This window comes from Pelophylax lessonae, assembly GCF_965119305.1.
Source record: "Pelophylax lessonae genome assembly, chromosome: 6".
Taxonomy (NCBI): Eukaryota; Metazoa; Chordata; class Amphibia; order Anura; family Ranidae; genus Pelophylax; species Pelophylax lessonae.
In genome coordinates, this window is record NC_138773.1 from 56,274,087 (window position 1) to 56,562,444 (window position 288,358).

General features: G+C 43.6%; 1 protein-coding gene across 1 annotated transcript; it reads left to right on the top strand.

Annotated features, from left to right (window-relative positions):
• The first annotated feature begins 80,770 nt into the window (after nt 1-80,770).
• On the top strand, nt 80,771-177,802 carry TEKT4 (tektin 4). Its single transcript, XM_082260973.1, has 6 exons — nt 80,771-81,385; nt 84,960-85,030; nt 95,301-95,444; nt 130,777-130,999; nt 156,842-156,996; nt 177,551-177,802. The coding sequence occupies exons 1-6, from the start codon at nt 80,855-80,857 to the stop codon at nt 177,765-177,767; spliced, it is 1,341 nt and encodes a 446-aa protein (XP_082117099.1). The 5' UTR covers nt 80,771-80,854; the 3' UTR covers nt 177,768-177,802.
• Nucleotides 177,803-288,358: the final 110,556 nt, after the last annotated feature.

Sequence of the window (288,358 nt, forward strand, 5' to 3'; positions counted from 1 at the left end):
ACCAGAAACGAAGAAAAAACCTTTTTTTCCCGAATTTTTTGCAAAATATAAAAAACCGAGTGGTGGTTAAATACCACCAAAAGAAAAAACTCTATTTGTCTCCAAAAAAATGATTACAATTTACTTTGGGTACAGTGTTGCATGACCACAGAATTGTCATTTGAAGCGTGACAGTGCTGAAAGCTGAAAACTGGCCTGGGCAGGAAGGGGGTGAAAGCCATGATTAAGGCCTGATGGCTGAAATGCTTTCGATTTTTTGACTGTTGTTAACCTGTATTATTAAAACAATATTTTAGCTGACTTCCATGGCACCAGTCTTTCCCTTTAATGTAGTTCTCGGGCCAGGATGCACAATGTCCTGGCCACACCATGGCAACTCAAGGTGGTGATCCAGGGCAGGCAGCATGCAGGACCAACTAAAGCATTCTACCTCCTGCATACCACCATGCTGCTGGAGTAAGAGAAGGCTGCGATGAGTGTAGGGGACTATGTGATAAAGGGACTCTAATGTATAGAGGGACTCTTCTGATGTGATGAGAGGATTCTATCATGGAGAGCGCTACTGATGTGATGGGTGAACTCTGACATAATGGGGGGAAACTGACTGCTGGGAGGGATCTCTGACATGAAGGGGGGAGATTCTGAAGGGTGGGGCTTCTGATGTGATGAGAGGATTCTATGATAGGGTGCATTGCTGATGTGAGGGGGGACTCTGACATGATGGCTTGTTTCTGACATGATAGGTGGGACTCTGATGTGATGGGAGGGACTCCGACATGATAGTGGGAGCTCTGACACAATGGGGGGGGGGGTGTCTGATGTGATGGGGGAACCTCTGACATGATGAAGAACATCTGAAATGATGAGGGAACCTCTGAAGTGATGGGGAACCTCTGACATGATGGGGGAACCTCTGACATGATGGGGGAACCTCTGACATGATGAAGAACCTCTGACATGATAGGAGAACTCTGATGTGATGGGGAACCTCTGACATAATGGTAAACCTCTAAAATGATAGGGAACCTCTGACGTGATGAAGAACATCTGAAGTGATGAGGGAACCTCTGAAGTGATGGGGAAACCTCTGACATGATGGAGAACCTCTGACATGATAGGAGAACCTCTGACATAATAGGAGAACTCTGATGTGATGGGGAACCTCTGACATAATGGTAAACCTCTAAAATGATAGGGAACCTCTGACGTGATGAAGAACATCTGAAGTGATGAGGGAACCTCTGAAGTGATGGGGAACCTCTGATTTGATGGGGAAACCTCTGACATGATGGAGAACCTCTGACATGATAGGAGAACCTCTGACATGATAGGAGAACCTCTGACATGATGGAGAACCTCTGACATAATAGGAGAACCTCTGACATAATAGGAGAACTCTGATGTGATGGGGAACCTCTGAAATGATAGGGAGCTTCTGACGTGATGGAGAATTTCTGAAATGATGGAAGAACTCTGAGGTGATGGGGAACTTCTGACATGAAGGAGAACCTCTGAAGGTGATGGGGAACTTCTGACACGAAGGGGAACCTCTAATTCAAATAAAGAATGAGCTCTTTTATGAGCCAATCAGCTCATTCCTCTCTTGACTAGCAGTAATGAGGAAATGTGGCATCTCCTTCCAATGTGTATGTAAAGCCAAAACTTTATTTTAGTTCTGGTTATTATTATACAGGATTTATATTGCGCCTACACCACTTTACAAGATAACAGGAGACAGTACATTTGCTAAACAATTCATGACAAGAAGGTCAGGAGGATCCTGTTTGTCAGAACTTGCAATCCAAAAGGTAACAGCAAGCGATACAACTGTGTGTAGCCCCCTTGTCGTACACAGGGGCTACTATGTCTATTTAGTTTTTGAGTGAGCTGTAGCTAGCTCAGACTGATTGTATAGTTTTTCACCTGGTTCTTCCCTAAGCCTAAATTGGCTTATGATTTCTATCTGTCGCCAGTAGATGTCACTGGTATCACTGGTCGTAATATGAGATTTCCCAAACAAAATTAAGTTATGAATATTTATATTTCCTTTAGCCAATCTAGTGGGAGGTTTATGCCACTGGTGCATACTGGAGAAAGTTATAAATATTTGGAACAGGTCATGTGCTCACTCTTTTTCCCTGGGTATCCAGGTGCTGTTGGATGAAGAAAACAACAAGAGAAGGGCGCACTGACCTTGTGCATTACCACTTAAAAGTTTATTAAAATCAAAGAAGGGTAGCGTACAATATACTCACAAACGTAGCATATGAACAAGCATATAGGAAATGGGCACCGCTCGCTTCCAGGACACTTCTCTCCTGCTGGATAGCATGATGGCATCCTCAAAACCTGATGTGGCTTACGCGTTTCGAGGGAGGACCCTCTTCCTCAGAGCCAAAATCGCCACTCAGTGGAAGCTGTGCAAAGGAGGAGACCCAGATGTGGCCCCTTGTTGGAGAGAGCTAGGAAGAAGGTTGGTCTCTTAGAAAGGAGGATGCACTAAAATTTGGGAACATGCTTACAGTGTTGCCGGGTTGGCTTAAAGGTTTTGACACTGTGAAGCTGGACATTGATCTGGATCTGTAGAGTCTGTAAGTGATTTGCTACAGTATCTGGGACCCCTAGCCCTCATCTTCTGTTCTGCAATAAAACTTTAAAAAGACAAAAGTGACTTGCACCCAACATCCTTTTTGGTCCCCTGATTTCATACCTCCCAACTTTTTGAGATGGGAATGAGGGACACCTATTAGCAAAAGTATGTAGGCATAGGACACACCCCCTGCCATGCCCCCTTAAAGGAGACTTATACACAAAAATGATTAGTTAACCCACAAGTGCTTCTTTTTACCATTACTATTCCTTTATACTGGCTTTTGAAATTTGACAGATGCAGCAATTTAGAAATTGGATTAAAGGTTTAGCACTAAGAAACACTTTTTTGAAAAATAAAAAGGGTATTTTATATACAACTATATAGATCACACTAAAATGAGGGATACATAAGGAGGAAAGAGAGACGGAGGGACATTGTTCCAAATCAGGGACAGTGTCAAAATCAGGGACAGTTGGGAGCTATGATATTTTAGCCATGGACCCAGCCCTGGGGTGAATTGCTAGCCCACCCCTGGCCTCTGGAGGTGCTATCCTGTCTTTGGGGTGTCAGAGGAGTGCTACATGTGTGACAATGTAACTGTGTGCGGATGAGTTGCTCAAGAAAGTGAAAATCCATTTGTTAGGAAGAGGCGGAAAGGCTTCCCTGAAGAAATGAGTTTTCAGGGATTGCCCAAAGGCAGACAGACATAGAAACATAGAATGTGTCGGCAGATAAGAACCATTTGGCCCATCTAGTCTGCCCAATATATCTGAATCCTATGAATAGTCCCTGGCCCTATCTTGTATGAAGGATAGCCTTATGCCTATCCCATGCATGCTTAAACTCCTTCACTGTATTTGCAGCTACCACTTCTGCAGGAAGGTTATTCCATGCATCCACTACTCTCTCAGTAAAGTAATACTTCCTCATATTACTTTTAAACCATTTGCCCCTCTAATTTAAAACGGTGTCCTCTTGTGGTAGTTTTTCTTCTTTTAAATATGCTCTCCTACTTTACCGAGTTGATTCCCTTTATGTATTTAAAAGTTTCTATCATATCCCCTCTGTCTCTTCTTTCTTCCAAACTATACATGTTAAGGTCCTTTAACCTTTCCTGGTAAGTTTTTTCCTGCAATCCATGTACTAGTTTAGTAGCTCTTCTCTGAACTCTCTCTAGAGTATCTATATCCTTCTGGAGATATGGCCTCCAGTACTGCGCACAATACTCCAAGTGAGGTCTCACCAGTGTTCTGTACAGCGGCATAAGCACTTCTCTCTTTCTACTGCTTATACCTCTCCCTATACATCCAAGCATTTTGCTGGCATTTCGTGCTGCTCTATTACATTGTCTTTCCACCTTTAAGTCTTTTGAAATAATTACTCGTAAATCCCTTTCCTCAGATCCTGAGGTCAGGACTGTGTCAAATATTCTATATTCTGCCCTTGGGTGTTTACGCCCCAGGTGCATTATCTTGCACTTATCCACATTAAATTTCAGTTGCCAGAGTTCTGACCATTCTTCTAGTTTTCCTAAATCCTTTTCCATTTGGCGTTTCCCTCCAGGAACATCAACCCTGTTACATATCTTTGTGTCATCAGCAAAAAGACAAACCTTACCATCAAGGCCTTTTGCAATATCACTTATGAAGATATTAAACAAAATTGGTCCCAGTACAGAGTAGGAGATAGCCCTACAGGTTGGAATAGGGAATTCCAGAGGATGGGAAAGGCTCTGGAGAAATCCTGTATGGGAACATGGGAGGGAGTGACGAGGTTGCTGAAGAAGAGGAGGTCTCAAGTGGAGAAAAGAGGAGACTTTGGGTAGAGATAGAATTAAAGCCCCTGCCAGTTTTTTTCCAGTCTCTGTACCCCTGGGAATGTTTCACTTTACTTCCTGTCTCAGGAATTTGCCTCCTAGACTGTTGTCTCTAAAACAAGTGCCAACATTGGAAGATTTCTTGTTCTGGGGACAATGTGAATATTTGGTATTTTCCATCTGACTTTACCAGTAGAGGTGCAAATCTCCTCTATGGGGACTTTGAAATAAATAAAACTTGACAGAATGTCTAACCTATAGATTAGGCTCTAAATGGGTGAAAACACAGCACAAATTATCCTGTATAAAAAAGATATGATAACAGGGCCGTCTGCTATGTTCATACGATCAGCATGTATGTTGCTGCACAATACCGATTACCAGGCAGCCTGCGCCTTCTATGGTGGCACACGATTTTCCTTTCAAACAATGTCAAATTTTTTGCAGTGCATTTCATTCTGACAGAAGCAGTTTCCCCAGTGTTTTGGAACAATGGCGTAGTAATTACCATGATATTAATCATCGAAGAGGCCCAGTGGGAACAAGGGAAAATGGATGTATTTTTATTGTTCGCTCGATGTTGAATAGACGGCATCTGTAGTTCTGTGCTCCCAGGAGGGGTGGAAGTGTGATGCATCATAAACCACCACTTCTGCAGTAACGCCTTTTCATTGTACCTACGTCGGTTATGAAAGTTGTTTTTCCTTGTGTACATCTGTTATGAAAGTGTTATGAAAGTTGTTTTTCTTTGAAGAAATGTTATCGCAGCTTCTCGGCTGTTGAGCAGAATAGACATACCCGTCTGAAACACCATGCAGAACATAGCTAGACCACCTTTACACTCTTCCCCAACAAAGATACTAGAACTGCTCTTCGTTGCAAAAGCAACACCACAGCTTTGTTAATTCCTACAAGAAACTTAAGCCTCTTACACACGCGTCGAAAATTGGCAGGGAATTTTTGTCCGACGACCGGCTTGTTAGTATGATGCTTCCGACAACCAACTCCGACTTTTCGGCCGAAAAAAAATCTGGTGTAAAAAAAAAAAAAAATCTGGTGTGCAGACTATATCATTTTTGTTGGCCGTCAACATAATGGCCGATTTTCGTGCAGTCAGTACAGATTTTGATAGGGAAAAATCGGATGAGCAAGTCTGGGCATGCTCAGTGAAGAAAGAACACAAAGAAAGCAAACCAACACATGACATCACTTCTGAAGTTCACAATTCGTGTGCAGTCTAGGCACATTCCAACCAACAAAACACAACTCTGGACAAAAGACGGACGATCGGTCGGCCGATAATCGTTGTGTGTGTACGGGGCTTTAATCTAACAATAATGTCTGAACAGACTAAAAACTTGCAGTTGACAACCCAAACTAAGGCCAGGTTCAGATCTATGAAAAAAAAAATCTATAGTAGCTGCGCTAACCTGTATGTGAATAATTAATACTAGTGATCGACCGATATCAGTTTTTCATTGCCGAAACCGATATTTTGGTCAATGCATATCGGTAACGGCCGATATTTTTTATTTTTTTTTTACTTTACAGGTACTCTTGTGGAGGGATCTGGGGGTCTAAAAGACCCCAAATGCCTCCTCTGCACTTAAAAACATTCAAAACGCCAAGTTTGGCTGTTTTGAATGCTGTCATTTTTTTTAATCTGGCGCCAGACAGTACCTGGAAGTGATGTTACTCATGACGACACTTTCGGGTTTTTGCATGGAGACCTGATCAGAGCCAAATGCGGCTTTGATCGGGTCTTCGACGGCCGTGCAGGCTGGTTGTCCGGGTCTCCTGCTGGAACGGGAGACCCGGGCGAGCCGCGGAAGGCGGCGGGAGGGGGGGGGGCGTCCCCTCCCGCTCCTGGTAATGACAGCTGAGCGGCTTCTCAGCCGCATCGGTTGTCATTACAAGACAGCCGACCGTCGGCTAGGGATGCCGGTAACGGGGTGATGCTTCTAGCTGCAGGCATCACTCCAGTACAGCACTTTCCAGAAACATCGGCAATATCGGTCACCTTGGTGGCCGATTCCGATATATCGGGGAAAGTGCATATCGGCCCTCGATATATCGGCTTTGCCGATAATCGGTCAATCTCTAATACCCAAAACAACATACAAAAATAAAATCATACAATATACGTGTTCCAACACTACTAACAAACAAGTGTAAAAATTATATTTAAATGTTTGTTTGAAATATTTGTATAAAACAAAATGTCCATTACCTATTCCGTGCCAATATTAGTGTGCAAAGTTGCTCATATGGTGATACACCTAACTGATCTGTGCTTACATCCACCGTCTTTCAAACTTCGCACTCACCAGACGGCAGTACAATATGGGCCTGATTAATATAAATGTCTCCCAGTGTAGGCAACAGCATTCCACTGACACAATTCCGATAGTGATCCCAGGTCTATATAATGGTATTGCACTCATGCAAATAAATAAAAGTCATCATTGCGCAATATTCCATATGATTTTATTAAAACTATATTCAAAATTTCCCTTTCATGTTTAGAAGTGCCCTCAGACTGGCACTAAGTCTGTCCAGTCATCCACAAAAGCCTTCATGACTGCCACTCCGTTTAATAGAGCCGGCGTGCGTATCAAGCCTCTGTTTCAATGAGAGTCGGGAACCGGAAGTAGCGCATACCTCACTTCACTAGCCTCAACGCGTTTTGCAATAGACATGCGTCATCAGGTTGCACTGGATGCATTTTTTTCCCGGCGTGTTTTGAGTTTCAGAACATGTGCTTTTGTTTCAATGTTTTTATTAAGAATTATCAGAACATAGAAAGTTTGCAAACATTCAGATATGATATATTCCATGTCCGATTATTGACATAATAAGAACATGTATGCAGGGCTAAACACAGACAATGCGATGTATGAGGAACAAATTGAGCTGAGTAGAAAGTACAATAATGTGTATGGGGGTTTTTATAATATATTGCTGGAGATGGACATGCCGGCTATGCCTCCAGAACACCCGAACACCCCACATGGGATCTAACTGTGATCGGGTGAAGATATAGCCGGTCCTCCATCTCATCTCTATCTTTTCTTTTCTCCTATTAGTTTGAATGTTAGGGATTAAAAAAGACATGCGTGCCAATAAAACAGTGAATAATGCACTTAAACAGCAAATGGTGTCTGCAGGAAGCGTAACATTACACATAAAATGTGTTAGAATTAAGCAAATAAATAAAGCAAGTGTAACTGATTTATCTTATCGGGAGTATCTGAAGACCATAGAGGGAGAACCCCCTCCCCACTGTGAGGAGAAAGGGGATTGGGAACGATGGAGGGGGAAAGGCAGAGTATAATTGGACGGGCGTGTGCGTATTTTCACCCGGATTTGTAAGGAGTTTCAATAAGTAAAGGGGTCATAAAAGGAGTGTAGGAGGGTAACCATGGGTTTGTTGAGTCAGGTGAGCAGAGCAGGTAAACGAGCGGTGCTATACCAGGAGAGGGGAGGGAGGGGGGCATGTGGGGGTTGTTTACTTGTTACTTTCCCCCCTTAGATTTCCGCACCACTTTCATCTTAATGCCTTTGTGCCCTCAGGCCAAGCTCCTAAAGGTCTTAGTTTTTGTGTGGATTTGATAACCTGGCGAATCCTGCAGGGTCTGCAAAATTTAGCCAACATGCCCAGGTTGTACAGAATTTTGCAGATGTCTCTCTTGCCTGGTGAACTAAATCCACCATATCTGAAATTTTCAGTACACGCTGAAGCCATTACTAGATACTAGGAGGGTGTTATCCTTCCAGTGAAGGGGAATGCACATGTTGGCTGTGTTGATAAGATGGAGAACTAAAGACCTTTTATAGGCCGACTGGGGTAGGCACGTGTGATGTAGGAGATATTGTGCTGGAGTGTAATCTGGTGTGTAGATTGTTATTTTTTTTGGTAAGGTGGTGTACTTCTTTCCAGATGGGGTTGAAACAGGGGGCATTCCCACCAGATGTGGAGTAATGAGCTGGGTGCTGTGTTACACCTTCAACAGAGCAAAGAAACAGTGGGGTGGTATTTGTGTAGCTTATCTATATATCACCTTGAGTAGATTTTGAATCCGTTTTCTTGTGCGGAAACATTCGTCGACCCTTTATGGATGTGGGAGTAAATGTGCTCCCAGTCCATCACTGACAGGTCCAGAGCCAGTTCCCCTTCCCGGCATTGGCTGGTTTTGTTTACTTTAGGATTGAGATTGGAGAACATGAGTGAGTATAGGTCAGATATTAGATCAGATATTAAATGCGTTTGGGGTTCCGATCCGGAGTAAATGCTTCAAAAAGTGCGTGTGAAGAAAGGGGTGAAGAAAGGGATGGTTTGGTTGGGAATTCTAGATGATAGAGCGTTAAACTGTATGAGTTTACCTTTGTCAAACAATTTTTCTGCCCGGATAGATATTTCCGAGTTTATGCAGTGTGGGGTATGGTCTGGGAGACCAGGGGGGAACTCTGGGTTTTAGTTGATTGGGGTCAGAGGTCCGGGGGAGGAGGCAAGGTTCAGTTTTCTACATGCTGCCCTGAAATTCCGTAGTGTAGGGCCAATTAAGGGATGGTTGGCGCTCTCCTTAGGAATCAGATTCAACCTAATTCATAGTTACTAATTGGTATGTGGGAGAATGATTCTTGGAGCCTAACCCGATCTTTGGTGCTGGTGTGTATATGCCAGTCCACCACTCTGGTATTTTTTATATATCTGGGAGGTTAATTCCTTCTTTAAGTTTAGGGGTCGTTAACCTTTCCCAGCCTAGCCGAGGATGTTTTGAGAACCATATGAATTTCATGCAGATCCATTTACATGAGGAAAAAAAAGCTGGAGGGATTGTAATTGGCAGAGTTTGTAGGAGGTAAAGGATTCTTGGGAGAATATTCATCTTAAGAAAGGCCACTCTCCCAAACCAAGAGAGGGTCCTGGAGCCCATTTCTGTAGCTCTTATTTTATGACTTAGGATTGGGAGAAGGTTTCTGCAGTATAGATCAGATAGTTTGACAGGGAGCTGGACACCAAGATAAGTGATGGCGTGTGGGTCCCAGCCAAAGGGAAAGTTATTTTGGCAGAGTAGTATAATGGATTGAGGGAGGCGCCCTAGGTTTTTGAGAAGTTGATTTGGAGGTTTGAGAGTGTGTTGAATAGAGAGAAGTGTGTTAGTAGATTGGGGATTATGGTAATGGGATTGGTGAGGAAGAACAAAATGTCATCTGCATAGGCTGCCAGTTTATTATGTCGGCCTGTTATTTCGGCTCCTTTTATGTCTGGGTTGGCTCCTAGTCTGCGGAGTGATGGCTCTAAGTTAAGTACAAATATGAGGGGAGACAGGGGGCAGCCCTGTCATGTACCACCAGATTTGGAGAAGGCGCTCGACAGGTGGCCATTGACTCAAACCCTAGCTGTGGGAGAGGAGTATAGCGCAAGGATGAACCTGAGCATTCAATCACAGATGCCCTTCGCTTTAAGGGCTTCTGCCATGTAGTCCCAGGCCACTCTGTCGAATGCCTTCTCCGCATCTAGCGACAGAAAAAAGCCTGGTTTGGGGGAGGAAGATAGCCAATGATGAATGCTAATAGCCTTCAGGGTATTGTCCCTAGCCTTACGTCCGGGGATAAAGCCAACTTGGTCTAGAGATATTAGCTTGGGTAGCAAGAGTAATAACTGGCTGGCAAGTTTTTTTGCATGGATTTTCACACCCACGTTAAGAAGTGATATGGGTCTATAGGTTGAGATAATGGAGGTGTCCTTGCCAGTTTTCGGTATCACGGTTACATGAGCTTCCAAAATGTCCTTGTTTGGAGGAGAAGTAGAGGATAAAGAATTTAATGTTTTCAGGAAATGCGGGATAAGAGTGTCTGCAAATGTTTTGTAGTAAACTATAGTCAACCCATTGGGGCCTGGGCTTTTTCCTGATTTTAGTTGTTTCAGGACTTTAATAGTTTCCTTTAACCACTTAAGCCCCGGAAGATTTTACCCCCTTCCTGACCAGGGGGTATTTTGCGATTCGGCACTGCGTGACTTTAACGGACAATTGCGTGGTCGTGCGACGCTGTACCTAAACGAATTTGGCGTCCTTTTTTTCCCACAAACAGAGCTTTCTTTTGGTGGTATTTGATCACCTGTGCGATTTTCTGATCATGCGCTATAAACAAAAAAAGAGCGCACATTTTGCAAAAATAGCAATATTTTTCACTTTTTTTTTATATGAAATTCCCCCCCCAAAAAAATGTAAAAATCTAAATTTTTTAACATTTTCGGCCAATTTGTTTTATGCTACCTAGCGTATTTTGATTAGTTTGCGTAAAAGTAATCGCGTTTACTAACAAAGGGAAAGATTTTTGTAATTTTTGTTGTTTCTTTTTTTAACGCGTAATGGCGGCGAGCTGCGATTTTTTTGCGGTACTGCGACATTGTGGCGGACAGATCGGACCCTTGACTGACATTTTTGACCGTTTTGGGGTTACCAGTGACATTAGTGCAGTAATCAGTGCTATACATATGCACTGTTACTGTAAAAATACACTGGTAGTGAAGGGGTTAACTTTATTTGAGAGGGAGGGGCTGTGTGTGTCCCTAGGGGCGTGCTTTCTACTGTGATTGGCTGTGGCTTGAGCTGTAAGGACACTGATCAACGGATCTACATAGTAGATCCGTGTGATCAGTGTTTTTACACCGAGGAGAATGACAGGCAGCTTGTTTACACAAGCTGCCTGACTTTCTCCCTCTCCCCCGCCGATCGCCGAGTGGCCGGCGGACATCGGGTCCGCCAGTCACACGCGCGGGGGGGTCCGTGACCACGCGGGAGCGGGAGCGCGCCTCCGGGGGCGCGCGCTCACTCCCTAGACCCTCACAAGCAAGCAACGTAGCCCTACGTCACTTTGCCTGTGAGGGGCTGACCGCCGACGTAGATAGTCGTGCGGCGGTCGGCAAGTGGTTAAGGAGATAGGACACCTCAGGTCTGAGGTTTCTGAATAGGATAAAGGTTTGGAACTATATTTGTTTAGGACGTTGGTAATCATCTCCCTTCTGTCGCTGTCAACTGTGGATGAAGTCGGGCGTGTTAGATTATACAGTTTAGAGTACAATTGAACAAATTGTTTGGCTATGCCTTCTGTGGTCGCTATTTTGTTGCCCGTGGGGTCCGTAATCAAGTGAATTGTCGCCACAGCCTTTTTAGTTTGGAGGGCTCTGGCCAACAGTTTGCCAGATTGGTTTCTAAATTCATAAAACAGTCTCTGCATTAGCGCAAATTTACACGTTTTCCCTAGCTCCTTGAGCAATTCTTTCCGTGCTTGTATTAGATCATTGAGTGTTTGTGCGGCTAGTGTGGCCTAAGGAACTCCGACATCAACTCGTCTTCCGGAATGTCTCCATTCATGGCCAATTATGGTTTTCAACCTGCTGTGTTGCCCGAGTCGTTCGTGCCACAGGACATTCCAGCTATGGAGGATCCTCTTTGTGCCCTCTATTCCTCTTGGGTGCAGATTCAAGAGTCTTTACGGGTCTCTACACAGTGTCAGAAGCTCCAGGCAGGCTGGAGACATTTATCTGCTCCTTCGTACCAGTTCAGGGAAAGGGTGTCCTTGTTGACCCATAATCTCAACCTCAAGTTGCCCACTCCAAAACTGGCACCCGTTTTGCTGGGCCTTTTGCATCCCCTGTAAGGTGAACCTGGTGGCCTATGCCCTTGTTCTTCCCCCTGGCATGCGTATCTCCAATGTCTTTCACGTGTAATTTTTGAAACCACTGGTTTGCAATCACTATACTTCTTCAGTTACTTTTTTCTCACCCTCGTCCCATTCCTGTGGGCAATCATGAGGACTATGAGGTTAGCATCATCTTGGATTCTCGTCTGTTCCGAGGTCAGGTTCAATACCCGGTGCACTGGAAGGGTATGGTCATGCGGAGCTCATCTGGGTTCCCTCCGCTGATGTTAATGCTCCCGCCCTTATCTGTACTTTCCATTCTCGCTTTCCTCAGAAACATTTTTTTGCTCCGCAGAGGGGCCGTTGAGGGGAGGGTACTGTCAAGGTCTTACCTTGCCCTCCTGTTGGCAGCCATCTTGGACATGTGCAGACTGCAGCCTCTTATAAACTGATTGCATCATCATTTGCCTGCTGCCTGGGTGTCGCACAGTGATGATGCTGCACACTTGACTATATCACCCGATGGGTTGCAGTCCTTGCCTTTGCGTTTGTGCTCCAATGTCTATCTCTGCTAGCAGTCTTCTGTTCTCCGTGTTCCTCAGTATATGACCTGGGTTGGCTGACGACTCTCCTGGCTCTCGACCCCACATCAGCAGACTACCCACTTCTGGACTCGACCCAGGCTTGGATGACTACCCGCTTCTGGACTCGACCCCGGCTTGTTCCTGCTCTCACTTCCCCACTCTGCTGTGCGTTTATTGTTGTTTGCTCCAATAAACTGTTTTATTTTACCTGCATCTGAAAGAGAATTTAGCAATAGTCCTTCTTTAATAGTTTGTTTGTGCAAGAGTTCATCCATTTTGTTTAGAAGACATTTTGTGAACATTGAAACTTCAATTGTATGTCTCATATATAGTTTGCTTAGAACAAGATAGAATTATTAGTTAGACCTCAAAGTCCTTCATTTGGTTCTTATCTTGTTATTCCCGAGAAACAATAGCTGTACAGTTATTAGACACAGCTGTTTTTTTGGTGAGAACAAGGCTGAAGCTAATGTCTCTTTTCAGTTATAATGAAACAATGTATATTTTTGGGAACATGTCAAGGAGGAGTAACTGTGTTCCCATTGTTCTCCTGTTGGGGATATTTTATCATATAAACTGTATGGAATGAATAAAGCGTCAGATGACTTTGGACAATCATACGCCTCAGGTGTCTTTGTTCAGAGTAATCTCCGGGCCCGCTGGGACTTGTGGTACACCCGGTACAGGCAGTCAAGTCTATACTTCACTGGGAGTGATATAACACAAACAGCATCCCCATGTGGTCTGGTTTCCTGGCACCCAGATATAACCCTAACTCTAGCCCTAACATTTAACCCTAGCCCTTAACCCTAACATGCGACTTTGGACACAAAGGTTCCTGCACTACTTTGATGCCACTTTGATGTTACTTGAGTACAAGAGAGTGTAGACTACCATTAAAGTTGCATCACAGTTGCACTCCATGAACATAACTGTCATACTTTCCTATTAGCCCCCCCCCCCCCAAAAAAAAAATGCAAAACGCATAAAAAAAACACAGCACTTGAATTTTTGTGGGTCTATTGAAGTCTTTTACACACAAAATACAATCTGATGTGGGGAAAAAAAAGTCCATGCCCTCACAAAAATGCGCAGATGTAAACTAGCTTCATAGGAAACTATGTTAAATGGACTGTAATGCGTTTCTTCAAAACCAAGGGTAACTCCAGCCACAGATGTGGGCACCTGAGTTAACATGACTGTAAGGCCTGTCCTAAGCATGAGTTCAGGACAGACATCCCAGTTATACAAAGCCCATTGTGAGATCAGTCAGGTACCATTTTTGGCTGGCAAAGGTAAAACCCCAACAATAACTCTATGAGAATGTAAATATATTGGGAGATGAGGAGGTTTTTCTGATTCTGAAGAAAATCCATTGTCTGCCGTGTCTTCAGGTGGGTGCACCTCAGTTGACAACCCAAACTAGTGCCAGCCACAGATGCAATGTAGGCACCCAAGTTAGCATGGTTTCAAGACCATATTTTCAGGATAGACATCCCAAATAAACAAAGCCCATAGAGGGAATCAAGTACCATTTTAACTGGCAAGGTAAAACCTTACCAATAAAGCTGTGAGAATGTTAATATAGGGGTGGGATGGAAGATCTTCTGATGCTGAAAAAAGTCCATCATCCACTGTGACCGCACACGTGTACCGGAGTTGACACCCCTAACTAGTGCCAGCCACAGAGGCACTGTGAGCACCCAAGTTAACATTGCTTTAAGGTTTTTCTAACCAAAAGTTCAGGACAGATATACTAACTATACAAAGGCCAATGTGAGATCCATCAGGTACCATTTTTTTACTAGCAAGGTAAAACCCCACCAATAAAGCTGTGAGAATATTATATGGGGAGGGATAAAAGATCTTCCAAAGCTCAGGAAAGTCCATCTTCCACTGTTTCTTCAAGGGAGTTTGACCTCACATGTGCACTGCAGTTAGCTAACCTGCCGTTTTTTCCCTGAATAACTAATGCCTTCTGTTACTGCTTCAGACCAACAGCCATGCTCCCAAAAGTCAAATGTTCATGTTGTTATGGCTCCAGGGCTCAACATTTTGGTGTTTTTGGAAGGTTTTAAATCCAGGGTATAAAGTGATTGTAAACCCTTACATATAAATATAAAAAATGGAATATCTGCGCTTAGACAAACTTAGAGGTCAAAGGGTTAATCAAGGCCGCCAGCTAGGTAAGTGGATTACAAACTTATATTCATAAAAACGGGTAAAAGCAGCGCCAAGATAAAAGTATGTGGAACAAAAAGTCCCAAACAATGCAGTCCACAATAGTCCAATATGGAGGAGAAAACCAAAGGCCAGAAGATAGTCCCGGACACCAGTGCCGAAGTCGAGATCAATAGACACCCAGTAGTGATGACAATCCAAACCGCTTACCAGATAACAGGCAAATTGGGCATAAATCACTCTCAGAGAACCCGCACAGGGAAAGCTGGATCAAGGACTGGAGGAGAATCAGACCCGGACTTAATGGCTCCTTAAGACACTCCCACACAAACGAATATAGGTGTAATGGACACCTCAAGAGATGGAAAAGACCAATAGTGTAGACTGCACAAAAACGTTTATTATACTAAAAGAACAATACTCACATTTTCGCAAAAGTGAATAGACATTTCATAAAAACCGCGGTGTAACATGGCGTGCTGGACGTCTGCGTCGCATAAGTTGCACCTGTCTATCTGCAGTCTTCTCTCCTCTATATTCATTCAAAGTGCTGAATTATAAAGCTTGCCTAAGGCCCCTTTCACACAGGGAGTCAGTCAGGCTGATAGTGGTGGGTTGACAGCTCCCGACTATGGCAACATTTTCATTGCAGAAGTGGGAAATTGAATGTAGCTACCTTCTGTCCAGCTTGGCTGTCAATAGGGGACGTGCCACAATTGCAAGCCAAGCGATATTTCAGTAAACTAAGAAGAGCAAAAGGCAACAGTATCGCTTTCTCAATGCCTGACACTGTCTGCTTAGCCCCAATCTGAAAAGCGATCGGCAGTGAATGGGCAACTGTGAACCTAGCCTTACATTGTTCCCAGCTAACTGAAGTCTAAAGAAACCTTTCCCTCTATGTTATGCAGAATGGGAGAGTGGGAGGTGCTAGCATTCCTATCCAGGGTGACAACCCTGCTTGTCCATTGATACAGCAACGTGAGTGTTGTCACCTTAGGACAGGAAATGTGTTACTGGCAGTGGCAGGATCACCAGGTGAAAAGAAAGAAAAAAAAATCTTAAAAAGAAACAAATGCACCACAAACTGAAGACCAAATCCCAGCTTGCCATCAACATTTTTCCATAGGCATCACAGGCACAAAAAGAGGCAACGGAACAACACAATGAGCTCAATTAACCCGGCATTAACCCCTCTCAGTTTCCTGCTGATCACCTTTCTCCCTTCACAGCGAAACCTTTCAGATGTGGCGCAGAGGATAAGGGCCCCATTTCCTGCTTTGTCATACAATTCTCTTTCAGGCAAATTAGAAATGGAGTCACAATGAAGTATAATTCATCTGTAATCATATTAGCGAATGGCGATACAAGTCGGTTTAATAGCTCGGTATGATATCCTAGCCTTGGGATTTGATAATTTAATTGCGCAGACAGACATGGCAAGACAATTTCACTCCAGCGGCTTGAAAAGAGTGAGCGCCACTGCTATTCATAGTCCTAATCGGATCATTCTGTATGGGAACTCTGCAGCTAAGCATGGATGAGGAGAATGTCACTCTCATCTGCATAAATTAATATTTGATTTGTATAAATTATGCATGAAATAGAGGGGGGTGCAAAAAAAAAAAAAAAAAGAAAACCTTTTTTTTTTTTCGAGAGTGAGAAACAATTAACAAAAAAAAATCACTGCACGCTTCTTATTTTATTGGGGTTTTTTATACATAAATTTATATTTATCCGCTTACTCACTTGACACGGATGTTGCTGGGGAGAAGATAATGTGTTCCTACTGCATGTGAAATGCCTCACCATCTATTTCTTTAAAGAGTAACTCCACCTTTGTTGAGAAAAAAAGAAAAAAAAAAAAAAAACATTCCACTCTGGGAGATCAGTGTATTTTACAAGGATTTTAACAAACTTTGTAGCAGATTCCTACCTGTTTCTGTTCTGAAGAAATATCTGTTTGTTTGCAGATTCTGAATAGGAGGGTCTGTGTTCATTATAAACACCTGGTGCACTTTCTGTGTTCTAAGAAAAGCTGCGGGGAAAATCCTGAAATTCCTATTGCAGAGGATGCCTAAAATTTGACTTGCGTCATAGTGCAGACTTCTGTAAAAATACAGTAAATAAGTCAACCACACAAGCAGCAAATGTAATTTCTGGGTTGGGTAACGCTTTCAGATTGCCATATACTATTGCATTTTATGTAAACTAAGAACAGCTGCAGATTTAATGTTATAAAAAAGTAATGTTTAATAACATTAAATTACAATATAGCTAGTGTAGCAATTGTATACGCTATGTTATTTTTTACTTGCTGAATTTTTTTTCCCCTAGAAAGTGGAAAGTTATTCTTTAACCTTCTTAAGATATTTTGAAGCAACTGGGCCGAAATTTGGGAAATCATCAAAAAATTCTGCAGGACTTCCAGATAATGGAGCCCAAAGAAGTTTGAGAAGTTTGAGAAATCGGACACGTATTTGTATCATCATTAAAGGACACAGCAATATAGGAAATTGTATGATATTTTAAAGTGGAACTTCTGTTTTAATTACCCAACCCCACCCTGTGCAACCCTCCCTGAGGCCCCCACAGTATTTGTTGTACCCGGTACAGCTATCATGGCTATACGCCCCCTAGGGGCCAAAGTAATTTTTGCTATGGGCCTACTTATTCTGCAAAAACGTCATCATTGCTCCAAAGCAGAACTTCACTCTCTCAATCAACATGGCCTATTTCTAATCCTTATGCTGCTATAATTAGTATATAGGAAAGTATATCATATTTACTTATTTTACACTTTTTTTGGCATTTTTTTCATTTTTTTTCCTGGTTTCCATGCCTAGGCAAATTATGTTATACATCTGTAGCACCCTCCTAGCTAGGTAGGTGCTAGGTAAAGTAGTTATTGCCCCTGCTGCTTATCAGGGGAGCCTGATGTATTAGGTTGCCTGTCACATGTTTCCAGGTGTGATTCACTGGGTCTGAGGGAGTGTTCCCACTGCATCCAATGAGGGAGCTTGTTGGACAGTGGAGGAAACCTAGCTAGTGACACATCATGTTTATGGCAGTCCCAGTGGGAGGGCATTCTGCAGTGCATCCTGGGATTGGCCATAAATACTGAGGGGACATGTGACAGGGCATCTTTGGTGGGAAACAGAGTACCAGGAGGAGTTGGACGACTGTCTCTCCTCCTGCAGTGTATGAGGAAGGTGGTCTTAGGCGGGTGGCCTAGTGAACCAGATGTGGAGCTGAGCTGCAGAGGATTCGGTGTAACTAACGGTGGAGCTGCTGGCAGAGTCTTTTGGGAAAAACAGTGTCCAAGACAAGAGTACTGACCTACCTGCCAAAGGGTCTGGCCCAGGAAGGGGGACCACTCCAGTGAAGTCAGGGGATCAAGGAGCCAGCTCACACAGAGTATGACAGTATGTAAAAAGCCCTGAAGAACAGAAACAAGAGGAGGTGCCAGTAAGGACCCTGAAGAGTGTTCTGCAGTACAGTACAGCTTATCTAAAGAGGTTCATTTATCACTACTTCATCGCTATTGACAAGGTGAAGCAGCGGCCTTGCCACATTCAAGTGCAGTTAAACGTCCCAGCAAATTGTGCATAGTGTACTCAAGTTGGAGTATCCCACTCATTCCCTTCTCCTATCCAAGTTCTCAATAATACAACCAAAAAAAAAAAACAAACCCAATAGACTGTTTCTTGACTGAGCCAAGCACTTTAAAGTCGCTAAACTATTGTACTGTTGCTATGGGTAACCCAGGGGAACCCGTCACCAGCAGCTCCCAAGGGAGTAGTGCTACACATCCCAATAGTCCTCAGGAGGGAAGGGAGGGCTCTCAGCTCAGCCCCATGCCTGAGCTAATGCCAGATGGATTTCACGATGTAAATGCTACACGAATCATCTGCTCTTACTCAAGATGACTACTGCCAGAAATGCCAGGGAGTGTTTTTCAAAATTATTTCCCAGCAAAATAAAGCATGGATGGATGGAGGAGCTTTCTTTGAATATTAAAAATGAATTATATATGGGACGATTGAAGACAGTGGTGGCTGGTGCATATGGGGCACAGGGGCGCCGCTCCCCCCCATCCATGCGCCCGGCCCCTTAATCTACATGCGGGGCGCCGGACACATGGAGTTCAATGGGTTTTTTTTTTTTTTCTGAAGCACGTGATTAGAGCCGGAGGCTCTAATAGGCTTCAAAAAAGGGTGGGCTCGGGCGCAAAGCACTGCGGCCTGAGCCCACCCATGTGTGTGACAAAAGCAAATGAATATTCGCTATTGTCCCACGGATCCTCCTCCTGGCCAATCAGGAAGCGGGTCTGAGGCCAGTTTCCCGATTGGCCGAAAGGCAAACCCATGCCATTGGCCATGGAGGAGGAGGAGGGAGGACTCGATGAGACTCGAGGAGATGCGGGGACTGAGGAGAAGCTGCCGCTGCATGACTCTGAGCTTACGAAGGTACTAAGGGCTCTGTGTATGGTTTCTTGCAGGTGGCAATGCTAGGGTGTGCGGGCTGGTGTGGTCCGGGGGGTATAGTGTGGTCCAGTCCGGTCCGTCCTGGTTTGTCTGTCGCCCTCACCCCCGTCCCATGGAGCACCAGCTGCCACCGATGGAAGATCTGGCAATTATCCCACTTCCTTCATTCCCTGCCGGTCCACAACAATTTCCGTAGACACCTTACCTCATTTGAGGACCTTTGTGTGGGTGTCGGGCCCTTAAGGAAATCCCTTTTATGCTCTTACAGCATCCTAACGATGGTCTCATCACATGCTGATCCCCCTTTTCTGAAAAAATGGGAAAGGGAACTTAACGTTACGTTTTCAGAAGCTCAAAAGAACAGGATTCTTTTCTTTGCTCACAAGTCTTCATTGTGTAGCAAATACCAAGATATTACCTATAAAATTCTTACGCGTTGGTATCGAACCCCTTCTGTCTTGGCATCAATGTTTCCTAGCCACAGCCCATTGTGTTGGCACTGCAACGCACAACCGGGAATAATTCTACTCAATTTTTGGGAGTGCCCTCGGGTGCGCCCCTTCTGGCTGCAGGTACTGGGGATCGTTCATAAACTAACTGACATATCTCTTATAGATGATCCAGCAGCAGTGCTCCTTAATTGAACCCCCTATGTCTAGCAGGAAATACAATAAATCGTTATTGAAGCACCTTCTCAACGCTGCTAGGGCATGCATCCCCAGCGCAAGGAAGCAACAATCTCTGTCTACAGTTTCTCAATGGTTCGCCAGGGTGAATGATATTCAGCGAATGGAGAGTTTGGTGTCTTCCCTCGGGGACAGGGTGGAGGTCCACAGAGATCGGTGGCTGCAGTGGGATCTGTTCCTGTTCTCGGATAAATATCTGACCTATCCTTAACCACTTTAAGACCAAAAGGATTTGCCCCCTTAATGACCAGGCCATATTTTGCGATTCGGCGTTGCGTTACTTTAACGGACAATTGCGCGGTCGTGCGACGCTGTACCTAAATAAAATTGATGTCCTTTTTTTCCACAAATAGAGCTTTCTTTTGGTGGTATTTGATCACCTGCGCAATTTTTATTTTTTGCGCTATAAACAAGAGGTGTGACAATTTTGAAAAAAAAAAAGTATTTTTCACATTCTGCTATAGGACATTCCCAAAAAAAAAAATTGCAATAAGCGTATTTTAATTGGTTTGTGCAAAAATTATTGTGCCTACTAACTACGGGAAAGCTTTATGTCATTTTTATTGTTTTTTGTGACTACGACATTGCGGTGGACAGATCGGACCCCTAACTGACATTTATGACACTTTTAAGGGCACCAGTGACATTACTACAATAATCAGTGCTAAAAATATGCATTGTTACTGTAATAATGCCATTGGCAGGGAAGGGGTTAACCCTGTGGGTGATCAAGGGGTTAAGTGTTAGCCTAGGGGAATGATTCTAACTGTGGGGGGGTTGGGCTTGTTAAATGACCATAGAGACATGTGATCCTATATAGAAGGATCTCAGGGGCTCTGTGATCATTCCAGAGAGAAGAACGGTCTGCTGTGTTTACAGCTGAAAGTTCTTCTTTCTCAGCGGGGAACGCCACCTGCCCGCTGCATCGGCTTCCCCACTGACGAGCGGGGGGCGGGAGTGCAAAATTTACAAATTTTTTTATTATTTTTGTATTATTATTATATTTATATTTTTTTTATTTATTATTATTTATTTTTGTTTTTTTTTTATTTATTTAAAATGTATTTACAACCTGATTTTCTAATAGCAGAGGCCGTGTTGAGTAAAATGATGGTAGTTGGAATTTTTTATGTTGCTAAATGTTTGCACAGCGGTTTACTAAATGTAAATGTTCAGTAAAAAAATGCTATTGATATTTTAATGCATATGAACAGAATATAATACAAAATTCTTTGCTAAAATATTGCATCGAGTAAATAGACACCAAACATGTCAAGCCTAAAAATGATGTGCACATGTGAAATAGCGAGAAAAGACAGTGCCCAAAACTGCTTTAAAAACCCTTATATGTCATCCGTTAACAGTGAAAAATAGCCCTAGTGTTAACGTTCTCTCTATTCGGGAAGACGCCTCACATGTGCGGCGCAAACCAGTTATAGCCAAGGCCGTTTATCAACAGACTGGAAAATTTTGCATTTCATTTGGAAATCAAGGTCCCAGAGTCTGGGGGGAAGAATGGAGAAGCACAGAATCCAAGTTGCATGAGGTCCAGTGTGAAGTTTCCACAGTCCGTGATGATTTGGGGAGCCATGTCATCTGCTGGTGTTGGTCCACTGTGTTTTATCAAGTCCAAAGTCAGCTCAGTCCTCTACCAGGAAATTCTAGAGCACTTCATGCTTCCCTCTGCTGACCAGCTTTATGGAGATGCTGATTTCATTTTCCAGCAAGACTTGGCATCTGTCCACACTGCCAAAACTACCAATACCTGGTTTAATGATCTTGGTATCACTGTGCTTGATTGGCCAGCAAACTCGCCTGACCTAAACCCCATAGAGAATCTGTGGGGTATTGTCAAGAGGAAGATGAGAGACATCAGACCAACAATACAGATGAGCTGAAAGCCGCTGCAAAAGGAACCCCGACCAAGTATTGAGTGCATACTATACTGTACATGGACATACTTTTCAGTAAGCCAACATTTTTGTATTAAAAATCCTTATTGTATTGGTCTTATGTACTATTCAAATTTTCAGAATTTTGGGTTTTTACTAACTGTAAGCCATTATCATCAAAATTAAAAGAAAGAAATGCTTGAAATATATCACTCTGTGTTTATAAAACATATGAGTTTAACTTTTTGAATTGAGTTACTGAAACAAATGAACTTTTTGATGATACGCTAATTGTATGAGATGCACCTGTATATAATTTTTTGTGATATTGTGTTGCAAAAATGATTTTATTTTTTTATGCAAGCCATAGGCAAAAAAGTAATGAACTAAAAAAAAAAAAAAAAAAAAAAAAACACCTTTTTATTTTGATGTGTTAGTTTAAAAAAAATAATTTTTACTGTGGATTAATATCGACCAATATATGTCTTTTTTTTACTCCAAGCACTCTTCTGGCCAGTCTGGTGATATCATAGGACTTTTCTCTTTTCCTTTGATGGTGGTAAACCGAACCAGAATAGATATTAAAGCCTAAGCTGGCGTGATGATTTCATAGAGGGTAGGTTTATGACAGTCTGGGCTCAGAGGGTGAATGACCATGATTAAACCCAGACAAAAATTGTGACATCTAGTGGTGGAAATAAATTACTGCAAAGAATAGCTCTAAATTAAAGGTGAGTGTTGCAGCAAAAGCCTTTTATTTTTACTTTTGATACTTTTTGAGGTGTTTTTTTCTTTTTACATTTACAAAATGGTTACTGCATCTGCTCAAGCACACCAGGGCAGTCTTATAGTTTGCTCCAACCACCATCACTGTCACTGTCACTGTCACTTAAAGGGCTCATGCACACAAGCTTACTACAAGCTTACTAGGCCATATAACAAAATGCAGTCATATTTCGGTACCTGGGAGCCACAGGTGTTGCATACAGCCACTGGAACAAATAAACTACAGGATACACCTATACACGGCTATGCTTGTGTACACACAGGCATGCTTACGCAAATACTGACATATAACCCCGTACAGCTGCATCCTGTAATTTATTAGTTAAGGTCGCTGTATGCAACACCTGTGGCCCCTGGGCGCAGAAATATGGCTGTATCTTACATTATATGGCCCAAGACACCAGTGTGCTTGAGCCTTTACTGGACAAATGGTCTGCATGAAAATGTGGAGAAAAAACAAATAGACATTAAAAATGTAATTATTAAATAGGAATACATAAACTGAATGCTGTCATATGTACATATACTGTATGTGTACACTTTATAGAAAACATTTGTTCAAGATAGTGGTCCTTTAAAGAGAGCATCATGAACTGCACGTCTCGCTTATCTGCCACCGATGACCAGGCTAATCTGCTCTGATGGTGTCGGAGGAGGTCTGGCAGTGCTGGGAGTAGTCTAGTTGTTCACAGCTCAACATTACAACACCACAGCTTGACACTTGGTGCTACCAGCAGTCCGCTTTGAAGGGGGATAATACTGAAAAGGCCAAACATACTGCAGACCACATACATGTTTCTCCATGCACGGCACCTGCACTCTCTGGCTACTACACAAGCAGTCATCCCAGGTAACTTACATGGATAACTGGGAACTCTTAAGATGACTCCCAAACTTTAGCTAATTGATGAAGAAATTGGGTCTCCAAGCTGCCAGAAGTTCCCACTGGCTGAGCCGCTGACTGGCTGACAAAAGAAATCCCATCAGCAACCCATCTCCTATCAACCAGACAGTGGTGGACCACTGTGCGCAGTGCCGGGACAAGGTCACCCAGAGCCCAGGGCAAGGATGCCAAACTGTGCCCCCCTTCCCTTGGGTTTAGGATCAAGGGCCCCCCCCCCCATCCCTGCAATAAGCCATTGCACCCATGGCGACCGCCCCTCCTGTCCCGGCCCTGACTGTGCGGTACCAATTTTAGACCTCTCTAGCAAACGAATGACCAAGTAACAATATAGGGTATGGCAAGGATGTGGCCTGTTGTAGTTCCCCTGGTTGGGCACTAGATGCCCCTATGGCGTGAGAGCAAGATTTGGCTTAGGATTTGCTGGGTTAGGTGCCAGCCCTGCCTCTGCAACCAGAGGTGCACCCTATGTAAGAATATATTAGGACGGCAGAGTGCTTCCTGGGTGAGTTGCCATAAGGAGAGTGATTACTGTCAGTCTCTGTGGGACCAGATCAATGTGAGTGGTAAAGTAAAGTTCATATTCCCATCACATACCTTCCGGGTATATAGGCACATCTGCGCTTTAAACGGACCTCTGAGACTATCACAGTGCAGGTGCATTTATACGGAGACTTGATTACACACAGGTGGATTCTATTTATCATCATTAGTCATTTAGGTCAACATTGGATCCTCACTGAACTTCTGGAGAGAGTTTGCTGCACTGAAAGTAAAGGGGCTGAATAATTTTGCACGCCCCAATTTTTCAGTTTTTTATTTGTTGAAAAAGTTTGAAAATCCAATAAATTTCGTTCCACTTCATGATTGTGTCCCACTTGTTGTTGATTCTTCAGAAAAAATTAGTTTTATATCTTTATGTTTGAAGCCTGAAATGTGGCAAAAGGTTGCAAAGTTCAAGGGGACCGAATACTTTCGCAAGGCACTGTATATATTGCGTGCTGAAGCGATCACCAGCTGGACACTGGATCTATTACAGGTAAATACATATTCGCCAGCACACCATGGATCTTGCAAAAGCAGTCCAAAAGCTTTATTGCAAAAAAGATCACATCAAAAAACAGTACAACGTTTCGGAGCCACGCAGGACCCATTCGTCAGGCATGTGATTGGTGCCATTTTTTGGAACTACCCTTAACTATTTTGGATCCAGCATGAGGGAACGCCTAGACCGACAGGTGTCCGACTACATCGGGTTAACGGCTGATGTGGATGCTCTGAGGAGTGATGAACCCCTGGACTACTGGGTGGGAAGGCTTGACCTCTGGCCAGAGCTTGCACAATTTGCAATGGAACTGTTGGCTTGCCCCCCGTCCAGTGTCCTGTCCGAAAGGACGTTCAGCGCAGCAGGGAGGATCGTGACCGATAAGTGCACTCGCCTAGCTCATGACAGTGTAGACTACCTCACTAGAGATGTCGCAAACATAAAATTTTCCGTTCGCGAACGGCGAACGCGAATTTCCGCAAATGTTTGCGAACGGGCAAAGCGGGCGAACAGCCATAGACTTCAGTAGGCAGGCGGATTTTAAAACCCACAGGGACTCTTTCTGGCCACAATAGTGATGGAAAAGTTGTTTCAAGGGGACTAACACCTTGGCTGTGGCATGCCGGAGGGGGATCCATGGCAAAACTCCCGTGGAAAATTACGTAGTTGACGCAGAGTCCGGTTTTAATCCATAAAGGGCATAAATCACCTAACATTCCTAAATTGTTTGGAATAACGTGCTTTAAAACATCCAGTATGTGTATACGATCAGATATGATGTTGTATCGATCAGGTAGTGTAAGGGTTACGCCCGCTTCACAGTGACAGACCAAACTCTGACAGACCCAACTCCCCATTTAACGCACCGTAAACAACCGCAAACAGTCCATTTGCACAACCGCAAACTCCCCATTTGCACAGGTTGGATACCAAGCTAGCCATGTCCCGTTCCTTGTCCTCACTGACGTCATTGAAGGTCTCTTCCTCCACCCAGCCACGTAACCAAGGGTCCCCGAAAGGTGACAACAAGCCCCCTGGGATGCCTGCTGTGGTTGGTCTTCCACCTCCTCAAAGCCACCTTTCTCCTCTGACTCCTCTTCTTCAGACTGCTCTCTCTGCGTTGCCGCAGGTCCAGCAATCGACGACAAGGCTGCTTCTGGTGGTGATGGTGACCACAACTCTTCATGCTCATCTACGGCCTGATCCAGCACTCTTCGCAGGGCACGCTCCAGAAAAAACGCATATGGGATGAGGTTGATTATGTTGCCTTGGGTTTGACTAACCAGGTTTGTCACCTCCGCAAAAGGACGCATGAGCCTACAGCCATTGTGCATAAGCGTTCAGTAACGTGGCCAAAAAATACCCAGCTCCGCAGAGGCTGTCCTCTTTTTTTGAAATTAAAAAAAATCTGTTCTTACCAGTTTAATCTCTGTTTTGTCCCCTATCAGGGGCCGGTGTATGGAATAGATTTTAGGAACCGGACGATGGAAAAAGATGGTTGGTCGGTCCTCTTACTTCCAATTTGGGGCACTGCGCGTGCAGGGCCGGCCTTAGGTGTTCAGGCGCCCTGTGCAAGCTAATCTTGTGGCGCCCCCCCCCGCACATCTTCTTGCACCTTTTTTGCACTTTGACTTTTCTTTTTTTTACTATCACTAATAACTTAGCCCCCCTTACATTAGAGACCCCCCTTACATCAGAGACCCCCCCACAGAGCCCCCCTTACATCAGAGACCCTCACAGAGGCTCCCCTTACATCAGAGACCCTAACAGAGGCCCCCTTTACATAAGAAACCCTCACAGAGGCCCCCCTTACATCAGAGACCCTCACAGAGGCCCCCCTTACATCATAGACCCTCACAGAGGACCCCTTACACCAGAGACCCTCACAGAGGCCCCCCCTTACATCAGAAACCCTTACCTCCCGCTGTGCGGCCTGATCATCTGCGTGCTGTGATGGCCGCACGGCGCCCCTGTTGCCCATGGCGCCCTGTGCGGCCGCACAGCTCGCACACCCCAAAGGCCGGCCCTGTGCGCGTGCGCCGTGCAATGTACTGTGCCACCCTATATGAGTGATGTGTTAAGTAGTACTATTCTTATCAGTTTAATCCCTGTTCTTCCAACTGATGTGTAAATAACTCCTCTGACAGATCAAGTGAAGCGGCTGTGGTGCTAGTGTTGGTGGTGGCGGCAGGCAGGCCAGTGGTAACTTGAGAGGTGCCCGAAGCTGAGCTGGAGGAGGATGGTGCGTCAAGGTTCCGAGGGGAAGCTGTAGAAGATTGGGTGTCCTGTGTAAGCCAGTCAACTATGTCCTCAAAATTTTCCGAGTTCAGGGTACGTGGCCTCTGAACACTAAGCATTATTCTAGGGCCAAAGGAAATCACAGCAACACGACCACAACGTGCCTGCGGGGTGGCCTGCCTCTGCCTGTCATTTTTAGATTAGTGGTACTATGCGTGCAATTACTGTGCCATCCTATATGAGTGGTGTGCACACAGTACAGTCTGTGGGCCTGTGGCCTCTCACACACGGGCAGGCAACTGCAATATATATATATAAAGCAGACTGATGTACCAGCCCTAAAAAGGGCATTTTGGGGTGCTGTCAGGACGCTGTCCTTACAGCAGATGGGTCTTTGAGGACTGGAGTGGACACAGAACACTGGCCTAGCTATTAATTCAGCAGCAGCAGCACTCTCCCTGCTCTAACTAACACTACAGCTTCAGAATGAATCTAAGATGGATGCTGTCCTTGCTTTTTTATAGGAGGTGGGAGGGTCTGGGGGGGAGGGTATGCTGATTGGCTGGAATGTGTCTGCTGACTGAGGTACAGGGTCAAAGTTTGCTCAATAATGACGTATAGGGGGCGGACCGAACATCGCATATGTATCGGCAGTGAACGCGAACAAGCGAATAGTTTGGGACATCTCTATACCTCACATTTATAAAAATGAATGAGGCATGGATCTCTGAGGAATTCAACACTTGTGACCAGTAGACCATGTTTCATTAAAATTCCTCATGACAGGCCACAAATATCCCCCAGACCGCCATCCACCCACGACAATTCCTGGTCCTTGTCTTCGCTAAATACAGTGACATAAAAGGCATTTCATGTCCATTGAATGCCTAATTTTTGGGGCCTTTCATGGCCGACAATTATTTTTTCTGTCAATGCCTAATGAACCTTCAGCTACAGAATACTACGTTCTTAGCTTTCAGCTAAACCCATGTGGGCTAATTTTTGGGGCCTTTTATGGCCGACACTTACTTCTGTATCCTGTGAATGCCTAATGTACCTCCAGCTACCAAAAACGACGTTCTTAGCTGTCAGGTAAACCCATGTGGGCTAATTTTTTGGGCCTATACTGGCCGACACTTACTTCTATATTCTGTGAATGCCTAATGTACCTCCAGCCACCAAATACTATGTTCTTAGCTGTCAGGTAAACCCATGTGGGCTAATTTTTGGGGCCTATACTGGCCGACACTTACTGCTGTATCCTGTGAATGCCTAATGTACCTCCAGCCACCAAATACTACGTTCTTAGCTGTCAGGTAAACCCATGTGGGCTAATTTTTGAGGCCTTTTATGGCCGACACTTACTTATTTATCCTGTGAATGCCTAATGTACCTCCAGCCACAGAATACAATGTCCTTAGCTGTCAGGTAAACCCATGTGGGCTAATTTTTGGGGCCTGGAATGGCAGGCACTTACTTCTGTATACTGTGAATGCCTAATGTACCTTCAGCTACAGAATACAACGTTCTTAGCTGTCAGGTAAACGCATGTGGGCTAATTTTTGGGGCCTGTACTGGCCGACACTTACTTCTTTATCCTGTGAATGCCTAATTTTTCAGACTGGAATTGGAAATCAATGGGTCTGTAAAGGTTCCGCCAAATTGTGGAATGGATGCGGACCCATTTTTCAGATGTTTGAATGGACCCTATATGTATTTGGAATTTATTTACCGGCTGCTGTCAGTTCTGGCTGATTTATGAAAAAAAATAAATAAATTTTTGCTGTAGAAAAAAAAAAATTTTAGGACAACTTTTCCAATTGCAATACTTCAGTTATGACATTGTCCATGTGGTGGGGCTATTTGTGCACAGCTAGTAAGTCTTTTATGGCTGCAAATATGACCTAAAGGTTTTTAAAGTTCGCCTCCCATTAAAGTCAATGGGGCCTGCCACAAACTTGCGGTTCGCGCACATTTGAGAAAATTTGCGGCTGACGTTCGCGAACCACCCCGGCCGATGTTCGCCCATCACTATCTGGGTGGGCACTGACACCTTGGCTTGTCTAGGTGACTAGTTATTAATTAGCTTACTGTTTATGTTTATGCTAGTTGTTCATTAGATGTACTGATATTACTGTTTACAGTTTGCATTGTTTAGAAAAATGTGATCAAGCTCTTATCTGATTTTGTGTTGTATATGTCCTGTGTGAGTTTACAATGAAGTCAGGTCCAGTTTGCACCTAAGTTAGTGTTGTCTAGTTCTTGGGTGCAGCAATAATGAAACAAACAAAAGTAAAATTCCCAGTTCAATCTGCCAGCCAGTTTGCTTACCAACCAGATTAACCTGTCTAACAGTTTGCGTCAAAACAGGGGTTTAGTTAGCACACATTTGCAAATGCATGTGAAAGCTGCAGGGCCACTCCACGGCTCCCTGTATTACCTGCAGTGCTACTCTAATGAATTTATAAGAGTCTTCACAGTGGAAGCACATGCAAGCGAATGGATAGATGGGGGCAGGTGAGCCTGGAGGTGGCCCATCCCTCCTGAAAGGTAATTGGGGGCATAATGGAAGCCCAGCTGATAGTATTACAGCCCCCAATTACCTTTCAGGAGGGATGGGCCACCTCCAGGCTCACCTGCCCCCATCTATCCATTCGCTTGCATGTGCTTCCAACACACTGCGCTTAAGATCTGAATTTGGGGCGCCATACACAGTGGGGTTGATTTAATTAAGCTGGAGAGTGCAAAATCTGGTGCAGCTATGCATGGTAGCGAATCCGCTTCTAACTTGTTCAGTTAAAGTGTTAATAAACCCACAACATTAAAATCATTCTATATTTGCAATTAAACATGCTTGTTATACTCCCTGTGGAAATGAAGGGGTTCACTCTCAGAATTGTGTAAAAAGGCTGTTTGATCCTGTCTTCTCTGATCCTCTCCTTCTTCCACTGCTCCCAATCCAGATCCTGATAAGACAGAGCCTTTGGAGTCACTCTGTACATGCTCAGTTTGGTGTGTATTACTAGAGAGTTTTTGTTTTTTTGGGAGTGTGCATGTGATCAGCACAGGGCCAATCAGCACTGTCCAGACAGAGGGTCAGGGGGCATGCAGCCTCATAGGACAGTCAGAGTAGAATGAAAACTCCTCCTACAAGCTTTAACCAGACATTAATAGAAGTCACAAGACTGCCATATACTGCTGATGAGAAAAGTTATTTAGCAGTTTATATTTACTAAAATAATTATAATTTCCATGTTCTGTGTAGTGTGGGAGACCAGATATAGTGAATGCAGGCTCCTGGGTTTAGTATCGCTTTAAAGTGAAAGTAAAGTCCGCTATAATTTTTTTATTTTATTTTTTTAAGGCCCCCCTTGTGTTTTATGCCATATGGTACTAGTATTCACAGCATATTAGTACATTATGGCAGACTTACCTGTCATGATGTCCTCCAGCCAGCTCTGGGACCAATCCAGCTGGCCCCCAGCGCTTCCATCTTGGCTCGGTCTTCATTCTGGGTCCTATGCCTTTGGCCACTTGATAGGCCAGGCCGCGATGACACCATTCCCTCGCATGCGCACGGGAGTCGCATCACAGCGGCACGGACCGGGGGCCGATCGGGGCCGCAAATGCGCATGCGCAGCTTGGTGAACATGACAGCTGACAGGCAGAAGGGTGCATTTAAGGCAGAATAGTCCAATAGGGTCGCCCCTGTCATAAATACCCTGGCTGCCAGCCATTTGATTACACATCAACTTTACTTCCACTTTAAGCTTTGACAAAAAAAAATGAAAGCTGATTGGTTTCTATGCAGAGCTGCACCAGATTTTGCACTCTTCCGTTTTAGTAAATCAACCCTAGAGTATTGGAACCAGCAGCAGATCTCAAAGGCAGTGCACTTTAAATGCGGCATGGGAAATGCGCACAGAACATGCTTTTCCCGCACCCTGTTCTGGTGTGAACCAGCCCCTTTAGAGAAAGAAAAAACCCAACAGTGAAATAAATATAAATATTCATAATAATTAAAAAATACAAAAACGTAATGGTCAAGTAGAAGAATGCTAAAAGAAATAATCAATACTTCCCAATGACTGTAAGAAGGATGTTAGATTGTAAGCTCCTCTTACATAGGGACTTATGTGAATGGTCCATACAATAATAAATAAATACAGTAATAAATAAATAAATATAGGAATTAATATTTTCGGCTTTTTAAGGCTCCATTCACATATAGGCGTCTTCGGATCGTGGGCAGAATTGCCGGAATTCTTCCTGCGATCCCCAACCATTGCAAGTTGCGGGACACCCAAGTGATTCCCGTGACTTGCAATGGCACCCCAAATGCGGTGTGATTGTGCCGCGATTGTTGTCCAACGAATCGCGGTAAAATCGCGCAAACCGAATCGTGGGGCGCCTATCCCCCAAAAGAAGTTCTTCTACTTCCTTTCAGCGACAGGCGTCCAGCAAATCTGTTTGCACAATTTTACAGCGATTCGTCGGGTGACAATTTCGGCAAAATTGTGCTGCGTTTGGGGTGCCATTGCAAGTCACGAAAATCGCATTGGCGTCCCGTGACTTGCAATGGTTTCGGGATTGCGGTCAGAATCGCATCAATTCTACTTGCGATCAGAAACGCCTTTCTGTGAATGGAGACTTAGACCTCTCTCCAACACTCTGTTCTTCTATTACTGTAAAATTTGCCATTTCACATTCTCCGAAAACCACAAGTGTTGTGCCAGTAAAAAAAAAAATACCACTTCAATGATATAAACCAATTTAAGGTAATAAATATTAGACAACCTGCGATCAGCGACTCTGCGTTGTACAGTCACGGCTTGCCATGTTGTAGTTTATCGACTTTCATGGCGGTGATGTAATCTGCCAGTCTATTAGAGCTGCTGGAGATGGAGGAATTGATTGGAAAGACAGGCCGGAGATAAAAGCCGTGTCAGTCATTAGGGAGAGTTCTGCTAATTTGCAGACAGAACCTCTAACACAAAAGCAGATTATTCTGCTTCGAGAGAAATCAAGAAACATGATAATGGAACGTGGAGGGAAATGATACATCCGCCTAAGTAATGAGAGCTGCCTCATATTTCACATCACCATCTAGAAAATATATGCAGAGCGGGGAGAGGAGGACGCTCAGAACTTTCTTCTGAGATAAAGGGCAACTCCAAGCAACAAGCAAAGTCTAATTAGGCTGTGCAGTGGTTGTTAAAACTGTTCTGAAGTTGCAAAATACCGCTTCAATACTGGGCACTTTTACCACCCCCACCCTTGCCTAGGCTAATTTTCAGCTTTCAGCGATGTCACACTTTAAATGACAATTGCGCGGTCATGCAACACTCTACCCATATGACATTTCTGTATCATTTTTTTCACACAAATAGAGCTTTTTGGGGGGTATTTAACCAGTTGCCGACCACACGCCGCCTCTTTACTGCGGCAGTGTGGCTCTCCTGCGCAAATCGATGTAGACCTCTGTCGGTTGCACGCCGGCAGCTAGGGGGCAAGCGTGCGCCGCCTGTGGTCTGAGAGCTGATTGAAAGGAAGGGAATCCATCCCCCCCCCCCCCCCCTTCACAACACACACGAGCAGAGCTGAGGCTATCAATCAATTGGAGTACCCTCCCCTGTCACCATTTTTCCCCTGGTGTCAAGTTTTCAGAAGTGACTCACGCTGATAGCAGAGGAAAAAAAACAGCAGACATAAGTTAAACTCTTCATTGAGACGAGTGCAAACTATATAAGAGTGCAAACTATATAAGAATACGCTTTATTCATATTTCATAGCTGAGGTTTACAACCATCTTAACATAAAGAGAACCTGGGGTTTTCCTGCAGTGATAAGCCAGTTCCCATGCTAGGGGGCCTACATGAATACGTGAAGCCAGTGGGGTTAGAAACCTACTCTAAGCTCTGGCTCTCTTTCCACAGCCAGAAGTGCTTTGGCCAGGGGACTATATGACTACTACACAATAGAGTGGCTCCAATACGTGGTTTCAGGCTGGGTCCATCAGGAGCCACAACACCCAACTAGCCCAAATCACAGGGTTTCAGGCTTTCCAGGCATGTGGTCCAGACAGTAGACCCATCATCACTGCCAGACAAGCCAATGCTTCTTCCTACCAGCACCGGTTCTTTGCCCAAGCAACTTACTTCTTGTTCCCCAAGTATTGGCCACTGGAATGACTCAAATCTGTAAAGAAAAGCGCACGCAACCTCGGGCAATAACGCTTTAATAAAGGACAATAACACAGTACATTGGAATTGCACTCACACTTTTCCTTTAAGACAATCGCTTTATAGCATTCCAACAGGAGCTACTCACTCCTCCCGTCCCTCCAGATGGTGACTCTGCGGTCTCCTCATTCGCGGCTGCCGCCGCTGTATCCCCGCTCTCCTTCACTTCCTGTGTTGCCTGGTCACCGGATGCCGGTTCTAGTGCGCCTGCACACTATACCGTCGTAATCTACGGCGCCTCAGGAGAGCCTCAGCCAAAGCCGGAGCCACAAGTTGTACGGAGCTGCGAGGTGGGAGATTCAAGACACGGGTGCACTGCCTCTGCTGTTACTACGGACAACGCGTCTCGGAGGCGGAGCCTCCTTCCTCAGGTCCCACCTTGCTTCCTGCTAACGCCCCTCCCTATATACCCGGGATACCATCGGCCCTAATTATTTAATTGTGTATTCTTAAAGGGGCCAGTAACCAATAATCCTTATCCACCTCGGCTGGGATGGGAGAAGCAAGGGGCTATCCACTTTTAACCTTGCTTCCTGCTAACATATCCAAACATGTATCTATAATAACTCTGGTTAATATCTGCGCTGGTATTGTATTGTTTTAAATTGTATTTTAAATTGTATCTTAAACTGTATTTTTAATATATGTTTTTTAAAAGTGGATAGCCCCTTGCTTCTCCCGTCCCAGCCGAGGTGGATAAGGATTATTGGTTACTGGCCCCTTTAAGAATACACAATTAAATAATTAGGGCCGATGGTATCCCGGGTATATAGGGAGGGGCGTTAGCAGGAAGCAAGGTGGGACCTGAGGAAGGAGGCTCCGCCTCCGAAACGCGTTGTCCGTAGTAACAGCAGAGGCAGTGCACCCGTGTCTTGAATCTCCCACCTCGCAGCTCCGTACAACTTGTGGCTCCGGCTTTGGCTGAGGCTCTCCTGAGGCGCCGTAGATTACGTCGGTATAGTGTGCAGGCGCACTAGAACCGGCATCCGGTGACCAGGCAACACAGGAAGTGAAGGAGAGCGGGGATACAGCGGCGGCAGCCGCGAATGAGGAGACCGCAGAGTCACCATCTGGAGGGACGGGAGGAGCGAGTAGCTCCTGTTGGAATGCTGTAAAGCGATTGTCTTAAAGGAAAAGTGTGAGTGCAATTCCAATGTACTGTGTTATTGTCCTTTATTAAAGCGTTATTGCCCGAGGTTGCGTGCGCTTTTCTTTACAGATTTGAATTGTTTTGATCCACCCCCCCCCCCCCCCCCCCCCAGTGGAGTGAGAGAGGAGCAGCAGCAACCAGGACATTTCAGCTAAAAAACATACAAACAAAGGAGGTGAACACATGGACAGCGCCATGGGCTGGTGAAGTACTCCTCTTTGTACTTGTTGTGTATCAGCATGTGCAGGATCTGTCCTTTTTGATTGCCACTGGAATGACAAGGCTCAGTCTGCTTCCTGCTGGAACTTTTCTTTACTGGTACCACAGGCTTCAAAACAGTTGATACAGCACGGTATTTAGCAGTTTAAAGCAGCATAACTTGCAGCCTGATAATTCAATTGGTCCTGAACAGCACTGTGCCCACTTCAGGGTTCTTTCGCTCTCTCTGCCCCTTCTGGCAAGTCCACTAAGGTTGAGAGGACTTGGGAAACCCACTAAAGTGGAGAGGAGCACAGCCTTCCCCCAAAGGGCTCATGAGGGGTAGCAATACATTAGTGAATATGCAGGCCCTGCAACGTCTACAGGGGCCTAGACGTTGTCTACCCTCTTGTTCCCTTCCTATACTACCTCTGACTAAACTCCTCCCAGACTCCACCCCGCCCTCTCTTTTATACCTACAAAAGGTAGGTGTTCTGTCCTCACTACAGGTTTTCCTGTGTGTAACTTACATGCAACTAAACCCTCCAATTTTACAATAAACCAGATGGAATGTAATCTAGAAGTTTTACTGACAAAAATAGGGTGGGTAAAAATATTGGGAAAAACAGATGAAATACATACAATCAATGTATGAAACATACAAAAACAAAATAAATAACTAGGCTACAGATAGAAATGAGTCAGTGCTCACCAGTGATGCTGCCTGTAGGGGATGTAGGTTTAGTCCACCAACATGTGTTGCAAGGATGATGGCTGGTTTGCTCTCCCTCAGTTCTCACTCAGAAGGGGAAGTTCTGCTTTAAGGACTCCTCCCTCTCTCCTCAGCATCAAATGGTACTTTGTTTTTTTTTTTTTGGGGGGGGGGGGGAGCACCTGCACCCACTTCTGCTCAGGTTGCCTGAGCAAGCCAACAAGTTCTCTCTCTCTCTCCCTCCCTGAAGTCTTCTGGGACTGGTCACAGATCTCAGAAGACTGCGGGACTATTTATAATTTCCAGCGCGGCTCATGCATGCGCAGTGGGCACCCAGCTGTGAAGCCCGGAAGCTGTCACAGCTGGGTGCCCACAGTTGAAATGCTGGTGCTGGGGATAGAGGACTGAGGGAAAGAACGGCTAGGGTGAGCGCATCACTGGATCCTGGGACAGGGGAGTGTCTGTTTATTCAAAGTTAACAGCTACAGTTTTTGCTAACTTTTAACAGAATGACGGCCAGGTGGGTGATCAGTTATCCTAACTGGGCTCCCTCTGACACACCGCATCTCTGATCTTGGTAATAGCTTATAACGTAGGCTCTTTACCATGTGATCAACTATGTCCAATCACAGCTGGTCAAATCGTAAACCAGGAAGTGCCTTTATCGGCATTTCCTCTATTCGCGCTGACAAGGCGCGGGTAGAGAAGAGCCGATGAGTGGCTCTCTTGACAGCGCATTAATTATCAGTTCAGACCCATAAAGGATGCCCACCAGGAATGCCAACCGTGCACCCCCAGTGATGCCAACCCTTGCCCACCAGGGATGCCCACCCGTGCCTCCTCATCAGGGCCATCTTTCAGTGCCCATTAGTGCTGCCTATCAGTGCCCATCGGTGCTGCCTTATCAGTGCCGAATATTAGTGTCTCATCATCAGTGCCCATCGATGCCCCCTAATCAGTGGCCATCAGTGCCGCCTCATCAGTGGCCATCAGTGCCGCCTCATCAGTGGCCATCAGTGCCGCCTCATCAGTGAAGGAGAAAACATACTTATTTACAAAATTTTATAACAGAAAATAATTTTTTTTTTTCAAACATTTCTGTCTTTTTTTATTTGTTTAGCAAAAAATAAAAAAAACCAGTGGTGATTAAATACCACCCAAAGAAAGCTCTATTTGTGGGAAAAAAATGATAAAAGTTTCATATGGGTACAGTGTTGTATGACTGCACAATTGTCATTCAAAATGTGACAGCTGAAAATTGGCCTGGGCAGGAAGGGGGTGAAAGTATTCTGTATTGAAGTGGTTAAAATGGAGTCTGAGCTCCTAGGATGCACCTGTTTCCTTTTGTCAGAATGAAAGATGATGGGAGTTAACTTTTTATTAAAGCTAAACCATCTCTAGCTTCTGTAAAACAGTACATTTATTTTGGGCTCCTTCTAGTGGCTAAATGTAATATTGTAAGGAGAACAAACATAATGAATTTCCTTGCTGAAGAATAGAAGGGGAGTAACTAAACGGTAACCCTCACCCAACATTGGCACTAAACTGTTGCTATTTCCATTTTAGCAAAACTTAAAAACACTAACCTGTTCCCCTTCCAAAAATAATGAAAAACCATGCCCATACAGAGAAAAGCAACACGCTCACTGAACTGCCCATCCCAGTTTATACTCACCTCCTAAGACTCTCTCACAGCTCTGCTCTCCCACCAATGATGAGAAAACAACCCCTATGTTGGTTTGTTCAGAGCATTTACAGCAGCATTTGATTTTGCCAGCATTCACACAGAACAAATGTATAGCTCCCAACTGTCCCTGATTTTGAGGAACTGTCCCTGATTTGTTACAAAGTCCATCTGCCCCTCTTTCTGATAGGCCTGCCAGAGACCCCAACCGCTCCTCCGGTTTCCTGACCAGTAGTCTTGTTATCCCAGTATCATATGGAGGAGCGGAAAGGGTCCTGCAGCCGAAATATCGGGACCTCAAATGAAAGTGCAACCAGCAAACTTAGGGAAACTACAAGGGAAAATGACTCACGGTTTGGAGTAGGTCAGGAGCCATACCCCAAGGGAGCGAAGTCCAGAAGAGAAGTCAAGAGCAAGCCAAGTTCAATAGCCAGAGCTGGTACAGTCCAAAAGGGGTGATCCGAAGAGAGGTCAAGAGCGAGCCGAGATCGATAGCCAGAGCAGGTACGGTCCAAGGGGGTGATCCGAAGAGAGGTCAAGAGTGAGCCGAGATCGATAGCCAGAGCAGGTACAGTCCAAGGGGGTGATCCGAAGAGAGGTCAAGAGCGAGCCGAGATCGATAGCCAGAGCAGGTACAGTCCAAGGGGTGATCCGAAGAGAGGTCAAGAGCGAGCCGAGATTGATAGCCAGAGCAGGTACAGTCCAAGGGGTGATCCGAAGAGAGGTCAAGAGCGAGCCGAGATTGATAGCCAGAGCAGGTACAGTCCAAGGGGGTGATCATCCGAAGAGAGGTCAAGAGCGAGCCGAGATTGATAGCCAGAGCAGGTACGGTCCAAGGGGGTGATCCGAAGAGAGGTCAAGAGCGAGCCGAGATCGATAGCCAGAGCAGGTACAGTCCAAGGGGTGATCCGAAGAGAGGTCAAGAGCGAGCCGAGATCGATAGCCAGAGCAGGTACAGTCCATGGGGATGATCCGAAGCAAGGTCAAGGTAAGCCAAGGTCAGCAACGAGAATGGCACATACACAGCAGACAAACAGGAAGCAAAACCTATACTAAGGCACCAGTGGGAAGTGGAAGAGGGTATTTATGGGTAGTAGGATTAGGTAACTGACAACAGGTGGCCACTGGGTGGAGCAAGCGTCAAATACCAAAAGGTAGCTGATAAGAGAAGGTTACTCAGAATAGGAATCATCCCATGGCCCAGGCAGCAGGGAGATGGCCCACAACAGGACACCAGATCGAATCCCAGCCAGGGTGTGACACTTTCCTCCTCATTTGTCCCTGATTTTGGTCTGATCTTTATAGTTGTATATAAAATTCACTATTTATCCTTTAAAGAGTGTATCCCAGTGCTAAACCTTTCATCCGATTTCTAAATCGCTACATCTGTATATTTCAAAAGCCATTATAAAGGAATAGTAGTGCTAAAAATAAACACATGTGGATTTAACTAATCTTTTTATATATATATATATATATATATATATATATATATATATATATATATATATATATATATATATATTTCTCCTTTAAGAGGGTGTGTCAGGGGGTGTGTCTTATCCTACTTACTTTTGCTAATAGGTGTCTCTCGTTCCTATCTCAAAAAAGTTGGGAGGTGTGCAAATGTACATGTAGTTTTGCAGAATGAATTTTAAATGCACAACCCCAGTTTGGGGTAACATCTACTCCAATCATTGGAATGTAAAATTTACAACAAGAGAGGTGAAAAATAAAATCCCAAATGGCACAGCAGGAAGGCAAAATATAATTAAATTATGGGTTAAGCAATCAAAGGCTTCTCTGGAAGGAGAAAAAGGCTTTGAAAGTAGGAGAATGGAAGAAGGTGACACAGAATGCGGCTTTGCTCCTTATTGCTATGAAGCTGTGAGTCACACGGCAGAAACTATTAATTATACTGAGAAAAAGGGGGACAATATTTACCGTGCTAATAATCTGACTATGGTAGGGGAATGAAAACAAGCGCAAAGCAATAGGGAGCCACATAAATGGAATAGCGCTACTTAATTCAATTTCTTTAAGGTTCAGCTTAATCCTTGACTAACAGACGGACGTAACACGCTGTACTTCCCAGTGAAATTATCGTGTTACGGTGTCATTAGCTTTCATTTACATTTAGCACAAAGAGGAGCTCCGGGCAGAACTAAACGCTGCCGCATCAATTGACGCCTTTAAAGTCAGATTTGTTCTAAAAGAAAAATTGATCTTCTACATAGACTGCAAAGGATTTTTAGCAAAGTTAAAAAAAATCATGTGTTTCTTCCTTCCTGAAATAATGAAAAACCAACTGTCTTCTATGTGCTGAGATTTCTCAAAAGGAGAGCCAAATGGCAGTTGTGCATCAAGGAGGAAATCAATAAACTGGCAGTTCTGCATTTACAAAGAAGAACAATGCAACCCATCATTCTTTAGTGTTCTCAGACTGTGAGAGGTGCGTTTGATGCAGAGTGAATGGCATTGCAGCAAGATAATGAAGGAATTCATTTTATATTTCATAACTTTTTGCAGTAAAGGTGAGTATTCTAAAAAAAATCATACATTTATACAGCCAGTTCTCAGTCCCTCCCTGTTTTCAGATCTCTCACAATAATGGACTGGATATATGTCTTCCTTTCTCACTTATGACTCATCTGGCCAGTATTGGGACAAGGTCATCTAGAGCCCAGAGCTAACATACTAAACTGCAACCCCCCCTCCAAAATGTATGAGCATTATGTGTCCACAAACCCCCCCCCCCCCAAAAAAAAAAAAAAATTGAATATCGAGCACCAATCTGCATTCTTACCCCCTAAGCATAAAAGTCCCCCCTCCCAGAACATATCTTTGCCCCCCAGCTCAATGCCTCTCTCTCTTCAAAGCCCCACAGCACAACCCCCCACCCAAAAAAAGAATCTTGTAGCCCCCTCCTAGTCAGGTGCTAGGCAAAAGCATCAAATTGCTTTCCTGCTTATCAGGGTGCAGGAGTTCTAGTCTTGCCTGTTACATGTGTCCAGGTGTGATTCACTTGGTCTGAGGGAGTGTCCCCACTGTATCCAATGGGGGAGACTGTTGGACAGTGGAGGAAACCCAGCCAGTGACACACAGGCTTTTGTGGTAGTCCCAGTGGGAGGACACAACACTGGTGCATCCGGGGATTGACCATAAAAGCCAGGGACACATGTGACAGGGCGTCTTTGGGCGGGAAGCCAGGTCCCAGGAGGAGGGTGACGGCTGTCTCTCCTCCTGTCAGGTTGGAAAGTGGTCACAGGCAGTCGGCCTAGTGGACCAGACGTGTGGGGCTGAGCTGTAAGGTCCTGTGGAAGTTGACAGTGGAGCAGTGGCAGAGATTCCTGTGAAAAACAGTGTCCATGAGTGTACCAGGGAGCTTGCCAAGGGTCTGCCCAGGAAGGGGACCGCTCCAGGAGGAGTCAGTGGACAAAGGCCAGCACACACAGTGGGTCAGAAAGGGGGTGCCACGATAGACCCTGAAGGGAAACTTAAAGTTTTGTTCATCAATTAAAACCTTCACCTCAGTGGCAAAGTGAAGCAGCGGCCTTGCCACACATACCTCAGTTAGATGTCCTCAATCTGTGAATAGTTGCTAGTTGGTGGAGTATCCCACTCATCCCTTCTACCATCCCAGTTCCAAATAAATACAAATAAATACAAAAACAACCAAATCCCCTGGACTGTTCATTGACTGAGCCAAGGTCTTAAAGCAATAAGTTTATTTGCCTGTTGCTATGGGTAACCCAGGGAAATCCACTCTCAGCAGCTCCCATGGCAGTGGTGCTACACACAAATCCTCTACCACTTTAATTTCCCCTCCTCCACATCTCTAATCCCCCTCCTAACACAAATCCCCCCTCCCTTCAATCATCTATACAAGAACAAATCCCCCCCCCCAGAAGAAAATGTCCCCTCCTAGCAAAACCCCCCCCCCTCCCTCTACCATATCTCCTCTTCTAGCACAAAGCCCCCAAATTCCCCCCTCCTAGCACAGATTCTCTTTCCCCGTTTCCCCCCTCCCAACACAAATTCCCCAAAATCAACACTTCTAGCATCAAATCTCCCCTCCTAGAACAATTCTTACCCCCTGTTCTCCCAACACAACCCCCCCCCCCCCCATCCTGCCCCTCCTTCCAACCCCTTGTCCCGGTCCTGCACCTGGCTATCATAGATAGGGCAAGGAGATGTCTAAATGAGGCTTAGCTGGTAGTCAGTCTCCAATCTAGTAATCCAGTAAGTAAGTATTTTAAATTCAGGATAATAGATAGATGATAGATAGATAGATAGATAGATAGATAGATAGATAGATAGATAGATAGATAGATAGATAGATAGATAGATAGATAGATAGATAGATAGATAGATAGATAGATAGATAGATAGATAGATAGATAGATAGATATTCCAACCAAAAGATTTGTATTTTTGTCCATCCAGTGCATCTACCACACATTCCTAACAAAGTTCTCTAAGTGCCCTTGAATAGTGCCCCATGAGGTAGTCATACCTTGTTTAGGTAGGAAGTTCGAAAACGGGTCCATTTCAGTGAAAAAGTCCATAATTGGCAGTAAATCCACATGAGTAGCAATAATCCACAAAAGGCAGTAAATCCATGACTGGCAGTAAAAGTCCATGTAAGTCCAGAGGCTCCCTGCCCCATAGGGAACCCCGCCTGGATTCCCATCAAGGGGTGACACAGTCTGACAGAGTAATGCCATTTTGGCAGACTTTCCCCTAACTGACCTCCTCGTGCACTAACGAGCCCCTATTTATATGAAATGACCTGTAGGGGGCAGTACCCTTCCTAATAAAAAGTGGGAAAACCTGGCCAATAGCAGTTAACCCTTCCTTCTCAGGAACCACCAACTCACAGGTCAACTAAGTACAATAGGAGTGCAATAAGCTCAGATTGTAACAAACGGCTTTTACACACAAATACAGTTGAAATTAGTAATCTCAGAACATACTGTTTACCCAGGTTTTTGTAACCGGATTAGAAACTGATTGGGTCCTTGTGCTACTTCTTCCTTTCCCAATCTGAGTTTGGCTGTACAGGGACTGCAGGCATCATTCAGATATCTTTTTTTCTACCGTCAATTCCCGGTCATATAAAGACAATCATAGAGGCTGTTCAGCCACTTGATTGTTTTTACAGGCGGCAGGATCACCCCCACCTTCCGCCGCCCTCCAGTGCTTCTTCCACCTCACCTGTGCGATCTGCGAGCCAGAGAATGAATCAGCCGGCAGCGGCTGTTTACCATAGAGCTGACTGAGGACCAGATGGTCCCGTCATCTCTATGACCTTCAAAGGCTGGGCACGGCGTTCTGACATCACGTCTGGCCTTGGCAGATGTAAACACATCCGTTTCCTCGGCTGGCAAGATCATTTTTGTAAACTTTTTATTTTAGGTTTTCCAGCTTAGAGGCAAGATCTGGGGACTTAAAGACCCCAGATCTCGCTGTAAAGGGGACCTGTCATGCCCGGATGTTTACAATCCTTGTAATAGGAAGAAAAATTATCAAAAAAAAAGGGAAAGTCTCAAAATAAAAAATAAAAGTAAAATAAACAAAAAAATAAAAAATTAAAGCACCCCGTGCCTGCGTTCTTGCACACAGAAGCGAACGCATACGTACGTCGTGCCCGCATATGTAAACGGTGTTTAAACCACACATGTAAGGTATCGCCGCGAACATTAGTGCAGGAGCAATAATTCTAGCCCAAGACCTCTTCTGTAACTCTTAACAGGTAACTGTAATGTTTTTAAAGCGTTGCCTATAGAGATTTTTAAGTACTAAAGTTTGGTGCCATTCCACGAGTGTGCGCAAATCCACCTAACAACTGTACCTTTATTTTCTCCATCAGCCCATCCCCCACAGTTATTACCTCTTGTACCTCTTGACCCTCCCTCTTAGATTGTAAGCTCTAACGAGCAGGGCCCTCTGATTACAACTGTATTAAAATCAGCGTTGCTCTTAACATAAAATATGCCCATTAGCGTGCCCCTTAACATAAAATATGCCCATCAGAGTGCCCCTTAACATAAAATATGCTCATCAGCATGTCCCTTAGCATAAAATAAGGGGCACGCTGATGGCCACATTTTATGTCAAGGGAGCACTCTGTTGGGCACATTTTTTTTCTTTTTTTTTTTAAGGGGCACTTTATAGGGCACTTTATAGGGCACTCTAATGAGCATAGCAAGTGACAACATATGGCAAAATATGCCAGTCTGCACACTAATTCTTGTGCAGCTACCGTATTCTCCCCTAAATGTGCTCCACATACCTGAACTGTAGCCAGGTCGGAGCCAAAAGCCGCGAACAGGGGAGCGGGGCGTGCACATAGTGTCACGCTCGCTGGACCTAGTTTGAAGGAGCCGCAGTCAGGAGCAGGGGGCGGGACGCGCGCGTGACATCACACCCCCTACTCGCGGCCGGACAGGACACCGGCGGCGTGTGAGCAGGGAGCCGGGAGCCGCAATGAGGAAGGGGACTGAAGGACTCCTAGGTAGCAGGCTCGCGGTCCGGGCGGAAGCATCGCGCGGGCCGCCATTTAGTGACCGCCGCTGACATTGTTCGGCACAAATTTATTCGGCCTTTTTACTTATTCGGCCGAACACCGAAAGTGCTATTTTTTCTATTTTCGGCCGAATAATGTTCGGCCACCGAACATTCGGTGCATCCCTAATATATATATATATAATGTTTGGGGGTTCTGAGTAACTATGGTTTTTACAGGAGAGGAGTGCCAGAATATTGCATGCCTAGGCCACTACTTATTGAATGCATTTATTTTTAGAACACTGTAAAGGTCTGAGAGTAAATGAAGAATAATATCAAAATTGGGAAATTGATTGGTGAGTAGGAGGGAGGGGTGGGGTGGAGGAAGAAGGGGTGAGTCGGGAGGGGGGTTCATGGGGTTTATTCTATATTGGCAATGTTATGTGAGATGTTTGCTTTTTTTCTCTTTTTTTTTATTGTTAATAGCAGTTTGGAAAATAAATAAAATATTTATAAAAAAAAAAAAAAAAAAAAATGTAATGCATTTATTTATTGACTTTAATACTGTTGTATGCAGTATTTACTGAGAATTTTTGCTTTTTGAAGTAAATGCTGCATAAAGGGATAGTGAATTGATATTTTCAGCATTGCATGTGATATTTGGGAAAAAATATGTCACGTGACCAAATACAGCATGTGATATGTGTAAGCTCTGCCTGCTTATCAGGGGAACATCAGGTAAACCATAGTATGCTCCATCTGCTTATCAGGGGAGCCTGATCAGTAGTTAGGCCTGTTACATGTGCTCAGGGTGTGATTCATCTGGGCTGAGGGAGTGTCCCCACTGTATCCAATAGGGGAGCCTGTTGGACAGCGGAGGAAACCCAGCCAGTGACACACAGGCTTTTATGACTATCCCAGTGGGTTGGCCTAAACAGTGGTGCATCCTGGGATATGTTATAAAAGCCAAGGGTACATGTGGCTGAGTTGTCTTTGGGCGTGAAGCCAGGTCCCAGGAGGAGGATGACGGCTGTCTCTCCTCCTGTCTGTTGTGGAAAGTGGTCACAGGTGGTCGGCCTAGTGAACCAGGAGTGTGGTGCTGAGCCAGGAGGTCCAGGAAGCTGACAAGTGGAGTTGGAGGCAGAGCAACCTTGGGAAAAACAGTGTCCGTGAGTACCGGGAAGCAGAGATGTATAGTAACTAAGTAGAACTACTTCACTATTGTACTTAAGTACCGAAGGCGGTATCTGTACTTTCCTGGAGTATAATTTTTTTCTCCTACTTCCACTTTTACTTCACTACATTTTTTCGATGATTTCAATACTTCTACTCCGATATTTTTTTTTTTTTTGTGCTGCATAGTTACTCGTTACTATTATAAAAATTACCACTGCCAGAACAGTAGATGGCAGGTTTCATGAAGCTCAAAACATGTGTATTATCAGCGAATACGAAAATAAATGCTACTGTATGTATAAATAAAAGCTGCATTTGAAATAATAAAAAACAATATGATGTTCAAACTTTTGACTTCTTTCTTTAATAACTACATAACACAGTACTTGTACTTTTACTTTCAGTACTTGAGTAGCAATTTTTTTTTTCAAAACTACTGGTACTTTTACTTTCAGTACTTGAGTAGCAAAATTTTTTAAAAAACTACTTGCAATACTTAAGTACAAAAAATGTTGAATACTTTAGTACTTCTACTCAAGTCACTTTTTGATCGAGCACTTCCACTTCTACTCAAGTCACTTTTTGATCGAGCACTTGTACTTTTACTGAAGTATGGGTTTCGAGTACTTTATACAACTCTGCCGGGAAGTGTGCCAGGGGTCTGCCCAGGAAGGTGACCGCTCCAGTGGAGAGTCAGTGGAGAGGTGTCAGTGCACACAGCAAGTGAGAAAGGGGGTGCCAAGTTAGAACCCTGAAGAATAACTCAAACATTATCTATCTTCCCTTCTGTGGCAAGGTGAAGCAGCGGCCTTGCCACACACTACAGCTAGTTGTCCTCAAGATTGTGCATAGTTCATAGTTGAATTATCCCACTCATCCCTTCTCCTATCCCAGTTCTAAATAAAACCCCCCAAAATCCAACATCCCCTGGATTGATTATTGACTGAGCAAAGACCTGTTAATGCTATTGGTCTGCTATCAGTTGCTAAGGGTAACCCAGGGGAATCCAGAAAGTGCAATTCTCAGCAGTCCTCTAGGGCGAAGTGCTACATATGCTTTTGTGAATTGAGCCCAATATTTAACGTTTTCCAAAATTGCCATGGAGTCGTGCTCTGTGGCTGTTTTAGAACCAGTTTACGTTTGAGGAGTTCTCCTTTAAAAAGCGAAAGTAGAAGAAGAATATTTTAGAGCGTGAACCTTTAAATGAACATGCCTATAATTATACATCGTCTCCTGACTTTGTCTTTCATGCAGGCGTATAACGATCACTCGGCGATGTTTTATAAAGCTGCAAATTATCATCAGACACAGTTCTCCAAGACGCCTGTTATGGCAGGTATGCAAGATAGCAATTAGGATGTTGACATCGTCTGTCTATCTCTCACCTTGATGTTTTTCTCTAACTGCAGGAATGGAGATCAGAATCGTGAAATTTGAAGTGGATGTAAGTTCTAAACTTTTTTTTTTTTTTAGTATTCATGGTATCACACCTCACCATTTTCCTAAGCAAATAGTTTTCTGTGAGTCTGTTGCAAAGTTCTTTATTTAGTCCTGCCAGTAACATCACTTCCTGTTGCTGGCTGACAAATGTCTCCCACAATGTTTCTGATATGTTTATTTACTATGATCATCAGCTCTAGTGGCCATGATGTGCTATTTTCCTGAAATACTTTAATCCAGAAAATACCACATTATGGCCACTAGCTGGACGATAATAAACATATTAGATACATTACAGTGATTTTTTTCGCGACGGCTCTGCAAATGTAGAGACATTGGCACAATTCATTTTTTAAAAAAAGATCTCTACGCTACAGCCTTTCAATTAAAGGAGAAGTATAGAGTAAGGGTCCTTTCACACACAGGCTTTCCACCTGGCGGACTCTGTTTTGCTCAGCGGGGATCTATCCGCTGATACTTTGCAGAGACAGACCTGTCAGATCCCCACTCTCCTGAGATCAGATGAGAACAGACCGCCTGTCCGTTTTCATCCGATCCTATCCGATCCGATCCTCCAAACAGATGGAAAATAGGGTTTCCATCCGTCCGGATTTCACGGACAGGATCGGATCGAATAGCAGCTGGTGTCAGCGGGGATGAGCAATGGAGCATCCGATCAGGTCCGCCTGAAAAATTGACAGGTGAAACTGATCGGAAATCCCATGTAAAAGGGGCCTTTGTAAAAAAAAAAAAAAAAAACATCCATAATTTCATCAATGCTGCAGCATCTACGTAATGCAGCAGCTGCCCCACTCTGACTCTAAGACCTGAGAACTGAGCGATCACATGACCACTGATTGCTCAGTTCTTCATCTGCTACGAGCAGAGAGCAGCGACTGTCAGTGACTGCTCTTCGCTCTGCTCCTCTGGCACTCACTTGGAGCTCTGGGCTGGGAAGGGGCAGATATGGCTTGCTCTGGCGCTCAGTCATGTGCAGAAAGGCAGAGCCATCTGTCAGTCAGGCGGCAGGGTGGATCCTGACAATATTGTCTGGATCCTGCCAGAGTCTAATGCTGCTCTGCTCCTGCTATAGCCAGCTATCAGCCGACTCTGGGTCACAGAACTCCAACAGTTAAGGTACTCCTGTGATCCACAAGAGAAGTATTGCCAAAAAACCTTTGACCATACTTCTCTTTTACCAGCAACCTTGTCACTCAGCCTGCCTTGCACACTGCTTTAATTGGCCATTTTGCTATCTATAGACCAGATTGGGAGCCCAATGGCCAACTGAAGGAGCTCACATGGCAGGCTGGCAACGCAGATGCTAATTGTGAAGCTGAAGCTTATGTTTTTTTTTTATAAATAACTCGCTGTGCAAATGTCTCAGCATTCATACAGCCGTCACAAATATTCCCCGTAATGTGTCTTAAATGTTAATTGCCTATGATCGTCAGCTCCATCTAGTGGCCATATTGCAGTACTTTCCTGAGTGAGTTTTTTTCCAAGGAAAAATATTGCATTATGGCCACTAGGTGGAGCAGATGATCATAGGAAATAACTATAGTAGACACAAATAGAGGATTATTTGTACATTTTTTTTTATTAATAGACCCCATTGAGTTAGCCCCCGTTCACACTGGGGCGACCTGTCAGGCGACCTGGTCGCCTGACAGGTCGCCGTAGGTCGCCTTCCATAGAGAAGCTGCGGACCCGTTCTAATAGAAGCGACACAAGTCGCTCCGACTTAGAAAAAGGGTCCGGAGCTTCTTTGGGGCAACCCGGAGCGACCTGCATAGACTTCAATGTTATGAAGTCCGTGACGGCAGCTGCGAGGTCGCGGGGCGAGCAGCGTGCCGCGACCTATGAGGTCGCCCGGCAAAGTAGCGTCGCCCCAGTGTGAACGGGGCCTAAGCCTGCAAAAGTATCTCTAGATAAGAATATTTTCAAAACATTAAAACAAAAACAATTTTGTTTAGGAAAACTGTATACAGTGAGGCATGACGGTAAACATACTGAAAAATAGATTTTGAGTTTCCATGCTCTTTATATCCTGGTCAGGTTCGCACTGTCCCAGCATAGAACCAGAACCTTCTCTTTGCCTCTCATCAAATTTAGATACAATAGAATTGGTTCTTTTTATTATCCAAATTCTAAGCTGTGTAGTATCATGCCAGCAAAAGTAGCCACTTGGGCACAGAAGGGTCCGAGACACTCAATGCAATCTGCTGCCTGGAGATTAAGGCAGGGGACAGCAGACAGTGGTGGGGTATATATTGTACAGTGGGGCGCATACAATGGAGCAGTGTAAAATATCACATGCAGCACGGTGCAGCAGTGTGAAGTATTTCATACTTTAGTATGTGATGATTAAAAAAAATAATCGAAAGCAGCGTTTCCCAATTGGTGTTTGCGGAACCCTAGGGTTCCGCGGGAACAAAATTGGGGTTCCGTGGCATTTTGCCACATCCAAGATGGCCGCCGATACCTGCTGTTCCTGGAAGGTCAGAAATAGCAGAGATCGCGCAACCGCTATCTCATAAAAGATTGCCGGAGTATGATCTTAATCTCGCCCTTCCATCAGTCCGCCTTGCCATCAGAGCCTGCCCTAGCGGCCGCCGTGCTGCCAGCCCTGCCATCAGCCAGCCACTTATTTAGCTCGACCGTGAGAGAGCCCACCCAGCAGTCAGCCAGCCCACCCTGCTGGAGTGATATAGAGTGGAACAGATAGTTAAAGCTCTGGTATAGTCATATAAAAAGCTCTGTTAGGTAGGGACATTGAAAGCTCTGTTGGGTAGGGACACTGAAAGGCTCTGTCAAGGGCATTGAATGACTCTGTAAGGGGCATTAAAAGGCTCTGTAAGGGGCATTAAATGGCTCTGTTAGGGGCATTGCAGTTCTCTGTTTGGGACATTAAAAGGCTCTGTCAAGGGGATTGAAAGACTCTTTAAGAGCATTGAAAGACTTTGTCAGGGGCATTGAAATTCTCTGCTAGGGACATTAAAAGGCTCTGTCAGGGGCATTGGAATTCCCTGCTAGGGGCATGCAATTCTCTGTTAGGGACATTAAAAGGCTCTGTCATGGGCATTGAAAGACTCTTTGAAGGGCATTAAAATACTCTGTCAGGGGCATTGAAATTCTCTGCTAGGGAAATTAAAAGGCTCTGTCAAGGGCATTGAAAGACTCTGTGAGGGGCAAAAAACTTTTAACTGTATTTTTCAAAGGGTTCAAATCTTTGTGCTCCAAGCCTATCTCAAAAATCTTGCTTAAGTTCAGTTCTTTCTAAGAGCGTTATGAAACTCAGCATCCTTTTCAGTCAGGTTGTGAGATCTGTATTTTTCAAACTTTTTTTTTTTTTACCAATAAACAACCATGAATTTGGAAAGCTGGTTAAAGCAGGGAACTCTTCAGAGAAAAAATGATTACTACTTTTACCTGTTCGACATTTATAGAAACTGAGAAAGAAGATACAACTAAAAAGCTATCTACTGTTCCCCAAATAGCAGAGACAAGTGACAAGTCAAAAAGCACACAATGCTAGCCAATCTTCTTCTTAACCACTTTACTACCAGTCACGTAACCTCTACGTCGGCTGACTTTGAGTGGTTATACCGGGATGATGCCTCTAGCTAGAGGCATCATCCCGGTACCGTTGTTTGAAGCCGACGGTCGGCTTTCCGTCGGTAACGATCGATGCGGCTCGGGAGCCGCTCGATCGTTACCCGGAGGGGCGGGAGGGGACGTCCCCCCCCTCCCGCCGCCTTCCGCGGCTTTGCTCGGGGCTACCGTCCCACCGGGAGCCCCGAGCACCCAGCCGGCACGTCCGCCGGCTGGATGGAGTCCCGATGAATGCCGGAAACGGCATCGATCGGGTCTCCGATGACGTAACCCGGAGGCGGCGTCCATGACGTCACTTCCGGGTTACTGTGCTGCAAAAGGCGGCAGATTTGAAAAACGGCTGTATGCAAAAATGCCATTTTCGGCGTTTTGCATACAGGGAAGTGTAGTGGAGGGGTCTAGGGTCTTTTAGACCCTCGATCCCTCCATAAAGTGTACCTGTCACGACATATTGCTGTCACCAGGGATGTTTACATTGCTTGTGACAGCAATAAAAGTGATCAGATTTTTTTTTTTTTTTAAAAACCTGTAATAAAGTTTAAAAAAAAAGAAAAAATAAATAGGAAAAAAAAAAAAAAAAAAATTTAGCCGTCCCCGTCACCGTTAGCTCGCGCACAAAAAAAACCGTATACGCAAGTCGAGCCGCAAATGAAATCGCTGTTCAAACCACACATGTGAGGTATCGCCGCGATCGCCAGAGCGTGGGCAATAATTAAAAAAAAAGAGCTACACTCTAACTCTAAACTGGTAACCGTTAAATAAATTTAAAGCGTCGCAGATTGAGATCTCTATTGACCGTAGTTTGTCGCCATCCCACGGGGGGGCGCAATTTTAAACCGTAACATGTTTGGTATCTATTTACTCGGCGTGACATCATCTTTCACAATATACAAAAAAAATGGGCTAACTTTACTGTTTAGTATTTTTTAAATGCAGTGAAATGTGATTTTTCAAATTTTTTCCAAAAAAATGGCGTTTTAAAGACCGCTGCGCAAATACCGCGTGACAAAAAATTTTGCAATGACCGACATTTTATTCTCCAGAGTCTTTGCTAAAAAAATATATATAATGTTTGGGGGTTCTAAGTAGTTTTCTAGGAAAAAATACTGGTTTTAACTTGTGAACAAAAAGTGTCCGAAATAGGGCTGGAAAATAAAATATGATGACAGCTACTTGTCATTTGGATTCACAAGTGCCAGAAATGAAGATTGTCCTGAAGCACAATGCGTATTTTGCAATAAAATATTACCAAACAGTTCATTAGCACCTGATAAATTACATTGTTGTTTTGAGCAAAACCACGCAGAGTACAAAGATAAAGACACTGACTTTTTTAAGTGAAAGCTAAAGTATTATCAGAAGAGTAAACAATTTATGAGCAAACAATTTCAAAATGCTACTGAAAAAGCCACAGAGGCTTTTTACAGAGTGAGTTACCCCATAGCACTTGCAGGAGAAGCACACACAATTGGGGAATCACTAATAAAACCATCTGCCAAAACAAATAGTGTCATGTATTTTAAGTGAGAAGTTGAGTAAAAAATTGAAGCTGTGCCACTTTCCAACAACACAGTTTTGCGCCGTATTCAGGATCTTGCTGATGACAGCCATATTGAACTAATTTCTCGACTGCATCAATGTGATGGGTACTCACTGCAATTAGACAAGTCCACAGATGTTGCAGGACTTTAAATTTTGTTGGTTTTTGTTAGATAAAATTTTGACAAACCGATTGAAGAAGACTTGCTTCTGTGTGAAACTTTGAAAACTCATACCACCGGTGAGAACATATTTAACTGTATCCAGAGGTTCATAGACACACACAGTATAAATTGGAACAAATGTGTAGATGTGTGCAGTGATGGTGTCAAAGCAATGGTTGGGAAAGTGGCAGGTGCTGTGACACGAATAAGAAATGTAGCAAAAAACAGCACCAGTTCTCCCTGTGTTATTCAGACATGCACTGGTAGCTAAAAATATTTCAGTCTCACTTAAAACTGTCCTAGACGAATCGGTCCAGATTATTAATTTTATAAAAAGTCGACCATTACAGTCACGACTATTTAAAATTATATGTGAAGATATGGGTAGTCACCACTCTGCTCTGCTTTTGCATTCAGAAGTCCGTTGGCTATCATGAGGTAAAGTCCTTGTTAGAATGTTTGAATTGCGTCAAGAGTTGTTTGCATATTTCCAGGATCATAAATTTGGATCATCTGATCGATTAACAAACACTCTGTGGTTATCCAAAGTAGCATATCTTGCAGACATATTCCTAACATTAAATGACGTATGTTTATCACTCCAAGGAAAAAAACACGAATATTTTTAATGCAAGAGATAAAATATTTTCACTGTCTCGTAAGCTAAAGTTGTGGATTTCATCTTTTGAGCAAAATAATTTGAACTCTTTGCCAACACTTAACAATTTTCTTGAAGAATCAGAAATTGAACTTGAAGATGAAATTCGCAATGAAATTGTAGATCATCTTCGCCATTTAATCACATCTATTAATCAGAATTTTCCATTCTTGAATGAAACCAATAATGACTGGGTTTGAAATCCATTCATAAAAGTCAAGCCAGCCAGTTTTTCTGATGTCGATTTTGAGAATCTGATCAATATAACTTCTATGGAAGAGCCCTGGGGCCATCATAAAAAAAAATTCAAAGATTCTGAGTTTGAAAACATTTTTTTTTTTTTTTTCAGAATTCTGAGATTAAAAGTCAGAATTCTGACTTTGCAAGTCAGAATTCTGAGATTACAAGTTTGGACCATGCTAAAATTTATTAAACACAATTCTGAGATTAAAAGTCAGAATTCTGAGATTAAAAATCAGAATTCTGACTTTGAAACTCAGAATTCTGAGATTAAAAGTCAGAATTCTGAGTTTCAAAGTCAGAATTCTGACTTTTAATCTCAGAATTGTGTTTGATAAATTTTAGCATGGTCCAAACTTGTAATCTCAGAATTCTGACTTGCAAAGTCAGAATTCTGACTTTTAATCTCAGAATTCTGACTTTCAAACTCAGAATTCTGTAAAAAAAAGTAAAAATATTTTCAAACTCAGAAATCTTTGAATATTTTTTTAGGATGCCCCCAGGGCTCTTCCATAAACATCTGACAGTCAACTAAGCCAAAAATTTAGAGAAGTTTCTCTTATTGCTTTTTGGGGTGATTTACGCAAAGAATTTTGCCAAGCGGGGGCAATCAAAGTTCTGTTTCCATTCCCCAGCACATACTTATTTGAAACTGGATTCTTGCTTTACTCTGCAACAAAAACAAAGTATCGAAATCGACTTGACGCAACTGCAGACATGCGAATACAATTGTCGACAATTAAACTTTTGGGGTTCCAAAGTTTTGCTATAACATGTCAAAGGGTTCCAAGGGAAAAATTAATTGGGAAGCCCTGATCTAAAGGCAGAGGTTACCATCAGTGAAAGAAAACATGTGGAAATATAATACAAAAAAAGGTTGTTAAATTTGAAAGCAAATCTTGACTTTTTTTGTCAACACCCTACAGTTTTTTATGACTTCCAATTGGCCCCCTCAAACTGCCCATTACACTAAAGAACCAGTAAGGATGGAGAGGCATGGAAGAAGGCAGGGCCAAGTTCAACTTTTAGTAGAAAGTATTTCAGCTATAAAAAATGCAGCCACCGTCTAGTGGCAATAATGTAGTATTTTTTCTGCCTTGGGTATTTCAGGAAAAATACTGCATTCTTGCCACTAGATGGTGCTGACGATCCTAGGAAACAAACATAATAAAGCAAAAAATAAAGACTTACAAACAGACAGGCTCTTCATTGCAGAAGAGTTATGCAATGTCTTCATTTACCTGCCTGTTTGCAATCCTCTGCAGAATGTACATGTTTACATTCATGACACTGCAATGCACAGCGATGAATGACCCACCAGCATGCTCAGGAGTGATGTCATCCCACATCGGCCATTCAAGATGACCAAAGACCTGCACCCTAAAGAAGCCAGAGAGAAGATGCGGGCACATAGGACCTTTGAAAACTAGGTGAATATCCCAGCCTTTAGTTCCACTTTAAGCCTTCAATTTAAAGTAATTGTAAACCATCACCTTGTACAACAACCCATTCAATTTAGAAATTTTCAGGTAAAGCGAGTGCATAGATGTAAAAAACATTATTAATACCTTTTTTCCCCTTTTTTTAATTGATCAAATTCCCCTGTTCTCATATGACTAAGACTCCATTCACACCTGATCGCAGGCGGAATTGCCGCGATTCAGCCCGCAATTTCAAATCGCTGTAAGACGTGGTGCGCATTTGCGATGCCATAACTTCTTAATGGCATCTTAATACTTGTCACTCAATTAGTAACATAAGCTTCTTTTGGGCCACAGTGTAGTGCGTGGCTATTTACCGTGTGGCAACCGTGGCAAAATCGCAGTACGATTGGGGTGCCATTAGAAGTAATGGCATCACAAACGTGTCCTGCGTTTTGCAGCGGTTTGGAATTGCAGACAGAATCGTGGCAATCAGGTGTGAATGGAGCCTAAGAGGGGGAGGAGAAGCAGCAGCACACTGAGCTTCCCAGTGAAAGGCTGTGCAGGAGGAGGGCGTGTCAGGACAAGTCTGATCATTGGAGGAGAGCAGGCTGAGTTCTTAGCACAGCTAGAGAACTGACCACTATGTTTTCTCCTGCTTAGTGTGGTCAGTTTTTAATAGGAAAGCAGAGGGACTTGCAGGAGCACCAGGGATTTCACACTAAGGAAGCAATGCAAAGAGATCAGGATACCCTCTCATACAAGCACATGGTACAGCAGGCACATATCAGAAATAGGAAGTGTTGGGGTAACAAACACTTCAAGCATTTCAAAACCCCAATTTAAATAAATAATGGATTGCGGCTTATCAGCAGTGTTGGGGTAGTTACTCAAAAAATGTAACTAGTTACTAGTTACTTCTGTAAATTGTAACGAGATTAATTTACTAGTTACTGCATTTGAAAAGTAACTTCACTACTTATTACTTTACCTTCCTCTTTCTTAATTTACCGTGTAGAAGAAGATACATGACACTCTTTCTGCATAGAGTTTATTGTATAAACACAGGCTTTGGGAAACATGAGAACAAAACCTGAAAAAACTGAATAAAACGTAAAGTGCAACAAAAAGTCATAAACTTCATCCCTCTCTATTCTTCGAAATAACGATTGTATCGCACGGCTTGGGTAACGCAGGAAAGCGCGTTCCTATAGCCTAGTAAAGTAGTGTACTTACCTCCTATAGCCTAGTAAAGTAGTGTACTTACCTCCTATAGCCTAGTAAAGTAGTGTACTTACCTCCTATAGCCTAGTAAAGTAGTGTAGTTACCAATATTAGTATTGTAACTAGTTACATTACTTTGTTACCAAAAAAAGTAATGTAGTTACTGTAATCCGTTACTTTGTAACTAGTTACCCACAACACTGCTTATCAGTCTGTATATGTTGTGGCTGCATTCGTTTTCTTTATTTCAGGCTTTTTTTTCCATTTGCCTGGTAATCCTGTTAATAACACACATTTTTGCCCCTGGATGGCTCATTCCCACACTGTATCTATGGAGGCAGCCATGTCTGTAACACAGGCTGGACTTCAATCATGTGTGCCTTTTTTCATCTCCATTAATGTGGGTTTGGTGGATAGTAGTTATAAAATATTATTGCTTTGCCTCGTTTCCACTGAGTGGTACAGCACGGTTCGGTTCAGTACGGTACGGTTCGGAACGGTACACCTTGTGTTTCCACTGCCAATAGTACCCTTTCATGATAGGCGTGGTGTAGCAGGAAAGCTGTGATAGACGATTCTCTGTCAACCAATCAAAGTTCTGCAGAGTGTAGCTCCACCCTGTTGGTACGGTACTAATGTGCTTGGTACCCCAACGAAAGGGTCCCAAAAAAGTGGTACGGTACGGTTCGGAATTATTAGGGTACCATTCACAATGGAAACGGCATAAATAGCGTACCGTACCGAACCGAACCGTACCAGAAAGCTCAGGGGAAACGGGTCAGTTTTCAGGAAGAAAAGGACGTGGCATTTCTTGCCAGATCAGCAGGTTCTTGCTGAAAATGTTCTTAGCTTGAAAAAAAACGAATGCAGCCACCACATCTAAGGACTGTCAAGAAGCAGTTTATAACATTTCTGTTCTCAAGTTTAGTTATGCTTTAACCACTTTACCACCGGAGGATTTTGCTGTCTTCCGTCCAGGCCACTTTTTGCGATTCGGCACTGTGCGACTTCAACTGACAATTGCGCGGTCGTGCGACGCCGTACCCAAACGAAATTTACGTCCTTTTTTTCTGATAAACAGAGCTTTCTTTTGGTGGTATTTGATCACCTGTGCGATTTTTACTTTTTGCGCTATAAACAAAAAAAGAGCGTTTATTTTGAAAAAATAACAATATTTTTAACATTTTTTTATATGAAATTCCCCCCAAAAAAGATGTAAAAACCAATTTTTTAAAAATTTTTGGCCAATTTGTTTTCTGCTACCTATGTTTGGTAAAAAAAATCACAATAAGCGTATTTTGATTGGTTTGCGCAAAAGTTATTGCGTTTACTAACAAAGGGAAAGATTTCTGTCATTTTTGGTGTTTTTTTTTTTTAACGCGTAATGGCGGCGATCTGCGATTTTTTTTGTGGGACTGCGACATTGCGGCGGACAGATCGGACCCTTGACTGACATTTTTGACACTTTTGGGGTTACCAGTGACATTACTACAGTAATCAGTGCTATATATATGCACTGTTACTGTAAAAATGACACTGGCAGGGAAGGGGTTAATTTTATTGGAGAGGGAGGGGTTAATGTATGCCTGGTGCTTACTGACGTGTAGGGGGGGAGGGGCCTGAGTGAGTCATGGACAGATCGGATGTCCAGCTATGCTGAACAGTCCGATCTGTCACTATGGAGATCCGCCCGCTGTGTTTACACACAGCGGGCGGATCTCCACACTAGATCCCCGGCGATCGGGGCAGAGCAGCGGCGATCGCCGCTGCTCCTCCCCTGGCCCGACTCCCGCTGTGAATGAAAACAGCGGGAGCGAGCCTCCGGCGGCGCGCAAGCGCCGCCCAGAAGGGGGAGTGTCCAGTCACGTAATACTACGTGACTGGACGATAACGAACCACTTTGCCGCAGTACTATTACCGTACTCGGTCGGCAAGTGGTTAAGGAGCTATCTTCATATCACAGTACTAGGAAGCCTTGCTACATCAGGCCACGTGCTCAAAACATCCTACAAAGCTTGAAGTGACGGACAATATACAATATTAAAGGAAATACCAAGAAACCGGTGTCCCAATGTGATAACAGAGCTGTTAAGTGGTCAATTTAAATACAAATAAAATGCAGGAAAAATATTTAATAATGGAAAAATTGCTTATTCTCATTATGTCCAGGTTCCAACCCAGTCCCCCACCCCACATGGAATAAGGAAACAGAATGGGAAGAGAATTAGAAAGACTTATTTCCCCGATGAGGACACTGAATAAACCTTTTCTCGCGTAGACGAGGGCATTAATGTGTGAATTATGGATGTGCCCAACAATAATTATACCAAAAGGTTATTCCCCCCTCCCTCTGACCTTTAATTCTCACTACTTGCTTTGTATTGGATTTTCCATTAAAATTCATTTTAACTCTCCTTCTGCACTTGTCAAAGAGAGAACATGACTGACCAAGGTTTGTGTTATCATTCTCATTTATTCTGCCCAGACATGCAACATCTGACTTACCAACAGCTATGTAGTCAGAAAGGCCACAAAGTCGATGGCAAATTATGCTGATTTAACAGATGTTTTCTATCAAAATCTGAGGGTTTTGCCAACTTTACGGGTCTCGCTTTTGGTGATTTATTTTAAAAGGACAGAGGATAAGAAGAAAAAGGAAGAAAGAAAGGAATGGGAGGGAGGAAATGAAGGAGAGGTCATGTATCTTCTGTGTTATCATCAATAAAAGTGGACTCTCTGATTCACGAAGTGAGTCACAGGAAGGATTCGCATGGCCATCTAAACATTCCCCATTTAGTGGCTCTTAGGAGGAAGAAAGAAAGGAAAGGGGGGGTTTGGTGTGGTCCATCTGCCGCCCTCCCCGACCCATGGAGCACCAGCCGCCACTGCTGTCAAGGCTGCATTCCACCCCTCAAGGCAGACACTTTTGGCACATCTGGGACCTGCTCTGCTACTTACTGCTGTTACATTCTATAAGTACTCCCGGCCAGGCACCTTCCCGCGGGGCTTGTTGTGAATTATTGAACTCTGCCATTAATACAAGTTCTGTTCTCTGCAACTGAACTCTGAGTGTTTACTGCCGCCACATCACACTGCACCTCCCCACACCGGTGCTTGTCTCCAGAGAGTGCTTGGAGCTTGGAGAAAAGTACCGGCTATCAATGCAGCCGTCTCCTTGCTACCTGTGTTTTCAGACAGACCGCAGGGGGCATCCTGTCTGACCATGGAGGTGGCCTTTCACAGCACGTATGAAGATGGCACAAAGGAATACATGTACTTTGTCACCTGGGGAATAGAACACTGCAATAAAGGAAGGAATAAGACTTCTTCTTTAAATACGTTTTTAACAAATTCCAAGTAAGAGTTTCTACAACAAAGTCTCTACAGAGTATAGGATCAGAGGTTTGTTGGATCCACTGATTGGCCAGCTGTACAAACTGCTGGCCACTGCCCCCACCTATATCTGGCCTTCGCAGCAAGGAGCACATGGAAGGGGGACGCATGTCAAACAAAACCAAAGAAAATTCCCAGCTCAACTCACCAGCCAGCCTGCAACAAACCAAATTCTCCTGTCTAACAATTTACATTAAAAACAGGGGATTAGTTTGCACACATTTGAAAATACATCTGTAAGCTGCAAAGCCATTCCATGGCACCCCAGTATTAACTGCAGTCCTAACACGTGAAGGTCAGTTATAGGTGAGGGCAATGGGCAGTAGTTTGTACTGATGTAATATTGGTGAGGGGATGCATGGACATCTTTGCTGCCATTGTGCGATGTGCTGGGTGTCCTTTAAGGAGGGATGGGCTTCCTCCAGGCTCACCTGCCTTCTATCTGTTTATTAAAATGCATGTACTTTGGCTATGGAGGTCCTCTCATAAATTTAGGACTAGACATATGCGGTTCATTTCGTTCCTGATTAAATATTCAGACAAATTTTCCGTTATTCGGAGATTCGGATATATCCGAATCCCCAAACCACAGTACAGATGAATTTTACCGAATTTTCTGAATAACGTGTAGCACCCTCCTAGGTAGGTGCTAGAGAGTGAGTATAGTTTTTTTTAATTCTGTCTGCCTATCAGAGGAGCAGCATGGAAATCTATATTGCTTTCTGCCTACCAGAGAGCAGGATCTGTGAGTTGGATCTATGAGTTAGGTCTGCTCTGTGTGCTCAGTGTGTGATTCATCTGGTCTAGGGAGTGTTCCACACTGGTCCAATAGGGAAGCATATTGGACAGTGGAGGAAATCTGACCAATGGGTACACAGGCTTCGATACAGACTGTGATTGGCACAGACCGATTGTGCTACACACGAAAAAAGAAAAACCATCTGAATTTCAGAAATTCGAATTGAAATTCAACTCGAGTTTTACATTGAATGCTATTCGAAATCGAACTGTAAACATATTGTTGAAATCCAAGACTGTGTTTGGTATTGGTGTACCATTTCGAAATAACGCTGTTTTTGTTAAGCCAAATATTATTTATAGAGTCATTGTGATCATTTAATAAAGTGTTTTTCTTTTGTTTTGTTCACTTTGCAAGCGTAAAATTCATAAAAAGAAACCAGTAAAATCGAAATATTTAAAAGCATTTGTCCTTGACATTATCGTTTCTCAGCTGGCTAAAACTTCTGCACAGTATTGTACATGGTAAAATGTTGAAAGTAAGATACTACTTTTATTAATTAGAACACTTCGCATATTTTGAACATATTATTAATAAAAACAAGATCAATGTGTATAAATAACAATCAGATGTTTGGTTACTCGGTTGCCGCATTCGAATAAAAAAAAAAAAATCTAACATTTTTGTTTTGACCGATTTGAAATTTAGCAATTCGAACATTTCTAAATGAGGAAAAAAATCAATAAAATTGAAAACAAATTTTAAAAATACATAGAAGGAATTTCAAATTGAACGAATAAACTGAACTTAACTAAACTAAATAACTAGATTAACGAATCTAAACAAAAGGAAACAAAAGTAATTTTTTCATCATGCACATGTCTAGTTAGGACTGCAGATATACTGGAGTGCCATAGGGTGGCTCTGCAGCTTATGCATGTATTTGCAAATGTGTGCAAGCTAAACCCCTGTTTTTAACTCAAATTGTTAGACAGGAGAATTTGGGTAATTGCAGGCTGGCTGGTGAGTTGAGCTGGGAATTTTCTTTGGTTTTCTTTGATTGGCCAGCTGTGCCTGATAATCTTTTCCCCAAACCTCTTTGGTAGAGACCACACAACCAAAGCTGCAACACTGGTCACAGGACCATCCCCAGGGTGCTGAAGATTTGCAAGGATTTCATTACTTATGGGGGAAAGAAAGGTTAGGGTAAGGGTACAGGTTGTCGGTACACATTAATACGCTCCCTCTGGGTCTTATGTACTTTACTCTTATTTGCTTTCTCTAACAGGTTTATTCAGCAAATACGGGGATGAATCTCGGCAGCAAACACCATGCTAATGCTAATGCGGCTTAGGATAATAGAATGTGATGAGTGTTTACTAAGACAATTAGGTTTCTGATCCTTACTGAAGTGCAACCAGAAAGGTTTATGGTTTTCTTCCTAGAAATGTAATAAGTGTCATTTAAAGCTGAACTCCAGCCTTCCCTTCTGTCTTGCACAGTTGTACAGGCTCCTCTCCTGTACTGACATTGCTTACTCTGATTTTACTGCACACTGTGAGCTTCTCACAGTGTGCATTGAAAGTTGCAGCATGTCATTTCCTGTCTGGAGGACATACAGTGTCATCTACCTCTTTCCTCTCCAGCCTGACTGCCCATTGCCCACCCATTTCATTCATTGGATTCCAGTACTTTCAAACGAGGAGGCCCCAGTATCACATGTGGGTTTTGCCTAGGGAGTGTCATATGTGGGTGTTTCCTTTGGCAGTGTCACATGTGGGTGTTACCTATGGCAGTGTCACATGTGGGTGTTATCTATGGCAGTGTCACATGTGGGTGTTACCTAAGGAGTGTCACATGTGGGTGTTACCTATGGCAGTGTCACACGTGGGTGTTACCTAGGGAGTGTCACATGTGGGTGTTACCTATGGCAGTGTCACATGTGGGTGTTACCTATGGCAGTGTCACATGTGGGTGTTACCTATGGCAGTGTCACATGTGGGTGTTACCTAGGAAGTGTCACATGTGGGTGTTAACTAAGGAAGTGTCACATGTGGGTGTTACCTATGGCAGTGTCACATGTGGGTGTGACCTAGGAAGTGTCACATGTGGGTGTTACCTAGGAAGTGTCACATGTGGGTGTTACCTATGGCAGTGTCACATGTGGGTGTGACCTAGGAAGTGTCACATGTGGCTGTTACCTAGGGAGTGTCACATGTGGGTGTTACCTATGGCTGTGTTTCATTAATGTCTTTATGGACCTTGCTTTATGCACTGGTGCGCAGTCATGTTGGAACAGGAAGGAACCATCCTCAAACTGTTCCCACAAAGTTGGGAGCATGAAACTGTCCAAAATGTCTTGGTATGCTGATGCCTAAGAGTTCCCTTCATTAGAACTAAGGGGCCAAGCCCAACCCCTGAAAAACCTCACACCATAACCCCCCCCCCCCTCCACCAAATGAATTGGACCAGTGCACTAAGCAAGGTCCATAAATACATGGATTAGCAAGTTTGGGGTGGAGGAACTTGACTGGCATGCACAGAGTCCTAACCTCAACCCAATAGAATATTTGTGAGATATTTGAGATGAATTGGAACGGAGACTGCAGGCCAAGCCTTCTCGTCCAACATCAGTGCCTGACCTCACAAATGTACTTCTGGAAGAATGGTGAAACATTCCCATAGACACACTCCTAAACCTTGTGGACAGCCTTCCCAGAAGAGCTGAAGCTGTTATAGCTGCAAAGGGTGGGGCAACTCAATATTGAACCCTACAGAGTAAGACTGGGATGCCATTAAAGTTCATGTGCGTGTAAAGGCAGGCGTCCCAATACTTTTGACAATATAATATGTATATAAAAGAAAATGTGAGATGGGAAAGAAGATAAGTATACAATACATTCAAATGCAATGTATAAAATTTACTTGCCTAGAAAATAATTGATAGAAATGTATTTTGTATTTCAGACCATAATATATACAGAAAACACATTGAAAGCTGCTATTTATCCCCTGTAAAGCCTTCAAGAAAGTCTACTTGATGCCAGAACGCTTGCTAAAGCTGAGGCTCTTTAGATCCATATCTCAAGCTACGATTAAACTTCACTTGTGTCTTTAGGGCCAATAATGTGTGTTGAAAATTGAGCATATATCCAACAAATATGAATCAGCCTCAGTTTTCGAGGTTCAAAGGTGAATTTTTACTTTAAAGTGTGAAGGAAAGCCCAGCCAGGCCAAGCTGGCACGCAACTTTTAACAAGTTTCATTATCGCCCTTTGATGTGAAAATGTTTCTCTTCCATCAGTATTATGTCTCTCTCCCCGCAGCCCGCAGAGAAGTGCGTACCTAATTGCAATCACAAAATGCCTGGAGGAGACAGCCATTAATAATTCATCGGGTGAAATCACACAGGATTGCCTTTTTGAAAGTGACGTCCCCTTGGTTTTATCCGGAGAGGTTGGGAGGGGACCGCCGAGATGGCAGACATCACTCATTATCAGCTGAGCTTCAAACGGGGATGGCGAACGGCGTTAGGATGCGCGGGCTGAATCGCATGTTTACACTGACAGATACATGAGGATTCTGCTCCTAATTAGCTTTGATGGCTTTGGCTGTCGGTAGAAGAGCCGGGTAGAGCAGAGGGGCTGTAAATAATGGCGGTGTTGATCTGTTTTATATGCGCGTTGCCAGGATAAACTATAAACCACCGGAGGAGTTTTATTGCCTTTGGATGAGATCCTAGAGAGATGAGGGATTGTCTTCAGAGTTCTGGCTAAACTGAAACAATTAAAATGTATCATGTAAGCTTCAGTGCAGTTATTCTTATCTCCCCCTCAGGGGGGCGCTAACCTGGAACAAGCATGTGCATATCAGGTGTCTAGATATTTCTATGAATGTCATTCTGGGTACATGACTAAGGGGGTCTTATGTTTCAAAAATTTGCTGTGCGAATGTGTCAACCAAGTGCATGGAATCTTCACCATAATCTTGATGTTGTTCAGTCATTTAGGCATGTTTGACTCTTCGTGACCTCATGAACCATAGCGTGCCAGGCTTTTCTGTCCTCTGCTGCCTCCTGGAGCTTGCTTAACCACTTGCCGACCGCCACAAGTTCATATACTGCAGTGGTCAGCCCCTCACAGGCAAAGTGACGTAGGGGTACGTCACTAGCCTGTGAGGCTCTGGGGAGCGAGCGCGCACCGCCAGATGCACGCTCCCGCTCGGTCACGGACCCCCCCCGCGCGTGTGCCCGGCGGACCCGATGTCCGCCGGGCACTCGCGATAGTCCGTTACACCGGGTGAAAGGCAGGCGGCTAATGTAAACAAGCCGCCTGTCATTCTCCCCTGTGTAAGAATAGTGATCATACGGTTCTGCTGTCTAGGACCGTTGATCAATGTTCTTACACCTCAAGCCACAGCCAATCACAGTTAGAAGCACGCCCCTAGGGACACACTTAACCCCTCCCTCTAAAAAAAGTTAACCCTTTCACTGCCTGTGTCATTTTACAGTAACAGTGCATATATATAGCACTGATTACTGTAGTAATGTCACTGGTAACCCCAAAAGTGTCAAAAATGTCAGTCAAGGGTCTGATCTGTCCGCCGCAATGTCGCAGTCCCGCAAAAAAAAAAAAAAAAAAAAATCGCAGATCGCCGCCATTACGCGTTAAAAAAAAAAAACAACAAAAAGGACAAAAATCTTTCGCTTAGTTAATAAACGCAAATAACTTTTGCGCAAACCAATCAAAATACGCTTATTGTGATTTTTTTTTACCAAACATAGGTAGCAGAAAACAAATTGGCCTAAAATGTTAAAAAATTTAGATTTTTACATTTTTTTGGGGGGAATTTCATATAAAAAAAAATTTGAAAAATATTGTCATTTTTGCAAAATTTACGCTCTTTTTTTGTTTATAGCGCATGATCAAAAAATCGCACAGGTGATCAAATACCACCAAAAGAAAGTTATGTTTGTGGGAAAAAAAGGACGTCAAATTAGTTTAGGTACAGCGTCGCACGACCGCGCAATTGTCCGTTAAAGTCACGCAGTGCCGAATCGCAAAATACCCCCTGGTCAGGAAGAGGGTAAAATCTTCCGGGGCTTAAGTGGTTAACTTTATGTTCCTTGTTTCGATGATGCTATCTATCCATCTTGTTTTCGGGTCATCCTCTTCTCGCTTTTACTTCCATGTTTGCTAGAATCAGGGTCTTTTCCAATGAGTCCTCTCTTCGCATTAGGTGGCCAAAGTATTCGAGTTTCAGCTTCAGGATCTGTCCTTCCAGTGAATTTTCAGGGCTGATTTCCTTCAGGATTGACTGGTTTGATCTTCTTACCATCCAAGGGACTGTCAAGAGTCTTTTCCAACACTCGATTTCAAAAGCATCAATTCTTCGATGTTCAGCCTTCCTTATGGTCCAACTTTCACAGCCATAGGTTACTACTGCAAATGCCATAGCACAATTGTAGCATAATATAACATATAGCAGATCATATTGTCTTAAAGAGGTTGTAGACCCTGGGAAAAAAAAAAAGGGAAGCCATTCCCGCCAGGACAAGACAGTGATTATTGCTAGTGGCTATCGCAGCCGCTAGCGATAATCACAGGTAAAACGTGGCATGCTGATTATACCCAAGTGGATCGATCATTTTGGTACATTCAGCCTGACCATACACAGTTCGAATCTCAGCCGGTATTCTGTTGAAATAGTAAATTAGTTGAAATCTCCAATTACGTCACTTCCCGTGACTCTCCAGCAGCAGATTTTGACGAGTTGGCTCTACTCCCCATGCACGCACGTGGACCCAACAGAATAACAGAAACCCCGTCAGATCTTCCGATCGCCACAGTGTGCATGCGCAAGGTACGTCACTAACCTTTTTTGACAACTCGTCAAGTCCTCCAACAGCTGCCAGGGCGCACAGGGTTTCTGTTATTCTGTCAGGTGCACGCGCGTCCATAGGCAGTAGACTCTTCTAAATCTGCTGCTGGAGAGCAACTGGAAGTGACGTAATTGGAGTTTTTGATGAGTTGGCTTTTTCGACAGAACACCAGCTCCTGCTTAACCTGCCGAGATTCAAACCATGTATGGCCTGCCTTAACTTGAGTAAACAGTTTGTTATGGATCCTGGACATTTTAATGGAGCTTCAGGATTGCAGAAACCATTCTGCTGGCCATTACTTAGCAGATAACTAAAAAACAGGCATTTTCCAGAGCTGTAAATATCTAAATGAGGCCTTTACAGGAGGTCCGGCATGGCAAACTCCTGTCAGGGCCCAGATTTGAATCCAGAACCTCTGCTGTGTCAGGCAATGTCTACCTGAGCTGAGCTACCTGTAACAGCTCCCAGGACAATTACTTGAATGAGCCTGTCTTGAACCTTGTTTGTTTTGAACCCTGAACTCTTTGCTTCTCCCATGAACTTCCTGATTTAAGTCAATTCTCTGCACTTCCTGTTTGCCAGATCATTGTGCTCTCTCCAGTCAATATCTCGCTCTTGTCTTCCCTGCTGCCGTCCATATTTTGCTACCCCTCGTTATCGACACTTGGCTTGTTCCTTGTTGCTTCTGCCTGATCCCAACTTGCACCTACTTGCTACCGACCTTTTGGCTTGTTTACTGACTATGCTTCAGTTTGAACCCTACCTGCTTATCTGCTACTGGACCAGACCTGCTCGCTTCCTTGTGGGGGCGATCCTGAGGACTGCGACCTGATACTACCATGCAGCAAAAATCCATCCCCACCTCTGGTAAACACCAGTTAGTACTTTGACTCTTCACTTAAGGGGAGCCCGAGTCATTCACCAGGGTATTTGCCTGTGTACCTATCCTGCTGGTCGGTGGTAGTTCTGCTACAGCAACTGGTTTTCGAGCCTGACCCCTTGAAGGTTATCAATTGACCCATCGTAAGAATTGACCCATCGTAAAACTGTAACAAAATCTTTCAGTTCTGTCACATATGGTTTGCAGGGTGATTAAACCCATTAGGAGTACATGGCGTGTGATCAAATGTTATACCCAGGGCTAAGTGATATCCTAAAAGCAAGCAGATATCCACTCAGATAACCCCCCCCCCCCATCATAAATATTTTAGCTGAATTAACCACTTGACCTCTGGAAGATTTACCCCCCTTCATGACCAGGCCATTTTTTTGTGATACGGCACTGCGTTATTTTAACTGACAATTGCGCGATCATGCGACGCTGTACCCAAATAAAATGTATGTTCTTTTTTCCCACAAATAGAGCTTTCTTTTGGTGGTAATTGATCACCTCTGTGGTTTTTATTTTTGCATCATAAACAAAATAAGACCGACAATTTGCTAAAAAAACTTCCAATAAAAAAAAAAAAAAAAAAAAAAAAAAAAAAATCGAATTTCTTATTCAATTTAGGCCAATATGATACATGTAGCACCCTCCTAGGTAGGTGCTAGAGGAGAGTATAGTTTTTGGGTTTTTCGGCTTACCAGGAAGATTACCAGGTACATTTATATTGCTCTCTGCCTATCAGTGAGCAGGATCCATTGGTAGGGTCTTCTCATGATGCTCAGGTGCAGCTCAGCTTGTCTTAATGTTTCACACTGGTCCAATAGGGAGGCATACTGGACAGTGGGAGGAAACCTGACACAAGCATTGTTACAGCCCTGGTAAATGGCAGAGGAAAGTGCCTCGTAGCATGCTGGGTGACTGTATAAATGCCAAGGGCACATGTGCTCAGGGTCTCCAACTGGAAAGCATGGTCCCTGAGGGAGGGGGCAGCTGCCCCTCCTCTGTAGCAGCTGCCATGCTACCTTGGGTATTCAGTCAGATAGGTGCTGAACCCGGATGTCCTGCAGAGCTGACTGGAAGGGAGATACTGTAAAGGATCTGATTCTGCCTACAGTGAGTACAGATCTGTGTCATGGGATCTGTCCTGAGGGGGGCCATCCCTTCGGGTGGAAGAGTCAGCGGATGGGTGTCCATCAAGGGGATGCTAGAGAATGTCCTGGAGATAATGTAGTTGCATCAAGTCTGCTGCTAGAGAGAGCAAGAGGACTTAATTCTTCCATACAAGTGGCAGTATGGTTAAAGCAGTGTGTCTGCTTCCACATCTAACCCGGTGAGGCCAAGTGAGAGTTCTTCTTATCTACTGTGAATAGTTCAGTTGGAGTATCCCACTATTCCCGTCTCCTATCAAAGTTGCACAATAAATATAAAACCAAATCCCCTGGACTGTTTATTGAGTAACGAGCAACTGGGAGTGAGGATGGATGAGTGAACGGTCCCTTAGTGACTGTCTGCAGATAATCAGAGGAGACCCAAGAAGTCATCACACAGCAAGCCCTACGGGGACAGTGCTACATACTGATGCAAGAGCCGTTCTGACAACATCAGGTCAGCGTGACGACTGTGATTAAAGAATTAGTTTACAAGCTCTTGTAGGGACAAGGACAGGAGCAAAAAACTCAAATAAAATAAGATCTATAGCAGCCTTTCTCAAACTTTTCAACACAGAGGAACCCTTGAAATAAATTTCTGGTCTCGGGGAACCCCTGCTAAAAATGAAAAATCTACAACTCATGACACATTAGTGTGACAGTCGGTGGGAAGAATGCTCCTTACTCTTGTCATCATTGGGAAGAATTACCCCCCTTACAGATAGCTAAAAGGAAAAATGGTGTCATTGGGAACTTATCTGAGAGGCAGAAATTGCCCATTGCTCAAGCAATCCCTTGCTACCTGAGGAGGAACCCTAGGATTCCACGGAACCTTGGTTGAGAAACCTGACTTAGAGCAATGTTCTGCAGGTTTTTTTTCCTTTCCCCTCACTATTTCCAATGCTTATTTGATGTATCTGGTATGAACACTCAGTGCACATCTTACACAACGCAGTTAAAAGACTTCCTGCGGGCCCCCCCGTAGCTGATTGCATCCACTTTGGTGGGATTTCGTCCGCCTCCGTTTATGTGAAGCTGCACTTATGAATAATCTGCCATCTTGCTGATTTAGATACAGTAAAATGTAAAGTGAAAAAGCATTAAAAGGGATTATCCAGTATTGTCAAACGATACAGTGCATCAAGGGTTTAGGCGGTGCGGCTGCAAGGACTGTGCATGCAGAGTCTATTGTACTGTGAAAGAGGACATAGTGATCAAAGCGGAGCTATACAATAAGCTGGGAATCACGCCTGATCACTGACATTATGGAAAGAGCACTGTTTAGGCGGAATTTGGTTTAAAGTGCGATACCACAGCGCCACCAGGAGGTAAGTGTGAGTCACTGCTATACAGAGTCCCACATTACATTACATAAATGGTTACCATCAAACATGCTTTATTATTATTATTAATAAGGAACCACAGCAAATTAAAAAAAAAAAAAATGCCAAGTTTCAATTCCTCTGCCCCTTTCCTCCACAATTGTTTAAAAGGGAAATACGGTGTATTTTCAGTAAGTACAGTGCCTTGAAAAAGTATTCATACCCCTTGAAATTTTTCACATTTAAAAAAATGAGTTTTGTTAGGATTTTATTCGATAGACCAACACAAATTGGCACATACAGTATCTCACAAAAGTGAGTACACCCCTCACATTTTTGTAAATATTTTATTATAACTTTTCATGTGACAACACTGAAGAAATGACACTTTGCTACAATGCAAAGTAGTGAGTGTACAGCTTGTATAACAGTGTACATTTGCTCTCTCTTTAAAATAACAACACACAGCCATTAATGTCTATACCGCTGGCAACAAAAGTGAGTACACCCCTAAGTGAAAATGTCTGAATTGGGCCCAATTAGCCATTTTCCCTCCCCGGTGTCATGTGATTTGTTAGTGTTACAAGGTCTCAGGGGTGAATAGGGAGCAGGTGTGTTAAATTTGGTTTTATCGCTCTCACTCTCTCATACTGGTCACTGGAAGTTCAACATGGCACCTCATGGCAGAGAGCTCTCTGAGGATCTGAAAAAAGACTTGTTGCTCTACATAAAGATGGCCTCGGCTAAAAGAAGATTGCCAAGACCCTGAAACTGAGTTGCAGCACGGTGGCCAAGACCATACAGCAGTTTAACAGGACAGGTTCCACTCAGAACAGGCCTCACCATGGTCGACCAAAGACTTTGAGTGCACGTGTTCAGAGTCAGATCCAGAGGTTGTCTTTGGGAAATAGACGTATGAGTGCTGCCAGCATTGCTACAGAGGATGAAGGGGTGGGAGGTCAGCCTGTCAGTGCTCAGACCATACGCCACACACTGCATCAATTTGGTCTGCATGGCTGTCATCCCAGAAGGAAGCCTCTTCTAAAGATGATGCTCAAGAAAGTCTGCAGTTTGCTGAAGACAAGCAGACTAAGGACATGGATTACTGGAACCATGTCCTGTGGTCTGATGAGATAAAGATAAACTTATTTGGTTCAGATGGTGTCAAGTGTGTGTGGCAGCAACCAGGTGAGGAGTACAAAGACAAGTGTGTCTTACCAACAGTCAAGCATGGTGGTGGGAGTGTCATGGTCTGGGGCTGCATTAATGCTGCCAGCACTGGGGAGCTACAGTTCATTGAGGGAACCATGAATGCCAACATGAACTGTGTCATACTGAAGCAGAGCATGATCCCCTCCCTTCGGAGACTGGGCCACAGAGCAGTATTCCAACATGATAACGACCCCAAACACACCTCCAAGACGACCACTGACTTACTAAAGCAACTGAGGGTAAAGGTGATGGACTGGCCAAGCATGTCTCCAGACCTAAACCCTATTGAGCATCTGTGGGGCATCCTCAAATGGAAGGTGGAGGAGAGCAAGGTCTCTAAAATCCACCAGCTCTGTGATGTTGTCACGCAGGAGTGGAAGAGAAATCCAGTGGCAACCTGTGAAGTTCTGGTGAACTCCATGCCTAAGAGGGTTAAGGCAGTGCTGGATAATAATGGTGGCCACACAAAATATTGACACTTTGGGCCCAATTTGGACATTGTCACTTAGGGGTGTACTCACTTTTGTTGCCAGCGGTTAAGACATTAATGGCTGTGTGTTGAGTTATTTTGAGAGGACATAAAATTTACACTGTTATACTAACTGTACACTCACTACTTTACATTGTAGCAAAGTGTCATTTCTTCAGTGTTGTCACATGAAAAGATATAAAATATTTACAAAAATGTGAGGGGTGTACTCACTTTTGTGAGATACTGTAATTGTGAAGTGGAAGGAAAATGATAAATGGTTTTCAAAATATTTTACAAATAAAAATCTGAAAAGTGTGGCGTGCATTTGTAGTTCACACTGAATGTGGCTTTGAAATCGTGCGACTTCATCTGAACTCACACGATTTCAAAGCGGCATTTCAGTCCGACTTCGGGGGCAACTTCAAAGACATCTGTGCAGCTTCATGCACAGATTTCTATTGAAATCGCCCCCCCCCCACCCCCCGAAGTTGCCAAAAGTAGTACAGGAACTACTTTTGGAAATCAGTGCGGCTTCGCACCGATTGAGACTCTCCCATTGCCGGCAATAGGCTGCGATTTGACATACAAATTGACCGGTCAAATCGCATGTCAAATTGCAGGGATCTGGTGGAACCAATTGCCTTCAGAAGTCACCTAATTAGTAAATAGAATCCACCTGTGTGTAATGTAATCTCAGTATAAATACAGCTGTTCTGTGAAGCCCTCAGAGGTTTGTTAGAGAACATTAGTGAACAAAAAGCATAATGAAGGCCAAGGAACACACCAGACAGGTCAGGGATGAAGTTGTGGAGAAGTTTAAAGCAGGGTTATGTTATAAAAAAATATCCCAAGCTTCGAACATCTCATGGAGCGCTGTTCAATCCATCATCCGAAAATGGAGAGTATGGCACAACTGCAAACCTACCAAGACATGGCCATCCACCTAAACTGACAGGCCGGGCAATGAGAGCATTAATCAGAGAAGCAACCAAGAGGCCCATGGTAACTCTGGAGGAACTGCAGAGATCCACAGCTCAGGTGGGAGAATCTGTCCACAGGAAAACTATTAGTCATGCACTCCACAAATCTGCCCTTTATGGAAGAGTGGCAAGAAGAAAGCCATAAGAAGTCCTGTTTACAGATTGTGAGAAGCCGAAGGGACACAATGGAATGGTTTAGATCAAAGCATTTTCATGTGTCTGTCAGTCTGCAGCTCTCCGCTCTGCCTCCTCCTCGCTCATTGGAGCGCTGGGCTGTGGAGGGATGGGGTGCGGCTGGCTCAGGCTCTCAGTGGCTCGCTGAGCCGGGTGTCGCTCCAGGCACCCTGCGGATCCGGACTCTGTGGTCGCGATGATGCAATGCCTGGAGCAACATCTGTGACGTCAGCAGAAAGCGGACTTCTGCCCCCTCTCTGCTGAAAACGGGACACAGGAGTGCAGAACAAACTGCACTCCTGTGATCCATAGGAGATGTACAGCCAAAACAAGCTTTGGCTGTACATCTTCTTTAACCACTTCTAGACCAGAAGGATTTGCCCCCTTAATGACCAGGCCATTTTTTGCGATTCGGCACTGCGTTACTTTAACAGAAAATTGCGCGGTCATGCAACGCTTTACCCAAATACAATTGATGTCCCTTTTTTGCCACAAATAGAGCTTTCTTTTGGTGGTATTTGATTACCTCTGCAGTTTTTAGATTTTGCGCTATAAACAAAAAAAAGAGCGACAATTTTGAAAGAAACGCCATATTTTTTTTCTTTCTGCAATAAAACATTCCCAGTAAAAAATTTAATTTTTTTAATCAGTTTAGGCCAATTTGTTTTCTGCTACATATTTTTGGTAAAAAAAATCCCAAAAAGCGTATTTTAATTGGTTTTCGCAAAAGTTATAGCGTATACAAACTACGGGATAGATTTTTGGACTTTTTATTTATTTATATTTTTTCGTTAGTAATGGCGGCGATCAGCGATTTTTAGCGGGACTGTGACATTGCAACAGACAGATCGGACCCCTAACTGACATTTTTGACACTTTTTGGGGACCAGTGACACTAATGCAGTAATCAGTGCTAAATAATATGCACTGTTACTGTATAAATGACACTGGCAGGGAAGGGGTTAATACTGGGGGTGATCAAAGGGGTCAAATGTATGCCTCTGTGCTTACTGACTGTGGGGGTTCTGTGACAGGCACAGAGAGATCAGTGATTCCGCTTAGCTGAAACTGCTGATCTGTAGCTGCCTGTCTGAGAGAAGATCCGCCTGCTTTGTTTACATATGCAGGCGGGTCTTCTCTCAGTTTCCCGGACGATTGCGGGAGGGCAGCGGCGATCCCGCGGCACATGCGCCGCCAAAACCACATGCACTCTAGTCACGTAGTACTACGTGACTGGATGCAGCCGAGCCGCTGTGCTGCAGTAAAAAGGCGGCAGGCGGTCGGCAAGTTGTTAAGGGGAATGGTTGGGTAGCAGTAAAAACACAGCTCAACCACAAATTTTTACTGTCTCCCAACAACAAGTGTAATTAAGTAGCAGGGTACTCTGAAGAGTGATTTTTTAGAAGTATTTGACAGGTGGTGAAGAAGCGTTATGCTGCCTCCTCACCACCTGTTTTTAACCCCTAAAAACCCATGCCAATGTGCGTAGCCGTGTGTATTGCACACGGTTGCAGTGCAGCCCCATTCAGTTGAAAGGGTTGAGTTAAGCAAGCTCAGTGCCATGCGCCACTAAAGCGTTTAGGTTTGGCTTGAAGAAAAGGTGGCAACCCTAGTTCCCACTACAGACTGCTGAGGTCCATGGGCAGCACATAATATATCAAAGGGGTGCATGTGGCCCTGGGGCTGCAGGTTGGGCACCACGAAGCTAGACGATGCTGGACACCCTCCAGCCAGGAGACCGGCTCTATCTGGCTTGCTGCAGCTTCTAATGCACACTCTGAGTCGCTCACAGTGTGCAGTGAAATCAGAGTAAGCCAGTCTGTACAACTGTGCAAGAAGGGAAGGTCCGAGGTAAAGGTCGTATCCTTTTCAAAAGCTCCGGATCTTTTATGACCGTCTATTAGAAAATCAAGGTAAAGAGAAAGGCTGGAAAAAAACAATCAAAGCTGAAAATACATATTTAGCGATTCCCCCGGACCTCCCGCGCTCTGAGATGACAGGATAGGATTGGGTTACACGCAGCGAGCGCAGAAGACGAGATACATTTAGTAATTAGGGAGAATATTGATGTCTGTCGTTCTATTGTCAGATTGGACAGATGACAAGAAACAAATGGAAGAGGAAAACGAAGCAGAAAATGGCATTTTTACATGATTGCCTTCTCCGTCTTTCATCATGTCTCTGAGATAATGCTGCATTTTCACATAAACTGAAATAAAACAAAAATAAATACAATTCCATAAATATATCCCATAGTCTGTAGACTCTATAACTTTTGCGCAAACCAATCAATAATACCTTTATTAGGATTTTTATTTACCAATAATATGTAGCAGAATACATATTGGTCTAAATTTATGAAGACATACAGGGAGTAAAATCCATCACATCCCTTAGTAAAAGCGCAACACAAAGTGCACCAAAACACTGGCTAGGCACACAGTTATATAAACAAGGTGTTCTGTATAGGTCACCTTTACAGAATAGGGGGTGTAACAGTAAATAGAAATAGGGGGTGCAAATACACAGGTGTTACTGTTACACCCCCTATTTCTACAAAATAAATGTCTATGTTCACCTAACTAAGAGCCCGCCATGTTATTGCTGACAAGTAACCTTCCTTTTTTCTGTGACCTATACAGAACACCTTGTTTATATTCTGTTTTGGGTTAAGCCAGCCAAACACACACAGACAACATGGGCACGCACATAGACTTATCTAACTATACTCCTAACAAACTACTTTATATGCCTATAGGCACACAGTTAACCGTTTGATCTCCCTAGATGTTAACCCCCTTCCCAGCCAATGTCATTAGTACAGTGACAGTGCATATTTTTAGCACTGATCACTGTATTAGTGTCACTGGTTTCCACAAAGTGTCAGTTAGTGTCCCAACTGCCCACCGCAATATCGCAGTCCTATAAGTCACTGATCGCCGCCATTACTAGTAAAATATTAATAATGTAGCACTGTCCCCATAGGACTTGCTGTGTGTTGACTTCTTAGGCCTCCCTCTGTTTACCTGGAGACAGTTGCTGGGGCTTTTCACATATCCCTCCTTACTCCCGTTTTGCTCATTACTCAATAAACAGTCCAGGAATATTCGGTTTTTGCATTTATTGTGGAACTTGGATGGGAGAAAGGAATAGTGGGATACGCCAACTTGAACTATTTACAGTAGATAAGGACAACTCTCACTTGGCCTCACCAAGTTATATGTGGAAGCAGACACACTGCTTTAACCATACTGCCACTTGTATGGAAGAATTAAGTCCTCTTGCTCTCTTTAGCAGTAGACTTGATGCAGCTACTTTATCTTCAGGACACTCTCACCCCATGCCACAAATCTGTACTCACTGTAGGCAGAATCAGATCCTTTCCAATGTCTCCCTGCCCGTCATCTTCGAAGGACATCTGGTTTTAGCTTTTATCTGACTTTCAGGTCCCCAGGTCGACCACCCAAGGCCACATGGCAGCTTCTACAGAGGAGGGGCAGCCGCCCCCTCCCTCCAGGATCCCACTCTCCAGCTAAAGACCCCAAGCACATGTGCCCCTAGAATTCATACAGTCATCCAGCATGCTACAAGGCACTTTCCTCTGCCAATCACTATGGCTGTAACAATGTCTGTGCCCTCACTTGTCAGGTTTCCTCCCACTGTCCAAAAGACACAAAAGAAGGAATGCAGTTTTATATTTAGGGCCTATTGACATGCAGTGTGTTATGGTGCCAATTATTGTGAATGGCAGCCCAACGCATTGCCCAAACGCACCACAGCACATCACAACACATATACTGCCAATGGATGACTGGCATGGATCTTGAGGGGGATCGCCACGCAAAAAAAAAAAAAAAAATGCATGAGCTCCCTCTTAACCTCGTCAGCTCTGGAAGGTTTTACTCCTTTCATGACCTGGCCATTTTTTGCTATTCGGCACTGGGCTACTTTACTTGGTAAATGCACAGTTATGCAATGCTGTACACAAACAAAATGTATATCATTTTTTTTCACACAAATAGAGCTTTCCTTTGGTGGTATTTAAGGCTACGATTTTTACCGCGATTTTACCGCGATTTCCAGGCGTTTTTACAGGCGTTTTTTGTGCAGGCGTTTTTAGATTGAATAGAGACCAATGGAAAACGCCTGTAATCTGCCCAAAAAGAAGCTCATGTACTTTTTTGAGCGTTGGGCGTTTTGCTCACAGCGTCAAAACGCTCAGATGTGAACAGGGGCCATTGAAATGAATAGGATTTGTCTTGTTGGGCGTTTTGAGAGCTGATCCTAGAGCAGAAAATCTCCCCAAAAACGCCCCAAAACGTCTACATGTGAACGGAGCCTGATCACCACTGGGTTTTTTTTGTTTTCATTTTTATTTTATTTTTTTGCAATATAAACAAAAATTTTCGAAAAAAAAAAACAATATTTCTACTTTCTGCTATAAAAAATATCCCAAAAAATAAATAAATAAAATGTAAAAAAAAATTAAATTAGGCCAAAATATATTCTGCTTCATGTCTTTGGTAAAAACAAATCCCAATAAGTGTACAGTATATTACCACCTAACGACCGGCCCATAGTAGATTTACTGCTACAGGGCAGCCGTTCTGTGCAGAATCACATATACATTATATACGTGGCTCTGCACTTCCACCTAGGGGGCGCACTACTACTGCTGTGATTACTGTAAAATTTGATTTTTTACATTTTTTATTAGATATGTTTTGTTTTATAGCAGAAAGTAAAAAATATATATTTTTTTAGAAATTGTCAGTTTTTTTTTTGTTTATAGCGCAAAAAAAAAAAAAAAAATAAGAGTGGTGATCAAAAGAAAGCTCTATTTGTGTAAAAAAAAAAAAAGATGTAAATTTAATTTGGGTACAGCGTTGCATGTTAAAGTAACGCAGTGCGGTATCGCATTACTAATAGCGGTGATCAGCAACTTATAGTGGGACTGCGATAGTGCGGGAAGCAATCTGACACTGGGGGGGGGACTGACTAAATGACACTGACATCCCCAGTGACACTAATACAGTGATCAGTGTGAATAATATGCACTGTCACTGTACTAATAACACAGTCTGGGAAGGGATTAACATTTAGGGGAAATCAAAGGGTTAACTGTGTGCCCAACAACGCTCACTGTGTGCTGTTTTCCCTAAGCAATGTGCCGGTTTTTACATCAGCGCTGTCTGTGACGTAACTGGCCGCTAGCTCAGTAAATATCTCCTAAACACTGCATGTTTATGCAATATTTACACTACCTATAGGTAAAACCTAAAGATGGAAGTTTACTTCCTCTTCAACCACTTGACCCCCTCCATGACCAGGGGATTTTTGTTATTCAACACTGCGCTATTTTACCGACAAATTTATATATATTTTTTTTTTTCAAACAAATAGAGCTTTCTTTTGGTAGAATGTTATCACCACTGGGTTTTTTATTATATACATTTAAAAAATATTGACATTTTTGAAAAAAAAAAAAACAGTATTTTTTACTTTCTCTTCTAAAACGTATCCAATAAAATCTAATTTCTCCATAAATTTAGGCCAAAATGTATTCTGCTACATGCCTCATTTTTGGGGACACTAGTATAGTTCTAATTGTAAAATAAAGAAAGGAAACCAGCGCTATGGAGATGTAAAGGAATGAAAGGGCTGAGCCTCCCTAAAATATAGCAATGCTATATCTGAATATTAAATATATAAAGGGATAGGGAATTTGCGCTACCCAAGGGGATAATAGTGTAAATCTAGTAAATATCACAAGTCAATATTGTGTATTAATCATAAAACAATATGAAAAATATATATATCTCAAATTATTCATAACCACAATATATTAAAATATAGGGTGACTAGTGGTATAAAAGTGATATAGTGATGTGCAATAGATAAAATCTGAAATCAATAAAAAATACAATATATATAAAAACACAATAATTGATAACTCCGTTAGGTGACGGAAAATCTGGCACTAACTGACACTGTCTGGGAGGGATACTAACTGACACTGATGTTGTTAGGGACACTTATGCCCCGTTTCCACTGAGCTTTCTGGTACGGTTCGGTTCGGTACGGTACTTATGCCGTTTCCATTGTGAATGGTACCCTAATTCCGAACCGTACCGTACCACTTTTTTGGTACCCTTTCGTTGGGGTACCAAGAACATTAGTACCGTACCAACAGGGTGGAGCTACACTCTGCAGAACTTTGATTGGTTGACAGAGAATTCTCTATCACAGCTTTCCTGCTACACCACGCCTATCATGAAAGGGTACTATTGGCAGTGGAAACGCAATGTGTACCGTTCCGAACCGTACCGTACTGAACCGGACCGTACCGTACCACGCAGTAGAAACTAGGCATAATAGTGATAGATGATCAGTGATAATACTGTACTAATAATGCCACACCTCCCAACTTTTGGAGATGGGAACGAGGGACACCTATTAGCAAAAGTATGTAGGCATAGGACACACCCCCTGCCACACCCCCTTAAAGGAGAATTATACAAAAAAAATCATTAGTTAAACCCACAAAGTGTCTTTTTTACCACCACTATTCCTTTATACTGGGTTTTGAAGTTTACAAATGCAGTAATTCAGAAATTGGATGAAAGGTTTAGCACTGGGAAACACTTTTTGAAAGATAAATAGTGCATTTTACATACAACTATAGAGATCAAACCAACATGAGGGACAAATGAGGAGGAAAGGGGGGCAGAGGGACTTTTTTCCAAATCAGAGACAGTCCCTCGAAATCAGGGACAGTTGGGAGCTATGACTAATGGCACTGGTTGGGAAGGGGTTAACATCTAGGGGTGATCAAGGGGTTAACCGTGTGCCTATCAATGTGTACTGTGCGCTGCTTTTATGAACAGGTCTATTCGTTTTTTTGAAATCAGAGTTGGTTTCAGGGTAAAGAAACAGCCAGATCGATCTCTGTGTACAGAATTCTGTGCGTTTGTCAACATGGAACTCTGTGCTGTGATTGGCCACAGCCAGGGCCGTCTTTAACATTGATTGGACCCTGGGCAAACTTTTTCTTGGGCCCTCCCGAATCCACTTTTCAACTATTTGTGAGCAGTGCGGGCTCAAGTGGAAGCTGCCTTGGGCCCCATAACAATGACTGGGCCAAGGGCAGCTGCCCCTTTTGCCCTGTGTTAAAGACAGCCCTGGCCACAGCCGATCAGCAGGTGTACAGCCATAATCATTGACTGTACCCTGCTGACAAACTTGTGCGGTGACAAGTCACCGCACAGGTCAGCGGGGGGCCAATCCAGGAAGTACACCGCGACATACGGGTACATTTCGGTGCTTGGCTGTGCTGCCCACCCGCAGTACATCTACTATCAGGGGGTCGGCAAAAGGGTTAAATTGCTAGCAGGAACACTAAATCATTATGAGAATGAGAAACGGTGTTCTATCAGATTTCCCTACCTATGTCATTTCCGGTTGAGATCAGCTGTGGATTCATCATGCAGCAATTTTGATAACATCATAAGGGGTGAGGCAAAAGTCCTAGTGTGCATGCGCTGGCGCATGCGCACCAACGGGTCAGGCAGGGGCATCTCTTATAACAAACATCCATCCGATCTTCATACCCCACACTGCGCCAACCCGACAATGAGACAGTGGGCGTGCGCGTGTGGGTAGGGAATAGGATTGTCCCATTGTCGGCTCGGCGCAGTGTGTGCCATGGAGATCGGATGTATGTTTGTTATAAGAGATGCCACTGCCCGACCTGTTGGTACGCATGCACCCGCTTATGCGCAGTAGGACTTTTGCCTCACCCCTTACGATGTTATCAAAATTCCCTACCTATTCCGCGCATGCGCAGTAGGACGTGTGACACGGCTACAGCTGGTGCGTGACGAACCCAAACTAGAAATGACGTAGGTAGGGAAATCTGATGGGGTATGGTTTTCTGATAGAACACCGGTCACACACACAATGCCACCGGTGTTCTATCAGATCAGCGAACGGAGGTGACGTTCCGTCAGCTGCGCATGCGTTCCACGGGTTCGCTAATCTGACAGAACAGCGGACATCTTACTACCAGAGATGTATAGTAACTAAGTAGAACTACTTCACTACTGTACTTAAAGCGGAGTTCCGGGCACAGAAAGCATTTTTCAATAAACATACCCCCGGGACAGTCAGGGCTAGCACATTCCACAATGGCTAGCCTCTGATCTGTCCCGGTTCGCACTTACCTGCAAGAAGAAATACTCACTTATAAAATTTCTTCCACAGCGTTGCCATCTCTGTTGTGGGCAGCTGAAGCCGGCGCGATCATCTTCCGCGTCTTCTTCTGCGTCCTCTTCTCCCAGAATGCGCCTGCACCGGCCCCTCTCGTCACTTCCGGCGCGGCGCCGCATTCCTCCACAGCTTCTGGGCATGCCCAGAAGCTGTTTAGCAGGGAATGCAGCGTCGCCCCGGAAGTGACGAGAGGGGCCGGTGCAGGCGCATTGATTGATGGGAGCGATGACGTTCAGCTCCCAGGAGTCATCGCGAAGGAGGAAGTGATGGAGGAGCCGCGGCACAGAGGGAGGAAGTACCCTGAGGTGAGTATTTTCGATCTTCAATTACAAGGTGAGTTTTTTAAAAAAAAAAAACTAACTATCCAATTCCTTTTCAGGTGAAGAAGCGGACAGGCACAAAAAAAAAAAATATCGATTTTGTGCCCGGAACTCTGCTTTAAGTACCGAAAGGCGGTATCTGTACTTTCCTAGAGTAGAATTTTTTTCTCCTACTTCCACTTTAACTTCACTACATTTTTTCAATGATTTCAATACTTCTACTCCGATATTTTTTTTTTGTGCAGCATAGTTACTCGTTACTATTATAAAAATTACCACTGCCAGAACAGTAGATGGCAGGTTTCATGAAGCTCAAAACATGTGTATTATCAGCGCATACGAAAATAAATGCTACTGTATGTATAAATAAAAGCTGCATATGAAATAATAAAACACAATATGATGTTCAAACTTTTTGACTTCTTTCTTTAATAACTACATAACACAGTACTTGTACTTTTACTTTCAGTACTTGAGTAGCAATTTTTTTTTAAAAAACTACTTGCAATACTTAAGTACAAAAAATGTTGAATACTTTAGTACTTCTACTCAAGTCACTTTTTGATCGAGCACTTCCACTTCTACTCAAGTATGGGTTTCGAGTACTTTATACAATTCTGCTTACTACACCCAGATACGGCTGGAATTTCTGAGTAATTTTAGCAATGAAGTGAATATATAGAAATAAATAAATATAGTATATTGACTTCTGTCATGCTGTTTGGATGTTTCATTTTAAAAGGCTAAATGTTTAGCGCTGAGCAGTGCGGGGTGTACCAAGATGACCTCCGCCACCTTCCTACTGCTGGCGTCCAGCTTCTTTCAAAATGTAACATCAAAACAGCATCACAGATATCAATACACTATATTTATTTATACACACTCACTTTATTGCTAAAATTACTTTGAAAATCATGAAATAGCTGGGTGTAGTAAGATGTCTGCTGCCACTGTTTAGTTACTTAGTCTTAGCGAACCCGTGGAACGCATGCGCAGCTGACGGAACTTCACTTCCTGTAAGGGAATAAGCGTTATCCAATTCTGATTAGCCAGTTTTGGTTAGAAGGGGCGTGCCGAGCTCGTTTATTGGCTCCGCGTTGCACGGCAACAAAAGCCCCGCCTTCTGATGTGCAGCCCAGTCTCCTAGCAACCAGACGCCTCTCTCCCCGATAGTTGACATGGTTACCATAGTGACAGGTCTTGCTCAGTGCAGGTGAAGCGCCGTCCACCATGTCTGCTCAGGTCCTTGTCTCCCGTCCGCCCGCTCCGCAGACTGTCCCCCCTCATAGTCTGCCGGTGCGCTCTGTGGAGGCGCCCTATAACACCGGGGAGAGCTCCTCGTCCGGCCTGGCCACCGCCGGCTTCCGCACCGCCAAGTACCTCCTGGAGGAATGGCAGCAGGCCGGCTACACGTCCTTCTATCAGGCGTTCAGTGACCGGGACGGCTCGGAGAAGAACCGCCATGAGGCCAAGCAGCTGTCGGCGGAGTTGGAGGCCCGGGCACAGCGCAGCCAGGCGGACTCCACCAAGAAGCTGGGAGAGAGGCTGCTGGATGTCTACTACTGGAGGGCGGAGCTGGAGAGGGAGATCCGTGACGTCACCGCAGAGACACACCTCCTCCTGCAGTGCAAGAACCGCCTGCAGGCGGCGCTCGACGCCACTGACGTTCCCTACACCATCTCCACCGACAACCTGCACTGCCGGGAGCGCAGGGAGGGCGGGGAGCTGGTGAGGGACGGGGCGGAGCTAGAGCTTATCAAGGTAAGAGGGAGGGGCTTATCAAACGGGGGTGGAGCTTACCTAGGTACAGTGGGTGAGTGTTCTGGAGGAGCTTATCTAGGGACAAGAATGACATACAACTCACCAAGGAACAACAGGTGAGGGCGGAGCTTAGCAAGGATCAGGAGGGGGCAGGGGTGGAGTTCACCAAGGCACAGCAGATGAGGGCGGAGCTTAGCAAGGTTTAGGAGGGGGCAGGGGTGGAGTTCACCAAGGCACAGCAGATGAGGGCGGAGCTTAGCAATCATCAGAAGGGGGTGGGGGTGGAGTTCACCAAGGCACAGCAGATGAGGGCGGAGCTTAGCAAGAATCAGTACTGGGGTGGAGTTCACCAAGGCACAGCAGATGAGGGCGGAGCTTAGCAAGGATCAGTACTGGGAGTGGAGTTAAGCAAGGCACAGCGGATGATGGCGGAGTTAATCAAAGATCGTGGCTGGGGGTGGAGCTTATCAAGGCAAGGCGGATTAGGGCGGAGCTTATCGTAGATTAGGACTGGGGGTGGAGCTTATCAAGGCACAGCGGATGATGGCGGAGTTTATCAAAGATCATAACTGGGGGTGGAGCTTACCAAGGCACAGCGGATTAGGGAGGGGCTTATCACAGATCAGGATTGGGGGTGAAGCTAGGGTTGCCACCTCATCCCTTTAATCCAGGACACATTAATTACACAGGTCCTGGGGCTGATATAATGTACATAAGGCACTTAGTGAGTTTAACCACTTCTGGACCGGAAGGTTTTCCCTGCTAATGACCAGGCCAAATTTTGCGATTCGGCACTGCGTTACTTTAACAGACAATTGGGCGGTCGTGCGACGCTGTACCCAAATAAAATTGATGTCCTTTTTTCCCAGGACAGCTGCCACTTTCCACCTTCCTCCAGACACAGTCCAGTGAGTGAGACAATCCTTCTCTAGACCAGATCCCTTGTGTTGCCGTCCTGCAATCAGCTTCCAGCAAGGTCCTTTCAGGCCCTCAACCCTGACATCACTGAAACCTCCAAACAGCTGCATAGTCCATTGGCTGCCTGAAGGCAGCAGTCCCTCAAGCTCTGGAACCTTCCTAGGGAGAGAGAACCGGCTTTCCAGTGCTTCAAACTATTTATCACCTTTCCAGCCCCCTTCTGGACACTCCTCTCCAGGGATTGGCTGGAAGATAAGTATTCAGGCTGGTTATTTGCATTTCCCTCCCTAAGCTCTGGAAGCTTCTTCTAGAGGCGGGGGAAGAAATCAAACACCCAGCCTGTGAAATCCTGAACAGACCAGGACAACTAGTCACTGTTCCCTTGATTACTGAAGGAGCCAAAAAGAACAGTACCGGGATTATGGTTGGAGCCGCAACCATGGTCCTGGTAAAACCAGTAAAAGCACACATGAAGGTGCAAACACCTAGTGCATTACCACCATTAAAACCTATTAAATAAAAATCTGTTATCATACTCACAAGGATCGTAAGAAACAAGCGCATCAATGAAACCTCCAGCCACAAGGCAAAGGCATCTATCCAAACACGGGACAGTTGAAATGGCTAATGCGTTTCAGGGGTCATGCCCCCTTCTTTGGAGCTAGGGATTAGCTTTGATGAAGGGGGTATTACCCCCAAAATGCGTTAGCAATTTAAACTGTCCCGTGTTTGGATAGATGCCTTTGCCTTACGGCTGGAGCTTTCATTGATGCGCTTGTTTCTTACTACCCTATGATTACAGATTTTTATTTAATAGGTTTTAATGGTGGTAATGCACTAGGTGTTTGTACCTTCATGTGTGCTTTTATAGTTTATTGAAGACTCCCCAATCTGAGGAGGGCTGCATCAGGAAAAGCATTCTGGTGATGCCATTGGATGTGCTGCTGCTTGAGCGTTTTTATATATACTTTCCTGGTATAACCACTTCAACCCGAGGCCATATATATATATATACCGCCTACGGGCAGGAAGTGGTTAATGTTGGTTACAGGAAAGGATAGGCTTACAGGGAGGGATAGTGTTGGGATTACAGGGGGTTTGTGATAGGATAACAGAAAGGGTTAGTGTTAGTGTTACAAGGAAGGTTAGTGTTAGGGTTACAGGGAGGGTTAGCATTAGGGTAACAGTTAGGGTTACAGGGAAGGTTAGCATTAGGGTTACAAGGAGGGTTAGTGTTAGGGTTACAAGGAGGATTAGTGTTAGGGTAGCAGGGAGGGTTAGTGTTAGGGTTACAAGGAGGGTTAGTGTTAGGGTTACAAGGAGGGTTAGTGTTAGGGTAGCAGGGAGGGTTAGTGTTAGGGTTACAAGGAGGGTTGGTGTTAGGGTTACAAGAAGGGTTAGCATTAGGGTAACAGGGAGGGTTAGTGTTAGGGTTACAAGGAGGGTTAGTGTTACAAGGAGGGTTAGTGTTAGGGTTACAAGGAGGGTTAGTGTTAGGGTAACAGGGAGGGTTAGTGTTAGGGTTACAAGGAGGGTTAGTGTTAGGGTTACAAGGAGGGTTAGTGTTAGGGTAGCAGGGAGGGTTAGTGTTAGGGTTACAAGGAGGGTTGGTGTTAGGGTAGCAGGGAGGGTTAGTGTTAGGGTTACAAGGAGGGTTAGTGTTAGGGTAACAGGGAGGGGTAGTGTTAGGGTAGCAGGGAGGGTTAGTGTTAGGGTTACAAGGAGGGTTAGTGTTAGGGTTACAAGGAGGGTTAGTGTTAGGGTAGCAGGGAGGGTTAGTGTTAGGGTAGCAGGGAGGGTTAGTGTTAGGGTTACAAGGAGGGTTAGCATTAGGGTAACAGGGAGGGTTAGTGTTAGGGTTACAAGGAGGGTGAGTGTTAGGGTAATGGAGGATTAGTGTTAGGGTTACAAGGAGGGTTAGCATTAGGGTAACAGGGAGGGTTAGTGTTAGGGTTACAAGGAGGGTTAGGGTTACAAGGAGGGTTAGTATTAGGCATACAGGGAAGGTTAGTGTTGGGGTTACAGGGAAAGATACTGTTGGGGTTATAGGGAGGGATAGTGGTTGGGGTTACAGGGAGAATTAGTGTTGGGGTTACAGGGACTGTTAGTGTTGGGGTTACAGGGAGGGTTAGTGTTGGAGTTACAGGGAGAATTAGTGTTGGGGTTACAGGGAGGGTTAGTGTTGGGGTTACAGGGAGCATTAGTGTTGGGGTTACAGGGAGGGTTAGTGTTGGGGTTACAGGGAGGGTTAGTGTTAGGGTAACTGGGAAGGTTAGTGTTAGGGTTAGAGTAAGGTGTACAGGGAAGATTATAATGAGAGGTAATAATTGAGGAACATGAAGAGAGTAAGTAAGGGCCAGGGTTAGGTTTAAAGAAGGGGGTTTCATTTTAGGGTCACAGGAAGATTTAGTGTTAGAGTTACAGGGAGGGTTAGTAAAAGAAGGCATCACTCTCTATGCAGAACATTACACACACACCTAGTATACAGTATATATACATATATATGCCAATGCACTGCTGCTTCCATTGAAAAGTGCATAGCTATGAGAGCAAACCTCCTGCGTACATTGCACACCATAAACCAATATGGCCATACACATTAACACATGAATATAAGAATCCTGGTGATAACATACCTTTCATCTCTCTCTCCTAGGAAGTGGAGCTGATTAGGAACGTTCAAGAACTTCTGAAGAGGACCCTGGAGCAAACCATCCAGCAGATAAGGTAGAGCGCGTAGTGGGGGGCCCTGGCAGGGAGGAGTCCATCGGGTACTTAGCGGGTGGTGGATGGGTGATTCAGAAGATAAGGAATGGCAGAGAGTGGAACAAACCAACCCACAAGGTATAGATAATAATGATGGAAACCATCCATCAGATAAGGTGTAGATTATAATGGCGGATTCCATCCATCAGACAAAACCTAGCGGACTCTCACTGTCACCGCACTCATCATTGCTTCATATCATCTGAATCCAAACAGAAGATAATAGTTTTTTTCTGATAAAACACCAAAGTTTATTTTAATATTTGTCTCTGGAAGGAAATATAACATCAGAACAAAGAGTTATGGAAAGAAAGTGCTTTGACAATTGCAGGATCATACGACTGCAATGACACCTAATGATATATGTCTATAGCTGTGCGTGCATTACAGCCTCAGGCGTGTATTTATAAAAATAAATAAATTGCATGGCTATTCATCAAACAAATCTGCTAGTACATTCGTTCTGTATGAACAGGGCAAAACGGAATGTCCTCAGGCTATATCTTTTACAGGTTGAATGTTGTTCATTCACAAAAAACACAATGGTTTGGAAAAATACTGCAATGTGGCCACTAGATGGAGCTGAAGATTATAGGAAATAAATACGTTTAGCACCCTCCTAGGTAGGTGCTAGGTGGATAAAAGCTTAGCAGCTCCATCTGCTTATCAGGGGAGCCTGATTGTTAGTTTTGCCTGTTGCATGTGTCCAGGGTGTGATTCATCTGGTCTCCCCACTGTATCCAATAGGGGAGCCTGTTGGACAGTGGAGGAAACACAGCCAGTGACACACAGGCTTTTGTAACTATCCCAGTGGGTTGGCACAACATCCTGGGATATGTTATAAAAGCCAGGGGCACATGTGACAGGGTGTCTTTAGGCGGGAAGCCAGGTCCCAGGAGGAGGGTGACAGCTGTCTCTCCTCCTGTTTCTATGGAAGGCAGTCACAGGTGGTTGGGCTAGGGGACCAGAAGTGTGGTGCTGAGCCAGGAGGTCCAGTGGATGCTGACAAGCAGGGCTGAAGGCAGAGCAACCTTGGGAAAAACAGTGTCCGTGAGTACCGGGAAGCTTGCCAGGGGTCTGCCCAGGAAAGGGACCACTTCAGTGAGGGTCAGTGGACAGGAGCTAGCACACACAGCAAGTGAGAAAGGGGGTGCCAAGCTAGGACCCTAAAGAGAAATTATCACAGGATCATATTCTTATCTCCACTTCAGTGGCAAGGTGAAGCAGCGGCCTTGCCACACACTATAGTCAGTTGCCCTCAAGTTGTGCATAGTTCATAGTTGGAGTATCCCACTCATCTTTTCTCCCATCCCAGTTCTAAAAAAAACACAAAAACCAAATCCCCTGGACTGTTCATTGTCTGAGCCACGGATTTACAGTGATGAGTTCCATAGACCAGTGGTCCTCAACTCCGGTCCTCAGGGCCCACTAACAGGCCAAGTATTACCTTGGGGAGATGCAGACTAGAGTACTGCAATCACTGAGCAGCAAATTATATCACCTGGGATGGATTTCAGTTATCTTGCAAACCTGGCCTGTTAGTGGGCCCTGTAGGCCAGGGTTGGTGACCACTGCCATAGACTATTGCTACAGGTAACCCAGGGGAATCCAGAAAGTGCAATTCTCAGCAGCTCCCTAGGGGGCAGTGCTGCATACTTATTTCCTATGATATTGAACAACATGTAGTGGCCATATTGCAGTGTTTTCTCAAGCCACTGTTTTTTTTATTAATAAATAATAATTGACCTGTAGAGCAAATAGCCTAAGAACATTCGATTTAGCTCCAATCACACAGATATATGCATCAGCAGTTTCGCTGGACAAATAGCTGTGTGATTTATTTATTTTTTTTAAATACACCTTTTCACCTGCTTTATCTTCTTTAGATTTTCAGCACATTTTGTGCAATGATGCATTGTTTCGGTAGGATTGTATACACTGACTGTACAATCAAATTGTAATGCATATGACAAGCTACGGCTACAACTGTTTTGATGAGGTCTCACCTTCATCAGAGATTTCTTTAGTAAGTATATAAAAAGTATTTATTGTTTAACATTAAAAATAGAGCAGCCGGAGGAGTGAGACCCACTCACTTGGCTTCATCATGGTAGCAGTTCACGGTGGTTCAGGGAATAAAGTTTTACGAGACCTCTTCTTGAAGTGGCCTACTGATATAATAAACTGTCAGAGAAGGATCAACCAGTATTGCAGAAATATAGAAAACTTTATTGAAAAATATAAAATTGTAAAAACACAGTAACTGGCCCATCCTCTGCAGATCCCCAGTGCTGGGGGAAATTGTGGGGAACGACCACTTATGACAGCACGTCAGTCAAAGAATTTAGGTGACAATCTTATACACTCTGAATACCGTAGAACACCAAGTACAAACTGGCTAACCAATCTTCCACCACTAGGGGGCATGCATCCATGCGGAGGATGCACGATTTGCAAGTATGTGGATTGTAAGCTCTAACTAGCAGGGCCCTCTAATTCCTCCTGTATTGAATTGTATTGTAACTGTATTGTCTTCCCTCACATTGTAAAGCGCTGTGCAAACTGTTGGTGCTATATAAATCCTGTATAATAATAATATGGACACATTGACTAGTTCGGACGGAGTAAAAGAAATCAAGGAAAAACACTTTATTTAGGCTCTGTTCACATATTGGCGTCCCGGATCATGGGCAGCATTGACGCGATTCTGCCCGCAATCCTGAATCACGGAAAATTGCGGGGCGGCTGTGCGATTCTCGTCACTTCCAATGGCACCCCAAACGCGGCTCGATTTTGCCGCGATTGTTGCCCCTTGAATCACGGTGAATCACGCAAACAGAATCACAGGACGCCTACTTTTGGGCGACAGGCATCCTGCGATTCTGTTTTTGCGCAATTTTACCGCGATGCGCCGGTTGACAATCATGGCAAAATCGAGCTGCGTTTGGGGTGCCATTGGAAGTGACGGGAATTGCACGGGCGTCCTCGTGATCCGGGACGCCAATATGTGAACAGAGCCTAACTGTTCAACCACTTGGGTTATCTACAAGCTTACTTGTCAGTGTGGTAAAGCCTATGTGGGCAAAACAAAAAGGCAGCTCAAGATCCAGATTGGTGAGCATGACCAGAGTATTAAGAAGAAGGATGACTGACGCCCTCTTGCTGTGCATTTTGCACAACCCCATAGGGGCAGCCCTATTGGGTTGCGTGTTAAGGGTATTTATAGTCTATAACAGGTAGTAAACTCAGGCAAAGTGATGGTGAAATATAATGTATCCACTGTACAATACCTTTTTCTTTTTTTTGCACCGGTCCTGGAGGTACTGCAATACCAGGTCGATGCGTGGAGTGGACAGAGCAAGCTCTTCTTCCATCTCCCTGTTCTAAAAATCCATTTAATATATTGTCCCCAGATATCATTCACGTCCATCTTACATAGTTTCATACATAGTAGTTAAGGTCGAAAAAAGACACCAGCCCATCCAGTTCAACCTATGATGTGTGTGTTTGCTGTTAACCGTACATTGTATACCCCTTTATGTTGTGGTCTTTAAGGTGCCCATCTAATAGTTTTTTGAAGCTATCAATGCTCCCTGCTGATACCACTGCTTGTGGAAGAGAATTCCACATCCTTACTGCTCTGACAGTAAAGAACCCCCTACGTATTTTAAGGGTAAACCGTTTTTCCTCTAGTTTTAGTGAGTGGCCACGTGTCTTATTGTATTCCCTTTCTCTGAAAAGTTTGTTCCTTATGCTAGGTACATCAACAGTACAGTATTTGTACATTGATATCACATCCCCCCTCAATCGTCTCTTCTCCAGAGAGAATAAGTTCAGTGCTTGTAGTCTTTCCTCATAGCTGATGTCCTCCATTCCCCTAATTATTTTTTGTTGCCCTTCTCTGGACTCTCTCCAGTTCCAGCACATCCTTCCTGAGGACCGGTGCCCAGAACTGGACAGAATACTCCAGATGTGGTCGGACCAGAGTCTTGTAGAGTGGGAGAATAATCTCTTTATTTCTGGAGTGAATCCCCTTTTTTATACATCCCAGTATTTTGTTGGCTTTGCTTGCAGCGGCTTGGCATTGCATGCCACTATCAAGCCTGTTGTCCACTAGTACCCCCAGGTCCTTTTCCATCCTAGACTCACCCAGAGGTTCCCCCCCTAGTATCTTACTGTTTTCCTGCTTATTTTTGTTTATTCTCCTCTCTTCCGAAGCCGACGCCATTGCTACTGCTGTCTTCCGCATTTTTGCATTCTGATGCTGGCCATACACTATACAAAAAATCGTTCAAACTCATTTTTCGAAAAACGAACACTCGGCCGTGAGAGCAGACGATCGCGCCATCATGTAATGACCGATAAATCATTCAATGGACATAAATTAATGCGTTTTTTGTTCATGTTTCCACATATACCTAGTGCAAACCGTTTGGACGAGAAACACATTAACCTTTCAATTTATCGTTAATTTGGCAGAAAATTTCCAAACTTGTCCTTTTGTTTTTTCGGCTTAATAACGTCACAGCCGATTACCGATTCGTGCCCATTAACTGCCCGAAAAATGAACGAACTGTCCAAATGACCGAATTTCGGCTGATTTATCATATAGTGTATGGGCAGCATAACACTTCCGCCCTTGCTGTAATCGCCAGAATCCCGCGTACGCGACCAAGCAAACAGCAGACTACAGTTGGTGTTCTGCCAAAATCTCCAACTCGCCAGAATCTCCAACCACGTCACTTCCGGTGACTGTACAGCAGAAATAATTGGGGATTACGACAAGTTGCTGTTTTTACAGACCACCGGCAGCCTATACACTACGGTACACGCTATAATGAGTGCACATTGTTAGTAACGGCCGCTACTAACCAACAACATGGCCGCCTCCAAGGTGGTGACACATTTTTTCCTCCTTATCTGATGTTCTGTGAAAAGAGGCAACTGCTCGTGTACCGTAGTATATACGCTACCGGTGGTCTATGAAAACGGATGTCAGGCTGTGTTCTTCTACTCACTGTGAGTCCCGACTTCTCTGTCTTCTTAACCTGTAATACTTCCCTACATTAACATTAACCCTCTATGGTACAATCAGAAGGCTGCACTACTTCCCTACATTAACATTAACCCTGTATGGTCATAGCTTGGATTGATGCCTCTCAATATCGCAATATATATAATTGGGAAAAAAAATATCGCAATGTCATTTTTTTCAATATCGTGCAGCCCTACTGATCACTGTATTGTCACTTTCCCCAAAAAGTGTCAGTTAGTGTCAGAGGGTCTGCTGCAATACCGCAGTCTGTAAGTTGCTCATCACCCCCCCCCCCTATTGCTAGTATAAACAAAATAAATAAATAATAAATCTATATTTAGCAGGCTCCTGCGCTAATGAGCTGATCCTGCATCAGAAAAAATATTTAAATGATTGTGCTGCTGCTTAAAAACAAACAATATACCAAAAAAGTGAAAAATGAAAATAATCCCACCTAGCAGCGCTCAACTCAGAAAAGTGCACACAATATATATGAACAAAATAAACAAACAATTAAATCAATAAATAGATATATATACATGTGTTCAAATAATCACTGAAAATCCAATCCCAAAATTAATTAGTGGACAATAAATCAAGTAAAAAAAAAAAATCAGTGGAAAAATTGCAGTGAAACACACATGGATAAATCAATGTATAACTAAAATTTATTGTTATTATAATGTATTTAGTTATACATTGATTTATCCATGTGTGTTTCACTGCAATTTTTCCACTGATTTTTTTTTTTCACTTGATTTATTGTCCACTAATTAATTTTGGGATTGGATTTTCAGTGATTATTTGAACACATATATATATCTATTTATTTATTGATTTAATTGTTTGTTTATTTTGTTCATATATATTGTGTGCACTTTTCCGAGTTGAGTGCTGCTAGGTGGGATTATTTTTATTTTCACTTTTTTGGTAAATAATAAATCTAGTATATATCCCCTAGTTTGTAGATGCTATAACTTTTGCGCAAACCAATCAATATAGGTTTTTTTAGAGATTTTTTTTTTTTTTTTTACCAAAAACATGTAGCAGAATACATATTGGTCTAAATTGATGAAGAAATTTCCTTTGTTAATTTTTTTTATTGGGAATGTCTTATAGCAGAAAGTAAAATATATTGTTTTTTTTTTTTTTTTTTTTTTTTTTTTTTTCAAAATTGCCCACCATGAGCAGACCCTACCAATATATCCTGCTCCCTAGTAGGCAGAGAGCATTATCAATTTACCTGGCAATCTTGGTAAACAGAAAAACCCAAAACTATACTCTCTTCTAGAACCTACCTAGGAGGGTGCTACATGCATCAGAATACATATTGGCCTAAATTGATGAAGAAATTCGATTTTTTTTTATTTGATATGTTTTTTAGCAAACAAATTTATTTATGATGCAAAAATAAAAACCGCAGAGGTGATCAAATACCACCAAAGAAAAGCTCTATTTGTGGGGGAAAAAAGGACATAAATTTTATTTTGATACAGTGTTGCACGACAGCGCAATTGTCAGGTAAAGTAACAGGGAAGGTAAACCTTCTGGAGGTCAAGTAGTCAAAGCTACACTCCAAAATGAGTAAATAGTGGCATTGATTTACTAAAACTGGAGAGTGCAAAATCTGGTGCGGCTGTGCATGGCAGCCAATCAGCTTCTGACTTCAGCTTGTGCAATTATCCGTAGGCTGGCCCTCCTGCGCAAACCGCCGTAGGTATACGTCAGTCGCGCTCCGGCGGCGGCACACTCCCACCCCCACTCAGCAGCAGGGACTCCGATGCACGGGGCAGGTGGTTCTGATTGCCACCTGACAACCCCCGATCGTTCCCCGCTGAGAGAGAAGAACGGTCAGCTGTTGTAAACACAGCCGACCGTTCTTCTCTCTGGATTGATCACAGAGCCCCTGTGCAGTAATCCAGAATTACGCTATTCCTCTATGATAAAGACCAGCCACTGCTGCTCTCTCTCTCTCTACAGAGTAACTGGTCTTGTCTCTGCCCCCTTCCCTAGTGGGTGGGGCCTGCCAGCTCCCTCCCACAGCTCTGCTCTCTGCACAGGCTATACACAGCCCAGTGATGATGTCACTGCTACTTTTACAAGGCATTTGGCGCACACAAAATAGATTTATATCTTTTGTGGCTACTGAGGAATATATTTAAATAAAATTAATTTTGGGCCTGGAATTCAACTTTAAATACCATCTGTTTTGGGAAGATATTTTAGTAAATCAGAACAGCTGTAAAGACTTTACTGCCTGTTATTGGCCAAACACAAAGATATTTCACCTTTATAACCCCATCCCCCGCCACACATTCACACTTTGTGGTTTTGTTTACGGCGATGGCGGCATCAGACATCTGTCAGTGGTATAAATCTGGGAGGAAGGCGGCGGTGTGATGTGTGATGAGCGGCTTCCCATACAGGAGAGGTCTTCATAAAGGAAGAGGTCAGAGGTGACAAGACGTGTGATTGGCAGCTTTGTAACTGAGGGCGCCAGCAAAGGAGCGTTAGGATAGACATCATCTAAGAGGGCTTTAAACTTCTCAGCAAATGTTTGAATTCTATCCAGGAAGACGGTGCAGGGAGAAGAGAAGGGAAGACATAAGAAGTGATGGGAATGGGGGTCACACTAATGAGGGAAAATAGACATTTACAATTGTAATTTATATATAGAGGGAGAGCTTGGTTAGTATATACATATCAGAGAATACTGATCTATATTAATCAAAGGGCTCCTGTATGACCGTGTGTGGTTTGTGAAATTCTGACAATTTTTTTGTTATTTAAAAACTCGGATGTATCTGAATTTCAAAATTACAATAGTAACAAATTTAAACAAATATGAAATAACAGACTAAAATAGAATAGAAAAAAAACCAATAGAATATATTAAAATAGAAAAAATATAACCGTCTTCTGAAAATATAATTTCGAATAGAATGAATTTGAATTCCAATAGAATAGAAAATAAAAGAATAGAAAATAAAATAAAAGAATAGAATAGAACAGAAAAGAATAGAATAGAAAAAAAAAAAAAACAATAGAATATAATAAAAATAGAAAAAATATAACCATCTTCCGAAAATATCATTTGGAATAGAAAGAATTTGAATTCCAATAGAATAGAAAAAAATAGAAAATAAAATAATAGACTAGAACAGAAAAGAATAGAAAAGAAAAAAAAACAATAGAATATAATAAAATAGAAAGAATATAACCATCTTCCAAAAATCTCATTTCGAATAGAAGGAATTTGAATTCAAATATTATAGATTAAAATAGAAAATAATAGAACAGAATAATAAAGAATAGAATAGAAAAGAACAGAAAAAAAAAAAACTATAATTCTAAAGAATAAAATGGAATAAAATAGGATATCACCGTCTTCCAGAATTTAAATTTCAAATAGAATACATTTGTGATGTAACATCTTCTCATCTTCTTCTCATCGCCTGTAACATCTTCTCTTCCCAAAGGCGCATTGCAGCTGTGCTGCATTGATGTGACCCAGCACCATTGGAAGCAATGTTATTTCTATTGTCATGCAATTCGGTGCAATCCAAGTCGCATCTGAAATCACATTAGTGTGAACCAGGTATTATAGTGTAATCTCTATGATCATTTGCACCATCTAGGGGCCAAAATGTATATATTTTCTCATTGAGGCATTTTAGAAAGTTATATTGCATTTTGGCCACTATGTGGGGCTGACAGTTATAGCAATGACTCTATTAGAGAAATTATGGGCAACATTTGTTTGAGAGGAGGAGTCAGTAGAGAGAAATGGGGGGTGTACATCACCAATGAAGTTTTTTTTGTGTGTTGTTGCACACACAGTGTCCACAACTGGCTTAATTGTATCTCTGAGCAAAACCCTTTTTTTTCCGTTTTAAATAGATTGGGAAAGGGTTAAACCCTCTGTAAAGTTTCTGTTATGGTCTCTGTCACTATTGGGGAGATTCGCTCTTCTGAATTTGTACTGATGACCAGAAAGTGAGGTGAAATCCTAAATGTAAGAGCTGTCCCCAGAATCATTTTTTTGTTGTTTTTTCCGATACATGGATGGAGACGCTGGGCATACCTCCTGGTGTCTCACTTAAAGTCCCACATAGCCCACATTGTGTAATTTTTTTGTTGCATGACTGCGAATATACTGAAATTTATATCATTTTTTTTTTTTTGAGTGTTATTTAATCACCACTAGGTTTTTGATTTTTAATAGATGAACAAAAAAAGGGCAAAATTATAAAAAAAATCCAATATTTTTGACTTTCTGCTATAAAAAATATCCTATAATATCTAATAAAAAAAATAAATAAAATTTCTTCTTAAATTTTGTCCAAAATGTATTCTGCAACATGTCTTTGGTAAAAAAAAAAAAATCCCAATAAGGGGATATTTATTTGTTTGCGTGAATGTTATAGCGTCTACAAATGATGGTCTATATACTGGATGGTCTATATACTGGCATTTTTATTTTATTTTTTTTATACTACTAATGGCAGTGATCAGCAACTTATAATGGGACTGCAATAGTGCGGCGGACAATCTGACACTAAAAGACGTTGGGGGTGGGGGAACTAACTAACTGCTTCTGAAATAACCAGTGACCCTACTACAGTGATCAGTGCTAATACAATACTTTGCAGGGACAAGAGATCATCATCTCTGTACAGAGCTCTGTGTTGATTGTCAATACAGGGCTAGGGGCTGTGATTGGACACAGCAGATCAGCAGGTCCCAGCCATGAATCATTGGCTAGGATTTGCTGTCAGATTTGTGTCGGTGGTTGGGGGGCCATCAATAAACCTGAAAGCAGGCAGCGACATACACAATATCCTGTAGCATAAAACAATTGCAACAGCCACCATTTTATTCTCCAGGGCATCTGCTTTATAACTTTTGGAAGTTCTAAGTCATTTTCTAGCAACAAAGAAAAAAAATGCTGATTTTAACATGTACGTTATGTGAAAAAATTCAAAATTGCCCATATAGGCAAGTGCCTATATATCTGCTAGCCAACCAGTCTAGTTGTGGAGGTGGTAAATGTCTTCATTTACAGAAATAGAGAAAGATGTAGAAGGTTAGCAGCCTCTTTCCGAGGCAGAGCTCAGAAAATCATGTTATCTCAGAATGAACATGCAGTCAGTTGAGATGGAATCTTTAGCTGTGTCCATATTTGTTCCTCCTCAGGATGAACAGAGATGCCAAGGAGAAGCTGGAGATGGATTGGTCTGACAAGGTGGAGGCGTATGACATTGATAACAAGTGCGGAAGATACAGCAACCAAACTACCGATATCCAGTTTCATCACAATTCCTCAAAATTTGAAGACAAGTAAGAAGAGGTTGTGTGTGGTGTATTAGAAGGGTCCACACGTGGTGTATTAGAAGGGTCCACACGTGGTGTATTAGAAGGGTCCACACGTGGTATATTAGAAGGGTTCACATGTGATGTATAAGAAGGGTCCACACGTGGTTTATTAGAAGGGTCCACATGTGGTGTATTAGAAGGGTTCACATGTGATGTATAAGAAGGGTCCACACGTGGTGTATTAGAAGAGTCCACACGTGGTGTATTAGAAGGGTCCACACGTGGTGTATTAGAAGGGTCCACACGTGGTGTATTAGAAGGGTCCACACGTGGTGTATTAGAAGGGTTCACATGTGATGTATAAGAAGGGTCCACATGTGGTGTATTACAAGGGTCTACATGTGGTGTATTAGAAGGGTCCACACGTGGTGTATTAGAAGGGTCCACATGTGGTGTATTACAAGGGTCTACATGTGGTGTATTAGAAGGGTCCACACGTGGTGTATTAGAAGGGTCCACAAGTAGTGTATTAGAAGGGTCTACATGTGGTGTATTAGAAGGGTCCACACGTGGTGTATTAGAAGGGTCCACACGTGGTGTATTAGAAGGGTCCACACGTGGTGTATTAGAAGGGTCTACATGTGGTGTATTAGAAGGGTCCACAAGTGGTGTATTAGAAGGGTCCACATGTGGTGTATTAGAAGGGTCTACATGTGGTGTATAAGAAGGGTCTACACGTGGTGTATTAGAAGGGTCCACAAGTGGTGTATTAAAAGGGTCTACATGTGGTGTATTAGAAGGGTCCACACGTGGTGTATTAGAAGGGTCCACATGTGGTGTATAAGAAGGGTCTACACGTGGTGTATTAGAAGGGGCTACAGGTGGTGTATTAGAAGGGTCCACACGTGGTGTATTAGAAGGGTTCACATGTGATGTATAAGAAGGGTCCACACGTGGTTTATTAGAAGGGTCCACACGTGGTTTATTAGAAGGGTCCACATGTGGTGTATTAGAAGGGTTCACATGTGATGTATAAGAAGGGTCCACACATGGTGTATTAGAAGGGTCCACACGTGGTGTATAAGAAGGGCCTACATGTGTATAAGAAGGGTCCACACGTGGTGTATTAGAAGGGTCCACACGTGGTGTATTAGAAGAGTCCACACGTGGTGTATTAGAAGAGTCCACACGTGGTGTATTAGAAGGGTCCACACGTGGTGTATAAGAAGAGTCTACACGTGGTGTATTAGAAGGGTCCACACGTGGTGTATTAGAAGGGTCCATACGTGGTGTATTAGAAGAGTCCACACGTGGTGTATTAGAAGGGTCCACACGTGGTGTACAAGAAGGGCCTACATGTGTATAAGAAGGGTCCACACGTGGTGTAGCTATGCACTGGGAAGATTAGTGTCCTGTGGTTTCTTCCCCCATCTCTCTGAGCTTCTTATGCAGCTGAGAACAGAGTTAAAGCAGAGTTCCACCCTGGTAATACTCTTTTTTAATAAAAATTCCCCCGGGACAGTCAGGGCTAGTACATTCCACAATGGATAGCCTCTGTACTGTCCCGGGTTGCACTTACCTGCAAGAACAAATACTTACCTTGAAAATGTATTGTCCAGCGTTGCCATCTCAGGTGTGGGCAGCTTGAAGCCAGCGCGATCCTCTTCTGCGTCCTCTTCCGTCTTCTTCGGTCCCACGATGCACTGCACCGGCCCCGCCGTCACTTCCAGTGCGCGCGCTTCATCCCTCCACAGCTTCTGGGCAAGCTGTTTAGAAGGGAATGACGCGCGCGCCCCGGAACTGACGTCGGGGCCGGTGCAGGCGCATTGATTCCTGGGAGCGATGACGTTCAGCTCCCAGGAATCATTGCAAAGCCAGGAAGTGACGAATCGCCGTGGCCGCCGAGGGGAGGAAGAAGGAAGTAAGGTAAGTATATTTTCTTCTATACGAGGTAAGTAAAAAAAAAAAAAAAAATGCGATTATCCATTTGTTTTTCAGGTGACCCGGAGCGAGAAGATGGAGGTAAGTATCATTTTAGGGTGGAACTCCACTTTAATGTGATCAGTTTAAAAAAAAAAAAAAGGAATTTATATATTTTTATATATCTATAAACAAATGTTTTGCCTTTTATTTCTATTTTAATGTGAATGGGTTGTTTTACAAGGTGAAGGTTTACATTCACTTTCACCATCCCCCCTCCTTTCACACAATCGCAAAAAAAAAAAAGTATTCATCTTTTTTTTTTTTTTATGTAAGGGTCCTTTATTTCTGGATTTCTCGCCTAGGCGAGAATGGTCTACACCCCAGATGCCCACAGCCTCATATGATACCTTACAGCTCAGGAGGCCTTGTCTACTAAATGTGCGTCATCAGAGGGGCTGGCTGCAGAAATCAGGAAGAGTCAGCTGGCTCCTGATGACATAAGAAGGAAGGTAATGGCGGTAGTCCCAGGCGTGCAGCAGAAGATTCATAGGAAACTACGCTGGATCCACTGGGCACCTCAGTATGTTTTTGAGTACAACCCAGCAAATAAAGTAAGAGGCAGGAACCAAATTCTGTGAACATTGAAAAATGAAAGTGCTGCATTAATGGCAATCACATTTACCTGTGGTGTACAAGAAACAAAGGTGACTATTTATAAATGTTTGGGTTACAATAGGTTGGATTCACTGTGTCTTCTGTATGTAAATTTCCTTATGGAAGACTGTTTTCACCTAGTTCAAAATGGCCACTAGATGGCAGCATAGCCTCACTGCATGTGCCTGCAACACGCTATGCATTTCCAGGCACTTTCCCCTTTAGCTGGAAATAAAACTCATTGCTTTTCAGGACTCCGAGGGAGATTCACAGGGTCATGCTAAATGAGATCATTAGAAACTTAAATTATGTTCTCAGTAAATGTTGGCGTAGAAAGGTATATTTTTCTATTATAGCTACTGATATTATAATGGAACAGTTTTCCCCTATAAAAAGGAAACTTTTTTTTATGGACCAATCATATTAAAAGGTCAGATACCCAAAAGTAGCATTACAGATACAATTCTTACATTTGATTTAAAAAAAAAAAGTTAATCTTCTTCAGGGCAGTTACAGTATCTCACAAAAGTGAGTACACCCCTCACATTTTTGTAAATATTTTATTATATCTTTTCATGTGACAACACTGAAGAAATTACACTTTGTTACAATGTAAAGTAGTGAGTGTACAGCTTGTATAACAGTGTAAATTTGCTGTTCCCTTAAAATAACTCAACACACAGCCATTAATGTCTAAACCACTGGCAACAAAAGTGAGTACACCCCTAAGTGAAAATGTCCAAATTGGGCCCAAAGTGTCAATAATTTGTGTGGCCACCATTATTTTCCAGCACTGCCTTAACCTTCTTGGACATGGAGTTCACCAGAGCTTCACAGTTTGCCACTGGTGTTCTCTTCCCTTCCACAATGACGACATCATGGAGCTGGTGGATGTTAGAGACCTTGCACTCCTCCACTTTCCATTTGAGGATGCCCCACAGATGCTCAATAGGGTTTAGGTCTGGAGACATGCTTGGCCAGTCCATCACCTTTACCCTCAGCTTCTTTAGCAGGGCAATGGTCATCTTGGAGGTGTGTTTGGGGTCGTTATCATGCTGGACACCAGTTTATGTGGATTGAGCACTAGCACTTTAATTTCTTATTGGCACGGCACGGAGGGATTCATGTCTAGGATTTTATGACACCGGTTTTATATGGACTCTATGTTTATGTGTGTTTTTGCACTTGATTTTTGACTTTCACTTGCATATTTCGATTTTATCACTTTCTATATTTGTATTCACTAGATTAGATTAGATTAGATGTTGTATTTATTGAATATCAAGGATTTATCATTATTGTTATCACTGATTACTATTCACCTAATTGTTACTACACTGACCCATTGGTGCTGCATTTTATATTTATTGGGCTTTGTTTGTATTTAGTGAAGACACTATATGTTAGCCGCCATTGGGTTCAGCTCATTTTTTTATTATCATTTTTTTGTGATAGCGCTGATTTTATTACTTAATCTATTCATGCTGGAATACTGTCTCTGAAAGGAGGGGATCATGCTCTGCTTCAGTATGTCACAGTACATGTTGGCATTCATGGTTCCCTCAATGAACTGTAGCTCCCCAGTGATGGCAGCACTCATGCAGCCCCAGACTATGACACTCCCACCACCACGCTTGACTGTAGGCAAGACACACTTGTCTTTGTACTCCTCACCTGGTTGCTGTCACACACAATCCATGTCCTTATTCTGCTTGTCTTCAGCAAACTGTTTGTGGGCTTCCTTGTGCATTATCTTTAAAAGAGGCTTCCTTCTGGGACGACAACCATGCAGACCAATTTGATGCAGTGTGCGGCATATGGTCTGAGCACTGACTGGCTGACCCCCCACCCCTTCAATCTCTGCAGCAATGCTGGCAGCACTCATATGTCTTTTTCCCAAAGACAACCTCTGGCTATGACGCTGAGCACGTGCACTCAACTGCTTTGGTTGACCATGGCAAGGCCTGTTCTGAGTGGAACCTGTCCTGTTAAAGCGCTGTATGGTCTTGGCCACCGTGCTGCAGGTCAGTTTCAGGGTCTTGGCAATCTTCTTATAGCCTAGGCCATCTTTATGTAGATCAACAATTCTTTTTTCAGATCCTCACAGAGTTCTTTGCCATGAGGTGCCATGTTAAACTTCCAGTGACCAGTATGAGAGAGTGAGAGCGATAACACCAAATGTAACACACCTGCTCCCCATTCACACCTGAGACCTAACGAGTCACATGACACCGGAGAGGGAAAATGGCTAATTGGGCCCAATTTGGACATTTTCACTCACTTTTGTTGCCAGCGGTTTAGACATAATGGCTGTGTGTTTGTAAGGTTCTGGCACTCTCAGTGCCTCCTATCACATTTATTCCGGGTGATTTCCATCTACCTAGACAGAAGAAACACATATAGGTGTGTTTCCCTTTAAGGCTGAAGCTGTCATCACCCAGCGCCGGACTAGATGGCTATTTAGGGCGTCGGTTCTCACTCACATGTGTTCGTTCAAACACCAGTACCTGGATACTAATCTTGCTTGAAGCTTCCATGCTTGCAAGCTCTCCTCGCTGACGAACCTCGCTGCGCTGATCCCTGCATCCTGCTACTGGATCATCCGCATCTCCTGAGCGATCCTTCGGCTATCGCTATTAGTGCTAAGTACCCCACAGGGGAAATCTCTATAGACTTGTACTAGGCTTACACTATTTAGCTCTGCATAGCAAGGACTGTCTTTTACATCTGCATAACTAGATTGCTAGCTCTTGAGGCTACTGCTACTATTTCCTGCACTGGGTTGATCTCTCCTGTATGCACCTGCTACTCTGTCATCTGTTATCATACATGATCGCTAACCCTTCCTGCATCCATCTGCACTGTCTCACCTCAAGTGTCTGTCACCTACCACTTCCACTCAAACCTATCCCTAAGACCTTTATCATTGTCTTACCACATGTATATAAAGTCACACTAGGAACCAGCTTAATTACTGTGTGTATTTACTTGCTGAAATAAGACCTTCCATACATGATGAGTCATTGAGGTTGGGATTGGTATCTCAGCATATCTCCTACATGACTACTGACGTGGAACTACTTCTGCAGCTGAAAATCCACACCTTATAAGAAACGCAAGGAGCGTTACAGATTGAACGAACCCAAAAAATGGATTCAGCAGAAGTAGCCACTCAGGTGACACAATTAAAACAGCAGGTATCTGCGTTAATACACGCACTTGCTGAATTGAAAAATGACAATCAGGCTCTGTCGCAGCAGGTAATTAGACTGACACAACTTACCACTGCTCAGTCCCCTGAACCCAAGATAAATCCCCCTTTGGTATTTACAGGCGATCGCAAAAAATTTCGCGAATTTAAAAACGCATGTGAGTTACTTTTTTTGCTAAAACCTCGTACCTACCTTACTGATCACATTAAGGTTTGTACTATTATTTCTTACCTATCAGGCGATCCTCGAGCCTGGGCAGATTCTCTTTTTGAAAAAAACGACCAGCTTCTCAACTCCTATGCCTTGTTCCTGGCAGAGCTCACTAGCCTATATGATGACCCCAATAGGCAGAGTACTGCCGATCTTCAGTTAAGATCCTTGAAACAAGGAAAAAGGCCTGTAGAAGACTTTGTCGCAGAATTCAAGAGATGGACCCTTGATTCAGGATGGAATGATGCATCTCTGAAAACCCAATTTAGGCTTGGCCTATCAGAAGCCGTCAAGGACGAGCTCGCCCGAGCAGAGATGCCAAAAACCCTGGATACATTGATACAACTCAGTATCACCATAGATAGAAGACTACGAGAAAGGAAGTCTGAAAAAATGGAAATGCCATTATCCAGTTCTTCTCAGAATTCAGCTATTGACCCCACTCCTAAACCCGCTCCAGGTAACCACAGACCCCGGCTACCTAAGGAAAAAAGGACACCTAGTAGATATGGTGATCCTGCCTGGTCATGGTCCGAGCCTGCCTCAAACAGTCGACCTTGTCACTCTGACACATCCCATTTGGACCCTGATCCTACAGAGATGGATGAGGAGCCTATGGAGATTGGTGCCATACATGCTAGGTTGTCCTCACAAGAAAAAAGAGATCACAGGAGAATCTGTGGCCTTTGTTTTTATTGTGGTGAAGGGGGACATTTCATTACATTCTGCCCAACCAGACCCCATAGGCCTAAGGCTCTCCCAATGGAGGCCAGGCGAATCCGAAGGGTCTTCCCTGAAAAACAGCCTGGAAATTATCAAGGCTGTTGCCAGCCCTGTCCCCGTTCTATATCAGTGAAGGACATCCAGAAATTAACAAATATTGGAATAGATATTCCTTCAACTCCAGTGAACTTTATACCACGTTCAAAAAACCCTCCTGTACCACCTCCTGAGGATACTCCTATTTTTGCAAGCACATTTCTGGCTTCCGATGAAAATACAGAGATTCTTGCACCTGACTGCGTACGTGCTTCTAATGGCACGGTGGTATGTAGGAAGGATCTGAGGATGTTTGAAGAAGCATTGGTTGCTAGGTCTACTAGGATTACTTCGGATGGTTATGCGTCCGATTCTAGTGAGGGGTCCATGTAGCAGACACCCTAACAACAAGTGATCCGATTCTCATCGGTTACCAACCTGATCCGATTTTTATATCGGCAACAAGGGATCCGATTCTCATCGGCTACCAACCTGATCCGATTTTCATATCGGCAACAATTTTTTTTTTTTTTTTTTTCCGATTTTCATATCGGAGACCAGTCTTATCCGATTCTCGTATCGGCAACCAGTATTATCCGATTCTCATATCGGCAACCAATTTTTTTTTTTCTTCCCGATTTTCATATCGGCAACCAGTCTTATCCGATTCTCGCATCGGAGACCAGTCTCATTCCGATTCTCATATCGGCAACAAAAAAAAAAAAGAGAAATTTTTTTTTTTTTCCTTCCGATTTTCGCATCGGCAACCAGTCTCATGTGATTCTTATATCAACAACCAGCCTTAGAGGCCTTCCGGAGCCGGCCTTACGGGGGGTAATGTAAGGTTCTGGCACTCTCAGTGCCTCCTATCACATTTATTCCGGGTGATTTCCATCTACCTAGACAGAAGAAACACATATAGGTGTGTTTCCCTTTAAGGCTGAAGCTGTCATCACCCAGCGCCGGACTAGATGGCTATTTAGGGCGTCGGTTCTCACTCACATGTGTTCGTTGAAACACCAGTACCTGGATACTAATCTTGCTTGAAGCTTCCATGCTTGCAAGCTCTCCTCGCTGACGAACCTCGCTGCGCTGATCCCTGCATCCTGCTACTGGATCATCCGCATCTCCTGAGCGATCCTTCGGCTATCGCTATTAGTGCTAAGTACCCCACAGGGGAAATCTCTATAGACTTGTACTAGGCTTACACTATTTAGCTCTGCATAGCAAGGACTGTCTTTTACATCTGCATAACTAGATTGCTAGCTCTTGAGGCTACTGCTACTATTTCCTGCACTGGGTTGATCTCTCCTGTATGCACCTGCTACTCTGTCATCTGTTATCATACATGATCGCTAACCCTTCCTGCATCCATCTGCACTGTCTCACCTCAAGTGTCTGTCACCTACCACTTCCACTCAAACCTATCCCTAAGACCTTTATCATTGTCTTACCACATGTATATAAAGTCACACTAGGAACCAGCTTAATTACTGTGTGTATTTACTTGCTGAAATAAGACCTTCCATACATGATGAGTCATTGAGGTTGGGATTGGTATCTCAGCATATCTCCTACATGACTACTGACGTGGAACTACTTCTGCAGCTGAAAATCCACACCTTATAAGAAACGCAAGGAGCGTTACAGTGTTGAGTTATTTTGAAGGGACAGCAAATTTACACTGTTATACAAGCTTTACATTACAAGGATTACTGCAGATTCTTACCTTGTTCTCTCCTCCTAGATACTGAGATAGCAGTAACTTTCAACTTCCAGAGTCGCGGAGTCTGCCTACTGTTGTTAAAGGGGGGAAAATTATTTGATCCCTGCAGATTTAGTAAGTTTGCCCACTTGCAAAGAAACGAAGGGTCTATAATTTTTACCATAGGCAAATTTTGAATGATAGAGACAGAATATCAACCAAAAATGCAGGAAAAAAATTATAATTATGTTATAAATTGAGTTGCAGTTCAGTGAGTAAAATACGTATTTGATCCCCAAGCAAAACATGACTTAGTACTTGGTGGAGAAACCCTTGTTGGCAAGCACAGAGGTAAGACATTTCTTGTAGTTGGGGACCAGGTTTGCACAAATCTCAGGAGGGATTTTGGTCCGCTCTTCTTTACAGATCTTCTCTAAATCCTTAAGGTTTCTTGGCTGTTTCTTGGTAACTCGAAGTTTCAGCTCCCTCCATAAATTTTCTATAGGATTGGGGTCTAGAGACTGACTAGGTCACTCCATGACCTTAATGTGCTTCTTCTTGAGCCACTGCTTTGTTGCCTTGGCGGTATTTAGGTCATTGTCATGCTGAAAGACCCATCCATGACCCATCTTCAGTGTTCTGGCTGAGGGAAGAAGGTTCTCATCTAAGATTTTACAATACATGGGCCCCGTCCACTGGCCCCTCAATGCGGCACAGTCAGTCTGTACCTTTAGCATAGAAACAGCGTCAAAGCATCACGTTTCCACCTCTGTGCTTGACTGTAGAGACGGTGTTCTTAGGGTCATAGTCAGCATTTTTCCTCCTCCAAACACAGCAAGTCCCCCTCTTTAATTAGTTCCGGACTGCCCACAGATTTACATTGGTACTTTGATGTTAAATACCGGGGGTTATGGCAGCAGATAGCTGCCATAAATCTGGTATTTTTTTAAACTGCCGACGGTCCTCTTTCTTATAAGGGTGGTGCCAGCGGCTGCGGGATCACCCCTACGATGCGGCGGGAGAGGTGCCTCCCGCCACTTCCTGGTCGTTTTCCCTGCTTACCGGACCCGCCGGCAGCGGGGAAAATGATCTGGTCCACGCTACTCACAGGCAGGAAGTCGAGTGAGGGCAAGACGGCTCCCACTCGGCTCTATGGTCTTGGAGGACCGGAGCAACGTCAAACGTCATCTCCTAGCAACGCATTTAAAGAGCCCATTTTTTTTCATCATCTTTTTGACCCCAGATCTCACAATAAAGAGGTCCTGTCATGCTTATTTCTATTACAAAGGATGTTTACATAGTAAATAAATAAAAATGATCAAAACATTTAAAAAAAAAAACTGTGTAAAAATAAAAAATAATAGGTAAAATAAATAGGAAAAAAAAATGTAAAGCACCCTGTCCCTGTTAGCTCGCGCGCAGAAGCAAACACATATGCAAATCCCGCACACATATGTACAAGGTGTTCAAACCACACATGTGAGGTATCGCTGCGATCGTTAGAGTGAGAGCAATAATTTGACCCCTAGACCCCCCTCTGTAACTCTAAGCTGGTAACCTGTAAAAATTTTTAAAATGTCGCCTATGGGGAATTTTAAGTACCAATGTTTGTCGCCATTTCACGAGCGTGCGCAATTTTGAAGCATGACATGTTGGGTATCTATTTACTTGGCATAACATTATCTTTCACATTATAGAAAGTTAATTTTTTCCAAAAAATTGCTTTGGAAGACCGCTGCGCAATTACAGTGTGATAAAAAATATTGCAATGATCTCCATTTTGTTCTCTAGGGTCTCTGCTAAAACAAAACATATAATGTTTTGGGCAACATTTAATAATGTTCTAAGTAATTTTCTAGCAAAAAAAAAAGATTTTAACTTAAGTGTCAGAAAAAGGCTCGGTCCTTAAGTGGTTAAGAAGGCACATGTACAGTTGTGCCAATGAACATCTAAATAGTTGGGAGACAGTGCTGTGGTCAGATGAGACCAAAATTTAGCTCTTTGGCATTAACTCGACTCACCGTGTTTGGAGGAAGAAAATTGCTGACTAGGACCTAAGAAGACCATTCCTACATTCAAACATGGATGTGAAAACATGGCCCCTCCCTCCTGTTGAGTGCTCCCGCAGCAAGCATCTTGATATAGATGCACCAGAGCTGCGCCACAGCTCCCTGTGTCCATTCAGACACAGAGCTGTGGCCTGGCCCTGCCCCCTCTCTCTCCTGATTGGCTCCCTGAATCTGATTGACAGAAGTGGGAGCCAATGGCGCCATGCTGCCATCTCAGATAATCAGGAGGGAGAGTCTTGGACAGTCCAGACACTCCTGCAACATTGCTGGATAGAGATGGGCTCAGGTAAGTATTAGGGGGGCTTAGAGGGGCTGCTGCACACACAAGGCTTTTTTTCTTAAAGGGGTTGTAAAGGCAGAATGTATTAAGATAAAAAGCCTTCTGTGTGCAGGAGCTCTCCTCAGCCTAAGCTGTCCTGGACTCTCCCTCCTGATTGGTTGAGACACAGAAGTGGCACCATTGGCTCCCTCTGCTGTCAATCAAACTCAGCCAATCAGGAGAGAGAGGGGATGGGCCAAACCTGGGCTCAGACGGAGCTGTAGCTCCACTCGAGTGCTCCATTGCAAGCTACAGAAGGGAGGGGCCAGGAGCACTGAAGAGAGACCCGAGAAGAGGAGGATCTGAGCTGCTCTATGCAAAACCACTTCACAGAGCAGGTAAGTATAACATGTTTGTTATTTTTATAGAAAAAAAATGAGACTTTACAATCACTTTAATGCATAGAATGCATTAAGATGAAAAACTTTTTGACTTTACAACCACTTTAAGGATTTAGAGAAGATCTGTAAAGAAAAGTAGACCAAAATCCCTCCTGAGATGTGTGCAAACCTGGTAACCAACTACAAAAAACGTCTAGTCAGTCTCCAGACCTTAATCCTATAGAAAATTTATGGAAGGAGCTGAAACTTCGAGTTACCAAGAGACAGCCAAGAAACCCTAAGGATTTAGAGAAGATCTGTAAAGAAGAGCGGACCAAAATCCCTCCTGAGATTTGTGCAAACCAACTACAAGAAACGTCTTACCTCTGTGCTTGCCAACAAGGGTTTCTCCACCAAGTTCTAAGTTATGTTTTTCTTGGGGATCAAATACTTATTTTACTCACTGAACTACAACTTAATTTATAACATTTGTATCGTGTGTTTTTTGTTTGATATTCAGTCTCTATCATTTAAAATACACTTATGATAAAAATTATAGACCCTTTATTTCTTTGTAAGCGGGCAAACTTACAAAATCTAAAAACACTTAAAAAAGGGATCAAATAATTATTTTCCCCATTGTGCATGATCAGTCCTAGTGCCGTCATTTATGAATAATAGTGATACTCTTCAACAAGCATACAAATGTGCATAAACAAAACTGAGTTTTAAATCAAATAAAATAGATCACAATAATGTGAATGTTCCAGTGTTATCACCATCTGTGTGCTGCCTCCACCAAATATAAGAAGTGCACACTCACCAGAATCAGTTGCTGTCTGAGGGTCCTTTCACACGGCTTTTTGCCCGGCAGACTCCGTTTTGCTCAGTGGGGAGCAATCCGCCGATCCCTACTGAGCAGGCGGATGACAGGTCCGTCTCCACTTACTTTGCAGAGACAGAGCTGTCAGATCCCCGCTCTCCTCTATAGGAGATCGGATGAAAATGGTGCGCCTGTCCATTTTCATCCAATCTGAACCTTCAGAGGAATAGAAAATAGGGTTTCTGGATCAGATCGGATCGGATAGCGGCGATTTTCAGCGGACATGTCAATGCTGACATCCACTGCTCCATAAGGGTGCATGGAGGGTCCTGTCAGCTCCGCCTGAAAAAAACTGAGAGGCGGACCTGATTGGAAAGCCCGTGTAAAAAGGGGCCTAAGTTATAGGACAGAAGTGTATTCAATGGTCTTCCTTATGAAGGTACGTCTGATACTCTATGGATGTGGTAAATCATCCAACCTCACAGGTGAAGTCATCAGGGAAACTGCTCAATCACATCAAGGCACAGAAAGATCACCGACACCAGAAAAAATTGCGCATAGTGTAGTATTTATTAAAATATGTGTACCACTGCCCCCTTAAGGACCACTGAATTTTCACACTTTCAGGTCCCCCTGGGTTACCATTAGCAACATTGACATTCACAGTCTATCACTTTACTTCTTGGCTCAGGCAATAATTAGTCCAGGGGTATGTTGTTGTTTTGTTTTTATTTTATAAATTACTTAGGAATGGCAGAAGGGATTAGGACCCGTTCTAATAGGAGCGACACAAGTCGCTCCAACTTAGAAAAAGAGTCCTGTACTACTTCGGGGCGACCTCGGAGCGACTTGCATAGACTTCCATTATGTGAAGTCCGTGCAAGTCGCTCCGAAGTCGTGGTGCATGGGAATGCACAAGTCGCCCCTGAAGTAGTACAGAGTCGTGTGGCCCCAGTGTTAACCAAGCCTTAGTGGGATACTCCAGATTAACTATTTACAAAGCTTGGAGGACATCTACCTGTTGATACAGCCAGACTGTTATCCACCTTGCCACTTAGGTGGATTTAGAATTAAGTCTCTTTCCAGATGACTAAATGAACTAAAGTTATCTTCAGGACACTCTCCTAGTATCCTCTTCTATCCTCACTGACTATCCTACTCCGGGGTGGCCCCCCTCAGGTCAGGCCCCTTGACACAATCCCCTGTACTCACAATACTATTTTTCCAGGGTCTCCAGTGTCTCCCCCTCAGTCAGCTTCCCTGGACCTCTGGGTTCAGCTTCGTTCCGGTCCGGTCCGGATGACCTCCTGATGCCACGTGCCACTGCTACAAAGGAGGAGGCAGCCGCCACCCTCCCTCCAGGACTCTGCTCTCCAGCCAAAGACCTTGCAGCACATGTGCTCCTGGCTTTTATACAATATCCCAGAATGCACCAAGGCGACCTGCCCCTGCCAATTACTGGGACTGTATCAAAGCCTATGTATACATTGGTCAGGTTTCCTCCCACTGTCCAACATGCCTCCCTATTGGACCAGTGTGAAACACTCTCTAGACTCAATGAATCATACACTGAGCTCACTGAGCAGACCTAACTCACAGATCCTGCTCTCTGGTAGGCAGAAAGCAATATAGATTTGCCTGCTGCTCCTCTGATAGGCAGACAGAGCCAAAAACTATACTCTCCTACTGGCACCTACCTAGGAGGGTGCTACATATGTAAAAAACAAAACAAAAAAAAAACAAATTAAAAACACCACCAAATCATAAACAGCAGGGAATTGTGTTTAGACTCTTAGAGCCCGTTCACACTGGGGCGACCTGTCAGGCGACCTGGTCGCCTGACAGGTCGCTGTAGGTCGCCTTCCATAGAGAAGCTGTGGACCCGTTCTAATAGGAGCGACACAAGTCGCTCCGACTTAGAAAAAGGGTCCGGAGCTTCTTTGGGGCGACCCGGAGCGACCTGCATAGACTTCATAGACTTCAATGATATGAAGTCCGTGCCGGCCGCTCCGAGGTCGCGGCGCGAGCAGCGCACCGTGACTTCACAGGTCGCCCCGGGAAGTAGCGTCGCCCCAGTGTGAGGCACATAAACTTACACAGTATGCCACCAAACTGAGCTCAGAATTGCGGCAGGACCTCCGGCATAAATGGCGCATCATCAGCGGCATTTTCTTTTTTATATATTGTGGTTTTTTTTTTTTTCACAAAGTGTATTTTTTCCCAAAAACATTTTATTTGAAAAACTGCTGCACAAATACCATGTGACATATAAAATTGCAACAATCGCCATTTTATTCCCTAGGGTCTCTGCTAAAAGAAAAAAGATATAATGTTTGAATATCATAAGTCATTTTCTAGTAAAAATAGTAAATAAAGATTTAAACTTGTAAACAAAAAGGTGGCAGAAAAGGCGTGGTGGTCTTCAAGTGGCTATGCAAGTTTTTTTGTATAACCAAAATTTCAGGTTACTGGCAAGCCATCAGATTTTGGTTGCTGCTTCACAGTCTGCCTGGATATAAAACCCCTGAGCAGTAGGTTATGTTTAGTGTGTGCATCCCATCATCTCATTCCATTCATTTGATGGTCCCTGGCAATAACAGGCTAATGAGCTGCTATAGACTCACCCTTCCTTGATTCTATCTCACTAATGCATTATTAATGGTTGTCTATTTATCACACTTTAAGACACATTAGTATTTATAAAGCATCCAGGTGTATCTTTCTTTAGGGAATGTTGCGTTCTCCTCTATTAAATGATAAGCAGAAGAGCAATCGGCATCCACGGTCACATAGCGAACTGTTAACTCGTAACTCAGGCCAAATAATCAGAACGCCATCAGCCCTAATGCAGATATAGGAGATCGCTCCCAGCATCCTTCTTCTGATAGACAGGACAGGTTCCTCTCTATAAACCTGGAATGAAAATTGTATTTACTGCACATTCATGGCTCCGTTCAATTTCTTAATTGACTTATGAATTTCCGTAAGCTTATTTGGCATAATATGAATCACTTTTAATTACCATAAAGAGCTGGTAGGATGAAAGTTTAGGTGTCATTGTAAAAGCCGACATAAATGAAAGGGTGAAGTGAAAGTCACCAGGGTGTAATTAATAAGAGCTCCGCTGGTTTTCTTACTAAAGACTGTCAGTTGACGGCAGTGACAACTGGTGCTGCCCTCCCATAGTTGTGTACAGCCTGTTGCATTAGGGTGTGCACCCCAAAGCTCAAACACGCATGCCTTTCTCTGCAGCCTCAGCTGTACAGGGCAGTGAATGAATAGGAAGTACTCTGTGCTAAGTGAGCTTAGCAGCTTCAGCTCCGGAAGGTTTACCCCCCTTCTTGACCAGGCAATTTTTTGCGATACGGCACTGCGTTAGTTTTACCTGACAAGTGTTCAGTTGTGCGACAATGTACTCAAATAAAATCAATGTCCTTTTTTCCCCACAAATAGAGCTTTCTTTTGGTAGTATTTGATCACCTCTGCAGTTTTTTTTTTTTTTTGCACTATAACTGAAAAAAGACCAACAATTATAAAAAGAAAAAAAAAAAATATATATATATATGCTATAAAACATATCCAATAAAAACGTGTACGGGCTTTCCCGAGCATCGGCGGTGCATGTGCAGTGACGTGTTGGCGCAGAGTGGCGCCATTTTTTAATTTAAGGCGCCTGACGGACAGGTAAGTGAGACTCCTCCGCAGTCCCTGCATTTCCTCATGCAGTGCTGCGGGCATGGTACAGGACATTCTCCTGTACCATGCCAGCAGCACTGCATCTACTTTACGATGCCTGTACCATCTGTGCCATGCCTGTACCATCTCCTGTGCCATGCCTGTACCATCTCCTGTGCCATGCCTGTACCATCACCTGTGCCATGCCTGTTCTATCTGTACCATGCCTGTACCATCACCTGTGCCATGCCTGTACCATCTCCTGTGCCATGCCTGTACCATCTCCTGTACCATCACCTGTGCAATGCCTGTACCATCTCCTGTGCCATGCCTATACCATCTCCTGTGCCATGCCTTTACCATCTCCTGTGCCATGCCTTTACCATCTCCTGTGCCATGCCTGTACCATCTCCTGTACCATCACCTGTGCCATGCCTGTACCATCTCCTGTGCCATGCCCGTACCATCACCTGTGCCATGCCTGTACCATCACCTGTGCCATGCCCGAACCATCACCTGTGGCATGCCCGAACCATCCCTGTGCCATCTCCTGTGCTATCTCCTGTACCATCTCCTCTACAATCTCCTGTACCATGCCCACAGCCCTGCATCTCCTGTACCATGCCCACAGCCTCTGTTTTGTGTCTTGTGGTGGTCCAGTTGTGTCCAGTAGCTGCTGCATTTCCCACCCTAGGCTTATACTCGAGTCAATACGTTTTCCCACTTTTTTTGTGGTAAAAGTAGGTGCCTCTGCTTATTTTCAGGTTAGCTTATACTTAAGTATATACAGTAAATTGAGTTATTGTCAACTTAATGAATGCACTGAGGTCATATATTGAGTGCTATATTTGGCCTGAGTATATAGGCATTGAAGACCTCTGTCCACAAAAGGGTTATTGTGCGTTTTCTGTAATGCTTTGTAGTAAAATACAGCGAACACCTTGCAAGGTCATGGAGGGTTACCTTGAAGCCTGGGCTGTGTGACTCCCATTATCTTTACTCCCTGTATCACAAATCACATTTAGACTTCTACGGTAAGTAGGAATCTAATTGGCAGATATACCAAAGGAGTGATCTGTCTGCAGGATGCTTTGAGAGCCATAGGAAGGCCATTACCGTATATAATTCAGCATACGTGTTTTCCTACCCAAGCATGGGATGTACAGGTACATCTCATAAAATTAGAATACCATCAAAAAGTTAATTTATTTCAGTAATTCAATTCAAAAAGTGAAACTCATATATTTTATATAGATGTGTTACACAGAGTGATATATTTCAAGCATTTCTTTCTTTTAATTTTGATGATTATGGCTTACAGCTAGTGAAACCCAAAATTCAGTATCTCAGAAAATTAGAATATTACATAAGACCAATAAAAAACAGTTTTTTTAATCATTAGAAATGGTTGGCTTACTGAAAAGTATGTCCATGTACAGTATAGAATGCACTCAATACTTGGTCGGGGCACCTTTGGCATGAATTACTGCATCAATGCGGCGTGGCATGAAGGCGATCAGCCTGTGGTACTGCTGAGGTGTTATGGAAGCCCAGGTTGTTTTGATAGCGGCTTTCAGCTCATCTGCATTGTTGGTCTGGTGTCTCTCATCTTCCTCTTGACAATACCCCACAGATTCTCTATGGGGTTTAGGTCAGACGAGTTTGCTGACCAATCAAGCACAGTGATACCATGGTCATTAAACCAGGTATTGGTATTTTGGCAGTGTGGGCAGGTGCCAAGTCCTGCTGGAAAATGAAATCCGCATCTCCATAAATCTGGTCAGCAGAGGGAAGCATGAAGTGCTTTAGAATTTCCTGGTAGAGGGCTGCGCTGACTTTGACTTGACCAACACCAGCAGATGACATGGCTCCCCAAATCATCACTGACTGTGGAAACTTTACACTGGACCTCATGCAACTTGGATTCTGTGCCTCTCCTCTCTTCCTCAGACTCAGGGACCTTGATTTCCAAATTGAATGCAACATTTTCCACAGTCAGTGAGGATTTGGGGAGCCATGTCATCTGCTGGTGTTGGTCCACTGTGTTTTATCAAGTTCAAAGTAAGCGCAGCCCTCTACCAGGAAATTCTAGAGCACTTCATGCTTCCCTCTGCTGACCAGCTTCATGGAGATGCGGATTTCATTTTCCAGCAGGACTTGGCACCTGCCCACACTGCCAAAACGACCAATACCTGGTTTAATGATCATGGTATCAATGTGCTCGATTGGTCAGCAAACTCGCCTGACCTAAACCCCATAGAGCAGGGATCCTCAAACTACGGCCCTCCAGCTGTTGCGGAACTACACATCCCATGAGGCATTGTACAACTCTGACATTCACAGACATGACTAGGCATGATGGGAATTGTTGTTCCTGAACAACTGGAGGGCCATAGTTTGAAGACCCCTGCCATAGAGGATCTGTGGGGCATTATCAAGAGGAAGATGAGAGACATCAGACCCAACAATGCAGATGAGCTAAAGGCAGCTATCAAAGCAATCTGGGCTTCCATAACACCTCAGCAGTGCCACAGGCTATTCGCCTCCATGACACGCGGCATTGATGCAGTAATTCATGCATAAGGAGCCCCAGCTAAGCATTGAGTGCATTCTATACTGTACATGGACTTTCTTTTCAGTAAGCCAACATTTCTGTATTAAAAACCCTGCATTTTATTGGTCTCATGTAATATTCTAGTTTTCGGAGATACTGAATTTTGGGTTTTCACTAGATTTAAGCCATAGTGTTTAAAGTTAAAATAAAGAAATGTTTAAAAAATATCACTCTGTGTGTAACTCATCTATATAATATATATGCGTTTCACTGAATTGAATTGCTGAAATAAATTATCTTTTTAATGATATTTTAATTTTATGAGATGCTCCTGTACATTTTTAGGTGGACTGGTCCTTTCAGAAATTTATCATCAAAAAAACCTCATAACCATACAAAGATTAGCTTCTTTCATACTGGAGTTTTTTTAATTGTGTTTTTGCATTTCCCATCTGAAAATCATTATTCCCACAGGTGCTTTCTTTTCTGTATTCTTCCTAATTATTTTTTGATGGTCTATTTGGATACACTTTTGTTACACTTGACTAAATCACAAAAGTAGAAAAATAAGAAGTATATTTTCTTTTGCTGCATTCGACTGCCTATGTAATCTTTTTTTCATTTAAATCCAATGTAATTAAAAGAACGCACGCAGGGATTTGCATAACCAGTCTTCAGAAACAAATTTAAGTGATCGTGTTTTCATTATTACTTTTTTTGAAAAAAAGTTGATGTTTTTGAGTAAAGTTACTCTTCAAGTGATTGTCAATATGCATCGGTGCCATATACTGTAAGAAGCTAAAGTTAAAAAAAAAAAAATGTGGTCCTATGTAGACTTTCTAATTTCAACATGTTGTTTTTGTTGAGTTTTCTATGGATCTATTTTTTTGTTTTAGGGACATTCTACTGCACATGTGTCAAACATGAATCCGGCCCATGAGGCCATTTCATGTAGCTCTTACACCTCTCCTGCAGCTTGGATGCCCTTTTCACCCCCCTCCACCTTGTCTTAGAGGTCGGCAGCAGAAAGGAGGACAGAACTCCTCCTACAGAACCTGCCCCTTTCTGTGCAGCCATTCCATCTCCTCCTCCCCTGGTCTCAGCATTCAGCAGATGCCTGCAGCTGAATCCAGCCCTCCTATGGTCCTCCTCCAGACCTTGCATTTTCTACCTCCTAGACCCCCCCCCCCCAGCTTCTTGCTGGCAACAATGTACGAGGAGGTGCACTGTGATGTAAGAGAGGGTGGGGGACTCTTGACTTCTGATAGTAGGGGGGGGGGGGGGCTCTGATGCAATGGAAGCTGGGTGCTCTGGACATCTAGTCTTACAGATAAAGGTCCTTTGAGGGCAACCATAGTGCTGATGCAGCCCGCAGTGAAATTTGATAACCCCTTCTCTACCTGTACAAATCATTAGGGATCAAGGAGAAAGGGAACCTTTTATTGGGGGTCAGTGGAGAAGTGCCACCTTACATTGGTGGTCATTGGAAAAGGGCCCCCATACCTGGGCTTCCTTACATTGGTTGTCAGTGGAGAAGGGCCCCTTTTACATTGATGGTCAGTGGAGAAGGACCCCTTACATTAATGCTCAAAGAAGAATTACCCCCTTATATTGGTTATCAATGAAGAAGTGCTCCTTAAATTGAGGGCCAGATGAAAAGTGCCCCTTTACATTGGTAGTCAGTGGAGAAGGGCCTCCTTTTATTGGTGGTCAGTGGAGAAGGGCCTCCTTTTATTGGTTGTCAGTGGAGAAGCGCCCCCCCTTTAATTGGTGGTCAGTGGAGAGAAGGGCCCCTTACATCGATGCCCCTTTACATTGGCTGTCAGTGATAAAGAACCCCCCTATATTGGTGGTCAGTAAAGAAGGGGCCCCCCTTACATTAGTGGTCTGTGGTAAATTACCCCTTACATTTGTAGTCGGTGGAGTGGGACCCCAGTTTCATTAACCACTTCTGAACCAGAAGGTTTTACCCCCTTAATGATTTTTTGCGATTCGGCACTGTGCTATTTTAACGGACAATTGCGCGATCGTGCAACGCTGTACCCAAATAAAATTAATTTCCCTTTTTCCCCACAAATAGAGCTTTCTTTTGGTGGTATTTGATCACTTCTGCAATTTTTATTTTTTGTGCAATAAACAAAAAAAGAGCGACAATTCTGGAAAAAAAAAAACTCAATATTTTTTACTGTCTGCTATATAACACTCCCAATAAAAAAATAAAATTTTTTCATTATTTTAGGCCAATTTGTATTCTGCTACATATTTTTGATAAACGAAAAATCCCAGTAAGTGTATATCGATTGGTTTGCGCAAAAGTTATCGCGTCTACAAACTAGGGGAAATATTTATGTCATTTTTGTTTATTTATTTTTTACTAGTAATGGCGGCGATCTGAAATTTTTAGCGGGACTGTGACATTGCGGCGGACAGATCGGACCCCTAACTGACATTTATGAAACTTTTGGGGGGACCAGTGACATTACTACAGTAATCAGTGCTAAAAATATGCTACAAATTGTACTGATGACACTGGCAGGGAAGGGGTTAACACCAGGGGTTAAATGTGTCCCTAGTGGGTGCTTTCTAACTGTGTGGGGGATGGACTTGCTGGATGAACACAGAGACCTGTGTTCCTAAATAGGAGGAACATAGGATCCCTGTTTTCATCAATGACAGAACAGCTGTCTGCTGTGTTTACATCGGCAGGCCACCGTTCTGTCTCCACGGGGAGCCTGGTGGACATCATGTCTGCCAGATCTGCTGATTGGCTCCCCCTGTGGCTAATCGGCGTTTGCGCCCCCCCCCCCCCCCCCACTAGCTGTCCTGCCACAGTATAAGTACGGTGGCTGGTTGGAAAGTGGTAATGATCAGAGAAGAAGGGCCCCTTTATATTGGAAGTCAGCGAAGTGCCACCTTACATTGGTGGTCATCGGAAAAGGGCCCCCTTACAAGGGTGGTCAGGGGAGAAGGGCCTCCTTACATTGGTTGTCAGTGGAAAAGGGTATCTTACATTGGTGGTCAGAGGAGAAGGGACACCGCTACATTGGTGCTCACTAAAGAATGGCCTCTCTACATTGGTGGTCAGTGGAGAAGGGTCCCTTTACATTGGTGGTCAGTGGAGAAGGGTCCCCTTACGTTGGTGGTCAGTGGAGAAGGGTCCTCTTACATTGGTGGCCAGTGGAGAAGGTCCCCCTTGCATTGGTGCTTAAAGAAAAAGTTACCCCTTATATCGGTTATCAATGGAGTAGGCCCCCCTCTTTACATTAGTGGTCAGTGGGGAAGGGCCCCCTTACATTGGTGGTCAGTGGAGGAGTGCCCCTTTTATTGGTGGTCAGTCGAGAAGGGCCCCCTTATATTGCTGGTCCAATGAGAATTACCCCCTTATATTAGTTATCGATGGAGAAAAGCCCACTTACATTTGTGGTTAGTGGAGAAGGGTCTTCTTGCATTGGTTGTCAGTGGAAAGGCCCCTTACATTGGTGGTCAGAGAAGAAGGACCCCTGTTACATTGGTGCTCACTGGACAATGGCCCCTTTACATTAAAAGTCAGTGGAGAAGAGCCCTTTTAACATTAGTAGTCAGTGGAGAAGGCCCCCCTTACATTGGTGCTTAAAGGAGAATTGCTGCCTTTTATTGGTTATCACTAGAGAAAGGCCCCCTTACTTTGGTGGTTAGAGAAGAAGGATCCCCTTACATTGGTGGTCGGTGGAGAAGGTCCCCCTTACATTGGTGTTTAAAGCAGAATTGCCTCCTTATATTGGTTATTGGCGTAGTAGGGCCCCCTTACATGGGTAGTCATTGGAGAAGGCCACCCTTACATTGGTGCTCAAAGAATTGCCACCTTATATTGATTATCATTAGAGAAAGGCCCCCTTACATTGGTGTTTAGAGAAGAAGGATCCCCTTACATTGGTGGTCGGTGGAGAAGGCCCCCTTACATTGGTGTTCAAAGCAGAATTGTCTCCTTATATTGGTTATCGGTGTAGTAGGGCCCCCTTACATTGGTAGTCAGTGGAGAAGGCCCCCCTTACATTGGTGCTCAAAGGAGAATTGCCACTTTATATTGGTTATCATTAGAGAAAGGCCCCCTTACATTGGTGGTTAGAGAAGAAGGATCCCCTTACATTGGTGGTCGGTGGAGAAGGCCACCTTACATCGGTGTTCAAACCAGAATTGCCGCCTTATATTGGTTATCGGTGTTTACAGAGATGTATAGTAACTAAGTAGAACTACTTCACTACTGTACTTAAGTACCGAAAGGCGGTATCTGTACTTTCCTAGAGTAGAATTTTTTTCTCCTACTTTTCAATGATTTTTTCAATGATTTCAATACTTCTACTCCGATATTTTTTTTTTTGTGCTGCATAGTTACTAGTTACTATTATAAAAATTACCACTGCCAGAATAGTAGATGGCAGGTTTCATGAAGCTCAAAGCATGTGTATTATCAGCGCATATGAAAATAAATGCTACTGTATGTATAAATAAAAGCTGCATTTGAAATAATAAAAAACAATATGATGTTCAAACTTTTGACTTCTTTCTTTAATAACTACATAACACAGTACTTGTACTTTTACTTTCAGTACTTGAGTAGCAATTTTTTTTTCAAAACTACTGGTACTTTTACTTTCAGTACTTGAGTAGCAAAATTAAAAAAAAAAAATACTTGCAATACTTAAGTACAAAAAATGTTGAATACTTTAGTACTTCTACTCAAGTCACTTTTTGATCGAGCACTTCCACTTCTACTCAAGTCACTTTTTGATCGAGCACTTTTACTTTTACTCAAGTATGGGTTTTGAGTACTTTATACAACTCTGTCGGTGTAGTAGGGCCCCCTTACATTGGTGGACTGTGGAGAAGGGTCCTTTACATTGGTGGTCAGTGATGTGTCCCCTATAATGGATGGCAGGGCAGCATCTTTGAGACTGAAGGGTAAGAATCAGACACAGGAGGTAAATAAAAATAGGGGTAAATATAAATCTTTTTTTAAGTCATCGCACACAGTTATATTATTACAAAACTGATTATTCCAAATCTTCCATACGCCTGGTAACATCTGCTCTTTAGGCGGATCATGTTCTCATACAATACTTCCAAGGACAGTAAAAAGACTTTTGTTATAAAATAAAATTTAATTTAGTTTTGCTAAAACTTACTTTTATTTAGAAAATGGATTCCCAGCACAGAAATGATGCAGTCTTGACTTGACAGCTCCGGGGAGACATGGCCATTACCATGGCAACCAAGCTTTTATGGAGATTCCATTACCTATCCTCCACTGAGCCAATCAGTGTTCAAATATTAGTTATTTAGATTTGTTTCTCTAGTTTATATAGTAACAGGTCAGGGTACTTAAATTGTTTTCGGACCTTGAGCCTTGGTTGCACATAATCAGGGTTGTCTCATAGCAACAGACCTTGTTGAAACTACAATATGTTGTGTGGGAGTATAATGGGACCCCGTTCACCTCTTTAGCCTTGAGCGAGGCACGACCCCTGCTGACACCACCGTAACCAAACTGTAACCTAATATTACCTGGGATATCACACGAAGAATAAACATACTGCTTTTGATGATGAAAATACTTGGTTTATGTAAGATTTAGGCAGTTATATCTGCATAAAATCAATGTATGATTGTACACATAGAGAGTCACATGTAACAAAGTAACCAGTCAAACATATAACAGTGCCACTTTAAATAGACCCAATTGTCAATGCTGGACTCAGAGTTTAAACGTAGCCCTCCTACTGGGAGAGAATTTTCCCCAAACGGGCATTAAAGGAGAGAACAAAGAATGTTAGGCTCGCTCACTTGTGGGCTCTCAGTAATCAAAGCCAGGGCTTAAAGTGTTACTAAACCCACAACCGTAAAATCAGATTGTATATGCAGTAAAGCATGCTTGTTATACTCATTGTGAAACCTAAGGGGTTAATCCTATGCATTGTGTAAATAGGCTGATTGATCCTGCCTCCTCTGATCCTCCCCTTCTTCTATTGTCCCCTAATAATTTCCTGATAGTACAGAGCTCGACGACAAGCTGCACATGCTCAGTTTGGTGTGTATTGCTAGAGAGTTGTGTTTTTTTCTTGGGAGTGTGCATGTAATCAGCACAGGGCCAATCAGCACTGTCCAGAAAGGGGGTCAGGGGTTCTGCAGCCTCATAAGACAGTCAGAGGGGAAACAAAACTCCTCCTATGAGCTTTAACCAGACACTGATAGAAGTCACAAGACTGCTATATACTGCTGATGAGAAAATGTATTTAGCAGTTTATATTTACTACAATATTAATGATTGCATTTCCATGTTCTGTGTACTGTGGGAGGCCAGATGTAGTGAATGCAGAGTCCTGGGTTTAGTAACACTATAACTCTCTGAGGGTTTTGGCATGGGAGAAAAATGGCCCATATAAAACCTAATGTGGGAAAATTATTCAGCCGGCTTGATGGAGATCTTTACGTTGGTGCATATTGGAGGCGTGGCCCCATTGTTTGATAAAAAGATGACACTTCCCCTGAGATGATTACACAGCAGGCAGAGTTCCCCCTAAAAGTGATCAGCTGGGAAGTCACTATAAAGATGTCAAGAAGTTGCAAAAATTAATTTAAACCAAAGAAAGGTAAAGGCAGCATTTAACAGTGTGGTGTCTCTAAGTGTAGAACTTGACTTGTGGAACTTGTGGCTTCCTTGGATGGAATTGGCCCGAGGTAATAAACATTCACAGTCCCAGTCTAATCAGGCAACAGAAGGCGTTATTAATGCAATCCTGTGTGCAGTACTATAACGGGTGGCTAGTGTGGATAACGGGTGGCTAGTGTGGATAGGCTGCAGCAATGATTGGGCAACAGAGCTACACGGCAGCAATGATTGGACTACATGGCTACACGGCAGCAATGATTGGACTACATGGCTACACGGCAGCAATGATTGGACTACATGGCTACACCGCAGCAATGATTGGGCTACAGAGCTACACGTCAGCAATGATTGGACTACATGGCTACACGGCAGCAATGATTGGACTACATGGCTACACCGCAGCAATGATTGGGCTACAGAGCTACACCGCAGCAATGATTGGGCAACAGAGCTACACCGCAGCAATTATTGGGCGACAGAGCTACACCGCAGCAATGATTGGGCTACAGAGCTACACCGCAGCAATGATTGGGCTACAGAGCTACACCGCAGCAATGATTGGGCAACAGAGCTACACCGCAGCAATGATTGGGCTACAGAGCTACACCGCAGCAATGATTGGGCTACAGAGCTACACCGCAGCAATGATTGGGCAACAGAGCTACACCGCAGCAATGATTGGGCTACAGAGCTACACCGCAGCAATGATTAGGCTACAGATTTAGACCACAGCAATTATTGGTCTACAGAGCTACACTGCAGCAATGATTAGGCTACAGAATTAGACCGCAGCAATAATTAGGCTACAGAATTAGACCGCAGCAATGATTGGGCTACAGAGCTACACCACAGCAATGATTGGGCTACAGAGCTACACCACAGCAATGATTGGGCTACAGAGTTACACCGCAGCAATGATTGGGCTACAGAGTTACACCGCAGCAATTATTGGGCTACAGAGTTACACTGCAGCAATTATTGGGCTACAGAGCTACACCACAGCAATGATTGGACTATATGGCTACACCACAGCAATGATTGGACTACAGAGCAACAACGCATCAGTGATTGGGCTACTGGGCTACACCGCAGCAGTGATTGGGCTACTTGGCTACACCGCAGCAGTGATTGGGCTACTGGGCTACACCGCAGCAAAAATTGGGCTACAAAGCTACACCGCAGCAATGATTGGGCTGCAGAGCCCATGTCTCTATGAGGCAGTCTGTGTTTATGCCAATAATAAGTGAGCTTGCAGCATGTAGCGATGTAGTATAAGTTAAGAACCCTCTTACCCAGTCCTTTATGGTAGCGGTGTGAAACGATGGCTTTGCTGCTGGGGTGGCCCCCCTTTCTCGATATTCACCCAGAGATGTAGTGGTGCCAATGGCGATGACCGATCTGTCTGCCTGCAGGATCGGCTATCCTTGCTCTCAGTATGATCAAGGATTTGGAAATTCTCTTCTCCGCTCTTTAGCTTAATCTCTTCTGACCTGTGGTCTCCTGGCTCAGCCTCTACTTACTCTCTCACATTCTGTCTCTTTCCCGGTCTTCTCCTCTCCTCCCCAGGCTTTTCTTTTTATATTCTCCCGCCCCTGTTGCTCACTCACATGGGATTTATAGTTCTCTTCCAGCTGATCTTAATAGAAGGGTCCTGCCTGCAGCATACAAGTTTAAGCATTCTTAGCATGGCTGCATTCGTTTCTGTCCTAAAAACCAGAAAACACCTGTGCCTAATCAAAAAAATATATTTAATTATTCGAGTGTATACGTGTTGTTGCCGCTTACCACTGTCATGTGTTCCCACGTAAAAAAATATTTAAACCAACAAAAAAATGTGTAGCACAACCAAACAAATATTTATATACCTATAATCAATACATTGCAAATCTATGCATCAACATTAAAAAAAATAATGCAATTTTAAAGTGCATCCATTTACAAAAAGGGCGCATATAAAACAGTCCACCTCTGTGCAATCTAATAACCGCTTGTTGACCGCCCACCGCATATATACTGCGGCAGGCTGGCTCGGCTGCGCGAATCGCCGTACCTGTATGGCAATCCGCGGGAGCGATCCTGGGGGCGTGCGTGCCCCCCATTAGCCAGCGGGGAGGCTGATTCACCGGGCCAGGGGCTGCGATTGCCGCCGGGCACCGGCAATCACTCCCTGTGGAGAGAGAACAGCACAGACCGTTGTTCTCTCAGGAATCAGCACAGAGCGCCTGTGATCCTCCTATTTAGGATCACAGGTCTCTGTGTTGATTCCACAAGCCCACCCCCCTCACAGTTAGAAAACACCCCCTAGGCATACATTTAACACTTTGATCGCCCCTGGGTTAAATTACCTGCTAGTGTCATTATTACAGTAACAGTGCATAATTACTGTAGTAATGTCACTGGTCCCCCCCAAAATTTCAGTTAGGGGTCCGATCTGTTTGCAATGTCGTAAATAAAAATGACATAATGACATCTTGTGATGTATTTCCTGTTCCTGCTTCTCTGTCTTGATGGGATAAGAGATGGCCACATCTGTCTAGGCCTTATGCAATCTGCTCGCATCACCGTGTTTTGACCTGCAAAATACCGTCTGTCATTCATCTGCCACATCTTGTTGTCTGCTATACCTGCTGCTTGCAATACAGACCCACGCTGATGAAACTGTGTTTTGGTGAGTTCAGCTATTTGAAAAAAAGCTGTCCACAGTGATTATATCTGCTTATACAGGCCAGGCATAGAGGTCTCCACAAAGGATAAGTCACTATTACAACAGTTGGAGTCAGAATACAAGTCATTATAGACAATGCCCCAGCGATCCCATGATCCCAAATGGTTATTGCTGAAAGCATACTTTAGGTGGTTATTATACCATAGTGGCTATAGCTTTAATTTCTTTTATTGAAGTCACATGACTGCTCAGACTGCAGTCCTTGTTCCTTCCTGCCTGGCCAGTGCCAGTGTTTAACCACTTCCCGCGAAATGACCTACATGTACGTCGGCTTGCAGAAGTGGTTGTACCTGGATGATGCCAACTCGGTACCGTTTTTTAAAACCGGTGGTCGGCTTTCCAGGAAATAACAGCTGATGCGGTTCAGCAGCCGTTTGGTTGTTATTCCAGCGAGCAGGAGGGGACACCCCCCTCCCCACCTTCCGGGGCTCTGCCTGGGTCTCCCATCCTACCGGGAGACCTGAGCAACCACATTCGCCAGCTGGTTGGAGCCCCGAACAAAGTCGAATTCGGCTTTGATCGGGTCTCTGATGTAGTAACCTGGAAGGAATGTCACAGCGTCACTTCCAGTTTACTCGGCTGCTAACTAAACGGATTTTAAAAAAGTGACAATATACAAAAATGCAGATTTCGGCATCTTGAATACTTTGAAGTGCAGTGGAGGGGTCTGGGGTCCCTCCTGTTTTTTTAAAAAACAGTACTTAAAAAAATAAGAAAAAAAAAATTTTTAAGAGCCCCCGTCGCTGTGAGCTCATGCACGAAAGAAAATGCCTACGTAAGTCCCGCCTGCAAATGAAAACGGTGTTCCAACCACAGGTGAAGTATTGCCATGATCGCCAGAGCGCGAGCAATAATTCTAAAACAAGACCTCCTCTGTAACTCTAAACTGGTAACCATTAAAATTTTTTTAAAGCGTCGCCCAAGTGTGCACAATTTTAAACCGTAACATGTTAGGTATATATTTACTCGCGTGACATCATCTTTCACAATATGCAAAACAATTACTGTTTCGTTTTTTTTAAATGCAGTGAAATGTATTTTTTCTAAACAAATTGCGTTTGAAAGACAAATACCGCATGACAAAAAATATTGCAACGACCGCCATTTTTGTCTACAGAGTCTTTGCTAAAAAAATATATATAATGTTTGGGGGTTCTAAGTAATTTTCTAGCAAAAAATACTGATTTTAACTTGTAAACAACATGTGTCAGAAATAGGCTTGGTCCTTAAGTGGTTAACGTAGTTGTAAACCTCAGACATGAAATATGAACAAATCATATCCCTCTATAGTGTGTAATTGTCTCAATGAGAAGCACTAAGTGTCATTTCTGTCTGATGCTACGTTTCGTCTGCTATCTGCATGAATCACTTCTGGCAAGTTTTCCCAGCACCAAGAGAAAAATGGTGACAGGGGAGGGAGTGGAGGGGGAACCAAAACTGGGATCAGGAACAAGGGGGAGTAGGAACAAGGCAGCCGGGTTCAGGGTAAGGTACTAGGCAGAGAGCATGACCAAAGAGCAGGAACAAGATAACGGCTATTAGTATCTGGCAGCAAGCAAAACACTAAAGCAAGGTGTAACAGCATAAGAGTGTAACGCTCCTGCGTTTCTTATATGGTGTGGATTTTCAGCTGCAGAAATAGTCCCACGTCAGTAGTCATGTAAGAGATATGCTGAGATACCATTCCCAACCTCAATGACTCATCATGTGTGGAAGGTCTTATTTCAGCCAGTAAATACACACGATTAGCAAGCTGGTTCCTAGAATGACTTTATGTATGTGGTAACACAATGATGAAGGTTGAGGGATAGGTTGAGTGGAGGTGGTAGGTGATAGACACTTGAAGGTGAGACAGTAGCAGATGGATGCAGGAAGGTTTAGCAATGTTGTATGATAGCAGATGATAGAATAGCAGGTGGACATACAAAAGAGATCAACCCAGTGCAGAAAAGTAGCAGTAGTCTCAAGAGCTAGCAATCTAGTTATGCAGATGTGATAAACAGTCTTAGCAATGTAGCAGAGGAGAGGTTCGGCAAGAGCGGATGATCCGGTAGCGGGATACAGGGATCAGCGCAGCGTGGTTCCGACAGCGAGGTATGCTTGCAAGCATGAGAGCTTCAAGACAGGTTAGCATCAAGGCACAAAGCAGTTTGAACGAACACATGTGAGTGAGAGCCGGCGATCTAAATAGCCATCCAGTCCGGCGCTCAGTGATGACAGCATCAGTCTTAAAGGTGTATGCGCACCTTACCAAAAGAGAATGGTGGGGCGCATACACTTATGAAAGAGTAATTAGGGTACCCAAAGGTACCGGAACATTACAATACCCCCCCCCCCCCTTAAGGCCTGCTCCTGAAGGCCTCTGGAGCTGGTTTGTCTGGGTATCTCGCATGAAAATTGCGGATTAATCTAGGGGCATGTATGTCAGAGGTGTTTAGCCAGGTGTCGTCTTGGGGCCCATAGTTCTTCCATCGAACTAAGTACTGAAGTCTTCTTCTGTAGATACGAGAATCCAGAATCTCTTTTATCTCGTATTCTTCTCCACCTTCAACTTGTACAGGAGGGGGAGGTGGAATATTAGGCCTTATTCCTTGGTCCGGAACATGGGGTTTTAGTAGCGACACATGGAAAATGGGATGGATTTTTAGGTCCATTGGCAATGTAAGCTGCACTGCAGCTTTTCCAATAAGTTTCTTGATTGGGAAAGGTCCCAAGAACAGAGGTCCAAGCTTTTTGCTAGGGATCTTCAGTCTCAAGTTTTTTGTTGAGAGCCAAACGAGGTCCCCGATAGTATACTGTGGAGAAGGTCTTCTACGATGATCATAGTACTTCTTTTGTTGACTGTGAGCGTGTGCAATGGTAGTATTTAGTAAACCCAGAGAATCCTTTATTTGGGTAAGATAGTCTGAGGCTACTGGGTTATTTGAAGGAAGGATGCGTGGAGGGAGAATAGAGGGATGGAACCCACAGTTCAAGTAGAACAGACTCTGCTTGGTTGTACTGTGAGTTGCGTTGTTGTAGGCAAATTCTGCCAGGGGGAGAAGATCCAACCAATCATCCTGTTGGTAAGAAGTGTAACAACGTAAATACTGCTCGATGCATTGGTTGACTCTTTCAGTCTGTCCGTTGGTCTGCGGATGGTAAGGAGAAGTGAGCTTCCGCTCAATCCGTAGTATGTGACATAGTTCTTGCCAGAATTTAGAAATAAATTGGGATCCACGGTCAGACAAAAGAGTTTTTGGGATACCATGTAATCTGAAGACATGTTTCATCAGGAGTTCTGCCGTTTGTTTGGACGAAGTTAGTCTGCGAATAGCAATGAAATGTGCCATCTTTGTCAGATGGTCCACTGACACCAAGATGGTATTAAATCCTTTGGAAGGAGGCAATTCTACGATGAAGTCCAATGACAAAACCTCCCATGGAGTTTGGGGTATAGGTAGACTGCATAGTAGACCGGATGGTCTCGTAGTGTCAATTTTGGACCTGGCACAGACATTGCATGAAAAGACGAATTTTTGTATAGATGTTTTCATGTCAGGCCACCAGAATTGCCGAGAAATCAAATTGAAAGTCTTTGTCATACCCATATGTCCTGCCATAGGCACATCATGCGATAATTCCAAGATCTTGGTGCGTAGGGTAGGTGGTATGTAAAGTTTGTCGTTGTAGTAGAGGAAGCCTTCTGCATCGGTATTTAGTTGTGGTGGGGGTGAATCCAACCTTATACCATGCAGAACCTCTTCCTTCAAGGAACGGACAACTCCAATAATGCGTTTGTGAGGTATTATAGGAACGGAAGGAATTTCAAAGTAGTTTTCTTCAGTTAGTCGTGATAGTGCATCCGCCTTTTTGTTCTTATCTGCAGGTGTGTAGGTCACTAGGAAGTTAAACCTTAGAAAGAATAGTGACCATCGTACCTGTCGATGCGAGAGAGTTTTGCTAGTCTAAAGATATTGGAGGTTTTTATGGTCCGTGTATATAATTATTGGTAATTGGGTGCCTTCGAGTAAATGTCGCCAATTCTCCAGAGCCAATTTTATAGCAAGCAGTTCCTTTTCACCCACGGGGTAATTTATCTTGGGACTGCTCAGGGATTTAGAAAAAAAGGCGACTGGATGAAGTGGTGAAGTGGGGGTAGGTCGTTGGGAGAGTATTGCTCCTACTGCCAGGTTTGACGCATCTACCTCCAGAATGTATTGGAGGGATGGGTCTGGATGGCGTAATATGGGAGCGGAAGTAAACCTTGTCTTTAACAAGTGGAAAGCCTTATTTGCTTCTTCTGACCATTTAAATGGTATTTTTATGCTAGTGAGCTGTGTGAGGGGTCTCACAATAGCAGAAAAGTTTTTTATAAACTTCCTGTAGAAATTTGAAAATCCCAGGAATCGCTGTAGCGCCTTGCGTGTAGTTGGTGTAGGCCAATCCTGAATGCAGGATATTTTACTCATGTCCATCTCGATTCCTGTTTTGGATATGATGTAGCCTAGAAAGAGTACCTCATCTTTATGGAACAAGCATTTCTTCAGCTTCACATAAAGATTATGTGCAAGCAATCTCGATAATACAAGTCTTACATGTCTTATGTGTTCAGACAGGGTCCGTGAATATATAAGTATATCGTCCAGCTATACCACAACACAGACATCTAGTAAGTCTTTAAAAATATCGTTTATAAATCATTGGAAAACTGCAGGGGCATTGCATAGGCCGAATGGCATCACAAGATATTCGAACAATCCGTATCTAGTTCTGAATGCAGTCTTCCATTCGTGTCCATCACGGATTCGAATGAGATTGTATGCTCCTTTCAGGTCTAATTTTGAAAAATAGGTAGCTCCACGTACCTGCTCAATGAGCTCAGGGATAAGCGGTAGAGGGTAGCGATCTTTTATTGTGATAGCATTCAATTTCCTGTAGTCGATGATAGGTCTGAGACTTGAATCTTTATTGCGAACAAAAAAAGAGTCCTGCTGCTGTGGAAGAAGTGGAAGGTCTAATAAAACCTTTTTCCAAGTTCTCATCCAAATAGGTTTTGAGATGGGCAAGTTCATCCTGTGAAAGAGGATAAACATGACCGAACGGCAATTTGCTATTTGGGAGTAGATCAATGCTACAATCATAGTCTCGATGAGGAGGTAATGTTTGAGCATTTTTCTCAAGAAAAACCTCAGAAAGATCCTGATAACATAGTGGTGCAATCTCATCTGTCACCACAGACAGAATCTTCCCGGAAAACGGGAGGTTACACGTTTCCTCGCAATAACAAGAAGGGAAGGTCAAGGACCGTTTCTTCCAATCTATGGTTGGTTGGTGTGTGTGCAACCAGGGAAGTCCCAACACAATGGGAAAGTGGGGTGAAGGTATTAAATCGAAGGTAGAAGTCTCCCTATGAGACTCGTTAATAGTGACTAGAAGTGCTTGTGTCTGATCGGTGATCGGACCAGAGGATAACGGAACACCGGTAATAAGACTTACTGAGACAGGTTTGAGTTTAGAAATAATAGGAATTTTATTTAAAGCAGCAAAACATATATCCATATAATTTCCACAAGATCCTGTGTCAATCATGGCCTTAGTAGTAATCCTGTTCTGGTCCCACTGTAATGTCAAAAAAACAGAAATGTAGGGGTTAGTGAATGAAGTTGTCAATCCTCCTAGAGAGACATGTGAACACTCACCCTTCTTTTTGTTGACTAGGGGACAGACGTTTATCTTGTGATCCGGGGATGCACAGTACAAGCAGAGATTTTCATTTCGTCTTTTGGCTTTTTCCATAGTTGATAGCGGTGGGCGTATGGTTCCTACCTCCATAGGAACGGCCAGACTCCGAGAGGAAACGGATAATGGCATTCCCATCTTTTCAGCCTTTCTTTCTCGTAGTCTTCTATCTATGGTAATACTGAGTTGTATTAATGCATCCAGGGTTTTTGGCAGATCCGCTCGGGCGAGCTCGTCCTTAACGGCTTCTGATAGGCCAAGCCTAAATTGGGTTTTCAGAGATGCATCATTCCATTCTGAATCAAGGGTCCATCTCTTGAACTCTGCGACAAAGTCTTCTACAGGCCTCCTTCCTTGTTTCAAGGATCTTAACTGAAGATCAGCAGTACTCTGCCTATTGGGGTCATCATATAGGCTAGTGAGCTCTGCCAGGAACAAGGCATAGGAGTTGAGAAGCTGGTCGTTTTTCTCAAAAAGAGAATCTGCCCAGGCTCGAGGATCGCTTGATAGGTAAGAAATAATAGTACAAACCTTAATGTGATCAGTAAGGTAGGTACGAGGTTTTAGCAAAAAAAGTAACTCACATACGTTTTTAAATTCGCGAAATATTTTGCGATCGCCTGTAAATACCAAAGGGGGATTTATCTTGGGTTCAGGGGACTGAGCAGAGGTAAGTTGTGTCAGTCTAATTACCTGCTGCGACAGAGCCTGATTGTCTTCTTTTAATTCAGCAAGTGCGTGTATTAACGCAGGTACTTGCTGTTTTAATTGTGTCACCTGAGTGGTTATTTCTGCTGAATCCATTTTTAGGTTCGTTCAATCTGTAACGCTCCTGCGTTTCTTATATGGTGTGGATTTTCAGCTGCAGAAATAGTCCCACGTCAGTAGTCATGTAAGAGATATGCTGAGATACCATTCCCAACCTCAATGACTCATCATGTGTGGAAGGTCTTATTTCAGCCAGTAAATACACACAATTAGCAAGCTGGTTCCTAGAATGACTTTATGTATGTGGTAACACAATGATGAAGGTTGAGGGATAGGTTGAGTGGAGGTGGTAGGTGATAGACACTTGAAGGTGAGACAGTAGCAGATGGATGCAGGAAGGTTTAGCAATGTTGTATGATAGCAGATGATAGAATAGCAGGTGGACATACAAAAGAGATCAACCCAGTGCAGAAAAGTAGCAGTAGTCTCAAGAGCTAGCAATCTAGTTATGCAGATGTGATAAACAGTCTTTACTATGCAGAGCTAGATAGTGTAAGCTTAGTATAAGTTTATAGAGAATTCCCCTGCGGGGTACTTAGCACTATTAGCGATACAGCCGAAGGGTGGTTCAGGAGAGGCGGATGATCCAGTAGCGGGATACAGGGATCAGCGCAGCGAGGTTCCGTCAGCGAAGTAAGCTTGCAAGCATGGATGCTTCAAGCAAGGTTAGCATCCAGGTAAGGGTGTTTGAACGAACACATGTGAGTGAGAACCGGCGCTTTAAATAGCCATCTAGTCCGGCGCTGGGTGATGACAGCTCCAGTCTTAAAGGTGTATGCGCACCTTTCCAAAAGTAAATGGTGGGGCGCATACACTTGTGGAAAGTGTAATTTAGGGTACCAAAGGTACCGGAACAGTACAAAGAGGGACTAAATACCCTCCCAGCAGCCAGCTTTAGGTGGAGCTGATTACTGGAATCTGCTGGATGCTGGGAGACACCCACTGGTGGACAGTGAAAATATAAACTTCCCCTTTGGGAAGCACAGTGCCACCAGCAGGTGATCCAGGTCCTGACAGTGTCATCACCATTGCATCTCCTTTTAGGAGGTAATACACAGGAGGTGGGCATCGCCATAACATCTTTCTTTGTTCTGACTGCTGTCAATAGAAGGTGTAATCTCATTGGTTGCCATGGTTTAGTGCACATTGTATGGTTTGCACTGTGATGTTCTTGTATTTCATATCGGTGGCCATTTGCTTTATCATGATTTATAAATGTTTTGTTTTATTTACTGTTGCTGAGACATGGTGTAATATATTTTTCCTATTAAAGCACTTCCACTCCTGAATCCTGGGCCCAGTACAGCCACGACAACATATACCGTGCAGAAAGAGAGAGAATGGCTTCAATCAATCTTCGCTCTCTTATTGACAATATCCTCCAGGATGTCTCTGAAGACCTGCGATCTCAGTGCGACAATGTCAACAGTGCCTTTGCCAAGCGCTGTGAGGAAGTGGAAGATGCCAAGAGGAAGATGGAAGATCACTTGACGAAAGTAAGTCCAAATTAAAAAAAAAAAATGTGAAGCACAAGAGGAACTGTCTTTGGTCCATTTCCCATAAAGCTAACTTAGCATCCGTGGGCCACAATGAGCTATGAGGTTTAACTGCCTCCTGGGACAGGAGGCGGCGCTACAGAGAAAGCATTGGCTTATGCGGGTTCTGCTCCTTCCATAGCTGCCTGCTTCCTCCACTGCCAGCACCAGTTCCATGCACTCTGATGCTCTACGTTGGTGGGTTGGCAGGCTGTTTATCACGATCTGGGCTTGCCGGTCCGCCATCCTGCCTTATACCCTCTTCTTTCTGCAACATGATATCCTCCCCCTCCCCTTTTTTTTTTGGTTTAATCTCCTAACTATTCATGTTCTGAATTTCCCCCATCTTCCATTCTTGCCAAGGCGAGAATGATGTGCTCCACTCATGGTGCCTCCGTAGATATGCACATATGCACATTGGCTTCCATACAGCAGATAGAGGATGAGAGCAGGCCTGGCGGTGCGTCATTGGGTCCTGGAAGAGACAATGGGCTCCCAATGACTTTGGTGATTAAGATCAAACACAAGAACAAAACACGGCACTGGATTTGGATTTTCTAGGGGTCACTAAAATTGTTGCTGGGTACACTGGCTTTGGTTCAGCAGCACTCCACAAAACAGGGACCATCCTCAGGAAAAAGGAAAAGGACCCTCAGTTAAGAATCCACACACATACAATCCAATGAGAGCGCCAAACAAATGGCCAAAAGTCCAAGGTAATTTATTGATAAAACTGATTCTGCTATGAATCAATTTTATCATTAAAGTACCTTGGACATTTGTTTGGCACTTACAGTGATCATGATGGCGGCCACAGACCATGTGGCAGTGGAAAGCAAATCACAGTAGGACAACGCTGGGCTCACTGGGTGGGCGAGTATGCAAATTCAGGACAACTTGGCATTAGGTAAAAGGGAATAAAAAATAAAATAAATAACTATAAGTAACTATAAAAGTATGTATAGGTATATTCCAGACATGTTACAATATACAGTAACAATATAATTTGTCAAAAATGCTCCACCTTTTATCAGGAAAAAGCCATCCTTGAGCTCCTGTTCAGTGACTTTGCCTAGCCTTAGTTGACTAAAGTGTTGGTGGAATGTTGGGCACTCATATAACGTAAAATTTGCAGGCATGCGGTTGGGCTGCTCTCAGAGCCTCGCAAGCCAGTAAGGGTCATTGTAGTAGTCATCCAAAAAATAAGTCTAAAAAGTAAGGGTCCCAACAATGTTTAATATGTCCACCTGATTTTTATTTGCCAAAGTAGGAGTCTCAGGAATATCTAATGGGTTTCATCCGACCCCTGGAACCCTGAATGAGTTCTCCTACACATAATAGATTCTTTTAAAGGAGAAGTACTGTGCAGCCAAAGTTTTTTTGGCTATACTTCTCCTATGGATCATAGGAGTGTAGGTTGTTCTGCACTCCTGTGACCTGTTTTCAGCTGACCATATGATCGGGATCCAACCAGAAGTTTTGGATTGTCTCCTGCCTCAGCTGAGAACCTGAGCCAGCCTCTCCCACCCCCTCCACAGCCCATGTGCACTGGGGGTCAGAGCAGAGAGTGGGTGACTGACAGTCACAGCTCTTTGCTTAGAGTAGAGGGGATAACTGAGCAACCAGCAGTGTTTGATCGCTCAGTTCTCACAGCAGAGCCAGCGGAGGGACAGATGCTGCATCCACCTAGGTATAAATGTTTTTTTTTTTACAAAAATCCATACTTTTAACTATTTCATTCCCGACCAGTAGTTACACAGTCTTTTGTTCTGTCACTACAAGCTCTGATGAAGGGCTTGTAAGCCCCCGAAGTGTGTTAGCCACTTCTGTGACTCTTGTTTGGCAAATACCAATCAACTGGACTTATTAAACATCATTGGCCCTCTTACTTTTGAATATCTTTTTACTTAGGCTGAGAAAATGTAATCAGTCTGCTGCAAGCAGGAGGAGATATTTCTTCTCTACCCCATACTGCAGCATTGTAAATTAAAGCATGTCACTTGAATTACCCACTGGCATCCTATTGGTTCACTCTGAGAGCTTTCAGTTGACATAGACAAAATAGTTTTTTAATTAACATCATCAGTTTGCAGTTTAAAGTAAATCTAGTCTACAATGAATCGGTCTGTCACAAGCTTCTGATAAAACGTTGATTGCCTCACTCCACCATCTTCTCCCCGACACATCTATATAAACATTATTCACCAGAGGAATCAATACTGAATGTAAAGTAAGCATGAAGATTAAGTAAGTATCCAGGCAGCAAATAGCCAGAGAGACCAGCAATGTCTGTATAGTCTAAATTGTTCCACAGAGGATTGATCCAGATAAATGGTTGTTGCTATGGATTTTACAAAAATAGTTTTTACATCTTTATACTTTTCTAATGTAATAGCACTTTAAAGCGGAATTGTGGGCAAAAGTGAAAATTACTCTATGCATAGTTTAGAATAATTAATAAACAGTAAACATGAATTCCAGGCATGGATTTTTTATACATAGTTACACTGGTCCAATGTACCCATGTACTGTATATATTATACCTGGCCAGTGCTGCTGTAAACTGTAATGCATTGACGTGAACACCACAACTCCAGTGATCTCCACTTGCTTCCGGGTCCCGTGCTCTGTGGCTGTCCTGCTGCATTCTGAACACAGGAGGCCACCCATTCAGCACCGACACCAATTATTATTAATATTATTATACAGGATTTATATAGTGCCAACAGTTTGCGTAGTGCTTTAAAACATGAGGGCAGACAGTACAGTTACAATACAATTCAATGCAGGATGAATCAGAGGGCCCTGCTCATTAGAGCTTACAATTTAAAAGGGAGGGTCAAGTAATACAAAAAGTAATAACTGGGGGATGAGCTGATGGAGAAAACAAAAATTCAGTTGTTAGGCGGGAGCAGGATAGGCTTGAAGAGATGGGTTTTTAGGGATTGTCTAAAAGTAGACAGAGTAGGTGATAGTCAGACAGATTGTGGTAGGGAATTCCATAGGATTGGAGAGGCTCTGGAAAAGTCCTGGAGGCGAACGAGGGAGGAGGTGACAAGGGGGCTAGAGACCAGGAGGTCTTGGGGGAAAGAAGAGAACGATTTGGTTGGTATTTTAGACTAGGCTAGTGATGTAGTTGGGGGCCGAGTTGGGGAAGGCTTTGTAAGTAGTTGTTAGTATCTTGAATTTAATTTGTTGGGTGAATGGAAGCCAGTGGAGGAATTGGCAGAGGGGGGTAGCAGACACTCAACAGTTGGTAAGGCGGATGAGTCTGGCAGCAGCATTCATGATGGACTGAAGAGGTGATAGCCTATGTAAAGGCAAGCCAATGAGGAGGGAGTTTCGGTATTCCAGGTGAGAGAAGACCAGGGAGTGAACAAGGAGCTTTGTGGTGTCATTGGTTAGGAAGGGGCATATTTTGTAGATGTTGAGTAGGTTGAGGTGGCAAGCTTTGGGCAGTGTTTGGATGTGCGGCCTAAAGGATAGTTCAGGATAACACCTTGGCATGCAGGGGTGGGTTGATAACTGTGTTATCGATCCTGACAGAGAACTCAGGGGAAGAGACACGTGGGGAGGAAATATTATGAGCTCGGTTTTGACATCCAGGCTCATATGTCTGTTAGTAAATTAGTGATGCATGAGGAGAGGGGGAGAGAGATAGATTTGGGTATCATCAGCATAGAAATGGTAATAGAAGCCTTGGGAGACTAGTAGATGGAGAATAGGAGAGGTCCAAGAACACAACCCTGGGGGACCTCGACTGAAAAAGGAAGAGGAGAGGAGGAAGTAAAATTGTATGTGACACTGAAGGTGCAGTGGGATAGGTAGAATAATAACCTGCAAAGAGTATAGTCATGGAGTTCTTTGAGGAGGAGGGGGGTGGTCCACTGTGTCAAAGGCAGCTGAAAGGTCCAGAAGTAGAAGTCCAGAATACTGTCCATTGGTTTTAGCTGTTAGTAGGTCATTTGTAAGTTTTAGGAGAGCAGTGTCTGTGAAGTGTTGAGAGCGAAATGCAGACTGAAGGGGATCAAGAATGTTATTTTCAATGAGATGGCTGCTCAGTCGGTTGTAGAGTAGACATTTAAGGAGTTTGGCGGAAAAGGGGAGCACGGAGAAGGGGCGTAAGTTGTTAAGATTGATGGTTTCCAGTGAGGGCTTTTTAAGTATGGGGATGACTAGTGCATGTCCATGGAATACTTTGCATTTTCTGAATGAATGCAAAGCATTCTCTGATTGGACGATGTAAAGAGTTATTACATCAACACCCAGCTACTCCACCTTGTTCAATCAGAGAATGCTTTGCATCTCCTGGTCTATTGAGAGCCCATCCATTTCCAATGTAAACCTTTTAACTGCAGGAGACCTGAGCGACCAGCCGGCACATCTGGCTGATAGTGATGTCGCGAACCTAAAATTCGCCGTTCGCGAACGGCGAACGCGAACATCGGCAAATGTTCGCGAACCGGCGAACCGGGCGAACCGCCATAGACTTCAATAGGCAGGCGAATTTTAAAACACACAGGGACTCTTTCTGGCCACAATAGTGATGGAAAAGTTGTTTCAAGGGGACTAACACCTGGACTGTGGCATGCCGGAGAGGGATCACGCAAAAAAAAGTTCTTAAAAATTATAATTTTTTGATAGAGAGCCAATTATTGGAAAAATTAAAAAAAAATAAAAATAAAAAATTTCTTTGGATTTAGCATCTGGGGGGTCTAAAAAGTGTACCTGTGAAGTTTCAGCTCTGTAGCATGTCCAGAACCCCTAAAAAACAGCATTTGTCTTATATTTTCAGGAATATGGCTTCTCTGCGGCTGGCTTTTTCTCTTGCAGGCATTTATCGGGCATTTTTTTAGGCAGGCATGTCATTTTTTGTATTTAGTGTCTGGGGGGTCTAAAAAGTGTACCTGTCAAGTTTCAGCTCTGTAGCATGTCCAGAACCCCTAAAAAACAGCATTTTTCTTATATTTTCAGGAATATGGCTTCTCTGCGGCTGGCTTTTTCTCTTGCAGGCATTTAGCGGGCATTTTTTTAGGCAGGCATGTAATTTTTTGTATTTAGTGTCTGGGGGGTCTAAAAAGTGTACCTGTCAAGTTTCAGCTCTGTAGCATGTCCAGAACCCCTAAAAAACAGCATTTTTCTTATATTTTCAGGAATACGGCTTCTCTGCGGCTGGCTTTTTCTCTTGCAGGCATTTATCGGGCATTTTTTTAGGCAGGCATGTCATTTTTTGTATTTAGTGTCTGGGGGGTCTAAAAAGTGTACCTGTCAAGTTTCAGCTCTGTAGCATGTCCAGAACCCCTAAAAAACAGCATTTTTCTTATATTTTCAGGAATACGGCTTCTCTGCGGCTGGCTTTTTCTCTTGCAGGCATATATATCAGTGGTGGGTGGGCAGTGGCACAGTACACTCTCTGTGGACCTGACAGCAGTCACTGGCACCCAGGCAACTGCAATTTAAAAAATATATATATATTTTTTTACTTTGCAAGCTGCTGTGCCACTTTATATATCAGTGGTGGGTGGGCAGTGGCACAGTACACTCTCTGTGGACCTGACAGCAGTCACTGGCACCCAGGCAACTGCAATTTAAAAAAATATATATTTTTTTTTACTTTGCAAGCTGCTGTGCCACCTTATATATCAGTGGTGGGTGGGCAGTGGCACAGTACACTCTCTGTGGACCTGACAGCAGTCACTGGCACCCAGGCAACTGCAATTAAAAAATATATATATATTTTTTTACTTTGCAAGCTGCTGTGCCACCTTATATATCAGTGGTGGGTGGGCACACAGTGGCACTGCAGTGGGCACAGTACACTCTGTGGACCTGACAGTAACTGGCAGCCCAGGCAACTGCAATAATAAAAAATATTTTTTTTTTTCAATTTATTGCAACAAGATGCTGTGCCACCGTATATATATCAGTGGTGGGCAGTGCACTGCAGTGGGTACAGTGCACTCTGTGGACCTGACACAGCACTCACTGCAATTATGACAGAGGAAAAAAAAAATATTTTTTAAAATGCAAGGTACTGTGCCTGTGCCACCCGAAATGAGTGTGGTGTGCACACAGTACAGTCTGTGGTGGGTCTGTGGCCTCTCACACACAGCGGGCAGGCAACTGCAGTGTACAATAGATATATATAGATATATATATAAGGAAAAAACTCTATTACCTTACCAGCCCTTAAAAGGGCTTTTGGGGACACTATATATATATATATAAATAAAAAAAATCCTCAATTACCAGCCCTTAAAAGGGCTTTTGGGGACACTAGATAGATATAGATATATATATATATATATAAGAAGAAACAACTCAATTACCAGCCCTTAAAAGGGCTTTTGGGGACGCTAGGTATATATATATATATATATATATATATATATATAAAAAAAAAAAAACACAAATACCAGCCCTTAGAAGGGCTTTTTGGGGTGCTGATATTACAGCAGTAGTGGACCAAGAACACTGCAAGACCAGGAACACTGACTAACTGTCCCCAGCTTAACAGCAGCAGCAGCAGCAGCAGCAGCAGCAGCAGCAGCTCTCTCCCTACTCTCACTACACACACTGCTTCAGAATGATCTAAGATGGATGCTGCCCTTGCTTATTTATAGGAGGTGGGAGGGTGTGGGAGGGAGGTATGCTGATTGGCTGGAAATGTGTCTGCTGACTGTAAAGTTCAGGGTCAAAGTTTGCCTCAATGATGTCTTATGGGGGGCGGACCGAACATCGCATATGTTCGCCGGCAGCGGCGAACGCGAACATGCTAAGTTCGCCGGGAACTGTTCGCCGGCGAACAGTTCTATACATCTCTACTGGCTGACTCTTTCAGTGCGTCTATGCCGTGTATCTCCTCTGGGTAGCAATAGCAGTATATTCAGAAGTGGAATGTAGATGAAGAAACATAAATGATCATAGGGTTTCATTTTTGTATTGCTCTCTAGCTATTATTAGCACAATTAATTTAGTCCCATATTTTCTCTGACCCTTCTGCCCTGGTATTAATTCTCCTGCCAGTTTCCATAACAACCTTCCTGGGTACCGGTTCCTTGTCATATCATTAGAAAAGGGACTTGGAATGCTATCAGTCCCACTTGTTGTCTGAGCGGCAGTGATATGACTCTTGTCGGGAAGACACTTGTTCATTAGTCAGACCTTTTGGCATCCTATTAAGGGACATGTTTGTGAAGCCATGAAAAGTTAAATGGTGCTTGTGTTCTTTTTCTGTAATATTTAGTAACATCTCTACATGGATGAACAGTCTCAAAGATGTTTTCAGCAGGAAAAATGATGGCCTCCAGTTTAAAGTGAACTCATACTTTGCCCATTTAGGATGAAGCAATGGGTTCAGTTTAATGCACCCTCACAGGAAGTTCTCTGTGAATTCTGAGTCGCTGTAGTCGGAATCCCACCCCACCCTATGTGACAGTGCTGGGCCAATCACCAAGCACCAGTGTTGTCACATGAAAGGAAGAGGAGTGTCACATACCTGGTTGTAGAGCCTGACGTGAAGAGGAAGGCCTATCTCTGGCTCAGGGACCACTGGAAGTGGAACAGTGGCCAAGAGAGCACAGTGAGGTATGAGTGTAGTAAGTCCAGCACACTGTGCGGGTAGGTAGCTGGTACTTCACCAGAGATGAGACAGAAGATAGAGTTGATTGGTAACGGACCAATGCAGTAGACCCAGAACTGGCAGGCAGCAGACTGACAGATGCTTGACAGGCTGATGACAGGTCACTGATGCTAAGGGGGCTGTCTTGAACCAGGCAAGTAGTTAACTGGTCAGGAAGTGCTTGACAGGCAGGATAAGTAGGATGCAAGGTCAGGCATGGAGATGAGTTCAGGCATGAACAGCAGGCAGAAGAATGGTCAGGGCACAGGCTGAAATCAGCAACGGTGAGGCATATCAGGCAGAGCAGGAGGCAAAGACTGATTTCAGAAACAAGGCAAAGTCAGGGCAGATAGGGTTCAAGTGTGGTCAGAGGCAAGGCGGGTCGGTAACAGAAGTCAAGCAAAGGAAGAGGTAGCAGAGTACGTGGAACACTGTAGATCAAACAGCAGTGAGCCAGTGCTGCAGTCCTCTGTAAATAGTCAATTTGGTGCCAGCATCAATGGCAGGTACCAGCTGGTCCGGGCGCATGCGCAGTAGAGCTGGAACGCTGGAACTGTGTCCTGGCTACAAAGAGTGCCACCAGTGCTCTAAATCTCCTTACCAGATATAATGATCTCAGAAAAGTGAAATCAAACGCGGCTGGCTGTCACACAGTTGTTAAATCTTCCTCATTGTCTTGGCCAAGCAACATTCCACATACATGGGTAATAAGAGGAATAAAAGGGGCAAATCTCTTAGTGTAGTATGATAAAAATCATCCAAATTCATTAATAAAAAGCCACTCATATTTGAAGATGAAATACACAGCATTACAGGCAGGACCACCGCGGGTCCTGGCGTGCATGATGATGTAACTGACTAAGCTCTTCTCAACGTATTTCTTCTAAACAGACATCACCAGGGAGAGCCTCCATTCATATTTGGGCACAATATTTTACTGTATTTGTATATGTACACTGCTAACCTTGGTGTGTGGCCAGGATTACGCACAAGTGTATATCGCGGTGTCCAAGTGCAAGCTGTAAAATCAACACCTCCAATAGGAAGAGGATCAGTGGTGAATTAATCTGTAAATTATTCTATAACACAAGTTGACAATATTTTTGATAGGTTAGATAATATTCTCTTGCTAAGCCTATCAATGTAAAGATGAAACGCCAACGTGAAGAGGTTCACCTGAAGTAATTGTCGGGTTAACACTCCAAGGCAATAGTGCTCTCTTGGTTTTTGAATCCACAAGACAAATGAGTCGCAAAACTCATTCCCATAAGGAAACCTTAATAAAAAAGAAACTTTCAAATTGAATATAAAACCTTTAATAAAACTTGACATGTCCGGAGTAATTATCACTTCTCTTCGGTAGTAAGTCAATAGCATGTCAAAGCACGGTTTTATTCACATAAGGGCAAAACCACCCAACTACTAATTAAATCTTGTGGTACACAATATGATTCATGGACGGCAGATAAATATATATATATAATAATTCTTAACTTGCTAAAGGAGATCAAGATCAGATGCTTCATGATTACATTCCAGGTCACAAAGCCATTCATAAATAAGTAAAACATACTAAAACAAAGAACAAAGAAAATGAAATAACCTTAATAAAAAATTCCTAGCGTAAACATATACAGCATTAGTGCTAAAAGGTAAAATTACATACACTGTGTATAAATATTAAACCGATAATAAAATCTAGTGTAGACCAGAGTAGTTATACTAATAATAAAAATCGAGGGTGAAGTGGATTGGACGGCGGTATATACCTGCAAGTTACTATAATTACAGTACATGCATAATATAGTGATTCTGAGGCATTAGTATGATTAAACACAAACTAAATCAGGGAACACAGGAAATTTTATATATACAGTATATATATTTATAAGATCTGTGTAGGTGTTTGGCTGATCATGATGTTCATCAAATATAACTTTGATCATAATGAGATATAGTGTGGAGTGAATAAACTGCAAGTTATAAGGTAATATAATTATTTGTGGTGGTCGAAGCGTGTGAACTATGGATATACTGTACATAAAGTTACAATACTGTATATGTGTAAACCATTTTCAGTCAGGAAATAAAAGAAAAAAATATTGATAGTAAGTATGAACTTTAAATAGATATCACTATCACATACTCATCATCGCACATAAATAAAGTAACTTGTACATTCCATATTATATCCCATTATGAACAATATTGCATTGATCCCTGTTGCATGCCATGAGCTGCACATATACATGGATCCTATATAAATGTGTGTGCATGTGTATGTGTGTATATATATATATATATATATAGTATCTCACAAAAGTGAGTACACCCCTCACATTTTTGTAAATGTTTTATTATATCTTTTCATGTGACAAAACTGAAGAAATTACACTTTGCTACAATGTAAAGTAGTGAGTGTACAGCTTGTATAACAGTGCAAATTTGCTGTCCCCTCAAAAAAACTCAACACACAGACATTAATTACTAAATCGCTGGCAACAAAAGTGAATACACCCCTAAGTGGAAATGTCCAAATTGGGCCCAAAGTGTCAATATTTCGTGTGGCCACCATTTTTTTCCAGCACTGCCTTAACTCTATTAGGCATGGAGTTCACCAGAGCTTCACAGGTTGACACTGGAGTCCTCTTCCACTCCTCCATGATGACATCACGGAGCTGGTGGATGTTAGAGACCTTACGCTTCTCCAAATTCCATTTGAGGATGCCCCGCAGATGCTCAAAAGGGTTTAGGTCAGGAGACATGCTTGGCCAGCTTCTTTAGCAAGGCAGTGGTCGCCTTGGAGGTGTGTTTGGGATTGTTATCATGTTGGAATACTGCCCTGCGGCCCAGTCCCTGAAGGGAGGGGATCATGCTCTGCTTCAGTATGTCACAGGACATGTTGGCATTCATGGTTCCCTCAATGAACTGAAGCTCCCCAGTGACAGCAGCACTCATGCAGCCCCAGAACATGACACTCCCACCACCATGCTTGACTGTTGGTAAGACACTCTTGTCTTTGTACTCCTCATCTGGTTGCCGCTGCACACCCTTGACACCATTTGAACCAAAGAAGTTTATCTTGGTCTCATCAGACCACAAGACATGGTTCCAGTAATCCATGTCCTTAGTCTGCTTGTCTTTAGCGAACTGTTTGTGGGCTTTCTTGTGCATCATCTTTAGAAGAGGCTTCCTTCTAAGACGACAGCCCTGCAGACCAATTTGATGCAGTGTTCGGCGTATGGTCTGAGCACTGACTGGCTTAAAAACAACAACAAGAGAGTGGCGCACCAACCTTGTGCATTACTACTAAAAAGGTTTATTAAAATCCAAAATAATACACATTATACTCACAAATAATTGTAGATAGCACATCTGTAAACATGATCGGACAAAAGATCTCCAAGATAGCCAAGGCACTCCACGGTGCTGGATAGCGTGCTAGTGTCAGCACGAATCTGCTATGGCTGATGCGTTTTGAGGGCAAACCCTCTTCCTCAGAGCCAAAGAGTGCCACCGACAGGCTTACCCCCCACCCCTTCAACCTCTGCAGCAATGCTGGCAGCACTCATACGTCTATTTCCCAAAGACAACCTCTGGATATGACGCTGAGCACTTGCACTCAACTACTTTTGTCGACCATGGCGAGGCCTGTTCTGAGTGGAACCTGTCCTATTAAACCGCTGTATAGTGTTGGCCACCGTGCTACAGCTCAATTTCAGGGTCTTGGCAATCTTCTTTTAGCCTAGGCCACCTTTATGTAAAGCAACAATTCTTTTTTTTAGATCCTCAGAGAGTTCTTTCCCATGAGGTGCCATGTTGAACTTCCAGTGACCAGTATGAGAGAGTGAGAGCGATAACACCAAACTTAACACACCTCATCCCCATTCACACCTGAGACCTTGAAACACTAATGAGTCACATGACATCGGGGAGGGAAAATGGCTAATTGGGCCCAATTTGGACATTTTCACTTAGGGGTGTACTCACTTTTGTTGCCAGCGGTTTAGACATTAACGGCTGTGTGTTGAGTTATTTTAAGGGGACAGAAAATGTACACTGTTATACAAGCTGTACACTCACTACTTTACATTGTAGCAAAGTGTCATTTCTTCAGTGTTGTCACATGAAAAGATACAATAAAATATTTACAAAAATGTGAGGGGTGTACTCAATTTTGTGAGATACTGTATGTATATATATATATATATACATATATATATATATATAATATATATATACACTGTATATACTGGCATCTAATCCCCTTCATCCTGGATTTCATTTTCAATATAACTATACTGAACCTCACCAGATTTTATTATCCACTTAATATTTATATGGATTTCAGGTACTTTTTCTACTTTTAGCTAATATATATATATTTTTATGTTAATCATTATTTTTGGTAAAAAAAAATCTGCATTTTGTGTTATCTTTTTATTTTTAGTATGTTTTACTTAGTTTTGAATGGCCTTGTGACCCAAAATGGATCCTTACACATGTGATGTTACTCTTTTCTAGTAAATTAGGGACTATTGAATCCATATACCTATACTGTCTTCCATGATAGGGTTAATCAATTAATGAGTAATACTAGTTTTAGTTAGTAATTTGGTATCTCTTGACCATACGTGAATTCAACTGTGTCCACTTGCTATTGTATCACTCTTAGAGAGGGAGGGATGTTTGCTCCATAAACCTTGTTTTTTTAAAGGTTTTTTATTTTGGTCTTATTAGAGGATCACGCTTTATGATTCACCTATCCCTGTAGATACCAAATTTATACAAAGCTTTTGTCATGGAGTGTTAACTCAGCAACTCTTCATGTGAGCCTCTTCATGTTGGCATTTCATCTCAATACACTTACAAAGAATATTATCTTCTGTATCAGAAATGTTCAACTTATGCTGAAGAATAAATTGAAGATTGTTTCACAACTGAACCTTTACCTATCAGCAACACGCCAAGGTGAACAGTGTATATATCTTCAAATAGACCCGTAAATCTTCTGGGACTCTTTGGAGGTCCCCTGTTTCTTGTATTTTTGTTTTTAACATTACTTGTTTGTTAGAAGAGGTCAATGTGATGGCAGCTTTGGATGACCAATTTGGAGGAATAGTACTGTTGGACTATTCTGCCTTTCTTTTTCTACAGGGTTTTATTTTTTTGTTGTGTACATTTTATTACTATGTGCCTTTGTGTTCCCGCAGTTACTTTGAGAAGCCTTTGGACCAGTGTACGAAAAATTTTTGACTTTGTCTTGTCTAGTAAAGTTAGGGAGAAAAGTATATGGCCGGAACTGAGAGAAGCTATCAGCGTAACTGGGGCGTGCAGAAGATGCAGAGTGGTACGGTGGGTTGGGGTTTTGGAATCAAGACGTTTTACTTGCCTGATTGGAAGGTTGGGGGATTGAGGGTGACCCTTTAAAATGAGGAGAGGAGGAAGGAACTTGTCAGGCTTCCGATGGAGTTTTTGCCAACAATGGTGAGGTTTCTTCTGCCCTCCCTCCCCTGGACACATTGTTTTTTTCTGGGCATTATCTGTTTTTTGAATCTTCTTTCATTTGTGTATTTTCTTTGCCTTTTTTTGTAGGTGATTTTGTTCTGATTTCGCTTCAGGGTTGTGGTCTTTCTGTTCTTACATCATAGCAGTGGGCAGGGATCTCTAGGTCCTTAAATGCGATGCTGTCTTAAACGTTTTGAGGATTATGGGTTGGGCCTTTCTTAGGTGTGGGTGCCCCCTTCCTAACATTAGGTTATGTTGATAACATTGTCTTTATTAGGTTGCTTCTTGGTGTACATAGGTGTGGTTCATTGTCCCCAAGGCAGTGTGATAGTGTATGGGGGGCCTTCTTGGAGGGTGACAGATACGATTAGATACAATTTTATTTTTTATTGGGATTATCAGTGCCTTTGATGACCTTGGGCCTGGTTTTGATCAATTGCTGTTCTGGTAATACATTGACTGACTGTATTGTATGCATTAACTGCATAATTTTCCAATGTTGTATTTATGTTCATTGTGTTAAAAATAAAAGGGCTCCTACTGCTGTTTAAATCTAAAATAGAGATTTGTTGTCTAGTTATTTAGGATTGGGGCAAGGGTTTTATTTGGGTTACTGGGTTCGAGGTTAAAGTGGTTCTAAAGCCTCAAGGTTTTTTATCCTAATGCATTCAATGCATTAAGGTAAAAAAACCGCCTCTGCTGCCCAACCCCCCCAGCCCTGCTTATACTTACATGAGCCCAATCCAGCAACGTGCATGAGAGCAGAGGCTCTTCTCATTGGCCAGATTGATAGTAGTCATTGAATCATTTAAATGCTGTGATGAAGGAGTGGGGGGCGGCTGAGTTGCCTGGTCTGTGTCAATAGACGCAGACAGGCCAGCTCCGGAGCAAGCTCGCACAGGTGCCCCCATGGAAAGCGGCCTGGTGTGCCGGCGTAAAACCCCAGAAAAGGAGGACCAGGGCTGCTCTGTGCAAAACCATTGCACAGAGTAGGTAAGTCTACTATATTTGTTATTTTAGTAAAAAAGAAACAAAAACAAAACTTTAATATTACCTTAAAGTGGTTGTAAATAGGGTTGAGCGAACACCTAGATGTCCGTGTTCGACGGGTTCGGCCGAACTTTAAAAAAAAGTCCGGGTCCGTGTCCCGGACTTTTACCGAACTTTTCCCGGACACCGAACCCCATTGAAGTCAATGGGGACCCGAACTTTAAGGCACTAAAATGGCTCTAAAACACCAAAGGAAAGGGCTAGAGTGCTGCAAATGGCAGCAAAACGTAATTAAGAGCATGGCAAGTGCTCTGCAAACAAATGTGGATAGGGAAATAACTTAAAACAACAAAAAAAAAACAGAAAAATAAAACAATGTTCTTCTTCATCTCTGAAGGACGAGGCCCATATGGAGTAGGAGGGAGGTTGAGGTGGTGGTGGATGTGGCGGTGACATAGGCGTGCGCACAGGGTGTGCTGGGTGTGCCTGGGCACACCCTAATCACCTAGGGCACATAGCATTGCCAGTGAGGAGATGGGAAAGATCTCCCTGGGACCTGCTCTGCTCTATTTCTCCTTGCCTACAGGTACATGGCCCCGATACATTACTCTCCCTGCTGGCAAACACATGCATGTGTATTTCAACTTTGGGGTGCACACCTTAATGCAATAGGCTGCGCACACCTATGGGCGGTGTAGGTGGAAGCGGCGGTGGAGGAGGACCAGGGCCGGATTAACAGCATCATGGGCTTGGTGCTGAGGATTTTGAAGGGCCTTAAGGGCCGTGCCTTGCCATGCACCCAGAGGAGGAAGGGTGCAGCCATGCATGCCTAATTCAACATGGGATGCTGTCTCTGAAGCCCATAAACACATCCATGCATCGCCAACTGTCCCTCCTTGTCCGGCCTTCACGCTGTGTGGGGAGGTTCTGAGGGTGCTGCCTGGGGAAGCGAGCATAGAAGCCAGACTTCTGTGTTTACAAGTGACAGAAGAGCGGTAACAGTGAATATGGCCAACCCGGGGCCTATATAAAAGGTAGGGGCCTGGAGCTGCAGCTCCAATAGCCCCTACATTAATCTGGCCCTGAGGAGGAGGACGAGGTAGCCAACACTGCTTCTTTTCAAAAATTTTAAATGAGGGTACACCCCAAAAGAGTGAGAAAGAGCAAAAATGGAACAATGGGTGGGTAAGGTCGGTATCCATTGCTATTCTGCATAAGGTACGGAAAAGTCCCGTGGGATCCATGCCTGGTTCATTTTAATGAACGTGAGCTTGTCCACATTGTCTCTGGACAGGCGGCTGCGCTTGTCTGTTATAACGCCCCCAGCCGTGCTAAATACCCGTTCAGATAATACACTGGCTGCAGGGCACGCCAGCACCTCCAAGGCGTAAAGGGCAAGCTCAAGCCATGTGCCCAATTTGGAGACCCAGAAGTTGAAGGGGGCAGACCCGTCATTCACTACATGTAGGCGTGTGCACACATACTGCTCCACCATGTTGGTAAAATGCTGCCTCCTGCTAAGACGTTCCATCTGAGCTGCTGGTGCTGCTGTTTGTTGTGGCGTGCTGACAAAGCTTTTCCACATTTCGGCCATGCTAACCCTGCCTTCTGAGGTGCTGGCGGTGCCCTGGTTGCGTTGGCGACCTCCTCCTCCTCCTCCTCTGCCTTGTGCTTCCACTGTGGCCCCGCTGTCAGATGGGAATGCCAGCAGCATGGCGTCTACCAGCGTGCGCTTGTACTCGCGCATCTTGCGATCGCGCTCCAGTGAGTGAATTAAGGACGGTACGTTGTCCTTGTAACGGGGATCCAGCAGCGTGGCCACCCAGTAATCAGCACAAGTTAGAATGTGGGCAACTCGGCGGTCGTTGTGGAGACACTGCAGCATGTAATCGCTCATGTGTGCCAGGCTGCCCAGAGGCGACGAAAGGCTGTCCTCTGTGGGAGGTGTATCGTCCGTGTCCTCTGTATCCCCCCAGCCACGCACCAGTGATGGCCATGAGCTGGCCTGGGTGCCACCCTGCTGTGAACATGGTTCCATCTCCTCCTCCAGCTCCTCCTCATCCTCCTCATCCTCCAGAACTGTGCCCCTGCTGGACAATTGCGTCCCTGGCGTTTGCGTGTGCAGGAACCCACCCTCGGAGCCCCTTGCGAATGACTGCCCTGAAAGCCTTGGAAATGTTACCTCTTCATCCTCCTCCTCCTCCTCATCCTGTGCCACATCCTCTTCCATCATCGCCCGAATTGTTTTTTCAAGGAGGCATAGAAGTGGGATAGTTAAGCTGAGAACGGCGTCATTGCCACTGGCCATGTTGGTGGAGTACTCAAAACAGCGCAACAAGGCACACAGGTCTCGCATGGAGGCCCAGTTAAATTAAATAGCGGAATAGAAAATATGATCCAAAAAAAGTGTATGTATATCACACGTACACAACCACACTGGGCCCCAATTACTATTGTTTGTACCCCTAAAAGGCTAGATGAGGAGTAGGGGGAGTATGGAACAGGCAGCACCCTCAAACCTTCAGAAGTATGAGATGAACCCCAACAACTTGGAAAGGTGGATCTCTCTCACACGTACCGACACAGACTATCCCGCAATTCAATTGATCCTCAAAGGTTTTTATTGAATAGCGGAATAGGAAATATGATCAAAAAAAGTGTATGTATCTCGCACGTACACAACCACACTAGGCCCCAATTACTATTGTTTGTACCCCTAAAAGGCTAGATGAGGAGTAGGGGGGGTATGGAACAGGCAGCACCCTCAAACCTTCAGAAGTATGAGATGAACCCCAACAACTTGGAAAGGTGGATCTCTCTCACACGTACCGACACAGACTATCCCCCAATTTAACTGATCCCCAAAGGTTTTTGATTAAATAGCGGAATAGAAAATATGATCCCAAAAAAGTGTATGTATATCACACGTACACAACCACACTGGGCCCCAATTACTATTGTTTGTACCCCTAAAAGGCTAGATGAGGAGTAGGGGGAGTATGGAACAGGCAGCACCCTCAAACCTTCAGAAGTATGAGATGAACCCCAACAACTTGGAAAGGTGGATCTCTCTCACACGTACCAACACAGACTATCCCCCAATTTAACTGATCCCCAAAGGTTTTTGATTAAATAGCGGAATAGAAAATATGATCCAAAAAAAGTGTATGTATATCACACGTACACAACCACACTAGGCCCCAATTACTATTGTTTGTACCCCTAAAAGGCTAGGAGTAGGGGGAGTATGGAACAGGCAGCACCCTCAAACCTTCAGAAGTATGAGATGAACCCCAACAACTTGGAAAGGTGGATCTCTCTCACACGTACCAACACAGACTATCCCCCAATTTAACTGATCCCCAAAGGTTTTTGATTAAATAGCGGAATAGAAAATATGATCCCAAAAAAGTGTATGTATATCACACGTACACAACCACACTAGGCCCCAATTACTATTGTTTGTACCCCTAAAAGGCTAGGAGTAGGGGGAGTATGGAACAGGCAGCACCCTCAAACCTTCAGAAGTATGAGATGAACCCCAACAACTTGGAAAGGTGGATCTCTCTCACACGTACCAACACAGACTATCCCCCAATTTAACTGATCCCCAAAGGTTTTTGATTAAATAGCGGAATAGAAAATATGATCCCAAAAAAGTGTATGTATATCACACGTACACAACCACACTAGGCCCCAATTACTATTGTTTGTACCCCTAAAAGGCTAGGAGTAGGGGGAGTATGGAACAGGCAGCACCCTCAAACCTTCAGAAGTATGAGATGAACCCCAACAACTTGGAAAGGTGGATCTCTCTCACACGTACCAACACAGACTATCCCCCAATTTAACTGATCCCCAAAGGTTTTTGATTAAATAGCGGAATAAAAAATATGATCCAAAAAAAGTGTATGTATATCACACGTACACAACCACACTAGGCCCCAATTACTATTGTTTGTACCCCTAAAAGGCTAGATGAGGAGTAGGGGGAGTATGGAACAGGCAGCACCCTCAAACCTTCAGAAGTATGAGATGAACCCCAACAACTTGGAAAGGTGGATCTCTCTCACACGTACCGACACAGACTATCCCGCAATTCAATTGATCCTCAAAGGTTTTTATTGAATAGCGGAATAGGAAATATGATCAAAAAAAGTGTATGTATCTCGCACGTACACAACCACACTAGGCCCCAATTACTATTGTTTGTACCCCTAAAAGGCTAGATGAGGAGTAGGGGGGGTATGGAACAGGCAGCACCCTCAAACCTTCAGAAGTATGAGATGAACCCCAACAACTTGGAAAGGTGGATCTCTCTCACACGTACCGACACAGACTATCCCCCAATTTAACTGATCCCCAAAGGTTTTTGATTAAATAGCGGAATAGAAAATATGATCCCAAAAAAGTGTATGTATATCACACGTACACAACCACACTGGGCCCCAATTACTATTGTTTGTACCCCTAAAAGGCTAGATGAGGAGTAGGGGGAGTATGGAACAGGCAGCACCCTCAAACCTTCAGAAGTATGAGATGAACCCCAACAACTTGGAAAGGTGGATCTCTCTCACACGTACCAACACAGACTATCCCCCAATTTAACTGATCCCCAAAGGTTTTTGATTAAATAGCGGAATAGAAAATATGATCCCAAAAAAGTGTATGTATATCACACGTACACAACCACACTAGGCCCCAATTACTATTGTTTGTACCCCTAAAAGGCTAGGAGTAGGGGGAGTATGGAACAGGCAGCACCCTCAAACCTTCAGAAGTATGAGATGAACCCCAACAACTTGGAAAGGTGGATCTCTCTCACACGTACCAACACAGACTATCCCCCAATTTAACTGATCCCCAAAGGTTTTTGATTAAATAGCGGAATAGAAAATATGATCCCAAAAAAGTGTATGTATATCACACGTACACAACCACACTAGGCCCCAATTACTATTGTTTGTACCCCTAAAAGGCTAGGAGTAGGGGGAGTATGGAACAGGCAGCACCCTCAAACCTTCAGAAGTATGAGATGAACCCCAACAACTTGGAAAGGTGGATCTCTCTCACACGTACCAACACAGACTATCCCCCAATTTAACTGATCCCCAAAGGTTTTTGATTAAATAGCGGAATAGAAAATATGATCCAAAAAAAGTGTATGTATATCACACGTACACAACCACACTAGGCCCCAATTACTATTGTTTGTACCCCTAAAAGGCTAGATGAGGAGTAGGGGGAGTATGGAACAGGCAGCACCCTCAAACCTTCAGAAGTATGAGATGAACCCCAACAACTTGGAAAGGTGGATCTCTCTCACACGTACCGACACAGACTATCCCGCAATTCAATTGATCCTCAAAGGTTTTTATTGAATAGCGGAATAGGAAATATGATCAAAAAAAGTGTATGTATCTCGCACGTACACAACCACACTAGGCCCCAATTACTATTGTTTGTACCCCTAAAAGGCTAGATGAGGAGTAGGGGGGGTATGGAACAGGCAGCACCCTCAAACCTTCAGAAGTATGAGATGAACCCCAACAACTTGGAAAGGTGGATCTCTCTCACACGTACCGACACAGACTATCCCCCAATTTAACTGATCCCCAAAGGTTTTTGATTAAATAGCGGAATAGAAAATATGATCCCAAAAAAGTGTATGTATATCACACGTACACAACCACACTGGGCCCCAATTACTATTGTTTGTACCCCTAAAAGGCTAGATGAGGAGTAGGGGGAGTATGGAACAGGCAGCACCCTCAAACCTTCAGAAGTATGAGATGAACCCCAACAACTTGGAAAGGTGGATCTCTCTCACACGTACCAACACAGACTATCCCCCAATTTAACTGATCCCCAAAGGTTTTTGATTAAATAGCGGAATAGAAAATATGATCCAAAAAAAGTGTATGTATATCACACGTACACAACCACACTAGGCCCCAATTACTATTGTTTGTACCCCTAAAAGGCTAGGAGTAGGGGGAGTATGGAACAGGCAGCACCCTCAAACCTTCAGAAGTATGAGATGAACCCCAACAACTTGGAAAGGTGGATCTCTCTCACACGTACCAACACAGACTATCCCCCAATTTAACTGATCCCCAAAGGTTTTTGATTAAATAGCGGAATAGAAAATATGATCCCAAAAATGTGTATGTATATCACACGTACACAACCACACTAGGCCCCAATTACTATTGTTTGTACCCCTAAAAGGCTAGATGAGGAGTAGGGGGAGTATGGAACAGGCAGCACCCTCAAACCTTCAGAAGTATGAGATTGTGTTCACTGTACCCCACAAAGATTGAGTTCACTGCACCCCACAATGATTGTGTTCACTGCACCCCACAAAGATTGTGTTCACTGCACCTCACAAAGATTGTGTTCACTGTACCCCCCAAAGATTGTGTTCACTGCACCCCACAAAGATTCTGTTCACTGTACCCCACAAAGATTGTGTTCACTGCACCCCAAAAAGATTGTGTTCACTGCACCCCAAAAAGGATGTTGTTCACTGCACCCCAAAAAGGATGTTGTTCACTCCACCCCAAAAAGATTGTGTTCACTGCACCCCACAAAGATTGTGTTCACTGCACCCCAAAAAGATTGTGTTCACTGCACCCCAAAAATGATTTTGTTCACTGCACCCCAAAAAGGATTTTGTTCACTGCACCCCAAAAAGGATGTTGTTCACTCCACCCCAAAAAGATTGTGTTCACTGCACCCCACAAAGGATTTTGTTCACTGCACCCCAAAAAGATTGTGTTCACTGCACCCCAAAAAGGATGTTGTTCACTGCACCCCAAAAAGGATTTTGTTCACTGCACCCCAAAAAGATTGTGTTCACTGCACCCCACAAAGGATTTTGTTCACTGCACCCCACAAAGATTGTGTTCACTGCACACCAAAAAGGATTGTGTTCACTGCACCCCAAAAAGATTTTGTTCACTGCACCCCAAAAAGATTGTGTTCACTGCAGCCCAAAAAGATTGTGTTCACTGCAGCCCAAAAAGATTGTGTTCACTGCAGCCCAAAAAGATTGTGTTCACTGCAGCCCAAAAAGATTGTGTTCACTGCAGCTCACACACAGAAAAATGGATGTGGATCACTGACACCTGCCTATCTCCAATCCCACACCACACAGCAATATCGATTGTAGTTTGTAGAACACAGTTTCCCTAAAATTCAGCAGACTCTGTCCCTAACAGGATTGAGAAGAGATCGTAGATCAGGATTGAGTGCAGATTCACCCCACCCCCCACACAGCAATATCGATTGTAGTTTGTAGAAGACACTGACCCTATAATTCAGCAGACTCTATCCCTAAAATGCCTACAACTCGCCCTGCCTAAACACTCCGACCTGTCCCTCAATTCTATCCGGACACAAATGGTTTTTTCCTGCCTATCTTTCCCTAATCAGCAGCCAGCACGTTGATGTGTGCTCTGTCCCTGAATCTAAGCAGCATAATGACGCCGCTGCGGCTGCCTCGAACTTATAAAGACTTGGTCACATGCTTCAGACGGCCAATCACAGCTACTGAGACATTTGCAGGCATGGCTGGGATGGCTTAAGGCACACCAGTTAAACGATTGTTGATTGGCTGTTGAAAGCCCGCCATGAAAAGAGCGCCAAAGCATGCAAAACCCGGAAATAAAACGACCGAACACGGATTTTTACCCGAACATACAGTAAAGTGTCCGTGTCCGTGTTCGGGTACAAAAAATCCAATTATTCGGTACGAACACGAATAATACAGTCCGTGTTCGCTCAACACTAGTTGTAAAGGCTAAAGGTTTTTTTTTTACCTTAAAGTAGTTGTAAACCTTAGTCGTGAAATCTGAACAAAGCACATATACAGTATCTCACAAAAGTTACATTTTTGTAAACATTTTATTATAACTTTTCATGTGACAACACAAAATTTACACTTTGCTACAATGTAAAGTAGTGAGTGTACAGCTTGTATAACAGTGTAAATTTGCTGTCCTCTCAAAATATCTCAACACACAGCCATTAATGTCTATACCGCTGGCAACAAAAGTGAGTACACCCCTAAGTGGAAATGTCCAAATTGGGCCCAAAGTGTCAATATTTCGTGTGGCCACCATTATTTTCCAGCACTGCCTTAACCCTCTTGAGCATTGAGTTCACCAGAGCTTCACAGGTTGCCACTGGAATCCTCTTCCACTCCTCCATGACAACATCATGGAGCTGGTGGATGTTAGAGACCTTGTGCTCCTCCAACTTCCGTTTGAGGATGCCCCACAGATGTTCAATAGGGTTTAGGGTCAAGAGACATGCTTGGCCAGCTTCTTTAGCAAGGCAGTGGTCAGCTTGGAGGTGTGTTTGGGGTCGTTATCATGTTGGAATACTGCCCTGCTGCCCAGTCGCTGAAGGGAGGGATCATACTCTGCTTCAGTGTGTCATAGTACATGTTGGTATTCATGGTTCCCTCAATGAACTGTAGCTCCCCAGTGACGGCAACATATATTCAGACCCAGACCATGACACTCCCACCACCATGCTTGACTGTAGGCAAGACACACTTGTCTTTGTTCTTCTCACTTGTTAGCCACTTCACACCCTTGACACCATTTGAACCAAATAAGTTTATCTTGGTCACATCAGACCATAGGATAATCTATATAATCCATGTCCTTAGTCTGCTTGTCTTTAGCAAACTGTTTGCGGGCTTTCTTGTGCAAACTCTTTAGAAGAGGCTTCCTTCTAGGATGACAGTCATGCAGACCAATTTGATGCAGTGTTCGGCGTATGGTCTGAGCACTGACAGGCTGACCCCCAACCCTTCAACCCCTGCAGCAATGCTGGCAGCACTCATACGTCTATTTCCCAAAGACAACCTCTGGATATGACGCTGAGCATGTGCACTCAACTACTTTTATCGACCATGGTGAGGCCTGTTCTGAGTGGAACCTGTCCTGTTAAACCGCTGTATAGTCTTTGTCACCGTGCTGCAGCTCCGTTTTTAGGGTCTTGGCAATCTTCTTATAGCCTAGGCCATTTTTATGTAGAGCAACAATTCTTTTTTTCAGATTCGATCCTCAGAGAGTTCTTTGCCATGAGGTGCCATCATGCCATGTTGAACTTCCAGTGAAAAGTATGACACAGTGAGAGCGATAACACCAGATTTAACACACCTGCTCCCCATTCACACTTGGGACCTTGTAACACTAACGAGTCACATGACACCGGGGAGGGAATATGACTAATTGGGCCCAATTTGGACATTTTCACTTAGGGATGTACTCACTTTTGTTGCCAGCAGACATTAATGGCTGTGTGTTGGTTTATTTTAAGGGGACAGAAAATGTTCACTGTTATACAAGCTGTACACTCACTTCTTTACATTGTAGCAATGTGTAATTTCTTTAGTTTTGTCACATGAAAAGATATAATAAAATATTTACAAAAATGTGAGGGGTGTACTCAATTTTGTGAGATACTGTAGTGTTTACTTGTCTATCTCCAAAGCTCAAAATTTCATTTCTCTGTGGTGCTTCGTTCCTCTGTTATCAGCATGAGTCTCTTCTAAGAAGTTTTCAAGGCATATGAGATAAATTTGTGATGGGGTAGCTCAGCTCACAGCTTGTCTATTCACAACATAGCTCTCTATCCTTCCTTAGTTCCTGTGCAGTGTGTTGAGGGGTGTGTGTCCTTTTATTCCGATCAGTTCTCACACACTGTAACTGAAGCTCTCCACCCCCTACTCTCTTGTCCTAACAGATATAGAAGGATTTTTTATTACAAACCTGCACTTTTGAAGTGATGTAGATAAGAAAGTGCTGCAGATAAACGAGTATAACTTACAGTATGTGGGGGGCTTTGTTTAACCTCTGTGTATCACCTGCAGGTATTCACTTCACTGGGTATATGAAAGGGTTTACAACCACTTTAATGTATTTTCTGAATTTAAGTTAACAACCTTCTGCGTGCAGATCCTCCTCCCTTACACTTACCCGATCCAGCGCCATGCATGTAAGCAGCAGCTCTATCTTCTATCTCCCTCTTCATAGGTTAAGAGACAGCAGCAGAGGCCATTAGCTCCTACTGCTGTCAATTACAGCCAGTGAGGAAAAGCAGGGGGTAGGGCCAAGCTGCACTCTGTGTGTCTGTGTATGAATATGCAGAGCCAGCTGGGGAGCAAACTTCAAAGAGTACACCATAGCAGGCTTGCCATTCGGCTGGGGGGAGGAGCCAAGAGCACTGGTGGAAAACCCAAGAGGAGGTGAATCGGGGCAACAGTGTACAAAACCACTGCACAGTGCAGGTAAGTATGACATGTCTGTTATTTAAAACAAATACAAATTGTAGCTTTACCATCACTTTATGTAATCTACAAGTCCCTTAGTCATGTAAATTCAGATAGGTATTTCTGATATTTGAAGTTCATCAACCATGTAAATCGAAACATATTTGAATGAAGCTATCAAACCCCAGCCAAAACCCAATTCTTTTTTTCTCAATCATTGGGGACAAAGTGGGGACACACTCTTTGTGTCTATGTGTGATTTATATCACTTTTTCCCATTTTTTCCAGGACAGAATATGAGGGATTATCTAACATTTTACATTTTTCAATAAAATATGATTGGGGGGATATGATCCAATGGAGTGTTTAGACTCCATATGGCTATAGACGCCATTAACTGTTTGCTAAAAAGACTGAAGAATGAATGGTGCCTTTGCACTGTAATTCAAATAAAAGCAGTTCCACCAGCTCTTTGACTTACTCAACACAAGTTTTTGTTTGTCACAGGTAGTGTAATGACAGTTTGGAGCCACCAATGGACTCCAGAGGACACCAAAGCATTAGTGAATGCTGTCTGAAGAAGGAGTCCTTTGATGGCTCCTAAATGTTGGCTTTATTCAATAGTGTCCCTATTGGATGAAGACAACATTTCGGAGCCAATAATGAACTCCTTCAGACAGCAGTCACTACTGCTTTGGTGTCCTCGGGAGTCCATTGGTGGCTCCAAACTGTCATTACCCCAGTGTTGACACAGACAGCAATAAAACCCTTCTCTACTTCATCCACAACCGGATAAAATAAATTTCATCTGGAGTTCCAATTTAGTCCAACCTAACGGATATTTTTGGCATGGATATATGTTAATAAAAGTGATTTGAGAAGAAGCAGTGTGTGGCCTTACAAGTTGTGTATTAATTGCCTTCGTAGGAGAAGATGAGACCCAGAAAGGGATCCAAACCCGCAGCTGGAGTTGCATGGGCAGTCATTGGAAAACTAGACTACTACCATGGGATAGTATGGTAGATGCTGTTGGGTCAAATGACCCACTGATTCATTCATTATATCCGCTGCAGTGTTTATTTCCTGTATCCAGCCATTTTGACCCTTCTTAACAAATAGTATGGAGTCCAGACAGGGTTCCTAATTTAAATAAGACGGGTATATCAATGATATTTCTACTGCTGTTGTGCAGCCAGCTGACAAGTTCCCATGTAAATAGGCCTTGATGTATGCGGCACAGCTTTACAGCTTTACTAATATCCTTGCAAATATTTGAGCACCTACAAGACCTACAGAGCATAGTTATTGCTTAGATAAAATAGGGCGAGCTTCCACGAAAAGAAGAGCTGAGATTGCTTCTATCTAAGCCATTTTTATTTTCTTTGTCTTTACACAGACTCTGAAGGAGATCGGAGATCAAGAGAATAATATAGCGGCTCTCAAACAAGCCATTAAAGATAAAGAGGCACCTATTAAAGTGGCTCAGACGCGTCTGTATCAGCGATCCTACAGGCCTAACGTGGAGCTGTGTCGGGACCCTGTGCAGTTCCGGTGAGTGGATTATATAGCTGCCCTATTATTGATTGAGCCAACTGCAAACTCAAGGCCTTCCGAGGAGTCAGCAGTTCGCATTGCAGAGCTGGGATGGGATGTCTTAAAAGAGGAACTGAGGCACAAAATGTGTTCATTGTGTTCATTGTGTTCATTGTGCAGGTTTTTTTTTAAAAAACATAGGACCATCCACCTCTGCCACTAACAGTGCCCGGGCAAGGTCATCTAGAGCCCAGGGCAAACATGCCAAATTGCACCTCCCCAAAATGTATGAGCATTATGTGTCAGCAAAAATCCCCTCCGCCCCCAAAAATTGAGCACTAATCTGCATGGATACCCCCTAAGAATAAATTTCCCCTCATTCCAGTACAAATTGACCGCCCTTCTGAAATCCCTCCTACCCAGCACAAGTCTTCGTCCTTCCCATCCCCCCCAGCTCAAATCCTTCAATTCTGCATATGCTCCCAGCACAATCCCCCCCCCAAAAATGTTTTACCTTTCGAGCACAAATCCTCTCCTCTCCATTACAAATTTACCCTCCCAGCACAATTTTATCCCCCCCCCCCACACACACACACACAATTTTCCCTCCTAGCACAAATACCCCTCCAAAAAAAAAAAACTTCCTCTCCTAGCACAAATCCTCTTCCCCCACCATATTACCTATTTTAGTACAAACCCCTAAATCTCCCCTCCTAGCACAAATCCTCTTCCCCATCCCTCCTCTCAACACAAATCACCACTCCTAGCACACCTCCCCATAATTTCCCTCCTAGAACCATTCTTACCTCCTGCGACCCCCAAATTCCCCCTCCCAACAAAAATCCCCTCCCCCAAATCTCCTTGTGGTCCCCCCACACCTCACATAATACCACAGTGCCCAGGGCAGCCGCCCCTCCTGCCCACCCCTTGTCCTGACCCTGGCCACTAAACTAGCTTAAATCCTTATAACCCGTACATATTACAGACACTACTGGATCTCCATGGAAGTAGGGTCCTAGGTGGAAATTAAACCCAGGATACCAGTGCAGTAGAGAGACCTCTGATCAGACCCTCTCAAACATTTAACTTCTCCACCAGCCACATCTTCTGGGCCTCCCTCTCAGGGATTGGCTAGGGTCAGATGTTCATAATCTAGTGTACAACCAGGATGCCCATACATGGATTGAAATTCAGCCGGTCCCTGCTGACCACTGCTGGACGGCTTAAAGGCTAAGTTCACCTTATTTTTTTTCTAAACTCCATCTCCCCTATGTACCAATTTAGCATTAATGTACTTATTTTGCAGAAGAAAAGCTTTCTATTTATCCTACACCACCGTTAGCTCAGTGGCAAGCTTGTTGTTTAAAAAAAAAGAAACTTCTCCATTACTACCTGGACAGACCTTAGGACGCAAAAACTGGAGGAATTCAAGGATCACTGTTCTTACTAAATATACAGACTTTTTTTTCTACCTTACTTTCATCATGCATAGATCGTTCATTTGGCAGAGTATGCAGGAGCTGAGTGATCAGATAACAGCCTATCTGGATCAGAGCTATAGTATTGAAAACAGCAGAAGTATGTCCTGGGTTCTGTAAACTCACCATACAACCATACACTATATAATCTGATTGTACAATCTCCTTTAGATCTACCATCAACTATGTAGTGCCAGGGCCTGCCTGAGTGGATACAGAGTGATTGGATAGATGGTGTGTGTCCCTAGTATTTTGTTTTGGCAAATCTAAAGGAGATTGTACGGTCAGATTATATAGACCTAAAATTAACTAGTTGCGTTTTGGGTGCCAATGATTGTTAACTGGACACCAAACGCAAAAACAAACACACATTTTGCCACGTGGAAAAAGGAAACAAGTGACAAATGCAGCAAAACACAGTAAAAAAAACGTGCAACCCGCAAAATGTCCAAGTGCCCCATGAGCTACTTTGCCACGTGTAGGGCAAGCCATTGCCCTATGTCACGTCACAGAGAAAAAGGAGTTAGAAAATGTGCCACAGCTGCTGGTTTCCCTACTCTGCTGATGACAGGTCCTCTTTGGGCATCTGGTCTGCAGACTCCCACTGCAGGTTGTGAAACGAACATCAGGGGTTCCTATAGAGCGGCTCCAGCTAGGAATGAAAGCCTTTTCAGGGACAGCCCTCTGTGTGTTTGCTTCATCACCTGCGATGGGAGTCTGCAGACCAGATGCCCAAAGAGGACCTGTCATCAACAGAGTAGGGGAACCAGTGGCTGTGGCTGTGGCTGCGCCCTAGGTGGCTGTCTAGTTCGTCTAGTTGTAGTGCTGACCCTGGATGGAAAGTAAGAAAGAGAGAGCTGAAGTAAAATATATGTTGTACCCCTGCTCTTGGCTGGCTAAAATTAAAGGCTAAGCTCACCTTTTCATGCAGAAGTTTATGGACAGGCAGTGGATGGATCCTTCCCGGTGTGTACTGGCCTGTTTATGGGTGCGGGGGGTGGGGGGAGGTGGGCTGGTGCAAGTAGCTGATCTTGCCTAGGGTGAAAAAAAAGTCTAGCACAGGCCCTGCTTCCATCCCTTCCTCGTGTCTCTCCTTTCCTTCTTTCCATAATTCTAACACCCCTCTCTTGCCTCCATCTTGCCTCCATCCATCTCTCCATATCATCCTTTCCTATCCATACCTCGCTGTCTCGCTGTCTTTTTCCATCCTTCGTTCATCTCTTTTTTCAATCTCTACAACCATTTCCCCCATCTATCCTTCTCCTTTTCTTTCTCACCCTCCCGCCATATTTCTCTCATCTATCTCATTCTCAATCCTCACATATATTTAAGTGCAAACTCCATCAAAAAGCTGTGTTTGACCTACTTTGCCTGCAACAAGCAAACATCTCAAAAGGAACTGCTGTATCCAAAGAAAATCAATGCAAAGCAGGTAAAACAAAGCTCCAGATCTAAAGCCCACACTGCATAACTGAGGTAAGAAGGGATCTGCTGACCTGTGTTTTTCATGTGAGCTTTAACCCGTATGTCAGATGGAGGAAAACAACCAACATCTACACATACCCTTAATCTGTGACTTGTCTCTCTCCTTATTTTATCTTGTTTTTATGTTTAAAGTAGTATTAAACCCCCAACATTTTTAGATTAAGATGAGCACAATAAAATCAACATTCTCCAGTAGACCCTTTGTTAACATCCTATCCTCCCAGGAAAAAGTTAAAGTGGACCTTCACCCTTCCATAGCACTCTCCTCCTCTCCATCCTGCCCCCTCCCTGCTGCACAGATATTGAGGGTTTGTTTACTTACCTTTTTTTCGGGGAAAAAGTCTTGGCACGCCCCCCCATCTTCTGGGATTTGCCTAGACGAATGACACTGGTGCCTCGGCAGTGCTGTATTTTGGCCTAGGCCAACAAGGCCCAGGCCTATGGCAGCACTTTGCAAGGGGGGAGGGGCAGCAAAAAAGCCACCCCCCCTCCACCTGAGACTCTATTGGCCACTAGTTGCTAGAACCGCCTCTCTCATCCCCCTCTCTCTCACCCCCTCTCTCTTTCTCTATCATCCCCCCCTCTCTCGCTCTCCTCTCTCTCTTATCCCCCCCTCTCTCTCTCTCTCTCACCCCCCCTCTCTCTCTCTCTCATCCCCCCTCTCTCTCTCATCCCCCCTCTCTCTCTCATTCCCCCTCTCTCTCTCTCACCCCCTCTCTCTCTCTCTCCCACCCCCTCTCTCTCTCATCCCCCCTCTCTCTCTCATTCCCCCTCTCTCTCTCTCTCTCACCCCCTCTCTCTCTCTCTCTCTCTCACCCCCCCTCTCTCTCTCATTCCCCATCTCTCTCTCTCTCACCCCCCTCTCTCTCTCTCTCATCCCCCTCTCTCTCTCTCCCTCTCTCTCTAATCCCCCCCTCTCTCTCTATCATCCCCCCCTCTCTCTCTCTCTCTCTCTCTCACCCCCTCTCTCTCTCTCTCACCCCTCTCTCTCTCTCTCTCTCACCCCCCCTCTCTCTCTCTCTCATCCCCCACTCTCTCTCTCTCTCATCCCCCTCTCTCTCTCTTTGATTCTCCCCTCTTTTTCATCCCCTCTCACCCACCCACCCTCTCTCTCTCCCTCCCTCCCTCACATACCCTCTCTCTCTCTCTCTCTCTCTCTCTCTCTCTCTCTCTCTCTCTCTCTCATACCCCCTCACCCACCCCCCTCTCTCTCTCTCTCACCCCCCCCTCTCTCTCTCTCTCTCTCTCTCTCTCACCCCCCTCTCTCTCTCTCTCTCATCCCCCTCTCTCTCTCTCTCTCTCTCTCTCTCATCCCCCCTCTCTCTCTCTTTGATTCTCCCCTCTTTTTCATCCCCTCTCACCCACCCTCTCTCTCTCCCTCCCTCCCTCACATACCCTCTCTCTCTCTCTCATACCCCCTCACCCACCCACCCCTCTCTCTCTCTCTCACCCCCTCTCACCCCCCGTGAGATCTCAGGGGTTCATGCTGGGACTTGTAGTCCTTCAGTTTTGGATGGAGTCACATCTGTTAAAAAAGGAGTGGGGAAAATTTACATGGGGGGGGGGGGGGCGCCCAATTTTAGTCTTGCCTAGGACAGCACATAACCAAAATACACCACTGTGCCCCGTGCCTCTTGGGATGCATGGCATGCAGGTAAGACAAAATGTTACCCCAGCTCTACTGCTAATGTGGAAGACCAAGAACTGTAGTCCAGGTGCTCTAGCCAGGGCGTTTAGGTCCCATACGTAAAATTTTTAAATCAGGAAAGGCTGGCAACTCAGATGCTCTGCTCTTAAATAAAAGTACTTTATTTGTTACATGGGTACACAGGTACAGAATATACGCTGACGTGTTTCGGCTATGAAGTCCACAAAATTTGATCTAAAAACGAATATTTATAGCAAAACAACCCCTCAACAGAAGGGTGGGTATATTCTAACTAGAAACAATCAAACCAATTAAAAACACATGGAGAAAAAAGGAAACCCAGCAAAAATGTGAGAGTATAGCAGCATGGACACCTAAAACATGTCTTCCATATTATTCTAACCGGTATAACAAGACAGTAATTAAGTTACAATAGGAGATTCATGTTAACCACTTAAGCCCCGGAAGATTTTACCCCCTTCCTAACCAGGGGGTATTTTGCGATTCGGCACTGCGTGACTTTAACGGACAATTGCGCGGCCGTGCGACACTGTACCTAAACTAATTTGACATCCTTTTTTTCCCACAAACAGAGCTTTCTTTTGGTGGTATTTGATCACCTCTGCGATTTTTTGATCATGCGCTATAAACAAAAAAAGAGCGTCAATTTTGCAAAAATAACAATATTTTTCACATTTTTTTATATGAAATTCCCCAAAAAAATGTAAAAATCAAAATTTTTTAACATTTTCGGCCAATTTGTTTTATGCTACATATGTTTGGTAAAAAAAATCGCAAAAAGGTTGATTGGTTTGCGCAAAAGTTATCGCGTTTACTAACAAAGGGAAAGATTTTTGTCATTTTTGTTGTTTTTTTTTAACGCGTAATGGCGGCGATCTGCGATTTTTTTTGCGGTACTGCGACATTGTGGTGGACAGATCAGACCCTTGACTGACATTTTTGACACTTTTGGGGTTACCAGTGACATTTCTACAGTAATCAGTGCTATACATATGCACTGTTACTGTAAAATTACACTGGCAGTGAAGGGGTTAACTTTATTTGAGAGGGAGGGGATGTGTGTGTCCCTAGGGGCCTGATTCTAACTGTGATTGGCTGTGGCTTGAGGTGTAGGAACAATGATCAACGGTCCTACATAGTAGAACCGTATGATCATTGTTTCTACACAGGGGAGAATGACAGGCGGCTTGTTTACACTAGCCGCCTGCCTTTCTCCCTCTCCCCCAACGATCGCCGAGTGACCGGCGGACATCGGGTCCGCCGGTCACACGCGCGGGGGGGTCCGTGACCGCGTGGGAGCGGGAGTACGCCTCCGGCAGCGCGCGCCCGCTCGCTCCCCAGAGCCTCACAGGCTAGCGACGTAGACCTACGTCGCTCTGCCTGTGAGGGGCTGACTGCCGCAGTAAATATACTGTGCGCAGTCGGCAAGTGGTTAAAAAAAAGCTTTATGTTCTTTCTATTATTCAAGCCGTATGGTTTTCCTAGTATTGACGGTATGAACTCACCAGACCTCATGATTAGGCAAAATATAAGTGCTTCCTCTTCTTAGGGTTTTCTTTTAAATATAAGTGCTTCCTCTTCTTAGGGTTTTCTTTTAAATATAAGTGCTTCCTCTTCTTAGGGTTTTCTTTTAACCTGTTCAACACCAAGAAAAGAAAAGGTGTCAAGATTACCACGGTGGACTTCTCGGAAATTGTTTAGACACATTTAAAATATTTTTGGCATTGATATTAGTAGTGTAATTAATATGTTCCAAGATCCTAACTCTCAACAGCCTAACAGTACACCCAACATATTGCAAATTACAGGCACTACACTGAATTACATACAATGCATGGCGTGCAGTCACATTCAGTAGGATGGAGGGGGAAGGCTTAGCAGCGCCTGCACCCAGAAGAACTGGAAGCTGTCAGGACCCGTTCAGCGACTGCAGAGAGGAGGATCCCAGCAGGTCAATGCTGGATCCACTGGCTAGGTGAGTATCTTTATTGTGCAGAACACAGTATCAGGTACAGTGAGGGAAAAAAATGTATTTGATCCCCTGCTGATTTTGTACGTTAGCCCACTGACAAAGAAATGATCAGTCTGTAATTTAATGGTAGGTTTATTTTAACACTGAGAGACAGAATAACAACAAAAAATTCAGGAAAATGCATTTCAAAAAGTTATAATTTGATTTGCATTTTAATGAGTGAAATAAGTGTTTGACACCTTTGCAAAACATGACTTAGCACTTGGTGGAAAAACTCTTGTTGGCAATCACAAAAGGTCAGACATTTCTTGTAGTTGGCCACCAGGTTTGCACACATCTCTGGAGTGATTTTGTCCCACTCTTTTTTGCAGATCCTCTCCAAGTTATCAAGGTTTCAAGGCTGATGTTTGGTAACTCAAGCCTTCAGCTCCCTCCACATATTTTCTATGGGATTAAAGTCTGGAGACTGGCTAGGCTACTCCAGGACCTTAATGTGCTTCTTCTTGAGCCACTCCTTTGTTGCCTTGGCCATGTACAGTATTTTGGGTCATTGTCATGCTGGAATACCCATCTATGACCCATTTTCAATGCCCTGGCTGAGGGAAGGAGGTTCTTACCCAGGATTTGATGGTACATGGCCCTGTCCACCGTCCCTTTGATGCAGTGAAAGTGTACTGTCCACTTAGCAGAAAAACACCCCCAAAACATAATGTTTCCACCTCCATGTTTGACGGTGGGGATGGTGTTCTTTGGGTCATAGGCAGAATTCCCCTTCTTCCAAACACAGCGAGTTGAGTTGATGCCAAAAAGCTTGATTTTGGTCTCATCTGCCCTCAACACTTTCACCCAGTTCTCCTCTGAATCATTCAGATGTTCATTAGCAAATTTCAGACGGGCCTGTACATGTGCTTTCCTGAGCAGGGGGACCTTGTGGGCACTGCAGGATTTCAGTCATTTATGGCGTAGTGTGTTGCTATTCGTTTTCTTGATTATTATGGTCCCAGCTGCCTTGAGATCATTGACAATATCCCCCCCCCCCCCCCCATGTAGTTCTGGGCTGATTCCTCACTGTTATCATGATCATTGAAACTTCACGAGGTCAGATCTTAAATGGAGCCCCAGACCAAGGGAGATTAACAGTTATTTTGTGTTTCTTCCATTTGCACATAAACACAACAACTGTTGTCACCCTCTCACCAAGCTGCTTGGTGATGGTCTTGTAGCCCCATTCCAGCCTTATGTAGGTCTACAATCTTGTCCCTGACATCCTTGGACAGCTCTTTGGTCTTGAGCATGGTGGAGAGATTAGAATCTGATTGATTGATTGATTGCTTCTGTGGACAGGTGTCTTTTATACAGGTAACAAGCTGAGATAAGGAGCACTCTCTTTCAGAGAGTGCCCCTAATCTCAGCTCGTTACTGTATAGAAGACACCAGGGAGACATAATTCTTGCTGATTGATAAGGGATCAAATACTAATTTCACTCATTAAAATACAAATCAATTTATAACTTTTTTTAAATGTGTTTTTCTAGATATTTTTGTTGTTATTCTGTCTCTCATTGTTAAAATAAACCTGCAATTAAAATGATAAACGAATAATTTCTTTGTCAGTTGCTAACATACAAAATTAGCAGGGGATCAAATATTTTTCCCTCACTGTAAGCAGGGAGAAAAAAATATTAGGGGGAGGGAAAAGGTTGGAGTTACTATTTAACAGTGGGCAGTGCAGTTATCAGCCAGTCTGTCAGCTTGGAGAAGAGAGAGGGAGGAGATGAGAGGAGCAGAGGAATGCAATGTCATCCAAGGCTTTGGGGTTTTGCATTTCTATTGATGCAGACAGCGTAGGAAGACACAACTCTAGTCCCTGCACGCAAGGGTGACTCCATAGGATGCTGCAAGAGAAAGGAGCCACCCTGAAACAGGAAGCATGATGCAGTGATCTTGGTACCAGCTTAAACTGGAACACAGGTAAGAATTAAAAGATAAAAAAGCTGCATACTCAGTGATTAAATCAGCTGCTGAAAGTGCTTTAAAAAATGAGGGTTTAGTATCACTTTAAGCAGAAGAATGCATTCCTGTTCTTACTGCGATTTAATAATTCCAACTTCTGGGGGTGTGGCTTAATGGTGACACCTACATGTGATACAAGCAGGGGAATGGAATACAGTATGTGAGATACAATCAGCCCTACCCTTCACTATCCAAATACTGTGTCAATATTGGCAATATTGACCAGTGCCCCCCCCCCCCCTCAATACCACATTTTGAATTGGGGTGTTATTTGAGTAAACTTTTATAAGTGTATTTGTGTCCTGCAACAATATTGCCTCTTTTGCTGTGTTAACTCTGCTACACACAGTGCCAAACTCAATGGCCAATTTTTTAATACTCATTAATTATATAAAATTGCTGTTGTACACTCCTAGTGATTCACTACAAATAACATATAAATATTCTTACAACACAGCACAACCAAAAATCACTATAAAAAGTAATAGAACAAAAATATTATAAATAATAAAAATTTGTGTGTCTTCAATCAAAGTCATTTAAAAATCAACAATACATAAAACTACCCCCCAAAAAACAAAGTCCATGTGTAAAAAAAAAAAAAAAATGCAAAATAAAGAGTGATTCATGTTCTTCTATCTATAATGACACTAAAAAGTGCACACTAACACCGGCTGGAAAACCTGCTCACCTCACAGATGAGATCAATCAGCTTTGTATATAAACACTCCTGCAATCTCCTGCTACGGTCTCCTCTCCCGGCATCCCGATCTGCAAGCTCCTCTTACTGCTCTGCGAACCTCATGCAAGTACAAAGGCAGACTACATAGTGCTCTCCATTTAAACAATGTTTATTAAAAAACACTTATAAAATTTTAAATCTAAAGCGCTTGTAATCACATTCACATTCATCTGCTCACCACTCCGCACAGATGTCAGTGGCTGCGTGACATCACGGGCTCGGACCCTCCGTCCTATACGTGTGTCACACACTGTTTGGGCTTCTTCAGTAGGAATGGGATAATTCCAAGTGCCGCACATTTAGGAAAACCCATAGGTAATAGTAAGAGTAGCCTCAGCCCAGACTCCATTCAGGCCATGTCACCGATGCATTTCACCCACGGGGCTCAGTCATGGAGGTCATGTTACCGGACATGGACCAATAGGATACTAGAGTGGCACTCCTCACCTTTTGTGTGGGTTTGCAGTACCTACATGTGATAATATTGTAGGTGAGCATCATGTGCTTTAGTATCTCACTCCATCAAACTTATGACAGAGAACATTGCTAAGAGGCGGCAAATACCCAGAGAGGAAACATTACAATAACCTAAAAGATCGTCTGACTGCTTTTGCTTTTGCTAGACATCATTAAACATAGAATACGCTGGAGGTTATCTGTGCTTTAACTAAATACAGCTGCCTGTCACTTTATAGAGTGACCGATTCGCCTGTCTACTAGAGACAGAATGCTAATTTTCTGTAAATTATCATGTCGGAAGATTTTGATCCCAGGGTAATGTGCTATCATTTCATTGTTCTTCGCTGAAGTGTTTAAAGATTGATGAGGTGGCTCTTAATAATATGTCTCGGTCAATTCAAATCAGAGCTGGCTTCTGAGACTCCAAGGAGCAATGAGTCATGCTCTAAGCCATACTGTATAGTCCACAGTGATCCGCACACAGACATGAAAGAAATGAAGGCTATTTAGACCGGTAAGCGAGCAAACTAGGTTGGGGTGAGGCTTTCCTACTATGACAGCGGAAATCAAAATAGTCCAAAGACTGGCAATGCCAATAATGTAGAGTCTTTAGAGTGGAAACCAGATCAGAGGCCATGATCATTTTTTATGATCAGGAGTGAATATTAAAATTAAGGGATTCCATCCACTGGCCTTCTTGACGTAAGGGCTTGTGAATTAAACCATAGTACATTACAGAGGGCCCAGTATCCAAGACAAACAGAAGTATATTGGATATGAAGAGGCTGTAAATTTTCAAGAGAGTGAAGACCAAAGAACAGGCAGTGGGTCACTTTAAACCAGAGGTGTAAAACTCAATTACACCCTGATCCGTTCCTCTGAGACAGTGCAGGGGCTGCCCATGGGTGGTTGAGAGGAACGTGTCTCTTTTTAAGGGGACGATACCCTGCTATATCTGGAGGATTGTGATGTATCTCCAAGTGGCGCTTGATATTTCTAATCAATTTGGGCTTCATTCTGGAGTGCACACAAATTACTGCTCTTTCCTTTTGCACCGGGTGCCCTTCCTGCCTGTTGTCCCTTTTGCCCCGGTCTGGATGATCTCTAAATTGAAATATCTGGGGGTGGATGTGCAGCGTGACCTTAACGCGTATATTTCAGACATTTGTCCTCCCTTTTTGCAACACATGTAGATCAAGTGTACTGCCTGGATCTCTTTGCCTCTTACCACTATTGATCGTGTTAATCTCTTTAAAATGATTTTCCTACCTACATTTCTCTACTTTTTCTGACAGACCCCTATTAATAATTTGCAATCTTTCTTTTGTTGTATAGATGGCATTGTCTCTGCGTTTCTCTGGGATGGGGGACGCCTAGACTCACAATCAACCCTGTATTTACCAATTAATAGCAGAGGTCTGGCGTTGCCTAATTTCTTACTGTACTACTGGGTGGCTGTTTCAATTACAGTGCGTTGATGGATCTCCCAGCCTAGGGATTACGCGGTGATGATCCTAGAGGTGGCTCTACTGGGCTCCTACACTGAACTAGTATACAGGGGGCCGGCATCCAATCTAGCTATTATGACCCCTATAAGGATGACCCTGAGGGTTTGGAAACAGGCCAGGGTCCAGTATGGTAGGAATTTCACTTATTCTCCCTATACTCCGCTATTGGGCAACCCTGCACTCCCTCATCTGCTTACTGTGCCGGATCCTGTCATATGGGCTAGATGTTGCATAAAAACACTGCAAAATATACCATGGGGGACTCTCTTATCCTTTGATAAACTTAAACGTACCTACAACCTACCTAATAGGATGTTCTTCCTTTTCTACAACTGCAGCACGCGGTTGCTGCTCAATTCCCAACTTACCCAACCATTAAGGCTGACCCTTTGGAAAGTATGTTAATAGAGGAGGACCTACCTGAACCTCTGTCCTCTATTTACTCCTTACTATCTCCCTTGACCACTCCCAGAATAGAACCTTTATAATAAATGGTATGTGGACATTCCATCCCTCTTGGAAGATAACTGGGAGGACTGCCTTCTGCAATATGTCCTTACCATGATACCAGAGATCGCTTTATCCAACTGAAATTTATCCATTATACCCTCAGTGACTGGCTGCAATTTATCCTGACAGACTGATGGCTTGTCCTCATTGTAATATGGCCGAGGGCATGTTTGTTCATGTTTTGGTCTTGCTCCAGGATGTGAAATTTCTGGTCAGGGGTATTGGATACTTTTAACACAGTTGGTAACCTGTCTGTCCCTATGGACCCCTTGGTTCTGCTGCTAGGACTCGCTGTTTTTGTGGAGGCCTCTAAACACGTCAAACTATTTCTGTTCTTTTCCGCCTATTATGCTAGTAGGGAAATCCTGCTAAAATAGGAGCTGCCTACTCCACCCACGGTGTCTGGCTAGATGGTAGCAGTCAATGGGGCTCTTCTGCTATATAAGCTTATGTACATCAGCCGAAACTTCCCTGTTAAATTCGACAAAGTTTGGCTGGCTGGATAGAGGCACAAGGCATTACGGTTTAGGTGTTGATATCTCACGATATATAACTGAGGATTATCTATTGTACCTTGTGTATGGTACCCTTTCTCTATTGTTCATCAACAGATGCAGCTTCTCCATAATCATGACTACTAGGGTTATGCTACTCCAATCAGGAATAGGCACTAGGCAGTAAAAAAAATGTAAACACACCTACGGGGCTGTCCCTGTGGGCATAACACCTCACACTCTGCTAATATCCCCAGTTTGTTCTGCCTAGTGTTAGGAATAGAACCTAGCTCCCTGCTGAGAATAGCTGTAACAGGGAAAGTTTTTGTGCATTTTTTTTTTAACTAGTTAATTCCTGAGGACCAAGATTCAGAGGAACTATAAGCAACAGCCGGCTGTGGTATTCGCACTGGACAATCTTGATCCTTAAGGTCTCCCAGCCTGGCCATCGAGCGTAAGCAGGTTATAGTCCAGAACTAGGCCTTGCCACGACAGTGCCCGATGGATGGGGACGAGCCTGCGAGTGAACCAACTCGCTGGGACGAAACAACCTGGAATGCCCTAAGTCGCAGCTTCCCCTTGGCTGACAGCACCCCCATTCTAGGTGGGAGGTGATCTTTTTCAGAGTGGCGCCCACCTTGTACCATGGTATGGTGAGTAAAATGTCCCCCCATACACCCCTGGAGGTCGCGGGGCGGTCGTGTGCCCCTCCCTGGAATGGTCGAACCTTAGGGGCTCCCTCGGTTCCCTTGCACCCCTTGGCAATTCTCTTCACCTAGCAGGTTTTACCTTAGGGGGGGCTTTTTGGGGGCCTATTGGGGGTCCTGGAGACTGCATGGCGTGCCATGGGGGCCGCCATTTTGCCGTGGTTCATGATGCTGTATTCCCATTAGTTTGCATTGGCAGCCATTTTCTAGATTTCCCCAGTGAGAATGTGTGGTCAGCCATTTTCTTGAGGTCCGTGGGCTGGACAGGCACGCGGCATGGTTTTTCTACAGATAGAGGCAGAGCTCTCTTCCTCTTCCTGTGTAACCTGTTTTAGTTTTGTTTTTACACTGACAGTGCTGGCAGCTTTCTCCTGGTCTGGTAACGTTTTTCCCTGAGGGTTCCCTGGGGGTTTTCTTTCCCTTCTACTCTGCTATTATTACTTAATAATCAAGTTGTGAATCGGAAGTAATAGTGGTGGGACCATGTTTTTGCGGTCTTAAAGGGACAGTAACCAAAAAACAATAAATCATTTTTTTTTTTGTTTGTGCAATGGAGTCCCACGGTGAAATTTCACCTGCAGACCCTCTGGGAGCAACTGCGGGCCCCTCCGGCTCACACTCTCAGCCAGAGATAGCAGTTTTTTTGCAAAGCCTGATGTCAAAATTGGATCTTGTACTTTCTGGTGCTGCCAGCTGCAAATGCCCTCCGCCTTCTCTTCTATCAGCAGGGTCTTCAGATTCTGAGCCAGATATGGCCGCCGCAGATGCAGACCACCCTGAGGAATTGGTGTCTTCACATTCTGACGGTGAGGAGGACCTGTCCTCATCAGCCACCGTGCGGGAATGTGCTTTGGTGGAAGCCCGGATAGTTTCTGTACGGGAAACCCTTAAATTGGCTGATGAACCCACAATGTCAGGGAACCAGGTGTCTTTTGGCTCCCGCAAATCCCAAAAATTGAGCAAGGTGTTCCCTTGTCCCAAATTCTTTCACTCTATTGTGGATGAACAATGGCGACGTATTAAGCACATGTTGGTGGTGCCGGGGTTTTGCACACCGTTATCCTTTTGGAGAGATGGTGTCCACTAGATGGAGTGTTCCACCGAAAATGGATTCCCCGGTGGCCAGGTTGAATAAAACCACTCTTGTACCTTCTAAAGAGTCACCAACTTTTCCAGATCCCATGGATAGATGGGTAGAATCCTTGTCCCGCCATTTACACGTGGCAGCAGGCCACTTGTTAAAGTCTACTTTCGTGAATGTTTTAGTAGCGCAGACTGCTACTGAATGGGTGAAGTTACTTAAAAGTAACTTGGAAAAGGAACAGCTTCCCCCAGCGGTACTGAAACTACTTGACCAGTTGGCTCAAGCCCTGGTGTTCATGTGTGATACGTCCCTGAACTCAGTGCTGTTGGTGTCCAGAATGTCAGCAGTAGGGATTGCTATTAGACGCATGGTGTGGTTAAAATGCTGGTCGGCTGACCAGGGTTCTAATAAGGCTGTGGCTGATCTTCCTTTTACAGGGAAGAGGCTTTTTGGTCTCTCTCTAGATGAGTTGATCAAAAGGTACCACGGGAGGCAAGAGTACTAATCTACCCCAAACCTCTAAGGGCAAGGCGCCACGTCCTAGGTGGGGGCCTTCCTTACTGCTCACAAATGTCTTTTTCTTGGATCTGGGTTGCAAGAAAAAGGTAAACCGTTCAGGTCTTCGGGAGGTTCCAAGAAGCCATGGTCAGGAAAATCTAAGACCGGCCAATCTAGACCCGCAGACAAGTTCTCGTCTGCATGAAGGGGTGCCCTCACCCAAGTCTGGGGCAGGGGGGGGGGATGCGATTCTTTCAGGAACCTTGGACCTCTTTGATTCAGGACGAATGGGTTCGGGAACTGATCCATTCGGGGTATAATTTTGAATTCCGGTCTCATCCATCGGACAGGTTCTTCCTGTCCAATCTGCAACTATCCCCAGTCCGATTAAAGGATTTGAAAGAGGCAGTACACAACTTGCTGTCGTAAAGGGTGATTGTACCGGTTCCCGCTCAGGAACATTTTCAAGGGATTTATTCAAACCTATTCACAGTGCCCAGAAAGGAAGACAAGGTGCGTCCAATCTTGGATCTCAGGGCTCTAAACCGTTTCGTGCAGTTTCAGAGGTTTCGGATGGAATCCATGCGAACGGTGGTGTCTCTACATCAGGGCGACTTTTTAGCCTCCATAGATATCAAGGACGCATATCTACACATCCCTATTTACGCTGGACACCAGCGGTTCCTCCACTTTGCGGTAGCAGAGGAGCATTATCAATTTGTGGTGTTACCCTTTGGTAACGCCCTTTGTGGCGTTACCCCTGCTCCCAGAGTGTTTACCAAGGTACTGGCACCGGTGCTGGCACTGCTATGCCAGCGGGGGATTGCGGTACAGGGGTACCTGGATGATCTCCTGTTGAGAGCGGACTCTCATGCAGCCTTGTTGGGGATCTAACGTTAACCGTCAGAAATCTGCAGGAGTTCGGTTGGACCATCAATTTCAAGAAATTTGCGCTAACTCCGGTTCTGAGACTGGATTATTTGGGCCTGACTCTGGATTCAGCCTTGGCGAGGGTTTTTTCTTCTCCTGGACAAGCTTCACAAGTTGCAGGGGGCGATTCAGTTGTTGGACAACAACCTATCCTCTAAACCTATAATTTGATAGATTTCCCCATCAACACAGTCAGTGTTGATGGGGGAATCCCTTCCATGGTGCTATTGTGTTCTGCCGGTGGGGAGCCTTCCGTGTTAACAGAACACAATGATTAGTGTTGCCGGCTATAGCCGGTGGCACAAATTATTCATAAAAAAACCCAACAGACAGGGCTGCCCATATATGGATCGAAATTTGTTGCTGAACCAGTCGAGTTTCAATCCATGTATTGCCGGCTTAAGTCAGCCAAAAACATTGAATTTCTCCCAGCTGCATTTACATTTACTCTCTGTAAAGGTACCCAAAGGCATCAAAATATTTCTCTACACTATAAAGCTATGTTATATATATATATATGCACACTCAGTAGCTGGGAGACTTCATCTGATATCAGCACTGCCTTTCTGTAGTCACCAGAAGTCACTAGAAGCTTAGACAAATTTCTCTACCCTGTCCAGATCCTGCATATTGCAGTTCTGCGATCCTTGATGTGATGCGTCAGTCTCTTCTCAAGTGTGTCAGTTATCCAGCAATGTGGATGCTATGTCAGGTATAAATAATAAGATAACTGCTGTATTTTGAGTAGCAGATTGTAGCCAGCTAATCCTAATCACATTCACCTATAGAGGATATGAGGGATGATCCTCGTCATTCTTCAGCAGATATCCTTGTCAGATTGTTTTCTTTGTGCCCTTCCCAACAATAAACCCGCAGTGCATTCTGTCGCTTGTGAATCTGTAGATAAAGTTTGCAATTTGTTTTCTTTTTGTTAGGGTTGAATACATTCCCTGACCTGTGGTTGGATAGGAGTGCTTTCCTACATACGCTGTCCTTCCATAGCTATTGAAGAGATCAGAGAAAGCAATTGGTACAGCTATTGTAAGAGTAAAACCCAAGACAGATGAATGCTTGTAACAAGGCCGAAATGTTACCAGACACAAGTGAGGCCATGTTTTTCTTTCAGATTACCAGGAACTGAGGACATGTTGTTTATACCGCAAGTCAAAGAGAAAGACACTATCATAGAAGAAAATATAATAAACTCTCACGGCTATACCTACAGAACAGAAGACAGCACCTATTATTCATCACACTAATAATCTCAATGCTTATATTTTTTTCCTTTGGAGTTTTTTCAGTGATATCTTTCCACACTTTCCCCTCTTCTGCTAATTGAGGCCAGAGAAAGCAATTTGAACAGCTATTGTATGAGTAAAACCCCAAAGCACATGATACTTTTAACAAGGCTAAAATGTTACCAGACACGAGTGAGGCCATTCTTTTTCCTTTCAGATTACCTGGAACTAGGAACTCATAAAACATACAAATAGAAACCACAATAAAATAAAATTCTATATAATATCATAGCTATGCCTCTAGAAGCTATTAACCATTATTCATCACATTAATCATCTAAATTGTCAGAACCAGGATCTGAACCCACAGCCTCTGCTGTGGTTGGCAGTAGCTCCTCTTGATGAGACACCTGATACATTATACTGGACATCTCCTTGTCTGGTCCTTTTGACTTTCTTGCCTTGTCTCTTATTTCGGGTGAACCTTGAAATCCTTGCTCCCTCCATTTATTTATTGATTCAAGCCATGTCTCTGCACTTCCTTTTTGCCAGATTATTGTGCTCTCTCCCACCAATATCTTGCTCCTTTGCATACCTGCAGCTCTCTTTATCTCCACTACCACTCGTTACCAACTTCTGCTTAATCCCAAACTGCAATCACTTGTCCCTGACCTTTGACTTGTTTACTGACTGCGCTTCTGCTTCTTGCCTACCAGCTACATCTGCTATTGGACCTTGGCTTGCTCACCTCCTGCTGGGGCGATCCTGAGGACCACAACCTGATACTAACATGCAGCAAACCCCATCTTCACCATTAAGTAGCTCTGGTGAATGCCTGATAATACTTAGACCCTGCAATATGGGTGAGCCCTCATCATCCACCAGGGTGACCTGCTTGTTTACCTATCCTTCTGGTTGATGGGTGCCTTTCTACTGCTATAGCTAATGGTCTCTGAACCTGACCCCTGACCATGACATAAATACTTATATTTTCTTTGGAGTTTTTCAGTTATACCCTTCCACTCTTTCTGCTCTTTTAACCTCATAAAAAAAGAGGTCACTCCCCTGTCACCTTTTGATATGTGCTTTGTCAGAAATGATTTATACCAACAAGGCAGCAGACAGAAACTATTCCTGGTGCTCTGGATTGAGACAAGTACACTCTATAGAATGATATGCTTTGTTCATATTTCATATCTGAAGTTTTCAACCACTGAAAGTACCCCAGGAGGTCACCTCATTTGCCTACCTCTCAGTCTGGCCCTGGTGTTAAGTTTTACGGCATGGGGGATTAATACATGAGGCTATACTGCAGCTATAAGGACATGACTAGGTTGTGTTTTAAGATACATTGCAGCTTTTCTGTGGTTCCCTTAATAGAACTAGACTAGTCTACTGTGTAGTGCCCATCCGCTGGCTCTTCTTCACCTGAAAAGGAATTGGATAGTTAGGTATATTTCTTTTTTTTACTCACCTTGTAATTGTAGATAGAAATACTCTTCCTCCCTCTGTGCCGCGGCTGCGCCGTCACTTCCTCTTTGCGATGATTCCTGGGAGCTGAACGTCATCGCTCCCAGGAATCAATGCGACGGCACCGGCCCCGCTCGTCACTTCTGGGGCAACGCTGCACCAGAAGTGACGAGAGGGGCCGGTGCAGGCGCATTCTGGGAGAAGAAGACGCGGAAGAGGATCGCGCTGGCTTCAGCTGCCCACAACAGAGATGGCAACGCTGTAGAAGAAATTTTATAAGTAAGTATTTCTTCGTGCAGGTAAGTGCGAACCGGGACAGATCAGAGGCTAGCCATTGTGGAATGTACTAGCCCTGACTGTCCCGGGGGTATGTTTATTGAAAAACTGTTTTTGTGCCCGGAACTCCACTTTAAGCAGAAAGCTGCACCTCTAATTTACACAGGTGAAGCAGGGCCATGAACTGTTCCTGCCCACTGGGTGAAGCAACAGCATTTAATTTACGAACCTTTACAGTATATTAAATCTGCTCTTTCTACCCATTGTTCTAGTGATTCCTTTCTTCCCCCTCATAAGAGGGTTTAGGTGAAGGGTGGAAGGCAGGAAAGGTAAGGAGTGTGGGAAAGGTTCAGGTTCGAGGGGGAAAGTAGAAGTAAAGGAAGAAAAAGGGGGTTCCCGGGGTGTTCTTGCCGGTTTACTGCCTAATGGTCTAACGGACTAAGTGGTAAAGACCTGGAATTGTATGAGGGTGCTCACAGTGGTGACTGGGAGGAAGGGTGCTGTTTGTACAGATCTGAATCTTTAAATAAAAACCGGGTAGAACCAGATATTTTAATAAGTCCAGGTAGACACATATGTGGACATGGTTTCTCTGCTTGGATTTACAAGTTCCTCCATCTCACCCATCTGTTCAATTCGATTAAACCAGAAATCTCCAGGGTTTTAGTGAATTTTCAGAATCTGGGGACAAGTGTTTTGGGCACATTCATAGAAGGCAGATAGGTCTGTGTGGTGTGGTAGAAAAGTAGCTAGGTCGAAGGGGAGGTCGCCATTCATTATCTTTTCTATTTGGGAAAAAGAATTTGTATCAAGGGGCATGACCATCAAATGTGTAACCATGTCCCCCTGTCAGCTTGGCATGGCCAACAGATGTCTGGCATAGAGGGAAGGATTACATGTAGGCAGGGCCGGCCCTACCATGGGTCCCACTGGGTCCATTGGACCCAGGCAGCACTTGAAGAGGGGCAGCAAATTGACTCCCAAGATTTTTTTTTTTTCCCAGCAGTTTTGTGTGTCATCAGTTTGCTGCGCGTTACGGGCGGCATTTCCCCATCTCATACTGCCGCCCATAGTGCAAACTGATGAGTATGAGTGGAGGGTCTCCTCTGGGGAAAAGTCCCTCATGTGATTGTGGTGTACGCAATGACGTCAGACATCAGCCACTCCATCTCACAAAGGGCAGGAGTGACAGGAGGACTGAGGACAGACAGCGAGTGTTTGGTGGACCAGTCCGGTGGTAAGTTATGGAAGATAACAGTATATAAAATATCTTCAAAATGTTACATTTATATAAAATAATGGACAAGGGGGCCTTTAAGTGGGCGTGATTTTTTTTTGGGGGGGGGGCAGGCAGCATTTCATTCTTGGGTCCAGGCAGCACAATGTCTTGGGCCAACCCTGCATGTAGGCGATCCTTTTCTGATCTTTGAAGAGTTGTCCTCCGCATTTTCCAACCCTTCACTCTCCAAAATATATCTTTGAATTTACAGTTGTGTCCAACTTCTATTCATCTTCTCTACATTCCTTCATTAATTATGTTCCCCAAACCCACCACCATCAGGTCTTACTTTCTTCCTCTGAAAGGAACTAACATTAGAATAGAGCATTCTTGTTTAGAAATCAATGTGTTTACATGTGTTTCTGATTGTATCTTTGAAAAATGGTGCTATTTGTGAACATAATTTGATCAATTTTTAAATCAATTTTTCAAAGGTCAGATTAGAAAATGAAGCAATTATATAAGCTGAAACACTTTCTATTATTTTCACTATAGCTGTGGCATGTATGATTTGTCAATAACATAACTATGGTTGCAACTGGAATGTAATAAAATATAAATTATCATTGGTGTTTCCATAGCATAATAGAAAAGTGATTTAAGATTATGGAAAACAAAGCCAAGACTGGAGTTGCTTAGAGTAGACTTTGTGATTTTATTCCCATATGCAGTACATCTCATATTCTGTATATCAATCTTTGTTGATGGTACTATATAAATAACTGTAATAAATAAAATAAATATTTCTGTGTTTATTCAGATTGGTGAGTGAAGTGGGAGAGCTGTCAGAGTCTGTGGAGTTCCTCAAGCAGAAACTGGAAGAGGCAGAGCAGAGTCTCCGCAATTTGGAGGACACCAGAATGTCTCTGGAGAAGGATATTGCTAACAAAGCCAACACTTTGTTTATTGACCGGGAGAAGTGCATGACCCACCGCACTCGTTACCCCACTGTGGTAAAACTCTCCGGCTACCAGTAGAGGGAACTGAAAATCAGATTTTGTCATGTGTTCTTGGTTTTTGAGATGATGTGCATAAATGCTGAAAATTTGCTGTTTCTTGTCAGTTTTGCTTAAAGCTTAGGTTGAATAATATAAAAAAGGAACTATGCAATAAAGCAGTTATACCGTATTCATATTATTTCAGTTTCCATTTTTTTGCTGTTCCAATAAAGTGATGGTAAAGCTTGTTTTATTAAATTTAAAATAACAAACATGTTATATCTACCTGCTGTGTGCAATGTTTTTGCACAGAGCAGTCCCAATCCTCCTCTTCTGGGGTTCACTTCTCATGCTCTAAGCTTTACCCCTCCCCCCCCCCCCCAAGTGCCACCATCGCAAGCCACTTGCTATGGGGGCACTCGTGTGTGCTTGCTCTCAAGCCAGCTCTGTGTGCATAAGACACACAGAACAGGGCACGGCCCCACCACCCACTCCTCATCCATCTGCTCCCGCTGCTGTATCTGAGCCTTGGCTCTCATGAATGGATCGAGATCAGGCTCAAGTATATGTGTGTGTGTGGGGGGGCTGTGGGGGAAGCTGCATGCAGAAGGTTTTTAACTGTACTGCAAAAAAATGCAGTACGGTGGTTTACAACCACTTTAAGGTTTGCCCTACTGTCTATGTGCTAATTTTTGGGTATGACTGTCACTACACTGAGCAATGATGTCCAGCCAATACTAGATTATGTGTGTAGCGCTACCCCTGCAGGACCCACTGGGTCTTAATTCTCCCCCTATCCCTGCACTAACACTAACAGGCAACACGCATTTCCAACTTGCATCCAGACACAAGAATTCAGTCTGTGGGCTTGTTTTTGTTGTTTTAATGCGGGGAACATTTTGGATAGGGTATAGGGATAATGGGATCCCCAACTTGACTTAAAGAACAACAGATAAGGTCAAACTTCCTACGAACCAGGAGCTCTCAGTCCCCTTTAGTGAAATAGCACAAAGTCCCAAGCTGTATGCAGGAGTAGATTCCCCTTAGTAGAACCTCACATGGTTCTGACACTTGTAGATACTACCAGTCTACCTGGCTTCTCTGAAGAATGCTTCAGGACAAGGGATTGGGATTTAGCACAATGCTGTCCCTGGAAAGTTTGCTATGTCTGGCAGTCTCTCCCCTTATATGCCCTTGGGTGTGCTGAGATACTCACACTGTCCTTTGCTTCAGATCCTCACATGCCAACCAGGATGTCTTCTCCACAAGACCCAAAGATAATTGAGATCCCTCTCTTAGGCTTCCTCTCCTTCCTTTCCTCAGATTCTGTCTGGAGGCAGAGACCCCAGACTCCAGGTCCCATCCCAGGCCACACAACAGCAACCTCAACACTTCATTTTCCACCTGACTCCTTGCTGCTCAGACTCCACCATATTTAGGGGCTGACCCAGCCACCCTGCCAGTGCCTTCTGCTTGGGGATTGGCCAGATTCCCTCAACTATGCAAATCAGGACCTCCTACCCTTCACCAGGTAACTCCCAGAAGCTTCTCCAAGCTTCTAAAACATGGGGGAGGTATCAGAGACCTGCTCTGCAGACCCCTCCAGCCTGACCTGGAGTAACCCGACCCATATACAGACTCACAAAACTACCATGAGTCAAGAAAATAAATTTACCTACGCTAGTTGCACATTAGAGGGCGCTACATATGCATGTAGAAAAGAAGTGGTTGAAAGAGGCTAGAGGGGATCAGTAGCAGTGTCACACACCTAGTTGAGGCCAAGTAGACGAAAGGTCTGCCCTTACACCTCTTGTCCTGTTTCCACTGAGGATGATGACAAGGTATAACAGGGCACAGAGTGGCATAGGTGCCTGTAGGAGATTCTGTTTGGAATACCAGGCAGCAGGAGTACCGACTAGAGTCAGGAATCAGGAGCGGAGTCAGAGCCAGGCCAGGGTCAGTCTCAAGCAAGCAATGAAGGTACCAAAACAACAGGTAGGAAGCAAGGTTGGGTCACAAGCCAGAGTCAGCAACAGAGGATCAGGAACAAGCAGTGTCAACAAGCCGAGTTTGGATACTGATGTACACAGGATCAGGTCATAAGCAGAAGGAGCTGACAACCACTCAGCAATGATCCAGAGTACCGTATGGCTTTAGAAAGAGCCACTGGGTGCCAAATTCCATCAAACATGCATACTCATGCCCATTAACATCCGCAGCAAGCTAATGCTTATGTGCACGTGCTTGTGTAGATGCGCTCAGGGTCCTAAATCCGTGCACAGTTCTATGGACCGTTCTAGGCATTCCTTTGTGTATGGACTTGAGCTAAGTTTTCCTGACATGCAGTGAGGTGAACCAAAGGATGAAAAAAAATGTGAAGATGGTAATTTATGGGGAAGAAAAAAACATGACTAATGTTTGATACACAGAGCTTTAGCAAACTAAATGTCATCCAGTTAGGGTTTAAGTCTTCTTTAATCATAGGGCTGACCCTCTACCCTTTCAACCTATGTTTGAACATTAGGCAATTGCTAACATTACTTTTTTAGGCACAAAAGGTAGCTGTGAATTGGACTCTTTATAACTATTTATAACCCATTTGGGCTGGTATCCCCTCGACAGTCCTGTGCCATCCTTCTATGAATTCCTCATGTGCTTTAACATCAGGGAATGCTTTGAAACATGTTCCAAAAAGACTAGGAACACCTCCTAAAGCATTGGATCTTATACTGATGGGCCTAGGCTCTTCAGCACCCCTGATACTCCAAGAAGGTGGCATGTGTCACTTAGTCACCTACCAGGGGAGCAAGGAGTTGGCACCAGCTTCTTCAGGTAATAGGTTATAGAAGAACATTGGAGCTCTAAGCTATCAATCATGTGTGAATGCAAAATTAAATATCATACACACACACTTGTTTAAAATAAATTTGAATGTTCTAAATTTAACAAGTGTGTCCAGCAAAACCAGAAAAAAAATCCCTTTGGTGGGTCTCTTTTTCAGCATCTAAATCCCCTGGAATTTGGTCATAAAGGATTACAGTTGTAGTAAACCCAGTCACCAAAAAGTCATATCTGTAAGCTTTAACATTTATGTAATGTAATTGTAAAAGCTATTGTTTAATATATTTAAATCTGCAAGACTTTTATTAAAATAATAACTGGAGGTTCTGCCATGAAGGTCCTTATTCAGACACTTCCTGTAATGACAACAGTTGACAACACTGTTTTCCTATCCTCCAATGGTTACAGAGTTACATGGTAGGTAAGGTTGAATAAAGACAATAGTCCATCCAGTTCAACCTAGGTGTACGTGTGTCAGTGTCCATAATTGTTTCCCATATTCCTGTATGTTGTGTTCTATAAGATGCACGTTCAAGAGTCTTTTAAAAATATCAAAGCTCCCCGCTGACACCACCAATTGTGGAAGAGAGTTCTACATCCTTATCGCTCTAAACGTGAAAACCCCCTGCGCAGCTTAGGGTTAAACTGCTTTTCCTCCAATCTCATTGTAAGGCCCCGTGTCCTCTTACACTCCCTGAGACTGAATAGGTTTTTTTCTAGGCTGGTAACACCATTAAGGTATTTGTAAATCACTATCATGTCCCCTCTCAAGCGTCTCTTCTCTGGCGAAAATAAATGTAGTGCTTGTAGTCATTTCTAATAATTAGTAATTGAGGTCCTCCAATCCCCCTATTCATTTTGTTTGCCCTTCTTTTGGACTCTCTCCAGCTCCAGCACATCCCTTCTGAGAACTGGTGACCAGAACTGGACAGAATTGTGCTCTTGCATTGTCCCCCCCCCCCCCCCCCTCACACAGGCTTCTGATGGAGACTAAAAGTGGTAATTTCAACACACTCTACATAGGCATGGTCCACTGTTGTCACCTTAATGAAGCCCACCCTGAAAAATGTCTTACAGCCATTGCTGGAGTGCATGTAAACAGGAAGTGACTGCTAACCGGCTGAAGAATATCCTCAGCACTACTATGCAACAAAGAATGAAAAAAGCTGAAAATGAAAAATATTTTTTTTAAAATGGCAAGCTGATAACAGTGCTAAAAATAGATGCTATTCACTTAGTTGAATATTGCCTTTTGTGTCATTATAATTTTATGCGGTGTCTGTTTCATCAAAAAGAACATTTCCTTAAAAATCACGTTCTCTCTTGCCCAAAGCACGAATCTGAATGTTTTTGATGACTGCATTGGAATGAGGTTCCTGCATAAGTTGGCTTTTACTCTAGCAGCACGCAAAAGTTCTGTTGTCACGACAAATCCAGAGGACAATGCATCGCTGTCACTTGTGTGTAGGACTCAAGGTAAAACCTATTAAGAGGAAAGTAAAAATGGTTAGTTATAAATAATGTTCTTCTTTAGGTTAGAGGCAAACAAAAGATAGTGTAGCTGAAAAAACACCCCTGACTCTGTTATAACAGATAAACTATGTTCTATTTACAGATACTGTTCACGATTTTTTTTAGAGTTCAATTTTCACTCCTAAAAGGAATTCATGGAATTTTCAAAGGTATTCTTTTTAAAGCAATCTTAGACCGAAATACAAACCATGCACATCCACTCTCCCTACACAAACTTACTAAAAATACAATCTATTTGTTGAATTGGGTTCCCCGTGGTGTACTTGCACCACTATATCTGGGACTAAAGCTGGCTATGCACTGACTGTAATGAAGCCTGTTCAGCAGGGAATGGCCAAATTTTGATTAGTGTGTGGCCTCCCATGTTCAACAGAAGTTCACCTTTGATAAAAAAATAATAAATGCACATCTTTTTTGCAGGTAATAAAATGTGCATTTATTACAGGCTTGGATCCAGATTTTATCTGGATCCAGATTTTAGTTCACCCCCAGGTCTCTGAGAGTGCATCAAACTGATCCATGAGACTTGATGAGGACAGTTGATAGAAAGGGGCAATATAATATAAAAGTGCAGCGCTAAGGATATCAATATTCACAAAAATAGTGTAAAGAATAGGTAGTGTCCAAATGAATGGGAACCAATATTCACAAAATTGTGAAAAGAAAAGAAAGTGTCCAAATAAATAAGTCCCACAAAAAATGGTGTAGGGTAAAAATAAATCCACATGCAGGATATTCCAAAGAGGGAATTCTTTCCCGTGACACCAAGGATATGTGAAGGAGGGGAACACCTCTGTGATTGGATATAGTAAGCAGCTTACCAGATTTCCGTGGCTGCTCAAATTAATGAGTCAGCCTCTCCCGGCTAATAATCAAACCAGTGTGGTCAGATGTTCCGTAGTTACTTTTCCAAATAGGAGGAACCGCCTCTCGAGATGTGTGGTGGAATCAGTGTAATTAGGGGATGTTTAGGATTGGCACTCCTCAGTAAATTCCATCAGTCATAAATGAATATGTGGAGAAAAAAGCGAGGCCCATAGCGTAATCCCGTAAAAACATGTAACAAGCGTGACGCCCAGACGACGTCTTTTGATGACGAAACGTTGGCGACTCCGGACGCAACGTCCACACGCCCCCTGGAAGTAGCCGGCTTTTTCTGTGACATTCTGTTTGCTGCCTGGGACATCTGCGGGACGCCGCACCTTCACCCCATGTTCAGCTTCTGATATGCCTGTCATTATTCGTTATATTGTGAGTATGTTTTTTTAATAAATATTGTTACAAGTTTTTACGGGATTACGCTATGGGCCTCGCTTTTTTCTCCACATATTCATTTATGACTGATGGAATTTACTGAGGAGTGCCAATCCTAAACATCCCCTAATTACACTGATTCAACCACACATCTAGAGAGGCGGTTCCTCCTATTTGGAAAAGTAACTACGGAACATCTGACCACACTGGTTTGAATATTAGCCGGGAGAGGCTGACTCATTAATTTGAGCAGCCACGGAAATCTGGTAAGCTGCTTACTATATCCAATCACAGAGATGTTCCCCTCCTTCACATATCCTTGGTGTCACGGGAAAGAATTCCCTCTTTGGAATATCCTGCATGTGGATTTATTTTTACCCTACACCATTTTTTGTGGGACTTATTTATTTGGACACTTTCTTTTCTTTTCACAATTTTGTGAATATTGGTTCCCATTCATTTGGACACTACCTATTCTTTACACTATTTTTGTGAATATTGATATCCTTAGCGCTGCACTTTTATATTATATTGTTCATTTGAGTCACTGTTAGTTGATTTTGTGCTGGCTGCTGTTATATTTGCTTTTTTTCACTCATCACATTAGCGCGGAAATTTTCTATATTTTTTTGTATGATAGAAAGGGGCACACTGATGGAACAGTTGATGTAAGGGGACACTCTGATGGGGACAGTTGATGTAAACGGGAACTCTGATGGGGACAGTTGATGTAAACGGGAACTCTGATGGGGACAGTTGATGTAAAGGGGTACTCTGATGGGGACAGTTTGTGTAAAGGGGCACTCTGATGTAAGGGAGCACTTTGAAGGAGGGAATAGACATAAGATTGCACTCTGATATGAACATTTATGTAAGGGGCACACTGATGAGGACACCTTATGCAAGGGTGGACTCTATAGGAATCTCGATATGGGGGCGTTCAAATCAAACTTGTTTTAGACTGAACACAAGCTCATCCCTACTTATGACTCATAAATTAATTTGCTGTATATTCCCATTTTTTTCAGTTGAGCTTTTGTAGAACACTGGACCAGCGCTAATTGGTAGCTTGTTAATAAGAATACAAAATAGCCTGCAAATTTGAAATATTTGACTTATTGCATTTATGATACTAACCTGCCTTATAGAGTTTGTAGGCAGAGATGTTTTCCTAATCAAAAAAATGATGTAGGTAGGAAATAGAATGGGTTACACATGTGTGGCAACCAAACATTCCAAGACAGTAGCACAAGCTGAAAAGGAGACTATGCCATAAGACAACACTACAAGCCACACTGGTCCATTCACACAGGCTTTCCGGCCGGCGGACTCCGTTTTGCTCAGCGGGGATCGATCCGCTGATCCCCGCTGAGCAGGCGGATGACAGCTCCACCTCCGCTTACTTTGCAGAGACGGAGCTGTCAGATCCCCACTCTCCTCTATGGGAGATCGGATGAAAATAGACTGCCTTTATCCGATCCGATCCTCCAGACGGATGGAAAAAAGGATTTCCATCCGTCTGGATTTCACAGACCACATCGGATCAGAGAGCAGCGTGGGTCAGCGGACATGTCACCGCTGACATCCGCTGCTCCATAGAGGTACATGGAGCCTCAGATCAGGTTCACCTGTGAAAAAACTGACAGATGGACCTGATCGGAAAGCCCGTGTGAAAGGGGCCTAAAAGAGAAACTGCCAAGACCAAGAATCCCTGTTCCTGCAGTTGCTTGAAATGCCTGGAACCCTGTTTGCTGTAAAAATTGAGTACCAGCTATAATGGAAGCTAAGTGACGAGTGTGTTCCTATTGCATACAGACTAGTACGTTTGCTAGGAAAGGATAGGTAGTGTGTGCATGCATGTATTCATCCATATTTTTAGCACTCAGTATATGTTGTATTGTATTTCTGTAACTGTATATAGTTTGTATATGCAGCATTCTTGTTTGGTGAAGACACATTCATATACTACTAGGTTGTTCCTTGGCATTACTGCAAGAAATAGACAAACAGCAAGAATTAGCAAAACTATTACTTATAAGCCATACGTGGCTTATCAAAGCTATAATAATAGAAAAAAGTTCTACCATGTAATAAATGTTATATTTACACATCATATCTAAGCTTAGGAAACTGACATTCAGCTATTTTGTAGATCTATAGATCTGAAAAGAATAGTGTATCTCCGTTTGTAAAAAGAAAAAAAAAAAATACTTAGTAACTATAAGGTTTTTTTTTTTAATCTCACAATCCCCGAGGATATTCAAGGAAAATAAATGATTGTTTTTCCTTTTTTTCTTTGATTCCTTTAGAGAAAGGGAGCAAAATCCTATTTTTCATTTAAAACAGAATTTACATTTCCTTTTAGTTTATTTATCCATTTATTCTCCATACTTCATAATTGCCTATCCTAATCTCCCCTTCTAGTATCTGGGTGCACTCTATCCACAATTTGCACAAACAGACCCTCCGGGGTTCCATCATGTTCCAGAATAAAATGTCGCCCCACAACTGGAGAAAGTGCAGAGAAGGGCAACCAAACTGATAAGAGGCATGGAGGAGCTCAGCTATGAGAAAAGTTTGGAGGAATTAAATTTATTCTCTCTTGAGAAGAGGAGATTAAGGGGGGATATGATCAACATGTATAAATACATAAGGGGTCCATATAGTGAACTTGGTGTTGAGTTATTCACTTTAAGGTCATCACAGAGGACAAGGAGGGCACTCTTTACATCTAGAATAAAAGAGATGTTATCTCCAAATACGGAAAGGTTTCTTCACCGTAAGAGCTGTGAAAATGTGGAATAGACTTCCTCCAGAGGTGGTTCTGGACAGCTCAGTAGATTGCTTTAAAAAAGGCCTGGATTCTTTCCTAAATAAATATAATATAACCAGGTACTCAGATTAGAAGGTATATTTGATCCAGGGAATATCCGATTGCCTCTCGGGGGATCAGGAAGGAATATTTTCACCTACTGTAGCAAATTGGATCATGCTTTGCTGGGGTTTTTCGCCTTCCTCTTGATCAATTGTGGGTATAGGATTGTGTATATGGGATTGTATGGTTGTTTTTTTTTTTTTAATTGGTTGAATTCGTTGGACTTCTGTCTTTTTTCAACCTGACTAACTATGTAACTAGCGCGGTTGACTAAGCCTTTCATGCAATTTCTAAATTACTGCATTTGTAAATTTCGAAAGCCATTACAAAAGAATAGTAGTGGTTAAAAAAAAAAAAAGCTGAAAAGACGTATAGGTTTAACTAATCATATTTTTACATAAGTCTCCTTTAGGAGGGCGTGGCAAGGGGTGTGTCTAATGCCTACATACTTTTGATAATAGATGTCCCTCGTTCCATCTCTAAAAGTTGGGAGGTATGCATAATGGTCTACAAAAGTGTATATTTGTATGTACTGTATATCATATGGTCATGATCATTTATATAGTCCCCTAAGCAGTCTCCTCTGGCTGTAATCTCTCCTCCCCGCTATTATCCATTACGCCTGTTTTTCCTACCGACACTGCAAGTTACATAAAGGTGAGTAAAGTATGCTCAGAATCCCCGGGGACTCGTTTATCAAACCCATCCAAGTCTCGCTAAATCCAAGACTTTGCAATTTGTAACAAAGCTTAACTTGTCTTGTTTCACACTCTGCACACCTAATACCATAAATCAGTGCACAGCACATTATATTTAATGGTTGCATACCCTCCTCGAGCATTCGGACTGGTTGGCAAAAGCCGTGACACAAATCCTGTAAATCCTGTTTCATAGATGGAGATTCTTGTCCTGGTTTGTGCTGAGGATGGATATTTCAGAAAAATATATTTACATATTGCCTGATGTGTCCCTGTGTATGTTACCCTTAGAAAATGGATGCTAATTAGCGTGAACACGCTGACATTACTTTTTTTCATGTTTGTTCAAAAAATACCTTTCATATCCACTTAACCATCCAGGGATTTTCAGACCTTTTAGGTCCCTTTCTTCTTTTTTGCATTTCGGAACATTGAGACATCTCAGATACCATCAAAAAGACCTTTGCTGTTGAATTCAAAAGCACTGATCTATCTGCTTTTATCCCGTGTATTTTTGAAAAGTTTTCCAAATAGGAGGACTTAGTAGTTTGCCAAGTATTAACACTCCATTGAAAAAGCATATTTAAATTTAAAACATTTAATGCTCTATTTTGTACACTACGCAGCTTATTACAGACATCACTTCACTGTGTACACTGTGATGTACATTGTATACGCAACACCACTCCATTGTCTACACTGTTATATACTCCATATCACTCCACTCTCTACACTGTGCTATACAAGGAAGAGGTAGGCAGGTGATGATGGACTTTTCCTCCATGTTTTCCCATGAACTTGTTGGGCACCAAGTCTGGGTCACATGGGAGGACTACCCCTGGGGTGGGTTCTTCTGAGCTACACTAGGTATCAGGGTCACTCTGCTCACACATGGGGTACCTTCACTCTGTGCCGTTTCCATCAATGCCCTGGGACAAGGCTCCGGGCCGCCATGGGGGAATACTGAACCCTAAAGTGGTTGTAATGGCATGAAATATGAATAAAGCATATTCCTCTGTTGCAGGGGTCTCCAGACCTTCTAAACAAAGGGCCAGTTTATTGTCTTTCAGACTTTAGGAGAGCCAGACAAGGGCCAGTCAAAGTAGAAAAGGTCCTGGTGTCCAGGAGAGGTAAACAATGCCCTGTCCTTGGTGTCAGTGGGAGGACTAGTGATCCATTGCTGGTATCAGTTGGAGGAATAGTGCTCATATTGTTCTTGTCAATAGAAGGAATTCTGTCCCATCGTTGGTGTCAGTGGGAGGAATTGTGCCCTTTTCATGGTGTCAGTGGGAAGAAAGGTGCCCCATTGTTGGTGTCAGCGACAGGAATTATGCCCCATTGTTGGTGTCAGTGGATGGAATAGTGCCCCAATGGCTGTGTAAAGGCAAGCAACGGGCCGCATCTGTCCCCCAGGCCACAGTTTGGAGACCACTGCTCTATAGTGTGTACTTGTCTCAATTAAGAGCGCTAAGGGCTCTTTCACATGGGCGGTCCAATCAGATCCGCCTGTCAGTTTTTTAGGCGGATCTGATCGGATGCCCCATTCAGCCCTATGGAGCAGTGGATGTCAGCGGAGACATGTCCGCTGACACCCGCTGCCATCCGCATCCGATCCTGTTCGTGAAATCTGGATGGATGGAAACCCTATTTTCCATCCGTCCTGGGGATCGGATTGGATCGGATGGGATCGGATGAGAGCAGACAGGCGGTCCGCTCTCATCCGATTCCCCATAGAGAGCAGCGGGGGCTGTGACACCTCCCTCTCCGCACTGCAAGCGGAGACGGAGCTGTCATCCGTTGGCTCAGCGGGGATCGCGGATCGATCCCCGCTGAGCAGCACGGATCCGCCTACGGAGACGGACCGTGTGAAAGAGCCCTAAGTGTCATTTCTGTCTGATGCTTCATTCCTCTACTATCAGCATTAATTACTTCTGACAAGTTTTCCTGACACCAAGAGAAAAATGGGGACAAGGGAGGGACCGCCAGCAGATTGACAGCCTCATCTCTGTTCCTGTGCGCTGTGTGAAGGGAGGGTGTGTCTCTTCCCTCCAATCAGCTCTCAGAGCTCCTCTCACTTAGCTCTGCAGTGTGTGACTTCAGCTCTCCACCCCCTTTATTCCAACAGCTCAGACAAGCTTATAAATTCAGCATAGAAAGTTGCAAAGATTTGCCCTTGGGACTTTAAATGAGGTGCGACACGCCCAATCATACAATGTAAAAAGCAAGTTTATTGGAACATACAGTGTCAGCAAGTAAACACAGACAAATACCAAATTATGAAACAGATTTGTGATGTTATACATAGTATAATAATATTCATAGTCAAGTTCAGTATTCCATAGAGCAATCCATGGTAGGTATGAAAATGCATCCTGATAACCCAATGCGTTTCGTGAACAACAGTTCACTTCCTCTGGGGTTGATGCGATACATGGTTTCTAAGAAATAAACAGTTTGTAGCATGTAATGAAGATAGTAGACAATGTTATGCTAATGCAAAACACTACGGGGGGATGACACATGCAACCTTTTGCCAGAGCATTGCTTCAATATGGTAGGTCACATTCATCCACATGTTTGTCTTTCAGACTGGTGAGGGATGGAGGTGCGTCACGGGGTGCATCAGGGCATATTTTATTATTATTTGTATTATAAATTCAGAACTTTTAACGGATGTAGAGACAAGAAGACATCAAATAAACAGATAGACTTATGTAGGAGGATTTGTTTCATCTCTATGTATCACCTGAGTATAGACCCTTCACTAGGTTTATGTGAGGGTTTACAACCACTTTAAAACCACTTAACCCCCAGAAGATTTTACCCCCTTCCTGATTTGGCACTGCGTGATTTTAATGGACAATTGCGCGGTCATGCGACGCTGTACCCAAATGAAATTGATGCCAATTTTTTTTCCCACAAACAGACCTTTATTTTGGTGGTATTTGATCACCTGTGCGATTTTTTGATCATGCGCTATAAGCAAAAAAAGAGCGACAATTTTACAAAAATAACAATATTTTTCACATTTTTTTATATGAAATTCCCCCCCCAAAAAATGTAAAAATCTAAGTTTTTTTAACATTTTAGGCCAATTTGTTTTCTGCTACATATGTTTGGTAAAAAAAATCATAAAAAGCGTATTTTGATTGGTTTGCGCAAAAGTTATTGCGTTTACTAACTTAGGGAAAGTTTTTTTGTCATTTTTATTGTTTTTATTTTAACAAGTAATGGCGGCGATCTGCGATTTTTTTTGCGGGACTGCGACATTGCGGCGGACAGATCGGACCCTTGACTGACATTTTTGACACTTTTGGGGTTACCAGTGACATTACTACAGTAATCAGTGCTATACATATGCACTGTTACTGTAAAAATTACACTGGCAGTGAAGGAGTTAACTTTATTTGAGAGGGAGGGGTTATGTGTGTCCCTAGGGGCGTGTTTCTAACTGTCATTGGATGTGGCTAGTGGTGTAACAGCACAGATCAACGGTCCTACATAGCAGGACCCTATGATCTGTGCTGTTACACAGGGGAGAATGACAGGCGGCTTTGTTTACATTAGCTGCCTGCCTTTCTCCCTCTGTAACCGACGATCGCGAGTGACCAGACATCGGGTCCGCCGGTCACTCGCGCGGGGGGGTCTGTGATCGAGCTGGAGCGCGCCTCCGGCGGCGCGCGCTCGCTCCATAGACCCTCACAGGCTAGCGACGTAGACCTACGTCGCTTTGCCTGTGAGGGGCTGACTGCCGACGTAAATCATCGTTAGGCAGTCGGCAAGTGGTTAAGGCGGGCCTCTACTTTTAGAGATGAATATACACCATGTACACCTCTCACTGTAGCCTACATTCAGGAGGGAAACCATGAGCCTTGTCCACATCTACCTGTCCAGCGTTTTCCACTGCCAGTGGCGAAATGGGGCCGCGCCATGTGCCAATCGCGGTCTCCATGTGCGCACTCACTTAACTTTTGAAATTAAAATGAATAAATCCCACGAGCAGCCAAATGATAATATCATTGCTGCAAGCACTCCACTATCTCACACAGTATAATTGATATAGAATACAAAATGCTGTGCAAAATCAGATGATCTCAAAGCAATACATAAAATAAACAAATTTCCAATGTATGTGTACACAAAATAGACTAAAATTAATAAGTTAAACATATACGTCAAACCCATAAAAATATATATAAATATATGTAGTGTATAGTAGCAAATAAAGTGCCCAATGTGAAAAAACAAATATATGTTTGCAAACCAATAATGTGATTCTGATCAAACTAATAGCAGTGGACAGTATCTCTAAAATAAGTGTTAAATAAACTAGAATCTGTGCAAAGTCCTATAGGTGAGAAAAATAATCATTTATTTATTTTAAAATAATTTTTATTGGTTTTTATGCAAATATAACAAACAGTGCTTGTAAGCAAAATAGTGCACAAATACAAATGTTCAAGGCAACAAGAATGCTTCAGTTTGAAGAAAACATATCAATGAAAATACATAAATAACACGTAAGGATGAAGCAACAATACAATCAGTAATGACAAAATAGCGAAATGTACCCATGTAATGTGTCAGTGTAATTATAATTTGCACATGTCCCCCCTGGGCCACTTTTTGCCCCATGGGGACGCCCGCACCTAGGCCCCATCCACCACGTTGGATCGTAGAAAGAAAAAGGATTAAATTACAGAAGCCACAAAAGCCTCCCATAACTTCATCGTTCCTTGAATTGTCTAAAGTTATGGGGAGGGCAGGTTAAGATTTTCTCATATTCAAAATAAACATTTATTAATAAATATGTGCAAAGTCCGCAATAGTGCAAAAATGTTCTTATGGAGAAATGAAGATAACCTCTTCCAAATAGTGCAGAGCAGTGCAGATGATAAAGCCACATAAAGTGACCAGTGCTTCCCAGGTGACAGGTGACATAGTATCACAGCAAAAACTGTGCACCCCCTCGTGAGTGGGCGCCCACCTTATAACATGTGACTATGCGATTAGGCTATAGTCGGACTGCGCTTAGTGGGATCTGTTGAATACTCCCAGGTCAGGATCCTTCACATGCAGCAGCTCTTTCCATAGATCATCAGCCGTGTATCATATAAAGGAAAAAATTAAAATAGTGCGGATATCCTTTTTAAAAAATTAAAGAAAAAAAAATATATATGCACTCACATTTACAGGTGCTTGGGTGCACCACTTTGAAGCAGTTTAGACAGCCTTCCTATCTGGGTAACAATCGTGGTGTTGTGGTGATGAATAGGCAGCCAACAGTCTCAATGAAACAACAGCGTAGCGTTCCATCTGTCCTTGCCCCTCCCCTACGTGTGACGACACAGGGGACCATGTGTCTTCACCAGGGGGATTTAGTAATTATATTGGAAATTTGTTTATTTTATGTATTGCTTTGAGATCATATTGGCCGGGCAATCTTATGGGACCTGTGACGTGTCCCAGAAGATAGCATGAAGGGAGGGGGAGAGGAGAACTTCCGTTTGAGCCACCTAGGTGGCCAGAGCAGAAGTGGGAGCGGTACCTGTCAAAACTAGGTACCCGCTCCCCCCCAAAAAAAAAAAAAAAAAATGACATGCCAAATGTGGCATGTCAGGGGGTCAGAGGCAACTTAAAGCTAAAGTTCAACTTTTGGGTAAAATCACTTTAAAGGATAAAATAAAGGTGAAAAAATAATTGTTGAAAGCTTTACTTTAGCAAACGATGCAAACTTGACAAAGTCTACATGCACAAGCGAAACAGTTATTTTCCCTACTCCCTAATTCAGGCTGTGTGCTGCCCTGGCATACCTTGGCTGGTGTCTTCAGGAGTGCTACAGGTCTCAGCAACCCTTTGCATGTTGGCATGCTGCAGGAGATCTCCAGTAATGACAGCTGGTTGAGAAGGTAGCTGAAGAAGAGACCCAGCGGGTGGTTGCTGTAGAATCAAATTACCTCTCCAGCTGTCAGCCTGTCCTTCTCCCATGTGGCTGGTCTCTCTTTGCAGAGCCCCCCTGAATTTATATGTACAGTGAAGGGAGCAGAGCCCATCAGAGCGTGCCAAGTGAAAAGACCAGGAAACTGGTTAACCCCTTCCCTTCCAGCCAGGCAGCATCTAACTACCACTTCATGCACTTCAACCTACATAACATACATGTCATGTCATTAACAGAAAGAAGGTATTTATACGACTACAAATGTTTTTTATAGGTTAGAGTTCTCTGCTCTGTTCAACAAACGGACAGACTTTTGCTAGTTTGACGCTTTTATAATTGCCCCAACAGCTCCTTGCTTATTCCTAATACCATGCAGCTACTAAACATCAGTAATCAATAAGCAATAAAAATATATTTCATGATTTTTTTGAGCAATACATACCTTGTGAAAATGGTAATCTGGACTTCAGCTTTACACCCAGCCGTATGAAGGGGCTCCACCTCCCATCTCATTTGGATGAGTCAGTCCAGGTGCAGCTGTTACCAATTTTCAGGTTTCTCTAGGAGGTATCTGCAGTGAACATGTTTTAATGAGAAGCTTCATTTAGCTCGTCATTTCTCTTTCTAAAATACTCTGCATACTGTGAAAATGAAAGCAGCAAGCCCAGAAAATTCTCAGTATCCCATACATGCAAACAAAGAGAGCTGCATTGCAAATGATAGGAGCTATCCATGAAATAATGTAATTTTCTGTAATTCTGGCTCTGATAATATAATATCACTATGCAGATAAAGGAAGCAAACTCTGGATCCTGCCGTGCTTTGTTGATGCCTCTGGCACATAGGGGGGACACAACACATTGGGTCAGTTTTTATCAAAGTAGATGGACAATGAGGCTGCAGAATGACATAAATTGTGTCACTGTCAGTCACAGTAAGCCTTATACATAAATAGGAGAAAAATGTGACTTGTGTTCAGCTAAGACATGTTTATGTCCTTCTAGGATAAAAACATTATGGCCATTTATATACACTATATGGGCAAACGTTTGTGAACAAATGTGAAGTAATCTGTTTATATAGGATTACCTATAGCGCTTGCTTGAATAAATGATAATAACACAGTCCTACCACTGTTAAAGTTCCAACTTATTAAAGTGCATATAAAACCCCGTGATCTATTGCAAGTGGTATATTCAATTGGTACACTTCACATATAAATATGAAAAATGAAATAAATTAATAAAAATAAAAATGGAATAGACTTTTACAAGTTCATATATAGTGCATGAGGCATATAATTAAATCATGTGCAAAAGTTCATGTGCAGAAAGTTCAGGTGTATAAAATTATTAAAAATGTGACTTCTTAGTGATGAAAGTTCAAAAGTAGAGTGCACAGTGAATAGTGCTTGGTGCTGTTGTAATAGGTTTTCCACTCTATCCCTGGTGTCACTCCTTATGCTCCACCGTGACAAGATAGAAGAAATTCACACTCACCGGATCATATAGGTCCTATGTGCCTTACGGCACTAAGACCACTCGAGCTTTTGTGACCCCCAGGGCCGAGGTACGTTCCCTCCAGATAGACACCTTTCTCCTACAGCAACGCTCCTCCTATCATCAACCTCCAGTCAAGGATGTATGAAAAAAAAAGGGAAGGTCCAGATGTGCAGTACCGTTTTTCAACAAATATGTTTATTGCACAATATCCAGATAAGCCATTACAGGGTCCAAATGTAGATAAAACCAATTAAAACGAGAAAAAGCGAATAAAAATGCCGTCACTTGTGTGAGCTGCAGTGTGGACAGCGGTACTTCCGGTTTACGTTCCACTGCGCTCAAGTGACGTCACGACGTGCGTTCCATCTAACGCGTTTTGTCATTGGCTAGACGTCTTCAGAGGTGGAGTCACACGTCCTACAAAGCCTTTAAGTACCGGAGTCCCCGCTTTTCACTCCACCCAACACTTTACAGCCGGAAGTTAGCACACGATCGTGTCCCCACCATATTATTGGACACAGCCGCGGCCATTACTTCCGCTATACTTCACAAGTTAATATGCATCTTAACAGAATATAAATATATCAACCTTTATATTTACTATATCGTACTGGCAGCCCCGGTTCACACTAGGGCGACCTGTGAGGCGACCTGGTCGCCTCACAGGTCGCCGCAGGTCGCCTCCCATAGGGAAGTTACGGACCCGTTCTAATAGGAGCGACACAAGTCGCTCCGACCTAGAAAAAGGGTCCGGAGCTTCTTTGGGGCGACCAGGAGGCGACCGCCATAGACTTCAATGTTATGAAGTCTGTGGCGGCCGCTCCGAGGTCGCGGCGCGCTGCTCGCACCGCGATCTCGGAGGTCGCCCCTGAAAGTAGCGTCGCGCCAGTGTGAACCGGCGCGCAAACATATGTATAGTTATTTTTAAATATGATAAATAAATAAATATATAAATTACCATTCATTATACACAATGTAATACATATGATAATAATTCATGCTAATGCTAATGTGAATTTAAATAGAAACTATTAAGATTAAATGACTATAATACAATAAGTATTGATATTCTGTTTAAAATTATAAATTAAATTGTTTTAAAAAATATAAAGATACTCTTAATAGCTCATATATGGATGTTAATTATATATATGTTTGCCAGTACGATATAGTTTAGATCTTCTACCTTTAGATCTTCTACTTTAATGGCTATGGTTTTAGAATGGGAAGTCCAGCAAGCTCATTTAAGTGTGATCGTCACGTGCTAACTACAAACCTTGGCCATATGGCATGTAACAAAACCCGTTGTAAGTTAAATGTTCAGGTTTATTAATGCATTCTCATAATTTATAGTTCCCTTTTCCTGCCTCAAGATGGAGCTTTGCAGACTCTGATTCATCTTTAGTTAAAGCACTGCATGATGGAAAATGTAGTCCCAGCCAAAAGGAACTTTCGTGATCAGTACAGATACAGGAAACTACAAAATCCAGTGTGCCTAAGTGGGAGGACTCGTACAGTATCTCACGAAAGTGAGTACACCCCTCAAATTTGTGTAAATGTAAAGTAGTGAGTGTACAGCTTGTATAACAGTGTAAATTTGCTGTCCCCTCAAAATAACTCAACACACAGCCATTAATTTCTAAACCGCTGGCAACAAAAGTGAGTACACCACTAAGTCAAAATGTCCAAATTGGGCCCGATTAGTCATTTTCCCTCCCCGGTGTCATGTGACTCGTTAGTGTTACAAGGTCTCAGGTGTGAATGGGGAGCAGGTGTGTTAAATTTGGTGTTATTGCTCTCACTCTCTCATACTGGTCACTGGAAGTTCAACATTGCACCTCATGGCAAAAAACTCTGAGGATCTGAAAAAAGAATTGTTGCTCTACATAAAGATGGCCTAGGCTATAAGAAGATTACCAAGACTCTGAAACTGAGCTGCAGCATGGTGGCCAAGACCATACAGCGGTTTAACAGGACAGGTTCCACTCAGAACAGGCCTTGTCATGGTCGACCAAAGAAGTTGAGTGCATGTGCTCAGCGTCATATCCAGAGGTTGTCTTTGGGAAATAGACGTATGAGTGCTGCCAGCATTGCTGCAGAGGTTGAAGGGGTGGGGGGTCAGCCTGTCAATGCTCAGACCATACGCTGCACACTGCATCAAATTGGTCTGCATGGCTGTCATCACAGAAGGAAGCCTCTTCTAAAGATGATGCACAAGAAAGTCTGCAAACAGTTTGCTGGAGACAAGCAGATTAAGGACATGGATTACTGGAACCATGACCTGTGGTCCGATGAGACCAAGATGAATGTATTTGGTTCAGATGGTGTCAAGCAAGTGTGGCAGCAACCAGGTGAGGAGTACAAAGACAATTGTGTCTTGCCTATAGTCAAGCATGGTGGTGGGAGTGTCATGGTCTGGGGCTGCATGAGTGCTGCCAGCACTGGGAGTTACAGTTCATTGAGGGAACCATGAATGCCAACATTTACTGCGACATACTGAAGCAGAGCATGATCCCCTCCCTTCAGAGACTAGGCTGCAGGGCAGTATTCCATCATCATAACGAACCCAAACACACCTCAAAAACGACCACTGCCTTGCTAAAGAAGCTGAGGATAAAGTGATGGACTCGCCAAGCATGTCTCCAGACCTAAACCCTATTGAGAATCTGTGGGGCATCCTCAAACAAAAGGTGGAGGACCGCAAGGTCTCGAACATCCACCAGCTTTGTGATGTCATCATGGAGGAGTGGAAGAGGAATCCAGTGGCAACCTGTGAAGTTCTGGTGAACTAAATGCCCAAGAGGGTTAAGGCAGTGCTGGAAAATAATGGTGTCCACACAAAATATTGACACTTTGGGCACAATTTGGAAATGTTCCCTTAGGGGTGTACTCTCTTTTGTTGCCAGCGGTTTAGACATTAATGGCTGTGTGTTGAGTTAGATTGAGGGGACAGCAAATTTACACTGTTATACAAGCTGTACACTCACTACTTTACATTGTAGCAAAGTGTCATTTCTTCAGCGTTTTCACATGAAAAGATATAATAAAATATTTACAAAAATTTGAGGGGTGTACTCATTTCTGTGAGATACGGTATAACTTGAAAAGCCCGGGAAAGCAGGGGTCAGTTAGAGGAACGTCTGTGTGAGTAGAAGAGAAGTTCCAGTCTGGGAGAGAGACAGGGAAGAAGATACAGTGAAAGACTGCGCATCAAATGAAACAGTGTCTGTCAGTTTCGAGAACAGGAAAAGTTGCCATAACCTGCAAAGTCCAGCCTGTATTGGTACCACTGTCCACTAGAGTCAGGATCATCCTGAGGCCTACTACCAGAAGTGTCAGAGATCCAGACCTGCTGATTTCTGCTGTGACGCCACCAAGCCTAGCTAAAGGTTGCAGATGCATCGAAGAGCTACTGCTGTTTGATGACTACAGAAGTTCACCTAGACTCATTCTCATCCTAAAGGGGGCCCCAGTTCACCATTAGGGGGGGGGCTGCTTCTACAAATACTGTGGGGTCAGTGAGTGGGATATTAACTGTTTTATGACATATTGACTGGCATTGTAAGAAAATCTATTGGAAAGCAATATTGCACTATCCCTTCTAAAGCCAACAGCTATTATCCTTTAGGCTCCGTTCACATGTAGGCGTTTTTGGGCGTTTTTGGAGCGTTTTTCTGCTCACTGATCAGCTCTCAAAACGCCCAACAAGACAAATCCCATTCATTGCAATGACCCCTGTTCACATCTGAGCGTTTTGACGCCCTAAGGAAAACGCCCAACGCTCAAAAAAGTACTTGAGCTTCTTTTTGGGCAGATCACAGGCGTTTTGTCCCATAGACCTCAATGTAAAGTGATATTTGGCGTTTCACAGGCGTTTTACAAGCGTTTAGTTGCTCCTGATCAGCTCAAACAGCACAACTCTCCACCCAGCTCTCCACCCAGCTCGCCACCCAGGTCTCCACCCTCTTGGCATGCCTCTGCTGTGAGCACATTTTCCTGAAACATGGAGAACAGCAGTTAGGCAGTTTAGGTGACCAGACCCTGCCATACCAAGGTGACCGTAGCCTGCTGCCATACCAGGGTGACCGTAACGAAGTTTAGGTGAACTGACTCTGCTATGCCAGGCTGACCAAACTCTCCCATGCCAAGGTGACCGTAACGAAGTTTAGGTGAACTGACTCTGCTATGCCAGGGTGACCAAACTCTTCCATGCCAAGGTGACCGTAACGAAGTTTAGGTGAACTGACTCTACTATGCCAGGGTGACCAAACTCTTCCATGCCAAGGTGACCGTAATGTAGTTTAGGGTAAATTGACTCTGCTATGCCAAGGTGACCGTAATGTAGATATATATATGGAATCAAAAAACACCATTTTGAAGCCCTAAAACCCAATAAATGCCCCTAAAAGTGCCTAGTGTTCTGGATCATGCCCCAGGGACTATGAATCCGGCAAAAGAAAGTTCTTAAAAATTGTCGTTTTTGATAGAGAGCCAATTATTGAAAAAAAAAAAATAAATAAAAAAAATAAAAAAAAAAGATTTCTTTGGATTTAGTTTTAATTTTAGTGTCTGGGGGCCTAAAAAGTGTACCTGTGAAGTTTCAGCTCTGTAGCATGTCCAGAACCATAAAAAAAAAAAGATCATGCAGAAGAGGAGGTCCCTGGGAGGTCCAATGCAGAGGAGGAGGTCCCTGGGAGGTTCCTTTGCAAATGTTGTTAAAAAAACACTCTGCTTTTCCATTGGTCACCAAAAACACCTGTTAAAAACGCCCAAAAAAACGCCTGTAAAACGCTTGCAAACGCTTGCAAAAACGCCTATAAAAACGCCTGAAAAACGATAAACAAACGCCTGAAAAACGCCAACGCCTACATGTGAACGGAGCCTAAATTCCTGCAACAGTCCTGCTGCTCAGAACTGTATCCCAGAACAAGAGATACCTAACATTATACCTTGTGATAACTAACATCTTACTGGACACTTCTCCCCTCAGTGCTCTTAGGAAATTAGTGTTCTACAACCTGTTTCCCTGTAGCAGAAACCCTTCCATCTAGCGTGCCAGTGTCTTCAAGGGCTCCAACGTAGTCGGCAGATGACTTACTTTAACCACTTAATGCCCCGTACACACGTGCAGATTATCTGCAGACTTTTGTCTGCAGACTTACCAAAACCATATAATATGAGGTCAAACCTAAACACTTTCAATTTGTATGCAATCCGGCAGGCCCTTGCACTACATAGAAAAGGTAAGTCTGCAGACAAAAGTCTGCAGATAATCTGCACGTGTGTACGGGGCATAAGCCCCGGAAGATTTTACCCCCTTCCTGACCAGGGCCTATTTTGCGATTCGGCACTGCGTGACTTTAACGGACAATTGCGCGGTCGTGCGACCGCGAACCTAAACAAATTTGACGTCCTTTTTTTCCCCACAAACAGAGCTTTCTTTTGGTGGTATTTGATCACCTGTGCGATTTTTTGATCATGCGCCATAAACAAAAAAAGAGCGACAATTTTGCAAACATAAAAATATTTTTCACATTTTTTATATGAAATTCCCAAAAAAAAAAAATGTAAAAATCAAAATTTTTTAACATTTTAGGCCAATTTGTTTTCTGCTACATATGTTTGGTAAAAAAAAATCGCAAAAAGCGTATTTTGATTGGTTTGCGCAAAAGTTATTGCGTTTACTAACTAAGGGAAAGATTTTTGTCATTTTTGTTGTTTTTTTTGTTTTAATGAGTAATGGCGGCGATCTGCGATTTTTTTTGCGGGACTGCGACATTGCGGCCGACAGATCGGACCCTTGACTGACATTTTTGGGGTTACCAGTGACATTACTACAGTAATCAGTGCTATACATATGCACTGTTACTGTAAAAATGACACTGGCAGTGAAGGGGTTAACTTTTTTGAGAGGGAGGGGTTAAGTGTGTCCCTAGGGGCGTGTTTCTAACTGTGATTGAATGTGGCTTGATGTGTAAGAACAGAGATCAACGGTCCTACATAGCAGAACCGTTTGATCTCCATTCTTACACAGGGAAGAATGACAGGCGGCTTTGTTTACATCAGCCGCCTGCCTTTCTTCCGGTGTAACGGACGATCGCGAGTGACCGGTGGACATCGGGTCCGCCGGGCACACGCGCACGCGCGGGGGGGGGGGGGTCCGTGACCGAGCAGGAGCAGGAGCGAGCCTTCGGGGGCGCGCGCTCGCTCCCTAGAGCCTCACAGGCTAGCGACGTAGTCCTACGTCACTTTGCCTGTGAGGGGCTGACCGCCGCAGTAAATAGTCGTGCGGCGGTCGGCAAGCAGTTAAGGACTGTGTTAGAGTACTTGTTATCCTGCATAGTCAAGAGTTTATTATTTATATTTATTATTATTACCTTGTAGTCAATGAATTATAGCATAGACCTAGCCGCCTCACCATAAGTTATTCTAGGCAACTTGGTCATTATTCTCTTTATACCAAGGCCACTGTCGCCTCAGGCTGTTCATTTTCAGTAGGGAAAGCTTCAGTTCTGCTGACCTTACCTGAATTTATAGTAGCAGTCCTACTATGTTGTTTGATATTTAATATTAATATTAATATCCTATTCTTTTTGAGTATTCATATTCTCAATATAGTTTGATATTCCTTGGCAAGGTCTCAAGCCTTATTTCAGGCTGACCCGAAGGTACTAACCAAATGTTTTCAGCCTTTGTCTATTGACATGTAAACCTGAGGTGTCAGAGGTACAAAGATCTTTGCAACGGTAAGAAGAGGATCCAATACAACCAGCAGCTCCTGCGGGGATAGCGCCACCTGGTGTATAATTAGCAATGGGAGTAAGCTATTAAGCAAACCTATCTGGCCTGAATTGGCATTGAACTGGTTCACTTTAAAAAACATGACCATTTAATTCATCATTCAAATAAAATATTATTTTCCAGACATTAATATTAAGAAAACCAGGAAACAGTTGCAGGGCCAAGTCCTCAAAACCCATGGCTTTGACGGAAGATCCAGTAAATAGTCGTTATGCAGCAGTCCCCTTCTGGATGTGTTTCCAATGGTTAGTATGGATTTACACACTGGGTAAGATAATAACACATGCTGGAGCACAGGTGCATGAGACACCTCGATAAAGTGGTGGTAGAAAACACACAGATCAGGAGACACGGTAAGAGCTGACACCGGGATTATCATCGAAGAAATGTTTAGAATATCAACCATCCACAATCCACTTGAAAGACATTCTGCATTAAGCATACAAAGAGCTACGTGTTTACACTGCTCAGGAAAGCTTAACCAGGCTGCGTCTGGTCTGTCCGAAGCCAACAGGTGTCCATTATTTCTATGTCACAGGATTTGTATGTTTTTCATTATGACCACACATCTAGCAAAATTCCTATCTCCATGTATGTAAAGCTCCCTTGCGGTGGGTTGTTAAGCCAGTTACTGCATTAGAACCTACTGCATTATTTCCAGCGATGGAGGGTCTGAAACCCTGATTCCATTGTTCAGGCTCTACACTCCTCAGCCTACGGGCCACTTCGGGAAACACACCTTCACTTGCTTACAAGGGGCCCCTTTCAGTGGTTACAAGCCGTCAGTTGAGGATCCCACAGAACCCAAAAAGTCACCAGGGTCTCACCATGTAGGAAGCCCCCGGGGCTCCCACAGCATAGTCTCACCAGGTTGGTAGACTCACCTTCATCAAGCTACCACCCTTTTCCTGATAGAACCAGTCTCAGGTCTATGCTTCCCAGATATATGCTTACACCCCATACTTTAAAAGACTTGGTCCATAACCTCCTTGAACTTCTCTTCACTGTGTGGGAACTTGCATAACAACAGTCAACAGGTGAATATTATTCCATCTTCCATGTCTTGCCAAGTCCAGAACTCTTCCACTCCAACAGGGATTCCTTCACCTTTATAACTTCTGACTATCCTGATGGCGCCCCCTCAGGGAAGGATAGAAGACTTTCCCTCAAAGGGGAAACCACATGGTAGAGCGCTCCCATTTTAATGGCTGAGACCCTGACTCTCCCACAAGGGTGCAAACCAGACATCTCACTAAAACCACTGACAACTCTCCTATTCAACCCTGCGTGACCCCTAAACTCCATATTATATAAACACCTATTCTTTCCTGCCTAGCACTAGTGGATAAACCTCTGCTGCAGCCTTCCACCGTGTGACCTGTTATAATGTACAGTATGATTACTAGGGGGAGGAGATTGAGGAAATGCTTCCTCTTGCCTGTAGCAGACTGATGACATTATGTCAGCCTTGTTCACACCAGAACAGCATCAGACTGTGCAGCTGCTGGTTACATAGTTACATAGTTACATATAGTTACATAGTAGGTGAGGTTGAATAAAGACAATAGTCCATCCAGTTCAACCTGTGTAGGTGTGTGTGGCTGTAATCATCTCACATACCCCTGAATGTTCTGATCCTTGAGATGTACGTCTAATAGTCTTTTGAAAGTCACCATACTACCCGCTGAAACCACCTCTTGTGGTAGAGAATTCCACAATCTTGTAGCCCTAACAGTAAAGAACCCCCCACGCTGCCTGAGGTTAAAACGCTTCTCCTCTAATCGCATTGTATGCCCCCGAAGTCCTCATGCAATCTCTTCGACTGAACAGCTTTTTTTCTAAGCTGAGATCCCCATTGAGATATTTAAAAATTGCTATCATGTCCCCCCTCAAGCGTCTCTTCTCCAGGGAGAATAAATCAAGCGATTGCAGACGCTGTTCATAATCAAGGTCCTCCAATCCCCTAATCAGTTTAGTTGCTCTTCTCTGGACTCTCTCCAGCTCCAACACATCCCTCCTGAGGACTGGCGACCAGAACTGGACAGAATACTCCAGATGCGGTCAGACCAGAGTTTTATAAAGTGGAAGGATTATAGACTTAGTGGCTGGTATCCACTATGCTAAGGGCAGTAAGATGCGCTGTGGTCAGCACGTTTCACTGCTTATCTTTTTATGTTAGCTATTTGACACAATAGGACACAAGGCAAATTGCTTTGTCTATGCGTTGGACTGTGCCGAGAATGGCTGCTTGTGAAATCTGTAGGCAAATATACAGTATATATATATATATATATATATATATATATGGAAACTGGGAAAAATGTGTTGGAGGATGCACTTTGGCCTTTTTCACCCTGGTTGCTAAAGTCATTCGTGTGACATGGCCCCTGGGGCTCATTCACACAGCTGGCCAGGGGGGGAGGGGGGGGGCATAAAAAGCAGCCAGTTAAGCTGCATTTTTCTTGCCCCCCCCACCTTGATTGCCCACCTAAACAAGGACATGCTGCTCAGAGCCCCTCAAAGCTAAACACACAACACAGGATAAGTTAAAACCCCTGTTAAGTTTGGCAGGCATTACAGCCACCGAGCACCGCCCATCCACATGAACCCGTGTGCAATGCAAGCAGTTGTAGTTTGGCTTTGTCAACCCCCTTCTGAAAATCGATCCACCATAGATTGCTTTTCAGAGGATGGCAAGGGCTGACTTAAGTTTAAACGAGCCCTTCATGGATCTTGAGGACTGCAACTGAGCAATCCTTGCATAGAATGCAAACTCAAATAGCAAACTGTGATGAATATTTTTCACCACTAGGAGGCTCTCCTGGCTTACAACTCAATTACTGCAAATTAAAAAACAAGAATGTCTTCAACTCTTATAAAAATTTGATTTTTTGTGTCAATTAATTCAGAGATGTATTTTAATACCTCCTACTTAAATCAGACTTTTCACTATTAGGTTTGTCTTGCCAGTTTCTGGAAGTGTAACTGGTCAAATTGGCGTGCTATTGAGACGGTAATAAGCGGCTATTAGCCTAGTTGTGAATACAAACACAAAGGATGCCATCTGCTTAATTATTAATCATTTCATATGCTAATATGTCCTATTATGCTAGAATGCAGAGGTTTTTTATTCCAAGTTTTTACACCATAATGTGAGAGTTGTTAACATTCTGCGTTGAGAATAGTATGCATAATGTAACAAGGACCCTCCACAAGGCCAGCGAGATGGGCCAGATGAAGCTTAAAGGTGACTACAAACCAGATTTAAGCTTTAATATGAGGATAGATGCAAATATTGTAAATAACTAGCAGGGGCATGTTGAAAAATTTGGGGGGAAAAAATTAATAGCTAAAGTTTAATCTGCTTATACGTTGCCTTCCTTGGTCCCCCCCTCCCCCTCATCAAAATTCTAATGAAAATGTTAAATAAAACCTTTCTATTTGAATACAATAACCCCCAGCATTTGTGTCAGAGGACGCAAAAGTAACCTTCAATATTGGTGTCAGTCACAGTAATAATAACCCCCAGTATTGATGTCAGCGGATGCAATAACGAGCCTTAACATTAGTGTCAGTGAGTACAATATTAACCCCCATTTGTGTCAGTGGGCGCAATAATAATCCCAGACGTTGGTGTCAGTTGTAGTCATAATAACCTCCAGCATTAGTGTCAGTAAATGCAATACTAACCTCAAACATTGGTGTCAGTGGCAGTCATAATAACAACCAGCTTTGGTGTCAGGAAAATGCAATAATAACCTCAAACATTGGAGTTAGTGGCAGTCATAATAACACCCAGCATTAGTGTCAGTAAATGCAATAATAACCTCGAACATTAGTGTCAGTGGCAGTCATATTAAGACCCAGCATTGGTGTCAGTGGATGCAATTAATAACCCTCAATATTGGTGTCAGTGGCAGTAATAATCACCCCCAGCATTAGTGTCAGTGGATGCAAAAATAACCTTCAACACTGGTGTCAGTGGCAGTAATATTAACCCCCAAGTATTGGTGTCAGCGGACGCAATATTAAGCCTCACCATTGGTGTCACAAAGTGTAATAATGACCCCAACATTTGTGACGGTGGATGCAATAATAACCTTCAGCATTGGTGTTGGTGGCAGTAATAATACCCCCCAGTATTGGTGTCAGTAGATGCAATATTAAGCATCAACATTGGTGTCAGTGGAGGCGATATTAGGCCTCAACATTAGTGTCAGTTAACACAACAATAGCCCCCAGCCAGGGTCGGGACAAAGGGGTGAATAGGAGAGCCAGCTGCCCTGGGCACTGTGATATCATGTGAGATGGAAGGGGCACCACACAGAGGTGGGGGGGGGGGCATTTGTGTTCAGAAGGGGAATTTGGGGAGCGGCAGGGGGTAAGAGTCATTCTAGGAGGACAAATTTGGGGAGGTGTGCTAGGAGTGGTGACTTGTGGGGATTTGTGTTGGGAGGAGAGATGATGGAAGAGGATTTAGAGTGGGGATTTAGGGGGGTTTGTGCTATAAAAGTAATATGTTAGTGATTTTGGGGGGGGGGGGTTGCTAATAAATTTGTGCTAGCAGGGGGGATTGGGGGAGGGGAATGTGTGCTAGAAGCGGGAGATTCGGAGTGTGGGGGAGAGGATTTGTGCTTGGAGGAGATATTTGAGGGGTAGAGGTTTTGTGCTAGGAGGGGGGATTTTTTTTTTGGGGGGTGGCACAAGGGGAGAGAGAATTTGAGCTGGGAGGGGGGGAGATGGGGGGCAAAGATTTGTGTTGGGAGGAGGCGAAATGTATGCATAGGGAATGAGCATGCTGATAATTCTCATACATTTGGGGGGGGGGGGCGCAATTTGGCAAGTTCGCACTGGGCTCTGGATGGACACGATAGGAATCCCAAACATTGGTGTAAGTGGACACAATAACAACCCCTAGGATTGATGTCAGTGGATGCAATAACCACCCCCAACATCGGTGTCGGTGGATGCAATATTAACCCCCAGCATTAGTGTCAATACTATTAGCCCCCCACATACTGGTGGTCAAGGGCAGTGAAGTTAATTCCCCCACTCCCTGCATTGGTGGTTAGTGGCATTGAAAATTTTTTTTTAACAACGTTTTTTATTGAAACTTGTATAACAATGCAGTAAACAGGTAGTGCAGATACCAGGTGATCACCATGACCGCCAATGCCATGGGAAGGGTCCTAACATATGAGGTTTCCTGTCCTAGGGTGACAGCGCCCACTTCACTAGATTGAAAGAGCGATGTCTGCACAGTCCGTACATCTGTACAATCTTAAGCTAGCTATACCTGTATAGATTTCTCCTGTTCTGCCTGCAGACTGAACAAGAATCCAAGTGATTCTTCCATCCATGCTAAACAACTACTGTATTTTTATCCTGATTAAATGCAGTCACCGTTTGTCTTCCATCTGGCTCCTTAAAAAAAGATGAATGAAACTTTTTCTAGGTCTCTGTTCTGGGTGAAATTCTCCCTGCAAAGGCAAAAACATGCCACACACTTTTAGTCTAATCCCTCACGGGTTCTTTTTACAGGTTCTCTTCCCATCTGTCTTGGTAGCCAGGTCTGGGAGGGCTTTTGTGTTCTACAGGAATCATACCAGACTATGATTGGACACAGAAAGTCTAGTGGTAGAACCCTAGGGGCCTTCTAGTGGGGCACTGAGGTCCAACAAGAGGCAAAACCAGAGTGGGAACACATGTGGTCAACCTAGAGAAGAAACTTATTCCAAGCATACTGCAGTTTTTGTTGCTGTGTGACCCTGGTGACCAGAGAGTCCCATGTGAGCATCTGCTAGAGGGGTATCACTGTCATGGAGGCATTAGGGTTGTTGGTTGGTGGCGTGGCTATATCGAGTAGCCGAGCCGACCCCCAACATAATGAGAACATTAGGGCAATATGATACCTTTGCCCACAACTCTCCCTGTCATGTGGGTGGCGGACATAGGTCAAGCCCCTATCCACCCTCCTGGTTGTGTGGCTGCTCCCCTCACTCCATGGGGTTCCAGTCACTGGCCTACCTTTTCAAGGACTGATAGGGGGGGGGGACACCAGTGGCACTCTCTCGCTCTCTTCAGATCAGCATGACAACTGAATAAACACACGGATGTGGTTAAAATTCTTTTACTGAAAAGCCTCAATTATTACATGACTCTTCCTGGGTTGCAGACCCCAATACAGTTCTATAGGCAAGATATGAGGAATATTTGATATTGTTGATATGAGCTTTCTGATGACGCTATGACGGAGAAACGCATTAAGGCGTGGTTACATAGCTTCTAACGTCACTTCCGGGTGACGGAGTTTCCGGCATGTGGAATGCACGCTGGACCTCCATGCTGGGAGAAGGCGGCCGGTGCAGGTGACACTATATCCATACACTGCTGTGATCGCTTGGGGCCGGCGTAGGCACAGGGTAATGTGAGTAATATTTTATACCTTGTAAACTATACATTTTAACAAAAAAACTGGTTGCGCTATGAGAGCATTTTGATCTTTTATCCCGAAATGATTAAGTGAAGCTTAGCCCGTAAGGAGGAGAGTTGAGAAACGGAGTCTTAGATGGGTATAACAAAGTGCAAGCTGACCCATACCACATTGGGTCTATTTATCTGGTGTCTGTGTGTAAAGAAAGTGGTATGGAGGCACAGAGGACATGATTTTCAGCACAGTTTTTTGCATAATTGGAGCACGATTGGGAGTTTTTGGTGGATTTGTATATTAATATTAGACTGTCACATGGACATTGTACAGTATAATGATGTAGAATCATAGATTATAATTTTGAGGTTTGAATTGCATTTTTTTTTGGACACTGAAATATTGATACCTAGCGCCAATATATATAGATTAGAGATCAACCGATTATCGGCAAGGTGGCCGATATTTCGGAAAGTGCTTGTACCGGAGTGATGCCTGCAGCTAGAGGCATCAACCCGGTACTGGCGTCCATAGCCGACGGTCGACTGTCTTGTAATGACAACCGACGCGGCTGAGAAGCTGCTCGGCTGTCATTACAAGGAGCGGGAGGGGACCCCCCCCCCTCCTGCCGCATTCGGCTCTGATCGGGTCTCCATGCAAAAACTACATCACTTCCGGGTACTGTCCCCAGATTTTAAAAAATTACAGCATTCAAAACAGCCAAAACAGATCCCTCCACGAGAGCACCTGTCAAATAAAAAAAAGAAAAAAAATAATAATAATAATTTTTTTTAAATGTACAAAAATTTCGGCCCATATCTGCCGATATCGATATGCGATGAGCAAAATATTGGTAACAGTATCGGCAATGAAAAAACGATATCGGTCGATCCCTAATATACATTTAAGATTTTTTGATATTAGGCCCAAACCAGAGGCTGCTTGCATCTTCTGCAAAAGGGCACTCACCCCCTGTAGCTCTGCTACTCTTCTTCACCTGGGCTAGGAGTGGAAGAACTGAAGGGTTGACCACTTCCCGAGGTTTTCCTCTGGACCTGAACTGACCCGCTTTAGCTCTCCTTCTCTCTTGGGTCTATGGTGGAAAACCCTGTTCTGCTGGGGGGGGGGGGGTTGGTCTGAACCACCTGCCTCTCTGGTCCTGCTTAAACTCCCAACCTTCTCCCAAGTCACCCTATATGTGACCAGCTCTACCACCTGCCTACAGGGTGCCCCACACATTCTGCATGCAGCACTTCCATAGTAAAGGTGCCTATCAGTTAAAAATACAATGCCCATCCATTTAGTCAGTTTTTGTTGCCAACTGTGTGATCCCCACTAGGTTTGGTACACCAGGATGGCTGTTTAAGACATTTGGCAGTTGAGGATAGCCAGTGCTGAGACCTCTGTCAAAAGATCTGAAAGTCAGGAACAAGCTAGGGGACTTTCATTGGCTGGCCATGTCCTGGCCTCACCTAGTAAGGTTTCTCATTCTCTTAACTGTTTGTATAAAAAAATAGCAATTGTCCTCTCCATCTCGTAAATTTGGTCGATCCTAAAGATCCAATCAGAAATGAGAGGCGTGTGGGTAGAATTCCAGTGTAGTGGAATTAGACTCTTGGCTGCATTAAGTAGGTGTATCACTAAAGATGATTTGTATCTTTTGTAAGAGAAAGAGTTTATATGTAGGAGAAAGGTGGGAGCGTCAAAATGTCTGTATTCGGGGACAGGTCCACCATAAGTGCAGGAAAGTGCCCCGAACTTTACCGCATCTCTAGCATGAATCTGACATCTTAGGAAACCATAGTTTGAGTTTTACCGGAGTTCTGTACCATTGGGTCCTAATTTTAAACGCTGATTCCTGTAGTCGGGTACTAAGTGAACATTGGTGAGAGAAGATGCAGGACTTCCTCCACTGTGCATTTGTAAAAGATTGGCCCAAATCTCTTTCCCAAAGTGTTTTATACACATCCGGAGAATCTGGTGGCGTTTCACTTTTTATTTCACCATTTTTAGGCCTGTGAGGTAACTTTCTTCATTGGAGTTTGAAGTAGGCAACACTTTTCTAAGCCTTTAGGGCCTCTGTAGAGATTCTTATCCTTATGACCTTGGAGGAAATCCTGCATCTGGACATAGTTCCAAAAAGTCAGAGGTTGACTACTTGAGCATCGTTTTTTTTATTTCAGGAAAATGTAGAACTTTGGAGTCATGGAAGCATCTGCTGTCTACCACGGCCTTCAAAATTCCACACCGTGTGACAATAAAGGATCCATTGCCAACACCAGGCGGAAATTCAGGATTATTATGGAGTGATGTAAGTGGATCAGGGCAGGTGGGAAGTTTGTATTTAGATGCTAACTTTTGGAAAATTATTAAAGTAGTGTTGATCAGAGGATGTTTTTTATTGCTTGTGGGTATGATGTCGGATTGGACCAAGGTAGATAATGGGTATTGAACTGTGTCCAATGACGTTCTATATTAACCCAGGCTTTAACTGAGCTGTGGCAGTGCCAGTCTAATATCCTCATAAGATGTGTTGCATAATAGTATTTCTTGAAATTCGGGATACCCATTCCTCCATCCGCCTTGTTTAGTTCGAGGTATTGTAATCGAATGCGTGGATGTTTGTTTGGGCTAACTGGCAGAATATGATCTACTGAAGTTCAATGGCTAAATCTAAATTTTTGGTTTGGTGGTGAATTGGCGCAAGAAAAGTCTGGTCCTGGGGACCCCGGGGAGGGGGGGGAGGGAGAAGGGAAACACCAGGGGTGGGGGGACCCCCAAACAGTTCAGGGGGTAGCTGTCCACTGTAGCGGCTGCCGGCGGAAGAGACAGAAGAGATCTCTGGGGGGAGACAAGAGGGAAGACAGTGCAGCGCCTTCTAAGTGCAGCAAGACATTTATTGAAGTATGTGCAGCAGTATTACACTCACATTTAGTCGGTGAATAAGATGCAGTTAGTCAAGTAATGTTGATCATCAGGAGCATCACTGGAGCGGGTCCTGGTGGTGGAGGCAGTGGATCCCGGTGAGAGCGGCAGGGGGTTCCTCCGTGTGTACAGGTGTGTGGGTACACAAACTGATGTGGTTAAATGCATGGGGAGGGGAATAACAGACCATGTGGGAAACTATAGTGTAATAGGACCGTAGTTGAAAACTGAAAAGGAGGGGGGGGGTTTTGGGGGGGGATCATTGTCATCTGGGACGGCCCCGAGCCTCTCTTCCAACTGATCGTCAACCACTGCAATAACAACACTTACAACCTCTCATTCACCTCAGTATGCGACCCCACAGAACTCGCCTTTTTAGACCTCCTATTATACCACCAAGACAAACACATATTGGCCAAGAATTACACCAAGCCCACTGCGGGCAATTCTTTCCTACACTTCCAAAGCTGCCCCCACCCTAGATGGATCTCAAATATCCCCAAAAGCCAATTCTGCCGACTCAGAAGAAATTGCACCAAAGAACATGACTACACGGAACAGAGCGGCCTGCTAACCCAAAAATTTGTTGAAAAAGGTTACCCCGAACCCCTCATCAATGAAGCTTACTCCCAGTACACAAACATCCCTGCCCCCACCCCCAAAGACGCACCCACAACACAGCCCATACGCTTCACCACCCAATTCCATGTCAAATTTCGCAGAATGGAACAGATCCTCACCAAACACTGGCCCATCCTATTGGAAGATCCCCACCTAAAATCCACCATCCCCCCAAAGCCTAAGGTATCCTACAGAAAGGCCAGAAGCATCAAAACTCTTGTAGCACCGAGCAAACTAAAACAAGAACAAAAAACCCCCACAGCCACCCTATGCCTCATCCCGCTTGTTGGGATGTATCAATGCCGCAAAGCCCTTTGCCTCACCTGCAAGCACATACAACATGGACAAAAAGAATTTAATGTAAAAGGCAAAACATACACCATCAAACACTTTCACAACTGCTCATCCGAATACGTGATCTACTGCGTCACCTGCCCTTGTGGCCAGTTCTATGTAGGGAGAACCATCCGGACCCTAAGAAAGCGGTTTGGCGAACACCGCCGCCTAGTCGAGACCGGAAAAGACAAACATAGTGTGCCCAGACATTTTGCCGAACACCATGAGAAATCGTCCACAGGTCTGCGTGTCTGGGTCATCGAGTCCATCCCCAACTCATTCCCACAAACGGAACGTTACAAGCGACTTTGTCGCAGAGAAACGTTCTGGATCTACACACTTGACACCCTCGCGCCTGGAGGCCTTAACGAGGAAATAGAAACCAACACCTTACTGTAATGCTTCTCCATGCACCCCACCCACCTTCTTTCCACGCCCCCCACTAAACCCCCCCCCCGGATTAAACCGCCAGTGAAAACAAAAAACCCCCACAACCCTTCCCTCCCCCCCAAACAACCACAACCAAAACCATCCCCAGCCACCCCCCCCCCCATCGCCTGTTGCAAAAGTTCGGATTTGATATTTATTGATTTGTACGTTTTTTTTTTTTGTTAAGACAACACACCACCCTTCCAATCCCTCCCCCTGGATCAAACTGCCCGTGAAAACAAAAACCCCCACAACCCCCCCCCCCCCAAAAACAGCTACAACCAAAACCATCCCCAGTTATTGTACATGCGTTTTTTTTTTGGTTTTTTTTTCATCACATCTTCCCCTCCTCCACCCCCCCAACACCCAACATGTCCTTCCCCTCCCCCCCCCCCAATATGTCCCTGTGCCCAAACCATGTACCCTATTCTTATCCCATAGCACCATACATACAGCAACACATATCCGTGACACTTATACACATAATCCCCCCAAAACCCCCCCTCCCTTGTCATCTCCATCCCTCCCAGTGAAAAAAAAACCCCAAAACCCCCCCCCTTTTCAGTTTTCAACTACGGTCCTATTACACTATAGTTTCCCACATGGTCTGTTATTCCCCTCCCCATGCATTTAACCACATCAGTTTGTGTACCCACACACCCCACCTAGTGGCCAAACACCGATATTCCACCTATTGCAGACTTTCACACCATGCTTTTTGCCTCCCCTGAGCCACCGTCCTTATCACTGCATAAATGCCCTGTCCAAACATGGTGCATCCACGGCCTGAGGAAGGAGCGCATGCTCCGATAACGCGTCGCCGTAGCATCCCGCATCACCGCCAGGAGTGACTTCAGGATCCCAGGACCCACGAGTGCCAGCGTTCCACCAGTTGACGAGGAGCCCACGGACACCACCGAGGCCATCCCTGTACACACGAAGGAACCCCCTGTCGCTCTCACCGGGATCCACTGCCTCCACCACCAGGACCCGCTCCAGTGATGCTCCTGATGATCAACATTACTTGACTAACTGCATCTTATTCACCGACTAAATGTGAGTGTAATACTGCTGCACATACTTCAATAAATGTCTTGCTGCACTTAGAAGGCACTGCGCTGTCTTCCCTCAAATCTAAATTTTTGTACCATTCTCAAATATCCGCCATTCGTTGTGTGATCCCTGGTGGGAAAATCCGCTCGCGGGTTGGGGACTCACACCGGGGGCCCTGTTATCCCACTACCCTCTACCCGCCATACCCTCCCGTAACTAACCTTCCCTTTCTTTCTCTTTACACTATCCTATTTTTGTCTTCATTCTCTTTTTTCCTATTCTATTTTAGGACCCCTGACCACCGACCCAACCACAATGCCGGTGGCTTGCATGGTCCACCTGCCCATCTGCAATGGGTAATGCTTTAACCCTTTCCAGGTTCTATTCCACAAGCTTGTATAAACATCTTATATGCTCAATACTTTGCCAACGCATAAATATGGATGTATTTTATATGGATGTGAGTCACGCAGCACTCACTGTGGATTTATATTTCATTTAATTTGCATATGCTAGTTCAATACCTGAATTTATATTTTATGTTACACGATTTATTGGATATGTTTGTCCAAATGTTGTTATTTGCAGAAGTGTAATTTTATTCTTTCAATAAAGCACTTTATTGTGAAAAAAAAAAAATATTGCTTCTAGGAAGTCCTTACAAGCTAAATTCTTAATTGCAAACCCTTTAAAGTGCTGCCCCATGTATGGGGCATCTCAGGCCCTCTAACGTGACTCATTGCCAAATGTGAAAATGACTGAACTCCTGAATGTCTCTCAAAAAACTTTGGCAAAGAGTTAAACTCCCTGTGAAGAATCTCACCATTTATCTCTTGATATGACTTGTGTGGGTTAAGCTGGCCATATTCTAGTAGATTTTCAAGTAAATGTTAAAAACATTTTTACAAATTTCTGGGCACATTCCATGATTTCACAAACGTCGTTGGAAAGTAGTTTTCATTTGCACTTAACGTTTTGGAATGAATTTAATTTCCTGAATGAAAAGCACATTCATTGTTAGAAATTTGCTCATTCAAGAAAAATGTTCTATTCTGGTTCTATGAATTTTCTCTTTGCTACAGTCAAAGAAAATTAATCTTTTGGCCTCACCAAATATTAGAAAATCAAAAGAATGTTCTTAAAATGAAAATTCTTGAACAAAATTATACTGATATATGGCCAGCTTTGATAGAAGGTTCATTCAACTTCAGAATAGACTGGCTCTTTCGACAGACAGATAGTAGTTGATATGACAATACGTTATTTGCTGATAATGCCTGCCATTGATATACTGAAATCACCCCCCGTGTTGTGGGAGTTTATCTTATCTGAATCTTGATATTATTGTTTGGAAATAAGTTGTATACTTTCTCTTTTTGTCATACAACCTTAAAAAAATAATTGAAATAAAATAAACTTGCTCTTTTTTGCAACAGCTAGTTGAATGCAATGTAAAGGATATCCTACTTCCACAGACACAAATGTAGCACCCTCTAGCTTAGTTTGCTAGTGTAAATAGGTTTTAGTAGCGTAGATAAATTGTTTGGCTTGGGTGGAAGCCAAGCCTGTGTGTTCGGAATCTGGATCAGGGTGAGTGACTCAGGGAGGCTGGGATGACTTATCAGGCAGCACCGCTGTTATCTCCCCCTACTTGCTAGAACTTTTGGAATTTTTGAGAAACTTCCAGAAGAATGGGAGGGAGGTTAGGAGGAGCTGCATTGAGTATTTATTTGGGCCCCAACCAATCGCCGGCCAAATGGGATGGCAGGAGGGGGTAACTCCTAAATGCTCTGGGTCAGTCCAGAAGGGGCAGTGGGGTTTGGGTGGAAGCTGGAGATGGAGTGCTGAAGAGGCTGTCTGTGGGCCATTGAAAGTAACTCCCTAGTCTGGGGGGGGGGGGGTGACCTTAGATCTGGGGCTCGGGTGCAGGAGGGATCCTCTCACAACACAAGGAGGAGTCCTGTCCAGTGGCACAGGAGCACGTGTGAGGACTGCAGGAGCCAGAGAGAACATTCAGGAGATCTCCAGGAAGAAGACAGCCAGGTGGCTGGTGAGTGAGAAAGTCAGGGAGGACTCAGAGGCAGCCTGAGAGGAGTGAAGTCTGGCAGTCTGGGGTGACTGTAGAGTCAGTCTTGGAGGACTGTGGAAGATTAGCCAGGAGGGCTAGTGAAAGGGGAAGCTGAATCCAGGTGGGCTGGCAGTGCCTGAAGAGGTGGTGCTGGGATCAGTAGCCACAGGAAGGTAGCTGGACACTTGGACTTTTCCTACACACCAAAGGGGCGCACGGTCCCTGCCTGCAAAGGGCTTTGTCAGATCCTCCAAACAGTGTTCTAGCTGGGCCTGAGTGTTTCTGTAAGCAAGAATTGTGCAGGAGGCAGAAGAGGAGTGTATAAAGTTACATAGTTACAGTTGAAAAGTTGAAAAGTCAAGTGGGCATCCCATAATACCCCTAGCCCCATCTAAGTTTAATACACCTAATAAACAAAACAAATTTCCTGGACTGTTACCTGACTCAAGTGTGCTGTGGAAATTCGGTGTGCCTGGCTATGCAGGGTGGGGATCCCTATTCACCAGCGGCTCCTACGGAGGTAGAGCTACACAAATGTGGGTCACTCCCACTTCCACTGACACCAACATAAGGGATATCCATGAAAATGGCGGCTGTTAGAACCATGTCTATTTGACTGAATATTTATTGTGACCTAATTGAGTATAAAAATAATCATTACATTAAAGTCAACAGCTCCCTCTTTTATCCTCCTCATCCCATTTCTCTATATATACGGTATATACTGTACTCTCACTACTGACCTCAGATCAGCTGGTCTATGCATCTATGCTGATAACCATCTACCAACTGGCTTGCAAGTCGAAGAATTTTGCATTGGGACATATAGTTAAAAGCTGTGTATGTTCAATACATCATGACCATAGGATGCACTGGTGGAGGTGGTCATTGTCTGAGCTGAAGTATGCAATGGACTATATATGTATGGGATGAGGGAGACGTTGGCTTCCAACTTACATAAGAGTACTACTATCCTTTAAGTGTCTAGCAATTTAAATGGAAAGGTCCAAGAAGCCAAGTAGAGGAGTATTCTGTATTTTATGGAGCAAATGTGTTGGAGGACCAAATGTCTATCTCTTCTTCCACTGTATTCATCATATTACCATCCCGTCTGCATGACTGAGCAACACCAAATCCTTTCCCTCCAGAGTAGGCTTTAACTTTGATGTACCCTAAGTTTAGATGATTTTTTGGCGACAGGTTCTCCTTCAAGAAAAATGTCCGGTTCCTAACTGAAGAAATTGATTTCTACAGTTTATTATCGCTAAACAGCAAAGCACTGTGATTCATTAGCTGTCAATCCATTGTTTAATATTGTAATTAGTGTGAAGAACAAGACAGGGCAGCGGGAGCATTATCCAGGAGTTCGGTCAGAAAATCCATCCGAATGATTACAATGCACACCAGTGATGAATGGACTGTAACACATTGTGGCTGACTCGGATTAAATATGCTAATCCGTACCTGCCCATTGGCCGTGCTGCCCTCCTTCTGCCCATTTAGTAAATAAGAAAAGGTCCATCAACACAGCAAGAAATACATGTGTCTGTACAGACAATGATTTAGCCATAAAAAAAGGCCTCTTTGTATTGCTTACAAAGGGGACATTAATTAAGGGTTGGCGCCAGAAGGGCCAGGGAAAGTATTTTAATTATTATAGTATATTAAAGAGGGAGACTCTCATTTCTATTTTGTATTGGGCTTTATATTTACACAGGAATGTGATCAGCTTATAGGAAAACGGTACAGAGGAAGTATAGAGCCATTGTTGGCCTTTGCCTCTGAGAATACTAGGCTCTATGGCTGATTTGTCCATTGGAGGGGCTTTAATACTTTCTGAATGGGAGTAAAGGTGGGTTTACTGACTTCAATTCACCCTCCAAAATCTTCCTCCAAGCCAAACCCCCTTGGTGCACTAATTTTCCCAATAAAGTCAGAGTGCCTAATAGGCATTGTTGAGTGGATTGATCTCCTTCACATCAGTGCTTGGCCCCAAAGTAAGGAAGGTGTAGAGAGAGCAAGAGTCCCACACCAAATATTTTGGAGATCAAGAATATTGATTTAATCAGAGAAGTTCCAAGACAACAAGCCAACTTACTTTGGGGGCTATAAGGTCCCACCTTCATCAAGGCTCAAACGGGTTTCAATAGAATGTTGGACCTGCGTGGGTTAAAAGAAGTTTTTCAACTTGGGAATAAACAGGCTCTTTTTTCCCAATAGCATGCTTCAGCAACTGGTTGTATGAGAATTTTTACTCTCGCTGACTCCAATATAAGGGGCATCCTAGTTGCTCTGACAAGGATAAATGGATCAAGCATACATCAATGCAAGGAACATTCTTCCCCAAATGACACCAATGTAAAAACATACACTACTCCCACTGTCACCAATGTAGCAAGCATGAATACCCTCTCTGACGCCAATCTAAGGTGCATCTATGGTATCACCCTCCTAGATAGGTGCTAGGAAGGAGAGTAGTTTGCTCTGCCTGCTTAACAGGGGAGTAGCAGGTAAATTATAGCCTGCTCCATCTGCTTAACAGGGGAGCCTGATCAATAGTTATGCCTGTTGCATGTGTCCATGTGTAATTCATCTGGCCTGAGGGAGTGTCCCCACTGTATCCAATAGGGCAGCCTGTTGGACAGTGGAGGATACCCAGCCAGTAAAACACAGGCTTTTGTAACTGTCCCAGTGGGTTGACACAAACAGTGGTGCTTCCTGGGATATGTTATAAAAGTCAAGGGCACGTGTGACAGGGTGTCTTTGGGTGGGAAGCCAGGTCCCAGGAGGAGGGTAATGGCTGTCTATCTTCCTGTCTGTATGGTAGGTAGTCACAGGTGGTCGGCCTAGTGAGCCAGAAGTGTGGTGCTGAGCCAGGAGGTCAAGTGGATGCTGACAAGCGGAGTTGAAGGCAGAGCAACCTTGGGAAAAACAGTGTCCATGAGTACCGGGAAGCTTGCCAGGGGTCTGCCCAAGAAGGGGTCCACTCCAGTGGAGAGTCAGTGGACAGGGGCTAGCACGCACAGCAAGTGAGAAAGGGGGTGCCAAGTTAGGACCCTAAAGAGAAACTGAATTAGGATCATATTCTTTATCTTCACTTCAGTGGCAAAGTGAAGCAGCGGCCTTGCCGCACACTACAGTTAGTTGTCCTCAAGATTTTTGCATAGTTCATAGTTGGAGTATCCCACTCATCCCTTCTCCCATCCTAATTCTAAATAAAACACAAAAAAACAAATACCCTGGACTGTTCATTGTCTGAGCCAAGCGTCTAAAGTGATACGTTTCCACAGACTGTTGCTACGTGTAACCCAGGGGAATCCAGAAAGTGCAATTCTCAGCAGTCCACTAGGGGGCAGTGCTACAATATTATAAAGGAATACTCTTCCTAACATTACTACCAATGTAAGGGATATCCTTCTCTCACTGACACCAATGTAACACCAATGTAAGGGACATACACTGCTCATACTGACACCAATGTAAAGGACATTCACTACTCTCACTGACACCAATGTAAGGGGTACACACCACTCCCACTTACTCCAATCTAAGGGATATCCACTACACCCACTGACACCAATGTAAGGGATATACACCACTCCCACTTACTCCAATCTAAGGGATATCCACTACTCCCACTGACTCCAATGTAAGGAATATACACTACTCCTACTGACACCAATGTAAGGGATATACACTACTCCTACTGACACCAATGTAAGGGATATACACTACTCCTACTGACACCAATGTAAGGGATATACTCCACTCCTACTGACACCAATGTAAGGGATATACACTACTCCTACTGACACCAATGTAAGGGATATACACTACTCCTACTGACACAAATGTAAGAGATATACACTACTCCTACTGACACCAATGTGAGGGATATACACTACTCCTACTGACACCAATGTAAGGGATATACACTACTCCTACTGACACAAATGTAAGGGATATACTCCACTCCCTCTTACTCCAATCTAAGGGATATCTACTACTCCCACTGACACCAATGTAAGAGATATACACCACTCTCTTACACTTCTCCTAGGGATGTCCACTACTCCCAATGACTCCAATGTAAGGGATATACACTACTCCTACTGACACCAATGTAAGGGTGTAAGATTCTGGTACCTTTGGTACCCTTATTGCCCATTTTCCTTTTCATATTGCGTCCCACCTTTTTAGTTAGGTGGAACGCATATACCTTTAAGCCGTATGACATCATCACTGAGCGCCGCTCTGAGCGGCTATTTCAATCGCCGGCTTTCTCTCTCAGGTTGTTCGTTCAAACCGCATGCTTACAAGCCTTGTCTTATGCTGCCGGAGCCTCCAGCTATTCTCTTACCCTGGGAACAGACCGGAACCTCGATACTGATCCCGTATCTCGCTACCGGATCACTCCCTCACTACCGGACCCCTCTACTTACTAACCTTACTAGTGATAAGTACCCCACAGGGGATTCCTCCATAACAAACTTACACTATCTACTTCTGCACATTAAGGACTGTTACTATCTATGCATTACTAATTCTATCATCTGCACTGTTACATAGATTGCTAGCTCTTGAGTCTACTACCATCTATCCTTGCACTGGGTTAGTCTCTCCTGTATATCATCTGCTGTCCTTACCACCTATTACCATACATGATTACTAACCTATCTGCATCCTACCTATTACCGTCTACTACTCTCCTGAACATTACTATCAAGTACTTATCATTGCTATCACTGCTCACCCCTGTCCCTTCAGCACATCACCTCTATACTGTCATATACATCCTATCACTCCAGGAACATCTTATTGAGTGTGTGTATATCTGTATGCTGAAGCAGGCGGTTCCACAGTGATGAGTCTGGAGAGTTGGATCTGGTAATTCAACACATCTCTACATGACTACTGAGTGGAGATTCTGCAGCTGCAAATCCAGCTTACTATAAAAACGCAGGAGCGTTACAAAGGGATATACACTACTCCTACTGACACCAATGTAAGGGATATACACTACTTCTAGGGAAATCCACTACTCCCACTGACTCCAATGTAAGGGATATACTCTACTCCCACTGACACAAATGTAAGGGACATAATCTATTCCCAATGACACTAATGTAAAGGACATACACTACTCCCACTGGCACCAATGTAAGCAATATACATTACTTCCACTGACACCAATGAAAGGGATACAATATTCCAACTGACTCCAATGTAAGGGATATACACCACCCCTACTGACACCAAAGTAAAGGACATACAATACCCCCACTGACATCAGTATAAGGGGTATATACTATCCCCAATAATACCAACATAAGGGGCATACACTACTCCCAATGGTACCAATGTAAGAGGTATCCTACATATACTAATACCCATATAGAAAAACATTCTTCCTAACACTGACCACCAATGTAAGGGGCAGTATTCTTTTTACCTGCACTGATGCTGGGGGCACTTCATCCTTTTGACCACCAATGTAAGGGCTTAATCCTTCTACTGACAACTATCTACAGAACAGGTGTCCCCACTAGAAGGTTTCCCCTGCAATTCCTTCTCAACTGCAGAATTTTTGTATCCTCCCCGCTTTTTCTCACTTTGACAATGGTCACAAGGACCAATAGTGAAGTTAGTTCTCCTCAGTGGGGACAATAGTGGTAAAACCTGATAGGGGTTCTATCCCTTTCCTACTCTCTCCAAAGCTAGGAAAAAGTTTTCTCAGGAGTTGGTCTTTACAGACACCTCCAGGCTTCTTGGAGTATAGCCAAGCCATTGATTCTCCACCACCCAGAACAAATCCTAAACCTTAACCATCTGCATCACAGCTCAATGATATTGAAAAGTGCTGACAGGAAATAGGAAACTGTTGATTAGTATCAGTGAGGCTTTCAGTGCAGTCTATAGCTGTAAAATTTAATGAGATGGTTTTCAAATTAGCGAGACTTACAGAAAATCAATACCAGGTGACAGTTCCGCCATAGGGGAATAGACGGCTGCATTTCCTCCAATAGATCTTAGACTTCCATAGTATTCTGTGTGCAATTGGCATCTTATCAATAGGAGGAATCTGGGATTTTTAACTGCAATCAACACAGAGAGGTAAATAATAAAACAATTTAATAGTCAGTGACTTTTTTTAACAAGGCAGATTAAAGAACAGTGGCAATGTGTAAACTGCAGGATATATATAACCTAACATAAAAAATAACATTTGAAGCCTAGCTCCAGCCATCCACCTACCCCCCATTCCCAAAGCACTACACACACACACTATTGGGTCTATTTCTAAAACAATCGCTGGCCAAATGTTGGAAAAATTCATGCAAGCTGCTCGAAATGTCTCTGTATTATTACAAATAGATCAATTCCTATATCATCAGCTCTATCAAGTGGTAAAAATGCAGTATAGCTTTTCAAAATACCGTAGAGTGCTGGACCTTCAGAGCCCGTGCCGGACCTTCAGAGCCCGTGCCGTAAACAACGGCTCACACGCTCATACGCGGGAGCTGAACCCAGAGGACCAAGAGAGCTGACTGAGGGAGTTGAGGCACTGGAGAACCTGGAAAACCGTATCGTGAGTACAGAGGATCGTGCCTAAGGGCCTGACGAGGAAGGGGGCCACTCTGGAGTAGAGTAGACTGTGGACGGGTGTCAGCTGGTGGATAGAAAAGGGGGTACTAGGTGTGTGCCCTGAAGATAAGTACTAAAAGGAACATTACCTCAGATTCATCTAGTGGCAGGATGAAGCTGTGGCCTGGCCGCATTCTCAGATAAAAGTCCTCAGCATTGTAAATAATTCAAGTGTTGGAGTATCCCACTCATTCCTTCTACCATCTCAATATGAAATAAAACAACAAAAACAACAACCCCTAGACTGATCATTGACTGAGCCAAGAAAGGAAAGTGTTAAGATTCTGCATGCAGTTGCTACGGGTAACCCAGGGGAATCTAAAAGTGTGAAAAACCAGCAGCTCTTAAGGGGGCAGTGCTCCGCAAATACTATCTTTGTGATTATCTCAACTATATTGAGGACTTCAAACCTCCAAAATTACAAATTTTACTGTATAATCGAGATACATCTGAGGATTTCAAACTTCCAAAAACCCTCCAACTGACAACAACATACAAGCAAAAAGAAGAAAGCCGCACTGATCTGTAAGCAGCTAACATACTGGGTCGAAAGTTAAACATAGATAGAAGCTTATAGAGCTGTACTGTGGCTTTCTTATTTTTTGTGTGAATATCACTGTAGCCCTCTTGTCCTAAACAGGGGCTCCAGTGTCAATTTAGTTTTTGGCTGGGCTGTATTTAGCTCAAAGTTTTTCTAATGGTTTTTCCCTAATTGTAAATTGGTTTGTGATTTCTCGCTGTCACTAGTAGATGTCACTGATATCATTGGTCACAGTATGAGATTTTACAAACAAAACTAAGTTATACATTTTTATATTTTCTTCAGCCAATCCAGTAGGAGGTGTATGCCACTTCTGCATGCTGGGGGAGGATATAAATATTTGAGACAGGCCATGTGCTCGCCCTCTTCCCCTGTGCTGAGGCCTAGGGAGGTGTTGTTGAAAGGGGGGTCTGCTGTTAGGTCCAATAGCCTGGTTTGGGGCCTAACATGTGCTGAAGTTGTCCTGAAGCTGTCCTGCCTGGTCTGGAGGAAGCTGTGCCCAGGGGTGGCCCCTTGCTGGAGAGAGCAGGGAAGAAGGCTGGTCTCTTAAAAGGACCCAGTGACCATACCTCCCAACTTTTGAACTTCAGAATGAGGGAAACTTGAGGAAGGCCTCCTTGTTAAAGGGGGTTTCCAGATATGAATTAGCCCCCCCCCCCGCTGATCGCAGACCCCCCACAACCACTGGCCAGGGTTGTGGGAAAGAGGTCCTTTTCCACATCAACATGGGGACAAGGTGCTTTGGGGTGGTGGGCAGAGCCCCAAAGCACCCCCCATGTTGAGGGCATCTGGTCTGTTATGTTTTAGGAGGGGGGAGACTGGTTCAGAGGCTCTGCACTGAGAGGCAGCCGGTCATAAGAGCTGCCATATAGAGCCATGAATGTGGCTTGCGGGACCCTAGACACCCTGCACAAGCTGCGGGCAGATGTTACGGGTGCCCGCTCTAGTGCGTCCCACTGGGCGAGTCCCTAGAGTAACGTGCCAGCACTGAGCTCTGCTTTGGGATTCAGGCTTGATTCGCTGGGACTTACATCAAATCACAGGACAGTCCCGGTGAATCAGGGATGGTTGGGAGGTATGCTGGTGATTCACTTGGAGGACACAATGAAATTTGGGAACAGGCTTACACTGTTGCCGGTTTGGCTTAAAATTGCGAAGCTGGACATTAATCTGGAACTAGAGAGTCTGTAATTGATCTGCTATGGTATCTGAGGCCCCTAACCTCCACCTCCTTAAAAGGATTGCAAAGGCAGAATGTTTTTTTTATCTTAACGCATTCTATGCGTTAAGATAACAAAAAAACCTTCTGTGTGCAGCAGCCCCCCTCAGCCCCCTTAATACTTACCTAAGCCCATCTTTATTCAGCGGTGTTGCAGGAGTGTCTCAGCTGCCCGGAACTCCTCTCCTCATTGGCTAAGACAGCAGTGCTGCGCAACTGACTCTCTCAATCAAAGTCAGCCAGCCAATAAGGAGAGAGAGGGGGTGGGGCATGGGGAGCTGTGACTCGGCTTGGGTGCCTCCACATCAAGCTGCTTGCTGTGGGGGTACTCAACAGGAAAGAGGGGCCAGGAGCACAGAAGTGGGACCTGAGAAGAGGAGGATCCAGGCCACTCTGTGCAAAACTAACTGCACAGAGGAGGTAAGTATAACATGTTTGTTATTTTTATTTTTTAAACGAGACTTTACAATCCCTTTAACTGTTCTGCAATAAAAAATGTTAAAGTTAAAAGTGACTGGAGTGAAATGCTAGACCGCTCTATCTCAGCTATATTGAGGACTTCACACCTTCAAAACGACAAATGTTATCTTCAAGACTTCCTCAAATATATCTGAGAACTTCAAACTTCCAAAAAGCTTCCCACCTGACAACAACATACCAGCAAAAAGAAGAAAGCCGCACTGATCTGTAAGCAGCTAACATATCGGGTCGAACGTTAAATATAGATAGCGGCTTACAGATCCGGAGTGCGGCTTTCTTCTTTTTGCTTGTATGCCAAGAACTTCAAAGATCAATTCGAAGACAGTCTGCCTTGCCATCCACTATTATTTCTTCCATTGGATTTCTTATGCTGAAAAAGGACTATCTCTGTGAATTTATAACAAATAAAAGCACCACGTCCCTAGTAGATATTGTAATATGAAAGATTTTCTTGGGGGTGCCACAAGGGGGACTTTTCAATTGGGGTGCTTAGATATTCATTGATATATAAAGTAAAAATAAAGAAAATGTATTTTTAGTAAAAAAGCAGAAAAAACTTTATTGTGAACAACAGTAAAAAATATACTGTAATTAAAGGAATTACAATATACTGTACAAAACTAAATTGTATTAAAAGCATACACAGTAAACAGCCATATAGTGTCATACAAATATAACCACATATATACTCTCCTAACACAAGGGTAGATGGTGTATATGCTTTATACCCAGTTGCATCCACAATGGATGGTCTTTGTGCAGGAGGCGTAGTGGCCCACAACAATTAACCCAACATGTTTCGCGGCACTGCCGCCGCTTCTTCAGGGGTATCCCGTGTCCGCCCCCGGGGGGTTTCCCCTGTGCCTTGTGGTCGTACTTCCCATACTTCCCACTACAGCGTGCTGTACTGCATGCTAAACAGGTATGATGATGTGTACTACTTTCGCTGCCTCTCTGTCATGGACACTATGTAATATCTGTTTACTATAGATACTATTTCTATACGTTGTGACAGTATATCATAAATCGCATAATTTATTGTAAACATACGTATGATGATTTTGTACTGATTTCTTTCTTTCTTTTTTATATCTTAGTCTGTTATTATATTTCTTTCATGACAAATATACCTATGTGATACCCTCAAAGATACCCCTGAAGAAGCGGCGGCAGTGCCGCGAAACATGTTGGGTTAATTGTTGTGGGCCACTATGCCTCCTGCACAAAGACCATCCATTGTGGATGCAACTGGGTATAAAGCATATACACCATCTACCCTTGTGTTAGGAGAGTATATATGTGGTTATATTTGTATGACACTATATGGCTGTTTACTGTGTATGCTTTTAATACAATTTAGTTTTGTACAGTATATTGTAATTCCTTTAATTACAGTATATTTTTTACTGTTGTTCACAATAAAGTTTTTTCTGCTTTTTTACTAAAAATAAATTTTCTTTATTTTTACTTTATACATCAATGAATATCTAAGCACCCCAATTGAAAAGTCCCCCTTGTGGCACCCCCAAGAAAATCTTTCATATTACGGATTTCTTATGCTGCTATATTAACAGACAATCGGATGGTCTGATTTCTTTTGTCTCTTTTTTGTGATGGGTTATTACTATGGAAGCTTTCTTTTATGTTAGGATATTTGGCCCTGTACTCAAGTTGTTTTACAGCAGAACTAAAGTATTATTTTTTTATGCAGACACTAAGAATATGCAAAGTAAAAGTTGTGAATTTGTGTACACTTGCAAATTTGTGTTAGCCTTTGGATTATCTAGATTTTCTACAGACTGTAAAGTTTGTTCAAAAACACTAGTAGGAGATGATGAAGGTGCTGCTGTAGTGTCAGTCGTGGGCCACCTTGATCAGCAGTGGCTGCATGCCCTCTTTTTTTCTTTTTCCTACAACCCAGTGGAAAGAAAACCACTGCTTCCCGCTCGTTGGTGCACAGAGAGACCCTGCATGATGGGACAGCAATGACTGGGCATGTAAGATGTAACCAGGTGCTAGGTCTGGCATGCCGACCACTGGGGGAGAGCACAAGAACATGCAGCTTCTGCTTAATCTCCAGTCACTGTGGTGCACACTGTGAAAGCAAACTTTGGAGAACTTCTCTTCCAGTGGGTGACAATGCCTTCAGCTTCCAGACCTCCTCCAGCCATACCCTTGTGGAACCTGCCTGGGGAGACCTGTGGCCAGCTACCGGATCAGCTACAGCCAGACTCATAATAGAGTTACCCTTTCTCAGGGAACTGCAAGTTATTGCATTTGTATTGACTGTATTGCATTATTTGCTTTGCAAGTGAATTTCCCTGTTCTCTATGAATGTGTTATATTTTATTGCCAATGACGGGTCAAGTGGTCAAGTGTGGGAACTACTTCTAGCATCTCAGTTGGTGTATTTGGTTCCTTAGACCAGCGTTTCTCAACCTTTTTTCAGTTGCGGCACCCTTTAAATTCTGTACAATCTCAAGGCACCCCATTAGTTTTACATAACGCAGCATCATCCATACAAATGGGCCATTCAACATTATAAATGATTTATTCCTCCACAATCGCAAACCGGTACTGACTAGTATTCTAGCATTTCTCTTCTCCATCAGTGTCTCTTCTTCTACTTGCCAATGTAACCCCAGCACTGATGGAGAGGGGTAGAGTAAACAAGGATGCTATGCAAGCCCTCCTTCGTTCTCCTTATCAACCAGTGATGTAATTGGTTGTCAGGATGCCAGTCACTTGACCTGCACAGGGCCAAGGGTTGTAATATTGCAAAGTTAAAAAGCTGTGGCAATTTGTTGCAATTTATAAGCATTTTGCCAAGGCACCCCTGAAGAACCCAGGAGGCACACCAGGGTGCCACGGCACCCTGTTTGAAAAAGGCTGCCTTAGACTGTTATATTCTGTTCTAGACATGTGCAGAACGAAAAATTTTTTTTTTTTTTTCAATTCGTTATTTACATAATTTAGTTTAGTTACATTTGTTTAATTCATTTTCTGAACTCGTTTTGTTTAATCAAATACAAATCGATTAGAATTTTCCGAATTCATCGACTGAATTCAGAAAATTTCGAATTGATTGAAATTCCATTCAAAATCAATATTATTCTTTTAGAAATTCGGATTTTGGAAGATGGGTATATTCTTTCTATTCCATTCTATTCTACAGTAATACCTTGGTTTGCAAATTGCGAGTATATTTCATTCCGGAAGCATGCTTGTAATCCAAAGCACTCACATATCAAAGCAAATTTCTCCATAAGAAATAATGGAAATGGAAACTCAGATGATTCGTTCCACAACCATTAATTCATATAAAAATGATTATGGCAATACAAAATACAGTATAAAGTGTACTGTACAAATAAAACAACTAACCTACACTTCAAAATACAGTACTGTACAGCATAAAAAGTTGTGTACTGTACAAATAAAACAAATCACCCTGCACTTTGCGGCATCTGTATATCATTATGACCAGGCTCCCAATCCACAGTTCCTTTTGTATAAAAAAAAAAAATAAGTTACAGTACACTCACATTGTTAAGGAGTCTGGTGCAATTCCAAAGCCACTGGTATATATGTCCTGTATAGAAAAGCTGCTGGTGTACAGTATACAGTTCTGTATATGGCCAGAGGTCCCGGGGGCTGTTGGCTCCCAACACTTCCTGCAGAACTCAGACACACTTGGGAACTGTTGACATCACTTCTGGGTGCTCCGAACGCACGTTACATCCGCCCACCCAGCTGGGAGTGTCTCCGAGTTCTGCAGGAAGCGCTGGGAGCCACCAGCGCTCCCAGACCTCTGTCCACATATAGAACTGTATACTGTATACCCACGTCTTTGGAATTGCACCAGCTGGGAGTGTCTCCGAGTTCTGCAGGAAGCGCTGGGAGCCACCAGCGCTCCCAGACCTCTGTCCACATATAGAACTGTATACTGTATACCCACGTCTTTGGAATTGCACCAGATTCCATAACATTGTGAGTGTAATTTTTTTTTTTAACATTAAAACTACTGCTTATATATTGCTCATGTATCAAGGCAGCGCTCGCAAATCAAGGCAACATTTTAAAAAATTTGGCTCATCTTTCAAAACGCTCGTAAACCGCGTTACTCGTAAGCCAAGGTTTTACTGGATTGTTTTTTCTATTCTATTCTTTTAATTTCTGTTCTATTCTTTTCTTTTCTATTCTATTCAAATTTGAATTCTATTTGAAATTCGAATTTTGGAAAACATTTATATTGGTATATTCATTCTATTCTATTCTTTTCTATTGTTTATTCTATTATATTCTTTTCTTTTTAAATTCAAATGTATACAATTAATTCTATCTGAACCTATCTATTCAAAAAGAAACAATGTTTCTTTTTATCTTTCTGTTTCAGCGGCTGAGCAACGCTGTTGCTAAACATTGCCCGGCTGCTTTTTTTTTTTGACAGCTCCAATTGCGGGGACTTTGTGTACACATCAGCTGTCAACAGAGGAACCCCATTGACAGCTGAATAAGTCATCATTTGTTAAGGGCACGGCAGCCCCGCTCCTTAACTCCTTAACAACCGGTAATTGCCAGCTTTTTTTTTTTTTGCATTTCAGTTGTCAGTGGGGGAATACACGACATTGCTCAGCCGCTGAGGCTACGTTCACATGTTAGCGTAGCGGATCACGGGCAGAATCACAGCGATTCTGCCCACGATCCGGAAATCATTGCAAATCGCGGGATGCCTGTGCGTTGCCGTTGATTTGCAATGGCACCCCAAACGCTGTGCGATGTTGCCGCGATTTTCGCCTGCCGAATCGCGGGAACATCGCGCAAACAAAATCGCGGAATGCATGACGCCCCAAAGAAGCTCTTGTACCTTTTTTGGGCGTCATGGGACCCGCGATTTTGTTTGCGCGATGTTACCGCGATTCGGCAGGCGGAAATCGCGGCAACATCGCACAGTGTTTGGGGTGCCATTGAAAATCAACGGCAACGCACAGGCGTTCCACGATTTGCAATGATTTCCTGATCACGGGCAGAATCGCGGTGATTCTGCCCGTGATCCGCTACGCTAACATGTGAACGTAGCCTCAGACCCCATTCAGACTAGCGCGACTTGTCAGGCGACTTGTCAGCCTGACAAATCGCGTTTGGTCGCTCGCCATTGATTAGCACAGGACCCGTTTTAATAGGAGCGACACAAGTCGCTCCAACTTAGAAAAAGGGTCCTGTACTACTTTGGGGCGACCTGGGAGCGACTTGCATAGACTTCCATTATGTGAAGTCCCTGCAAGTCGCGCCGAAGTCGCGGTGCGCGCTGTGCACCGCAACTTCACAGGTCACCCCTCGAAGTCGGATCGTGCCAGTCTGGATGGGCTGTAAAACAGAAAGCAAAAGAAACATTGTTTCTTTTTCAGTCTTTCAGTTTATTCACATACAGATCAAAGGAATGAACTTCGATCTGCAGATGAAGTGAGTTTAAAGCAAGTTTTTTCTTTTTAATTAATTGTTCCTCTGTTTAACCCCTTATAACCCCCAATTTACTCTAATCAGCCTTAATTACCCTGTATTCTCCTTCTACATGTAATTATTATTTTCCTGCTGATTTTTTTTGTTCACTTCTATTAACTTCTATAAACTATTAATAATTAAAACTTTTTTTTTTTTTTTGCTTTGTTCAATAATATTTGTACACCTTTAACATATATTTACACGCTTCACATTGAAAAAAGTGCAAAATTAAAAAAAAAAATGTATTTCATTTGTAAATAACTTTTCAGTGCTTTGTACCATTGCTGATAGCCGAAGTGTAAACAGAACAAGTGCCGGTAGGTATTGGTAATTGGTATTGACGAGCACTAAAAAAAAAAGTATTGGTTCTCATACTCGCTGTAAAAAAATAAAACAATAGTATTGGTGCATCCCTATTAGATAGGTGCTGTCCCGGCTGGGAGGGTATGACTAATTGCCTTTCTCAGTTCTTTGGTCTTTTGGCAGATTCTGTTCTGGGTTCGGCCCACTTATCCTGTTGTATATAAACATGGAACAGTGGTCCGGTACGAGAATTCGGCACCCAGAGCTAGTTGAGGAGAGTTCCGTCCAGGGGACAAAGAGTTCAGGGATCTTCTCCTATGGGGAGCCCAAGAGAGGAAGAGAGAGAAAGTTATATCCCAAACCCGTAAGGGAGAAAGATGGAAAATGATCGAGGAGCGGAAGGAGATTTTCTATCACCATAAGGATGTTAAGTCATCGGAACCTGGGGTTTGCCACAAAGACACCTACATTGGATTATGCCTCTGAAGGACCTACATCTACAGTACATGAGAGTGCCTCTAAAGAACTGTAATCACTTGGACTTCACTTTTGCAGGTATACTAGAGGAGTAGGGACATAGGAAAAACTGTTTCTTGTTTTTTTGTATGTGGGACTTTGAGATCATCATTTTGCACGCTTCTAAGTAAAATATTAAAACGCTGTCCTTGCCTGGTCTGAAGTTACTAAAGAGGTGTATTGCAAGCAAACGACACACACATAGTTTACAGAGTGGGTCTTAACACATTGATGAAGACATTGGTGTGGAGTGGAGTAATGTGAAGTTGCATGTAGTTACCTTGGGTAACGGAAGTTTACAAGTAGCCTGCCAATAGCGTGTACCTGTTATAGGTGGATCTGACTCTAGCAGCAAGGGAGATGTTGTTGGCACTCCTTTCACAAGTGATCTGTCTCCCAGAGCAACAGGAGAACATTTGTGCCGCAGAGGTTCCCATCCTGTACAGAGGTTCAAGAGTCAAGTAAAGTGCATGTGTGAAGCCCGTGCAGAGTTAATGACGGGGCTCACTCCGTTACTGAGGATTAGTAGTGAAAAACGCTGGACTGGTGGATGTGGACAGAGCTCAGCATGTCTCTCCTAAATGCAGAATACAGAGACGGTGTACACTAGTGATTGACCAATATCGTTTTTTTTATTGCCGATGCCGATACCCTTATTTTGGTCATGGCATATCAGTATCGGCCGATATTGGCGGATTTTCGTACATTAAAAAAAATATATATATTTTTTATTTATTAATTTATTTTTTTACAGGTACTCTTGTGGAGGGATCTGGGGGTCTAAAAGACCCCAAATCCCTCCCCTGCATTCAAAAGCATTCAAAACACCAAGTTTGGCTGTTTTGAATGCTATCATTTAATTGAATTTGGCGCTGAGTACCTCATCACTTCCGGGTTTTTACATGGAGACCTGATCAGAGCCGAATGCTGCTTTGATCGGGTCTTCTGTTTGGCAGCTGTGTAGGCTGGTTTCCCGGGTCTCCCGGTGGGATGGGAGATCCAGTCGAGCCGCAGAAGGCGGCGGGAGGTGGGGAAGTCCCCTCCCGCTCCTTGTAATGACAGCCGAGCGGCTTCTCAGCCGCATCGGTTGTCAATACAAGACAGCCGACCATTGGCTATGGACGCCGGTACTGGGGTGATGCCTCTAGCTGCAGGCATCCCTGGTACAAGCACTTTCCCAAAATATTGGCAATATCAGTAACCTCAGGGGCCGATTCCGTTATATCGGGGAAAGTGCATATCGCCCCCCGATATATCGGTTTAACACATTCCTTGTCCTGGGGTGACAACTCTTTGTTCTGTATGCAGGAGCAGCATGGGCACCTGAGGACTACAGAATATTGCCCCATCTTCATAACACAGTAGGGGGATGCATTCTGAAGCTCTCAGAGGTGATCTGGACAGGGCTTCTAACACTGCTCTTTACCTCATTCGATTTCTGACAGGATCAATGGGTATTCTTATGCACATATTGAACAGATATAACAAAAAGATTTCAGAAAGAAGATGCCACTCTCCCGATCTGCCACAGACAATAAAGGACAGCTTCAAGTGATACTAACGTCTCATTATTTTTTGTATGAAAATAGCAAACATGTTATACTTACCTTCTCTGTGCAGTTGGTTTTGCACAGAGCAGCCTGGATCCTCCTCTTCTTGGATGCCTCTCCCTACTGCTGAGTGCCCCACAACAAGTAACTTGCTATGGGCGCACCAGAATCAGTCCACAAGTCTCCACCAAATGGACACTGGGGCTTAGTCATAGGGTGCCCCGGTGGGTGGGGCAAAACGCATCAGTAGTGTGGCCTTTTGGTGGAGACATGTAGCCTGAAGCCGTCCTCTATTATCTGTGTCATGCTGGCTGGGTGGGAGAGTGGCGCTTATTACATATACTGCTCCAGATGGGCACATTGGCATGCCTGCACCCTTTATTCCTGCAGATCACAGGAGTTGAGTTTCTGGCTTGAGCGATACTCTAAGCATATGCAGCCTTCAATGCCAAATTTATTAGACCGAAAGGTATTAAAATGAAAGACGTTGATTGTTAGGGTTTCCATACACTTTATCGTGGCATCTCAGCCTTTTCATTACCATTGCCGACCCTTGCCTTCGTCACCAAGGAGTTAACAGTAAATCCCACCAGCAGACTGGCTCTTCCTACGTTTGCGTTTGTAAAAATCCCTAAATTGCAGCCTGTCTAATTAAATTCTAAGATATTAATTCGTCCCCTGAGTTTTGCTGATCTTGTTAAGCCTCCCATGCAAAAGCCAGAATCAGCGGAGGAGACAGAGAGCGAGCTGACAGTGCATCTTCCCCCATATTATTAATTACAGGCTACAGATGAACAGCGAGGGGTATGTATAGGATTCTTAGGAACGTTATAGAAAATTACACAGGATTTAAATAAAAAAAAAAAAAAAAGAAAGGCAAATGGCTAATTATTACCCAGAAGCCTCCACAGCGGGACAAAGGAACGCCATAGAATCCTAGAGTTTATTTGTGCGGCAAAATCAAAGGCTCTATGAATTAATTTCAGTGTTCGGGGAGACTGAATTGGATTATTATTCGTTTCATGTTTTGGAGCCAAAACCAGAGGCAGCAACAAAGCATCTCATTGAAGAAGGGTGTTCCTTTTCGACAAGAAAGGGACCCACAATGGGATCATTTTCCTTCTTTTCTCCAACGTTAATGAAACTATTATCTCCTTTCCTGTAGCATTTGAAGCTGACTCACTTGTCGATTATTAAAGCTTTTAACACTAGAGGCTGTCAATAAGACTGCACGAGCCAGACAATCCAGAGTGTGAATATTCTGAATATTTTAACTGTATGGGTTTCCTTATTAATGACAACATTTTCCTCCTTATTTATCTTAACCTAAAGCAGAACTAAAAGGTAAACCTTTATTTTCATTTTGGATGGAGCAAGGGGAGGGGATTAAAACCTACAACAAATTGGAGGCCCCGCATGGGAATCGCGGTAATGGGGACCCACAGGGGGACCCCCCAAACGCCCATCCACACCATCCACTTCAGAAAAACCCCACCAAGGCCCCCCCCGCACGATCGTTGAGCACCGCAGATGGCGCACTCCCCAGGGCCCCCATGCGGCCTGCACACTAGGCCCCAGACTCAGGTAGGCCCAAACAGTCCCCCACATGGGGGGGGGGGGGGTAGGGGGGGTGGAGAGGAGGGAGAGGAGGGAGGGTCACAACAGGACAGAGGAAAACCCAGGGGTGTGAGGGTCTGACCGTCCCAGGGAGAGGGCCACCCCAAAATCCGCCAGGGAAGGGGGGGGGGGGAGGACATTTACTCACCATCCCGGGAACACAGGCGGGCGCCATCTCTTGACAGGACCCCACGCCACCGGATTAGGGGGGCTGTTGGCCAAATAGGAACGCTGCGACATCAGCCATGACCCTGTCGTGTGCGTCCTGTGGAGACGTTTAACTCGCGGGGCCAGTCCCCGTCCAGTGGGACTATGCCGCGGCCGACCCAGTGCGGAGCTAAGGTCTGCATGCGCTCGATGGCCAGACTGGGGTGACCACTAGATATGGGGGTCCAGTCTGTCACCAAGCCCGGCATAATTGCTTGAAGATCTCACAGGAAAAAAGTTCCGGAGAAGAAAAGGCTAGCTAAAAAAGTACTTTATATGCCAGGACCAAAGATCCCAGCAAGGAACTAGGTCCTTACTCCTGACTAGGCAGAAAAAAACTGACATCCTATGCAGGAAGAGAGAGGGTGTACCCTCTGGGACTGCCCATAGGCGTAGCCAGAACTTTTTTCTGCCTAGTGTCCTACTCCTGTAGGGGGCAGTATTACCCTACTGATATGAATCAGAGAGAACTGCGTCCGTCAATGAACCTAAGAGAAAAGGATTTTACGGTAAGTCAAAAATCTAGTTTTTTTTTCATTTTGGATGGAGCAAGGGGAGGGGATTAAAACCCACATCAGGCTGTCTTTTTGCCATCTGTGTCCCATTGGGAAGATTTCCCTTCACTTCCTGTCCCATAGCCAACACAGGAAATGAGAGGCAATCCATTTTAAGTGAGGAAATCCTTGGTATTCACCACAACCTTTGCCCCACAGGAAGAGTTCCCCTCTATTCCTGTTCTGGTGGCAACCCAAAATGAATGATTCCCTTTTATTTTTGCTTTCGTGATAATGGTAAACAGGGAAAATAGAGAGGATGAATCTTCCTAATGGGGACTCAGACAGAAATCTAATCCCTTTTTGCTCTATCCAAAAAAAAAAAAAAGATTTGCCTTTAGTTATACTTTAAATTGGACCTTTTAGTAAGTTTACAAGTAAAGACAATCTTGATGATGTGTTGCAATATAGACTTCTGTCGTGGACACCCTGGATGTCTCTGTGAGATGGTTGTAGTTCCAGCTTTGTTACATTTTTGTATCACTTTTGCTACAATATTCTGACTGATAAGTAGTGTTGAGCGAACACGGACTGTATTATTCGTGTTCGTACCGAATAATTGGATTTTTTGTACCCGAACACGGACACGGACACTTTACTGTATGTTCGGGTAAAAATCCGTGTTCGGTCGTTTTATTTCCGGGTTTTGCATGCTTTGGCGCTCTTTTCATGGCGGGCTTTCAACAGCCAATCAACAATCGTTTAACTGGTGTGCCTTAAGCCATCCCAGCCATGCCTGCAAATGTCTCAGTAGCTGTGATTGGCCGTCTGAAGCATGTGACCAAGTCTTTATAAGTTCGAGGCAGCCGCAGCGGCGTCATTATGCTGCTTAGATTCAGGGACAGAGCACACATCAACGTGCTGGCTGCTGATTAGGGAAAGATAGGCAGGAAAAAACCATTTGTGTCCGGATAGAATTGAGGGACAGGTCGGAGTGTTTAGGCAGGGCGAGTTGTAGGCATTTTAGGGATAGAGTCTGCTGAATTATATAGGGTCAGTGTCTTCTACAAACTACAATCGATATTGCTGTGTGGGGGGTGGGGTCTGCACTCAATCCTGATCTACGATCTCTTCTCAATCCTGTTAGGGACAGAGTCTGCTGAATTTTAGGGAAACTGTGTTCTACAAACTACAATCGATATTGCTGTGTGGTGTGGGATTGGAGATAGGCAGGTGTCAGTGATCCACATCCATTTTTCTGTGTGTGAGCTGCAGTGAACACAATCTTTTTGGGCTGCAGTGAACACAATCTTTTTGGGCTGCAGTGAACACAATCTTTTTGGGCTGCAGTGAACACAATCTTTTTGGGCTGCAGTGAACACAATCTTTTTGGGCTGCAGTGAACACAATCTTTTTGGGGTGCAGTGAACAAAATCTTTTTGGGGTGCAGTGAACACAATCCTTTTTGGTGTGCAGTGAACACAATCTTTGTGGGGTGCAGTGAACAAAATCCTTTGTGGGGTGCAGTGAACACAATCTTTTTGGGGTGCAGTGAACAAAATCCTTTTTGGGGTGCAGTGAACACAATCTTTTTGGGGTGCAGTGAACAAAATCCTTTGTGGGGTGCAGTGAACACAATCTTTTTGGGGTGCAGTGAACACAATCTTTTTGGGGTGGAGTGAACAACATCCTTTTTGGGGTGCAGTGAACAAAATCCTTTTTGGGGTGCAGTGAACAAAATCATTTTTGGGGTGCAGTGAACACAATCTTTTTGGGGTGCAGTGAACACAATCTTTGTGGGGTGCAGTGAACACAATCTTTTTGGGGTGGAGTGAACAACATCCTTTTTGGGGTGCAGTGAACAACATCCTTTTTGGGGTGCAGTGAACACAATCTTTTTGGGGTGCAGTGAACACAATCTTTGTGGGGTACAGTGAACAGAATCTTTGTGGGGTGCAGTGAACACAATCTTTGGGGGGTACAGTGAACACAATCTTTGTGAGGTGCAGTGAACACAATCATTGTGGGGTGCAGTGAACTCAATCTTTGTGGGGTACAGTGAACACAATCTCATACTGAAGGTTTGAGGGTGCTGCCTGTTCCATACTCCCCCTACTCCTCATCTAGCCTTTTAGGGGTACAAACAATAGTAATTGGGGCCTAGTGTGGTTGTGTACGTGTGATATACATACACTTTTTTGGGATCATATTTTCTATTCCGCTATTTAATCAAAAACCTTTGGGGATCAGTTAAATTGGGGGATAGTCTGTGTTGGTACGTGTGAGAGAGATCCACCTTTCCAAGTTGTTGGGGTTCATCTCATACTTCTGAAGGTTTGAGGGTGCTGCCTGTTCCATACTCCCCCTACTCCTAGCCTTTTAGGGGTACAAACAATAGTAATTGGGGCCTAGTGTGGTTGTGTACGTGTGATATACATACACTTTTTTGGGATCATATTTTCTATTCCGCTATTTAATCAAAAACCTCTGGGGATCAGTTAAATTGGGGGATAGTCTGTGTTGGTACGTGTGAGAGAGATCCACCTTTCCAAGTTGTTGGGGTTCATCTCATACTTCTGAAGGTTTGAGGGTGCTGCCTGTTCCATACTCCCCCTACTCCTAGCCTTTTAGGGGTACAAACAATAGTAATTGGGGCCTAGTGTGGTTGTGTACGTGTGATATACATACACTTTTTTGGGATCATATTTTCTATTCCGCTATTTAATCAAAAACCTCTGGGGATCAGTTAAATTGGGGGATAGTCTGTGTTGGTACGTGTGAGAGAGATCCACCTTTCCAAGTTGTTGGGGTTCATCTCATACTGCTGAAGGTTTGAGGGTGCTGCCTGTTCCATACTCCCCCTACTCCTAGCCTTTTAGGGGTACAAACAATAGTAATTGGGGCCTAGTGTGGTTGTGTACGTGTGATATACATACACTTTTTTGGGATCATATTTTCTATTCCGCTATTTAATCAAAAACCTTTGGGGATCAGTTAAATTGGGGGATAGTCTGTGTTGGTACGTGTGAGAGAGATCCACCTTTCCAAGTTGTTGGGGTTCATCTCATACTTCTGAAGGTTTGAGGGTGCTGCCTGTTCCATACTCCCCCTACTCCTAGCCTTTTAGGGGTACAAACAATAGTAATTGGGGCCTAGTGTGGTTGTGTACGTGTGATATACATACACTTTTTTGGGATCATATTTTCTATTCCGCTATTTAATCAAAAACCTTTGGGGATCAGTTAAATTGGGGGATAGTCTGTGTTGGTACGTGTGAGAGAGATCCACCTTTCCAAGTTGTTGGGGTTCATCTCATACTTCTGAAGGTTTGAGGGTGCTGCCTGTTACATACTCCCCCTACTCCTAGCCTTTTAGGGGTACAAACAATAGTAATTGGGGCCTAGTGTGGTTGTGTACGTGTGATATACATACACTTTTTTTGGATCATATTTTCTATTCCGCTATTTAATCAAAAACCTTTGGGGATCAGTTAAATTGGGGGATAGTCTGTGTTGGTACGTGTGAGAGAGATCCACCTTTCCAAGTTGTTGAGGTTCATCTCATACTTCTGAAGGTTTGAGGGTGCTGCCTGTTCCATACTCCCCCTACTCCTAGCCTTTTAGGGGTACAAACAATAGTAATTGGGGCCTAGTGTGGTTGTGTACGTGTGATATACATACACTTTTTTGGGATCATATTTTCTATTCCGCTATTTAATCAAAAACCTTTGGGGATCAGTTAAATTGGGGGATAGTCTGTGTTGGTACGTGTGAGAGAGATCCACCTTTCCAAGTTGTTGGGGTTCATCTCATACTTCTGAAGGTTTGAGGGTGCTGCCTGTTCCATACTCCCCCTACTCCTAGCCTTTTAGGGGTACAAACAATAGTAATTGGGGCCTAGTGTGGTTGTGTACGTGTGATATACATACACTTTTTTGGGATCATATTTTCTATTCCGCTATTTAATCAAAAACCTTTGGGGATCAGTTAAATTGGGGGATAGTCTGTGTTGGTACGTGTGAGAGAGATCCACCTTTCCAAGTTGTTGAGGTTCATCTCATACTTCTGAAGGTTTGAGGGTGCTGCCTGTTCCATACTCCCCCTACTCCTAGCCTTTTAGGGGTACAAACAATAGTAATTGGGGCCTAGTGTGGTTGTGTACGTGTGATATACATACACTTTTTTGGGATCATATTTTCTATTCCGCTATTTAATCAAAAACCTTTGGGGATCAGTTAAATTGGGGGATAGTCTGTGTTGGTACGTGTGAGAGAGATCCACCTTTCCAAGTTGTTGGGGTTCATCTCATACTTCTGAAGGTTTGAGGGTGCTGCCTGTTCCATACTCCCCCTACTCCTAGCCTTTTAGGGGTACAAACAATAGTAATTGGGGCCTAGTGTGGTTGTGTACGTGTGATATACATACACTTTTTTGGGATCATATTTTCTATTCCGCTATTTAATCAAAAACCTTTGGGGATCAGTTAAATTGGGGGATAGTCTGTGTTGGTACGTGTGAGAGAGATCCACCTTTCCAAGTTGTTGGGGTTCATCTCATACTTCTGAAGGTTTGAGGGTGCTGCCTGTTCCATACTCCCCCTACTCCTAGCCTTTTAGGGGTACAAACAATAGTAATTGGGGCCTAGTGTGGTTGTGTACGTGTGATATACATACACTTTTTTGGGATCATATTTTCTATTCCGCTATTTAATCAAAAACCTTTGGGGATCAGTTAAATTGGGGGATAGTCTGTGTTGGTACGTGTGAGAGAGATCCACCTTTCCAAGTTGTTGGGGTTCATCTCATACTTCTGAAGGTTTGAGGGTGCTGCCTGTTCCATACTCCCCCTACTCCTAGCCTTTTAGGGGTACAAACAATAGTAATTGGGGCCTAGTGTGGTTGTGTACGTGTGATATACATACACTTTTTTGGGATCATATTTTCTATTCCGCTATTTAATCAAAAACCTTTGGGGATCAGTTAAATTGGGGGATAGTCTGTGTTGGTACGTGTGAGAGAGATCCACCTTTCCAAGTTGTTGGGGTTCATCTCATACTTCTGAAGGTTTGAGGGTGCTGCCTGTTCCATACCCCCCCTACTCCTCATCTAGCCTTTTAGGGGTACAAACAATAGTAATTGGGGCCTAGTGTGGTTGTGTACGTGCGAGATACATACACTTTTTTTGATCATATTTCCTATTCCGCTATTCAATAAAAACCTTTGAGGATCAATTGAATTGCGGGATAGTCTGTGTCGGTACGTGTGAGAGAGATCCACCTTTCCAAGTTGTTGGGGTTCATCTCATACTTCTGAAGGTTTGAGGGTGCTGCCTGTTCCATACCCCCCCTACTCCTCATCTAGCCTTTTAGGGGTACAAACAATAGTAATTGGGGCCTAGTGTGGTTGTGTACGTGTGATATACATACACTTTTTTTGGATCATATTTTCTATTCCGCTATTTAATTTAACTGGGCCTCCATGCGAGACCTGTGTGCCTTGTTGCGCTGTTTTGAGTACTCCACCAACATGGCCAGTGGCAATGACGCCGTTCTCAGCTTAACTATCCCACTTCTATGCCTCCTTGAAAAAACAATTCGGGCGATGATGGAAGAGGATGTGGCACAGGATGAGGAGGAGGAGGAGGATGAAGAGGTAACATTTCCAAGGCTTTCAGGGCAGTCATTCGCAAGGGGCTCCGAGGGTGGGTTCCTGCACACGCAAACGCCAGGGACGCAATTGTCCAGCAGGGGCACAGTTCTGGAGGATGAGGAGGATGAGGAGGAGGAGGAGCTGGAGGAGGAGATGGAACCATGTTCACAGCAGGGTGGCACCCAGGCCAGCTCATGGCCATCACTGGTGCGTGGCTGGGAGGATACAGAGGACACGGACCATACACCTCCCACAGAGGACAGCCTTTCGTTGCCTCTGGGCAGCCTGGCACACATGAGCGATTACATGCTGCAGTGTCTCCACAACGACCGCCGAGTTGCCCACATTCTAACTTGTGCTGATTACTGGGTGGCCACGCTGCTGGATCCCCGTTACAAGGACAACGTACCGTCCTTAATTCACTCACTGGAGCGCGATCGCAAGATGCGCGAGTACAAGCGCACGCTGGTAGACGCCATGCTGCTGGCATTCCCATCTGACAGCGGGGCCACAGTGGAAGCACAAGGCAGAGGAGGAGGAGGAGGAGGTCGCCAACGCAACCAGGGCACCGCCAGCACCTCAGAAGGCAGGGTTAGCATGGCCGAAATGTGGAAAAGCTTTGTCAGCACGCCACAACAAACAGCAGCACCAGCAGCTCAGATGGAACGTCTTAGCAGGAGGCAGCATTTTACCAACATGGTGGAGCAGTATGTGTGCACACGCCTACATGTAGTGAATGACGGGTCTGCCCCCTTCAACTTCTGGGTCTCCAAATTGGGCACATGGCCTGAGCTTGCCCTTTACGCCTTGGAGGTGCTGGCGTGCCCTGCAGCCAGTGTATTATCTGAACGGGTATTTAGCACGGCTGGGGGCGTTATAACAGACAAGCGCAGCCGCCTGTCCAGAGACAATGTGGACAAGCTCACGTTCATTAAAATGAACCAGGCATGGATCCCACGGGACTTTTCCGTACCTTATGCAGAATAGCAATGGATACCGACCTTACCCACCCATTGTTCCATTTTTGCTCTTTCTCACTCTTTTGGGGTGTACCCTCATTTAAAATTTGTGAAAAGAAGCAGTGTTGGCTACCTCGTCCTCCTCCTCAGGGCCAGATTAATGTAGGGGCTATTGGAGCTGCAGCTCCAGGCCCCTACCTTTTATATAGGCCCCGGGTTGGCCATATTCACTGTTACCGCTCTTCTGTCACTTGTAAACACAGAAGTCTGGCTTCTATGCTCGCTTCCCCAGGCAGCACCCTCAGAACCTCCCCACACAGCGTGAAGGCCGGACAAGGAGGGACAGTTGGCGATGCATGGATGTGTTTATGGGCTTCAGAGACAGCATCCCATGTTGAATTAGGCATGCATGGCTGCACCCTTCCTCCTCTGGGTGCATGGCAAGGCACGGCCCTAAGGCCCTTCAAAATCCTCAGCACCAAGCCCATGATGCTGTTAATCCGGCCCTGGTCCTCCTCCACCGCCGCTTCCACCTACACCGCCCATAGGTGTGCGCAGCCTATTGCATTAAGGTGTGCACCCCAAAGTTGAAATACACATGCATGTGTTTGCCAGCAGGGAGAGTAATGTATCGGGGCCATGTACCTGTAGGCAAGGAGAAATAGAGCAGAGCAGGTCCCAGGGAGATCTTTCCCATCTCCTCACTGGCAATGCTATGTGCCCTAGGTGATTAGGGTGTGCCCAGGCACACCCAGCACACCCTGTGCGCACGCCTATGTCACCGCCACATCCACCACCACCTTAACCTCCCTCCTACTCCATATGGGCCTCGTCCTTCAGAGATGAAGAAGAACATTGTTTTATTTTTCTGTTTTTTTTTGTTGTTTTAAGTTATTTCCCTATCCACATTTGTTTGCAGAGCACTTGCCATGCTCTTAATTACGTTTTGCTGCCATTTGCAGCACTCTAGCCCTTTCCTTTGGTGTTTTAGAGCCATTTTAGTGCCTTAAAGTTCGGGTCCCCATTGACTTCAATGGGGTTCGGTGTCCGGGAAAAGTTCGGTAAAAGTCCGGGACACGGACCCGGACTTTTTTTTAAAGTTCGGCCGAACCCGTCGAACACGGACATCTAGGTGTTCGCTCAACCCTACTGATAAGTAAAGCTTTGCTGATCTTCTTGTAGCCTTCACCTTTCTCGTGTAAAGAAATCATTTTCTTTCTCAGGCCTTGTGACATTTCCCTTCCTTGTGGCACCATTGCTGGCAGTATGAAATGGGAAATGGTTTTCTTTGTTAACTAAAGCCCTTTTATAATCAACTGTCTGCTGGACACCTTTTTAATGAATATTTAGGCTCCATCCACATACAGTGCCTTGCAAAAGTATTCGGCCCCCTTGAACTTTTCGACCTTTTGCCACATTTCAGGCTTCAAACATAAAGATATAAAACTGTAATTTTTTTGTGAAGAATCAACAACAAATAGAACACAATCATGAAGTGGAACGAAATTTATTGGATATTTCAAACTTTGTTAACAAATAAAAAACTGAAAAATTGGGCGTGCAAAATTATTCAGCCCCTTTACTTTCAGTGCAGCAAACTCTCTCCAGAAGTTCAGTGAGGATCTCTGAATGATCCAATGTTGACCTAAATGACTAATGATGACAAATAGAATCCACCTGTGTGTAATCAAGTCTCTGTATAAATGCACCTGCACTGTGATAGTCTCAGAGGTCCGTTTAAAGCGCAGAGAGCATAATGAAGAAGGAACACACCAGGCAGGACCGAGATACTGTTGTTGAGAAATTTAAAGCCGGATTTGTATACAAAAAGATTTCCCAAGCTTTAAACATCCCAAGGAGCACTGTGCAAGCGGTAATATTGAAATGGAAGGAGTATCAGACCACTGAAAATCTACGAAGACCTGGCCGTCCCTCTAAACCTTCAGCTCATACAAGGAGAAGACTGATCAGAGATGCAGCCAAGAGGCCCATGATCACTCTGGATGAACTGCAGAGATCTACAGCTGAGGTGGGAGACTCTGTCCATAGGACAACAATCAGTCGTATACTGCACAAATCTGGCCTTTATGGAAGAGTGGCAAGAAGAAAGCCATTTCTTAAAGATATCCATAAAAAGTGTTGTTTAAAGTTTGCCACAAGCCACCTGGGAGACACACCAAACATGTGGAAGAAGGTGCTCTGGTCAGATGAAACTAAAATCAAACTTTTTGGCAACAATGCAAAACGTTATGTTTGGCGTAAAAGCAACACAGCTCATCACCCTGAACACACCATCCCCACTGTCAAACATGGTGGTGGCAGCATCATGGTTTGGGCCTGCTTTTCTTCAGCAGGGACAGGGAAGATGGTTAAAATTGATGGGAAGATGGATGGAGCCAAATACAGGACCATTCTGGAAGAAAACCTGATGGAGTCTGCAAAAGACCTGAGACTGGGATGGAGATTTGTCTTCCAACAAGACAATGATCCAAAACATAAAGCAAAATCTACAATGGAATGGTTCACAAATAAAAATATCCAGGTGTTAGAATGGCCAAGTCAAAGTCCAGACCTGAATCCAATCGAGAATCTGTGGAAAGAACTGAAAACTGCTGTTCACAAACGCTCTCCATCCAACCTCACTGAGCTCGAGCTGTTTTGCATGGAGGAATGGGCAAAAATTTCAGTCTCTCGATGTGCAAAACTGATAGAGACATACCCCAAGCGACTTACAGCTGTAATCGTAGCAAAAGGTGGCGCTACAAAGTATTAACTTAAGGGGGCTGAATAATTTTGCACGCCCAATTTTTCAGTTTTTTATTTGTTAAAAAAGTTTGAAATATCCAATAAATTTCGTTCCACCTAATGATTGTGTCCCACTTGTTGTTGATTCTTCACAAAAACATTACAGTTTTATATCTTTATGTTTGAAGCCTGAAATGTGGCAAAAGGTCGAAAAGTTCAAGGGGGCCGAATACTTTTGCAAGGCACTGTATATTGGCATCTCGGATTGCGAGCAGAATCGTTGCAATTCTGCACACGATCCTGAGGCATTGCAAACTGCGGGACACCCTTGCGATTCCTGCGACTTGCAATGGCACCCCAAACACAGCGTGATTTTGCCGCGTTTTTCGCCCGACGAATCGCGGTAAAATTGTGCAAACAGAATCGTGGTACTCCTGTCGCCCCCAAAAGAAGCTCTTGTACTTTTTTTGGGCGACTGGGTGACAGGCGTCCCACTATTCTGTTTGCCCGATTTTATTACGATTCGTCGGGTGACATTTGTGGCAAAATTGCGCCACATTTGGTGTGCCATTGCAAGTCACGAGAATCGCACGGGCATCCCATTCCATGATTTGCAATGATTCAGGATCACGCGATCTGAGACGACAATATGTAAACAGAGCCTTAGACCCACCTTTAGTTGAATTCTTGTTAATTAGGATTTTGTTGTCTAAAATGTAGCTTTGCTCCTTAGGCCCCTTTCACATGGGCTTTCTGATCAGGTCCGTCCGTCAGTTTTTCAGGCGGACCTGATCTGACCCTCTGTTCACCCCTATGGAGCGGTGAATGTCAGCGGGGACATGTCCACTGACACCCGCTGCTATCCGATCCGATCCTGTCTGCCAAATCCAGATGAATAGTGACACTATTTTCCATCCCTCTGGAGGATAGCATTGGATGAAAATGGACAGGCCGTCCGTTTTCATCTAATCTCCCCATAGAGGAGAGCAAGACTGCACAGTTAGTGGAGACGGACCTGTCATCCGTCTGCTCAGTGGGGATCAGGGGATCGATCCCCTGCTGAGCAAAGCGGAGTCCACCTAGCGGACCGCTTGTGTGAAAGGACCCTAAGACTTTTATTGGAGTGTATTCATTTTTACAACATGGTCTTGAATGAATTTCTTAGAAAAAATACTTTTTTGTTTGTGCAAATTAACACATCTTGGTTGTAATCAATGGCCTGCATTTGTTGGAGGATTTTGTAGTATAGTGTCCCATAGAAAATATTGATTCTAAAAGGAAAGTAAAGTGTAGCACCCTCCTAGGTCGGTGCTAGAGAGTAAGTATAGTTCGGAGTCCTATCTGCTTATCAGGACTGCAGGTAAATCTATACTGTTCTCTGCCCACCAGGAAGCAGGATCTGTTAGTGAGGTCTGCTTATTGTGCTCAGGTGCAACTCGTTCTGTCTGCAGAGTGTTTCACAATGGTCCAATAGGGAGGCATATTGGACAGTGGGAGGAAACCTGATAAATGAGTGCACAGGCGTTTGATACACCTCTGGTGATTTGGCAGAGGAAAAGTGCTTCGGTGCATGCTGGGATATTGTATAAACGTCAGGAGCACATGTGCTCAGAGTCTTTCGGCTGGATAGCAGAGTTGCGGAGGGAGGGGGCGGCTGCCTCCTTCTCTGTAGAGGTGCCATGCGGCCTCAGGTAGCTGACCTGAGGGCCTGGAGAGTAGTGGTGGGCTTGAGCATGATATGGCCATATGTGGGACCAAATCCCCATTTTTTGCCTTTATATTTGATAGTCATTTCTTTTGCATGTGTGCGCTATTTTCTGTAAATATGCATGTCGCTTGGTTCATGGCTGCACCAGCTTTAGAAATGCATGTTCAGGGTGTGCCCCCCCCAGCTCTTTGTTTGTTATGTATTCGGTCCTGACCAGACTTCTGGGGTTGAGAAACCCACCCTCCCACACCTGTACTCTATCAGTGTCCACTAGCAAGCAGATATAGGAGGAGTCCCTTATAATGCAGTTGCACATCTCTCCCAGTAAGGAGTAAGCATCTCCAAAGGTGAGAGGTTGGATTCATCCTTCTTGTTATGGATAGTGTAGGACCCACTGACAATGGGGTACTTTGACGTAGTGGTGGGCTTGAGCACAATATGGCCATATGGTGGGACCAAATCCCCATTTTTTGCCTTTATATTTGATAGTCATTTATTTTGCATTTGTGCACTATTTTCTGTAAATATGCATGTCGCTTGGTTCATGGCTACACCAGCTTTAGAAATGCATGTTCAGGGTGTGCCCCTCCAGCTCTTTGTTTGGCCTGGAGAGTCCTAGTGAGAAACCGAACCCAGAGGTCCGGTGTAGCTGACTGGAAGGGGGAGATACTGGAGGATCTGATTCTGCAATACAGTTAGTACAGATCTGTGTCAAGGGGCCTGACCTGAGGGTGGCCACCCCTGCAGCTAGAAGAGTCAGTGGACGGGTGTCAGTAAAAGGGATGCTAGAAAGTGTCCTGAAGATAATGTAGATTCACCAAGTCTATTGCTGGAGAGAAAAGAGCAAGGAGACTTAACACTTTCCATACATGTGGCAGTATGGATTAAGCAGTGCCGCTGCTTCCACAAGCAACCTGGTGAGGACAAGTAAGAGTTGTTCTTATCCATTGTGCATAGTTATAGTTGGAGTATCCCACTATTCCCTTCTCCCATCCAAGTTCCAAAAAAAATACAAAAAACCCTGGACTGTTTATTGTGTGACTAGTCATCGGGAGTAAGTCTAGTTGAAACAAGACACAAGTCCATCTAGTTCAACCAATAAAAGGGGGAAAAAAAATATCCTAATAAAAAATAAAAAAAGATCATACAATCCTATATACACAATCCTATACCCACAGTTGATCCAGAGGAAGGCAAAAAACCCCAGCAAAACATAATCCAATTTGCTCCATCAGGGGAAAGAAATCTTTCCTGATCTCCTGAGAGGCATTTGGATATTTCCTGAATCAACTTTACCAATAAATATTAGTATCCATTTACAGTATATACTGTACACCTAGGAAAGAATCCAGGCCTTTTCTAAAGCAATCTATTGAGCTGGCCAGAACCATCTATGGTGGGAGCCTATTTCACATTTTCACAGCTCTTACTGTGAAGAAACCTTTCTGTATTTGGGGGTGTAATCTCTTTTCCGCTAGACGTAAAGAGTGCCCCCTTGTCCTCTGTGATGACCTTAAAGTGAACAACTCAACACCAAGTTCACCAAGTTCACTATATGGATCCCTTATGTATTTATACATGTTGATCAAATCCCCCCCCCCCCCCTTAATCTCCTCTACTCAAGAGAGAATAAATTCAGTTCCTCTAATCTTTCCTCATTGCTGAGCTCCTCCATCAGTTTGGTTGCCCTTCTCTGCACTTTCTCCAGTTCCCTGATATCCTTTTTGAGAACTGGTGCCCGAAAACTGAACTGCATATTCCAGATGAGGTCTTACTAATGATTTGTACATGGGGCAAAATAATATCTCGCTCTCTGGAGTCCATGCCTCTGTTATTACAAGAAAGAACTTTGCTTGCTTTGGAAATCGCAGCTTGCATGCTATTATTAAACTTAGGATCTACCAGAACAGCCAGATCCTTCTCCACTATGGATTCTCCCAGTTCTACTCCCCCTAGTATGTATGATGCATGCATATTCTTAGACCCCAAGTGCATAACTTTACATTTTAGCATTAAACCTCGTTTGCCACATAGTTGCTCAATCAAACAGTGCATTGAGGTCAGCTTGTAAGTTGGACGGCGTCTCCATCCCTATAACAAAACACAAAATGAGGTTGAAGGATTGTAAGAGGTGCATGAAAGTCAGCCAGCCCCCAGTTTGATGTACTCACCTTCCAGTCTGTCACCAACCAAATAAGACCTGTCTCTTGGTACAAAGAACAGGGGTTTAGTTGACACACATTTGCAAACGCATGTGAAAGCTGCAGAGCCACGTCACGGCACCCTGTTTAAATCTGCAGTCCTACACTCTTAATTTAGTGTCCTCACACTGGAGGCACATGGCCGCTAATGGGTGGATGGGGAACAGGTGAGAGGGAGACAGCCCAACCTCCCCCAACCCATCCCCATGCACGACTGGCTGTTGTCTCAAAAAGTTCAAATAATTAGGTTATAATATAACCATGGTGCAATTTTGGTGGATGCAGTTTTGATTTGACTCCAGTGTTTTCCGTATACAGGGATGGAGACCAATAGCATGACCTGCTTGTCTCATATAAAGTCCCAAAGGAAATAAGGGATTTCAAAGGCAGTGTGCTTTACAGGCCATGCCCTATATATAAAATCCCTTCCTATCCATATACTGCATCCACCAAGGGGATGGAGGTGTAATGCTTTTCAGCTGGTCTTCTCCAGTTTGCACCATGGTTATATTATAACCTAATTATTTGAACTTTTTGAGACAACAGCCAGTCGTGCATGGGGATGGGTTGGGGGAGGTTGGGCTGTCTCCCTCTCACCTGTTCCCCATCCACCCATTAGCGGCCATGTGCCTCCAGTGTGAGGACACTAAATTAAGAGTGTAGGACTGCAGATTTAAACAGGGTGCCGTGACGTGGCTCTGCAGCTTTCACATGCGTTTGCAAATGTGTGTCAACTAAACCCCTGTTCTTTGTACCAAGAGACAGGTCTTATTTGGTTGGTGACAGACTGGAAGGTGAGTACATCAAACTGGGGGCTGGCTGACTTTCATGCACCTCTTACAATCCTTCAACCTCATTTTGTAGCTTGTAAGTTGGAGACATCTTTTTAGGACGTTATTCCACTGCAAAGCTTGGTGTCATCCAAATGATGCCTGAACAAAGATGGTGCTGTCCTTCTGAAAAGAATAACAGATGAAGGCATTGTCAAGGGGAGAATAAATATACCTGGAGGTGTTACACTGACACATTACTTAGCATATATGGACTTAGCATAGAAAAATATGGCTTACTCCAGGTCCATTTTAAGCTGTATTTTACAGCCAGTTGCCCTAGATAAATGCGAGGGGGATGACTGTTGTGTTCCCTTTAATGACAATACAAATTTGTATGCTCTGCTTGTACACAGCGACATAAACATTTTACTTTATAGCTGAGCTCCAGGCAAACAGCTAAATACACAGATTAAATAAACATATAGGGACCTGGCAGAAGTTTTGTATTTCTGCCCATCCAGTCTTAAGATGTACACAGAACTGCCACACAACATAGCGCTATCTAGCAGGGCATGAGACCTGAGTTTTACCTGCTGCAGTTGAATACAACAAATGGGTATTTTACCCCCTCCAATCGTTGATTGGACAGTAAAAGAAGAAGCAGCACACTGATGAGCTCATCTCTCTGTCACTCTGCTCTCTCCTCCCATCAGCATGTTCTCTGTTAGAACATGAGCACTACAACATATGATTGGCTCCTTGTGCTGCTTTTACCTTTCTCAGTCTGAGCTCTGCAGCACAAGCACTGTCAGGGGCTTATACCAGGAAAAAATGTGGTACTTACACTGCTTGAATTAAAAAATTAAATACATTTAATGATGCATTAATGAATACAGAGCGGATTTATTGTGCAGCTTTTATATCAGCCTGGAGTTCAGCTCTAATATTTTCGTGAGCCTTATCTGAATTTGCTCCGCCACTGTAAGTGGAATTTGAAATTCCCTTCTCTGATAATTCATTTTCTTGCTGCGCCTGTTCACTCTCGGCATAACGTCCCATCCTGTTTTATTTCCCCTTGGATAGTAATTATCATGGCGTAATTGCTTTGCCAAACAAATCACGATGGAGCACAATAAGTGGCGGATAAGATTTGGAAGCGCGGCCGTCATGCTGGGACGAGTGACACATTTTAGGATTTTTCATTAGTGAGATTCTACTCCAGCTTGACGGAAGAGAGAATTTGCGCCGAGGGGAAGCTCAACGTTTTCATGTGGCGTCCTCATCGGCTGTGGCGAGAGAAAAGCGCGTCGCCCCACCACTGTCTGACAGCTGCGCTACTTAAAAAAATAAGTTTAAGGTGCACTCAATTAAATGTGAACGCTTCCAATCCGGAGACATCACCATTGTGCTGATTTTTATCTTGACAGCAGCTATCCGGGCTGACAACAGGTCCATTTTCATATATAATGGATTTTTAAAAAGCATTACCACTTCATGAAACTAGTCATATTATTTCATATCCTGGTCGATTCAGTGTTGTTTTTTAATGTTACATTTCTACGCACAAAAAAAAATAAAAAAATAAAAGGGAGCCACAGTCAGTGCTTAAAATAAAAAGAAGCTCTGTCTCCAATACTTATCTCCTCTTTAGATCTGTTACCTGCAGTATTCCCATTCCGCCACAAGATGTCCTCAGTCTTTTGGGTTGACTGACACCCAAGCATCATTCAATGTGGAAGACTGAGAACATACTGTGAGTACAGGGTGTCATGGACCTGCACCCTAATGAGGCATCACCACAGTGAAATGATGCAGTGCAGAGGCGTAACTAGAACCTTCAGGGCCCCTGTGCAAGAAACCATTAAGGGCCGGGGCCCTTCCCTTCAAGCCTGAGGCTCTTCCCACTGATCCTGGGGCCCTTTACTCTCTTTGCGGGGCCCTTTATTACGATCCCGCAGCGGGACCCTTTCACAAGTTCTGCAGTGGGCCCCCTTCCGGCCATCTTGGGGCCTCCCCACGGTGGTGTAATGTCAGGGCCCAGTTGCAAGCGTGACCTTTGGGATCCACTGGTGTCAGTAGTTTTTATTTTTTGCTATTTTAATTGTATTATTTTTTTATCATTTTATTTTTTTTACAATGTCACTGACTATGAGGAAAAAGGAGGACAGTGATTTCCCTACATGCTGCCCCTCCTATCCAGGTGTACAGAGGAGGCGCACAGGCCCCCTGGAGCATGGGGCCCGGTTGCAATTGCAACCCCTGTAGTTACGCCCGTGATGCAATGCCAATTTCTTAATAATTGAGGAGTTCCCATTGCTGGGAGAAGAGGCAAAGAGACCCTTGTGTGTCACAGGACTGTCCTGAAGAATTTGGGAAACAGCAAGTGAATTAAAAAAGTCAAAATACTGTGTGTGTGTTTCTGGGAATAAGCACTAGGGCTTGGGGACTGAGCCCAGAATTGTGCTTTAACGTGGAAGAAAAGCCTAGGCCTAACTATTTTTGAAAATGTTCCCTCCCTCCTCCTCCTACCTATCCTGCCTATTCTGTAAAAAAAAAAAAAAAAAGATGTGTGTGCTTACCTATTTTAATCTGTCACGTGATCCTGCAAGTCTGGCTCAGAGAGCACTCAAGAGTGGCTGGAGTTTCCAGGAGCCGTGATGTCACCTGTAGCCCAGCCGTTATCAGCATTCCCTCTTCTCCCCTGCAGCAGCCACTCGGACACATACTTTTTACACAGGGTAGGCAGGATAGGTAGGAGGAGAGGAGAGAGAACATTTATAAGAATAGTTAGACATTGGCACATATTTAGGAATAAATAGTGTAACCTTTTTTTCTACTTTAAGAGCCGGTTCACATTTGTGCGGCTGCGGCGTTCGCATGTAATGTCGGAGCGCACTGCTCCTTCATTACATGCGATCGGCTGTGCGGTGCGAGTTTAGCCATACACTTTGTATGGCTAAATTCGCACCGCACCCGCAGCAAAGACGCACAGGACCCTTTTTTGCAGCCGCATCAGGATCGGATCGCACAGCGGTTCACACTTTTGCGATCCGATCCTGTGCGAACTGCAAGATCGCACTGCGATATGCGATCAAACTGGGGGTGTCGTTAGGATTACATTGACACCCCCAGCGTATCGCATATGGCAGTGTGAACTGCCGGGGGTGCGTTTGCGATGCGGGAACAGGCTGCGAATTTGCAGCCTTCCCGCATCGCATAAGTGTGAACCGGGGCTAGAGAGGAGTTCCACTGGCTTTTGTGTTTATTAAAAACACAAAAAACATTTGTTCCCTCTGACACATCTGGTTATCTAATTTGAAGGCTGCACACACCTGTATAACTTAAGTATTAGGATGCTGCCACACTATATTAGCACACAGGAAATAGGGCACAAGCTGTTTGATGGTGAAGCAAGTATTTATATTATGGCAGGGCAAGTTAAACACAATGTACAAACCATTAACCAAGTCAGAGAATACATTATAGTGTGTTAGAGACAAACCAATGGAAATACTAGCCTCTACGATGGCAATTAATTGAAACAGCAATAAGGCTAAATCAAATGACACTGGTATTCAGGGTAATAATACGATCAGCAAAAAAAAAAAAAAAAACAACTCACCCGCTAAATAGGCAATAACTAGTCAAAAAGTTTTCTCAAGTGCACTCTCCGCATAAGTGCAGGTGGGTGTATGCATTCCTGAATAGGGTATCCCTGGGGGTGACTGTAAAGTGCCTAGTGCCTGTTTGGCAAATTTAAGCTGGCTAACGTTGGGGCCCATCTGTACGGTGGTGCAAAAATGACGGTCTCTTTAAATGCATGCATAGTTGGTTCTGCTCATTATTCCTGATACAAAAGGGTTCCGGTCCAGAACACTTGGGCACAGACAGGTAGGAGCAGCAGGTCAGTATGACTAAGTCCACAGCACAAGAGGCTCTCGGTAGCTCAGCCCTTGGTGCTCTGGACCTCACCAGGCTCTTTCCCAGTGTAAGCATGCACAGAAACAGGTCCACACTCTCTGGTTTCCCTGAACTGTCTTTCCAAACCAACGCACATTTTCCCAGGAAAACTTAATTGCTCTCCTCCACTGCGTGCAGGGAATTGTGCATATTTTAGTCCACAGCTTCATCCACTGTACTGCGCAGCGCTCCTTTAAGGACTGCATATCCCATGATCCATTTTGGCTGCACTCCTCTACAATGCTGCCTCCCTGCCACTGATTGGCTGAAGGAACTGCTGCCAAGAGGGAAGGGGAACAGGAATGAGAAGAGAAACACACAGTGGCTCCGATCCTCAGTGCAGTGGCAGGAGAAATGGATACAAGCGGGCTGGGACACACAGCCCCCTCTTCACACACAGTCATCAACACACCCGCTGGGGGGGGTTGTGCGGTGACCGGCACAGGAGCACACAGCTAGCAGAGCACCTGGCTACACTACAATACAGAGTGAAATATTTTTTAGGATTTAAAGTGGACCTGAACTCAAAATGTAATTTTTTGCTTTGTTATAGGGAACATTTAGAAATGTTGATTGTGTCTGAACAATGTATCTTTTGTATGCAATTTATTTTTAAAAAAATGCTATTCTAGGAATGTGGGTATGCCTAGACACTGCTGTGCCTACATCCTTATAGATGTAAATCTGCAGTGTGAGATCTAAGGCACTGCTGCCTCTGACTCTTAGTATCAGGAGATTTGGAGTGAGATTTGGTGGAGGCAAAACTCCGTAAGCGGCCACACACCAATGAAGTCATACATAGTAAAAATCTATTCCAGCACAGACACATTGATCATTTCATGACTAAAGCTATAAGGGTGAAATGTGCCAGAAGGTACGGCCTGTAGGTGGGGACTCTTAGTGTGTCTATGCTGGCACAAGGATGTACTTGTCTCTATACCTATATGCAGTATATCATAAAAAAGAACATCAGCACATACTGGAAAGATAAAAACATAAAACCTATGTAGCTTATGGCCAAAGTTAAAAAAGCTATACATAATAAGAAAAGAGCTTTTAAAAAATATAAATATTAAGGAACACTATCATCATTTAAATGTTACAAGGAATATAACAGAATATATAAAATAGAAATCAAGGCCGCAAAAATCCAAACTGAAAGACAGATTGAAAAAGATAGTAGGACAAACCCTAAAAATTCTTCAAATATATTAACAGAAAAAATGTCAGGTCTGAGCATGTAGGCCCTTTACAAAATAATCTAGAGTGGGTGACTGGGGAGAAAGAGAAGTCAAATATATTAAATACCTTCTTCAGCTCTGGGAGCTTATGTCCATAATGGTATTGACACAGCCCCAAATGAACCACTATGGCTCAAGTCAAAATTCATATGGTCCAGAAATATTTATACATAATAAAGGTGGATAAATCACCTGGACCAGATCACTTGCACCCATGGATCCGAAAAGAATTGAGCTCTTTCATTTCTAAATCATTGTTTCTAATTTTCAGGGACTCTTTAATGACTGGAATAGTACCACTGGATTGGGGTAAGGCCAATGTGCTGCCTAGTTACCAAGTAACTACATACCTAGTTTAACTTCTATAGTTGGAAAGATACTACAGAGTTTAATAAAAGACCTTATTTTTTGCTAGAAAAAAAAAAAATGAGCAAAAGTCAGCATGGATTCATGAAAGACAGAAATTGTCAGACAAATCTGATTTATTTTTATGAGGAGGAGGGGGAGGGGGGGGGGGGCACCAGTCCTCCCGTAATGGGCCTGAATCTGTCATCTCAGCAGGGGGGCCCAAAGGTAGAGCTGGCAGGGACTCCCAAATCCTGTCCACCAATTAGATAATCCACCGCTGTGTTCAGTGGGAGCGGAGGACAGTAAGAGGACTATTTTATCACTTTCAGGTTTAGGCGGATTAATCCGCTGCAGCGCGCTACACAGTTGAAGCACAAACTCTTCAACATGAATACACCACGGTTTAAGCAGATTAATCCGCTTAAACCCGAAAGTGATAAAATAGTCCACTTACTGCCCCCCCCCCCGCTCTCACTGAACACAGGGGGCCCAGAGACATTTTTTTTTTTAAATAGCTGCACAGTGGGGGATTAGCTAATCCCCCACCCCCAGTTCCCTCCAGCCCTAGTTGCCCAGCTCAGTGGTGCCCAGGAGAAAGGGAGAGGACCAGATGTACCTGCGGTGCTCAGCTAGTCCCGGGCTCCTAGCTCCAGGAGGAACCACCTGCAGGACAAGCACTGCACCCAGGCCCCAGGTAGAAGACGCCGCCCAGACCAGGTACTGGGGGGGGGACTAACTATGCTGCATTTGAACTCTTGGGTAATACCAAGCACGTTTGGAGTGACACATCTAAGGGGCATTGCTGTAAATTAGTGTACACTAGTGTTGCCCCCTGAAGAGTGAACCACCGTGAAACATTTTTCAGAGGGTATTTGACCTTATGATGCCTCCTCACCATCTGATTTAATCCTTAAAAACCTGAACCACCTCGCTGTACATGGTTGTGAGGCGTCCCCATTCAATGGAGTGGGATGCATTTTTCCACTGAACATGATGGGGGGGGGGGGGGGTATTTTTGTATACCCTCATTTGCTGCCTTTGCCATTACCCCACTGCATTCTGTACATTACATATCTCAGACCCCTGCATTCTATGCATTACCCACTCCTGACCTCTGCACTTTGTATATTAAACACTCCTGACCCCTGCACTATGTACGTACCCCTGACTCCTGCAAACTCTTCAGTACATACTCCTGAAACTACACTGTGTAAGTTACATAGTCCTGACCCCTGCGCTCTGTACATTACATAGTCCTGACCCCTGCACTCTGTACATTACATATTCTTAACACCTGAATTTTGTAAATTATATAAATACACCTGATACCTACCCTCCCACTGTTAGTGCAGTTTTGCCACATCCTTATATCTCCAAGGCACACAGTCCCCGCTGGCTCATTTTTCTCTGCTTGCTGCCTGCGGGCTAGGGGGAGCAGTGGTCAGGCTCAGGCCCCAGGCCTGGTCAGATGGGGGGGGGGGGGGGGTGGGGCCCTGTCAGGTAGGCTGTACAGGGCCCCATGATTTCGAACAGCGGCCCTGCACACAGCTAATGTGTAAGTCTACAGGCTTAGAAAAATCAGTTTGTAAATGGATAGAAAATTGGCTAGAAGACCGTATTCATTTAGGGTTGTTGGCGGTGTACCCAAAGGTTCAGTATTGGGACCCTTACTTTTTAATATATTTATAAATGATATAGCGTCTGGAATTAAAAGTACCATTTCAGTCTTTGCAGGTGACACCAAGCTATGCAGTGGAATAACGTCCTTATAGGATGTCTCCAATTTACAAGTCGACCTCAATGCAACTATGTGGCAAATGAGGTTTAATGTTGATAAATGTTAAGTTTTGCACATGGGGACTAAGAATATTCATGCATCATACATACTAGGGGGAGTACAACTGGGGGAATCAATGGTGGTGAAGGATCTGGGTGTTCTGGTAAGCGTAATAATAGCATGCATCGCTAACCTGCAGTTTCCAAAGAAAGCAAATCCTTTTTTGCATTAAGAGAGGTACAGTGCCTTGAAAAAGTGTTCATAGTCCTTGACATTTTCCATATTTTGTTATGACTATAAATGTAATTTATTGGGATTCTATGTGCTAGAACAACACAAAGTGGCACATATTTGTGAAGTGTAAGAAAAATGATAAATGGTTTTAAATTTTTTTTTCAAATCAATATGTGAAAAGTGTGATGTGCATTTGTATTTAGCCCCCCTGAGTTAATACTTTGTAGAACCACCTTTCGCTGCATTCACAGCTGCAAGTCTTTTTGGGTATGTCTCCACCAGATTTGCACATCTAGTGAGTGATAGCTCCAGCTCTGTCAGATTGGATGCATCTGTGAACAACAATTTTTAAGTCTTGCCACAGATTTTCAATTGGATTTAGGTTTGGACTTTGACTGAGCCATTCTAACGCATGAATATGCTTTGTTTTAAACCGTTCCATTGTAGCTAGACTGGCGATGGTGTGCAGCTAATTTCCTTTCTTCTGATCACGGAAGCGAGTCGGAGCTAGCACCCAAGCCTCTTGTATTAGCACACTCACCTGGAGCAGTCCTTTGTTCCTTAAGGCACTTTATAGACTCCCAAGAGAGAGATATCATTTTGCTCCTGTACAAATCATTAGAAAGACCTCATCTGGAATATGCAGTTCAGTTTTGGGCACCAGTTCATGAAAAGAATATTGGGAAAATGGAGAAGGTGCAGAGAAGGGCAACCAAACTGATAAGAGGCATGGAGGAGCTCAGCTATGAGAAAAGATTAGAGGAACTGAATTTATTCTCTCTTGAGAAGAGGAAAATAAGGGAGAATATGGTCAACATGTATTAATACATAAGTGGTCCATATAGTGAACTTGGTGTTGGGTTATTGACTTTAAGGTCATTACAGAGGACAAGGGGGCACTCTTTACATCTGGAAGAAAAGAGGTGTAATCTACAAATACAAAAAGGCTTCTTCACAGTAAGAGCTGTGAAAATTTAGAATTGAGTCCCTTAAGAGTTGGTTCTGTCCAGCTCAGTAGATTGTTTTAAGAAAGGCCTGGATTCTTTCAAATGCAAATATTATAGCTGAATACTAACATTTATAGGTAAGGTTGATCCTGGGAAGATCCAATTGCCTCTTGGGGGATCAGGAAGGAATTATTTTCCCCCACTGGAGCAAATCGGATCATGCTTTATTGTTTTTTTTTTTTTACCTTACTCTGGATCAACTGTGGGTATTGGATAGTGTATATGGGGATTTTTGTTTGGTGGTGTTGGTTTTCTTTACTTTTTTTTCTGCGTTGGTTGAACTGGATGGACTTCTGTCGTTTTTCAACCAGACTAACTATGTAACAATATGGAATACCAAGCACCGATGGGCAACGTTTGGCAAGCACCAGATATATGCTTGAAGCAGTGACTGAGAAAGATGCGTTGAGTCTTATATATGAGCTCCTACTCCATACAGTCTACAAGGCATTTTAAGTCAGTCATGCGGAGAAGATCAGTGGCAGGTAAACCAAAGGCAATAACGGTGGCTAGTCCTTTGCCCTCTGTCTTTTTTTGGGCATCTCTTTCAGAATTCAGTTCATTATTTTTCATTATTTCTAACAGCCTTGTTCAATAAAAGCTGGCAAAGGCAAATTAATAGGATTTTGATTTGTGGCTATGTAGAGTATGCCGAGTATTCCGTCCCTTCTGAATACCACCATCGCTTAGCAAACACACCAGCTGTGAGTAGGCAGGCTCGCTGAATGCTATCTTCCAGCTGATAAGTTGCTGCTAACAAGGCGAACTGGTAGGAGGTCTCTCTATTGCATAGCAAGACTCGTTAGCTGCAGTAGGCAGGCCTGACCCGCACCTTTATACTGCCAGTTTGCAGTTGGTAAAGAACAGTCTGACGCTTTGCAATTTCTCTTTTATTATGTCTCTATTCGTTACTGTGCCGTACCTTAAATCCCATTACATCATTTTCTTTTATGGCAAGGCTGATCAAAATTATAGTGGCGAGTAGCAATCATTTGAAAGTCTTCGAATGGTGAAAGAGATGATTATAAATATAGGCTTGAAAATGCTTCTATTCCTTTTCTTTATAGAGTAGCAATTTGTCATAAAATCAGGCATTACTACTTCTCTTGTACGGTTATCTACATATCTTTACTTCTTTTTATTAGAGGTTTTATTATTTATTTGTAAAGAAAATCTGTCATGAGATAAATACATAGGCCCCTCGTGGTTGCCATCATTTTCTGAAAATGCTAGCTGTCGACTGTCATGCTAATCAGCTGGCTGCGGGGAAGTTAAAGCCCAACTTTGGCCAAAAAGTCTTTATTTTATTTTGGTTAAAGTGGAGATTGTTCAGATTGTTCATCAGTCCCTAAACATTTACTGTATGAAAATAATATTAATAAATACTACTAAAAAATAATAACTGTCATTTTCTTATAAATACTGCCAAACCTTCTTTTGGTATCAGCAGCTGCCATTATGGCTGTTGCAATGCTGAAAAATGAGTAACTGCACAACAATCAGTTATTTGCCACTGTTCCTATCCCTATGGGTGCACTCACTGGGAGAAAGAACACATTTTTAGTAAAAAGTAGCATATAATATACCCCTTACACGTTAGGCACACACTTAACCCCTTGATTACCCCAAGATCTTAACCCCTTCCCAGCCAGTGTCATTAGAACAGTGACAGTGTGGAGTATTATCACTGTATTAGTGTCACTGGTGATATCAGTGTCAGTTAGTCATGTGATTAATATATGCCCATAGTGCAGAATTTCCTCCAATTTACATTTCCTAAACTATAAAATGCTTCCATTTTATAATGAGGTAACCATTATATAGCAAGAACACAAACAAAAATGACCAACATGGTACTTCTGGTCTGACATCACCTACTGACATGTTTCGTCCAATTTGATTTCTTCTAAGTCTTTGACAGGGCATATTTTAATCCTTTCTACATGCTGTTGTCATATTTGGGAACTTTGGTGGAGTGCAAGCGGAGGATTGCATTGGATTGTATGAGCACTTATACAGCCACTTGTCCAGTGGGCCGAAGGTCTGGTGAGGTATATTGTGCTTTCGGGAGTGGATCCATGTTTGGCACTTTATAATGTGAGCAAATATCATTTTATTTTATTTTTTTAAGGATGTGACCTAGTTGAAGAATGGTATCACACTATTGTTAGATATTTTCCTTTTTTGTTTCATTAAATTTTTATTGAATTTTGAACATACAGTAGTAGGAATTTAACATACATGAGATCTTGTATCTTGCATATAATCATAAAGCCATTAAATACCATTAAGTATGTAATACATATATGTAGTCTATTTGATTGATCCAAATATATATGTGGAAATAATTATATTATCATCTAAGTGTTTCTACAATTATTGCATCACTAATTTGTGCCAAATTAACATCAAGTTAACAAAATATAGTTGGACTGGAGCATAACCAATTGGTGCTAACATTTTGGTACCATACCATTACCACCATACCATTATGGATTGGAAACCATCTGGATGTTGGAAAAGAGGGAAGCTTTTCTGAGAGTTGTGATATATGCCAAAGTGGAAGTAATATCTGGTCAGGTAATTTGTACATGGGGGAGTTCACTGCATGGATGAATACGTTGTGTTTTATCAAGCACATGGTATTATTAAAATAATGTGAGCACAAAAATAATAATGTTTGAATTTAGAAACTTGTTTGGGATGTATTACACTATATTTTTAGATTTTGTTTTATTTGGTCCTTTGATACAATGCATGCACTGAGGAGAAAGTGAATTTGGAGGAGAAAAAATGGGCTGTCTAATCAAGTCCATCTGTCAGTTTTTCAGGTGGACCTGATCGGACCTTCCAATCACCCCTATAGAGCGGAGGATGTCAGCAGTGGGCCTGATCATTTGGTTAGGCTGTCATGTGCTTCCAAGGATGTCTATTGAGTCTGGGGAGTCTCCCATTGTGTCCAATGAGGATTCTTATTGGACAATGGAGGAAACCTGACCAATAGCACACCAAGGCTTGTATCCATCTCAGAGGGCAGAATCTGCCGCAAAGCATCCTGGGATAGGGTATAAATCTGAGGGGAGCACATGACGCAGGGTCTTTGGCTGGAAGCAGAGTCCCAGGAGGAGGTTGATGGCTGTCTCTCCTCTTCTCAGTGCAAGTGAGAGTATCCTGGGTGGTCGGCCTAGAGGACGAAGGTTGAGCTGAGCTGCAGAGGAGGGATCCAAAGTGCTGTGGACCGAGTGGAGCTGCTGGGCAGAAGTTTTGGGGAAAACCAGTATCGTGAGTACTTGAGACTGCCCAGGGGACTGCCTAGGAGACGGGACCACTCCAGAAGGTCAAGGGGATCCAGGAGCCAGCTACCCTGTGGAGAAGGTTTAGAGAAAAGGGGTGCCAGTGTTTAAGCCCTGAAGATAAGTGGGAGAAAGAGGGTGCCGGTGTGGGCCCTGAAGTGTTTAGCAGCGCAGCAGCAGCACAAGTATCTACCTCAGCAAGGAGTGCTTAAGGGAGCTAAAAGAGGACTTCTTTATGTGAGAAAGCAGTCTAAGGTCAGTTTGGAGTTAACAGGCAGCAAGCCAGCATTAACCAGCATCAACCGGCATTGACCGCCATCTAGCCAGCGTCAAGTCACTGCCAAGAAGCGTTTTCGGTTGTCCCTAGTAAATTGTGCACAGTTGAGCCAAAGGAGTATCCCACTCATTCCCTTCTCCCATCCAAGTTCTCATAAATATAAAGATACAGGACTGGTCATTGTCTCAGCGCTCACACTTGGAGGAACATGCACAGGGGTACTTTTTTTTGCACCCGGTGGCCCAGGGGGACCCATATCCAGCAAAACCGCTGAGAATCCTGCTACATGTCTATTACAGAAAAATACAACTCTTTAACTTCTCCAGACATCTTGTACTTCAGCCTAACCTCAAAACAGGTTTCCCTAAGCATTCTTGCAACCGAACTTCAATATGCAAAATGACAGCTCTGTGGGAGTCCAGCTGCTGGATAGGAAGGTTGGAGCTCATCCATGCCACTACTATTAAGGACCCCAAACATACAGTGCTTTTCCATTTTTTCTTTAAGGTGCCAATAAAACATATGTATAGGCAAAACCTTTTTTTTTTTGTAAAGTTTTAGCTGTACATACACTTTATTTGCCTTTTATCTTTTCTGCCAGTCAGACCTTTGTACCTCATTTCCATCTCTGAAACCAATTTTCAGATGTACAGTATTACTTCTGTTGCAAAAACTATTTTAAGAAAATCAATTTTTATCTGAAGAATAGACAGGTTTGTAATGCATCCATCTCATGCTTTTGTTCCTTCTCTAACAGTCCCTTATCTGAATTCAGCCTCCTAGGGTATTTATTGGCCTGTGGTAAATTGAATCTTATAAGTGCAGTGTCATGGCTAGGTCATAATGATTTGTTGGTGGTTTGTCAGTGCTCAGGTGACAATGTTTCCCTGCGGTCCTGTTAACAATAACTAGCTATCATTCACAATTCAATAAAAAATCAAGGCGCTAAGACGATAACTTGTGCCGCATGCAATTCTGTTACAGCAATGCCAACTGTGGGGAGATACAACATCCTAATATTGTATCTTTTCAGTATTTTCAAAACAAAAACTGAGAGGACTTATGGGATGGTGTAGCACCCCCAGTAGGGGGTTGTTAAGTCAGTTGCTGTACCAGGGGACCACAGTTAGGCCTCATGCACACGGGGCGTCAGAAAAAACGTGCTGCAAAGCTAGTTCTGACGCCGGGAAAAAGCAGCTGTATAAACGTGCTTTCAGTAGCTTTTTCCATTTGTGTTATTGCACGTTTGGCCACATTGCTTTTAGCAGCATTTTTTCTGCCTCCATTCAAAATCAATGGTTTCCTATGGGAGCCTATTGATTTGAATGGAAGGCGCACCGCAAGTCGGATCAGGATGATCCGACTTGCGGTGCGACTTGCGCTGTGAGAATCTTGAGGGGGAACTCCACGCCAAAATGGGAAAAAACGGCGTGGGGGTCCCCCCAGGTTCCAAACCAGGCCCTTCGGGTCTGGTATGGAATTTTTTTTAAATTTGATAATTTTTATTAATTTTTTACATATACCAGACAGATTAACATACACAAAAATCAAATCAATACACAAAAGTACCGACACATTTCATACCCTCCCGAAAAAAAAAAAAGAAAAAAAATATATATACCCCCCCCCCAAGGGGAGGGATAAGAGGAGGGCCCGTAACTGGAACCTTCACCCTACTCATTAAGTAACCCACCACCAATCACACTAATTGCATTCCAATCAATTAAGAATATACCTGTGTTAAGAGAGGGAAAAAAAAAAAAAAACAATTGTGTATGCGTTTATCCCCCAAATAATCAATATATACATATATATTTACACTCGTGAAAATAAACCAACGTGCAGAAGAAGGGGCGGACGCCCCTACAAACTTGTGAATACATTATCAGCAATGAATCAATGTGCGAAGCTTTTAACTCATTAACTTCTCACACACAAAAAAAAAAAAAAAGGGGAGGGGAGGGGGACTCCCCCATCCCTTTAGCCCCCTGTGAAAACTAACCCCCACTATCCCCGTGTATCAGTAAGGGAGAGTTAGTAACAGTCAGATCCTCCAGTATCCCTTCCCAAAAAAAAAAAAAAAAAAAAAAATTTTAAAACATAGAGGGGAGAGAGGAGAGGAGACCACGTGGCACTTCTTATATTGTCGCCGCGTCCATAAAATGAACCCATGGTAGCCATCTAGCTTTAATTTCTTCCTCTGTGTTTTTCAAGGAGGATGTAAGTTCCTCCATCTTATAGATTTCTCTTACTTTAGAGTACCATAATTCCACCGTGGGCGACTGGGTTTGTCTCCACAGATCAGGTATACACGACTTTGCAGCATTCAAAAGTCTAATTGTCAGTGATTTTCGATATCTTTTTAAAGAAATTTTTGTAAGATGCAATAAACAAAAAGCTGGGTCCCCCTGTATTTCTACCGCTGTTAATTGTTTAATAACCGAAGCGATTTTTGTCCAGAACTCCTCTATTCGAGGATATGACCAAAAAATATGCATCATGGACCCAACCTCCGATCCACAACGCCAACAGTTTTCCGAGATTTTCTCGTCCATTTTGTGTAACACCTCCGGGACCCTATACCACCGCGTTAATATTTTGTAACCCGTTTCCTGCGTTTTGCACTCCATTGAGGATTTGTGTACTGTAGATAGAATCCGATTTACCTGGCCAGAAGTAAAAGACACTGCCAATTCCCGTTCCCATTGGCGCATAAATGGTAACTGCTGGTTATCTTGTTCTTCTATTAACCATGAATAGAATAAAGATATCATATGTTTAGGTGGTGTATTTGAAATACATATCTTCTCAAAGGGAGTTAAGTTCCGAGGAACGTAAGATATGTCTTAAGAAAGTGTCTCAGTTGCTGTATACTAAGATAGTCAAGGCTACTATCTGGCCATGATTTTATTTCTTCCTGGGAAGGAATTTGTTCTCTCTGCCATACGTCATGTAAGCGCGTCTTTCCCATCTGTGCCAGGCGTCTGATTTTACCATTCATACAACCCGGGGGAAATTCCGGGTTGCCTATGATGGGTATCAATGGAGAAGGGGCTGGGGCTATTTTCCCGTACTGCTGAATATGTCGGGTTTCTCTTAATGTCGTCCCTATAACCGGATGAGAGAAAATCCTATCCGTAGGTGAGTAAATTGACCACGGTGCTGGGGGGGTCAACTGACCCGCCTCAACAACTTCCAACCCAACCCAACGCTTATTGGCCTTGTTACAGTTCCAGTCCACTACCCGAGTTAAGTGGATAGCCCTGTAATACCGGAATACATCTGGTAGCCCTATCCCGCCCTGTGATTTTGGCAAGGATAGGGTCTGTAGTCGTATTCGAGGTGTCCTAGAGGCCCAGATAAAGGAACGGAACAAAACCTTCATCTGACGAAAAAAAGTCGGTGGTAAAGTTATTGGAAGAGTCTGCATTACATACAGAATCCTGGGCAATATATTCATTTTTAATGCATTACACCTACCGAACCAGGTTAGAGTTAGTTGCTGCCAAGCCCTCAGATCATTTTTGATCTTTCCAAGTAAAGGAATATAATTTTTCCTATATATTTCTAGCGGGTCCGCAGTAATTTGAATCCCCAGATATTTTAACGAGCCCTCGGCCCAATGGAATGGAAAAGCGGACCGTAATTGTAATTCTTCTTGCAATGGCATAGCAATGCTCATCGCGGCTGACTTCGTCAAATTGATCTTATAGTTAGCAAGCATTCCATATATTCTGAGTGTCTCCAATATATTTGGAAGTGACACGGTGGGATTTGTGACGAAAAACACTAGGTCGTCTGCAAATGCAGCGACCCTGTGCTGTTCGCCCCCTATCCTTACTCCAGTAATATCTGGTGCCCTTCGTATTGTACATAACAGGGGTTCAAGTGTTAAGATAAAAATAAGTGGGGATAATGGACAACCTTGCCTAGTCCCGTTTGATAACGTAAAAAAGTCTGATCTCCATTCATTAACGCGTACTGCTGCTGAGGGATTAGCATAAAGTGATAGAATATATGTCAACATCTGTGGCCCCACTCCAATATGTGACAGGGTGGCCTGGATAAAATGCCAGGACACCCTGTCAAATGCTTTCTCCGCATCTGTGGAAAGCAACACCATCTTATTATGGGATTCGTGTGCCGAATAGATAATATCCACGACCCGCGTCGTGTTGTCCCTTGCTTCACGTGATGGGACAAAGCCCACCTGGTCGAAATGTATCAGATCGGGAATATACGGCAAGAGACGATTAGCCAGTATTTTAGCCATAAGTTTAGTATCACAGTTCAGGAGTGAGATGGGGCGGTAACTACCACACAATAGGGGGTCTTTCCCCTCTTTAGGTATAAGGGAAATGTATGCCCTTAGAGAATCTATAGGTAGTGCCGCCCCATTCAAAACTGAATTCATGTGCCTCAGGAAAGGTTGTACCAAAGGCATTCTAAAATTTTGATAATAAGGCAATGTAAAACCATCTGGTCCTGGTGCTTTATGTATTTTAGTCTGGGCCATTGCCTCTGCTAACTCCTTCTCTGTAATCTCCCCTTCCATTGCTAATGATTGTTCCTTTGATAGGACAGGCAGGCCGGAGTCCTGTAGATAACTCGCTATCTTTTCTAACTTTTTTTTTTCCCTGTCCAAATTTCCTCCCTCCACGGGCTGCAAATTGTACAGAGAACGATAAAAAGTGCAGAACTCATCTGCAATCGCAGATGAGGTATACACTTCTCCCCCACCTGCCTTCTTTATGCGGGGGATATGTATTTGTTTCCTAGGGCCCCTGAGTGTCCTTGCCAGAATCACTCCTGGTTTGTTCGCATACTCAAAAAAGTATCTTTTTGACCATGTCAGTTTCTTGTTTATTTTTAAGAAGAGGAGATCATTTAGTTCCTCTCTCAACCGTGTAAGAGGGATCAAATGCTCCATGGCCAATGATCTTTTATGTTGTCTACTAAGAGTCTCTACTTGTGATAACAGCTCATTGACTTTTTTCTCCTGTAATTTTTTCCGTTGGGAGGCTAAACGCATTATCTCTCCCCGCACCACACACTTGTGTGCTTTCCAAATTATTGAAGGAGACAAGGCTTCATCTCTGTTATCCAGAAAATAATTCCTTAACACCTCTTCAATTTTCGTCCTAATCTCAGGAAATTGTAATAAGGACTCGTTAAGGCGCCACGAAGAAGTTCTAGGGAGCATAGAGTCCCAGTCCATAGATACATGTACCGGTGCATGATCTGACATGGAGAAATCATCAATATTGGATGACATAACTAACGGAATGTCTGACTGAGGGATCAGAATACGGTCTATTCGAGTGTAGGCGTTGTGGATCGGGGAATAGTACGTAAAATCCCGTTCGTAAAATCGCCATGGATCTACCAAATTTAAAATCGCTAATTCGCGCTGAAAACGTCGTATCCGTGTGTATGAAATACAGGAGGACTTCTTTGACGTATCTATGAGTGGTTCTGGGACAAAATTGAAATCCCCCCCTACTACTAGATGGCCTTCCCTGAATCCCAATATAGCCGGTGTTAATTGCTGCAGGAATGTCAGATGGTCTGAATTGGGTAGATATACATTTACTAATGTTAGTTCTGTTTGGCCAATACTCCCTTTCACCAGCAAGTATCTTCCCATGGGATCTGCCATTGTGTCCTTTAATGTCCACTTAATCGTCTTAGAGATAAGAATACTAACTCCCTTTGACCTAGCAATAGGGGAAGGGGCATGATATGCCCACGGGAAATCCCTATTGCCTAATTTAGGCAAAGAGTCTTTCCTAAAATATGTCTCTTGCAAGAATGCTATTTGTGTATGCCACCGTTTCAGATCCTGCAACAGGCGTGTACATTTCTGTGGGGTGGATAAACCTCTGACATTAAATGTCGATATTCTACATCCAAATTTCGCGTGTCTAAGCTGGTTCGTCCTTTTAGGTGTCCCCTTTGCCTCCTCTCCCTCTCTCCCCATCTTAGACCCGTACAGGGCCATGGGTGCTGACAGTGCCCACCAGCACACAAAAAAAAAAAAAAAAACAGAAAAGTTGCACCCAAATAACTGTCTGGCCTTACAAGTAACCCCCCACCCACAACCCAACCCAGATAAATGTACAATTGTCCTAAAATCAGGAAAGTTTCGCGCGACCAGGCGCGTCCTATTATGGGGTAGGTGTGCTTGACTGGCACCGTGAGAATGATAATAAATGAGGATTTATGTAGACAATGAAACCCAAGGGTTGGTATACGTCAAACAAAAAATTAAAACACAAAAAAACACAAATTCTTCTATTGAAGACATGGAGCAATGGAGAGAGCGTGCCCTCCCCGCTTTATATTACCTAGAGAAAGGGGAAAGGGGCACAATACCCCTCCCAGAAACCGATTGGCAGGGGGGTAGGTCTGTGAGGGTGGAGCCGGAGAAACCCCAAAAAGAGGGAAACAACAGGCACAGCCCTTTCCCCAACCCCAAAATCCACACACTGGGGCTATTTCAAGGAAGGCAAATAGGTCTAAAAGTTGGTCATGCCACCTTAACACAAACGATTTTTTATTTCTCGTAATCACTAGATGGAACGGATAACCCCAATGATATGTAACTTTTATCCTGTGTAATTCTTCTAGTAAAGGTTTCAGCAGGGTTCTCATCTTAAGGGTGTTATAAGAAAGGTCCGGTAAAAAACGGATTTGATTTCCTTCAAAGTCCCATGGACCCTGAGTCCAAGACCGCCTAACAACCTCCTCTTTAAATGAGTAATAATGGATTCTAATTAGAACATCCCTTGGGCGATCCAGACCACGGGTATGTGGGGTCTTGACCCTATGAACCCTATCTATTTCGATATGTTCTGTGAGTGGGCGTTCCATTACACCATTCATAATCTTCACCGCACATTCTTTGAGTTCAGGGCCAGTAACTGACTCCGGCAAACCTCTAAGTCTAACATTATTTCTGCGGTTGTGGTTTTCATTGTCATCTTGCTTAAGTTGTAGGATGAGAATCTGTTTTTGTAACATTTGTTGAGAGTGCTCCAATTCATTAATTCTAACATCAATTTGGGACTGCACCTCCTCCATCTGACCCACCCTGTTGTCTACCTTATCCACTTTAACCTTAATCGAATTAATTTCGTCTTTCAAGTTACTCACTATTGTAGTTGCCATGTCGCTTATGTCCTGTTTCGTAGGAATATGGGACACGAATTCTCTCCACTCTGTGACGGGCAAATATTGGTGCTTTGTGGTTGGTGGTATCTGTATTGCTCCCTGGTCTTCTGGGGCAGGGTCATGAAGGGGAAGATCTTGAACACTAAGAAGAGATTCTCCCAACTGTTCCATATTGGTTTTTGAGGTCTTTTTGTGCTGAGGGATTGGGCCCGTGGATACCGCGGTCGGTGGTCGTGTCGGCGCCATCTTAACCGCCACTGCACAGCTTTGTGTGACTGCAGGTCTTCTTAGGAAGTAAGTAGTGATATCCGTTCGTTTGCCAATGGCCTCTGCTTCTGTCACACTTTGTACGGCAGGCATATATGCTGCACCTGCAGGTACATAAAGCGCCAACTGGCTAAAAACACAGCTGGCAGGGACCTGGAGAAACTATCCCCGTCTAGCAGACACACACCGGCACCTCCCCTCCTCACGGGGTTCCAGGCTGTTGCGCACGAATGGCGCCAAAAGCTCCGATCTCCACGGGCATACACCGCGCGCTGACCCCCGGACGTAGCCCAAGCCGTTCCGGGACACCGACAGGTATGTAGCTATACTGTTCCTTGGAGGGTGCCTAAGAGAGCCACGGGCTCCGGCCCGCTGATCCCGCTAACAGGGGCTGGGAACGCTGGCTGGCGAGGACAGGCTCCGCTTCTACTCACAGAGCTCCATGCTGCTGCGTGCTCACGGCACCATCATCTGGTCACGCCCCCCTCCGGCTTGCACCCTGGTATGGAATTTAAGGGTAGCCCCATGCCAAAAAAAAACGGCGTGGGCCCCCCCCCCAAAATCCATACCAAACCCTTATCCGAGCATGCAGCCCGGCAGGCCAGGAAAGGGGAGGGGACGAGCGAGCGCCCCCACCCCCCCTGGACCATACCAGGCCACACGCCCTCAACATGGGGGGTGTGGGTGCTTTGGGGCAGGGGGGGCTCTGTGACGTCGTGGGGGGGCTGTGGGGGGGCAGGGACGTTGTCTGTGACATAAAGGGTGGGGTCTCCTGATGATGTCACCGGGCGGCCACACCCACAATGGCTATATAACAAGCTGCAGAGACCAGAAACTGGCATAATCACCGGAGACATTGTCTGAGGAGGACCGAAGAAAGAAGAAGAGCCAAGGGCAAAAGAGCAGAAGAGTGGAGGGGGAGAAGAGCGGAGGGGAGAAGACCGGATGAAGATTTTTAATAAACTTTCCAAAACGTCTCCTGTTGTTATTTACATACACTGCCTTTTATGGGGTGAATGGGTAGGGGTACAATGTACCCCATACCCATTCACATAGGGAGGGGTCCGGGATCTGGGGGGCCCCCTTGTTAAAGGGGGCTTCCAGATTCCGATGAGCCCCCTGCCCGCAGACCCCCACAACCACCGGCCAGGGTTGTGGGGATGAGGCTCTTGTCCTCATCAACATGGGGGCAAGGTGCTTTGGGGTGGGGGGGTGGGTGCAGAGCTCCCCTGCCCCAAAGCACCCACATCCCCATGTTGAGGGCGTGTGGCCTGGTATGGTCCAGGGGGTGTGGGGCCGCTCGCTCGTCCCCTCCCCTTTCCTGGCCTGCCGGGCTGCATGCTCGGATAAGGGTTTGGTATGGATTTTGGGGAGGACCCCACGCTGTTTTTTCGGTGTGGGGCTACCCTCAAATTCCATACCAGACCAGAAGGGCCTGGTTTGGAACCTGGGGGGACCCCCACGCCGTTTTTTCCCATTTTGGCGTGGAGTTCCCCCTCAAGATTCTCACAGCGCAAGTCGCGCCGCAAGTCGGATCATCCTGATCCGACGTGCGGTGCGCCTTCCATTCAAATCAATAGGCTTCCATAGGAAACCATTGATTTTGAATGGAAGAAAAAAAAAACGTATAACGTGGCTTAACGCAGGTTAAGCAATGTTTTAGCAACGTTATTCAGCCTTTAGCAGCGTCAGACGTTTTTACAGCTGTAACTCTGGTCCTCAGAACGCGCGGGCCATGGGTTCTTCTTGCAGCTTAAAAACCCCTATGCCACTTACAGCTCAAAAACGTCTGTGTGTGCATGAGGCCATAGAATAACATGGAGGGGCATTTTTAAGCTGCAAAAAAAAACAAAAAACGCCTGACGCTACTAACAGCAGCTGTAAAAACGCCCTGTGTGCATGAGGCCTTAATGTTGTAACAAGGGAGGTTGGAAACCTAAGCTCACACCTAAAAGCCCCTTTTAGGGGGCCAACACTAACCTTACAACTTAATTATATAGGCCCTGTTGTTGTGGTTCCAGGTCAGGTCCATAAGGGGCCACTTCATACACCCGGCCAAGTAAACAAGGGTTTCCTAGTAGATTTTTCAAACAAAAGACCAATAACCAACATCAGGCGGGTCAACTTACCTTTCCTCAACTGAGGCAGTCTTTACCCTTACTCCTTATTCCTAAGGTGTAGGCCACCATTCACACCACCAGATGAACGAGGCTGCTTCTTGCTAAAACGTTTGTTTTACTAGTACAACAGGCAACATAACTGTCCATACAGCATTTCAGTGCAACATATCTTGCTACTTCATAGCTCCATAAAGCTTGGCTGGCTCTGTACAGCACTATGCCCATTCAAGGGTACTATTTGCTAGAGTTCTGGAGCTATCTGGCTACCTTTTAAGGAGAAATCTATTACAGGTTCTCTACATTTTAGGAAGTCACATGCTCAAAGGCTCCTATGTAGACATGTGTGATTTGTTTTGTTATGATTTAAAATTCTGAGGAAATTTTTGTTTTTCGGGGATTTGGATATATCTGAATTTCTGAATCACAATAGTAACAAATTTAAAAGAATCTGAAATAAATTATAAGGAAAAAAATTACCTGAAAATAAATTTGAATTCAAATGGAAAAATATTGCAGAATAAACAGAATATAATAAAATAAAGGAATTGAATAGAAAAGAATAGAATAGTAAAAATAGATTCGATAAGAATTAGAATAAATCAAAATAGAACAGATATAGCCTATATTCTAACTGAATATACAAAATGAATCAGAAAATACAAAATTAATTCCGAAAATGAACTATTCTATCACAAAGAAATATGACGAAATTAAATTATTAACTTACCAAACAAATGCGAAATGGAACGAAACACATTTTTACATTGAGCACATCTCTACTCCCACAAGGGTAAGATATACACTCTAGTTCTTGCCGACTCCTCTTCACTGTTCCACACTTCTACCACCACCTCCCTGGGCTCCACCAGTCCCTCTCTACTTATACCTGAACTGGCAAGGAAGTTGGGACCTTTAGTCGGAAACTAAGTACAACGTGCCCTGATCCCAAAATTGGCAACCAGAAGCATTCAGCCCTGATTTATCTGTCAACAGGTAATTACCTTTACATGAGAAGAGTTATTTATTTAAAATTATAACTATTAGTATGCAAGTCTTGCAAAAAAATTAAAAATGGAGTTCTGCTTTAACTTCTGACTTATGAATAATTATAAGTCCAGCCAATCACCAAGAAGCTTTTCCTAGTGGTGTAAGCAGGGGAGGTGATAAAAATTTGGGGCAGCCTGTTTTTGTTTATTGGGCTCCTGTCCAAAGAGATGGTGTGCTGAGTTCATTATCCCCTAGGTTTCTTTCGAGGAGGGTTGTGTGTTGGGAGGCGTCTACCCTTCTGTAAGTACCAAAGACAAATTATATGAGACTGCTAGAGATCATTGCTATTACAGCTCCTTTATAAATCAATGTTTCTTGATTTGTGCTCCGTAAATCTCCTTTATACATTGCCTGTGACACATTTGATTTTTCTCTTATCAAAATCCATTACAATGGAAGAAAGGAAAAACATAAAAGAAAACAGGGATGGGTTGCACAGAAAAAAGTAAGGCAGTGTGAAATCAATAACTCAAACCTTTTTGGACCACCCCCCTTCGCAATAAACCGCCGGCACTTATAAAATATAAAATGTGCTTAAAAAAACATATAAAAGGACTTACATTTGCATTCCTCTTCAGTCTGGTTGTCCCCAATTCCCCTGGTGTTGATGGCCTGCTGGTGATGGCCTGCCCCTGTTCCGAAACCAGTCCTGCCTTTTAAAATATTTTTAAAAATCTCTGTTAGTGAGTGTCTTCTTCTTCCTCGTTCTCTTTGCCAGCCAAGCAATTACTCCTGTTCCAGAATTTAAAAAAAAAATCATCAGTGGCCAGCTTCTTCTTCCTTGTTCTCTGTGCTGGCCCACCATGTTGTCTGCATCAAAACCTGGAAAATAATAGATAATCGGTGGCTGTCTTCTTCCTTGTTCTTTGTGCTGGCCCACCAAAAATGTCTGCACCAGAATCTAAAAAATACATAATCTGTGTCTGGCTTCTTCTTCCTCGTTCTCTGTGCTGGCCCACCAATGATGTCTGCACAAGTGCCTAGAAAAAAATACATAATCGGTGACTGGCTTCTTCTTCCTTGATCTCTCTGCTGACCCACCAATGATGTCTGCACCAGAACCTAGGATACAAACATGGCATCGGTGGTTTACTTCTTCTTCCTTGTTCTCTCCGCCAGCCCACCAAACACAAACAAAAAAAACAAACCATCATCTGCATCTGGCTTCTTCTTCCTTGTTCTCTGTGCCGGCCCACTAATGATCTCTGTGCCAGAACCTAGAAAGAAAAAACATGGCATCAGTGGCCGGATTCTTTGTCCTTGTTCTCTGTTCCTGCCTACCAGTGACTGCTGTGACAGAACTTAGAACTAAGTTTAGGAATGTTTTTCCTTTACTGGTAAGCAGCTAGGCTAAGAAAGCACAGGCTACTGGCCCAAGGTCTATACAATAGGGACAAGTAAGTGGACCGGGACATGTTAAGGTGATCTTTTACTTTATCTGCAGGTCATTCATTGTGATCTTGGGTAAAATGTCATTACACCTGCATGACATTACATAGCTTTGTGACATCTGTGCCACAATTTAGGATCAATTCATGCAGAAAATTAGAAAATTCCTAAAATGCAAGTATGTCTATGCTGACTTTTCCTTTAAACAGCACTGGTGATGTATCTTTCTGTCAAAGAGAAACACTTTAAACCTGGAGAGCACATCTTCAATAAATGAGAGTCAGAATATGATTTCTTGAGACTTGATTAAATCTTACATACCAGTCACATTTTATACATGCCTTAAGACATGATCTGTTTTGAATAAATTGTTCATTTCTTGTTCAGGAAAGCACAAAGCTGACGCATCAGCTAAAATTGAGTAATATTAAGCCAATTGTAGAAAAGACAACAATTATGTGATTTCTTAAATGACAGGGCTGGATCTACCAGCCTTTTATAATAACAAACGTGAGGAACACTAGGCTTATCCTCATCTTTCAAATTCCTCCTCCAAATTTCTATATATACTGTGCTCTTTCCAATGAATGAATACTTATCTATTTAAAAAAAAAAATTCTCTGCGAATGTCTCAAGCATTCACACAGCTGTTATGAATTGTAATCACAATTTGCATAATAGGCTTACGTCCTATGGTTGTCAGCTCTATCTAGTGGCAATAATGGAGTATTTTCTTGATTAGGGTATTTCAAGAAAATATCACATTATGGACACTAGATAGCTCACGGTCATAGGAGGTAAACATAATAAACAGGTTCGGGAGCTCATGGAAAACATTACAAGGCGGCAGAAAAACACAAATGTCATGAAAACTATATTACAGAGCTAATTAAAGTGATTGCAAACTGTTACCTTGTAAAACAACTCATTCAGTTTAAAATTGAAATTAAATACAAAACTGTTTTGTATATACTGTATATGTATGTATATATATATATATATATATATATATATATAGATATATAGATAGATATCTATATCTATATATCTATATATATATATGTATATATACTGTATATACAGTGGGTACGGAAAGTATTCAGACCCCCTTAAATTTTTCACTCTTTGTTATATTGCAGCCATTTGCTAAAATCATTTAAGTTCATTCTTCTTCCTCATGAATGTACACATAGCACCCCATACTGACAGAAAAACACAGAATTGTTGACATTGTTGCAGATTTATTAAAAAAGAAAAACTGAAATATCACATGGTCCTAAGTATTCAGACCCTTTGCTCAGTATTTAGTAGAATCCGCCTTTTGATCTAATACAGCCAGGAGTCTTTTTGGGAAAGATGCAACAAGTCTTTCACACCTGGATTTGGGGATCCTCTGCCATTCCTCCTTGCAGATCCTCTCCAGTTCTGTCAGGTTGGATGGTAAACGTTGGTGGACAGCCATTTTTAGGTCTCTCCAGAGATGCTCAATTGGGTTTAAGTCAGGGCTCTGGCTGGGCCATTCAAGAACAGTCACGGAGTTGTTGTGAAGCCACTCCTTCGTTATTTTAGCTGTGTGCTTAGGGTCATTGTCTTGTTGGAAGGTAAACCTTCGGCCCAGTCTGAGGTCCAGAGCACTCTGGAGAAGGTTTTTGTCCAGGATATCCCTGTACTTGGCAGCATTCATCTTTCCCTCGATTGCAACCAGTCGTCCTGTCCCTGCAGCTGAAAAACACCCCCACAGCATGATGCTGCCACCACCATGCTTCACTGTTGGGGCTATATTGGACAGGTGATGAGCAGTGCCTGGTTTTCTCCACACATACCGCTTAGAATTAAGGCCAAAAAGTTCTATTTTGGTCTCATCAGACCAGAGAATCTTATTTCTCACCATCTTGGAGTCCTTCAGGTGTTTTTTAGCAAACTCCATGTGGGCTTTCATGTGTCTTACACTGAGGAGAGGCTTCCGTCGGGCCACTCTGCCATAAAGCCCCGACTGGTGGAGGGCTGCAGTGATGGTTGACTTTCTACAACTTTCTCCCATCTCCTGACTGCATCTCTGGAGCTCAGCCACAGTGATCTTTGGGTTCTTCTTTACCTCTCTCACCAAGGCTCTTCTCCCCCGATAGCTCAGTTTGGCCGGACGGCCAGCTCTAGGAAGGGTTCTGGTCGTCCCAAACGTCTTCCATTTGAGGATTATGGAGGCCACTGTGCTCTTAGGAACCTTAAGTGCAGCAGAAATCTTTTTGTAACCTTGGCCAGATCTGTGCCTAGCCACAATTCTGTCTCTGAGCTCTTCAGGCAGTTCCTTTGACCTCATGATTCTCATTTGCTCTGACATGCATTGTGATCTGGAAGGTCTTATATAGACAGGTGTGTGGCTTTCCTAATCAAGTCCAATCAGTATAATCAAACACAGCTGGACTCAAATGAAGGTGTAGAACCATCTCAAGGATGATCAGAAGAAATGGAAAGCACCTGAGTTAAATATATGAGTGTCACAGCAAAGGGTCTGAATACTTAGGACCATGTGATATTTCAGTTTTTCTTTTTTAATAAATCTGCAACAATGTCAACAATTCTGTGTTTTTCTGTCAGTATGGGGTGCTATGTGTACATTCATGAGGAAGAAGAGTGAACTTAAATGATTTTAGCAAATGTCTGCAATATAACAAAGAGTGAAAAATTTAAGGGGGTCTGAATACTTTCCGTACCCACTGTATATATATATATATACACTGTATATATATATATATATATATATCTACGCTATATATATATAAACATTATACATACCGTTTTTCCCTTTTTTTTTTAATAAGTGATCATATTCCTGCTGTTCTCAGCTGCATAAGAGCTGGGGGAGAGGAGAAGCAGCAGCACACTTTCCCAGTGAATGGCTGTACAGCACAGTGTTCTCTCCTGCTTAGTGTGGTCTTTTTTTTTTAATAGGATAGCAGAGGGACTGGCAGGAACACCAGGAATTTCACATAAAGGAAGCAATACAAAGTACATGGGACAGCAGACACATATCAGGAATATGAAGTATTGGGGTAACAAACGCTTTTAGTAGTGGATGTGTATGTAAACTTTTTAAGGTATAAGTGTCACTTTAACTTGTGTTCTGACTAGGGGTGTTGGGGACGCTCAAAAACCAACCATATATGAATCGAAATTTGGCTGGTTCAGCAGGGACCGGCTGATTTTCAATCTATGTATGGACACCCTGGTGGTACTGAAGTTGATCTACCAATCAACTTCTGTGCAACCAGCTTGTTGGGTTTTTCCCAATCTATTAGTGTCGCCAACTATAGCCAGTGGCACTGATCACTGTATTATGACAGCGGGAAGGCTCCCTGTTGTCAGGGCACAATAGCACAGTGGAAGGATTCCCCAGTCCACATGGAAGGTGTGGATAGGAGAATGTGCATTCAGCCAGCTTTTTGAATAAATAATAATGATGAATGTATGGGCTGCCTAACTGATTTGATTGTGTAGCTGATGCTATTATCTTCTGGTCTGTTATGGTGGAGTACAGAGGTGTTTGGGCACTTTGCTTTGATGGGCAAATTTTCTTTTTTGGGCCCTATGGTCAAAGGGTTATCTTAGGAACAGGAAGAGATGAATGAGGAATCCATCGGCTGACATAGTCTGTGTGGGGTCTGAGACAAAGGCATTGGAGGAAGAATCTACCAATTCCCTTAGGTGGACAGATTAACACACGAGCTGGGGCAGCATTCCATCCATACTGGGACCCTGCGTACAGCATACCACTTGCCAAAGTTAGACCCCAAGGGGTCATCTGGTAAGTGTGTAGAATATCTGGTGGTGGATTTTCTCTCCTCTCACTATCTCGCCATAAGGAAGCACCTATTTTTCCCACAGCACGAGCACTTTAAAGTCACTGGATTAATAATTTTTGTTGTTTATATTGCATTTGCAATTTTGCACATAAGGACTGCCTTCATTATATGCACAAGTTGTAAACAAAAGGAAGCACTCCTTTACGAATACAGAGCACCCAAAGTTACCGTACTGTTTCTTGCTGCTGATATTGCATTTGCATTTTTGCACATGGACTGTCACTATTAAATCGGTTTATATGCATTTAATCTTCTATATATAGCGTTTATGCACTGTCACTTTAAATTACTGCCACACTTGCACTGTGCACTGTCACTTTACTTTGAATTTGATATATTTATACCAGCAATATTATTTGTGTATCACCAATTTTAGGTATTACTCTTAACCACCAACTTTGAGCGCTGTCTCCTTCTATTTTTGCATTATTCACTAACACATGTTTTAAGACTAGCAGTTCAGAAACATTTATATTGAGTTTATATACAATTTATATAATTTTCACCTAGGCGCGGTCACGTGACCCCTTTTTGAGTCACTTTGTTTTATCTTATTTTAGGAACCCCCTGAAGAAAGTCAGAATGGGCATAAAACATCATGGTTGTTTTTAAATTCCGATGTCGAATTAAAGAGTGAGTCAACCCAAAAGTGTTATTTTAGTTATAAGTGCAGTGTGGTGAGATGAATCAGCTTCATATACTGTATGTCCTGGATATTACAACAGTTAGATCTCTTGGTCATAATTCCTCCCTCTGTTCATGTCCGCCTGTGGGTGTTCCTGTCCACCTTTTTGTGTCTCGCCTCCTTCTGTTACATTCTCCATTAAATCAATTAAATACAAATCCAGCAGGGATGCAGGTGCACAGACCAGGGAAATCATTGCAGTGATATCATCTATAGAGTCCCCGGGAGACAGAAAAAACATTCCAGGTGGTTTACCTTACCACAAAACACCGAAATATGATTTTGTAATAGAATGACCCTCCAAAGAATAGTAAGAGTTAATTTGTTTTTCTCCAGGAACACTTCATATTCTATTATTGGACACGTAACTCTCTGGCTTCAGCGTATTCTGTGAAAATTACTGACGATAATTCACCAATCAAATAAGCACAATACAGAAGCACTTGAGGGAATTAGCACCTGAAATAGCTACAGATTCTGAAAATCACTTTCCAGGAATAAAAGAACAGACAACGTCTTTGAAAAAACGAAGAAAAGGCAGATATATTCTGTTATCTTGTGCAATACAAATTCTATCTCTGATTTCAAGTTAACAGCTATCCTATGAAATCTGTCCTACAACCTAATCTTCCATCTCTGCCATGGTTACATACTTCATAAGTGTAGCACCCTCCTGGTTAAAGTATAGAATGGTAGGTAAAATTATTTTGGCTCCTCTGTAGCCAGTGGAGCAATTGTTGATGGCTTTTGACTGCTCAATGTTTCACAGGCTGCTGGTCTGGTTATCCCCCCTGCATTCTAGAGGGTTTTAGAATTACAGCAGAAAGATAGGCAGAAGAATATTTATGGGGATCCAGACAATCCCTGGGGAGGTGTGCCCTGTAGGTGGCTGCAGAGCCCTTAAATTGTCTCAGGCCTGGAACAAAGAGTTGGTTTTGGGTCCTAAGGGGCTCCTGCATCTAGGGCAATTTGCTGGAACCCTGCTGGATGTTCATCAAGGTCCCAGCTGTAGCATAGCTGGGGGACCTATTTCAAATGTTCTAGTCTTTGCTTTTGGTCTAGAAAGCTCATTGAGGAGTGCCCCCGGTGGAAGTTGGGGGAGAGTGTCAAGCTGTCCTGTGGTATTGTGAGTTTGTTCCTCCCTCACTGAAGAGTCCCCAGTGGATATTAGAAGGAGGCAACCCATGATCCTGTAGCATTGTGATTGACTGCATCCCCGTTCTCTTTTCTTCAGAGGGCTCTCGAAATTCTTCAACCTGCGGTGCCTCAGGTAAGTTTTAGGAGGGGCTGGAGGTGCTGCTGTACACAGAATGTTTTTTATCTTCATGCATAGAATGCTTAAAGGTAAAAAACCATGAGCCTTTACAACCACTAAAATTCTAGATACCTCTTCCACCTGATGCCAGAGGCTGTTAAGAAAAAGAGAGTCGTGTCCTCCCCCTTCCACCCATCCAAGTTTGTACAAACTATAAACCACATAAAAAGACATTTATATAACCAGACAGGAAGAATGCTGTGTACCTGACTGCCGATGCACTAAAATTGGGGAAGAAACTAGTCTAACTCTAGCGGCTCCTTTGGGGGTGCACTACATGAAGGCTGGTTCAAACCAGATGCCTTGAGCTGCGTTAATCTGCAGAATTAGTGTCCCCATTAGGAGATTTTCCTTCAATTCCTGTTCTGGTGACAACCCAAAATTTGGGATTTTCTTTCACTATCACTTTTCTTGATAATGGCAAACAGGACAAATAGAGAGGGCAAATCCTCCTGACGGGAGCATGGACAGCAACAAAACCCTTGGGAAGTTGTACTTTATCTGTTGCACTCCCTAAAGGCCTGCCCACAGTTATTGTAAGGTGCTTTAGTGAGTTGGTGGAATGTGCCATCATGCAATTATAGGAAAATAAGGATCTTCAATAGCTCAACTTATAGTGATAAACGTGTCCTTTCACATAGAGCAGGGGTTTCCAAACTTTCAAAACAAAGAGCCAGTTTACAGTGCTTAAGATTTTTAGGGGGCTGGACTGTGGCTAGTGGGAATAAAAAATATCACAGCACAGCATCAGTGGACTCCTCTCTCAGTTGACGTCCGTATTAGGAGGAAACGCGTCAGAGAGGAGCGCCGCATCGTCACCATTCATCACTGCGGACAGCGCTGCAGGCGGCCGCGGCCTTCTATCCATCTCTCGGTTGTAGTCCTCGCCTTTGTAAAGACTATCTGTGTAAGTGCATCCTTTTATTTTATTAAATTTACTGGAAGATGATACACTATTAGTCGATTCTTCTTCTTTACATGGTGCATCGTAAGGACCCTAAACATCACTAACCAGAGGGGATCGATCCAGGTACATGCCAGGAAGTGAGGAGGATATCTATTACAAGTGGAGCCTATATATCAGCCCTTATATATTTTGTCATCTGGTAAGAGGCTTATTCACTCCTGCTGAAGAGAGGAGTTTTTACCAATACCCTACCCTCACCTGAGCATGCAATTTCCAATTTGGATTTGAATACACACACGCCCTTGTATTCTCTCACTCTGGTAAGGGGCCAGTCCATCTACGGTGGTGGCATTTACTGCGCATGTAGTTGCCGTGGATTTTTTCACCTGGAGTCACATTGAATGTGTTTTGATACATCACAGACTTTTGGACTTTGCTTACTCAGTTGAATTTATTTGTATACACCCAGGATTTATTTTTATACACTTATATTTTTGCCACTACTTTTTCACTGGTTACTTTGTGCTTTGCACTCCATTACACCTGTTTGCATTTTTTTCAGTCACTTAGCTGTCGATTCTACCGGTCTTCCTTTGTTGGTTTTTACTGGTGATATCAGATAGCCATCCATTGTTTTTTTCACAATAGGTTTATCACTTTTAGTGACGGGGTAAAGAGGTTTACATCATTTGTTTGATTAGTACATATGAGTTTAGCGCACCTGTTTTTTTTTTACTTCATCACTGTTCCCCAATTTGGATCTAAGGTTTGCAGCTTTACTACATATTTTTTATCCAGCACACTTTTTTTATTTATCTTATAATCAGTTGGAATATTAGTGCCCTATTATTGGTGTCAGTGGGAGGAATAGTGCTTCATCATTGGTATCAGTAGGAGGAATAGTGCCTCATCATCGGCGTCAGTGGGAGGAATAGTGCCCCATCATTGATATCAGTGGGAGGAATAGTGCCCCATTTTCGGTGTAAGTGGGAGAAATAGTGTCCATCATTGGTGTCAGTGAAAAGACTATTGACCCACCATTGGTGTCACTGCGAGTAATTCTGCCCCAATGTTGGTATTAGTGGGAGGAATAGTGCCCCATCATTGGTGTCAGTGGGACAAATAGCACCCAATTGTTGGAGGAATAGTGCCCCATTGTTGATGGCAGTGCAGAAATTACTGCCCTACTATTGGTGTCGGTAGGAGGTATAGTGCTTCATATCAAGGCCCCATATATTGCCCCAAGGGCTGGAAAAAGGCAAGCAAAATGCTGCTTTTGGCCCCTGGGCTACAGTTTGGAGACCACTGACACTGAGCAACAGGCATCTTAAGCAGACTTTTCTGGACCTTGCAGAGTCTGTTTGTCAAGGCCTTGAACCACGGGAACCATAAAACGGACTGTGCTGCATTTCCCCATTCAGATTCAGACAATATTGGCAACTATGGAACTTTGAGAAGATTAGCAGCCACAAAAGATAAGTGCAGAATTAAAATTTGGGACACTTGGCAGGTGTGCTAATACTATCTGTACATGTATGTTCTATTGGAGTCTACCTTTCTACCCTTCTGCATCCTGAACTTACTTTGTAGCTCCAAAAAGACTCAATAGTACCCATTGCTCATTCCTTTACTATACATTTTTTCTTCATTTAGCATAACACCTCCCGGACTTCTTAGAATCCGCAATCAAATCTGTTTGCGCTAAGGCATAGAACAGCTGCATTTCAGTACAGCAAATTTCTATTCATGTCACAAATAAAAAAAAAAAACGTAATTACATTTTCAATTTAGAAAAGTGAATACAGCGTCCACTAACTGCCCGGCGAAATAAAACCAACTGCAAAAAAATAAACTTTTCTTTATAGTTTCTATAGATACGGGAGCAGCGGAGGCAGTGTTAAGATTTAAACATGTAAACATTTTAAATAATTTAGAGCTCTGTAGTTTCTTTGTCAGTCCAAGTCCGTGGGGAAAACATAAAGTCCCTAACAGCGTATAATTTTTCAAACCAAAAAAACCCCAAAGAACTGAAAAGTGATAAGGTGGTGGAAATACATAATGGGTGGTTTAGAGGTTAGCACTGTCACTTGCAGCACCAAGCCGTTTAATTACTAATAGGGACAATAAACAGGTAAATTAATTGGGTTCCATAGAAATTGAGCATAGTGGGTTTGAGAGTCTATGGTATAGTGTATGATCCTCTAGGGCAGTGGTCCTCAACCCTGGCCTACAGGGCCCACTAACAGGCCAGATTTACAAGATAACTGAAATACATCCCAGGTGATATAATTTGCTGCTCAGTGATTGCAGTACTCTAGTCTGCATCTCCCCAAGCTAATACTTAAAATCTGGCCTGTTAGTGGGCCCTGAGGACCGGAGTTGAGGACCACTGCTCTAGGGTGGGAACTAATAGTAGTTCTATGTTCTAGTCAGGGCTTTTATTTCTTATAGAATAGGTGCAGGAACTCTTTCTGAGTCAGCCCTTTTCGCCATCCCTACTAACCTTCGATCACCATTCATTGGCTCCCCCCCCACCCACCTCCCACTACTACCCCTTTTAGAGAATACAGAACCATGTATCATTTTGTTGTGCTAAGTAATTTGTATGGCATTTCGTAATGATAACAAGAAAAGCAGTCAAATAGATCCCCTGCAACCAGTGACAATGGGGCCCCCACCAATGACAATAGATCCCCCAAACAACAATGGACCACCTGCAATACAATTTCCCCCCTAGCAACAATAAACTCTGGGCAGCAACAACAGATCTCCCAACAGCCAGCATCAACAGACTCTCTGTCAGCCAGCAATAGACCCCTCCATTGACAGTAGATTTCTCCCAGCAACAACTGACCCCCGAACAATATATGACCATCCCCCAGCAACAGGAGATCCTCCATCAGCAACAACAGACCCCCTCAGCAACAATAGACCCCCCTGCAAAAATAGATCCACTCCGGCTAGACTATATTTCTCAGCAGCCAGCATTAATAGACCCTGCAGCACACCCCAGCACCCCTTGCTATTACATACAGTCAGTGCTAGATGTGCCCGAACTATGTTCCCCGTGTTCCCACTGAAAAAAAAAAAATGCCCTAGTTCTAGTAATTCTATGAGTAAGGTACACATTCAATATAGATAGATAGACTGGTAGATAAGAATAGTGATAGAATGTTAGCTAGATTTGAACAGTGATATAAATTGATAGATAGAAGATAGATAGATAAATTGATTCATAAATAAAAATATTTTTATTCCCTTTATTTAGGTATATAGGAAACTGCCTTCACCCCCCAGCAAAGTGCAATAACGACAAGCTGAGCAATCTACAGGGAACTGATATTCTTTTTACATGTTATACTGGAATGCAACGATCTTTCCTAACGCTTTGAACAAGCGGCTGTCAGTGCCATCTGCATACAAGGTCTGATTCGCCTGAGAGCTGCGTAGTAGTATCTGGTATCCATATCCATCAGAGGCCGTCAATACCAACTGGATATAGAGACACACTCGTTTGAGAGGAGTATAACAACGCACGTTATCTCTATCCATCTGGTAAGAAGCCCAGCGGGCCACTTTGAACGCACGGTGGGGATCACCATTGTTTGATTTTAGAGCACTGGGATCATTTAATTTTGCTAAGGAGAGCACTTACTTTATTCCGTCCGGTAAGGAGGAATTCCAACAGGTGGAGGGAATTCAAGTCACCATTTGTTTTCAACACCATCTGTCACTTATCACATCACTGAAGATTGTCCAATATCGACACGCTGGTGTCTTGGGACTTTTTTCTTTTTTTCTTTATACAATATTGTATATTGTACACATTGCACCATATTCTTTGTTTGATTTTGAAGGTGTATAATTTATTGGTTGCAAATTATTGCACAGTTATCTAGATATAGCGCACCACTTCATTACACATATATGAAATACTGTATGTGAATATTTCTTATTTACCATTTGTAGCCAGCAGATGGTGTATTTGAGGCATTTATCTCGCTGAGTCATTTTACTGCTATCCTGTAAATAGCCTGTGCAATTTGATCTACCTTTATTCAGTTTTCTGAAAGAATATCTAAACCCTCACCTTGTAAAACAACCTATTCAGTTTACTATAGGAATGAAAGGCAAAACATGTGTGTATACATATAAAAAAAACATAATAAATACCCCTTTTTTTATAGGTAATCACATACCCTCTGTTCTCAGCTGCATAGGAAGCTCAGACAGCTGGGGAGGGGAAATAGCAGCACACTGGTCTTTACAGTGATTGGCTGTGCAGGGGGATGTGTCAGCAGAAGTCTGATCATTGAAGGAGAGCAGGCTGTGTTCTCAACAGAGCCAGAAAGATGACCACACTGTGCTGTCCTGCTTAGTATGGTCAGTTTTCAATAAGAAAGCAGAGGGACTGTCAGGAACACCAGGGATTTTACATAAAAGAAGCAATACAGTATCCTTTTTCATACGAGTACATGGCATGTATATATGGACATGGTGCTTTGGGGTGCATGCTGGGTGGTGAGGGCAGAGCCAAACAAGATGCTTTGGGGTGGGGGGGGCACCGAAAGCACCTACACCCCCCATGTTGAGGGCATGTGGCCTGGTATGTTTAAGGAGGGCGAGGCAAGCAAGCCCCCCCCCCCTCCTGACCTGCCAAGCTGCATGCTCAGATAAGAGTCTGGTATGGATTTTAGCAGGACCCCCTGCAGTTTTTCCATCATTTTTAATCGTCGGCTTTTTTTTTTCTTTACACTCAGCTGATAGGTAATCCGTTGTTAAGGACGCAGCGGCCGGCTTCCTGGCCCACTACTTAGCAACAAGCTCAATGAAATAATGCGATAAATACTGCTAAAACGAACAGATACCGCATTCAGTTTTCAATGGAAAATATTTACCTTAAAATCCACACCATACCCGAAGGGCCTGGTATAGACGGGGGGGGGGGGGGGGGGGGACACTACGCATTTTTTTTGTCTTTTTTTAATCTGTATTGCTGGGAGCCGGCAAATCATTACAGCCGTGAGCAAGTTTAAATTACATTTTTTCCTTTAGAAATGTCATTATTGCTGCAGGAGATTCTATACATCGTACAGGTGCTCCACTTTACAGGCAGACTAAGGGGAATCCCAGGCACGATATTGAAAGGAATTTTACATTTTTATTGTTTCACTTTAAGCATCATTAAAATCACTGCTCCTATAAAATTGATCGTTATAAAACATTTGTTTTGCTTAAATACATGTCCCACAGGGCAGTACCCTGGTCCCCATACACTTTTTTGACAATAACCTGCATATAAGCCTTTAAAATTAGGACTTTTGATTTTTCATGTTCGTGTCCAATAGACTTTACTAGAGTTTATAACTTTTTCCCTGTTTGATATGTTCTGTTGCGAACAGAACAGGGGGTTGTTCGGCCCATCCCTACTGGATTACAAGCTACCTTTCACCCTGTACATGTAAAGGGTTCGTACATACCTTCTACTTGTCACTTTTTTGACATTCTGAAACTGTGTTCCTCAACAAATATTTTTTTTTCACATCATAATCTTGGTAGACAGGAAAGGACTGCCCTGGAGACCTTGACTGACCCCCATAAGTTGACCACCATAAGTCATCAGACATATACAGTCAGGTCCATAAATATTGGGACATCAACACAATTCTAATCTTTTTGGCTCTATACACCACCACAATGGATTTGAAATGAAACAAACAAGATGTGCTTTAACTGTGGACTTTCAGCTTTAATTTGAGGGTATTTACATAAGGTGAAAGGTGTAGGAATTACAACAGTTTGTATATGTGCCTCCCACTTTTTAAGGAACCAAAAGTAATGGGACAATTGGCTGTTTAGCCGTTCCATGGCCAGGTGTGTGTTATTCCCTCACTATCCCATTTACAAGGAGCAGATAAAAGGTCCGGGGTTCATTTCAAGTGTGCTATTTGCATTTGGAATCTGTTGCTGTCAGCTCTCAATATGAGATCCAAAGAGCTGTCACTATCAGTGAAGCAAGCTGTCATTAGGCTGAAAAAAAAAAAAAACCCATCAGAGAGATAGCAAAAACATTAGGTGTGGCCAAGGTTTGGAAGATCCTTAAAAAGAAAGAACGCACCGGTGAGCTCAGCAACACCAAAAGACTCAGAAGACCACAGAAAACAACTGTGGTGGATGACTGAAGAATTCCTTCCCTGGTGAAGAATACACCCTTCACAACAGTTGGCCAGATCAAGAACACTCTCCAGGAGGTAGGTGTATGTGTGTCAAAGTCAACAATCAAGAGAAGACTTCACCAGAGTGAATACAGAGGGTTCACCACAAGATGTAAACCATTGGTGAGCCTCAAAAACAGGAAGGCCAGATTAGAGTTTGCCAAACAACATCTAAATAAGCCTTCACAGTTCTGGAACAACATCCTATGGAGAGATGAGACTAACTTGTACCAGAGTGATGGGAAGAGAAGGAAAGGAACTGCTCATGATCCAAAGCATACCACCTCATCAGTGAAGCATGATGGTGGTAGTGTCATGGCGTGGGCATGTATGGCTGCCAATGGAACTGGTTCTCTTGTATTTATTGATGATGTGACTGCTGACAAAAGCAGCAGGATGAATTCTGAAGTGTTTCGGGCAATATTATCTGCTCATATTCAGCCAAATGCTTCAGAACTCATTGGACGGCGCTTCACAGTGCAGATGGACAATAACCCAAAGCATACTGCGAAAGCAACCAAAGAGTTTTTTAAGGGAAAGAAGTGGAATGTTATGCAATGGCCAAGTCAATCGCCTGACCTGAATCCGATTGAGCATGCATTTCACTTGCTGAAGACAAAACTGAAGGGAAAATGCCCCAAGAACAAGCAGGAACTGAAGACAGTTGCAGTAGAGGCCTGGCAGAGCATCACCAGGGATGAAACCCAACGTCTGGTGATGTCTATGCGTTCCAGACTTCAGGCTGTAATTGACTGCAAAGGATTTGCAACCAAGTATTAAAAAGTGAAAGATTGATTTATGATTGTTAATCTGTCCCATTACTTTTGGTCCCTTAAAAAGTGGGAGACACATACACAAACTGTTGTAATTCCTACACCATTCACCTGATTTGGATGTAAATACCCTCAAATTAAAGCTGAAAATCTGCAGTTAAAGCACATCTTGTTTGTTTCATTTCAAATCCATTGTGGTGGTGAAAAAAAGAGCCAAAAAGATTAGAATTGTGTAGATGTCCCAATATTTATGGACCTGACTGTATAGGGATGTAATTTATTGTAATTCCATGCTTTTTGCTCTGCCCGATATGCTTGTATCTGTATTTTTTCTTGTCTGCCATGTATCAGCTGTGTTGTTCAATCTTCCTTCTCTCCTTTGTGCTTACTACTTCTGTGTTTTCTTTCTATATACTACTAAGTAGATTCATCTCAAATCTATAAATCAATTCTTAGTTTAATCTTTATTGCACCTTATTGCTTTATACTGTATGGATCCCATGGACTTTTCATATAATGTACTGGAGTGCTGAGTATGCTGTGTTTATTCATTGCATACAAGGTTCTGTTTACTCTGGCCTCTCTGACAGCTAGCTTCACCAGTCTAGACTCGAAACATACAAATAGATATTTTAGAATTCAGTGTTTTAAAGCAACCGTACTAAGCACTAAGTCACCAATTACACTTTTCCAAAGCCTTTTTTCAGTGATGTCCCTGCTGTATTGCTCAATGATATCCTTGCTGGAGAGGAAACTGTACCTGACGACCTGTAGTTCAAGTATCTCCCTGCTTCTGTTTAATTATTTCTGTAAATCTGTGCTCTCTCTCTACCTCTCTTTGGTTTATCAGTCTTAAGGGGTTGTGGGGGGGGGGGGGGGCTCTGATATAAGAAAGCAACTCCCTGCTCTTCTACCATACTAAGATTAATGAAAATGTCAATTTATAGGAGACCAGTTGATAAGCTGCTGTACCAGGAATGTTGAACTGTGATAAAGGATGTAGTGGAAGCAACTATGTGCTACAATCAACTGGCATAACTGACCTCTCAACCTGCACCCCAAAAAAAGACAATTTTTTTGGGATCATAACAATAGATTTTGGATAATGAGCAAGCATGTATGAGATCCGGTTAAAAAAAATAGATGTAATTATGCTGAAAAAAATTGATCTTTTTTAAAAGACCATTTCTCCAACCCTTAATCTCTCTTTATATTCCTGAATGGAACCTGAACCATCAGTAGTTATAACTGAGACAACATAATTCTTCATAAGAAAGACAATTTCATATCTTCAGGGGCGATAGAAAAATGCCACATTCATCAGAACACTCAATTAAGCAGAAGAGAGCCCATAACGGAGTTCATAGGTTTAAATTCAGAGCTTTATTAATCTTCTTCATCTCCACACCTGACTCACTATTGTTCAGCTGAATGTAGATCTCCTACAACAATCGTGCTTAAAGATCACGATCAAGAAATTCACTGTGTACCCAGAGCACTGTCATTCTTAACACACTGTAATTAAAGATGAGGAGATAATTACCATGGACCTTTCAGTAAGACTATGCATGAATAAACTCCCGATATATCATACTACAGCGATAGTTTACCTTACAAAAATGCACATTTTATCATTAAGCGCAATGATCAGGTTCTAGTCATAGAGCTGTACTTGGGTTTCAGAGGTGAAATCTAGGAGAACGTTGTGTAGCCCACCCCCTCAGGAACTGCAAGTAGAAAGGGGTCCTCCACCCTGCACAGCCAGGCACACCGAATTTTCACAGTCAGAGAACAAAGTCTGACTTTGTTTTTTTTTTTTTAAGGGTAATAAACTTAGATGGGGATGGGAGTTTATGGGATGCCCACTTGACCTCAAACAAACTTCAGGGATAACTCTTCCTATATACATTCTCTATATACAGCTCCTCTTCTTCTTCCAGCACACACTTGCTTGCAGAACTCATCTATGTCACCCTGTTGTGGTTTTGTAGGAAAGGCCAAATTACACGCAAGGACTTGCATCCCCTATACTTGGAGAACAGATAGGGTGACACAGCGCACATATTTCCAGCACTTCCTCTCTGTGGTCACTGATTCCAGCACCACCTCTTCAGGCCCTGCCAGTCCTCCTGGCTGCTGCAGCCCCTTTCACTAGCCCTCCAAGCTAACTTCTCCCACATTCCTCAAGACTGACACTCACCAGACCACCCAGCTGACTCTCAGGAGTCCTCCCGTACATGCTAACCTGCTCCTGCTGTCCTCCCCTTGCTCCTCTGACAGCCTACTCAGCACTCCTTCTCCATCTTCCCCCCCGACTGCCCTTGCTGGCATGAC

What these genes read in the sequence shown, in the direction of transcription:
- TEKT4 (XM_082260973.1), top strand. Translation starts at nt 80,855, where the DNA reads ATGTCTGCTCAGGTCCTTGTCTCCCGTCCGCCCGCTCCGCAGACTGTC. An exon ending in TCCTCAAAATTTGAAGACAA is followed by an intron (nt 95,445 to 130,776) that starts GTAAGAAGAGGT and finishes TTCCTATTAAAG; the next exon opens with CACTTCCACTCCTGAATCCT. An exon ending in CGGGACCCTGTGCAGTTCCG is followed by an intron (nt 156,997 to 177,550) that starts GTGAGTGGATTA and finishes GTGTTTATTCAG; the next exon opens with ATTGGTGAGTGAAGTGGGAG.